The sequence below is a fragment of the Erinaceus europaeus genome, chromosome 8 (genome assembly GCF_950295315.1).
Source record: "Erinaceus europaeus chromosome 8, mEriEur2.1, whole genome shotgun sequence".
In the NCBI taxonomy this organism is placed as follows: domain Eukaryota; kingdom Metazoa; phylum Chordata; class Mammalia; order Eulipotyphla; family Erinaceidae; genus Erinaceus; species Erinaceus europaeus.
In genome coordinates this window covers 111,142,940-111,386,732 of record NC_080169.1, presented here as the reverse complement: position 1 = coordinate 111,386,732, position 243,793 = coordinate 111,142,940, and the positions used below count along the sequence as shown (strand labels likewise).

General features: G+C 45.7%; 3 protein-coding genes across 4 annotated transcripts in view; 2 read left to right on the top strand and 1 right to left on the bottom strand.

Annotated features, from left to right (window-relative positions):
* Positions 1–17,974: 17,974 nt before the first annotated feature.
* On the top strand, positions 17,975–165,578 carry KIAA1549 (KIAA1549 ortholog). Its single transcript, XM_060195666.1, has 21 exons — positions 17,975–18,268; positions 70,424–71,784; positions 71,815–74,293; positions 83,062–83,150; positions 85,643–85,820; positions 88,362–88,492; positions 90,103–90,286; positions 94,216–94,275; positions 95,907–96,055; positions 101,098–101,275; positions 110,408–110,592; positions 124,216–124,415; positions 128,859–128,974; positions 132,623–132,825; positions 135,400–135,623; positions 137,168–137,321; positions 139,160–139,462; positions 148,964–149,010; positions 151,250–151,407; positions 153,969–154,114; positions 160,173–165,578. The coding sequence occupies exons 1-21, from the start codon at positions 18,151–18,153 to the stop codon at positions 160,380–160,382; spliced, it is 6,873 nt and encodes a 2,290-aa protein (XP_060051649.1). The 5' UTR covers positions 17,975–18,150; the 3' UTR covers positions 160,383–165,578.
* Positions 165,579–179,345: 13,767 nt separating this feature from the next.
* On the bottom strand, positions 179,346–195,937 carry TMEM213 (transmembrane protein 213). The gene is made up of 3 exons (XM_007525180.3): positions 195,777–195,937; positions 184,431–184,499; positions 179,346–179,987 (listed from the first exon to the last, which is right to left on the bottom strand). The coding sequence occupies exons 1-3, from the start codon at positions 195,874–195,876 to the stop codon at positions 179,818–179,820; spliced, it is 339 nt and encodes a 112-aa protein (XP_007525242.1). The 5' UTR covers positions 195,877–195,937; the 3' UTR covers positions 179,346–179,817.
* Positions 195,938–233,057: 37,120 nt separating this feature from the next.
* The window catches only part of ATP6V0A4 (ATPase H+ transporting V0 subunit a4), a 57,911-nt gene continuing 47,175 nt past the window's right edge, over positions 233,058–243,793 (top strand). Inside the window, exons 1-4 of one of the 2 annotated variants that reach the window (XM_016189135.2) lie at positions 233,058–233,203; positions 237,727–237,860; positions 240,824–240,902; positions 241,112–241,206. In XM_016189135.2, coding sequence (XP_016044621.2) covers positions 237,744–237,860; positions 240,824–240,902; positions 241,112–241,206 — 291 coding nt within the window. In that variant the 5' untranslated portion in view covers positions 233,058–233,203; positions 237,727–237,743. The remainder of the gene's footprint in view (positions 233,204–237,726; positions 237,861–240,823; positions 240,903–241,111; positions 241,207–243,793) is intronic. The other variant, XM_060196654.1, reaches the window with a different exon arrangement.

Here is a 243,793-nt window from a genome sequence, read left to right as displayed (position 1 = left end):
GGAGCTTTTGGTGCTATGATATCTCTCCTTCTCTCTCTCTTTCTCTGCTTTACTATTTGATTTTTTGTTTGTTTGTTAAAAATGAAGAAGTTGGCCATGGAGCAGTGCAGCTGAGCATGTGCAAAGCCCCAAGGACCCCTCCCCCATCCCAAAGGAGATTTATCATCACTTTTGTTTTCCCAATTTATGGGATTATATTCTACAGTATCTTGACTTCCCAGCCTCCATGCAACACAGATCTCTCATGAAGCAGAATATAAATCCACACACATGCAGCAGTTCACTTCGAGAAAGTGAATTAATGTAATTGAAAAAGAACATCCCTTCAATAAAGAGTGCTACAACTAAGCATCATATGCCCCAAATCAACTTCAATTCTCGCCTTATAAAACATATTAAAGTTGACTCAGATGGTTCATGGACATAAGAGGTAAAACATGCTTCCAGAAAAGAAACAGGTGAAAATATTTGTGCCCTTGTATTAGGCAGAAATTTCTTAGGGTACAAAAGGCAGGCATCCAAAAAGAAAAACTGGATTCCCCAACGTTAAAGACATTTCTTGTTGAAACTTTTGGTGGAGAGATACCTACAACTTGCTATAAAGAAGGCAAACAGTCAAACTGTAACAGGTGAATCAGACGTGAGGGCTGGCAAGACAGCTCACCTGGGAGGGTGTCTACTTTGTTATACACATGACCCTGGTTCAAGTCTGACCCCCACCACAAGGGGGAAACTTTATTACTTTCTCTCTTTCTCTCTCTCTCTCTCTGTTCAAAAAAGATGGCCAGGAATGGTGAAGCCCCAACAAGGAGAGACAGAAAAAAAGGCAGGAGAAGGAAGAAGGTGAAGAGAAGAACTAGGAAAAGAAGGAGGGGGAGGGGTGAGGGGGAGCAGAGGGGAGGAGGAAGAGGAGGAGAAAACATACATGTTTGAAGTGGAATTTTCTGCACCAAATGGTGAACTGACTTTGGATTTGGATTGATGAGGCCAAACTTAACTGTGCAGTGACCATCCCAGTATATACCTCTCCCAGTAGAATCTGAATGCTGAGATGAATAACTGTAGTTAATTTTTGTCATGTTCTGTCTCTGGGACAGTGATATGTTAGGATCTTTGAGACTTCATACATACCCTGTTAAGACTGTGTCCTAATTTCTGTTCTCCAGTTGCAGTCTCTTCTTTCTCTAAATCATCTTATATATTATTGATAGAGTAATCCTTCCTGTGCTTAGTTCTAAGAATATCTCAAGACAAACAAACAAGCAAATAAACAAAAACCTGCATTGATTACACCGCATTGCCTACAGAAGCAGCCCAGACTTTTGTTTTGTCGTATGGCTAACCCAGGTTTGAATCTGGCCCCCACTACGCTGGAGGAAGTTTTGGTGCTGTGGTCTCTCTCTCTCTCTCTCTCTCTCTCTCTCTCTCTTTTCTTCTAGGGTCATCGCTGGAGCTCAGTGCTAGAATTGTGAATGACTGCTCCTGGTGGCCATTTTTTCCATTTTATTGGATAGGACAGAGAGAAATTGAGAGAGGAGGGGCATCTGCTTTGCTACTTGTGAAGCCTCCCCCATGCTGGTAGGGAGCCAGGGCCTCGAACCTGGATCCTTGTGTGGGTCCTCACACTTAACTGGATCCACCACTGCCTCGTTTAAGAATTCTCTGTACAAGAGGACCTAGTGGGTGTTGTATTGTTATGTGGAAAACTGAGAAATGTTATGCATGTATAAATTATTGTATTTACTGTCGAATGTAAAACATTAATCCCCCAATAAAGAAATAAAAAAAATATTAATTTAAATATAGAAAAAAAAAAGAATTCTCTGTACAGTCTTCCAAAGGGCCTATACCAGTTTGCATTCCCACCAGCAGTGAAGCAGAGTCCCTTTTCTCTACAACCCCTTCAACACCTGTCACTTCCTGGTTTGTTGATGTCAGCCAGTCTCTCAGGTGTGAGATGGAATCAGTATTGTTGTTAAAATTTTCAGAGGCTCTTGCCGGGCAGGTTAGCTTCACGGGCGGGTAACAGAGACACGGAGACAACGGCTGGGCAGGGAAGCTGTATTTCTTTATTCAGGAACAACGATTCATAAACTAAGACAAACTAATCACCAAACAGAACTCTGCTGTCTCTTTGCGGCGGCACAAGCACTCTCTCTTACTCTGGAACTCAGGAACCCAGGAACTCTGGCGGGGTTCCTTCGGGGTGGGGCCAAGCGGGCCGCGAAATTAGCTGGACTGATCTAATTCTCTTGGTGGGGGAGGGCTAGAACAAACCAATGTAAAGCATACAACACAGTATAGTTTTAATTTGCATTTCTCTAATGATAAGTGAAGTGGACCATTTCTTCATGTGTCTGTGGGCCATGTATATCTCTTCAGAAAAATGTCTATACAAATCTTTTGATCATTTTTTGTGCTGTTTTTTTCTTTTGTTGAGCTGTATGGTTTCTTTTTAAAAAAATGTATGCCATTTATTTTATTTTATTTTTTTATTTTTTATTATTAATTTAAGAAAAGAGACATTAACAAAACCGTAGGATAAGAGGGGTACAGCTCCACACAATTCCCACAACCCGATCTCCATATCCCTTCCCCTCCCCTGATAGCTTTCCCATTCTCTATCTTTCTGGGAGTATGGACCCAGGGTGGTTGTGGGTCATTTATTTTATTTTAATGAGAGAAAGATATATAGATACATAGATCAAGAGCAGAGCACTGCTCAGCTCTGGCTCATGGTGGTGCTGGGGATTGAATCTGGGATCTCAGAGCCTCATGCATGAAAGATTTTTTTTTTTCACATAACCTTTGTGCTATCTCCCCAGCCTTGTATGGTATTTAATTTAATTTAATTTAATTTAATTTTACCTCCAGGGTTATTGCCAGGGCTCAGTGCCTGTACCATGAATCCACTGCTCCTGGAGACCATTTTTTTCCTTTTTGTTGCTCTTGTTGTTTTATCATTGTTGTGGTTATTATTGTTGTTGTTTGCTGTTGCTATCTTTGGATAGGGCAAAGAGAAATCGAGAGAGATGGGGTAACAGAGAGGGGGAGAGAAAGATAGACACCTGCAGACCTGCTTCACCGCCTGTGAAGTGACTCCCCTGCAGGTGGGGAGCCATGGGCTCTAACCGGGATCCTTATGCCGGTCCTTGTGCTTTGTACCACGTGCGCTTAACCCGCTGCGCTACCACCCGACCCCCTTTATTTTATTTTTTTTGTTTTTCAGAGCACTGCTCAGCTTTGGCTTATGATGGTGTAGGGGACTGAACCTGGGACTTAAGATCCTCAGGCATGAGAGTCTCTGCATAACCATTATACTGTATTACCCCTGGCCTTAGATGATTTATGGATGTTTGATATCAGTTGTTTGTCAGATGTATGATGTGTAAATAGTTTATAGCAGTTATGGGGGTTTCTTTTAGCCCTTGAGTCATTTGCTTTTGATGTGTAGATGCTTTCCAAGTTATGTATCTCACATTAATTGTGTTTTAGTTTCACTTGCACCGGGGGTTGAGTCTCTAAATACATCTGAAAGGGCCTGAAATGTTTTTACTGATGTTTTCTTCTCTGTGTTTTAGACTTTCAGACGAGATTGGGCGTGTTCAGGGTGACATGGCTGTAGACGTTTTAGAGTTTCAGGTCTAATGTCCAGTTTTTAAAATCCATTTTGAGTTAATTTTGGTGCATGGTGCTAAGTGGTAGTCTAGATCCGACGTGGCCATCCAGTTTGTCCCGTATTATTTGTTGAAAAAGGCCTTCTTTGGGCAGTTTTGGCCCCTTTGCCATATAGTCCATGTATGGGTGGGCTTATTTCTGGGATCTCTACTCTGTTCTGGTCTGAGTGCCCTTTTTTCTCCATTGTTCAATATCATACTAATATCATACTATTTTAATCACTATTGCGTTGTACTATAAAACTGAAGTCAGAAAGTGTGATACCTCTTTTTTTTTTTTGTCCTCAGCAGTGTTTGGCTATTTTTTCTTTCTTATCTTTTCCATTTCTTTCTTTCTTTCTTTCTTTCTTTCTTTCTTTCTTTCTTTCTTTCTTTTGTGGTTTCACATGAATTTTTAGATAATTTGTTCAATTTATTTGAAATATGTCACTGGGATTTTGATAGGGATTGCATTAATTCTAAAGATTGCTTTTGGTAGGGTAGCCATTAAATTAATTGATTATTATTTATTATTACTTTTTGTCACCTGGATTATCACTAGGGCTTGGTATCTACATTGTGACTTTACCTCCTGGCAGCTATTTTTTTTTCTTTTGCTTTCTTTTTTGATAGGATAGAAAGAAACTGAGAGGGAAAGGGGAATTAAAGAAGGAGAGAGGAAGAGAGACACCTGTAGCTAAGCTTCACTGCTTGTGAAGCTTCCCCCCTGCAGGGGGCTTGAATCCAGTTCCTCACACACAGAAACATGTATGCTCTACTGGGTGCATCATCTCCCAATCCCAAGATGGTCATTTGAATAATACTTATTCTTCCAACCTTTGAATAAGGTATGTTCTTCAAATTCTGTGTCTTTCTTCTTTCTTTCTTTCTTTCTTTCTTTCTTTCTTTCTTTCTTGCCCCTAGGGTTATAGCTGGGGCTCAGTGCCTGCACTAAGTATCCACTACTCCTGGCAGCCATTTTTTTTTCTCATTTGTTGTTGTTGGATAGGACAGAGAGAAATGGAGAGAGGAGGGGAAGATAGGGAGAAAGAAAGATAGACACCTGCAGACCTGTAACACCACTTGTGAAGTGCCCCCCCCCTTCAGGTGGGGATCTGGGGGCTCAAGCCAGGATCCTTGGCCAGTTCCTGTGCTTTGCACTATGTATGTTTAACCCGATGCACCACCACCCTGGCCCTCACTCTATTTATTTTAACAATGCCCTTTAATTATCATTGTGTAGAGCCTTCACCTTCTTTGTTAGATTCATTCTGACATAGGTTATCTTTTGAGGTTTGGTTGTAGATGGGGTTTCTTCCACTGGCTCTCTTGTCTTTGATGCATCCTTTGTGTATAATTTTTTATGTATATTGATTTTGCATTGCATTACTTTGCAGAATGTATTAATGCTTTCCAGTAGTTTTGGCTGGTGTCTTTGGGGTTCTCTAGGTATATTATCATGTCATCAGCAAATTGTCACAGTTTAATGTCTTCCTTTGACCTCTCTTTCTTGCCTGATTGCACTGGCAAGGATTTCTAGGACTATGTTGAACAGTATTGATGAGAGTGAACATCCTCATCTAGTTCCTGATTTTTGGGGGATGGCTTTCAGTCTTTTCCTACTGAGTTTGATGTTAGCTGTGGGCTTGCTAGGTATGGATATATATATACAAAGATATATGTTTCAAATATTTATTTGACAGGACAGAGAGGAATTGACAGAGAAGGGAGACAGAGTGGGAGAGAGAGATAGAGACATCTATAGCACTGCTTCACTGCTCATAAAGCCTCTCCCCTTCAGGTGGGAACTTGGGGCTTGAATCCAGGCCCTTGAAAATGGTAATGTGTGCCCTCCACCAGTGTGCAACACTGCCCGACCTCTAAGAACTAATGGTGTGTGTGTGTGTGTGTGTGTGTTTCTTGCTCTCTCTCCCTCTTGTTTCTCTTTTCCTCTCAATTTCTGTCACTATCCAAAATATAAAAATATTAAAATTATTTATAAAAAAAAGAGAGAAGAGAGAGATGGCATTACTCTGGCACATGCAATGCTGGGGGTGGAACTTGTGACTTCATGCTTGAGAGTCCAACACCTTATCCACTGCTCTACCTCCCGGGATTATCCTATTGTGAATGCTTGTGATGTAGATGACATCTGTAAACAGCTTGAAAGAATGAAGGCAGAGACTCAGCTTCATTGAGTGGATTGCTCAACTTTTAAATATATTTTATTTATTTATTGGATAGAGGCAGATAGAGAGAGAGAGAGACAGAGAGAGAGAGAGAGCTATTTTATTGCCACCAGAGTTATCACTGGGGCTCAGTGCTTGCACCATGAATCCAGTGCTCCTGGCAGCCATTTTTAAAAAATTTTATTTGATAAGATAAAGAGAATTTGAGTGGGGAGGGGGGACAAAAAGAGGGAGAAAACATCAAGACATGTGGAGCACTGCTTCACCACACATCAAACATCTCCCCCGCAGGTAGAGAGTGGAAGCTTGAACACAGGTCTTTTGTACATGGTAATGTGTACACTCAACCAGGTGCACCCCACTACCCAGCCCCCATTGTCTCTCTTCTCTTTTCTTTTCTTTTTTCTTTCCTCCATTTTTATTTATGATTAATAGTGGGTCACACATGTCTCTCATTCCCTCACACATTAAATCAATCAATCAATCAATCTGTATAATGACTTCATTAAAGAACGATTGTATTGGCTGAGAAATACTAAGCAGATAAGGTGCCAGAACCACATAGGAGGTGCCACAGCACTGGAGGAAGCTCTGATACTGTAGTCCCTTTCCTCCACCTCCCTGCCCTCTCTCTGAATGAGAGAGTGGCCCGGAGTGGTGCAAGACCCCAGATCTGCAATTAATAAGTTGATGATAAAGAAAGGGAGCTGGGGGAGGGAAGCTCAGTGGCAGATCCCAGGCTTCATGTGCATGAGACCCCAGGTTGGCATGAACAAAACAAAACAAGAACTGGAACTGGGACAGCCTTTTCTGAGAAATCACTTTCCCTGTCTCCTTTGAACTAGGTCAAAGACCAGCAAACGAACCTCTGCTTGAAGACTGGGGACCTTTAGCTGGGGGACAGCGAATGCCATCGCCCCCCTTCTTATCCCTTTAGAGAATCAGTGACCAGCTCTGAGAGCCAGGCCTGGTTTAAACTTGCCAACACAGTGAGCTCTGCTTGAACCAGTGACCTACCTTACCTCTTCCTCCCAACCCACCCCCACCAACCTCAACCCTCCCAGCTTAGATTTTATACCTGGGCAAGTGTACCCCGCAACTGTAATTCCTTGATCCTCAGTAACTGCCCACATGACTTCTTTTTTCTTTTCACCAGCAGAGTTCTCACTGCCATTCTGCTTTCTTTTAGCTAGAGGGTGAGAGAAACACACAGAGAGACAGAGTGGGAGAGAGACAGAGAGGAATAGAGTAGGGGAGAGAGAGGATAGACACCACAACACTGCTCTACCACCTGTGAAGCATCCCTCTTGCAGGTGCTCCTATGTGGTGGCTGTGGGGCTTGAACCCAGGTCTCATTTCCTTCCCAACTTTTCCCAAGCCTTCCTCAAAGGCACGGAAAAAGCTCAGCTGATGGAACGAAGTACTTGCCTACTTGAGGCTCCTGCTTTGATCCTTTATCTCCAGAGATCTGGCTTCTCTCTCTCTCTTTTAATTTTTATTTATAAAAAGAAAACACTGACAAACTCTCTCTCTCTCTCTTTCTCTCAATTTAAATAATAACAGGTTGTTGTTCGTGGCTGAGCAAGTTGTGGTATATATACACAATGGAATACTACTCAGCTGTAAAAAATGGTGACTTCACCGTTTTCAGTCGATCTTGGATGGACCTTGAAAAATTCATGTTAAGTGAAATAAGTCAGAAACAGAAGGATGAATATGGGATGATCTCACTCTCAGGCAGATGAAAAACAAGATCAGAAACGAAAACACGGGTAGAACCTGAAATGTAATTGGCATATCGCACCAAAGTAAAAGACTCTGGGGTGGGAGTAGGTGGATGGGGAGAATACAGGTCCATGAAGGATGATAAATGACATAGTGGGGGTTGTATTTTTAAATGGTAAACTGGGGAATGTTAGGCATGTACAAACTATTCTATTTACTGTTGAATGTAAAACATTAATTCCCCAATAAGGAAATAAAAATAAAATAACAGGTTGTTGTTCCACTTGAAAGGTGGTGCAACAGATAAAGTGCTGGACTCTGAAGCATGAGGTCCCATGTTTGAACCCTGGCATCACATGTATGCAAGTGATGCTCTGGTTCTCTTTCTCTCATTAATAAATAAATGCATCATTTAAAAAATAAAGAATTCTGGGGGCTGGGCGGTAGTTAAGTGCACATGGCATGAAGCACAGGGACTGGAGTAAGGATCCCGGTTTGAGCTCCTGGCTTCCCCATCTGCAGGGTGTCGCTTCATGGATGGTGAAGTAGGTCTGCAGGTGTCTGTCTTTCTCTCCCCCTCTCTTGTTGTAGAGCCAGATGTTGTAGTGCGCGGGCCGCAGAGAAGAGAGAGAGAGGGTCCGGAGCGAAGAGGAAACACAAATCTTTATTCACGCTGGCACCTTAGAGTTGGGTGTTAGAGAAGCAGGTTGGGCCACGTGGAGGTAGAGAAAATGGCCGCCTCATGCAGTAACCTTTCCTGCGTCTGAACACCAGAGTGGAGCTCTGGCAAGAGAGTGAGGTGCGGGAAACGAAGGGTTTTATAGGAGTAGCTTTCGCGAGAATGGGAAGGGGGAGGTGTAACCATAGCACTCCAGGATAGGATGATAACTCTCATGAGAGTGGGAGGGGGGAGGAGTAACCAGAGCACTCCAGATATCGCGGGGATGTAGACAATGTCCTGAGGGCACAACATGGCTGAACAGGCACTCCGAGAATGTCCCAACTCTCACGGGAACTAGCAGTAGCCTGAGGGGACAACATGGCAGATGTGACTGCATTTGCACAATTTCCCAACATCTCCCCCTTTCCTTTTATCTAATGCCCAGGGCAACAGTGTGTAAAGTCTATGAACTACTCAGGGTCAGTCTATGAAAAACCAGCAATGTGAAGGGAAGGAAGCTGCTGTAAAATTGTCTAAAGTGTCCAAAGGGTATGCCAGCAAGTCCGATAGAAGTCTCAGTCCAAAGTAGGCGACTAGGGGGAGAAATGGCAGGGGATGAAATGCTGCATGAGGAAGGTCAGCCTCTGGAATTCTGCTTTTCTGTAGATAGTGAGCTGGAACCGCCAAAACATGACAGGTCAAAGCAAAAGCAGGAAAGGCAGACAGGCAGTAAAAAGGTTCTGTCCTTGGAGTCTGCGAATCAGATTCTTCAGATCGCATCAGGTGACATCTAGGGTTTCGGGAGGTGTGCCACTGTAGTCGTGCCATCTAGTGGGTGATGTCAGGGTGTGCAGGGGTCCAGATGTTTTTTTTCTGGGATTCCTGTGGAAGGAACATAAACAATCTGCTTCTCGTGGTTAGCAGGGCATCTGATTTGAATGCTTTATAGAAAAAGAGGTTTGGTGCTTTGACCAACTGAGTATTGGGGGATGTATCTTTCCTATTCATTTATGATTATATTTTATATTATTTGTCATGGTAGTCAGCCGTTTATCTGGAAGGTCCTGGGTGATTCATGGGGAAAAAGACCTTATCTTTTAACAAAGACTCTAAGGTGTAGAGAAGCGGGAACTATCTTATCCCTTTTTTTTTGTTTTTGTTTTTTTTTTGTATCTTGCCTTTTGTTGCCCTAGTTGTTGTAATTATATTGTTGTTATTGCTGATATTGTGGTACTTGGATAGAACAGAGAGAAATGGAGAGAGGAGGGAAAGACAGAGGGAGAGAAAGATACCTGTAGACCTGCTTCACTGCCTGTGAAGTGATTCCCCTGCAGGTGAGGAGCCGGGGGCTCAAACTGGGATCCTCAAGCCAGTTCTTGCACTTAGCACCACCTGCGCTAAACCCGCTGCATCACCGCCTGATTCCCAGGAACTATCTTTTAACATAAACTCTATGGCCATGCCAATAGCAACCTTGAGGGCACGTGTGGCTCCCCACATGTCCCCCTGTCTTATATCATGTTTTGATGTTTGGCGGACTTTGTTTTGTGGCAGGGTGGACTGTGCCTGTCTTAGGTTGGGGATCAGCCTTCTGTCTTACCCGTCATTGGAACACCTGGTCATTTTTGCCCAGTAGTACCAGATGCCCTGTCTTAGGTTGACTGGATAGCGCTAGTTTCCTCTTACCCGTCATTGGCTAGCCAGCCCTCTACATGGTGGACATTCTGATGGAGGGGGGCAAATCCTCCACAGCAACTCAATATTCTGCCATGTCCAGCCTATGATAGTGAGTTTGTATAGGTTGCATCTTTATGGCATCAATCTGTTGCCGCAAAAGGCCATGAGCTTGTTAAGAATAGGACTGTGGTCCGGGAGGTGGTGCAGTGACTAAAGCCTTGGACTTTTAAGCATGAGGTCCTGAGTTCGATCCCTGGCAGCACATGTACCAGAGTGAGTCTGGTTCTTTCTCTCTTTCTCATTAATAAATAAATTTAAAATGTTGAAAAAAAGGAATTATAGGACCTATTGTGAGCAGAAGAAGTAAAACAAGCTAGGGTCCCACAACTAAGAGTATACAGGTAAGGAAGGGGGAATGTATCCATTGGTATGAAGAGGTGGGATCATATCTCAAGTCTAAGGGAAGCAGTCAGTGGATGTGATATCCAGGGGAACAGCCATTTGTCTTTGGGGGTAGTAAAGGATGTCCGTGGCATGGGTGATGTTATAAAGGGAAACATCTTTAAATTGTTGGCTGACAAAGGCAGGCCTATGGTGGCAAGACAAGATACACCAGTTAAGTTTACAAGAATATGTGAATGTTGCTAATTCACATAGGTTGGATATGGAGGAACTTCTTACAGTTTAATACCTTACCATATGAACAGATGATTCCTCGTATGAAGGCTTGATAGCTGTAATCACTTACTTGTGAAAAACAATAAAACTTGTAACAAGTTAGAGGTTTACTATAATTGACTTTGGACAATAAGCAGACTCAGGTTACTTAGAGAGTTAATGCATGTTAGTAACAATGGTTTTAACATTTAGAGTACTTCTGAGCAGATGGTTCATACAAAAATTTTGGTCATTCAGCACACTCACTCACAAAACACAACTGGCCATTCATAACATAAGACATTCAGGGAAGGAGTAGGAGAGAGGGCTCTGTGAGCCAACTTTTGTAGGTTCTGCCATGTCATATTATGGATCCTGGGATGTATCCTGCCTCTAGTCCTCTTGTGTTTCTTGTTCTTCAGGGATAACAGTGCCACCATGAGGGTATTGTTGGACATGGCGGGCAGGAACCCAGACAGGTTTAGAGTAATTATGAGGGAAAATACATGCAAAACCTCTTCCCATGGTCAATAGAGGGTCAGGCCCTTTCCAAATTTTATCAAGTGGGTCTTTCCATTTGACCTTAATAGATGGGAGAGTAGATGGTGTTTGCCAGTGAAGAATAATAGGAGGTAAGTCCGAGTTATTGTAAATATTAAAGAGATTTAACGTAGTTAAGGCTTTTGCTAGCTGTATATTGGGGGGATACATTCCTCCTTTATCTTTATTCAATTGAGCCTTAAGAGTTTGATGGGCCCTCTCGACAATGCCTTGTCCCTGTGGATTATAGGGAATGCCTGTGGTATGAGTAATGTTCTTTAAACTGTTTGCTGGTAAACGCTGGTCCACGGTCGGTTTTCACTTGAAGAAGTAAGCCCATCACAGCAAAACAGGAGAGCATGTGGCTTATAAGCTTTTTAGAGCTTTCTCCTGTCTGAGCTGTTGCCCACATAAATTTAGAAAAGGTATCAATTGAGACAAACACATAAGGGAAGCAGTCAGAGGCATGAAGCGCCCCAAGAGGCAAGAGATGCCCACAGAGGCAGGAAACGCCCTTTGAGGCAAGAGATGCCCCCAGAGGCATGAAGCGTTCCCAGAGGCAAGAAATGCCCTTTTGCCTGCTAGGCCTTGCCCTTTGAGGCAAGGAACGTTCCCCTTGGCATCACACTCGTTATTGCTGCTCGCCTATTTTGTTTTCCATGTCTTATGCCAGTTCTTTTGAAAATGCCTGTACGATATAGGTTTCTGTTCACCCCACAATCCTGATACTATGGCAAATAGTTAAAAAGAAAGGGGGAGATGTCGGATAGTATGCCAGCTCCCCCTGGCTTCTGCTTAACCATATGCCTATATAGGGATAGATTTAATCCCATTCAAAGCTTTGGTCTATTTACATAAATCACTTTTACATTTACATAAAGCACTCCAGGGCATTGGTGGTTCAGTGATAGGATTCTCGCCTGCTCTGCCCCCTCCTTGTCACACTCTGATTTTCACCAGTCACTTTTTTCTCCACCCTCTCTATGTCACATCCTGTTTCCACCCTACTTGGCAAGTATATATAAAGACAGCATTGTGAGTTTTAGGGTACCTTTAGTTTAGCTTAGCTTGGCTTAGATTGTGCTGCGTCCTGCATGAATAAAGAGATACTGCCTACAGCTCAACCATGAGTCCCTGGTCGTCTGTTACCCGCCCGTGAAGCCAGCCGGGCGAAAACAACATAACCCACGCAAAACAATACTCTCTGTCTTTCCCTCCATCTCCATTTCTCTCTGTCCTATCGAACAAGAACAACAATAACAACAACAACAAGGGTGACAACAAGGGCAACAAAATGGGAAAAATGGCCTCCAGGAGCAGTGGATTCATATGCACCGAGCCCGTTATAACCCTGGAGGGAAAAAAAAGGAAAAATAAAATGAAGAATTCTGGGGCTGGGTGGTGGTGCACCTGGTTGAGTGCACATGTTACAGTGTGCAAGGACCCAGGCTCAATCCTCCAGTGTTGCAGGTGTTTGTCTCTCTCCCTCTTTGTCTCCCCCTTCCTTCTTGATTTTTGGCTGTTTCTTTCCAATAAATAAATAAAGATTAAAAATAAAGAATTCTGACATCTTGAGGCCTCAAGTATGTATGATTTTACTGCTCCAGCTGACTTTTTTTAAATAGAGAAGAAAATGGACTCAAAACCATCTTATTTGACTGCAGAGTAATATTCCATGGAGTCTGTATCCCGTAACTTCTTTAGCCAGTCATCTGTGGATGGGCATTTAACTTGCTTCCACTCTTTGGCTGTTGTGGATAATGCAGCTATGAACACAGGGGTATATATGTCTCTTTGAATTAGTGTTTGATGGGAGGCATTTTTCTAAGGTCTGAGGCAGAGAGCTGTGAGTCACTATATCATATTGTGAGTACCCTTCGGTTTTATGGCTTCAGGGCAGAGACCAGGGCACCCTGGGGACTTCACTTTGCATAGAGTCACTGACCTAGAGTCACTTAGATCATCTCCCAGCTGTGACTCTGATTCCCAGTGGATGCCAATGCCTTCTGGGTAGTGGGCACAACTTTCCTTTCTCTGCTGAGGCTGAGAAGGAACTCCCCCACCTCCACTCCTCTCCGCCTTCCTCCTGGGCTGACTCCGGGAGTGTAAGGGACTTGTGAGGGGGGAAATCCTAACCTGGGTGACTCACAACTTCTCTGAGTGTCATGTTAACCTGATTGGGGAGGCAAAGCAGATGCTCATTGAAGATGGTGAATATGACACTTTGTCTGCCTTGTCATGTGCACAGCACAGGTTCAAACCTGGCTCCCACTATCTTGAGTGGAGCTTCTGTGCTGGTATCTTCATCTCCCTTCCTTCCTTCCTTCCTTCCTTCCTTCCTTCCTTCCTTCCTTCCTTCCTTCCTTCCTCCCTTCCTCCCTCCCTCTCTTTCTTTCTTCCTCTCTTCTCCTCCTCCTCCTCCTTCTTTTTCTTCTTTTTTTTTTTTTTTTTTTTTACCAAAGCACTGCTTAGCTCTGGTTTATGGTGGTGGTGGTGGGTGGGTGGGGGATAGAACCTGGGACTTTGAAGCCTCAGGCATGAGAATCTCTTTGCATAAGCATTATGTCATTTACCTCTGCTGTTATCTATCTCCTTTTTTTGGCATCAGAATTATTGATGGGGCTTAGTGCCTGCACCACTCCACTGTTCCCAGGGGCTATTTCCTTCTTTTTCTTCCTTTCTTGACAAAAGGTGAGAAACAGTGAAATGGAGAGGAAGAGAGACAGAGAGGAGAGACCCCTGCTGCCTGCTTTACAACTTATGAAGCTCCCCCGCTGCATGTGGGGAATCAGGGGCTTGAACCCAGGTCTTTAAGCATGGTAACCTGTGTACTCTACTGGACACCAAGCCACCATCCAGTTCCCCATCCCCTTTTCCTTTCTTGTCTTGACAAGGGTAATGATCAAAGTTAAGGCCTATGTATGACCTTAGGCGAGTTTTGTCCGGGGAGGAAATTCACAGAAGGCCCATGATCTACAAAGCCAATTAACCACATGTCCTAAAGTTCCCAGAACCCACCCTCTGGCTTCCCAGCCCCCTCTCCTTCTGTTTGGATAAGCACCCCTGAAACAGGGAGTGGAGAGGTGGTTTTGGGCTTGGCTTCTCCTTCTGCTGCATCTTTGAATATGCAAGTGTGCTTTATTTATTTATTTATTGCAAAAGCTGGTGTGACATTGTTTGGCTTTCTGTGACATTGGACTTCACTAAGGATGGGGCTGCTCACGACGGAACTGCAGAATAAGGTCTGTGTCAGTCAGCAGCACTGGCAGAAGTTTTTCTTTAACCTCGATTATCTTCCTTGAACTCCAAAATTCCCCCATCACGATCATCACTGGGGCTTAGTGCCTGCATGATGACTCCATAGTTACTGGAGGCCCTTTTAAATTTAATTTTATCCATATTTTATTTTATTGATAGGGAGTGAGAAACACAAAGAGATACAGAGGAAGAGACAAAAAGAAGGGGAGACACTTGTAGCACTGCTCCACAGTTCATGAAGCTTCCAGCCCTGCAGGTGGGAATGAGGACTTGAACCTGGGTCCTTGTGGATGGTAATGTGTGTACTCTACCAGCGGAGTCACCATTCTGCACCAAGTAAGTCTCTTTTCTTTTCTTTTCAGTCTTTCTTTCTTTCTTTCTTTCTTTCTTTCTTTCTTTCTTTCTTTCTTTCTTCCCACTAAGGCTTTTGTTGGGGCTCGGTGGCTACGTGACGAATCCTCCTGATGGTTAGTTTTCCTTTTTTTTAATTTAAATTTTTTATTTGATAGGATAATTAGAAGTTGAGAGAGGTGGGGGAGATAGAGAGGGAGATTTGCTCTACTGCTCATGATGCTCCCCACCCCACCCCACCCCCTGCAGGTAGGGACTGAGGGCTCCAATGTGGGTCCCCACACATGGTAATGTATACACTTAGCTGGGCGCTCCACTGCCTGGCCCTGTAAGTCAGTTTCTTACAGGCTAGTGCTTCCAGAAGGGTGCCTCAGTCTTCTCCTGGGGAAGGCAATTTGTGATTCTCTAACAACTTTATCGTAGGGTGAAGCGGGCCTCAGAAGGCTTGGAGCTGCCAGGCTGGGCTTAGCAGCGGAAACCAACTAGAAAGCAACCTGTACTCCATTGCCAGTGTGGATCACAAAGTCCACTGCCCATTATGGCTTTGGGGGCAGTTAGTTACCAACTCTCGCTTTTAACACCTTGAGAGTTGTTACGCCCTGTCAGCATGCAGAGGGCTCATATTATCCAGGATTTTAAATTACTGGGGGGCAGGAGACATATATCTCTAGAGGTGGGTGCCTAGAACACACCAGACCTCCACAAATGTCAAAACCCCTTTTTCACTACTCCCTGGGGGGAATTCTAACCCCCAAACACGAATGAATCCCCCAACTTTCTATAATGCCCAAGAGCACTGCTTCCCAAGGGCTTAGATGTCTGTATTTCTCGCTAGTTGCACTTCTACTGGCTCTGCAGGTGCTTTCTGTGGGGTCCAACAGGCTCCCTGGACCAGAATATGCTGTGGTTTCCCAGCGATGGAGACAGAAGGCACCAAAGCCAAGTCTGGCTCCACTTCTTGGTGCCACTGAAAGCCACTCACTGCCTCATATACTGTTGCAGGAAAGAGAAAGAACTTTTTTTTTTTTTTTTTGCCTCCATGGTTATCACTGGAGTTCGGTGCCAGTACTTCGAATCCACTGCTCCTGTGGCCATTTTTTCCTTCAATTTTTTTGGATAGGGCAGAGAGAAATTTAAAGGGGAGGGGAAGATAGAGATCGAGAGAGAAAGAGAGAACCTTGCAGACTTGTTTCACTGCTTGTGAAGTGTCCTCCCTTGCAGTTGGGGAGTCAGAAGCTCGAACCTGGATCCTTGCATGGGTTCTTGTACTATGTGTGCTTAACCTGATGTGCCACCACCCAGTCCCCAAGAAAGGACTTCGATTACAGTCACAACACAAGGTGGGTAGGTGCCGTACTTGCATCTACCTCCTTGTGCCTTTATTTTTAGGGCTATCCTTGAAGGAAGAAGGAGGAAGAAGGAGGGGCCAGAAACCTTGGAACTGAGGTCTCAGGGCAGACTCTGCATGGGGACCGTAAGCTAACAGGTCATCTCACCGCCTGAATCAGGGTGAATTTTCCTCTTAAAACAAAGCTTTTGACAGTTCTGAACTTTTCTTTTAATTCTATAGGGCCAAGGTGAGGAGGTCAGTGTGGAAGTGTGAGTCTTTGCTCTAAGTCCTGCCTTTGGCACATCTGGCTTCAAACCAGCTCTTGAAAACAGGGAGGGCTAAGAGTTACTATCTTTCTGGTTCTTTTTTTTTGGCCTCCAGGATTAATGCTGGGGCTCGGTGCCCGCACCACAAATCCACTTCTCCTGGAGGCCATTTTTTCCCCTTTGTTGCCCTGGTTGTTTTATTGTTGTTGTGGTTATTATTATCATTGTTATTGATGTCATTGTTGTTGGATAGGAAAGAGAAATGGAGAGAGGAGGGGAAGACAGAGGAGGAGAGATAAGACACCTGCAGACCTGCTTCACTGCCTGTGAAGTGACTCCCCTGCAGGTGGGGAGCGGGGGGCTCGAACCGGAATCCTTACGCCAGTCTTTGTGCTTTGTGCCACCTGCGCTTAACGTGGAGGAGGATGGAATGGGCTGATACCTTAAGGGAAAAGTGGAGATGTAGCCTTATGCCAACAAAAGTCCTGGGTATTCCTACCTCTTGGTTCCTGTTTATTAGCCACCAAGTTGCAGATGCTACTATGATTCCATCCTGAACTCCTTGGGCTGATTACCTCACCAATGTGTCTCAGAGCCTCATCTCTCCAGAGTCCTACCCCACTAGGGAAAGGCAAAAACAGGCTGTCAATGCCCATGTCCAGTGAAGAAGCAATTACAGAAGCCAGAACTTCCACCTTCTGCACCCCATAAAGAATTTTGGTTCAGGGGCCAGGTGGTGTCTCACCTGGTTCAATGCACATGTTACAATGTGCAAGGACCCTGGTTTGAGCACCTGGTCCCCATCTGCAGAGGGAAAGCTTTGCAAGTGGTGAAGCAGTGCTGCAGGTATCTTTTTCCCTGTCTCCTCCTACCCCCTCCATTTCTGGCTCTCTCTATCCAATAAATAAAGATAATTAAAAAAATTTTTGGTCCATACTCCTAGAGGGATAAACAATAGGGAAGCTTCTCATGGAGGGTATGGGACACAGAACTCTGATGGTGGGAACTGTATGGAATTGTATCCCTGTTATCTTACAATCTTGTATATCAAATATTCAATCAGGAACTTTAAAAGTGTCTTGGGAACCAGTATTCCCTCAAGAAAATGATACTGAAATTGAAAAAGCAAGAAAGCAAAAAGAGAGAGAGAGAGAGAGAGAGAGCACTTAGGTAAGCAAAGGCCATAATGAATAGAAATTGTGCAAACTTTAAGTCTGCAAGCAGACATTCTAAACTAGATGAGGAAATAAATCTCTTGTGTCTATCTTTCCCTCAAGGCTCAGTTTCATGTCACCTGGATCTTTGTGGGGGTCCTGTCTTTGTGTGCCCTGGGTTCGAGCAGAAAGGCTGGGAAGAGTAGAGTCCCTGCTTTGCCCTCTAGGCAACTGGGGTGCTCTGCAAGGGGACCTCCTACTTTGCCGGGCTGAATCCCTTCTGACGGGTGTCCCACCTGTCAGATAGCCCACTGACTTGCCGTCTGGGCTCAGGAGCCCCAGGAAGAGCCAGGCAGTGTTGGCCCAGGTTTTGGGGGGGCAGCCTCTTCCAAGGAGAAGGGGGGAGCCAGGAGTTCGGGAGGGAGGTGCTGCTGGAGGAGGCAGGCCTCGGGGGCCCCCTGGTGGCCGCGCCCCGCCGGCCGGCCGGGAGGGAGTGCTCGCCCGCTCGCCGCCAGCCCGCCCGCCCGCCCGCGTTGCCCGGCAGCGGCCCAGCTAGGAGGGGCGGAGCGGCGGCGGGCGTGCGGTGGCGCCCAGCTCGGTTCCGGCCCGGCCTCGGTCCCTGCCGCAGCCGCCCGCCGCCGCCGCCCGCGCAGGCCAGGCCGGGGCGCGGGCCCAGAGCCGGGCCCATGGAGGGGCCGCCCCGCCGCGGGGACGCCCCGCCGCCGGCCCCCCGCCGCCCCGGGCCGCTGCTCCCGGGCCTCTGGCTGCTGCTCCTGCTGCTGCTCGCGCGGCCGGGCGCCCCAGGTAAGCCCCCCTCGAGCCCCGAACCCCGAACCCCGAACCCTGAACACCGAGCTCTGCCTCCCTGCGCCTCCAGTTCTGCCGCCTTTCTTCCCTGAGCCGCCGCCGCTGCATTCTTCTAGGGCCCAGCGCTCTCTTCCCGGTGGGGGTGGGTTAAGAAAAAACCATCAGAAGCCCCCCCCCCCCCCGATTTTGGCCCTTGTCGTTCAGGCGCTGCGAAGCCATCCCCAGAACCCCCTCCTCCTTCCTGCCGCTCCCCGAACCCCCTTTCCTGCCTGCGGGGCTGCATGTGAGATCTTGTGTCTTCTTCATCTCCCTTGCAAAAAAGGCAGGAGCTGGAATTTTCTAATTTTATTTTTGAATCGTGCATGGCTCAAACATTGTGTGGCAGGTACTGGGTGGGGGTGGGGGTGCAGCGGGGGCCCCCATTGGGTGTCTGCGTTTTCAGGACTCCGTTGCATGGCCTTCCAGGACCCTCCACCCCCCAGATTCAGGCAGCCGGGTGGTTCAGCCCGCCCCCAACCACCCCGGCACCAGGACACAAAGAACAGTCAAAGACAATCTCTTGGAAAGCGCCGGGCCGGGATCTTTCCAGGGACAGAGCTCTCGCTGGGACTGGGGCACAGGCGTCAGTACAATGGAGTGTGACAATGCTGTGATCCCCCAGTGCCAGGGCGAGCAGGGGACAGGGGCTGGCCCTCTGCCTGGGACCTGGAGGCACCGGCAAGAGTAGGAGCCTGAGGCTGGTCGGGCTGGGAGGAGACAGTCACATTCAATTCACATCTGGTTCCTTGGATGTCTATTTGTCCAGCCCAGGCTGGGGGACACAGGACCAGAGGTTCTGGAAGCCTTCCTCAGACTGACGGGCTTCAGGCCTGGCCACTTTGTAGACAGATTGGGGAAAGGGTGACCCTCCTGGACACAGCCACAAGGCCTGGTAGCTAGTCCACTATTCTCCAGCCTCAGCCGGCAGGGGCAGAGGGCTGGTGGGTGGCTCCAGGAGGACACATGCTGAGGGACTCAGGGACCTGAGGAAAGGGACACAGAGCGGTGGCTCCATCAAGGTCAAGTTCTATCAGATGCCACCTTTGTATTCCCCTCTCCAGCCCCCCTGAACCTGCACACAGCTGAGATCTCTGCAGATTTCCTCCGGCTGAGTACAGACCTCATGCCTTGGGCAGTCAGTCCTCTGCCCCTGAATTGGGGCCCACACACAGCCTGGTCATCTTTCAGGTAGTGAGTCTGGCTACCTGAGCATTTCCATCTCAGTGCCACTCCCCAGCGGGTCCCAGCTCTATGCTTCCGGGCAAGGAGAGATAATCAGGGTGAGTGCTTTTGGCTTGAGCCGGCATGGGGCAGCCCATCTGATACCATCTGATGCCACCGCAAATTAATCGCTTCCATTTACTGAGTGCCCTGGTGTGCCAGGAGACTGAGAGGGACAGACATCACAACACGGGATCTTCCCCCGGTGCTGCGACACCCCCACGTGGTACCAGCGGTCTTTACATGGTGAGCTAGTTAGTTCTCCAGCCCCACCAGCGATTCTTCTGATCACTTTCAAATAGATGATGATGACGGAGCTTTACAAACGGTCCCTCTGTCAGTTTCCTCTCTAGATAGTTGGTGCTTCTGCTCTGGAGACGGGGCTGCGTCTAGAACCCGTGTCTCAGAAGCAGAGGCTTTCTCCTTTGCTTCGTCCTGTTGCAGCTGTGCTCCTGGGAACTGAGCAAGTGGAGAACTGGCATCTGACACCAGAGTTTGTAGCGTCATTGATCGGAGGGGCAATGGGTGGCCTGTCAGGTGTGTGGGTGTGGGGTCCCTCGGGGAAGACCTTGTAAAGGGGACTCCCCTTATTCCCCACCCCCTCCACCCTACCAAGCTGTGAGGCATCACACGGCAGGGTGTGGTTTTCCTACACATCCTGAACACTTGCCATTCAGTGGTCTGGCTCAAGTCTCCTCAGGGTGCCCCTAGGAACTTCTGTCTCTCCACCCTGGCTGCAGTATTTTCACCGGTGGAGTGGGGCTGGGGGAAAACTACCACTGGGGTTTTCTTGCTAAAAACACTTGAGTGCTAGTGAGAACTGGGGTGGGGTGGGGTTGGGGGATGCTGTCCTGTTTTGGACTTCCTCTGCTGAGTCCTCTGTGACTCGGAAACCCGGCTCTTGCCTCGGACTCCTGTTGGCATGTGAACTTTCAAGCGGACACCACCTCCCAGCCGGTCCCTTTATTTCCCTCTTTCAGTTTCTGTGCTTTATTGATTTCTTGTCTATTTCTGTTTCATTCAGTATTTTCATGTGCCCTCCCCCCCTTTTTTCCCCAGTTCCCCTGTTTATTTAAACATTTATGAGTTTGGTCTTGACTCTCTGCCCTGCTTCGGAGACAACCTGTAATACTTTGGACTATTTATTTTTACTTTGAGAGCCCTGCTCATTTCTGGTTTATGGTGATTCTGGAGATTGGACCTGGAATCCCGGGGCCTCAGGCATGAAAGTCTTATCCTAAACCATATGCTATCTCCCCAACCATGATCTCACTTTGGAATGAACAAACCTCGCTTTTTTTTACAACAGCCTATTCATACCCCCTGTTCATAAAGGAAAAAAAATGATGCTTCATTTCTTTCTTTTATTCAGGACTAAGTCTTTTTAAAGTACTTTTTTTTGGTTTGTTATTGCCGCAGGGTTATTGTCGGGGCTCGGTGCCTGCACCGCGCATCCACTGCTTCTGGAGGCCATTTTTTTTCCTTTTGTTACCCTGGTTGTTTTATCATTGTTGTAGTTATTATTATCATTGTTATTGATGTAGTTGTTGTTGGATAGGACAGAGAGAAATGGAGAGAGGAGGGGAAGACAGAGAGGGGGAGAGAAAGATAGACACCTGCAGACCTGCTTCACCGCCTGTGAAGCGACTCCCCTGCAGGTGGGGAGCTGGGGGCTTGAACTGGGATCCTTACACCGGTTCTTGCGCTTTGTGCCACGTGTGCTTAACCCACTGCGCTACCACCTGACCCCCCTTTAAAGTACATTTAAAAAAATTTTATTTATTTATTCATTTATTGGACAGAGACAGAGAGAAACTGAGAGAGTAGGGGGAGAGAGGGAGAGAGAAAGACACCTGCAGCACTGATTCACGGTTCATGAAATTTCCCCCTGCAGGTGGGGGGGGGCTGGGGTCTTGAACTTGGGTCCTTGCTTATGGTGATGTGTGTGTTCTACCAAGTGAATCCCTCCGGGCTAAGTAATCTAAAAGTTTGGTTAGAGCATTGGACGTAAAAGCAGTAGGTTCTGAGTCCTATCCCTGGCATCACCTATACCAGAGTGATGCTCTGGTTCTCTTTCTCCCTTCATTCTTTTGCTATCATTAGTGAATAAACACATTTTAAAACAGTTATTATTAAGGCTGGCAAGATAATTCACCTGAGGGTATCTGCTTTGTCAAGCAAATAACCCAGGCTTTAGCCCTGTCCACTGTCATTTTAGGGGAAGCTTCCATGCTGTGGTATCTCTCCCTCCATCTGTCTCTCTGTCTCTGTCTCTTTTTCTAGCTGAAAGTTTACAGTGATAGTGAAGACAACACCAAAGTTATTATTAAACTGACAAACTGCAGAGAATTGGGAAATTATTGAAAGGACTAGAAAGCAAACACCGTAACCTCACCATTCATAAGGAACACAGAATAAAAAATTGAACTATATGTAGTTATTATATTCACTACTTTTCCCCCACTCAGTATTTAATATAAGCAATTCTTGATGTCTTAAATATTGTTTGAAAACACACTTTTCCTTCCTGTGATTTATGCAGCCATCTTTTTTTGTTATTTCTAGCTGTTTTGTTATAAATAATGCTGTGATGAATATCTTGTAGGTAAGGTTTTGTCTGTGCGTGTTTGTGTGTGTGCTGTAAGTGGCTGTGCTTTAAGGAAGGGAAGTTGGAATGTAATTAAATATACAGATGAGTCTTTGCATGTTCAGCACTCATGCTGAACGTGCTGAACTCAGAGTGCTTTGTTCAGAGTGCTGGGTGCTTGGTATTTGCTCAATGTTGTTGAATCAACTTCTTCAAAGCTGTGATGTTGAAATAAACCCAACATCTTATGCAGGTGCTTGTTTGACCTCAGCATCATGGTACTCAATATTCTTTTTATATTTATTTTTATTCTATGATTATTATTATTTATACAGGAGCACTGATCAGCTCTATCTTATGGTGGTGCTGGGGGGGTTGAACCTAGGACCTTAGAGCCTCAGGCATGAAAGTCTGTTGCATAACCATTATGCTGTTTTCTTGACCCTGAATATTATTTTTGAAATCCTTGCTAAATAAGTTTACAATCCATTGCCTTAATTACGATTATTTTACCAGAGGGCTGCTCAGCTCTGGTTGATAGTGCTGCTGGGGATTGAACCTAGGACCTTTGGTGCCTCAGGCATGAAAGTCTTTTTTGCAGAACCATTATACTGTCTCCCTAGCATACTTTAATTTTTTGGATTGAAGATTTTTAATTTTGTACTTGTGTTCTGTGAATGTTCTCAGAGGTCTTGCTCAGTTGTCTGTTCTGGTGTCTGAGATAGTGTTTTTTTTTTTTAGCTTGCTTTCCTCTCAGGCAGTGTCTCACCTCTAAAATTGCAAATAATTTTTGAAATTTTGACAATCCTTCCGCAGTTCTTTTCATTGCACTTATCCTTGTGGTGTGTCGCATTTTTATCAAATTTAATACTGTTTTGTTATCAGCTGTTGGAAGTGAATATCCTACTTCATTAATGGCTTAGTATGCTACAAACCAACATGTTTCAGTAGTATGATCCTGACCCTGTGGTGTGGGGCACTTGCTAACAATTCTGATTTTGGGTTCAGGTATGCACAGTTGAGTTACCATGCACAGGAACCCGGGTTTAAGCCCCCAAGCCCCACCTGAAAGGGGGAAGCTTCATGAATGGTGGAGCAGTGCTGCAGGTACCTTTCTTTCTATCTCCCCTTTTCCTTTCAACTTCTTTCTGTCTTATCAAATACAATAAGTAAACAAATAAATCTTAAAAGTAAAAGATTAAGGGAGTTGGGTGGTAGTACAGCAGGTTAAGCACACGAGGCACAAAGTACAAGGACCGGCGTAAGGATCCCGGTTCGAGCCCCCAGCTCCCCACCTGCAGGGGAGTTGCTTCACAAGCGGTAAAGCAGGTCTGCAGGTGTCTATCTTTCCCTATCTCTGTCTTCCTCTCCTCTTACCACTTCTGTCTGTCCTGTCCAACAACGATGACATCAATAACAACAATAACTATAACAGTAAAACAACAAGGGCAACAAAAATGAATGAATGAATAAATAAATAAATAAATATTTTTTTAAAAAGTAAAAGATTAAAAAAAGAATTTAGGTTTTTGAGGCTGTGTGGTGGTAGACCTGGTAGAGAACATATGTTCTAATGTATAAGGACCTGGGTTCAAGCTCAGTCCCCCACCTGCAGGGGCGATGTTTCACAAGTGGTGAAACAGTGCTGCAGGTGTCTCTCTTTCCCCCTCTTTTTTCTTTCTTTCTTTCTTTTTTTTGCCTCCAGGGTTATTGCTGGGGCTCAGTGCCTGCACTACGAATCCACTGCGCCTGGTGGCCATTTATTTTCTATTTTTGTTGTTACTGCTATTGTAATTGTTGCCATTATTGCTGTTGTTGTTGTTGGATAAGACAGAGAAATCAAAAGAGGAGGGAAATACAGAGAGGGAGAGAAAGATAGACATCTGTTGGGGTGGGGGTAGATAGCATAATGGTTATGCAAACAGACTCTCATACCTGAGACTCCATCAAGTCCCAGGTTCAATCTCCAATACCACCTTAAGCCAGAGCTGAGCACTGCTCAGGTAAAAGAAAAAAAAAAAAAAAAGAAGAAAAAAAGAAAGATAGACATCTACAGACCTGCTTCACTGCTTGCGAAGCAACCCCCCTACAGGTGGGGAGCCAGGGGCTTGAACCCGGATCCATATGCTGGTCCTTGGATTTCACACCATGTGTGCTTAATTCTATGCACTATCGCCCAGCCCCCCCCCCCCTTATCTACTCTTTCTTATTTTTTTTAAATTTCTTTATTGGGGATTAATGTTTTTTAAATTATTTATTTAAATTATTTATTTATTTTCCCTTTTGTTGCCCTTTTTATTGTTGTTGTAGTTATTATTGTTGTTATTGATGTTGTTGTTGTTAGATAGGACAGAGAGAAATAGAGAGAGGAGGGGAAGACAGAGAGGGGGAGAGAAAGATAGACACCTGCAGACCTGCTTCACCGCCTGTGAAGGGACTCCCCTGTAGGTGGGGAGCCGGGGGCTCGAACCGGGATCCCCACGCCGGTCCTTGAGCTTTGCGCCACGTGCGCTTAACCTACCGTGCTACCGCCCCACTCCCTGGGGAATAATGTTTTATCTCCTGTTTCAATCTCTCTCTCTAATATATATATATATATTCCCAACAACAACAAACTTATAATAAGAGGCCACTATGTAGGCACTGAGCCCCAGAAATAACTCTATGTAGCAATTAAAAAAAACAGGGAGGGTCGGGCAGTAGCGCAGCAGGTTAAGTGCACTTGGCGCAAAGCGCAAGGACCAGCATAAGGATTCCGGTTCGAGCTCCCGGCTCCCCATCTGCAGGGGAGTCGCTTCACTGGCGGTGAAGCAGGTCTGCAGGTGTCTGTCTTTCTCTCCCTCTCTCTGTCTTCCCCTCCTCTCTCGATTTCTCTCTGTCCTATCCAACAAAAATGACATCAATAATAACAATAATAACCACAACAACAATAAAACAACAAGGACAACAAAAGGGAAAAAATGGCCTCCAGGAGCAGTGGATTTGTGGTACAGGCACCGAGTCCTGGAGGCAAAAAACAAAACAAAAACAAACAGAATTTAAATTTCTGGGACCACCCATTGCCTTCACTGAAGTCTGGGGTGGTGGTGCCTGGAACTCTTCATTTTCACCACCCACCCACTAATTTCTTGAGACTTTTGACTTTAAAACCACTAACCCAGATATGATAAACCCTGCAACCGAACATTAATAGTGACCTGGGATACACACTGAGGAATCCCTTACAGTTGTTCTCTCCCTGTTGGCCTCCCGGGGACATCTGGTGTGATGCTGAAACCTGGAGTTTTTAAAAGTCGCCATGGAGAGAAGGAGGTGAATTAGCTCACTTGGGTAGTGCACTGCTTTGCCATGTGCCTGACTCAGGCTCAAGCCCGGCCCCCAGGGCATCGAATTGAAGGAAGCTTTGGTTGGTGCTGCAGTATCTTTCACTCTCTCTGCCTTTTTTTTCTTTTTTGCTTCCAGGGTTATGGCTTGGGGGCTCTGTGCCAAACCCACTGCTCCCGGAGGCTATTTTTTCCCTTTTGTTGCTCATCATTGTTGTAGTTATTGCTGTCTTTGTTGTTGGATAGGACAGAGAGAAATCAGGAGAGGAAGGGAAGGGGGGGGGGATAAACACCTGCAGACCTGCTTCACTGCTTGTGAAGCGACCCCCCTGCAGGTGGGGAGCCGGGGGCTGGAACCAGGATCCTAATGCCTGTCTGTGCACTGCTTTGCACCGTGTGCTTAACCTGCTGCTCTACTGTCTGGACCCCTCTCTGCCTCTTTTCAAAATGATAAGTCTCTAGGGATGTGGGTGCCATGAGCCTTCTCAGTGCCTTGGATGAGAGGGACAGCTGATTCCTGCAATCATTATGATGCTTGGCTGGTGTTCATGGTTAGAAAGGGGCCCTTCCTTCCTTCCTTCCTCCCTCCCTCCCTCCCTCCCTTTCTTCTGTTTACTTATTTTTCTTAATTAAAAAAAATTAATTTAATTAATTTTAATTTAACATTGGGTGGAGAGAGAAGAAAAAAAGCCACTTTGCAAACTGCTGACCTAGTGTAGTGGCTGTGTGCAAAGGCCTTCACGCCCGAGGAACAGAGCTTCAGGTTCAAACCCCAGTCTGACCAACAACCAGAGGTTCACCGCTCTGGAAAAAAAAAAAAACACTTGTTGGGGGGGGGGTCGTGTGGCAGGTTAAGCACACATAGTACGAAGTGCAAGGACCCGGGTAAGGATCCTGGTTCATGCCCCCGCCTCCCCACCCGCAGGGGGGACACTTCACAAGCGTCTTTCTCTCCCCCTCCTCTGTCTTCCCCTCCTCTCTTGATTTCTCTCTGTCCTATCCAGTAAAATGGAAAAAATGGCCTCCAGGAGCAGTGGATTTGTAGTGCTGACACCGAGCCCCAGTGATAACACTGGAGGCCAAAAAAAACAAAAAGAGAGAGAGAGAGAGAGACTCCTGCAGCACTGCTCTTGACACTTTCCCCTTCCAGATGGGGACCAGAGGCTTGAACTTAGGTCATTGTGCATGGTAACGTGTGTTCAACTGGGTATGTTACCATTTGGCTATTATTATTATTATTATTATTATTATCATTGGAGCTTGGTGCCAGCATCATGAGTCCACTACTTCTGGTAGTCCCTCCTTTTTTTTATTTGCTAGGACAGAAATTGAAGTTGGAGGAGGAGATAGAGCGTGAGAGGGAAACGGTGACACACCCATAGCCCTGCTTTATCACTGTTGAAGTTTCCTCCTTGCAGGTGAGGACTGGAGACTTGAACCTGGGTCCTTGGGCACTGTAATGTGTGGCACTCAAGCAGGTGTACCACCGCGTGGCCCTGGAAGATGCTGTGTTCGGAGCGCATGTGTTCATGAGTCAGTCAGTCACCTGTCATTTGCAGCTCTCAGTGATATGGTTTCTGGTTTCTGTCGCCTGGTTTGTTGGGGGGGGGGGGCGGCACTCCCAGTTAGCAAGTCCGTGTGCTATCCTTTCTACTGGTCACACACTCAGCACCTGCGGACACGAGACCTTGTCCTGTGCTTCCTGCTCTGTGTACAAGGTGTTGCTGAAGACAACCACTGAGTCCCCTTGTCACTCACTATTCACTTTATTTCTTCTGCCACCAGGATTGTCACTGGGGCTCAGTGCGTGCACAATGAATGAGTCCTTTGCTCCTGATGGTCTTTTCTTTTTCTTGAATTACTTTTGAAAAATAGAAATAGAGAGAAGTAGAGTGGGGGAAGGAGAGAAAGGAAGAAAGAGATACCTACAACACTACTCCACCATTCATGTAGTTTCCCCTTGTGCAGATGGGGACTGAGGATTTGAACCTGGGTCCTTGCACATGGCAACATGTGTGTTCAACAGGATGGACCACTGCTGGACCTTGTAGCTCTTCTTTTAAAATGTAATTAAATTTAATTATTTAATTTTTATTGTCACCAGGGTTATCACTGAGTCTCAGTGCTGGCACTACAAATCCATCTCTCCTGACAGCTATTTTTTCCTTTTTTTTTTTTTTTTCTCCCAAATTTTTACTAGGTAGGACAGAGACAAACTGAGTAAGGATGGGGGAGAGGGAGGGAGAGAGAGGGAGAGAGAAAGACACCTGCAGAGCTGTTTCAGTCTTCATGAAGAGGCCACCCTGAAGGTGGGGAGCAGGGGCTCGAACCCAGGTTTTTATGCTTATATACACACTTAACCCAGTGTGCCACTGCTATTCTATTTCACATCTACTTACTGAAGACCTTGGGATGCACTTGTCTGGGGAAGCAGCTGTCTTGTTTCTCTGGAGTGTGAGGTGCCACCATCTCTTGGCTTCTAGTTACTCAAGGCCAGTGACCTGCCCAGCAAGTCCACTCTGCCCACTGTTCTCTCTCTCTTTCTCTCTCTCTCTCTCTCACCCTCTCTCTTTCCCTTGCCCTCTGTCTTTGTCTTCAGGGTTATTGCTGGGACTTGGTGCTAGCACTATGAATCCACTGCTCCTGGAAGCCTTTTTTTTATTGGATAGGACAGAGAAAAATTGAGAGGGGGAGGTAGAGAGGGAGAGAGACAGAGAGACACCTGCAGACCTGCTTCACCACCTGTAAAGCGACTCCCCTGCAGGTGGGGAGCTGGGGGCTTGAACCAGTATCCTTGCTTGGGGTCCTTGTGCTTCATACTGTGTGCGCTTAACCCCAGTGTGCCACTGCCTGGCCTCCCCTCATTGCTCTCAACTCTTCTTCCTTTGTTTATTTATTTGAAAATTTATTTCCTTTTTTGGCACGAGAGAAGGAACCAGATCTGGATCCTGCGTTGTCTGTCTCCTTTCAGTTAATTGATTTTTTAAAAAATGTGGTGTCAGTGAATGAACTCGGGGCTTTGCATCTATGTAAAACTGCTGAGCACCCTTCCTGGCTCAACTTTCTATTTTGTATTTATTTTGAAATAGGGAGAAGGATAGAGATAGAGGGAAAAAGAGACACAGAGGGAGGAGAGACACTTATGTACTGCTCCACCACCCAGGAAGCTTCCCCCCACCCTCAAGTGCCTTCCATAGTGACCATCTGTGGTGCCAGGCTTTGAACCCAGTGCCTCACTTAATCTGCTATTTCTTGGCCCTTTTAATTCTTTTAAAATATTATTGTTGTTGTTGTTATGTGTGTTTCCAGGAGTTTTGCTCACATTCCATTTCATTGCTCCTGCACCACCTTTTAAAAATTCCTTTTAGGGGGTCGGGTGGTAGCACAGCGGGTTAAGCGCACATGGTGTGAAGTGCAAGGACCAGCGTAAGGATCCCAGTTCGAGCCTCCGGCTCACTACCTGCAGGGGGTTGCTTCACAGGCGGTGAAGCAGGTCGGCAGGTGTCTATCTTTTTCTCTCCCTCTCTGTCTCCTCTCCTCTCTCCATTTCTCTCTGTCCTATCCAACAATGACAATATCTGTGGCAACAATAATAGTAATGACAACAACAAGGGTAATGGGGAAAAAATGGCCTCCAGGAGCAGTGGATTCGTAGTGAAGGCACCGAGTCCCAGCGATAATCCTGGAGGCAAAAACAAACAAACAAACAAACAAACAAACAAACAAACTTTTAAATTTCAGATAGGAGCTGGGTGGTAGTATAGCCGGTAGAGAGCACATGTAACCATGCACATGAACCACGGTTCAAGCTCCCGGTCCCCACCTATAGGGGGAGGCGTCATGAGCAGGCGCTTCTCTCACCCCTCATTATTTCTCTCTGTCTCTCACCCTCTATCAAAAAGAAAGATAACAACAACAAAACAAAACAAAATTAAAAATACCAGTTGCTGGGGGTGGTGGAGTTGTGCAAGCACTGACTTCTAGTGAGAACCCTTGTGGCAAAAACAAAATAAAGTAAAATTTCAGGTGGAGAGAAAGGAAGAGACATCAAAGATCTGGAGCTTCCCGCAGTGGTGCGGCCTTCCCATGTGGTGCTGGGGCTTGGTCCTGGACTTGCATGCCTTGCCAGATACCCACTCTACAGAGTGAGCTGTCTCTCTCTCTTTCTTTCTTTCTTTAAAAAATGTTTTAATTATCTTTATTTGTTTATTTGATAGAGACCATCAGAAATTGAGAGCGAAGGTGGGAGAGAGAGAGAGACATCTGGAGCACTGCTTCACCACTTGTGAAGCTTTCCCCCTGCAGGTGGGGACTGGGGGCTTGAACCTGGGTCCTTGTGCATTGTAACAGGTGCTCAGCCAGGTGAGCCACCACCCAGCCCCTTTATTTTTTTTATTTACCATGGCACTACTCAGCTGTGGCTTATGGTGGTGCAGGGGACTGAACCTGGAATCTCAGAGTTTCAAGCATCAGTCTTTTGCAGCACCACTATGCTGTCTCCCCAGCCAGTTCCTTATTTATTTATTTTATTTTTAACTTTATTTATTTGTTATTGGATAGAGAGAGAGAGAGAAATTGAGAGAGAAGGGGGAGATAGAGGGGAAGAGAGACAGAGAGACATCCGCAGACCTGCTTCACTGCCTGTGAAGCGACTCCCCTGCAGATGGGAAGCCAGGACTTGAAGCAGGATCCTGACTGGTCCTTGTGCTTTGCGCCACGTGCACTTAACCCGCTGCGATACTGCCCAACTCCCTATTTATTTTATTTTTATATTAGTGATTTAATAGTGATTTACAGTAAGATAACAAGTGTGTAGTCCCACACAACTGCCAACACCAAAGTTCTGTGCCCACCCTTCCAATGATAACCACCATAGTTCTCCCAAGGTCTTTATTTTAATTCTTTTTATTTTATTTATTTTGAATACAGACAGAAGTTGAGAGGGAAGGGAGAAATAGAGGTAGAGATACACACACACACACACACACACACACACACACACACACACACACACACACCTGCAACACTGTTTCACTGCTTGTGAAACTTCCTTCTACAGGTGGGGTATGGGGACTTGAACCCAGGCCCTTTGCCACTCTTAATATGTGCACTCAACCAGGTGCATCACTACCTGGCTTCTCACCCGAGGTCTTAGGTATGGGCTGACTTTCTTTTTTTTTTTTTTTCTTCACGTTCATGTGTTTCAGTTATCTACATTCCACACATGAGTAAAATCCTATGATTGTCCTTCACTTCCTTACTTGTCTCACTAAGCAGTCACCTCCAGTTCCATCCATTTTGTTCAAAAGGACACAATATCATCTTTTTTGATTGCAGAGTAGTATTCCACGAAGTTAGTAGCCCATAACCTCCTTAGCCAGTTATCTGTTGATGGGCATTTAGGCTGCTTCCACTCTTTGGCTGTTGTGAATAATGCAGCTATGAACATAGGGGTGCATATGTCCCTTCAATTGAGTGTTTGTGTACCTTTTGGATAAATGCTTGGGAGTGGAATTGCTGGATCATAAGGTAACTCCATTTGTATTTGCTGAAGAATGCTCCACACTGTTCTCCATAGTCGTTGAACCAGTTTGCATTCCCACCAGCAGTGTAACAATTCCTCTCTCTCTCTCCACCTCCTCTCCAACACTTACTGTTTCTTGTTCTGTTGATGGATCCCATTCTCACAAATGTGAGGTGTGGAACCTCCATGTGGTTTTAATTCACATTTCTCTAATGGTGAATGCAGTGACCTCATTTATCTTCATGAGAGAGGGAGAGAGACCAGAGCACTGCTCAGTCCTGGTAGTTCTGGGAGATTGGACCTGTGGCCTCAGCTCTACTGCTGGGCTTTCTCCCCTGCCTTAATGTTTCTTTACTTGTTTTTGTTTAAAGATTTACCTGTGTATCTATTTATTTATAGCGAACAAGGGAGCCAGAGTGTCCCTCTGGCAGATGGGATGCTGGGGATCAAATGCGGGACCTCACACATGTAAGTCCTGTGCTCCACCAAGGAGCTACCTCCCGACCCCCAGTTAGATAAAAATCCTCTGCTCCTCCTCCTTCCTGTGCACCTACTCCCTGGCCATGTGCTTTGCTGTCTCTCTGTCTCTGCCTTGTCTCCATCCTTGTAGCAATGCTTAGTGCTGGGCCCTCGCTCTGGTACCTGCTGTGTGGTTCGCCGGGGCACAGCAGCGGCACCTGCTGGTAGCTTGTTAGAAGTGCAGCCTCTCAGCTCCCACCCCAGGCCTGCTGAACCCCAATCTGCATTTCTAGAAGTTCCTTGGGTGATGTTGTGCACACATGTGAAGTTTGAGGAGCACTGGGCTCAGGGGTGACCCCTCCTGGTTCAGCCTTCTGGGGTCTGTGCTCATCCAGAGCTCAGAGCTCCTGAGACCCGCCCACCTGTGGCCAATGTGTGGGGGCCTGTCCCAGCTGAGTGGGCACCTGCAGAACCAACCTGAAGGCTCCCCAGACCTGTGTGAGTCTCATCACCTGCCCATTCACTGTGGGTCTGGCTGGGGTTACAGTGCTGAGCTAGAGCCTCATCAGTTAGTAAATGACTGTTAGACTGAGAGTCCCCTTGCCACCAAATGCTGTAGGCCTCCCTGCTGCCTCCCTAATCTTCTTCCTGGACCCCATCCTCAACACCATCAACATATAGCAGTGGAAGGGTTAATGCACAGCATAGCAGGGACCAGTCCATCATCCATCCAACCATCCCTCTATCCATCCATCCACAGTCCATCCATCTACCATTCCATTCATCCTCCAGTCCATCTATCCCTCCATCTACCCACCAACCCATCCAACCAATCAGCCATCCATCCTTTTATACATCCATCATCCATCCATCCATCCATCCATCCATCCATCCATCCACTAGTCCATCTGTCCATTTATCTACCTACCTACCTATCCATCACTCATTCATCTGTCTGCCCCCACCTCCCTCCCTCCCTTCCTCCCTCCCTCCCTCCCTCCTCCCATCCCTCCCTACCTCCCTCCATCTCCTCACCCATCCATTTACCCCTCCAGCCAATTATGTGTTCATCCACTTATCCATCCATCCATCCATCCATCCATCCATCCATCCATCCATCCATCCATCCAATCAGCCAATCATCTACCCGCCCATTTAAGAATAATGGATATATTTGATGGTGGCTGACACCACAGGCCTGGAAGAGCCTCTGGAGCCCTGGGTAGTCCAGAGTGTTAGTGGCAAAGGGCCCAAGTCTGTTACTGGCATGTCCTGGTGGGTGGGTGGGCTGCTCCTGGAATGGGTTCACCACCCTGTGGAGCCTGTGGAGACTCCCTGCTGCTTTGTTCTCCTGCCTCCTGTTTGTGGAAGGAACCCTTCCTTGCTTTTGTTTTGGGTGCTAGGATTAATTCTGGAGCCAGACGGCCTGAATTGCTGCTTTCTAACACTGGTGGTAAACACTGCTGGGAGCTCTCAAAATGCAAAACAGACGGTCTTCTGAAGCCGGCTAGTGGGGCGGAGCTGGGGGGGTGGGGGAGCAAGTGTCAACTGGCAAGGAGTTCTTGGTTTTTGCCAGTCCAGGTATGGCCTCTGGGTCCATGGCTCCCACATCATGAGGACATCACTTAGAAAGGCAGAATGAGTGGGGAGACAGAATGATGGTTCTGCAAAAGGATTTTCATGTTTGAGGTATTGAAGGTCCCAGATTCAATATCTAATGCTACCATAAGCTAGAACTGAACAGTGCTCAGGTAAAAAAAAAAAAAAAAGGTGGGGAGGTCAGAAAGTGGAGCAGATACCTTCCAGGGTCTTGGATTTGAGTCCTGGCATTACATGGAAGTACCTGGGTGGCACTAGAGGAGCTCCTTGTGGTGGGACAAGGTGGTGTCTCTCTGTGTGTCTGTCTCTGCCTCTGCCTCACTCACTCACTCACTCACTCACTCACCCACCCACCCACCCACCCACTCACCTCTCCTCTTTTGAAGAAACAAAGCATGGAAAAATTGGTTTGAGGAGGCTGTTTAGCATGGTGTTGGGTCTGGGAAAAGCCCTGGGTTTGTTGCCCAGCTCAGCATTAAAAAAAAGGCAGACTCTGAGTCCCACCTCAGCTCTACTTGAGGTGACTTACATGTCTCCATGGTTGGAGAAGCTCTGGCCCAGACAATCTCTCACGGAGGGTGGGTTCATCTCTATGCTTCTGTTAGTTGTCACTGATTTAATGGGGAGGCCCTGTTTATCAGAGCTCAGTCCAGACTTCAGGAGATGGAGAAGCTCTCTAGGAAAAGAAGCTTCTGGAAGGAGTTTCTCCTCGGTCTGCCCTTGGGGCAATCCCTCAGGATTAGAAGAGCACCATATGTCAAAGCTAAGGTGGCCCTGAGCTGTGGTGTAAGGGGATTCACTTTCCTTCTTGGTAAAAAAGAAGAGAAAAGAAAAGGAAAGGAAAGGAAGGGGAAAGAGAGGGTGATGCTTGCAAGGCTGGGAGGCGGAGACAGTGAGAGTTAGTATTTTGTGGATACTAGGTTTGGTTCTGCAGGGTGACGAGAGTGCTAGTGTTTGGTCAACCTGAATGTACTTAACTACACTTAAATTTGCCCTTAGAAATGGTTTATTTAGTACATTTTCTGGTGGTGGTGGTGGTGTATATGTTTGTATGTTATAAAACACATCAGACTAAAGGGTAAGGCTGTTATGACTGCCCTGTGCTGATCCACTGAGGCCTTTCCACCCAGGACTGCCACTTGTCTCAGCCACCCCTTCCAATAGCAGACACCTATTGTGTCCCCTGGGAAGCTGGTAGGGCATTTATGGTTGTCTGGTGGGTATGAATGTTCTTCAGAGCTGGGAGCTGCAGTGGTCTGAGGACACGGCCAGGGTATACGATGACAGCCCTGACCTTGAGTCTGAGGCACCAACAACTGCCAGGCCTTGGGGCTGCTTCACATCCTCTCACACATCTTATTTCACTTCTGGCTTGACCTTTCACCTCATTTCTCACCTCACCTCACCTCACCTCACCTCACCTCACCTCACCTCACCTCACCTCACCTCACCTCACCTCACCTCACCTCCTCACTTCACTTCACCTCACCTAGTCTTAGTTTACCTTATACCTCTAACACCTTAGTTTCCTCCTCACGTCTTACCTCACCTCTGGCTTACCATTTACCTCACCCCTCACCTTATGTCCTGTTTTACCTCACACTGCTCACCTCACCTTCTTCCCTCATCTCTTGCTTGACCTCTCATCCCACACCTCAGCTCACATCTCACACCTTACCTTCTTCTTTATCACCTCACCTGACCTCAGCTCTCAGTTTGCCCTTTGCCTCACCTTTCATCTTATTTTTACTTTACTTCACATGTCACCTCAGACTTCACATATCACCACTCATGCCTCTCCTTCCTTCACACTTCTTATTTTACCTCTTCCTTGATTTTTCACCTCACTCCTCACCTCACTTCACAGTTCATCTCCCTCCTTCTCTCCTCACCTCAGATCTCACTATACCTCTTGCCTTACCTCTCTCACCTTGTCTTACTTTACCTCTTTACCATTTCTCACCTCATAGGTTATACCTCACTTCTCACACCTCCCCTTCCTCCTCCTCACTTTTTCACCTCTAGCTGTCTAATGCCATCCTTTCTTTCCCTCCATTCTACTTCTCACGTCACCCCTCAACTCTCTTTCACTTTACCTCTCATCTTAATTTTTGTTACTTTATCTCTCACTTTTCACCTCCTACTTTACAGTTCATCTTTTCACCTCACAATTCATACCTCCCCTCACCCCGCTGCTGCTCTCTTTACCTGTGGCTCATACCTCACGCCTCACTTCACTTCACCTTATGTCCTACCTTACTTCCCAGCTCCCTCCCCTCTCATCTCACCAGCTCGCCTCTGTGCTGTTGGGTGGCCATTTTCTGGAGTGTGTACTGGAGACCTGGGCTTGGCTGGGGTTCTAGGAAAGGATCGGACGTATCAACCTGGACCTTAGTAGAGACTAAGCAGTGCCACAGGAATTTGTAAAATTAGATTCTTCTCCCTAGTCCTTGGAATTAGGCTTTTACATATTTTTTTGTGCTTTCAGGATTGCAATAACTTTTATTGCCTCCATCCCCCACTTGTGAAAACAATTTGTACTCACTGTTCCCTCTGCCTGGAACATTCTTATCTCAGATATTATCTTCATAGTTTGATGCACCCTTTCCTTCAGCTCATATAAATACAGAGACCTTCCTTAATATGTTGATTTTTTTCTAGAGTAATAAAAAGACTTACTTATTTTGAGAGGAGGAGAGGGAGAGAGAGACCAGAGTACTGCTCAGCTCTGGCATTAGATGATACTGGTGATTGAACCTGGGGCCTCAGGCATGCACGTCTTGTGCTCTATCATTGAGCTATCTCTCTAGTCCACTGTGCTTAAGAATAATGTTTTTTTTAGAAATAATATTTTCATATGTAACACTTTTATATGTATACAACCCTCTGTCATTTTTTTGTCAAACCATTTTTAAAAATTTTGTGATTAACAAGGTTTACAAGATTACAGGATATAGCTCCACACTGTACCTACCACCAAAATTCTTTGTCTCCACCCTCCTAACAATAACCACCAGAGTTCTCACAAAGTCTCAGAGACAGTTTTTTTTTCTCCCTTGTTGGGGGGGGGGGCTAATTGTTTATAGTACTGTTGTTGACACAAGGGTAACATCTCTTATCTCCCCATGCTAGGTGTCTGCAAAAACTCTCACCCCCAACCTAGGTCCTTTTTTACCATCATGCACCAGGACCTGAAAGCTCCTCTCCCCCCAAGCTCCTTCCTAGCCACTCTCCCCCGGGTCCTTTCTTTTGGTACAATATACACAAGTCCCCCAGTTTCACTTGTGTTTTCCTTCCTGTTCTTGTTTCTTAAGCTCTACCCAGGAGGGAGATCATCCCATATCCTTCCTTCTCTTTCTGGCTTATCTTGTTTAACATGATTTCTTCAATTTCCATCAGAGACAAGGTGAAGAAGGTGAATTCATCATTTTTAATAGCTGAGTAGTATTCCACTGTATAAGTATACCACAACTTTCTTAGCCACTCTTCTGTTGTTGGACACCTATATTGCTTCCAGGTTTTGGCTATTACAAAATTTGCTGCTATGAATATAGGTATACACAAATCTCTTTGGATGGGTGTGTTTGTTTCCTTTTTGAAAGGTTCTGATGCAATTCCTCCCCTAGGGATATATCCTAAGGAACCTAACACACCCATCCCAAAAGATCTGTTTATATGTCCTTAGCAGCACAATTTGTAATAGCCAAAACCTGGAAGCAACCCAGGTGTCCAACAACGGATGAGTGGCTGAGCAAGTTGTGGTCTATATACACAATGGAATACTACTCAGCTATAGAAAATGGTGCTTCACCGTTTTCAGCTGATCTTGGATGGACCTTGAAAAATTCATGTTAAGTGAAATAAGTCAGAAACAGAAGGATGAATATGGGATGATCTTATTCTCAGACAGAAGTTGAGAAACAAGATCAGAAGAGAAAACATAAGTAGAACTTCAACTGAAATTGGCTTATTGCACCAAAGAGAATACAGGTCCAAGAAGGATGACAGAGGACCTAGTGGGGGTTGTATTTTTATATGGAAAACTGAGAAATGTTATGCATGTACAAACTATTGTATTTACTGTCGAATGTAAAAAATTAATTCCCCAATAAAGAAATTTAAAAAAAAGAAAGGTTCTGAGTATCAGTTCTCTGGACTCCACATATAAGTGAGACTCACTGGTAGTTATCTTTCATCTCTTTACTTATTTCACTAAGCATAATTACCTCTAATTTGATTTATTGTGTCCCAAAAGGCACACTATCATCTTTTTTGATTGTAGAGCAGTATTCTATAGAGTATATATCCCATAACTTTGCTTTTTTTTTATTAGTGATTCAGAAGATTATAAGATAATAGGGTTAAAATTTCATGCCACTTTCACTACCAAAATTATATGCCCCCACCCCCTCTGACGGTAGTCACCATGGTTCTCCCAAGGTCATAGATTTGGGCCTACATGCTAAGTGTCTTTCCTTTTTCCTCTTCACTCTCAGATAAGAGAAGCAGCACCTGACTTTTCAGGTGTTTTCCAGATTCTCTTCCCTCTCAGTGGTGGTATAAAAAGAAAATTTCCAGGTGGGGGTAGATAGCATAGTGGTTATGCAAAGAGACTATTGTGCCAAAAGGCTCCAAAGTTCCAGATTCAGTCCTCTGCACCACCATAAACCAAGGCTGAGTAGTGCTCTGGGGAAAAAAAATCCTTGTCACAAAAGCTCAGGGTCCTGGGTGTAACTGGAGTTCAGAGTCCTTTGGTCTTCTTCCTCTAACATTTCTCCCCCTCTGGGAATATGGACCAAAATTCTCTTTGGGGTGCAGAAGGAAGGAGTTCTGGCTTCTGTAATTGCTTCTCTGCTGGGCAAGGACCTTGACAGGTGGATCCATAGCCCTAGCATGTTTCTATCTTCCCCTGGGGGTAGGGATCTGGAGAGGTGGGATTCTAGGACATACTGGTGAGGCTGTCTGCCCAGGGAAGTCAGGACGGCATCAGAGTAGCTTGTAACTTGGTGGCTGAGGGGCAGTAAGATAGAAAGCAGGACAAAATGTTTAATAAACAGGAGCCAAAGAATACAAACAGAGCAGATGAGAATAGAGACCCTAAGGTGGGAAGAAGCTATGCTGTCTATTTTAGGTACGTTCATCCATAACTTCTTTAGCCAGTCATCTGTCGATGGGCATTTAGGCTGCTTCCACTCTTTGGCTGTTGAGAATAATGCAGCTATGAACACAGGGGTGCATATGTCCCTTTGTACTAGTAAAGAGATAATGTTTTTTGTTTTTTTTTTTCCTCCAGGGTTATTGCTGGGCTCGGTGCCTGCACCATGAATCCACCGCTCCTGGAGGCCATTTTTCCTCCTTTTTGTTGCCCTAGTTGTTGCAGCCTCGTTGCGGTTATTATTGCCATCATTGACGTTGCTTTATTATTGCCATCGTTGATGTTGCTTTGTTGTTGGATAGGACAGAGAGAAATGGAGAGAGGAGGGGAAGACAGAGAGAGGGGGAGAGAAAGATAGAAACCTGCAGACCTGCTTCACCGCCCGTGAAGCGACTCCCCTGCAGGTGGGGAGCCGGGGGCTCGAACCGGGATCCTTACGCAGGTCCCTGCGCTTTGCGCCATGTGCGCTTAACCCACTGCGCCACCGCCCGACCTCCATAATGTTTTTTTTTAAACCCCAGCTATTTTCTCAGTTCCTTATAACTGATCTACTGTATTTTTCTCCACGATACTTAGTAACTGCCAGTGCTTGACTGTTTGGACTCTGTCTCTCTTCCTAGATGTGAGGCTTGATCAGTGCCCATTCCATCTGTTCTAGTCAACACTGGGCCAGTTCCTGGTCAGTGCCTGAGCCCTGCCCTGTGGGAATGCTGCTTGGGCCCATGGAGTTTGTTGGTGCTGGACAGAATTAATCACTTGGTGTGTGACTGGTGTTAAGTATCCCAAAGAAATGGCCCAGAGAAGGGGTTTGCTCATGAGGACACTGGAGTTCCATTTATTTAATTTTGGCAACTAGGGCCTGACACACGCCCTTGGGCCAATTTCAAATAGTGAGAGAGGTGGAGACAGAGAGGAAGAGACACCGCAGTGCTGTAGTGCTCCCATGTGGTGCTGCTGGGGGCTGGGACCTAGATGGTGCACGTAGCAAGGCACCGTGTGTTCCAGGGTGGTGCTCTGGCTCTCATGCCCTCTCTGTCCCTCCTCCTTTCTCATAAACAAACAGATAAGCAAACAAACCAAACACACTTCAAAAAGTGAAAAATGACTGGGCTGGGAGGTAGCTCTCCTGAAAACACCTCACCTTACACACTGCTCCACTGCTCATGAAGTGTCCCCTCTGCAGGTAGGGAGTGGGGCTTGAATTGGGCCCCTGGACAGGGTAATATGTGCCGTAACTGTGTGTGCTACAGCCCCCGGCCCCCATGAGCTATGTCTTGATCCCTCAAAATGACTTTAAAAAATCCTATCACCCAGGAGGTGTTCCTTTCCCTTTTGTTTACAAATACATCTTAAAATAAACTTAAGAGGATAGGGCAGTGGTTCACTGAGTTAAGCACACTCAGTATGAAGCGCAAGGACCTGCTGAAGGATCCCAGTTCGAGCCCTTGACTCCCCACCTGCAAGCAGTGAAGCAGGTCACCTCACAAGCAGTGAAGCAGGTCTGCAGGTGTCTATCTTCCACTCCTCCTCTCTGTCTTACCCTCCCCTCTCAATTTCTCTCTGTCCCATCCAATAAAATGGAAAAATGGCCTCCGGAGCATTGGATTTGTATTGTTGGCACCGAGTCCCAGTGATAACCCTGGAGTCAAATAAATGAACTTAAAAAAAATTCTCCATTCCTTCTCTTCAGAGAAGGTGGTTTTACCTGAGTCTATCTTTTCTTTGGTCAATAACCTTGCACACCAAACCCTTTCATTCCTTGCCCTGCCTTTCTCTCTTCCACATGGGATATCGCACAGTTTAGGAATCATCTATTAAAACCAACCAGGAAAGAAAATTACAAATTCTAAAAATATTTTAGAAAATTAAATTTCGTATTACTACTCTTACTCCCTAGTCCATATCTTCCAACACAGAGTATTACTTTTCTTAATATTTTTACTTTTACTTATTTTTCCCAGAGCACTGCTCAGCTCTGGTTTATGGTGGTGCAGGGTATTGAACCTGGGACCTTGGAGCCTCAGGCAAAAAAAAGCATTTTTGCAGAAGCATTGTTATTCCTCTGACCCTTAATACTCTTAATACCAAGTGACATATTTAAAAATTTTTTATTATCTCTTATTTATTGGATAAGAGCTAGAAATCGAGAGGGAAAGGGGAGACAGAGAGGGAGAGAGACAGCAGAGACTCCTACAGCCCTGCTTCACCACTTGAAAAGCTTTCTCCCTGAAGGTGGTGACCTGGGGCTCAAATCTTCATCCTTATACATTGCAACATGTGCGCTCAACCAGGTGTGCCACCACCTGACCCCCAGGGGTATCTTATTTTTTTTTAATGTATAAAGTGGAAATATCAAGTGACATATTTGTCTGGCTGTGTTTCCTTGTTTTATCACGTCCTCGATGTTATCTTCATGGTTTTGATAATATTTCTGCTTGGTTCTGGCTGTCCTCTTCTGTAGGGTGTTTTTGCCAGCAAACTGTGTGGTTGTGTAATAGATCCTCGTTGTTAATACATTAGTGTCGATCACTGGTTAAAATTCAATTTCCCTGTAACTGAAATTTTGTTGGGAGGAAGTTGGCTCAGAGCCCAATCTAAGCACCAAACTGTCTTACTTCTGCTGTTAGATGTATGCCCGTGGGTCCTTCAGTTCTTTCTAAAACACAGCCTATTAATGCCTTGAGTCTCCCCCCCCCCTTTATATTTGCTGTGAAAGCTTAATCTCTTATTAAATATTTTCAAGAAATCTAAGGCCAGCAACTGTTCATATTGACTTTTTCATTGATGGTCTCTTTTTTTTTTTTTCCAGACCAGCTCAACTCTGGCTCAGCTCTGGCTTATTGCAGTGCTGGGGACTGAACCCCAGGCATGAGAGTCTGTAATATGTGTGTTCTACTGGGTGAACTAATGCCCAACCCTGTTTCCTATATCTTTAAAAATAAGGATTCATTTATTTATTTTTAAGATTTGTTTATATTCACGTGTGTGTGTGTGTGTGTGTGTGTGTGAGAGAGGGAGAGAGAGAGAGAGAAAGAGATTAAGAGAGACAATCAGAGTATCATTCTGGCACGTGCAGTGCTGGGAATTGAATTCAGGAACCCGTGTTTTCGAGTCCAATGCACCTAATGTGCCACCTCCTGGGCTGCAAAAAGTTTTTTAAGTTAGTTAATTAATTAATTAATTATTATTGCCACTAGGATTATCACTGGGGCTTGGTGCATGCACAATAAATCCAGTGGCCTTGGTGGCCATTTTTTTTTCTCACTGTCTTCTCTGTTTTTTTTTTCTTTTGAGAGAGAAATTGGGAGAAGGGTGGGAATGAACAAGGAGAGAGACAGAGACACCTGTAGCATTTGCTTTACTACTTCTGAAGCTTCTGCCTCTTTGGGCAGGGACCCGGCCTTGAACCTGGGTCCTTGCATACGGTAATGTGTGCACTCAATCTGGTGTGCCACCTCCCAGCCCCTGCTGCCATTTTTTAGAGAGAAAGAGTGAGAGAGAGGAGAGAGAGAGAGAGAGAGAATGTTCAAAGCTTGGTGCTAAGGGTCTTCACACATAGGACCTGTACTTTGTGACGTTATCTGGTTCTGGAAGTGTTCCTTATTGGATCTTATATTTTCAAAATCTGACATCTTTTCTTTGGGTTTCCACTTGCCAGAGTGCAAGCCTGCAGGTAGACAATTTCTATGTTGACTCATTCATTCAAGCCCATGTGTGTTACCCAGTGAACACTCTGTGAGCACTGTCTGCTGTGTGCTGATGTTGAGAGACTAAGGTAGCCTTCAAGGAACTCGGTCCTCCTGTGGCCCTCATGGCACTCGGTCTATTAGGAGAAGAGCCCTACACATAACTAACTACCCAACACAGTACTAAGTGCAATAATGGCTGACTCCAATGGTGACACAGAGGAGGCAGTAACTGGTGATAGAGTCTCGTCACATTTTTGCTTTAAGATAGGATGTCAGAGGGCGTGGAGATCACCTAATTAGGTGTGAGTCTTGCCATATGTGCGACCCAGATTTGAGCCCCAGCACCACATGGGAGTTCCAAAGCACTGGGGGAAGTTCAGTGCTGTGATGTCTCTCCCTCTGTCTGTCTATCCTGCTGAAAGAAAGAGAATGAAAGGATTGGCCTGGGAGCTGTGAAATCAAGAACTTGTGAAGCTCTGGCACCATACACACAAAAGCTAGGGTGTCAGATGGAACCTTATTATTATTTTTTTAAGTGTGAGGCTAAGTAAGATACATTTGTTGATTGATTGATTGATTGATAGAGACAGAGAAATTGAGAAGGAAGGGAGGGAGAGGAGAGAGACAGAGAGACACCTGCAGCCCTGCTTCACCACTTGTGAAGCTTCTTCCCTGCAGGTGGGGACCAGGGACTTGAACCCGGGTCTTTATGCATGGTAATGAGTATGCACCACCACCAGAACCTTCTTTTAGTACTAAAGGAGATATTGCTTCAGTTTTCTTTCTTTCTTTTTCTTTTTTGCCAGAGCACTGCTCAGCTCTAGTTTATGGTAGTACTGGGGATTGAACCGAGGACCTTTGGTGTCTCAGGCATGAAAGTCTTTTTTGCATAACCATCCTGCTGCATCCCTAGCCCTCCAATTATCTCTTAATGCATAACAACCCGCCCCAAAATTGAATGGCTTAAGGATCACAATGTTCTATTATTTGTCAAGATCTTGTGCCAGGGTTTTGGACAGGGCTCAGCTGGGTGTTTCCTCTGCTCCATGGAGCCTTGGCTGAAGCTCACTAACTAGGCTGCTTGTGATTGGCTCGACACATCAGGATGGGGTTTGCCTGTTCCAGAGAGTTTCACTCATGTGTCTGCTATGGTGGTTCTCTTCTGCATGCCTTACCCCCACTTTGCCACCCCCATGTAGTTTGAATCTCCAACAGGTTCAAAGATGGAAGAAACAGAAGACACCTGTTCTCTTAGATCCTGGATTCAAACTTCCCCAGAGAAGTAACCCAAATGTTGCCTCTGATGTGCCTTGTTGGTCAGGACAGGTCACAGGGTTAGCTCAGGTGCAAGGGATGGGAAGGAACTGGATTTAGCCATTAATGGAAGAACTGGCATCACTTAGCACTGGATGGCCCTCATTGGGATATGCTCTGCTTAAGATGGTTGAAGATAATAGAGAGATATACAGTGCAATACCAGCAAAATTTCTCAGGGGAGACTGCAGTGAATGATAATAGGCATTGTAATTGCTGGTTAATAACTACCATTTAACATGCACTTAGCATATGCCAGGCATCCTGCTGGGCACTCCCTTAATTCATTGAGTCTTCACAACAGTCCTGTCAGGCTGGGGCCTTGCACATAAGTCTTTTTACCCTCCCTGCTAAAAGGACCAACTTTTTTAGAGAGAGGGGGCGAGAGAGAGAGAGATGGAGAGAGAGAGAGAGAGAGAGATGGAGAGAGAGAGAGATGGAGAGATGCAGAGAAGCTACAGTACCCAAGCTTCCCCAGGTGCCACCATGGTATTCTCACACGGTGCTAGGTTTGAGCCTGGACAGTGCCTCCCATCCAGTGAGCTATCTGTCCGGCCCTAGTCTCCTCAAGGAGATGAGGTCACCCAGTTTGGAACTGAGAGAAGGGAGGGGTGGGAGCATGTGTGGGCAGGGGGTGATGCTGTGGAAGAAGTTAATGTCCCATCACCTCTTTTTGTTTCATTAAAATTTTATAAAGGAGTCAGGCGGTGGCACAGAAGTCTAAGCGCATGTGGTGCAAAGTGCAAGGCCAATGCAAGGATCCCGGTTTGAGCCCCCACCTCCCCACCTGCAGGGAGGTCGCTTCACAAGTGGTGAAGCAGGTCTGCAGGTGTCTGTCTTTCTCTCCCCCTCTCTGTCTCCCCATCTCTCTCGATTTCTCTCTGTCCTATCCAACAACATCAGTGGCAATAATAGCAATAATAATGACAACAAGGGCAACAAAATGGGAAAAAATGGCCTTTAAGGAATAGTGGATTCATAATGCAAACACTGAGCTCCAGCAATAATCCTGGAGGAAAAAAAAATCAACTGAAAAAAAACATTAAAAAAGTTTTAATAATTAATTGGATAGAGGCCAAGAGAAACTGAGAGGACAGGGGGGAATAGAAAGGGAGAGAGAAAGACAGACATCTGCAGCCCTGTTTCATCACTTGTGGAGCTTCCTCCCCTGCAGGGGCTTGTACCCAGGTCTCTGTGCATGGGAAATGTGCACTGAACTTGGTGTACCACCACAGGGCCCCTTACACTTTTTTAGTTAGTGATTTCATAGTGGCTCACAACACTAGAAAATTACAGGGGTATAGTTCCACACTACAGCCACCACCAGACTTGTGTGCCCTCCCACTCCCCACCCCCAAATACCAGCACCATAATTTTCACAAAGTCTTAGAGAGTTTGGTTACCATTTTTTCCCCCTTTCTGAAAGTCTATGTGTTTTGATTCTCTATGTTCCCCGCATGAGTGAAACCATCCAGTAGTTGTCTTTCTCTTCCTTCCTTATTTCACTAAGCATAATCAACCCATTTTGTCCTGAAGGACACAGTATCATCTTTTTCAATGGCAAGAGATGTCATATATATCCCATAACTTCTTTAACCAGTCATCTGTTGATGGGCATTTAGGCTGCTTCTTCTCTTTGGCTATTGTGAGGAATGCAGCTATGAACAGAGGGGTGCGTCAGTTCTGTCGAATTAGTGTCTTCTTGTCCTTTGGATAAATACCTAAGATGAGCAGGCCATGTCCTCATTGCTCTGTGCATTTGGAAGCTAATGACACACCTGAAAAGGTACACTAGGGAGCCAGGAGATAGCTCACCTGGTAGAGCACATACTGTGCCATGTGCAAGGACCCAGGCTTGAGCCTGCAGCCCCCATATGGAAGCACCTGCTTCACCATCAGTGCAGCCGTGCTGCAGTGTCTCTTCCTTCTTGCCCTGGGAACTTGGCCACCCTGCAGGGCTGTGCCACTCAGGATTAAAGAACAGGAAAGCTATCAAGGGAGGGGATGGGATACAGAGTTCTGGTGGTGGGAATTGTGTGGAGTTGTACCCCTATTATCATATGATTTTGTCAGTGTTTCCTTTTTATAAATAAAAAATGTTAAAAATTTTTAAAAAGTATTACAAAAATAAATAAATAAAACAGAGGGAGTCGGGCAGTAGTGCAGCGGGTTAATAAGCGCAAGTGGCATGAAGCGCAAGGATCGGCATTAGGATCCTGGTTCGAGCCCCTGGCTCCCCACCTGCAGGGGTTTGCTTCACAGGCGGTGAAGCAGGTCTGCAGGTGTCTTTCTCTCTCCCTCTGTCTTCCTCTCCTCTCTCCATTTCTCTCTGTCCTATCTAATAACGACGACATCAATAACAACAATAATAACAACAACAACAATAAAAAAACCAAGGGCAACCAAAGGGAAAATAGATAAGTATTAAAAAAAATAAAAACAGAAAATAAATCTTTGAATACAGTCAGATGCACTGAGAACAGCAAGACCTAATGCGTCCGCATCCCTAAGAGAGAGTTGCTACTGACTGCCAGCCCCACACTGCCGCTTCCTGTGCCAACGAAGCCCCTTGTGAGCACTTTGGCACTTACTCCCCTGTAGCCCCTTTGGCCAATCAGGACAGTGGCGCCGGGCAGCTCAAGGACACTGGGAGGTCACTTGCTGGGGAGGCACTGGAGGGGGATGTGTGCCTGGCTCACCCACTTGCAGCCCGGTGGCAGGCAAGGGTCAGGGGCACTTGGCAGGGCTCTGGCTCACTCACAGGCTTTCCTGTTGGACTGTTTCTGTGCAGCATAGGACTGAGTCAGGGCCTCAAACAAACTTGCTACTGCAGAGCCACCTCTCAGCATCACCCAGATCTTCACTCAGAGAAAGAGAGGGAGTGGAGACAGAAGGAGAGGCAGCAGAGCACCACTACACCACCCATGGTACCCCCTTTTGGTGCTGTCCGTGGTGCTCTTAGGTGGTGCTGGGGCTCAAACCTGGGGCTCAGACATTCTACCAGGAGAGCTACTTCCAGCCCCATCCAGTCGTGAGATCGAAACCATGTAAAAGTAGGTCTTGTTCAGTGAACGTTAACAAATGTGTTCTATTTGCCACCTGGGGCTGGGTGCCTACAGTTTCAGGAGTCATTGTTTTCCTTTCCTTTTTTCTTTTTTTTTAAATTTATTTTTCACTCTGTTGAGAAAGAGATACAGAAAGAAAGACACAAGGAGAAAGACTAGAGCACTGCTCAGCTCTGGCTTGTGGTGGTGCTTGGGATTGAACCTGGGACCTCAGAGCCTCAGGCATGAAAGTAATATTTTTTTTGTTTTAAAAAAATTATTTGATTTTAATAAGAGAGTTCTAATTTATGATGGTTCTGGGGAATTGAACCTGGGATCTTGGAGCCTCAATCATGAAAATCTTTTGGAGAAACACTATGCTGTCTCTCCAGACTCTCATTTCTTTCTTTCTCTCTTTCTTTCTTTCTTTCTTTCTTTCTTTCTTTCTTTCTTTCTTTCTTTCTTCCTTCCTTCCTTCCTTCCTTCCTTCCTTTCTTTCTTTCTTTCTTTCTTTCTCTTTCTCTCTTTCTTTTTCTCTCTTCCTTCCTTTCTTTCTTATTTTAAATTTTTGTTTATAAAAAGGAAACACTGACAGAAACCATAGTATTAGAGGGGTACAACTCCACACAATTCCCACCACCAGAATTCCATATCCCATCCTCTGCCCTGATAGCTTTCCTATTCTTTAACCCTCCGGGAGTATGGACCAAGGGACATTATGGGGTGCAGAAGGTGGAAGGTCTGGCTTCTGTAATTGCTTCCCTGCTGAACATGGGCGTTGACAGGTATTAAAGTATTTTGTAGAACCATTATACTGTCTCCCTACAGTAATTGTTTTTTCCTTTCCTTTCCTCCCTCCCTTCATTCCCTTTTCTTTTCTTTTCTCTTCTCTACTTTTCCTTCATTTTTTTTGGGTGGTAAGTGAGAGACATAGAAAGAGAGAGAGAGAGAAACAAAAAAGAGAGACAACTTCAGCACTGCTCCACCACTCTTGTAGCTCACCCCTCTGCAGGTGGGGATGGGGGGGCTTGAACCCTCAGCCTCATGCATAGTTAGTTACATGTACACTTGTCCCTTCCCCCAGCAAGTGGGGCTGGGGAGTGGCTTGAACCTTCCGTGTGCACTGTAGTGAGTGCACTCTATCAGCTATGGATGCACTTACACCTGGCCACTGACATTCTCTCTAACTGAATGAAACATGGCCTGGAGAGGTGAAATTACACATGTGCCAGGTCCCCAGATCCACACACACAACTTCTAGCTATAAGACTACTCTAAGGCTTTTTGAAATCTATTTTTTCAAACTTGAAGCTCTGTCTCACAACAGCTCTGATGTGTGAGCCCTTCACGAGGAGAAAGAAGGAGTGATTGTGTGACAGCCAGTGAGTGTCTTTACGTCCTCACTGAGGTGCCCTGTGTTCCCCATTTAAATGGCTTCAGTGATCAAGAGTCCTTTTTCTTTTAGAGACTACTGATTCCTCTAGAGACGACAGCTCAGGCTTGCATGCAAGTAGGGGGGTTGGGGGGAAGATTTTGTAGTGCTACTAATTAGAACCAGTATTTTGAGTCAGGGACTGAAAAACCCTCCCTCAGTAAATGTGATAATGAATATACTATTGGTTTCAGATTATCTTGCTCATCCTGTTGAAGAGAGTCACATGAGGACACAGAGACCAGGGAGAGAGAGGCTTGTGGGAGAACGGGTGGGGGTGGGGGTGGAGAGACTGAGCAGGGAGGGGGGAGAAGGGGAGGAGAGGGAGCAAACTCAGGGATGGGGGAGCTGGCTTAATCATTTTCTCTCCTTTTTAAATAGCAACTTTAAATTAACTTTTCTTTTAAAAATATTTATTAGTAGGGGCCAGATGGTGGTGCCCCTGGTTGAGTATACACATGTGGTCATGCACAAGACCCAGGATCAAGCCCCCAGCCCCCACCTATATGGACAGGACTTCCTGAGTGGTGAAATAGTGCTGCAGATGTCTCTCTGTCTCTCTCCCTCTCTGTCTCCCCCTTCCCTCTCAATTTCTCTATGTCCCTAATAAATAATATTTAAAAATATTTATTAATGAGAGAGAGGGGGAGAGAGCCAGAGCATCACTCTGGCACATCTGATGCCAGGAATCAAACTTTGGACTTTATGCTTGGGAGTCCAACACTTTATCCACTGCACTGCCTTCCAGGATGGCTTAGCATTTTCTTTGGTGGGTTTTGTTGCTGAATAACTTAAAAACCACCACTACATCAATAATAATGACAATGATAATAATAAACTCCACTAGAATCTTATTTTAAAATGGGCCCAATTTGAGGGGTGATTTTCATTTGCCTGGAAGAAAACATGTTAGTGATCTGGTTTTAAAGCAGAAAGATGATTGGGGGGCGAGGAGAACGCTCACCTGGTAGGGTACTTGCCTTACCTTGACTGAGGCCTTGGGTTTGAGGCTCTGGGTTCCAGCCCTAACGTCACATGGGAACATCATGGATATGGAGTGTGGTGTCTTTTCTTTTTAATATTTTCTTTATTTATTTATTGGATAGAGACAGAGAACTCAAGAGGGGAGGAAATAGAGAAGGAGAGAGACCGAGAGACACCTGCAGCACTGCTTCACAGTTCACAAAGCTTCACCCCTACAGGTGGGGACTTGGAGCTTGAACCTAGGTACTTGCATATGGTAACGTGTACATTCTACCCGGTTCACCACCACCTGGCTCCTGTGATGCCTTTCTCTGTCTCTTCTGTTCTTCTCTCTGTCTCTGTTCCCCCTTCTCTCTTTCTCTCTTTTTAAATGAAAAAACCTGGACCTGGAATTCTTGCACTAAGTTAAATAAAATTAAATAAATGGAGGCTATCTGAAACGCAGCACAGCCTTTGGGCAAGATAGTACAAGCAGGCCTATATTCACAGAGACACACAGGCAAAGTGTGGACAGGAAACCAAGCCTGGGAGTCGGGCGGTAGTGCATCGGGCTAAGCACACATGGTGCAAAGCTCAAGGACCAGCTTAAGGATCCCGGTTTGAGTCCCTAACTCCCCACCTGCAGGGGAGTCGCTTCACAAACAGTGAAGCAGGTCTGCAGGTGTCTGTCTTTCTCCCCCCTCTGTCTTCCCCTCCTCTCTCCATTTCTCTCTGTCCTTTCCAGCAATGACATCAATAACAACAACAATAAGTACAACAATAAAAAAACAAGGGCAACAAAAGGCAATAAATAAATATTTTTAAAAATCAAAAAAAGAAAGAAAGAAAACCAAGCCATGTGTATCAAGCTCCAAGGCAAGCTAATCTCCACCCCGCTACCCCCCAGCCTCGTGGCCTGCAGGGGCTCAGGCCTTGCCTGCTTAGTGGGGTCAAGGTCAGAGGCTGCCAGGTGGGGCGTGGCCAGGAGGTGGTCAGAGCTCAGTGCCCAGCTGTCATGGGGGTAAGGCAGTGATTAACACTGCCCCCACCAACACCTCCGAGAAGCTTGGGGAGCTGGCTCATTGTCTGGGAGACCAGGAGTGGGCTCCAGAGAGCTGGTGCCCATGTACTGAGTGGGGCAGGCATTAAGATGTGTATTCCTGTATGGACGAGATAGCTCACCTGAATAACGTCCTTGCTTTGCCAAGCACACGCCCCAGGCTCCAGCCTGGTTCCTAACACACTGGAGTGGTGAAACTTTAGCAAGAATGAAAGGAAAAAGCATTTGAGTTCAGAGAGATAGTGTAGTGGTTCTGCAACAGACTTCCCTGCCTAGACTCTGTGGTCCTATGTTCAGGGTTCAATCTCTGACACCATTATAAGCCAGAGCTAAGCAGTGCTTTGGTTAAATAATAATAATAATAATAATAATAATAATAATAGGAGTTGGGCAGTAGTGCAGCGGGTTAAGCACACGTGGTGTGAAGCACAAGGACTGGTGGAAGGATCCCAGTTTGAGCTCTCAGCTCTCCAGCTACAGGGGAATGAATCCCTTCACAGGTGGTAAAGCAGGTCTGCAGATGTCTGTCTTTCCCTCCCCCACTCTGTCTTCCCCTATTGTTTGGATTTCTTTCTGTCCTATCTAACAATGACTACATCAATAATAACAACAATAATAACTACAACAACAATAAAAAACAAGGGCAACAAAGGGGAAAATAAATATATATAAAATAATAATATATATAAATAAATATAATATATATATATATATATATATATATATATATATATATATATAATAATGCTGTGACCCAGGAGGTGATGCAACTATATTGTAGTAGTAGTAATACTGCAACCCAGGAGGTAGCATAGTTGATAAAGCATTGGACTATTAAGCATGGGGTCCTGAGTTCAGTCCCTGGTATTACATGTGCCAGTGTGATGCTCTGGCTCTCTCTCTCTGTTTTTCATTAATAAATATATAAAATTAGAAAAGAAAAAAACAATGCTTTTCTGGGTTGCCAACCCTGGAAAGGCTCTAGAGAAAGGTCTGGAGATCCCTATTCTGCTGTTGTTGCTCAGGGCTGAGTTTTTCAGAGAAAGAGAGAGAGAGAGAGAGAGAGAGGGAAAGAGAGAGAGAGAGAGAGAACACTATACATAGTACTGAAACTTCCCCCAGTACGGTGGGAGCCAGGCTCAAATGCTGTTAAGACAAACCAGGCACACTCTCCAGTCCTTTTTTTATTTTTTATTTTTTATTTACAAAAAGGAAACACTGACAAAACCGTAGGAGGGATACAACCTCCCACAATTCCCACCACCAGACCTCCGCATCCCACCCCTCCCCTGATAGCTTTCCTATTCTTTAACCCTCTGGGAATATGGACCCAAGGTCCTTGTGGGATGCAGAAGGTGGAAGGTCTGGCTTCTGTAATTGCTTCCCCGCTGAACATGGGCATTGACAGGTCGATCCATACTCCCAGCCTGTCTCTCTCTTGCCCTAGTGGGGAAGGGCAGAGCCCTATTTTTACATAGGGTTCAGGACTTGCATGTATGAGATGGGGGTGGGGGGTGGAGGGGAGTTACAGTGCTCAGGCATGGGGCTTGAACCTGGAGCTTGTGCATGTAAATCCAGTGCTCTGCTCACTGAACCATCTTCCTGCTGCCAAGCCTGATGCTGCAGGGTGATTCTTAAAAAATATTTTTTTCATTGGGATGATTAATGGCTTACAGTCAACAATAAATACAGTAGTTGGTACATGTGTAAAATTTCTCATTTTTCTGAAAAATACCCTCACCCCCAGCCTAGGTCCTCTTCCAACATCATGCACCAGGACCTGAAAGCCCCACCCCCACGTCCCCCAGAGTCCTACAATACACCAAACCCAGTCCAAGCTCTGCTTTGCATTTCCCCTTTCTGTTCTTATTTCTCAACTTCTGTCTATGAGTGAGATCTTCCCATATTCATCCTTCTCTTTCTGGCTTATCTCATTTCACATGATTCCTTCGAGCTCCATCCCAGATGAAGTGAAGAAGATGACTTCTTCATTCTTAACAGCTGAGTAGTATTCCAATGTGTATCTCTTCTTTGGGAAGCAAGTAGAAGAAAGTTCTGCTTTGGAAATAGTCTCACATTTCTATTTCCTTCTACCCTCCTTTATAATTGCACATTTTTTTCCATCTTTTTTTTTTTCCCCCTTGTACTTTGGACTTCAGAGGGAGGAGAGGGAGAGGGAGAGGGAGAGGGAGAGGGAGAGAGAGAGAGAGCTAAGGCACTACTCTAATTCCTACAGAATCAGTCATTTGTATGTAATCTCTCCCCAAAGAATGGTACAGAAATTGGCATCTTTCTGTGGAACTCCTAACTGGGCGACTTAGCAAGAGATATTCTCAAGCACACACAAACGGGTTATTGTTTCACATCCCAAATAATGATTATGCTTTCTGTAATTATATCTCTGAGAATTAGGAATATCTCTAATTAACACAGACTTTGAAAAGGCACCCAGCCTCCCTAATGAAATCATGATGTAAACAGAGATCTTCTTGACAGCTTAATCATTGGGTGCAAAGGTGATGAGGGAGCCCTACAATGAAAGATTTTGGTGTCACCACTGAGAGCCTCTGAGGAGGTGCAGGATCCCCCAAAGTGGGGCAGCCAGACATCAGCCCCCTCCTGGTGTGCTACAGTGGAAAATATAGAAGACCTCTGAGAAAATACTCTTTTATCCTTTCTTTAATCCTCTATCTTTATCTCTATCTTTACACCTCTCTATCTCTCCTCCTCTCTCAATTTCTCTGTCCTGTCAAATAAAAATAAAGAAAGCGGGGAAAAAAAAGGAAAAAATGGCCACTGGGAACAGTGGATTCTTAGTGCAGGCACCGAGCCCCAGCAGTAACTCTGGTGGCAAAAAAGGAAAAGAAAGAAAGAGAGAGAGAGAGAGAGGGAGGGAGGGAGGGAGGGAGGGAGGGAGGGAGGAAGGAAGGAAGGAAGGAAGGAAGGAAGGAAGGAAGGAAGGGTGGGTGGGTAAGAGAGATAAGGAGACATCCCAGCTGGAGTGCTGCAAGCTTTTGGCTTGGACCCGATTTGGACAAAGCGATTGTATAGAAATATTCTGAGCCCATCAGGACAAACTTAATTTGGAATGGATCATTCAATGATATTAGGAATTATTTTTACTTGTGTCAGTGGTAAAGAATCCTGAGTTTTAAAAAAATTATTTATTTTTCCTTTTGTTGCCCTTGTTTTTTATTGTTGTTGTAATTATTATTGTTGCTGTTGATGTCATCATTGTTGTTGGATAGGACAGAGAGAAATGGAGAGAGGAGGGGAAGACAGAGAGGGGGAGAGAAAGATAGACACCTGCAGACCTGCTTCACCGCCTGTGAAGCAACTCCCCTGCAGGTGGGGAGCCGGGGGCTCGAACTGGGATCCTTCCGCCGGTCCTTGCGCTTCATGCCACGTGCGCTTAACCTGCTGCGCTACCACCCAACTCCCAAGAATCATGAATTTTTAAAAGTCCCTAGCAGAGATGTTGAAGGGCTGCTTGAGTGATAAACACATGGCTGGAATTTGCTATGCTTTAATTTTTAAAAAGTTGAGGCTTCTGGAGAGATAGTTTAGCAGGAGAAGCACAGGACTTGCATGCATGAGGCTCCAGGCTCACCTTGGCAGCAGGTACCCAGGTGTGCCAGAGCCAAGGGCTGTGCTCTCTGTCACTCTCATAAAAAATTTGGGGGGGCAGCCCAGTGGCACACCTGGTTAAGTGCTCTTATTACAGTGTATCCAGGTTCAAGCCCCCTGTCCCCACCTGCAGGGGGAAAGCTTCGCGAATGGGCAGAGCACTGCTGCCAGTGTCTCTTTGTCTCTTTCTCTCTATATCTCCCCTACCCCTCTCAGTTTTTTGATCTCTATCAAATAATAAGTAAAACATTAAAAAATTCTTTATTCATGTTTCGCATCTGCAGGGGGAAACTTCCACGAATGGCAAAGCAGTGCTGCAGGTGTCTGTCCTCTCTATCTCTTTCTGTCTCACTCTCTATATACAAAAAGGACCTCTGGGTTGTGGGGGCAAAGGAACCCTCCTGCACTGCTAGTGGGAATGTAAATTGGTCCAACCCCTTGGAGAGCAGTCTGAAGAATCCTCAGAAAAAAAAAAGTTAGGAAGAGTGTGACAGATGCTTGGCTTGAGGCTGTGTGAGAGATGCTAATCTTTGAACACTTGTGTATGTCTCAATCTTTCTTTCCCTTTCAATTTATTTATTAATGATTTTTTATTGTCACCAGGGTTAACTACTAGGGCTCAGTATTGGTATTATGAATTTACTCGGTGGCCATTTTTTCCTTTTCCTTTCTTTCCACTTTATTGGATAGGACAGAGAGAAATTGAGAGGGGAAGGGGAGATAGTGAAGGAGAGAGGAAGAGAGACACCTGTAGACCTGCCTCACAGCTTGTGAAGCTTCCACCCAGTAGGTGGGGAATGGAGGTTCAAACCTGAGTTCTTGTGCATGGAAACGCATGTGCTATAGTGGGTTACCACCACCTGGCCCCTGTCTGAAGATTGCATAATGGAAATTCAAAAGTGCTGAAGTTGGCTCACCGGCAGCAGGCAGCATTTAGGCTGTGGAGTGCAGCACTAGGGAGTGAACTGAAGGGCTCCTCAAGTTTAAGTCTGTCTATTTGGAGAGAGGAGGGGGAGACAGAGAAAAGAGACCATAGGGCACAGCTCCACCATTCCCGGTCACTGTTCACGGTGCTGCCAACCCTGTGGGACTGGAGTCTCATACCTGTGGGCATGCGCTCTCTCTGCTGAGCTATCTCCTAGCCTCATTGAGATCTTTTCCTTAGCAAAAACAAAAACATAATATTACTCAGTTTTGGTTTTGCTGCTGCACCTGGTCTGGTTAGCTTCTTAGTAAATTAGTTTACATGAACTTCGTGTTACTCCACATCCTGGAGCCCCGAGGAGTCCTCCGATAAAGCAAGAGAAATCATCGTTATGAAGCGTTAGAAAATTAGTGCTACGGATAATCGCTAATCAGTAGGCGGGCGGAAGAGGGGTTCTGGGAGACATTGCCAGTGAATGGGGATAAATTAAGGGAGTGTGAGAACCATTTGTGCGCGTGACTCAGCGGGACTTTGTCCCTGTTAACACCACACACTTTGGTCTGCCTGCGGTAGCCAGCCCCTTCCTTCCTCCTGCCTCAGAGTGTGTCTTCCTACCATCCTTTTGGTGAACTTGGCATTCGTGGGCACCAGACTTTCTCTCCCCTGTCCCCTTCATCCCCTGCTATTTTTTTTTGGACTTGGTGCCTGCGTGGCTCTACCCTTCCAGGTGGTCATTTTATTTTTTCTTGATTTTGATATGAGAGACAGGGGGTAGGGTGGGAGAGAAGACATCTGCAGCACTGCTCACAGCTTGTGAAGGCGGACACTTGGGCTTGAACCTGCGTCCTTGTGCATAGTACTGTGTGTACTCCACCAGGTGAGCACCACCCCCCTGCTCTCCTCCTTTTCCTTCTTCTTCTCCTCCTCTACCCACCAAGTTATCTCCTCTTCCTCTCTTCTTTCACTCCTCCTCTTCTCCACCAAGTTCTCAATGCTCTTCCTCCTTCTTCCTCCCCCTCATATTTTCCTCCTCCTCTTCCTCCTCATCTACAAGTTCCTTTCCTGCTGCTCCTCCTCTTTCTCCCTCTTTTTCTCCTCTTTCGTCCTACTTCTCCTCTTACCACTCCTCTTCCTGCTACCCACCTTCCGTCTCCTTTTTCTTTGACAAAACCAGCACTTCTCTGCTCTAGCAGGGACCTCCCACATACAAGTCCTTTACACTTCTGCCTTGCTACCTCTCACCCCCAAGTCTGTACTGCCACAGGCTCCCTTGATGTCATCTGACTTTCCCTGCCAGATCGGCGGAGTAGCTTCTGCCTCCCATGGCCACTTGATCCTAATAGCCAGTGTCTCCCCATTGTCTCCTAGCATTCCCACACTCCACAGCCAACCTTCCCCAGTCTTCCCTCCACCCAAATGGAACCATGACTTTGCATCCCACAAACACAAGTCACATTGTCCTGACTGGGAGCTTTTGTCTCTGTGGCCACCTCCCCTCCCACCATGATGGCCTCTCTCTCTTTCTTTTGGAATAACACCAGCAGAGACCAAGGCTTGAGCCCAGTGTAAGCTCCCGGCCACTGTGTTGTAAGCAGGTGTGTTTCTGTGGACACTGCAGGCTCCGTGTTTGGGAGGGTGTGCTCAGTCATGTGTCCTCTGCCTTCCCTCCCATCCCTGCTGTAATCGGAGACCAGGGAGATTATCTCCCAGCCAGGGGTGTCTTTTTTCCTCCTTGTTCTGGTGGGACTGTGTTTTGAATTAGATGATTTCAGAACCAGATGGCTAGCTGAGAGAATTTCTGCCTTTGTTCTTTGCGCACTGGGTCTTTTCCTTTGTTTTGGTGCTCAAAGTGCTGACAGACTTGGTTTCCAGGTGGATAAGAGAGGATGGATGGCTTTTTTTTTTTCTTAAATTATTATTTAGGGAAGAATAGAGGCAAAACACAGTGAAATAGAAGTACCTTCTAATAAACATTCTGGCCCGTGCTTTGAATGGAACGGAACATTTGAAAAACCCTTATCTTTCTCAGTGAGGAGAATCCTGCGAAGAGTTTCTAAATCCCAGTCTGAAGGCCACAATAGTGGAGATTATCAAAAAACTTTGTGGCGCCCTTATTTCCAAACTGTTTGCTTACAGCTTGCTTTCTGAAGCCTCTTCCTGTCTCAGTGAAGTCACTAATTGTTCTCTGTGTCCCCATCTCTGGAGGGGGACAGGGAAAGTGGGGCCAATTATCAAGGACCTCACCAGGGAGACCTGAGCAAGTATGGCAGAGAGAATGGTAACCAGTCTGCTGCCAGTGGGGAGTTCTAGAACTTTTGACCCTCTTTTGTCTCCCTACCTGATTGGGATTGTTTTGGTTGCTTTATTACTTTTTAATTTTTTTATTTGCTAGTACAGATAGAAATTGAGAGAGGAGGTGAAGATACAGAGGAAGAGACACTTGTATCACTGCTTCCCTGTAGGTGGGGACCAGGGATTTGAACCTGGGTCCTTGCACCGTTCAACTAGGTGAATCACTACATAGGACCCCCCCCCCCCATTGAGATAGTTTCAGACAAGTGTGGGAGGGCTATACCTTTAGTTAAAAATAATTTTTAAAAATATTTATTTACTTACTGGCTAGGGTAGTGGCTGAGTTGGGCAGAGTATATGCTTTGCAAACCTGATGCCCCAGGTTTGAGCCTCAACAATGCATCTAATCAGAGGTACTCTAGCTTCTCTCTCTTTCTCTCTGTCTCTCTGTCTGTCTCTCAGTAGTTAAGTAAATATTAAAGAAACTTAAAGACATAAGGCTTACTAAGGAGAAGCTAATGAAATAGCTCACTTGGATAGTGCACTGTTTTGTCATGTGTAGGATCCAGGTTCTAGCCTGACTCCCACCACATTGAAGGAAGCTTTGGTGCTGTCATCTCTTTCTCTCTCTTCCTTTCTCCTTCCTTTCCTCTCCACCTCTTTGCCTTCTCAGCCTCTATCTTAAAAACAAAGAAGTGATTTATTAATAAGAGAAAGTACTACAGCAGCCCTCCATCACTCTTGACATTGAACTTAGGACTTTGTGCCTACGAGTCTGGTATCTTACCTACTGCCCCCCCCACCCCACCCCCCGCCCCTGCCAGTGCAGGCATGTGCTTTTTGCTTACTTAGAATCTCCCATCTGAAACTGAGTTCCCCATGCTGGCATAATATTGGAGTGGCAGTGTGTGTGTGTGTATGTGTGTGTGTGTGTGTGTGGTGTTGGGTTGCCCTTTCTTTCTCATGGTCAGAGGGCTGTGGGCTTGCTGAGGCCCTGGGCTGATGTGAGGATGTTGGGAAGGAGGAGAGGAGGGCCATCTGGGGAGGGGCAGAGAAGGCTCTACAGCTTAGGCTAGGCGGGTTTCAGTTCCAGTAAACAGATTAGTTCTTCCTGGGGGACACTTTGACGGGAGATGTTGACATGTAAACACCTCTTTCAAAGGCAGATTTCCTGTCTGCCTCCCAGGCTGCTCCCAAGAAGTCATCCTTCTTGCCAAGGACCTACTTGGGTGGCAGGTTTTTTGCCTTTTATTTATTTATTTATTTATTTATTTATTTGCCATGAGGGTATCACTGGGGTTCTGTACCTACATGATGAATCCACCTCTCTTAGTGGTCTTCCTTTCTTCCTCTGTCTTTTTAATAGAGACACAGAGAAATTGTGTGTGTATGTGGTGGGGGGTGGGGTGGGGGTGGCAGGTGGTTATCGCCCTAGATTAAGCACACATAGTACAAAGCACAAGGACCTGCACAATGATCCCAGTTGGAGCCCCCAGCTCCCTACCTGCAGAGAGGACACCGCAGAGCTTTCAGCTGTAGATTATGGTTTCAGTTGGGTCTCTTGTTGTATTTATTTGTCATTTTGGGAGGAGAGGCGATTTGATCCCAGTTATTCTATGGCCACACCTCCCGGAAGTCCCCCCAGAAATGAATGTTTTTAATAATAAAAATTGACCATAGTCTAAGGGTCCACAGTACATAGATCAATAAATGTTGGGATTTTTTTTTACAATAGGACTCATGTTGACATGGAAATGAACTATAGCTACACACAAAACCACACAGGGATAAATCCAGAAAACTATATGGAGTGAAATAATAAGCTGCCGGGCTGGCTAACTAGCCCACTTGGATGGCACACTGCTAGACGTGGGCAACACCGGTTTGAGCCCCTTCCCCACTGCATAGAAGGAAGCTTTGGTGCTGTGCTCTCTCACTTTCTCTCCCTGGCTCTCCACTGCTCTCTTTCTTTCTCTGTGAAAAAAATAAATTGCGGTGGAATATATGCTGCTTGATAAAGTTTGAGAACATACAAAGCTGAGAATAAACACTTTAAGGTTAGATAGTGTAGGAGTGTAAAGAAAAGCCAAAATATAGGAAGTGAATGATTTAAACTAGTGCTTCTTTTATGGGAAGGAAAAGTGGTCGGAGGAAGCAGAACGCGGTGATGCCAGGTGTCAAGGATGACAATACTCTTTTTTTCTTATACTTGGTCATGAAACTGGGGTGTTCTTTGTATTGTTTGTCTGTGTACCTATGTACTTACCTAGAAATTCACATTAAGACCATGATTTGCACCAGCTAGAGCACTTAAAATGTGGGCATGTAGGGCAGATGAGATATTCTTAGCTAGATAATCAGTCTTTCCATCTACTTACCTACCTACTTACTTACCTACCTACCTACCTGTATGTATGTAAATTGCATTTCTCTACTTGTTGTTTGATAATAAAACCAAAAACACTTGCTCCAGTACCCAGCAGAAGGTATCAGTGTCCAGCTGGGGTTCAAGACATACACAGAAGACACTGCTTTCTAAACCAGGAAAAAAAAAAGGAAAAAAAGGATAACAACAACAAAAAAAACAAAACACGAGGAAGGAGGGGAGTGGGGGAGAGGATGGTTTTAATCATGAAACTCCAGTCCTCAGCTCACCCTGACAACTCAGAAGACTAGAAGTTGCTGACTATTTACCCAGTGGAGTAGATGGTTTAATTATCTGCCTGCTTTTTTGTTCCTAAGCTCTAGGGAGTCCTTGGGGGGTGGTGGTCTTTGTTGTGTAGCAGACAGTACCCACACAGAGCTGAGATGACTAATCATGCTTTAAAAGCTCTGCTGTTTAGCCAAAACCAAAATAAAGGTTCTCTTTGGAATCCAGTTCTTGAGAGATGGTGATGATGATGATGATGATGATGGACTGCTGTTGCTGCTGGCAACCCAGGACAGCTCTCACAGGTGGTGTGTCTCCCCAGGGCCCAGCTCTGCAGCTGTGAGCTGGCTAGAACAGAAATATGATAGGTGACAGAACACAACCAGGACTCCAGTGCGATTGCTCCCATAGGGGCTCCAGTGCAGTGGACGATTGGACTCACCCCAGCCTTCAGACATGGGGTGGTCAGCAACCTGCCTGTCTGGCTGGCTCTGCCCTGGCAGCTGTTTTGAGAGTCCATTTAAACCCTCTGAGCCCCCAGTACAGTGTCAGGGGCCTTAAAGGACCCATTCATCAGGGAAAGTCCATGACTTCAGGACTGAGAGAGATTGCCAGATTTGGGAGGGGTGGGAGGAGAAGTCTATGGGGCCAGCAGAATAACTCACTGGGAGTGTGACTTGCGACCCAGGTTCAAGCCCAGCCCTATTGCATGGGGGAGGGGGGAGTTTTGGTGTTGTGTTTTTTCTTTTCCTTTCTATTATACTTGATAGGACAGATAGAAATTGAGACGGGAGGGGAGATTGAGAGGGAAAGATGCGATGGACCGTTCAGACAGAGGAGCAGCAGGAAGGATCAGGGAACTCCGAAGGTGACCACCAGGGTGGGTCAGGAGGAGAACAGAATACAACACACTCTGCTGGAGGGTGAATCTGAGCTCAAGTTTTATTCAGCCAGTGAGAGTTTATATATCCTTCAGTCTTACATAAACAATATCTGGAACAAAGCTCATTTCTTGATTAGATGGCCTTGCAGTTTTACACAGTAATGTCATACTTCATGGGGTGATGTATTTCTGAGTAATAGGCTTAGCAGATAGTATTTTACGTAGAGTTTTAACATATTTCATAAGAGGAGGTGAGTAAGTATTATTAAGAATTTTTCCTAAAACTTTATGTATTTGATGACCCATAACTTTGTCCACCTCATTTCCTGTTCATCTGTATCTAATCTGGGAACAGAGGCTGTTTGTCCCCGATTACATAGCATCATTACCACGTACATAATGAAAACAATAATCAGAGTTTTCAATTTAGATCTGCTCAGAATGCCAAGACCCACTCCCACAATTCTTCTTCCTTGAAGAGAGTTTTCTAGGGTGCTGACCCTGCCAGACCCATCATTCTGGACTTGAGTGGGGCGTGGTAGAAAGAGAAAGATAGACACCTGCAGACCTGCTTCACCATTCATGAAGCTTCCCTCCTGTAGGTGGGAAGTGGGGGGGCTTGAGCCAGGTGTGCTACTGCCTGGTCCCAGCTAACTGCTTTTTAACTGACACATATTTTATGTAACACTGGTGTACAGTACCGAAATGTGTTTCAGGAGTAGGACTTTACACCTTTAACTGTGTGTAAGATGCGCTGTGCCCAGCCCCAACGTTCCAGGTTCTTTCACTGTCAGAAGGACCCCTCTGCCCACTCTGCCCTTCCCCCACCATTCTACCTGCGTCCCCAGAGTCAGCACTGAGCCCAAGTGCTCTTCTGGGTTTTGCCAGTTCATTTGCTTTACTTACATTCCACATATGAGCAAAGCCATCCAGTAGCTGCCTTTTCCTCACTTCTTTTACTTTACCAGTCATCTCCAGTTCCATCTGTTTTTCTCCCCAAATGTAGCAGGGCCCGGGCTGGTGGTATACTTTGTTGAGCATACACATTATTACCATGCTCAAGGACCTGGGTTTGAGTCCCCGCTCTTCACCCGCACGGGGGAAGTCTCACAAGCAGTGAAGCAGTGCTGCAGGTGTCTTTCTATCTCCCCCTCCCCTCTCAATTTCTCTCTGTCCTATCAAATAGAATAGAAAGGGGGAGGATGGAAATTGTGGCCACTAGGAGCAGTAGATTCATGGTGCCAGCACTGAGCCCCAGCGATAACCCTGGTGGCAATAAAAAATTAATTTTGACTGGGTGGTGGCACACCCAGTTAAGTGCACATACTACCATGCATGCACCCAAGTTCGAGCTCCTGCTCTCCACCTGCAGGTGGGTGCTTCATGAGCAGTTAGGCAGGTCTGTAGGTGTCTCTCTTTTTCTTTCTCTCTCTATCCCCCACCTCCCCAATTTCTCTTTGTCCTGTCCTATTAGGTATAAATGAAAGAAGAAGGAAAAAAAAAGAGAGGAAAAAATGGCCACTGGGAATGGTGGATTCATAATACTAGCACCGAGGCCAAGCGATAACCCTGGCAAAAAAAAAATTGCTTTCTCACTTTAAGAAAAGTGGCCATACTCCATATACATTGATATAGTATTTTTAATAGTGTAGTATTCCATCGAATGTAGATTTCACCTCATCTATCAATGGGTATTAAGATGGAATCTGCACGTTGGCTGTCGTGAATAGTGTTGCTATGAGCATAGGAGACCAGATAGTCTTTGATGATGTTTTTATAGCCTTTAGACAAATGCCTAGGAGTGGCACTGTAGGATCAGAACAGTACTTCCACTTTTATTTTCTCTTTTTAAAGATTTTTTCCCTCACCCCTCTTTCTCCTGGGCTTTGCCACTCTGGGCCAACTTTTTCAGATAGAAAAAGACAGACAGAGACAGGAAGAGAGGGAAAGACACCACATCCCCATAGCGTCTCCCAGTACAGTGGGGGCTGGTCTTGAACGTGTGCACAGCAAAGCAGGTGCACTGTCCAGCTTAGATCTCTTACCTGGCCCTAGAATCCTTATTTTATGAAAGAGAGCTTGGGCAAAGGCTGGAATTTGCACCCTGGGCATTGCTATTGCAAGTCTTGCACTCTACCCGTGGAGCCACCTTCTTCAACCACCTACTTCTATTTCTTGGATTGGAAGACCTCTCTGTGCCGAGTGCCAAGTGCTGTGGTGCCTGGAGCCTGTAATCACTTCCTGCGTGTGCCCTTGTGTGCACCTCCACCATGCTCTGAAGCTTGGAAATTGATCCCCAGGGCTTGAAATTAGAGTCCCTGCTGTGACTCACTTGGGTTTTCTACGCTCTGCCTGAATGAACTCCAGAAGCAATTCCCAAGGTATTTTAGCTGCCATCTGTGTGTGGGGGTGGGGGTGGGTGGGGCTGGTTTTCCTCTCCTGGGACTTGGTGAGAAAAAAAAAAAAGGAAATTGCATTGCAGTTCAGTCTATTTCCTCAGGCAGGAGAACTGTTCCTCCTCCCTCTGACTGCTTTGCCTTCCCAGATATCTGCTTGAATTCTAATTTATATCAGGTACTTGGGCTCATTCATACATTGGCCACTAAAAGTTCCTGTTCTTAGCTGGTTAAAAAAAAAAACACCTTATTTTATTATTATTTTATTTAGGATAGAGATGGAGAGAAATTGAGAGGGAAGGGGGCAGGGAGAGAGAGAGAGAGAGAGAGAGATCTTGATCTCCAGGAGGTGTCGCAGTAGATAAAGCATTGGATTCTCAACCAGGAAGTCCTGAGTTAAGTCCCTTGCAGCACATATACCAGAGTGATGTCTGGTTCTTTCTCTCTTTCTTTCCTTCTGTCTTTCTCATGAATAAATAAATAAATAGAGAGAGAGAGAGAGGGAGAGGGAGAGAGAGAAAGAAAGATATAAAGGGACCTTACAGACCTGCCCCATCATTCATGAAGCTTTCCCTCTGCAGGTGGGACAGGGTTGGGGGCGGGGCCTTGAATCCTGGTCCTTGCACATGGTGACAAGTACATTCAACTGGGTGCGCCACTGCCCAGCCCCCCAAATCTCTGTTTCTTTAAGCTTTGCTATAGGAATGAACAGTGGCTGCTTCCCCGTGGCAGTACAGTATCATGTTTACTTTTACTCCCGTTTGGAATGTGATAAGTAAATAACAAAAGCCCAGAGACAAGAAACCCTAGAACCAGCTTACACAGAAGATGCCAAGCTCCTCCTAATATTGCTATCGGACACCTTAGCGTCCATTCCTACATGGCAAATGGTTTCTTATTGTGTGTCTCCACATTATTTACTTATTTGGCAAACGCTAGAAGAAGATTTACTTATTTAATATTATTACAATAAGCTCCCAAATATGGGAAAAGTGTATAAATATTGTTGACTATAAACCCCATCGATTTGATCTGATCTGGGGCCCATATTCAGCTTAGGACCCTATGTGACCTCTGCAGCTCTGTAGATCTGAGCTCACATTCGATGGTCGTGAATAGAAACGTTCCAAGCTGCCCCAATATCAGGACCCATCTTCCTCAGGTGAAACATAGAGTATGTTGTCCAGTCTCCCTTCAGAGGATGCAACATTCTCTACTGTTATTGATCCAAGTTGAGGGTAAGGTCCTATGGGGGCCCACAAAAGGGTTTATTGTGTTGTTCCTGATAGAGATGACCAGTAACAGTGGAGAGAGGGATCAGTTTGAGGTCTAGGCCCGTCATGTCTGTTTGGGAATCTGAGGACTCCCCGACTAGGGATCCAGCTATTGGGATGGCCTGACAGTGACTAAACAGTCATCATTAACAACAGTCTCTTGCCCTTATTCAGCTTTTGCAGTCCTTCCTTTGATAAGGTTAGCTTTGGAGTGAGTGAGGGAAGTGTAATAGGAAATAGGTGAGGAGGGTATCTAAGTCTAAGTAGACATTATTTCATTATGAACTTTTTGGTGTCTTTTTAGATCTTTCTACTTGCTTGCTGCATATACTAACTAACTCAGACTATTGTGCACTTTTGCTTTCAGGTGTATCTTTTCCCCTAGTTTATGGATACATGTGAACATATGCCTGGTCTATATATCTAGGTTTTGGGGCTTTGTTAGGAAGTGAACCACCTGGAATGGAATTAGAGAATACTATGAAAGGGAAGGTCTCACCCAAATAATGACACTGAATGGTTGACATTCCACACCTGACATCCCTAGACATGGTCTGAAGTGAAGCATGCTGAGGTGGTACTCGTTGTGTTGATTACGTTGGGATCAGCAGATGAAGTATCATTTGGTGTGAATTGAGAGAAGCATACAGGAAACAGCCCTACCCTAGAGGTTCCAGGACTGGGGGAAATATAGGCTCTATAAAGGAAGTGGGAGGTTCCTGCTATCTTAGGGTTTAAGAAGGCAATAGATAGTTATTGCTGTAATCAAATTATTTAGCAATTGAGTTAACTTTAAAAATCCCTTTGTTAGGATTTGCTGTATAATATACAACATTGCCATGATTTATGTCCTTTGACATTATTTGTATATAGCAGTGTCTTTTAGAGTAATGCCACTTGTTGCTTCTGTTCTCCCTGGTCTAAGCTTTTAGGAGAGTCAACATTTCAAAGACTCAGCCTATGGTCTGTGCATTAAAAAGTTTTGAGACATTCAACCAATTTTTTTCTCTCATATTAATTAAATAATGATTTAAATGACTGTAAGTTAATAGGAATATACATAAACACCATTCCCACTATCAAAAGACTATGTCCCATCCCATGCTCCCCCACCCCCCCCTCTTACCTCTCCCTGTGAAGCCAAATATCCACTGTCACCCTCAACCCAGAGATTTTTACTTTGGTGCCCTACTTCAGGTTTTGGGACTTTGTTAGGAAGTGGACCACCCGAAATGGAATTAGAGAATCTTATGAAAGGAAAGGTCTCACCCGAGTAATGAGGCTGAAGGGTTGACATTCCACACCTGATGTCTCTGGACACAGTGATGAAGTGATATCTAGGAACTGCAAAGTTAAATAAGAATTTAAAATAAAAGCTTTAAATATCACTGATAAAACAAAGAAAGTGAGTTCGGACCTACAGGGATGCAGATAGGCTCCTAAGCTGAATATGGGCCCCAGATCAGATCAAATTGATGAGGTTAATAATAACCTCAGTCAATAATATTTGTACACCTTTCCCATATTTGGGAGCTACTCTCTTCTCTGATCCAGCCTTCTGGTCCTTTTTCCAGCCATGACATCATCTCCCCAGACAATAGCTTGGATCCACCTACATATCAGATGTCAGGCTCAGGGAAAAAAAAAAAAAAAACTAGTATAGTCATGGGCTCTTTGGAATATAACTAAAATAGGACTACTAACTATCTACAAAATGGAGGACCCCCCAATTTTTCATTTGAACTATTCCAGCCATTAGGTTCATGATTAGTCAACCATTTGTTTGTCTCTACATGTTAACTCTTCAGCCATCAGGTTCTAGATGCTTACATGATGCCAACAGGACTTCCCTGGGCAGACGACCCCACCAATGTGTCCTGGAGCCCCGTTTCCCTAGAGCACTGCCCCACTAGGGAAAGAGAGAGACAGGCTGGGAGTACTGATTGACCTGCCAACGCCTATGTTCAGAGGGAAGCAATTACAGAAGCCAGACCTTCTGCACCCCATAACAACCCTGGGTTCATACTCCCAGAGGGATAAAGAATAGGAAAGGTGTCAGGGGAGGGGATGGGATATGGAGTTCTGGTGGTGGGAATTGTGTGAATGAACCCTTTTATCCTATGGTTTTTGTCAGTGTTTGTTTTGTTTTTTGTTTTTTGCTTCCAGGGTTATTGCTGGAGCTTGGTGCCTGCACCACGAATCCACTGCTCTTGGAGGCTTTTTCCCCTCCTTTTGTTACCCTGGTTGTTTTACCATTGTTGTGGTTATTATTATTGTTGTTATGGATGTTGTTGTTGGATAGGACAGAGAGAAATGGAGAGAGGAGGGGAAGACAGAGTGGGGGAGAGAAAGACAGACACCTGCAGACCTGCTTCACCGCTTGTGAAGTGACTCCCCTGCAGGTGGGGAGACTGGGGCTCAAACCGGGATCCTTAAGCCTGTCCTTGCACTTTGCACCACCTGCGCTTAACCCGCTGCGTTACCGCCTAACCCCCAGTGTTTTCTTTTTATAAATGTAAGTTGAAAAAAAGGGGAAGAGGGGGAAGAAACTTCATATCCCTCCCAAGGTGACAAAAAATGATAAGCTCCCCCCTTTTTATTGACGGCTTAGTAGTTAACAATAAATAAAGTTCTTGGTTCATGTGTATAACATTTCTCAGTTTTCTGTGACTTTCTTCCTTTCTTCCTTTTTCTCTCTCCCCTTTCCTTCTTCCTTTCTCTTTTTTTGAAAATTTTTATTATATTTGTATATTTGTTGGCTAGAGACAGTCAGAAATCGAGAGGGAAGGAGGAGGTAGAGAGGGAGAGAGACAGAGAGACACCTGCAGCCCTGCTTCACCACTCGCGAAGCTTTCCCCCTGCGGGTGGGGACTAGAGCCTCGAACCTGGGTCCTTGCGCATTGTAACATGTGCGCTCGACCAGGTGCGCCACCACCTGGCCCTCCTTTCCTTCCTTCCTTCTTCCCTTCTTTCCTTCCTTCCTTCCTCCCTCCCTCCCTCCCTCCCTCCCTCCCTCCCTCCCTTCCTTTCTTTCTTTCTTTCTTTCCTTTAGGAGTGTAGTTTCTCACTGCTCCTGTCACCAAAGGTCTGTGTCCCCACCCCACCCCCTTAGATAATCACTATAGTTAACCCACAGTCTTAGATATGGGTTGACTTTTTTTTTGTCTTTTCGTATTTGCTTGTTCAATTCTCTATGTTCCGCATATGAGTGAAACCATATATACTGTAGTTGTCCTTTACCTCCTTGCTTTCCTCATGAAGCATAATCTTTTCCATTTCCATCCATTTTATCCCAAAGGACACAATATCATCTTTTTTATTTTTTATTTTATTTTTATTGGTGAGTAGAACTTCACTAAGTATATGTCTCATAACTTTTTAAATCCAGTCATCTGTCGAAGGGTATTTTGGTTGTTTCCAAATTTTGGTTACTGTGAATAATGCCACTATGAACATGGGGGCGTGGTTCTATCTTTTGGGTACATGCTTAGGTGTGGAGCTGCTGGTTTGCACTCCCACCACCGGTGTGCGTCAGGATAGGGAGAAACTGAATGGGAAGGGGGAGATAAAGAGGGAGACAGAGAGAGACACCTTCATGAAGATTCCCCTCCCTGCAGGTGGGGATTGGTGCTTGAATCTGGGTCCTTGTGCACTGTAACATGTGTGCACCACTGTCCAGCCCCTCAAAATAGTAGATTTTTTAAAGAGAATTTTAAGGGGGTGAGGGAACTCCATGGATGGTGGAGCAGTGCTGCAGTGTCTCTCCTCTCCTTTTCCCATGCCACTTAAAGAGATACAGAATGAAAAATTGGGTCACCAAGGGGCAGCTGCTCAGGAGCTATCACTGAGGCCTGAGGTCCTCGGTTCGCTCCCTATAGCTACATGAAGAGAGAGAAATAAAATAACAGGAATTCAAGGTCCCCCTCCCAGTTCACTGGCATTCAGATGGACTGTTTGGATCAGTGAGAACAAGGCTGTTCTAGACACAGTGATGGCTCGGTCCCCGGCCTGGGCTGTGGGGGGCGGTACATGGGACCCTGGGCCTCCACCACAGACCCGAGTGGTCACATGTCTTGTGCTTTACCTGAGCTTCTCATTATTTAATCATCAGTGACAGCTGTCATCAAGGTAAAGAGTGTGGGCTTTTGAGAGGGAAGCTGTCAGCACCCATCAGAACTCAGACATCACTCACTCACTCACTCATTGTTCCAGCCCTAGGAGATAAGGCCAGCAGCCCCTGCCCTCAGGGAGCTGACAGTGTAGTGAGGAGCAGTTGGTCTGGGTAGGGTGTGGGGACAGGCATGAGCTGCTGACCCAGTCAGCATTAAGGGGGAGGTGACATTGGTGTCACTTTTGCATCTTCCAGGCAGAGAACCTGGAAGGGAGAAGGCACCCGGTCACCACACAGAGGGGCATTGCGTTCAGGGAGCTGCTTTTGAGTAGAAAGCAGGAAATACTGAGAGCTCCATGCCTAGCAGGTGGGAGCCCTCAGGTGACAGATCCCAGAGGCTGTGTGAGGTGTAGCCGGAAATCTCTCATGGTGAGAGGGGGTGGTCCAGTGATGTTGGCAGTGCTGTCATGTTTGTGCTCTTGAGAGCTGGCTGTGAGGGAAGAGGAAGGAGTGGAGGCTGGCTTAGAACCAGACCCAGCTCACCTTTGTCATGTGAGCTTAAAAAAAAAAGACTTGGGGGCCCGGGTGGTAGCGCAGCGGGTTAAGTGCACTTGGCGCAAAGTGTAATGATCGGCATAAGGATCCTGGTTCAAGCCCCTAGCTCTCCACTTACAGGGGGGTTGCTTCACAAGCGGTGAAGCAGGTCTGCAGGTGTCTATCTTTCTCTCCTCTCTGTCTTCCCATCTTTCTCGACTTCTCTCTGTCCTATCTAACTACAATGACAACAACAACAACAGTAATAGTAACAACAACAACGATAAACAATAAGGGCAACAAAAGGGAAAAGGTAGCCTCCAGGAGTAGTGGATTCGTAGTGCAGGCACCGAGCTCCAGCCAAAAAAAAAAAAAAAAAAAATCCTGGAGGCAAAAAATAAGACTTATTTATGTGAGAGAGAGAGAGAAAAGATTGAGAAGAAGATTAGGAGGGAGGGAGAGAGGAGGAGGAGAAGGAGAAGGAGGGGAGAGAGGCCAGGACTAGAGCATCACTCAGACACATACAGTGCTGGTGACTGAGCTTGGAGACCTCATGTTCTTACATCCAGCACTCGAGCCACTGTGCCACCTTCTGGGCTATGCATCTTGGTGATTCTGTAGTTTACATAGGTGTCACTTTTTTTTTTTTTTTTGGTCATTGAGGCTTTACCACTCCAAGCTGACTTTTTTTCAGGTAGAGATGGGGGTGAGGGGGTGGGAGGGAGGGAGGGAGAGAAAGACCACAGCACTGAAGCTTCGTCCAGTGTGGTGGAGGCCAGGCTCGAACCTGGTCACACATGTGGCAGAGGAACTCACTATCCAGGTGAGCTCTCTTAGTGATGCTTAGGGCACTGTTTTTGAATCTCTCTCTTTCCCTTTCCCTTTTTTCCTTTCCTTTCCTTTCCTTTCCTTTCCTTTCCTTTCCCCCCCCCCCTTTTTTTCTTTTCTTCTCTTCCTTCTCCTTTCTTTCTTTTTTCATTACTACCAGGGTTATTGCTAGGGCTTGGTGCCTACACACACAAAAATACCACTTCTGATGCCCCCCTTTTCCTTTTTGATAGAGAAATCGAGAAATCAAGAATGAAGGGGGAGATAGGGAGGGAGAGAGCGCCATGCAGCCAGGCTTCACCACTCACAAAGTTCTCCCTTTGCAGCTGGAGACTGGGGACTTGAACTCTGATGCTCAACTCTGTTGATGTGTTCTCTACCTGGCGTGCTACTGCCTGACCCAAACCTTTTTCATGTGATAGTTGAGAGCAAATAGGCGAGAGAGGCAGCTCAGAGGTAGAGTGACATCTGCCATGGAAAAGGTCCTGGGTTCGAGCCTGAAACTATAATGCTAAGAAAGGCTAGAAATGAATGGAACAGCTTAAGTGCCGCCCTCCCCGTCTTCCTCCCTCCACCACTCTCTTCCTCTCTCTCACCCACACCACCGCAAACAATTGTGAGAAAAGAACAGACAACTTCCTAAGACCTTGGCTTCCAAGGTGCTGACAGAAAGTGAGAAAAAGGGGACCTGGTATGGTGCACCCAGTTGCACACATGAATTACCATACTCAGAAACTAGGTTCAAGCCCTCAGTTCCCAGTTCAAATTCCATGCGGGGGGGTGGGGGGTGGGGGGAGCTTTGTAAACAGTGAAGCAGTGCTGGTGTTCCTCTTGCTCTCTCTCTCTCTCTCTATCTCTTGCTCACTTGCTCTCGTTCTTTCCTCCTCCATCCTCAATTTCTCTCTGTCCTTATCCAAGGAAAATAAATCCACAAAGAAATAAAAGTGAGAGAAACCCCTGTACACACCCCCCCCCCACCCCCACACATACACCTGAGGAGAAGGAGGCTTCAGGTATGTGACTACATGCTGACAGCACCCTGACGCTAATTCTGGCACCTTCTGCCCTCCACCCAGCCATTGAGCTCCTAGATTGAGCCGTGGACAGTCACAGAATGTGTGTGTTTGCTGAAGGAATCCATGTTTCTCCCTGAAGCAGCCTTGGAGCTCTGCAACACGCCCCCTTGCCCTGCAAATAAGCTGCTTCTTGTTTTTTCTTTGCAGATGAGCTCTCTCCTGAGCAGCAGCGAGGCCTTTCTTCACCCTCCGCTGAGCTCCTGCTGGACTCCAGCCCGGCACTCAGCACTGCACACGTGGCCTTAACAGAACCCGCCCCAGGGCCTCAGCCCAGTGACTCCGTCCTCTCCATCTCCTCCCTGACCGATGCTCCTTTTGATACGACCTTCTTAAACCAAGGGACATGGACCCCAAGTGCAGCTGATAGCAGCATCTTTGTGGCGAGTGACGTGTCTGTGACCAGCAATGAGGTCTTTTTGGGTGATGATGAGGAGGAGGAAATGGATAACTTTTTACCCGAAGCCCCCTGGCCCATCACGGGCAGCCCCCCCGGGCGGCTCCGAGAGATGCTGGAAGCTGAGCTGACCCCTTCATTACCTGTCATGTCTCTACATGACCAGGAGGAGGAGGAGGAGGCGGCATCCACCTGGCCTGCTGTCCCCACACCCAGTGGCCTGAGCCCTGTTCCCAGAAGGACTCCGATGCTCTCTCCCCTGGATGCTTCTGGGTGGCCGGTGGTGGCCAGGCCCGGGCCCCAGAGCATGTCTTCTGGGGAGAACCTGCCTCTCAACACTCCCTCTGCTGGGCCGGTGCCCCCCTCAGGCCAGGCTGCTCCGTCCTTGTCCTCAGGGGCTGCCTGGAGTCCAGTTCTGAGGGAGGCTGTGTCTTCAAGGACGGTCTTGACTGTAGCCCCGGCTCAGAGGGCCCTCAATTTCTGGAGTAGCGCCACCATCAACCCCTTCTCCTCTGCTGCTGTCAGCTCCTCCATCACCTCTCCCACCATGATCCCCTCCTCCTCCCTCTTCACTTTCTCTTCTACCATCATCTCCTCCATGATCCCCTCCTCCTCCTCATTCAGCCCCTTTCCGACCATCTCTTCCACCATCACCTCCTCTATCATTGACTCCTCCTCCTCCACCTCTTCCATCATTGACTCCTCCTCCACCATCACCTCCTCCATCATTGACACCTCCTCCTCCATCATCACCTCCTCCATCATTGACTCCTCCACCATCACCTCTTCCATCATTGACTCCTCCTCCTCCACCATCACTTCCTCCATCATTGACTCCTCCTCCTCCACCAACACCTCCTCCATCATTGACTCCTCCACCTCCACCATCACCTCCTCCAACATTGACTCCTCCACCATCACCTCTTCCATCATTGACTCCTCCTCCTCCACCATCACCTCCTCCATCATTGACTCCTCCACCATCACCTCTTCCATCATTGACTCCTCCTCCACCATAACCTCCTCCATCATTGACTCCTCCACCATCACCTCCTCCAACATTGACTCCTCCACCATCACCTCCTCCAACATTGACTCCTCCTCCTCCACCATCACCTCCAACATTGACTCCTCCTCCTCCTCCATCATTGACTCCTCCTCCTCCACCATCACCTCCTCCATCATTGACTCCTCTTCCACCATCACCTCCTCCATCATTGACTCCTCCTCCTCCACCATCACCTCCTCCATCATTGACTCCTCCTCCTCCACCATCACCTCCTCCATCATTGACTCCTCCTCCTCCACCATCACCTCCTCCATCATTGACTCCTCCTCCTCCACCATCACCTCCTCCATCATTGACTCCTCCACCATCACTTCCTCCATCATTGACTCCTCCTCCTCCACCATTACCTCCTCCATCATTGACTCCTCCACCATCACCTCCTCCATAATTGACTCCTCCTCCACCATCACCTCCTCTATCATTGACTCCTCCACCCATTCTTCCTCCTTCATTCCTTCTTCCTCTACTTCCTCTCCATGCTTCATCCCCTTCTCCACCATCACCTCCTCCTTCATCCCCTCCTCCTCCACCCCCTTCATCTCCTTTATCCCATCCTCCTCCTTCATTCCATCCTTCCTCACCTCCTCCTCCACTCCCTCCTCCACCATCAACTTCTCTACTCCCTACGTCTCTATTCCCATCTCCTTCATCAACTTCTCCTTTACTCCTTCTTTTATCCCCTCCTCCTTACCCTTCGTTCCCTCCTCCCTTGCTTCCTCCACCATCAACCCCTCAACTCCTTCCTCATCCTTCATCCCATCCTCTTCCACCAGTAAATCTTCCTCCACTCCCTCCTCCACCGTCAACACCATCTTCACCAGCTCCTCCTCTTTCACCTCCTCCTACATCATCTCTTCCTTTACTACCATCAGCTCAGCTCCATCTCTCTCTCCCCTCACCCCTGTCAGCTCCCCTCCTCTGTCAGCCATCACTCCCTCTAGCCTCTCTAGCCCAGCATCACAGTGGTCCAGCTTGTCCCTGGTTCCTGGCCATGTGAACCCCCCCGACAACTTGCCCCCCGAGTCTTCCTCACCAAGCCCCTTCTCAGGGTGTGAGAGCTGCACCCTGGTGTCTCCCCAGCTTGCCTTGTCCCCAAGCCTCATGGAGAGGGATGTGGGGTCAAGGGACAACACAGAGACCCTATCCACCAGCGGCTGGGCTGCCAGCAGCGTCTTCCTGGAAGACACCTCTCACTTTGAGGACGTGCCCCCCACATTTGACACACGCTTCCCCCTGAGTCCATCAGTGCCCATTGCGTCAGCAATGAGCCACAGCTTGTTCACCACACTGGACACCAGCAGTGTCCCCACCATGCCAGCAACTCCTTTTCTAGGACCTCTGCCCCCCACTGGGTCCCTGGACACTGTTGCTGCTTCTTCCTCGGACTCCTCTGCCACCCTCCCTAGAGCCACACCCCCAGGCCTGGCTGTGCACAGCCCTATGGACACAGCCATGCCCTGGCCTGCACTTGGTGACCCCGAGGGCACGTCCTATACTGTGGGTCCCTCAGTAGCATCTTCACTTATCTCTGCCCAGCCCCAGACAGGTGGCCTTTGGGGTCTGGCCACCTCCACGCCCCACCTGGAGTCCAGCCGCTTCAGTCTCTTGTCATCAGAGCCACCTGCCTCTCCGGTGTCACAGGACGCAGTGACTTTCATGTCCCTGGCCTCCTCCACTGAGGCTGCCATCCTCACCCTGCCAAGCTCTGGCCCCCTGCTTCCTGTCTCCAATCCCACTCAGTTGGGACCCCCTCAGTCCCCCTTCACTCCTCTGCCTCATTGGGACTCAGAAGGATGGTTGCCCCCCAGCCGCCCCACTGGCTCTCTTGGGGTTTCTGAAGTATGGATGGTGTCCCCAACAGGCCCCGAGGCACCACTCACCTCATCTGTCACTGGAACTACCTCATCCTCTTCCTCCTATTCCTCCTCCTCCTCTGAGCCCCCACTTGGGTTCTCCCATGAATCTGTGGGTCCCACCCAGGTGCCCCCCACATCTGAGCCCAGCCTCCATAGTCTGCCTGGGGAGGGGCCCACATTTTCCCTTTGGGCAGTGTCTGAGGCCACGTCCATTCCCACGCCATTTTCTCTCTTCTCAACACCCTTTGTTGAGGAGACTAGTGTGACAATGAACAGACCTACGTCTGTCTTGAATCCTTTCTCCAGTGTTGTCCCCTCCACACTGCTGTGGGGAGCCACCTCGGAGGCCTCTGTCACATCCCCATTCCTTCCAGAGGAGGACCCCTCCTCACTGCCTACAGAACTGGTGGGCCGCACACCCACACCCCCAGATTGGCCACTGTCGGGTCCCCCCTCTGGAATGAACATCTCTGATGGCAGTGTGACCCCAGCCATGACCCCCAGGGACACCACCTCAGATGGTGAGACCGCTCATCAAGACACCCAGGAGAGTGACTGGGCGTCCTCTGTGCCAGCTGTCATTCACCCTGTGACCACTGTCACCCCTGAAGCCTCAGGTGACGCTCCTGCACCACTGGCCACCAGGTCGCCCTACGTGTGTGACATCACTGTTCCGGATGCATATCTGATCACCACGGGTAAGGCTCCTGCCTTGCAGGCGGTGCTCTGGAAAGATGCTTTTGTCAAATTCTCATGCAAACCTCCAGTATCTTTTCACCTCCTGGTGAAGGGGGTGGAGCTTTGGGATGGGGAGATGGTTTTGAAGGTAGAATGCACACCTCATCGTAAGGCCCTGGGTTTGACCCCTGGCATATCATGGGAGCACCATGGACAGCACCCAGGGAGCTCCATGGATGGTGGAGCAGGGCTGTGGGGGTCTCTCAGCACCATGGACAGCACTCAGGGAGATCCATGGATGGTGGAGTTGGTGTTTTGGTGTTTCTCCTGCCTATTTGCTTTTCCTCTTCTCTTTTTGCCTGCCTTTCCCCCCTTGTTATTTTTCTCTCTGTGTTTGTAGAATAGAAATATTGGACCAGGGAGCTGTTCTGTGGGATTGAACATAGATGAGGCTCTGAGTTCATTTCCCAGAACTGTATTAAAAAGAAAGAAAGGGAGAGAAAGAGAGAAAGAAAGAAAGAAAGAATAAATAAAAAATCAAAAGAGAATTTTAGCCTAGACCCCTCTGGATATCAGTTTTCACTGTCTGCCTTTCTGTTGTGGATTCTGTATCTATTTAGCCTGAGCCTCCATTTCCTCTATTTTAATTAATTAATTAATTAATGGATAGAGACAGAGAGAAACTGAGAGGGGAGGAGGAAGTAGAGAAGGAGAGAGACTGAGAGACACCTCCAGCATAACTTCATCACTCATGAAGCTTTCCCCCTGCAGGTGGGGGCCAGGGGCTTGAACCTGGATCCTAGCACATTGTACTGTGAACACTTAACCAAGTGTGCCATCGCCTGGCCCTCCCATTGCTTTTACTCTTAAATGAGGATGACAGTAGCACCTGCTTCACTAGGTTGCTGTAGAGACCTGCACTGATGCACATAGAATCTTTGGGGCCAAGGGGAGGCAGAGATAACTCAGCAGTAGAGCCTGTACCCTGTGCATGAGGCCCTGAGTTTAGTCTCCAGCACCACACAAACATGAGAGATAAGAATAAATAGACCCACTATACAAAACACTTAGCCCAGTGTCTGGGCTTAAGAACACTCGCAGAGCTGTGCTTGTGAAATGCAAGATTGAGGCGGCTCCTAGCAGTGTGAGGTGTCAGCTTGGGTCATCCCAGTGTGTGTGTGTGTGTGTGTGTGTGTGTGTGTGTGTGTGTGTGTGTATGTGTGTGTGTGTGTGTATGTGTGTGTATGTGTGTGTCTATGTGTGTGTATGTGTGTGTGTGTGTGTATGTGTGTATGTGTGTGTATGTGTGTATGTGTGTGTATGCGTGTGTGTATGTGTGTATGTGTGTGTATATGTGTGTGTATGTGTGTGTATGTGTGTGTGTATGTGTGTGTATGTGTGTGTATGTGTGTATGTGTGTGTATGTGTGTGTATGTGTGTGTGTATGTGTGTGTGTATGTGTGTGTGTGTGTGTGTATGTGTGTGTGTGTGTGTGTGTGTGTGTGTGTGTGTGTTTAGAGGTCAGGAGCTAACAAGTTCCAGCTGCTTTAGCTCCATTTGTTGGCAGTTGTGTAGACAACACCACAATTTCTCTCTTCCTTCTCTCCTTCTCTTCTTTTCCTCCTTTCCTTTTCCTTTCTTCATCCTTCCTTTCCCTCCCTCCCACCTTCCCTTCCTTCCTTTCTTTCTCACCCTTCCTTTTCCATCTTCCTTCCTTCCTCTCCTCCCTCTCCCCTTCCTTCCTTTCTCCCTTCTTCTCTCTTTCTTTCTTAATCTCTGTCTTTTATCTCTTTCTTTCCTTTATTTTTCTTCCTTCCATTCTTCTCTTCTTCCTTTCTTCCTATTTCCCTCCCTCCCATTTCCATTCCTTCTTTCCTCTCTCTTTCATAGAGAGAGGGAGAGAGAGAGAGAGAGCAAGAGCGAGCGAGAGAGAGACAGAGAGAGAGAGAAACAGACAGACTATAACACCAAAGAACGCAGTGGGGGCCGGGCTCAAGCCAGGGTCACACACATAGCAAAGCAGTGCACTCTCCAGGTGAGTTCTCTGGCCTCGGGAGTGAACACTTACCCTAGGAAGCAGGGGCCCTTTGCTCTTGCTGATTTCTGTGAATGCCACTTGGATGCCCAGGACAGAAGCAGGGCAGACGGTGTCCACGTATCTTCCGAATTTTGTCACAATCTTAGGCGCTTGTCCTTCAAAGGCAGTCAGCATCACTAGCAGACATGTAGCCACATCTGGCTGCTTGCTTGCAGGGACCCAGAGTCCCTCCATGTCCTGCCTGATACTCTGATGTGTTAAGAGTAGAGGCTCACGCTTACACACGTGCACAGCTCACCACAACCACCAGCAAAGTTCCAGTGCCACCACATCAGAGACCCCTCTGTCTATCACACCGTCCCCCCGCCTCCCCTCCTGCTCCTTCTCATCACTACCATCATGGTGTGGATCCTTTGAATGTCACTTTGGTTGCTAGTGTTACTATTTGCAGGTTTGTTTGAGTTATTTATTTTCCATGCATACGAGAAACCATTGTGAAGTTGTCTTTCACTTCCTTCCTTAGTTCACTTAATCTTTTCCTTGGCTTAGTTAACTTAATCTTTTCCACTTAATCTTTTCCATCCATTTGACTCTGAAAGATGAGTCACTATCATTTCTCATGGCAGCACAGTATCCCATCAAGTCTATGCCCCTACAGCTTCTTTATCCAGTCAGCCATCAGTGGGCATTTCTCTTGAACCCATGCTTTGCCTCTTGTCAGTACTGTATAGCTGTGAACACATGGCATGCATATGCGGTTACTACTTTTAGAAGTACTGTTTTTGTGTCCTGTTAAATTGTGTTATGGCTTTATAGGAATGGGGTAGAGACATAGGGGGAAGGAAGTGGCCAGAGAGGAAGAGGGGAATGGATAAAGGAGAGAATGGAGGGCAAAGAGCATTCTCAGTGTTTTTCCTCCTTTCTGCCTCTTTGACTCACAGAGTGGTACTGCCTCCTTCCGGGGGAATGATTAAAATCATTTTTTTAGAGTGACCATTTGGAGTCACATGGGGTGGATTTAAAGAAGGTGTTATTGGAGGCTTAATTAGTTAACTAATTAATTTACTGCTCTGGCTTATGGTGGTGTAGGGGATTGAACTTGGGACCTCAGAGCCTTAGGCATGAGAGTCTTTTGCAGAGCCATTATGCTGTCTTTCCTACCTGATTTATTTATTTATTTTTGCCACCAGGATTATTGCAAAGGCTCAGTGCCTGCACGATGAATCCACTGCTCCTGGAAACCTTCTTCCCCCCTTTACTTATTTAAAAAAAGACAAAGAGAAACTGAGAGGGGAGGGGTAGATAGATAGATGGTAGGTAGATCGTTCAATAGATGATAGATAGATAGATAGATAGATAGATAGATAGATAGATAGATAGGCTCGTGCATCATTGTTTCACTGATCATGCAGCCTTCCCCCTGCATGTGTGAATGGGGGACTTCAACTTGGGTCTTTAAATATAGGGGTTCTGTACCTGCACAATTAATCCACCAATGCGGGCAGCCATTTTCCCCACTTATTCATTCTTTTCTCTTCTTTGGGTAGAGACAGAGAGAAATTGAGAATGAAGGGGAAGATAGAGAGAGCGAGAAAGAGAGACACTTGCAGCACTCTTCCACCTCTGGTGAAGCTTTGCCCCTGCAGGTGGGAAGTGGGGGATTTGAATCTGAGACCTTGTGCGCGGAAATGTGTGTGCTCTACTGGGTGTGCCTCCGCTCTTTTGGAGTAAAATCTGTTCATTGTAATTGTACACGTCAACTGCTTTAGCAAGTCTGTGGAGTTGTGCCTGAGTGTTCACACTATTTTATTCAGTTGTTATGTAGAGATCAAACCCCCCCTTTTTTCTTTCTTTCTTTCTTTTTTTTTTTGCTTTTGACTGTCTTTGACCCAGACAAAATAGTGACCTTATTTCTAATTTTCATTTAAATTTGACCTAGTTACTTTTTTTTTTTAGTAATTATAGATATAACAGACAGAAGAAGAAGTGAGGTGATTCCTTGGCCTCTGAAGAGTTCTTGAGAAGATCTGATTTACTAATGAGAGAGAAAAGACAAACAGACACAGAGAGAGAATCAGAGAGGCACAGGCATGTGCAGTGCTGGGGATTGAACTCAGGACCTCTTGCTGCCAAGTCCTATGCCCCACCACTGCCACACCTCTAGCTGCTGAAACGTCCTTTTGATGGAGCTCTGTGATGAACACCAGTGTCTGCTGAGTTGATCCACCCTGGGAAGGCACTGGAGCGCACACGTGCTATAAGGGCTAAGGCTGTGCTTCCCAGCGACACTTGCCTGAACCCAGGCCTCCTGGGGTCTCCCTCCTCTCTCCCCTTGATGCCTGGGAAGCTGTAGGTGTTTGGGGAAACTGTAAGACATGTGTTTTTGAGCCCCCTGTCCTTCTATCCCAATGTGTCAGTTGATGATCTTACAATAATTAATGGGAGAATATGGATGCTGGGTGGAGCATGCTGTGGAGACCATTCAGAGCAAGAGTCTATGAATGGTGCACCCCCCCCCCCCGATCCTTTAGCTGTTGTGGCTACTTCCCAGACCTATTTCTAAATTTCCTCTTCCAGGCCTACCTGTTTCTCACTTCCCATTCTGTCTTTGCTTTCTCCTAGCTCAACTTATTTTAAAAAAACAGTTTCACAATTTCTTTTTTTTATTTATTATCTTTTATTTATTGGATAGAGACAGCCAGAAATCAAGAGGGAAAGGGGTAATAGAGAGGGAGAGAGACAGAGAGACACTTGCAGCTCTGCTTCACCATTCATGAAGCTTTTCCCCTGCAGGTGGAGACCAGGGGCTTGAACCCAGGTCCTTGCGCACTGTAATGTGTGCACTTAACCAGATGCACCACCACTTGCCCACCCCCAGCTCAACTTTTAAGGCCAGTTCTTCATTATTTATTTTTGAGAGGAAAGCAAGGGTGAGACACAGAGTGGAGAGACACCACAGCCCTGCTCCACCATGCACAGCACTCCTTAGTACCATCCATGTGGCTCCCTGGTGGTGTGGGGGCTCAAATCCAGGGCCTGACACATGGCAAGTTGTGTGCTGTCTTGGGCGAGCTGTCTCCCAGTTCCTATCAGTTCACTTTTGTTTCTCTCTTTCCAAAGTGTAGAATGAGTCCATCCTCATTTTTAAAAAAGTAAGAACCAGAAGTGGAAAAATGAGTAATGATATCTATGAATTTTAACTTTTATGAAAGTTCTTTTAAAGAACTTATTATTTTTAAATATCTTTAAATTTTATTTATGATTGGATAGAGACAGAGAGAAATTCAGGGGGCGGGGGGAGGTGTGGGGGTGGGAAGAGACAGAGAAACACATGCAGACCTGTTTCACCATTCATGAAACTTTCCCCCTGCAAAGGGGCTTGAACCCAGGTCCTTGCACACTGTAATGTGTGCATTTAACCAGGTGCGCCACTGCCTGACCCCTGAAGTTTAACTTTGTATTAAAAGAAATAAATGGATGAAGAATGAAAAGATATGCAGGGAAAAGGGAAACGGGATACATTTATGAAGCATCAAGAAAAGCAGTTTTACTTATAGTTACGGATGTGTAAGTAGAATTTTTAGATATGGAAGCAAAGTTGAATGTAGCTGGACTTTTCAGCAATACCTTATTTTCTACATAATTTTGTAATACATGGGAACTTTGACAGTCTCTCTCCCATTATTATTATTATCATCATTATTTATGTATTATGCACTTATTTTTATTAGATAGGACAGAGAGAAACAGAGAGTAGGGAAGACAGAGAAGGAGAGAGAAGAGCAGGGGAGATAGCACAATGGTTATGCAAAGAGACTTCAATCCCAGGCTCAGAAGTCCCAGGTTCAGTTCCCTGCACCACCATAAACCAGAGCTGAGTAGTGCTCTGGTAAGAAAAATAAAAGCTGGGGTTGGGTGGTAGCGCAGTGGGTTAAGCACAAGTGGCACAAAGCGCAAGGACTGGCGTAAGGATCCCGGTTCAAGTCCCCAGCTCCCCACCTGCAGGAGAGTCGCTTCACAGGTGGTGAAGCAGGTCTGCAGGTGTCTATCTTTCTCTCCCCTTTTTTGTCTTCCCCTCCTCTCTCCATTTCTCTCTGTCCTATCCAACATCGAATGATGTCATCAACAACAATAATAACCACAACAAGGCTACAACAACAAGGGCAACAAAAGGGGGAAAAATGGCCTCCAGGAGCAGTGGATTCATGGTGCAGGCACTGAGCCCCAGCAATAACCCTGGAGGCAAAAAAAAAAAGCTAAAGTTAACTGGAGAAGGAGAGAAAAAGAGAGACACTTGCAGACCTGCTTTACCACTTGCAAATCTTCCCCCTTGCTAGTGGAGAGCCAGGGTTTGAACCTGGGTCCTTGCGCATGGTAATTTGTGCACTCAGCGAGCGTGGCCCCCATCTTCTCCTATTACTATTATCCACCTGTTGTATTGAAAAGTTGGTATGGGAGACCTCATAAAGATGTCATCTAGGGCCAGGGAGCTAGTTTGCTGAGTGGGGTACCTGTTCTGTCATGACCATGGCCTGAATTTGAACCCTGGTGCTAGATGGGAGTGTCACAGCACCATAGGAAGCTCTGTGCTGTGCTTCCCACCCCACCATGTCCATGTCTCTTTATCAGAATGAAAGAGTTGTCCTGAGACTGGTGAAAGAAATCATGCATGTGTAAGGCCCCTGTCTTCATCAGAAAAGTTAAAAAAAAAAGAAAAAGATGTCTATAGCTGGCTTTTTTATTTTTATTTTTTTTGTTGAATAATATCTTGAAGCTTTTGTTTTATTTTTTATCTTTATTTATTGCATAGAAACAGCCAGAAACTGAGAGGGAAGGAGGAGATAGAGAGGGGGAGAAAGAGATACCTCCAACCCTGCTTCACCACTCTCAAAGCTTTCCCCCTGAAGGTGGGGACTGGGGACTTGAACCCGGGTCCTTGCGCATTGTAACATGTACACTTAACTAGGTGTACCATCACCCAGCCCCTTTTGAGGCCTTTTACAATGTTACTACTGGAGGACAAGGAGATAGCTCATCTGGCAGAGCGTGTACCTTGCTGTAATGAGGTCCTGGGTTTGAGCCTGGGTCCACACGAAGGCACCGTGGGTGGCACAGGAAGAACCCACTGAATGGTGGGGCACTGCTGTGGCGTCAGTTGCCCTCTTTTTCTCTAAATAAATAGTAACAGCCACATTTACTTAAAATGCTTCTGCTGAGAGTTTTGAAAACCCACAATTTATAACTCGGGGTAGAACAGAGAGAAAGCCAAAAAAAAAAAAAAAAAAAAAAAGAACAGAGAGAAAATCTAAGGCTTTATTTATTATTATTTTGTTGATGAAAATACAATTCTGTTTCTCTCTGCTCCCCCGACTGTGCCACGATCATTGAGTGCTGGGGGGTTTGCTAACATGCTGACCACAGAGGTCATGGCCACTCCCAGATCCTGAGCTGTGCCTCTCTTCATTTCTAGCCTGGCCTTATTTAAAAATAAATAAATAAATAAATAAAAACCTGGAGGGGACCAGGCAGTGACACAGCAGTGGGTTAAACACACGCAGCGCAAATTGTAAGGACCTGCACAAGGATCCCGGTTTGAGTCCCTGACTCCCCACCTGTAGGGGGGGGTCACTTCCCACGCGCTTGAGCAGGTCCGCAGGTGTCTTTCTCTCCTCCTCTCTGTCTTCCCTTCCTCTCTCCATTTCTCTGTGCCCTGTCCAACAACAATAGCAATAGCAACAACAAGGGCAACAAGAACAACAAAAATGGCCTCCAGGAGCAGTGGATTTGTAGTGCAGGCACCGAGCCCCGGCAATAACCCTGGAGGCAAAAGATAAAATTAAATTAAAAAACAAGGGGAAAAAAGCTGGGTGGGGGGACTGGGTAGCAGCACACCCAGTAGAACACAAACATATGCAAGGACCAGGGTTCAGGCCCCTAATCCCCACGTGCAAGGGGAAGCTTCAGAAGCAGTGAAGCAGTGCTGCAGATGTCTCTCTTTATCTCTCCCTCTTTCTTCCCCCCCATTCTATCACAATTTCTTAAAAGGGGAGAGGAGAAAAAGGGAGGATAGGGGAGGAGAGGAGGGAAGGAAAATGTCTTCCAGGAGCAGAGGAATCTTTGTGTAGGCACCAAGCCCCAGCAATAACCCTGGTGGCAGTGAAAAAATAGAAAACAAAAGCAAATAAACAAAACAACTAACATTGGGGAATCCTGGCAGGTAACTCAGGGTTGAAGTCTGGGGCCCCAGGGGGAGCTTCATGGACACACCATGTATGGATGGTGAATTGCTGCTGTGGTCTTGGTCTCTCTCGGTCTCTCTCGGTCTCTCTCGGTCTCTCTCTCTCTCTCAATACAAAGTAGGCTGAGAAGAGAGTTAATGGTTCTGCAAAAGACTTTCATGCCCAAGGCTCTGAGCTCCCAGGTTTAATCCCCTGCACCACCATAAGCCAGAGCAGCTGAACAGTGCTGTGATCTCTATCTTTCTGTCTGTATCTCTCATTACAAATACATCAATAAAATATTTTTTTAAAGATACAAAGCACAAATTTGGCTGGGAGGCAACTCCTCAGAATCATGCATGCCCCAGGCTCTTGGTTCATTTCCTGATATTGCATAAAACCAAAACACAGGCTTCTGTGGTTTGGGGGAGCTGCTAGCCTGCTCAGGCTCTGCTGTGGGGTCCAGGTGTGGGATGCCTGCGTTTTCACCCCAACACTAACCAGCCTCTGCCGGCTGCCCTCTGCCTTGCAGTGCTGGCTCGGAGAGCCGTGCAGGAGTACATCATCACAGCCATCAAAGAGGTGCTGAGGATTCACTTCAACCGGGCGGTGGAGCTCAAGGTGGGTCCCTGGGGCTGCTCACTGGGGCCTGGGGCGTGGGGGCTGGGTGGAAGTCTCCCTTTCTTCCCTGTAAACAAACTGCTCATTTTTTGGCTCAAACGGCTGTAATTCCAGGACCCCAGCTGAGGTTTCACCCACTGGAGGGGTAAGTGGACAGAGCTGGAGCAGAGACTGTGGCGATGACCCTGACAGCTTTGCTTCCCTTGATTGACATGTGGAGACTTGAATCAGAGTCTGCATTGGGTTTTAGAGTGAGCACCTCTGCAGTCTCTGAACCAGAGCTCCATTGCTGAATGTTGCATGCTGGAAGGAGGCCTTCCTTTCCCCTGGGAGCTCAGTCCCGCATCTTCCAAAGCTGGGTACATGCTGCAGGGCTGGGCTGAATCTAGAAGTGTGCTCAGCACAAACCACACAATGGATATCCAAGACTTGATGAAAAACAATGCAAATCGGCCCAAGGTTTTTTTTTTTTTTCCTTCTTTTTTTCTTTACTGATTACACACTGATAGCTCTCAGGAGCCAGGCAGAGGCACACTCTATTGAGTGCACAAGGATCTGGGTTCAAGCTCTTAGTTCCCACCTGCAGGGGAGAAGCTTCATGAGTGGTGAAGCAGGATTGCAAGTGTCTCTTTTTCTCTTTTTTTCTACCTCCTCTTCCCCTCTCAATTTTCTGTCCTATTAAGTAAAAAAGAAAAAAAAAATGTCCTGGTAGATTCGTCGTGCAGGCACCAAAGTTCAACAGTATCCCTATATATCTATCTATCTATCTATCTATCTATCTATCTATCTATCTATCTGTATATATATATATATCTTTCAGGTCATTTGGATTAAGTAAAATTAATTTCATTTGACTCTTTTAATTGTTTTAATATGGCTATTTGACACGTGAAAAATTGCATTTGCGACTTGTATTTATTTTATTTAAAAAATTTTTTTTTATTATCTTTATTTTATTTACTGGATAGAGACAGCCAGAAATTGAGTGGAAGGAGATGATAGAGAGGGAGAGACAGAGAGACACCTGCAACACTGCTTCACCACTTGCAAAGCATTCCCCCTGCAGGTGGGGACTGGGGGCTCGAACCTGGGTCCTTGTATGTGTGCTCAACCAGGTGCATCACCACCCGGCCCCGACTCATATATTTCTTTCGGACATCACTGCTCAGGGATGGGCAGGGTGAGGAAGGGCCACTACAGCTCCAAAGCTTCCTTCAGTGCAGTGGGGGCCAGGCTTGAACCTGGGTCACACACATGGTAGAGTTGTGCACTGACCAAGGGAGCTATCTTGCTGGCCTTGGGGCTTTTTAAAGCAGCGTGCAGTGCTCATCTTTAACATGACAGTTTTGTATGGCCTGTAAATAATATTACAAATATCTAAAATGGCCCTTGTCAGAATAAAAGGTTCCCCACTCTGGTTTAATATAACAAGTATGCTTTGAAAATAAATACATCAAAACATCTTGAACTCTCTATAACTCCTTATTCAGTTCATATCATTGGCCAGTTTTTCTTTTCATTACTCTGATAGTTTATTTATTTATTTATTTATTTATTTATTTATTTATTTTATTAATGGATAGAGACAGAGAGAAATTAAGAAGAGAGGGAGAGATAGAGAGGAGAAGAGACAGAAGAGACACTTGCAGCCCTGCTTCACCTGCTTCATGTGAAGCTTTCTCCCTGCAGGTGGGGAGCAGGAGGCTTGAACTTGGGTCCTTGTGCATTGACTCTGATAGTTTTATGCAAAGTTTAACAGATGTGTAAAAGGAAGAAGTAAAATAAAGTTATGAAGAGGCCAGATGGTATTGCTCCCAGTATAGTATACATGCTACAGTGCACAAGGACGTGGGTTCCAACCCCCTGTCCCCACCTGCAGGGGAGAAGCTTCAGGAGCGGTTAAGCAGTGCTGCAGGTCTCTCTCTTTTTCTCTCTCTCGATTTCCCCTCCCCCTCTCAATTCATCTCTGTCTCTATCCAAAATAAATAAACAAAATAATTGTTTAAAGAAAGAAAGTTTTGGTGGCACACCCGGTTAAGTGCACATAGTACTAAATGCAAGAACCTGTGCAAAGATCTGGGTTTGAGCCCCTTGCTTTCCATCTGCAGAAGGGACACTTTAAGAAACACTGAGGCAGGTCTGTAGGTGCATCTTTTCCTCTCTCCCTCACTGTCTCCCCTCCCCTCCCCTCTCAGTTTCTCTATGTCCTATCCAATAAAATGGGAAAAAATGACTGACAGGAGCAGTGGCTTCTTAGTGCCAGCACCAAGCCCCAGCAGTAACCTTGGAGGCAAAAAAAAAAAAAAAAGAAAGAAAGAAAAAGAAAGTTTTGATTAGATAGTGATAAACACTATCCCTTTATGGAAATTACGTTTCAACCCTATTTACTTGATCATGATCATCTTGCTATTGAAGACAGTCTCCCTGTGGTGTGAATCATGGTGATCTTAAATTTGGTAACTCTTCCTGTCTGTGTTTTTTTGTTCCCGTAGGTGTATGAGCTGTTCGCCGACTTCACTTTTCTGGTCACTTCTGGCCCTTTTGTCTACTCAGCTATCTCAGTCATAAACGTGCTCATAAACAGTAAACTTGTCCGAGACCACACACCCTTGATTCTAGCTGTGAAACCTTCTTTCCTTGTGCCAGAGTCCAGATTCCAGGTCCAAACGGGTGAGGAAACTGCTGTTTTGCGATACGTGTAGAACCTCATTGATGTTTAAAAAAATTTAGAGGGAGCGGGATAACTACTACTACTACTACTACTTATTATTATTATTATTATTATTATTATTATCATTATTATTATTATTATTTAACCAGAGCGCTGCTCAGCTTTGGCTTCTGGTGGTGAGGGGGATTGAACCTGAGACTTCAGAGCCTCAGGCAGGAGAGTCTCCTTGCATAACCATTATGTTATCTACCCCTGCCAGGATGCCTTCTTTTAGAATGTATTACTTAGGGAGGCTGTGATGGCACACCTGGTTGAGCACACAGTTACCATGCACAAGGACCTGGGTTCAAGCTCCTCTGGTCCCCACCTGCAGGGGGAAGCTTCAGAATCGGTGAAGCAGGGCTACAGTTGTCTCTCTTGCCCTCTCTTTCTCCCCCTTCCCTCTTGATTACTTACAATTTTCAGAACGTTGATAATAAAGGGAAATGCCCAGTCCAAACAAAAGCATGCAGAATAGTGTAATGATGATTGATTTGTCCATTGTCTGGCTTCAGCTATTTCAGTTTCTAGTCAGTCTGGTTACAGTGACACTCCCAGCTGCACCATTTCCTCTCACATTTGAAATGCCGTGTCATCTCACTCATACATATTTCAGCCTAAGCCTCATAAAGATAAAGTCTAGGGCACAAACATGCCCACAGAGACATTCATATATACATAGGCCAGGCATCTATTGATGGCATCATTTTCATGCTCCCTAAAAACCAACCGTGATTCCTGCATTTCATATTTAATTTTTTTAATTAAAGTACTGCCACTAGGGTTATCATTGGAACTCAGTGTCTGCCTGGTGAATCCACTGCTCCTGGTGGCCATTTTTTCCTTTCTTTTTATTTTATTTGATAGGACAGAGAGAAATTAAGAGGGGTAGGGGAAGTAGAGGGGAGAGAGACACTTGCAGACCTGCTTCATCACATGAAGCTTCACCCTGCGGGTGGGGAGAAGGAACTCAAACCCAGGTCCTTTTGTATGGTAATTTGTATGGCCAACCAGGTGTGCCACTGCTCTGCCCACTTATTTCTTTTTATATGTGGTAGAACAGAGAGAAATTGAGAGGTGGAGAGGGAAATAGAGAAGGAGAGAGAAAGAAAGACACCTGTCTTCTTGCTCCATTGCTTGTAAAATTTCCTCCCTGAAGTTGGAGACTGGGGGCTTGAACTTAGGTCCTTGTACGTGGTAATATATGCACTTAAGCAAGTGTGCTACCACCCAGCCCCACATATTTAATCTTTTAATGCAGTGTCAGGGAATGAACCCACTGCCTCTTGCATGCCTGAGCAGTCTCCCTCTGGTTTAATGTTTACCATAAATTTTTAGAGAGACACCAAAGCACCACTTCACTAACCATGGAACTCCTTATGGTGGTGCTGAGAGAGGAGAGACCCTGCAGCCGTGCCCCATCATCCATGGAGTTCCCTGGGTGCTGCCATGGTGCTGAGGTTGGGGTCCAAGTTCCATGGTGCTGCCCCGTGGTGCTGAGGTTGGGGTCCAAGATCTCCCCATGGTAAAGCATGAGTTATAGCTATTTCCTGGGCACCATGTTGAACTTTTTGAACTTTTTTTTTGTTCTAAACCAGAGCACTGCTCAGCTCTGGCTTATGGTGCTGCAGAAGACTGAACTTGGGACTTTGGAGCCTCAGGCATGAGAGTCTGTTTGCATAACCATTATGCTATATCTACCCCTGCCATGTTGAACTTTTTAACAATGGGACATTCGAAAATTTTTGCCTAAGTAGAGAAAGCAACTTATTTAGTCCACATGTGTTTATCATTAAACTTTTAAAGCTCAGAGATTGCCCAATTTCGTTTTACCTATTTTCCTCCAAATTTTTTTGAGAAAGTTAGAGTGTTTCTTATTGATTTCACATAGTTTTCAATCTTGGTAAATTTCAGTAGTGTATGTTCACACCTACCTATATGTGTATACAACCTACCACACTAAAGTCCCAGTATCCTCACACCAAAGAGACCCTCTACCTGTTACCCCACTTCCCTTTTCCTTTTTCTCCAGTAACCACCATACTTTTCACAGACCCTCAGAATCAGCTTGGTTGTTATTATTGTTATTTCTGTAAGTAGCTAGAGCATTTTAAAAGCAATACCAGATACTATGTCATTTCACCTGTAAAACTTCAGTTTAATGCATTTTTTATAGAGATGGAAATTGAAAGAGAGAAAGAGAGAGAGATACCTGCATCACTGTTTCACCACGTGTGAAGCTTCCCCCCTACAGGTGGGGCCTGGGAGCTTGATCTGGGGTCCTCGCACACTGTAACATACTTTTATGTATTTGAAATCTTTCAGTCAGGTGCATTTTTTTTTTTTTGGTGTTCATTTTAACACAGTGCAGGCCACCAGCACTGGCTTCTGACATCCGTGCACTGATGCACACAGGGCTGAAGGCTATGGGGTGCTCAGCCCCATGCTCCAGAGGAGCCAGCTGATGGAGCTACTGTCACAGGCTATGATTGCTCTTTCAGTCCTCCAGTTTGTGCCTCAGAATGTGGACACGGGCTTCTGCAACTTCACCCAGCGCATCGAGAAGGGCCTGATGACGGCACTGACGGAAGTGCGCAGACACCAGCAGGGCAGAGCCAATGTCACAGTGCAGGTGAGGACAGTGCCCACTGCGTGCCTCGGGGGAGAACAAAACACTCAGGCTATCAGCGAACTAGGCAGCTTAGCTAGGGGGACCTGAGGATAGATGACTATATGCAGGACACTTTTCTGTCTCTTTCTTTCCTTCTTTCCTTTCTCCCTTTCTTTTTTTCCTTCTTTCTCCCTTCCCTCCTTTCTCTCTCTCTCTCTCTCTCTTTCTTTCTTTCAGAGCACTGCTCAGCTCTGGTTTATGGTGGTGCTAGCGATTGATCCTGGGATTTTGGAACCTCAGGCATGACAGTCTCTTTGCATAATTATTATTCAGGAATGTTCTAGAAGCCCAGGGCAGTTCTAGAAATCCAGAAATATTCTAGAAGTCCAGGAAATCTTCTAGAAGTCCAGGGACATTCCAGAAATCCAGGAATGGGGGGCTGGGCTGTGGTGCACCTGGTTAAGTGCACATGCTACCATGCACACAGACTTAGGTTCAAGACCCCTGTCCCCACCTGTAGGGGTGGAAAGCTTCATAAGCAGTGAAGCAGGGCTACAGGTCTCTCTCTCTTCCTCTCTCTCTCTCTCTCTTCCTCTCTCTCTCTCTCTCTCTCTCTCTCTCTTCCTCTTTCTCTCTCCCAGCCCTCTCAATTTCTCTTTTTCCTATCAAGCTAAATAAATAATTTTTTTGGTCTGTTTTTTAAAGAAAGGGCATCCAGGAATGTTCTGCAAATTCAGAAATGTTCTAGAAAGGAATGGTGCCAGATTACATATCCTGTGGGGAAATGTTTAACCACAGTAGTGGTTTTCTGGGTTTTTTTTCATTGATCGGGATTCACTATTCTGGGCTAACTTTTTTTTTGTGGGGGGGGGGGTTGGGGAGAGAGGCCAGAGTACCAAGATTTCTCCTAGCTGTAAAGCAGTCCATGTGGTGTGCTGGGGGCTTGAGTCTGGGTCATGCACATGGCAAAGCATGCACACTCCCAGGTGATTTATCTCACCAGCTCCCTCCTCCACTTTTATTTATTGGTTAGAGAAAGGAAGATGAGAGAGAGACAGAGAGACACAGAGAGAGAGAGAGAGAGACCTTCAGTACTGCTCCACCACTTGTGAAACTTCCCTTCTGCAAGTGGAGACCAGAGGCTTGAACCCAGGTCCTTGTACATGGTAATGTGTGTGTTAATCAGATGTGCCACTTCCTTTCCCTCTCTCTTTCCTTCCTTTTTTCCTTGCTCTTTCTCCTTCCCTCACTCTCCTTCTTCCTTCCTTTCTCTCTCCTTCCTTCCTTCCCTCCCTTCCTTCTCCCTTCCTTCCTTCCTTCCTTCCTTCCTTCCTTCCTTCCTTCCTTCCTTTCTTTCATACCAGAGCACTACTTAACTCTGGTTTATGGTGGTGCTAGGGATTGAACCTGGGATTTTGGAGCCTCAAGCATGACAGTCTCTTTGCATAATTATTATGCTGTCTCCACTGCCTGTCTTTAATTCTTTAAAAAAATATATATATAAAAGAGACATAGACAGAATTTATTCAAGAGAGCAAGAGAGAAGCCAGCACGCCATTCCAGCATATGCAGTGCTGGGAACTAGCAGTGTCCTGTGCTGTGGGGTCCTTACCAGGGTTTGGCTTTTCCAGATCCTGAATGTCACAGGGGGCTCCCCCCGCCTGGCTGCCCGCCGGGGCCCTGTGAGTGTGGTCTTCGCTGTGCGTGGCCCCCGGGGCTTCCTGCGTGGCTCAGAGGTGAGCGAGCACCTGCGGAACCTTAGCGTGGTGGAGTTCAGCTTCTACCTGGGCTACCCAGTGCTCCAGATCGCCGAGCGTGAGTGCCATCCTGCTGCCCCACTGCGGGGTGGGGAGGGGGGATCCACCTCCTGCCCTCTGCTCTGCCTACCCAGTGAAATATGTGTGCCAAGTCCAGGAAATAAACCAGATAAACTCGAAAGGCCTTGGATCCTAGCAGGAGTGAATCCAGAACCCTCTCATGCAGTGACTTAGACATATTGGCCATTTTTCTGGGTGAGGCAGGAGCCTTTCTCTGACTGTGGTTTGAGTCCAAGGACCACATCAGGGATACCATGGCACCAGGGGAAGAGCTCTGGTACTGCGGTATCTCTGCTCTGCCCCCCTCTTTCTCTGTGAAATCAAAAAAGGATGAAATGACATCAACCCAGGAACAGTGAAATGAAACTTCAGCTCCATCCCAAGTAAACAAACACATAAATGAAAGATGAAGCTCTTTTTTCTTTAATATTTAACTTATTTAGTCATTAGATAGAGACAGAGAGAAATTGAGAGGGGAGGAGGGATTGAAAGGGAAAGAGACATCTGCTTCACTGCTTGTAAAGCTTGCACCCTGCAGGTGGGGACTGGGGGCTTGAACCTGGGTCCTTGCACACTGCAAAGCAGGCACTCAACCAGGTGTGCCACCACCTCGCCCCTGCTCTTTCCTTTCTTTTAAAAAAGGTGGCTCACCTGGTAGAGCACACATAGTCTTATGTACGAGGGCGTGGAATTGAGGCTGCAGCCACAAGGTGGGAACACCTGCAGGTCGAAGGCTTCACGAGTGGTGGAGCAGTGCTGTGGTGTCTCTCCTTCTGTCTGAGTCATTCTCTCTTTCACCCTCTACTTAAAGAAGGGGGTGGGGGCGGGGAGGCCACCAGGAGTGTGGAGTCACGCAGACACTGAATTCCAGCGACATCTCTGGTGGCAAAATAGTAATAGCGACTAAACAATGATGATCATGAGACTGGAGCAGCAGTTCCAGAGCAGGTACCGTCAGCAGGGCGGGGCACCAGCCTATGTTTGCCTGGAGTGATGGGTCGGAGGAAGGAAAGACTCCAAAATGGTGACAAAAGGCAGTTAGGGGGCGGGCAGTGAGAATCTTGAATGTCTGTGTTGTGGAGGTGTTGCCAAGGCTCCATGTGCACCACCCTGCCTCATAACACTACACCCCAACGGGAGGACTAGTGAAGGGTAGCAAAGTCTCTCCCAGGCAGCAGCTGTCAGATTTGCAGTGCAGATGGGGTACAGTGGAGGTGAAAGGGAGCCGTGCCTCCAAACATAGCCCCACTCCCGCAAAATAGCAAATGCCTTTTTTTTCTTTATTGAGGGGATTCATGGTTTACAGTTGATAGTAAATACAGAAGTTGGTACATGTGTAACATTTTCAGTTTTCCACATAGCCCTCTAGCTCCCCCCTCCAGGTCCTCCTCTGCCATCATGGTCCAGGACCTGAACACTACCCCACCCCACCCCACCCCACCCCAGTCTTTTACTTTGGTGACAAATACCTTTTTAAATTTTTTTAAAAAAATTATTTATTTTATTATGATGACAGAGATGCAGAGATAAAGACAGAGAGAGAAGGAAGAGAGAGAGATGGGAAGAGAACATACATCTGTGGGTCGTCCTGGGGCTCTCTGCCTACCTGGCCACTGGCGGTGGAGACTGGGGTGGCCCCTGGGGGTCCTGGGGGCCCCTGGTTACGAGGATGACCTACACGGAGAGGGAGGAAGGAAACACACGATTTACCAGCTCCAGGAGAAGCCTCTTAGGACGACTTGTTTTCGTTTATTGGGAGGTAAAAGTGGGCGGATATACTCAAAGTTCAGAGAGAAGGTAGAGGTAATCATTAAGTCATACACACAATGCAGAGTTAGATCTTGAATTGTCAGGTATTTGATCTTAGCTGAGAAGTTACCATATAGGATATTCTGCTCGGAGGTGTTTGGAATCCTTTTTCTCTAAGGGTGGATTACAAACACCTCTGAGCAGAAGGGGGAAGGAGGCAGTTAAACAGAGAACCTCCGGGCAGAGGGGGGAGGGGACAGTTTGAGCAAAGCCAGGATATTTGCAGTGGGCTACAGGTTGGCCATACACAGTAATTCATGGCCTTTGTTCAAAAGGGATGGGGTAGCATGTACAGGAAAGTGCCCCATTCGGAAAAGCCCATAAGGTCAGGAGGGACCTGGTTAATGTCTCTTTCCCTTAGGAGGGAGAAGCCTCGGGGTCAGCCTGCTCAGACTCTCATGGAAATAGTGGCCTGGACTTCCCAGACAGTGGGCCCTTTCCCCACACACATCCACACCAGAGCACTGCTTAGCTCTGGCTTATGGTGGTGCTGGGGATTGAATTTGAGACCTCAGAACCTCAGGCATGAAAGTCTTTTACAGAACCATTATGCTGTCTCCCTAGCCCAGCAAATGCTTCTCATCATAGAGCTGCCAACAGGTTAATGATAGCCAGTGTTATTTCAGCTGGCATGTTGTCAGTGCCCTGAGCTGGAATGGAGGGAATGTGAAAGCAGACAGGGAAGATGTTGCTATCACTGATGCTCAGTTCAGGGTTCATGGGGGGTGGTCACAGACTGTCCTGGGCATATCAGGTCCCAAGGCCCCTTCTCATCAGTCAGAGCTGGGAGATGCCAGCTCTCCAAGGAAGGACACGAGGTGCAAACTCACTCAACTGGGTTGATGCCATGTCTTGGCGACCTTGCGTTCTATGAAGCAGTCAGTCCTAATGTTACTCCAGCCCAGTGATCATAGATCAGTGACACCAGGCAGTGACTTGTAAGTGAAGACACATGGCCAGGAAGTTCTAATTGCATTCAGGAGATTGAAGAGAGGAGGCTGTTGTAGGTACCAGGCAGTAAGACTGCCCCCCTGTCTTCTTTTTTAAAGATAGAGACAGAGAGGCAGCAAGGCAGAGAGAGATAGAGATAAAGACAGAGATACCACAGCTCCTAAGCTTCCTTAAATGGGGTGAGGGTTGGTCTTAAACCCAGGTTGTGCACATGGTAAAGCAGCACACTATCCAAGCCAGCTATTTTGCTAGCCCAACTTGCTCCTTTTACCTCTAGCATAGTGAGTGATCAAATGAACTACCTATGAGTAATTTTATATATCTACTTTTTATGAGACACTGGGGAATGGGTCCAGGGACTCACACATGTGTGGTACTGTTGAACAGCCTCCCCAGTTCATTTTTCATTTTTTATTTAGTGAATAGAGGCAAAGATGGACAGAAGAGAGATTCTTCAGGACCACTACACCATCTGCAGAGGCCCCTGCCACAGTGTTGTCCATGCTGCTGAGAGGAGAGACACCACAGTCTTGCTCCCCACCCATGGAGCTCCCTGGAAGCTGTCCATGGTGCTGAGAGAAGAGAGACACACACACACACACACACACACACACACACACCTCCCATATAGCCCTGCCCCACTGGGCATCCATGGAACTCCATGGGTGCTGTCCATGGTTCTGAGAGGGGGAGACACCACAGCCCTGCTCCAGCATCTATGGAGCTGCCTTGGTGCTGTCCGTGGTGCTGAGGATTGAATCCTAGGTCTCATGGCTGAGCTCATGTTCTACCTGGTGAACTATTTCTTGGGCTGGAACAGTTTTAAATAATAAACTCATCTGGATGGCAAAATACTTAGGAAAATAAAAAAAAATTAATAGGTAGGGCACAAAGGCTGCAGAGCCTGGTGTTGACTAGTCAAGAAGCTTTGCTTTGTTCTTCTCCCTCCCTCTTTTCTCCTTAAAACCCATGTCTGCATCTTTAACCAGTCTGACCTTTTATTTTTCATCAACATAATGAAGATTGGGGACTGGGGTGGGGTGGGGTGAGGAAATGTGCATTGTGGTTTACCCAGGACCTGCTAGAATCTTCGCCTTCCTGATGACTGAAAACGAGTTTCTGACTGGTGCTTTTTTCTCCTCTTCCCCCACCCCCTTTCTCTGCCAGCCTTCCAGTATCCCCAGCTCAACCTGTCCCTGCTGCTGAAGGCCTCCTGGGTGAGGACAGGTATGTGCGTCATGTTCTGGGAGCAATGAGACTGTGGGAGTCTCTCCCCAAGCTCAAAATTGCCCATCTTATTTCTGTGCCCTAAATCCAGGGCAAGATGTACCTTCACTACTTGGCAGAGGATGAATGAGGCAAGGACTCAGGTCTGGCTAACTAACTTGTGCCCTGCTGTGTAATGGCACAAAAAATGGGGCGGCTTGCTTAAAAATGCAGACCTCATGGCCCAGCCCAACAAGAATCCAGTCTTCTGAGTTAGGACAGGAGGTGGCTGCAAAGCAGGGCGCTATCTCTCTCTCTCCCTCCCTCCTCTATAGTCTTCATTTAGTTTCATGAGGAACCATAAAAACAGGAACAAGATAGCTCCCTGAACAAATAAAAATATTTTCAAAAAAAGTTTTGCGGGTCTGGGCCAGATTTTATTTTTATTTTATACTCTGTTATTTTAATTTTTGCCACCAGTGTTATCACTGGGGCTGAGTGCCTACATGTCTAGTACTTTATTTCTGGTGGCTTTTTTTGGGGGGGGGAGATAGAGGGATTTTGAGAGGAGTGGGAGAGAGAGCATAATGATTATGCAAAGCGACTTTCATGTCTGAGGCTTCAAGTCCTAATTTCAGCTCCCACCACCGTCAGCCATTGCTGAACAATGCTCTAGTGAAAGAGAGGAGAAAGGAAGAAAGAAAGAAAGACAAGAAGGAAGAAAGGAAGAGAGAGTCGGGCAGTAGCGCAGCAGATTAAGCACAGGTGGCACAAAGTGCAAGGACAGATGTAAGGATCCTGGTTCAAGCCCCCGGCTCCCCACCTGCAGGGGAGTCGCTTCACAGGCGGTGAAGCAGGTCTGCAGGTGTCTATCTTTCTCTCCCCCTCTCTGTCTTCCCCTTCTCTCTCCATTCTTCTCCGTCCTATCCAACAACGACAACAACAATGACAACAATAATAGCTTCAACAATAAAACAAGGGCAACAAAAGGGAATAAATATTAAAAAAAAAGAAAGGAAGAAAGAAAGAGGAGGGGAGAGAGAAAGAGAGGGAGGGAGGAGAGAGAGAGAGAGAGAGAGACTTGCAGCAGTGCTTCCTCGTTTATGAAGCTTTTCCTTGTAGGTTTGGACCAGGGGCTTGAACCCAGGCCCTTGCTCATGGGAACCAGCATGCTTATCCTTGTGCACCACCACCTGGCCCTTGTTTCTGTCTTTCTATCTGGAAAAAAGAAACAAAACCAAAAACAAACAAATAAACAACAACAACAACAAAAGAAAACCCAATTGTCCTGGAGTAGTGAGGTCCCAGTAGTGACCAAAAAAGGTGTTGGCTTTTGAATCAAGAAAAGGTGTGCCTCCAAACCAGTATCCAGCCACCTTGACTTTAAAATGCAGACACGATGTCTGATCACATGTGGGAGCTCCTGACTCCCGTGTCCCTGCACTGCAGAGTCCCTGGGACTCCTGGCCTTGTATCCCTTAGCCCTGGTGACTGCACCTAAGTCCCTCATCTGAGCCCATTTCCAGGGCTCTCCTGGCCCATCTGTGCTCATGTTTCACTCTCTGGCCCCCTGTTCCTTAGCACCTTTTAGTCATGCCTCCCCGTTGCGCTCACTAGCATATCTGTCCTTCCCTCCCCCCTCCCCACCACAGTCCTCCTGGGCGTTGTGGAGAAGCAGCTCCAGAGTGAAGTGTTCCAGGCGGAGATGGAACGCAAGCTGGCACAGCTGCTCAGTGAGGCCGCCACCCGCAGGCGTGTGTGGAGACGGGCCACGGTGGCTGCTGGGAACAGCGTGGTGCAGGTACTCTGGGGGGTCCATGGGGAGGGGGGTTGGAGAGCCCCCCGGGGAGTCTTGGCTTACACTGGTGGCTGGGTCTGTTTGAGGTCAGCCGCGGTGGTTTCAGTTCCACGTGGCTCTAGAGAGACATGTTATTTATTTATTCCTTAATGTATTTCTTATTTATTTTGTGTGTTTATTTTTAAATTAAATTTTGGATAGAAACAGAGAAATTGAGAGGGGAGAGAAAGAGGAGAGACAAAGAGAGACACCAACAACACTGTTTCACGGCTTGTGAAGCTTCCACCCTGCAGGTGGGGACTGGGGGCTTGAACTCGGGTCCTTGCACATGCTAACCTATGTGCTCAACCAGGTGTGCCACCACTTGGCCCCTATTTACTTATTTTTTAATTAATTAATTTTTTTATTTGTTGGATAGAGAGAAACTTAGAAGGGAGGGGGAGATAGAGAGGGAATGAAAAAGAGAGACACTTGCAGCCCCGCTTCACTGCTTGTGAAGCTTTCCCCCCTGTGGGTGAGAACTAGAGGCTTGAACTCAGGTCCTTGTGCACTGTAACATGTGCACTTTATCTTGAGCACCATCACTCCAGCCCCTGCCTTATTTTTAAAAAGAGTAAAGGATTTCAAGAGTCTCTAGCTTACCTAGAGAGTGTACCTGCTATTTTTGTTTGTTTGTTTGTGTTTATTCCCCAGAGCTCTGGCTTATGGTGGTGCCAGGAGGGATTGAACCTGGGACCTTTGGTGCTTTAGGCATGAAAGTTGTTTACAGGGTCATTATGCTAGCTGCCTGGCCTGGGTGTCCCCTTTGTCATTCGTATAATGCTTTGCCCACTCTGCACTGGAAGAAGCTCCATTGTTGTGGTCTCTCTCTCTTTCTATCTGGAAAAAACTCAGTTCAGTGTGTGAAAGAGACAGAAATAACAACAAACAAACAAAAAGGATTGTTACTTTTTGTTGTTGTTTCTGACTCCCAGAGAGAAAGATATATATGTGTAGCTGAGGCCTTGCACATGTATGATTTCATCTCTTCAGGGCACACTTTTTCATTCAGAGAGGGTAACAGGAGCAGAGAGAGAGACACCCCCTCCCCTGGCCCTGGAGCTTCTCCTGATGCTGTGGTTGTCCCACATGGTACTGGGCCTTGAACCTGGGTCACATGTATGTCAAGCTGCATGCTCCACCTGGTGAGCTATCTCTCCTCTTGCCCCCTGTATTTGTGTGTGTGTGCGTGTGTGTGTGTGTGTGTGCGTGCATGTACATGTGTACGAATGGGCACAAAAATGCATTTAATTTTATGGAATTCCAAGTATTATTGATAATATCACAGAGAGAAGCCATTCAGCCTGAAGACACCTTGGCAGTCCTAAAGAGGAGCTGGGAGATAGTTTCCCTGGCAGAGCAAATTCTTTTTTTTTTTTCCCCCTTTTGTTGCCCTTGTTGTAGCTTCGTTGTGGTCATTATTATTGCCCTTGTTGACGCAATTCGTTGTTGGATAGGACAGAGAGAAATGGAGAGAGGAGGGGAAGACAGAGAAGGGGACAGAAAGATAGACACCTGCAAACCTGCTTCACCACCTGTGAAGCGACTCCCCTGCAGGTGGGGAGCCAGGGACTCGAACCGGGATCCTTACGCCGGTCCCTGCGCTTTGCGCCACATGCGCTTAACCCACTGCGCCACCGCCCGACCCCCGCAGAGCAAATTCTTTACGGGGCCTGAAGTCCTGGGTTCAGGCCCCAGCACCACATGGCAGAACCACGGCCAGTACCATGGGGAGCTCCGTGGATAGTGGAGCCATGCTGAAGTGCCTTTCCTACTCTGTATCCCTCCTCTCTCGGAAAATAAAATAAAATAAAATAAAAAAAAATTAAGGCTAGGGAACCCCTCAGTGGTGCTGTGTGGGAGCGAGGCTCTGGCTTCATTCCCTGGCACCAAATTAAGAAACCAAAAGAGGTCAGAAAGAAGAACATGTCTCTTCTTTAGTACTTCCATGTCCTGTCTCTTGCCTCTTTGCCCCAGATCTGCTGCACTTTGGAAGCTGGCTGTGAGGAGACAAATGGCAGATCTGCTTGAATGACAGCATGACCCATTTAAAAATGTATTTTATTTTATATTATTTTATTTTATTTTAATCAGGGTTATTGCTGGGGCTCAGTGCCTGCATAATGAAGCCACTGCTTCTGGAGGCCACCACCCTTCTTTTTTCTTTTTTTCAATTTTTTTTTTTTTTTTTTTTAGGCTCCAGGGTTATCCCTGGGGCTTGGTGGCTGCACTATGAATCCACTGCTCCTGGAGGCTACTTTTTTCCATTTTGTTGTCCTTGTTATGGTTGTTATAGCTGTTGTTGTCATTGGATAGGACAGAGAGATATCAAGAGAGGAGGGGAAGACAGAGAGAGGGAGAGAAAGACAGATACCTGTAGACCTGCTTCACTGCTTGTGAAGCGACTCCCCTACAGGTGGGGAACTGGGGTTTGAACTGGGATTTTTACGCCGGTCCTTGAGCTTTGCGCCATGTGCGCTTACTCTGCTGCGCTTCCACCCAGTCCCCCCTTTTTCTTTCTTATATTTTATTTGATAGGACAGAAAGATTGAGAGGGGAGGGACAGGTAGAAAGGGAGAGAAAAATAGTCACCTGCATACCTGCTTCACTGCTCAAGAAGCATCCCCCCTGACAGGTGGGGAGTGAGAGCTTGAACCTGGTTTCTTGTGCATAGTACTATATGTGCTTAAGTGGGTTTGCCACCTTCCATCCCTGGTGTGACCCATTTTCAGGGCCTTGGACTCATATCAAATTGGAAATCAGGACTGTACTTTCTTCTCATCTTGTGTTTCTTTTTAAAAAATTAATTAATTTAATATGATAGAACAGAGAGAAGTTGAGAGTGAAGAGAAGATAGAAGTTCCACTTCCCCAGAGACCCCAGAGACCCACCCTACTAGGGAAAGAGAGAGGCAGACTGGGAGTATGGATCGACCAGTCAATGCCCATGTTCAGCGGAGAAGCAATTATAGAAGCTAGACCTTCCACCTTCTGCAACCCACAATGATCCCGGGTCCATACTCCCAGAGGGATAGAGAATGGGAAAGCTATCAGGGAAAGGGATGGGATATGGAGATCGGGTGGTGGGAATTGTGTGGAGTTGTACCCCTCCTATCCTATGGTTTTGTTAATGTCTCCTTTCTTAAATAAAAAAAATAAGAAGAAGAAGGAGATAGAGATGAAGAGAGATATAGTTTTCCCCACCTCCCTGCAGGTGGGGACTGAGGGCTTGAACCTGGGTCCTTGCACAATGTATTATGTGCACTCAACCAGGTGCACCATTACTCGGCCCCATCTTTTCATTTTTATTTGTCTCAAGGTTAAATTTTTTTTCCTTTCATCCATTGATCGCTCAGAATGTGTTGTCTAATTTCCATGTATTCGTGAATTCTTCGTTCATTTAATGCCCATGTATTTGTGATTTTCCTTTGTGCTATTCATGGTGCTCAGGTTTGATTTCTTCTGACATGGATTCTCATTTCATACCCTTGTGGTCAGAAAAGATACCTGATAAACTTCTAGCTTCTTCAATTTCTTGGGACTTGTTTTGTGGCCTAATGTAGGGTTTATCCTAGGAAGTGTTCTGTGTGAGTTTGACAAGAACTCACATTTGGTCTCTACTGTGTGGAGTGTTCTGAACACGCTTGTATATGTCTGTTTGGCCTATCCATGGTGCAGGTCTACTGTTTCCACATCAGTTCTGTGTCTGGATGACTCAGTCATTGCTGAGAGTGGTGTGTGAAAGACTTCTGGGATTTATTTCTCCTAAGAGGATTGGTTTCCAATGAGAATGTCTCCCCTCCACCCCCTATCCCCTCACCTCTCTCTCCCAACTGAGCTCACATGGTAACATTCAGAGACTTTTTGGATTGCCACTGCTGGTGTTTGTGTCTGTGTACTGCTACTGGCATCTATTCAGACTCACCCATCCATTCATTCATTAATTTTTGAAAGAGAGAGAACCAGAGAATCACTCTTGCATATGTGATGCCAGGAATCAAACTTGGGATCTCATACATACTTGAGAGTCCAGCACTTTATCCACTGCATTACCTCCCAGGCCAACTGGCATCTAATGAGAAGAGGACAGGGGATATTAATAACTATCCTGTAGTGCTTGGTTTGACCCACTATGTCAGAAAATCATCTGGACCTGAAGGGTAGCTGTGCCAAGATGAGAAGCCCTCTCCTATATGGACAGGGAGAAGCTAGTCTGCCAGATTTAAGAAGGGATTGGAGGGCACTCATGATGATTTCAGGAAATCTGAGGTAAACCTTGTCCATAGATTTGCAGTTGGGATGATAGTACTTCCCTTTAATGGTGAGTTAGAGTTTGTTGGAGCAAGTCTGTGTGGCACTGAAGAATGAACAGAGAGATGCATCCTCCCCAGCTCAAAAAATCTACATACTTAGAGAAGGAGAGGAGAGGAGGGAGGGAAGGAAGGAGAGGGAGATAGAGAAATAGATAGATAGATATGACAATGGTGGGGGTAGTTAGCATAATGGTTTTATGCAAAAAGATTCTCATGACTGAGGCTCTGAAGTCCCAGGTTCAATCCACTGCACTACCACAAGCCAGAGCTGAGCAGTGCTTTCATTTGAGAGAGAGAGAGACAGAGACACACACAGAGAGAGAGGTGCTAATACATCATTCCACCATCCATGGATTTCCATTTGACGCTGTCCATGGTACTCACATGTGGTGCTGGGGATTGAATCCAAGGCTTTTATTCATGATAAGGCATGTGTTCTACCCACTGAACTGTCTCTCTGCCCCTTGGTGGTGATTCTAAACTGGCTGGACTGGGTGGCTGTAGGTTCTGTGTACCTTAGAGAAGATCTTGAGCAAGATGAAGGTCATTTCTTAATCTCCCTAGAGGACCATGCATGGTAGCTGTCTTTCTTCCCATCAGGAGAGCATCGTGGTGGGGGAATTAAATCCTGGTCACACCATGGAGGCGGGGAGCCTCAGGTTGGACCATGCTGAGGGCTGCTGCTATCTCCCAGGTGGTGAATGTGTCCCGGCTGGAGGGAGAGGACAATCCGGTGCAGCTTGTCTATTTTGTGGAGGACCAGGATGGGGAGAGGCTCAGTGCCGTCAAGTCATCAGAACTGATCAACAAGATAGACGTCCAGAGAGCAGCCATCATCCTAGGTTACCGGATCCAAGGTGCCGTGGCCCAGCGTAAGTGCGTGAAGCTTGGCCCCTGGGCGGGGCTGTGTGAGCTTTGTGGGAGGGTCAATGACTGGTTCCTTTCTGACAATGAACCTCTACTATAATGCATTCTTTTAAAAAAAATAAGTATTTTATTAGTTTAATGAGTAGAGACAGAGAAATTGAGAGGGAAGTGAGAGATAGAGAATGAGAAACACCTGCAACACTGCTTCACTACTCATGAAGCTTCCTCCCTGCAGGTGAGGGTCTTGGGCTTGAACCTGGGTCTTTATGCATGGTAATATGGGCACTTTACAAGGCGTGCCACTGACCAGCCCCACTTTATTTTATTTTTATAATTTTTATTAGTGATTTATTAATAATGATTGGCAAGATTGTGGTATAAGAGGGGCACAGTTCCCACCACTAGAATTCCATACCCCATCCCCTCCATTGGAAGTTTCCCTGTTCTTTATCCCTCTGGGAGTATGGGCCAAAGATCTTTATGTGGTGCAGAAGGTGGAAGGTCTGGCTTCTGTAATTGCTTCTCCAACAGACATGGGTGTTGACCGGTTGAGCCATACCCACAGCCTGTTTCTGTCTTTCCCTAGTGGGGTAGGGCTCTGGGGAGGAGAGGTTCCAGGACACATTGGTGTGGTCATCTGCTCAGGGAAGTCAGGTTCGCACCATGGTAGAAAATTCTCTCTCTCATAAAGCAAGTCAATATTTAAAAAAAATAAAAATTCCTCTTATGGGAGGCATGATGGAGGCGAAGGAGGAGAGACCAGTTCCTTAAAGTGGAGGAAGAGGACAAGCTGGTAGAGGGTGCAATGTGCTGACACCAACCATGGGGAAGCCAGAAACTATACATGTGTGACTCCAGTAGACCTGTAGATCAACATTCCTACCCCGCCCACCCCACCACCCTGCAACACAGTGATCTAAAAAAGGGTCCTTAAAAAAAAAAAAAAAAGAAAAGGAGGTCCTGGAGGCCAGGCAGTGGTGCACTTGGTTGAGCATACACAGGTTAACATGTGCAAGGACCTGAGTTCTAGCCCCCACTCCCTGCCTGCAGGAGGACAGCTTCATGAGCAGTGAAGGTGTCTGCAGGTCTCTCTCTGTCGCTTTCCCTCCCCTCTCAATTTCCCTCTGTCCTATCAAATAAAATAGAAAAAAAATAAATGGTTGCTAGCAGTGGTGGATTCATCATGCAAGCACCAAGCCCCAGTGATATCCCTGGTGGTAATATAATATAATATAATATAATATAATATAATATAATATAATATAATATAATATAATATAATATAATATATATAATATGAATAAAGTCTTGGTGCACCACTCTTATATTTATTCAAATGACACTGAAACACTCATTCAAAGGGAATGAGTCGAGTGGTGGTGCACCAGGTTAAACGCACATAGTACAAAGTGCAAAGACTCACTCAAGGATCCTGGTTTGAGTTCCCCACTCCCTACCTGCAGAGGGGTCACTTCACAAGTGGTGAAGCAGGTCTGCAAGTGTCTATCTTTCTTTCCACCTCTATCTTCCCTTTCCCTCTCAATTTCTCTCTGTCCTATCCATTTTTTTTTTTTTAAAGGCCACCAGGAGCAGTGGATTTGTAGTGCTGGTACCAAGTCAGCAATAACACTGGAGGCAAAAAGGGGGGCATATGCACCCCTATATGCACAGCTGCATTATTCACAATACTTAAAGAGTGGAAGCAGTCTAAATGCCCAACAACAGATGACTGGATAAATAAATTATGGGATATATACTCCATGGAATACTACTTTTCAATCAAAAAAGACAATATTGTGTCCTTTAAAGCAAAATAGATGGGACTGGAGGCTATTATGTTTAGCAAAATAAGTAATGAGATGAAAGACAGCTGCTGGATATTTTCACTTATATGTGGAATCTAGAGATCTGACCTTTAGAAGAAAAAAACAAAAACAAAGAAACAAACCAGAAGCAAACAACTGTTCCTAAGACTTGTGAGAACTATGGTGGTTATCTTTCGGAGGTGAAGGTGGGGATACAGAGATTTTCTGGGGGTGTGGTGTGGAACTATACACTGTAATCTTACAATCTTGTAACCCACTATTAATCACAGATAAAAAATTAAATTAATAAACAAGGAGGCAGGGTAGATAGCATAATGGCTATGCAAGAAAGACTCTCAGACCTGAGGCTCCAAAGCCCCGGGTTTAATCCCCCACACCACATAAGCCAGAGCTGAGCAGTGCGCCCCTCTCCTTCTCCCTGCCCCTGTCCCTCTCCCAAACCTTATCTGCTATAAGATCCCAAACCTTATCTGCTATAAGATCCCAAACCTTATCTGCTATAAGATCCCAAACCTTATCTGCTATAAGATCCCAAACCTTATCTGCTATAAGATCCCAAACCTTATCTGCTATAAGATCCCAAACCTTATCTGCTATAAGATCCCAAACCTTATCTGCTATAAGATCCCAAACCTTATCTGCTATAAGATCCCAAACCTTATCTGCTATAAGATCCCAAACCTTATCTGCTATAAGATCCCAAACCTTATCTGCTATAAGATCCCAAACCTTATCTGCTATAAGACCCCAAATCTTATCTGCTATAAGACCCCAAATCTTATCTGCTATAAGATCCCAAACCTTATCTGCTATAAGACCCCAAATCTTATCTGCTATAAGACCCCAAATCTTATCTGCTATACTTTTACCTTTAGGTTCCTGGTTATTAAATAAATTGTTCTGCTTTATATCTTAATGCTTTTTAGCCACCAAGTTGCAGAGGCTATCATGGCTCGGTGCTGGCATTACAAATCCACTGCTCCTGGTGGCCACTTTTTTTCCATTTTAATTGGATAGGACAGAGAAAAATTGAGAGAGGTGGAGGAGGTAGAAAAGGAGAGGGAAAGATACCTGAAGACCTGCTTCACTGCTTGTGAAGCATCCCCGCTGCAGGTGGGGAGTGGGATCTTGAACTTTGATCCTTGTGCAGGTCCTTGTGCTTAGTACTGGGTGTGCTTAACCGGCTATACCACTGCCTGGCCCCCTCAATTTCTCTGTCTTTCCAATAAAAAATAAAAAATAGATTTAAAAAAGTGAATTATATTCACTGAAACTAGTGCTAATATTTCCCCCCCTTGACTCCTGGTCTATTTCTCTTCTAAAATTTCTCCCTTAGGCAAAAATCACATCTTCTCTGTGTCTCTGTTATGTGTCATTTTGGGGCCACTGGCTTGAACGGGGAGGCAACATCTACCTTTATTAACTTCCTTCTGTTGTTTTTTTTTTTTCCCTCACAAACAAGTTCTTGAGCCCCTCTTCTCTTCCAGCCCCCCATTTTCCTTCCACTTTCTCCTCTGTTGATCCATAGTTCAGAAAGAGCTGTTTTGTTCTTTATTATTGTTGGAAGAGGCCCCACCCATCCCCATCAATGGAGGTCTGACATGAAGAAAGATCAGTAGCCTGAGAGAATGTTTCTCTCTGATACACCTTCATAAGTCAGACTACTGTTGCGGTAGTAGTGTTTCCCCCTGTGAAATTTAACTTTCCACAGTAAGGGGACAAGTAATGTTCATGAGGGTTTTAGTATCTGAGAACATTGAATGTTTTGCAGCAAGGGAGATGACTTAGTGGGTAGAGAATATGACTTGCATACCTGAGATTCCAAGTTTGATCCCCACCACTGCCTGTGTGGGAGTTATGCTATAGCCCCCGCCCCATTAGTCATAAAAATAAGTTAAGTAGGCCTAGTGAAATAGCTTACGTGGATAGTGCACTGCTTTGTCCTATGTATGGCCCAGGTTTGAGAACATCCCCCATTGCATTGAAGGAGCTTTGATGCTGTGATCTGTTTCTCTCTCTCTCTCTGAAAAAAAGTAAGTAAATGAATACATCGTTGAGGAAAAACAAGTGGCCAGGCTAGTAGTTCAACTGGTAGAGTTCAGGATTTATGTGTATAAAGCCTTGAATATAATCTCCAGCTCCCCATGGGCTGGAGTGATGGTCTGCTTTCTCCTTCTCTCTCTCTCAAAAAAAAAAAAAGGAAGTGTGAGGGGCGAGGAGGGTCAGTGAAATAGCTCTCTTGGGTAGCATGCCTGCTTTGTCATATGCATGGCTCAACTTCAAGCCTGGCCTCCATTATATTAGGGGAAACTTGAGTGTTGTGTCTCTCCATGTCTCTGTCTGTCTTTATCTAAAAAAGTCAGCTTGGGGCAGTGAAGTCTTAGTGATGACGGAAAAAATGTTTTTAAGGAAATGCAACTCTTTGTAGGAGATGAAGTCAGTTTTAAGAAATGACAGTTTTGTCATTAGCCTCAGTTTTAGAAGGTTCTTTGTATGCAGCCATACTGAATCCTGGAACATAAATAGGAAGAGCAGACTCCTGGGCACACACTCTCCATTGTGTGGAAAGGGGGGGTCCTGGGAGTCAGACTCCAGGCCTCATATGTGAAGTAGTCCCTCTAACACTGGTGACATCCTGACCCCTCTTTCTATTTTATGGTCATGTCACTGTTAATGGTTTGTCTGTGAATTTCAGATCTGATTACAAACTCTCATGTTCACTTTCAAAGCCATGAGAGGGAAAAAAAGCAGGAGGTATTTGTCACTTGTCCTGTGTTTCTGGTTCCACAGTCAAGCCCAGCAATTTCACCATAGAAGAGTTTTGTATGTAGGGAAATAGCTCAGCTGGTAGAGCACAGGCCTTTGCACATCCCTCCGCCCCTTCCCCCCCCCCCCCGCCACCTAGCTCTGGGCTTGATTCCTGGTGTTGTATGTACCTGAGTGGTGCTCTTCCTTCTTGTACTTGTGCATGCTCCCTCTCTTTCCCTCTGTCTCTCTCTCTCTCTCACTTATCTTGTATGAAATAAATGCAGTTTATCTTTAAAATATTAATACAGGGCTGGGAAGTCGCTCGGTAGATAGAACTCATGCATAACTCTGAGTGAGGCCCTGCACTCACTCTCTGACCCCACAGGGTAGCACTATGGACAGCACCCAGGGGGCTCCAGGGATGGTGGGGCAAGGCTGTGAGGTCTCTCCTCTCCAGCACCATGGACAGCACCCAGGGAGCTCCACGGATGGTGGAGCAGTGTGTGTGTGTGTGTGTGGGGGGGGGGGCATGCTCTCCTCTCCAGCACCATGGACAGCACCAAGGGAGCTCCATGGATGGTGGAGCAGTGTGTGTGTGTGTGTGTGTGGGTGGGGGGCATGCTCTCCTCTCCAGCACCATGGACAGCACCCAGGGAGCTCTATGGATGGTGGAGCAGTGTGTGTGTGTGTGGGGGGGCACGCTCTCCTCTCCAGCACCATGGACAGCACCAAGGGAGCTCCATGGATGGTGGAGCAGTGTGTGTGTGTGTGGGTGGGGGGCACGCTCTCCTCTCCAACACCATGGACAGCACCCAGGGAGCTCCATGGATGGTGGAGCAGTGTGTGTGTGTGGGCACGCTCTCCTCTCCAGCACCATGGACAGCACCAAGGGAGTCCATGGATGGTGGAGCAGTGTGTGTGTGTGTGTGTGTGTGTGTGTGTGTGTGTGTGTGTGTGGGCACGCTCTCCTCTCCAGCACCATGGACAGCACCCAGGGAGCTCCGTGGATGGTGGAGTGAGTGGTGCTTTGGTGTCTTTCCTTCTTTCCTCTCTGTTGACTCTCCCTTTCTACATCTCTCTCTTTTAAGATTTTACTTACTTATTAATGAGAAAGATAGGAGGTGAGAGAGAAAGAACCAAACATAATTCTGGTACATGTGCCACCGGGATTGAACTCAGGACCTCACGCTTGAGAGTCTAATGCTTTATCTACTGCACCACCTCCAAGACCACCCTAAGTATATATAATGAAAAAATAGGACTGGGGAAATCACTTGGCAATGCTACATATGTGCCAAGCGAAAATAATAATAGTAATAATAATAATAATAATTGCATGAGGATCTGAACACCTTTCAAGCCTACCTCCAGCTCTTTTCAGCATGGGAGGTGGAATGCAGCCAGCCCACAGGTAGTCATGAACTGTGAAGTCAGGCCTGGTTTTGACCTGTGTCCTCCCAGGGGCAGACTAGTCTCAAACCAAGATGAATCTCTGGTCATTCCAGCTACTCCTTTGGCTCTGCCACTCCTTCTCTGTCCTCAGTTATTTTCATAGACTCTGAGCTATATTTGTCTGAAACGACATTCAGGCTGTATTGCCAAAGGCAGGTGCCTGATACTCAGTCTCTTTCCCCGTGTCCCAGGAAACTCCTGCTCTGTAATTTGCCATGGTCCCATGTCAGCTCCCCACACTCTGTCCTGTAATTCCTCCTTCCTGCCCCATGCCTTGGCTCTGAAGGACTCTCCCTCTCCCCCAATATCCCTCCAGTCACTCACAGGGGCCAAAACCTGCATTGGGATTTTTTTCTGGTATATCTTTGAACAGCAACATTTTAATTTTTCAAAAAGGAATTTATGAGAGGGGGAAGAGAGAGAAGAGACTGAGAGAAGGAGATATGGAGAGAGGGAGTGAATACCAGAACATTACTTTGGCATATGCAATGCCAGGGACTGAACTCAGGAACTCATGCTTGAGAGTCTGACATTTTAGTTATGGCACCACTATCAGGGCCACAGCAGTCTTATCTGAGCACAGCATGTACGAGCCACCAGAGGCCATGGAACAAGCCTCAGACTTCATCCCCTGGACTTACAGCAAAGGCAGGATTTTGGTTCCTGATTCTGTTACTCTGCAGTATGCCAGCACAGTGCCTGCCCATTTATCAGAGTATCAAAGTGTGTTTTGAAAGACTAGTGAGGGGTTCCTTGCATGACAAAGACTAGTAAGTGATCCCTTGCATGACAAAGCCAGAACAAGAGGATGCAAAGAGGAAGTTAGTGCCCTGAAAGGGTTATCACAAAGCAGCCTTTACAGAAGGATGGGAAGAGGGGACAGCGTCTTGATTTTTTAAAAATATTTTATTTATTTACTAATGAGAAAGATAGGAGGAGAGAGAAAGAACCAGATAACACTCCGGTACATGTGCTGCTGGGGATTGAACTCGGGACCTCATACTTGAGAATCCAGTGCTTTATCCATTGCGCCACCTCCCAAGCCAAGCCTAGAACCCAAGTTCTAATGGAACTGGAAATGGTTGAACTTATTTATTTATTTATTTACTTATACTTTGATAGAAGATGAGAGACAGAGAAGGATAGAGAAGGACAGAAAGAAAGTGACACCTGGGGCCCGGGTGGTGGCGCACCTGGTTAAGCGCACACATTACAGTGCACAAGGACCTGAATTCGAGCCCCCAGTCCCCACCTGCAGGGGGAAAGCTTTGCAATTGGTGAAGCAGGGCTGCAGGTGTCTCTCTGTCTCTCTTCCTCTTTATCACCCCCTTCCCTCTCAATTTCTGACTGTCTCTATCCAATAAATAAGTAAAGATAACAAAAAAATTAAAAAAAAAAAAGAAAGTGACACCTGTAGCACTACTCCACAGCTTGTGAAGTTTCTCCATGTTGCAGGTGGGAACTGGGGAGTTTGAACCTGGGTATGACTCAAGCATGGAGGTAATTGTGCACACTTTACTGGGTGCAACACCATCCAGCTCCAACAGTTGAGCTTAGACTGGTGCTGACTCCTGTGACAAGAGCTGAGTACTGGGAGGTTGGGGGGGGGGGTGATGAGTTGGAGAAGGAAAGAAAGAAGCAGATTGAAGCACAGTAACCCGAGGCTGTGAAATGGGGGATGGGCCAAGGAGGGTGAGCAGCAGACTGAAAATGAGCAAGTTTGCCTAAATGTCATCTAAGGATTGAAAATGGAAGGTAGGAGAAAGCTTAGTGGGTGGAACACTTATCTTACAGGAAGGGTCCTAGGTTTGATCCTGGCACCACATGGAAGCACCATGGACAGCTCCAAAGGGAGCATCATGGATGGTGCCTGCTTGTCTCTCCGAATCTCAGCTCTGTCTCTCCTTCCTCCTCTCTTTTTTGCTTGCACTTTAAGCATCTATAATTAAAAAATTAGACTGAGGGAGGCTATTCCAATGTATTATATGTGTGTGTGAAGGCCGTGGTTCACCCCCTAGTGCTGCTTTGGGGGGCATGGAGTGGAGAAAGGGTCAGAAAAAATGGCTTCTGGCAGGGCACATGCCTTGTCAAGTGCTTGGCCTGAGTTTGAGTCCTCACACCATATGGGAGGGACAGAGGGGCATGGTGCCCGAGGGAAGCTCTGTTCCTGTGATATTTCTCCCTCTGTCTTTTTCCTCCTCTGTCTTTGAATGAAACAAAAACAACTTGCCTGGGAGCTGTAAGAGTTTCTGGTGAGAGAGAAAGAGAGAGAGAAAGAAAGATAAAGAAAGAAAGGGAGAGAGAGAAAGAGAGATAGAACTGGGGAATGTTATGCATGTACAAACTATTGTGCTTACTGTTGAATGTAAAACATTAATTCCCCAATAAAAAAAAAAAAAGAAAAAAAAGAGAGATAGAAAGGAAGGGAGGAGGGGGGAAAGATAGAAATAAGGAAGAAAGGAAGGAAGAGAGAAAGGAAAGGGGAAGGAGGGGAGAAAGAAAGAAATGAAGGAAGGAAGAAAGAAGCGAGTAAAAGACAAAAAAATTGATAACTGGTGCTCAGTGGGTGGAGCACAGGATATGCAAAGGTAGGGTTCCCGGCACTGCCTGTGCCAAAGTGATTCTCTTTCTTTCTATCTCTTTCAATAAAACGTGAGTAAACTGATCAGTGGCGCCTGAAGTAAAGCCATTTTGTTGAAAAAGTCATGTTTCCAGGGTTTCGGGAGAGACCCAGGCAAAGACTTTCAGTTAGTGTTTTGTCGCTACTTATTTGGGCTTCTGATATTTTGTTTTATTTTATTTTTTATTTGGGGAAGAGGCAGGTCTTCACCAGAACTTCTTGCTTGTTTGGGGCTGACTTTTTCCAATCGAGAGAGAGAGAGAGAGATGGAGGGAGAGAAGGAAAGACACCCCAGCATCCCAGTTCCCTCCAGTGTACTAGGGCCCAGACTGGAGCCTGGGTCGCGCACATGGCGGGCATTCAGGTGAGCTGTTTAGCCAGTCCAGGGGGTCTTGCCCTCTGGTGGGGAAACCTCAGCGCCCTGAGGAATTAGGGGGAGGGGGCACCTGGCGTGGCCCTGCACTGACCAGGGCCCTCTTGCTCGTCCCCAGCGGTGGACAGGGTGAAGCGGCCGCCCCCCGAGTCGCAGAGCAGCAACCTGTGGGTCGTCGTGGGCGTGGTGGTGCCCGCGCTGGTGGTGGCGGTCATCGTCGTCATCCTCTACTGGAAGCTGTGCCGCACCGACAAGCTGGACTTCCAGCCGGACACGGTCGCCAACATCCAGCAGCGCCAAAAGGTACGGGGTCCTCCAGGGACTGCCCCCCATCCCCCACCTACCCCTGCAAACTGGGGCCTAGGGGCGCCAGCTGTGGGACTGGCCTCTGTATTTGCTTTCTGAATCTCCATTCTTTCTTTCCTTCCTTCCTTCCTTCCTTCCTTCCTTCCTTCCTTCCTTCCTTCCTTCCTTCCTTCCTCCTTTCCTTCCTTCCTTCCTTCCTTCCTTCCTTCCTCCCTCCCTCACTCCCTCCCTTCCTTCCTCGCCTTTCCTCCCTTCCTATTTTTCTTTCTTTCCTTCCTTCTTTCTTTTTTTATATTTATTTATATTTATTTATTTATTTATTCCCTTTTGTTGCCCTTGTTTTGCCCTTGTTGTTATTGATATCGTTGTTGGATAGGACACAGAGAAATGGAGAGAGGAGGGGAAAACATAGAGGGGGAGAGAAAGACACTTGCGGACCTGCTTCACCGCCTGTGAAGCGATTCCCCTGCAGGTGGGGAGCAGGGGGCTCTAACTAGGATCCTTACGCCAGTCCTTGCGCCTTGCCCCACATGCGCTTAACCTACTGCGTTACCAACTGACACCCCTTCTTTCTTTTAAAAGATTTTTATTAGTGATTTGATATTGACTTACATAATTATGAGATAATAGGGATATAATTCCACACCATTCCCACCACCAGAGTTCTGTGTCCCCATTCCCTCCATTGGAAACTGCAGTGGTTCTCTCGATCACAGATATGGGTTGACTATTATTTCTGTATCTATCTCTCTCTCTCTCTATCTATAAATTTACTCATTTTTTCTATGCCCCTGCCTTCTCTTCCTTTCTAAGTCACACCTCTATACCTATTGCTACTTCTGCATGGCTGGCCTTCCTTTTTTACTTTTCTCCCTCTGGGTCTTGATGTTCAGAGCTCTCTGGTCATCTTCCCTGAACATTTCTCCCCCTCTCTGGGGAGTATGGACCAAAATTTAGGGGTTCAGAAGGTGGGAGTTTTTTTTTTTTTTAATGTTTATGGGTTTATTGCTAGGATAGAGGGAAATTGAGATGGAAGGGGAGATAGAGAGGGAAAGAGAAGGAGAGATCCCTGCAGACCTGCTTCACTGTAGCCGAAGCTTTCTCCCTGCAGGTAGGGACTGGGAGCTTGACCCCAGGTCCTTGTGCACTGTAATATGTGGGCGTAACCAGGTGCACCACCAGCAGCCCCCCCTCTGTGTTTGTTTGTATTTATTTATTTTATGTCTTTATTCTTTTTCTTTTTAAAAAATATTTATTTATTCCCTTTATTTATTATGCCCCTGTTTTTTATTGTTGTAGTCGTTATTGGGTAGGACAGAGAGAAATGGAGAGAGGAGGGGAAGACAGAGAGGGGGAGAGAAAGAGAGCCACCTGTAGACCTGCTTCACCGCTTGTGAAGTGACTTCCTCCCTGCAAGTGGGGAGCAGGGGGCTCGAACTGGGATCCTTATGCCAGTCCTTGGCGCTTTGCGTGTGCGCTTAACCTGCGCTACCGCCTGACTCCCTATGTCTTTATTCTTATTGGGGCACTAATGGTTTATTTCCAGTACAGTTGTTGACACATGAGTACAGTTTCTTATCTCCTGGTGATAGGTGTCTGCCAAACACTCTCACCTGCAACTTAGGTCCTAGTCCACCATCATGAACCAGCACACCGGAGTCTCTCCTGCCCCCAGTCCCCTCTCTCCCTTCCCTGCCCAGAATCCTTTGCTTTGGTGTGTTATACTCAGTCCAGATGTTACTTTATGTTTCCCCTTTCTGTTCTTGTTTCTGAAATTCTGCCCATCAGTGAAATCATCCCATGTTCATCCTTCTCTTTCTGGCTTATCTCAGCCATCCAAAGAGATCTCCGTGTACCTATGCTCATAGTAAAACAATTTATTTATTTATTTATTTATTTATTTATTTATTTTTTGACCAGAGCACTGCTCAGCTCTGGCTTACGGTGGTGCAGCATCTGTCTCTGTCCTATCAAATAAAATGGCCACCAGAAGTGGTGGATTGGTGGTGCAGGGACCAAGCCCCAGTGATAACCCAGAAAGCAAAAACAAACAAACAAACAAACAAATACCCTAAGGACAGCGTCCTCTGAGCTTTTCCTGAAGTGACAAATAATGTGGTCTCTCCATGGGCCATACCCATCTACACTGGCTCCACAGCCCTGCATTAACCTTCTTTCACCTTATTACAAAAAAATATTCCCCAACCTAGTGTTGATCTTAGTGTGGTGAAATTCACATTGGGAATCAGTTAGGTTGGCAAGTGTTGTTGTTTTCTTTTTCTTTTCCCAAACTATTTGCTCATCTAACAAAAACATTGGCAGACTATGTCAATAGTGACTGAAGACAGGCCTCCAGAGGACATGAGGGAGTCAGAGCTTGCTTCCCCATAGCCCCCCCCCCCCCATTTACGTCTGCAATATGGTCACCTCCCTGCTGGTGTTATAAATCCAACAGACTTATATTGAAACACCAGCCCAGAGCTGTGCTTTTTCTTTCTTTTTCTCTTTTTCCCCTGCCAGTCCTGTGTGAGGATCAGCATACACTTCCCCCCTCCCTCCCATGTCACTTTATTGAGGAAATACTGATTTACATGATTGTCATTGTCACAAGGGTACACTTCCACATTTCTCCTATTATCTTTTTTTTTTTTTGCCTCCAGGGTTATCACTGGGGCTCAGTGCCTGCTCCTGGAGCCTATTTTCCCCATTTTGTAGCCCTGGTTGTTGTTGTTACTGTTATTGTTGCCATTGCTATTGTTGTTGTTAGATAAGACAGTGAGAAATCGAGAGAGGAGGGAGTGACAGAGAGGGGAAGAGAAAGATAGACACCTGCAGACTTGCTTCACCGCCTGTGAAGCTATCCCCCGTAAGTGGAGAGCCAGGGGCTTGAACTGGGATCCTTAAGCTGGTCCTTGCGCTTCGCACCATGTGCACTTAACCCACTACACTACTACCTGACCCCCTGTCCCCTATTATCTTATCCCACTAGAGAGACTTAGGTCCCCAACCTCCCCTTAGTCACCCTCTCTTCCCCTTTCTGAGTCCCCAAATGTGCTGTGCCAGACGCCAGACCATTGAATGTGTTGTCCTTTGCTTTGTGGGTGCGAAGCACGTGTTTTCAGGAAGGGACTCCCCGAGGTGGAGTCTTGGGAAATGGGTGTCTTTGGACACTGTTAATGGGGACAGAAACCTCAGCAATGTTTCTGACCCTTTGCCTCACTGGCCCGGGAACCCTACGTAGACACCTTGTCCAGTGTTTAGAGTAGAAGGGTGAGTGCCATTTAGTTTCAGAACCCTCGTCTCAGCTCCAAGAGTGTGTCTTCTTCTAGATTATTTGTCAAGAAGGTAGGGCTGGGGACCGGGTGCGGGTGCATCTGGCTGTGTGCACATGTTATCACACTCAGTGACCCCGGTTCAAGTCCCTGGTGCCCACCTGCAGTGGGGAAGCTTCATGACTGGTAAAGCAGTGTTGTAGGTGTCTCTCTTTCTTTTCCCTCTCCTTTTAGATGTATTTTTATTAGTGCTTTACAAGATTATAAGATAACAGGGGTATAGTTCCACACCATTCCCAGCACCAAAGTTTTGTGCCCCCGCCATTGGTAACTGCCATAGTTCTCCCAAGGTCATAGTGTGGGTTGACTATTTTTTTCTGTTGTTAAGTTCTATATGTTCCACTCAGGAGTGAAAGCCATCCTGTACCTGCCCTTCAATTCCTTACTTATTTGACTGCCAATCCCATCCATTGAATCCCAAAGGACACATTATAGTCTTTTTCTTTTGCGTCCAGGGTTATTGCTGGGGCTCGGTGCCTGCACCACGAATCCACTGCTCCTGGAGGCTACTTTTTTCCCTTTCCTTGCCATTGTTGTTTTATTGTTGTTGTGGTTATTATTGTTGTTGTTATTAATGTTGTTGTTGTTGGATAGGACAGAGAGAAATCAAGAGAGGATGGGAAGACAGAGGGGAAGAGAAAGATAAACATCTGCAGACCTGCTTCACTGCTTGTGAAGCGACCCCCCTGCAGGTGGGGAGCCAGGGCTCGAACCGGGATCCTTACACCCATCCTTGCGCTTTGCGCCATGTGTGCCTAACCCACTGAACTACTGCTCAACTCCCCCATTATAGTCTTTTTAACTGCTAAGTAGTACTCCACTGAGTATTTTTTTAATATTTATTTTATTTATTTATTCCCTTTTGTTGCCCTTGTTGTTTTATTGTTGTAGTTATTATTGTTGTTGTCGTTGTTGGATAGGACAGAGAGAAATGGAGAGAGGAGGGGAAGACAGAGAGGAGGAGAGAAAGATAGACACCTGCAGACCGGCTTCACTGCCTGTGAAGCGACTCCCCTGCAGGTGGGGAGCCGGGGTTCGATCCGGGATCCTTATGCCGATCCTTGTGCTTTGTGCCACCTGCGCTTAACTCCACTGAGTATTTGTCTCATGACTTCTTCTTTTTTTTTTTTTTGTATTTGTAAGAATGAAATTAGCAGTCAGTGATTTTTTGTTCAGGGCTGTTTCCCCCTAACTCTGCCTAAGAATTTCCAAGTAATTCACCTCCCCACTACTCCTCCCTATTTTAAACTTTTAATCAGGAAAATGAAAAGACAGGCACCAGAGAAGCACGGGGGCCATTTGGGCAAAAATGGTTGATTCCATGTGGAAGCTGATGCTCGTTTTTACTCACTTTTAAGTCTTCACTTGCTTTCCAGTCTCTCTCTTCCCTCTCAATTTCTCTGTCTTTATACAAAATAAAGAAATATTGAGAGAGAGAGAGAGAGAGAGAGAGGTATGAGGTGTCTCTTCCCCTGTGACTGCCTCCGAGGTCTTGTTCCTCATTCTCTCTCCCACTTCTCTGCCCCTGACATCACTCCTTTCCAAATTCCCTCTGCAAATCCTGGTACTGCAGGCATCTGGAAGCAATGAATCTGCTGACCCAAAATCCACACCCTCCCCCTTGTATGGAGAGGGGACGCCCCGCAGATCATCTGGCAGAAGTTACTTTTGCAGTAGGTTAAGTAGACTGTTCCCCTACCCCCAGGCTGGGTTCTTTTAAAATTTCTAATAATGGGGGGGGGGGGGGAGAGGAATCATCCTGCTTCCTCCATGTTTTTTCCCTGCCTTCTCTGTCAGCTGAGAGTGATCTTTCTCCTCTCTCTTTCCCTTTCTCTTCCTCTCTCCTTCCCTCCGTCACTCCCTCCCTCCCTCCCTCCAGCTGGGCTGCCTCCCGCCCTTGAGGCTCTATTTAAAGATCTGAAGCAGTGCTGGCTGGGTGTGCCGGGCCCATGGAAACTTGTTCCCTCCGAGGACAGGGCTGTTCACGTCCTGTGGGCAGTGGGGGCCGTGGCTCCTGGCACACGGGGCAGACAGATGGGGCTCAGGTGTTGCACGTCCACTCACCAAGCCCTGGGTGTGAGTATGGAACCAGATGGGGTCCGGCAAGGTGGGCAGTGAAGGTGGCATGCTGACCCAGTAGGGGAGACTGACAAGCGACAGGCTGCAGAGGCTGGATTACTGTTGCCTGCCTGGAGGAGGTGGTGCTGGGGCTGAAGCCCAGAGTTGGAGGAAACTCAGGAAGGGGGCTGGCTGGCTTATAGCTTGCTCCCACACCTGAAGCTAAAGGTTGAATGGATGGGCACAGCCCACACAAGCTGAGGCTATCGGGGGAGTGAGTAGGAGTGGGCAGAGCACAGAACTTGCAAACCTAGAAAACTCTAGGTTGATTCTTGGCACTGCATATGCCAGAGCTTTGCTCCAGTCTGAATAATCTTTCAGTAAACAAACAGCAAAAACCAGAGAGATTGTTCACCTTATGTCTTATGTGTCACCCAAGTTTAAACTGCCTGAGAGTACTGTTAGGATCTTTCTCTCTCTCTCTCTCTCTCCCCCCCTCTTTCATGTTGGCCCAGCAGTGGTGAATTCCCACATGATCCTGGTTCTGCAGGCAAAAATAAAATCAAAGAAAAAGAGGCCACAGCACCAGGCAAAGTCTTTTGAGTTGACTGGGTTTCGAAGACATGTAAGGGGGTAGGAAGGAGGCTGGGCACTGAGGAGCCACTGTTATCAGGGAGAGAGAGAAGCTTGCACAACTATCTGCCTGGGGTGGTTGCTGGTGGAGGCAGTGTGGATAATAGGTTGAGGGGAGCTCCATGAGTATTTCTTACTCTTTGATTTTTTTTTTTTTTTGTGGAGGCGGGGGGGGGGGGTTCGACATGTATAATTTTACCGTTCCTGGACAGACATTTTCATTCTTTTACTTTCAGACACATACAGGGCCAGGGGGAGATAGCTAATGCTGAAAAGAGCACACTTGACCTAGGTTCCTGGGTTCAAGCCCCCAGACATTACAGGGGAAGCTTCATGAGGGGTGGAGCAGTGCTGTAGAGTCTCTCCTCTTCCTATCTCTCTCTCTCTCTCTCTCTCCCCCTCTCTGTCTTTCATGCTCTATCTAAAGAAAACAAAAAAGTGTCTGTAAGTGGGAGTGGTGGAATCAAGCAGGCATGAAGCCTTTGCAAAAACCTAACAGCAAAATAATAATAATAAAATAGAGAAAGATATCTTTGTACACTGATGTTCATAGCACCAAAGTTTGTAAAAGCTCAAACTTGAAAGCAACCCAGATGCCCAACAACACATGAGTGGCAAAGAAAGTGATCTATATACACAATGGACTACTACTCAGCTGTTAAAAATGATGAAGTTGGGGTCGAGTGGTGGTGCATCTCGTTGAGTGCATGTTACAGCACACAAGGACCTGGGTTTGAGCCTCTGGTCCCCACCTGCAGGGGGAAAGCTTTGCAAGTGGTGAAGCAGTACTATAGGCATCTCTATCTCTCCTTTCCTCTATTTCTCTCTTCCCTTTTGATTTCTTACTGTCTCTAGTCAATAAAGGCAATAATAATAATAATAATAATAATAATAATAATAATAATAATATGATGACATCATCTCCTTCACTTCATCTTGGATGGAGCTTGAGATAAGCCAGTAAGAGAAGGATGAATACTGGTTGATCTCACTCATAGGCGAAAATTAAGAAATAAAGACAAAAAGGGAAACTTGGATTGGATGTGGCATGTTGTCTGGAGAAGGGGAGGAAGAGAGGAGATGGAGAAGGCTCTGGAGTGAGGCCGGATGGTGGTGCACCTGGTTGAGTGCACATGTTACGACGCACAAGGACCTGAATTTAAGCCCTCGGCCCCCACCTGCAGGGAAAGCTTCATACGTGGTGAAGCAGTGCTGCAGGTGCCTTTCTGTCTCTCTCCTTATCACTCCCTTCCCTCTCAACTTCTGGCTGCCTCTATCCAAAAAATAAATAAATAAATAAATAAAGATAATAATAAAAGAGAGAGAGAGAGAAAGAGAGAGAGAGAGAGAGAGAGAGAGAGAGAGAGAGGGAAGGAATTGGAATCCTGGTACATGATGGTAGAAAAGGACCTAAGTTGGGGGTAAGGGTGTTTTGTAGACATGTATCACAGGGAAATGAGAAACTACCCATGTGCCAGCAAGTGTACTGTAAACCTCTACCTCCCCAGTGAAATGATAAAATGAATAAATAAATATGAGAGAGAGAGAGAGAGAGAGAGAGAGAGAAGGAGAACGCTTGCCATAGAGCTTCCTCTGGTGCTGTGGCACTTTCATATGGTGCCAGGTTTGGAACCCAGGCTGCATACATATGAAGGAATGTGTCCAACCCAGTGAACTGTCTTCTGACCTCTTCTATTATTAAAAAAGATCTACTTATTTTATGTCTGTGTTATGTGACAGAGGTAGGCAGACCAGAGTACCACTCTGTTTTAGAGAAACGGGTTTAGAGAAATGGAAAACTAGAAAAAAGGCCCCAGAAAGCAGGGCTGAAACAAAAGGAGCTGATTCCATAAATGAGGGAGGCGGCATTTCCTCTCATTTCCCACTCATGGGTGTAGACGGATTTCGTTGGGGACAGAGTGCCTGCCAAGTGCCAGATGTCTGCTCTTATAGGAAGAAGTGACTCACCCGGCCTTTGAGAGGTGCAAGGGCCCAGTGGGTACATTTGTGTCAAATCAGGGAATGAACCCAGGGTCATGCACCTGTGATGGACCCTGAGTGGCCTCTCAGCTCAATTTAAACAATTCTTTATCACTGGAGAGAGAAAGAGAAGGAGAGAGAAAGGGGAGAGTGAAAAAGACTAGGAAGAGAAGGAGCAGGTGGAGGAGGAGAAGAAGAAGAGAGGGGGCTAGAGAGAAGAAGACCCCACAGCTCCCTGGGTGCTGTCCGTGGTGCTGAGAGAAGAAAGACCCCTCCCCACGGCCCTGCGCCACCATCTATGGAGCTCCCTGGGTGCTGTTTATGGTACCGGGGCTTCACCCCAGGGCCTGATGAATAATAAAGCATGTCTCTGCCCCCCTGAACTATCTCTTGGCTCCTAACACATATATGTAAAGATGTCAGTTGGACCTGAAATTAACAACCAGCCAATAGGATGTCTAGGTTCTAGTGGATGTATGTTTCACATGTGACATTTTCTTAGTTCCTCCACAAAATCCACTAGTTTCAGTGATGCTTCTGTTGACCATTGTTTGGTCTTTATTGAAGCTATATTCTGCATCATATCTTGCTGTTGCATTACCAGCGCTTGAACCTAGATTTTTATAGACACAGCCATGCAGCTGCCTGTGACTTCTTAGCTAAGTGCTGATCTTTTCTGCTAGGTGTTTTGCCAGCCAGAGGCAGACAGAGAGAAGGAGAGACAACTGCAACACGGTTCCACCACTTGTGAAGCTTCCTGCTGCAAGTGGGAACTGGGGACTTCAACCCCGGTCCTTGCACATGAGTGAGCTACCCCTTGGCCCCACATTATTACTTTGTTGAATAAAAGGCCAGGGCTGGAGCTCAGAGAGGCTCATGCATATATGATATGACTAAGTGGCCTCTCCAGGTGAACTCTTTATTCTTTCTTTTAGAAAGAGAAGAGAGAGAACACAACACTGTTCCACCATCCATGGAGCTCCCTGGTGCTGTCCATGGTGCTCCCATGTGGTGCCAGGGTTCAAACCCAGGGCCTGACACGCGGTGAAATGTATACCCTACTGGGTGAGCTATGTCTCACCCCCAGGCCATCACTCCCCCACTCCCAGGAAATATACAGAAAGGATCCTCCCAAGATCCATTCAGTGACCTTGATGGTGCCAGTTCATTGGTTGTTGGTTCTATTTGTCACCTGGTCACTCAGAGGTGTAGTGTTGATGGAGCTCAAATGAGGGTTTGATGGGGGAGGGGTATGTGAAAGCAAGCTCATAAACCCAGGAATTCTTATGATATTTTTAAACTTTTTTTTTTAAATTGCCACCAGGGTTATCACTGGGGCTCAGTGCTGACACTATAAATCCACTGCCTCTGGCAGCCATTTTTTTCCTTTTCAAAAATTTTTTATCGTATTTGATAGAACAGAGAGAAATTGAGAGGGTATGGGAAGATAGATAGACAGACAGACAGACCTGTAGACCTGGTTCACCGCTTGTGAAGCTTCCCCCTTGCAGCTGGGGAGCGGATGCCTGAATCAAGGTCCTTACATTTAGTGCTGTGTGTGGTTAACTGAGTGTATTATTGACTGGCCCCCTTAAAACATTTTTTATTGAACAGAGACAGAGAAAAATCAAAAAGGAAGGGGAAGATAGAGGGAGCAAGAAACTGAGGCACCTGCGTCACTGCTTCACCGCTCGTGAAGCTTCTCCCTGCTTTGGGCTTGAACCCAAGTCCTTACGCACTATGAAGTGTGTCCTTTAGGGCGCACCACCACCTGGACCCGAGATTTATTTATTTATGCGTGAGAAAGAGAGGGAAAGAGAAACAGAGCATCTCTTTGATACATGTAGTGCCAGGAATTTAACTTGGGACCTCATGCTTGAGAGTCCAAATGCTTTATCTACTGCACCACCTCCCGGGCTGCACAAATTCCGATTTTTACCATCAACTGGGAACAATTTGGGTCACCTTTCAATTCCCTCAACCCTCTTTAAAAAGATCTGATGGATGGTCAATGGACTAGTGACTTCATGATATGAAGGAAGAAATATTCTTAACCATTGCCTTTCATTCGGAGAGAGCATGTCAGCTTTTGAGCAGAGGTGGATCCTAATCACATGGAACTTTTTTCTCTTTGCCCCCAGGATAGTTGTTTGAACTTGACACCTTCACGACTTCTCCACACCCTGTGGACTCCTCCTTTGGGGTTAAGGGTGAGAGACAGAGAGGGAGGGAGAGACAGAGAGCAAAAAGGAGGGACCCCCACAGCACCACTCCACCAGTCCTGAAGCTTCTCTGGGCAGGTGCTTCCAGTGTGTGTCTTGGGGCTTGAATCCAGGTCATGGCACATGGTAATGGGTGTATGCCATCAGGTGAGCTCTCTTCTAAGCCCCAGAACAAAAAATTTAAAAGGCCTAGGTGTAGGGGGCTAGTCACTCACCCAGTAGAGTGTCACACACAGTTCTTCTCTGCCCCTATCCAATAATTGAATAAACAAAAAATTTAAAAGTAGAAGCAAAAGGAGGAGGAGGAGGAAGAGGAAGAGGGGGGAGGAACAGAAAGAAAGAAAGAAAGAAAGAAAGAAAGAAAGAAAGAAAGAAAGAAAGAAAGAGGGGGGGCCAGGTAGTGGTGCACCTGGTTGAGTGCACGTATTACAATGCACAAGGACCCGGGTTCAAGTCCCCAGTCCCCACCTGCAGGGGGAAAGCTTTGCGTGTGGTGAAGCAGTGCTGCAGGTGTCTCTCTCTGTCTCTCTCTCCCTCTTTAATCACTCCCTTCCCTCTTGATTCTTTATCACCCTCTTCCCTCTGTCTCTCTCTCCCTCTCTATCACCCCCTTCCCTCTTCCTGGCTGTCTCTATCCAATAAATAAAAGATAATAAAAGAAATTGAGAGAGAGAGAGAAAGAGTTAAGACATGAGCTCCTAGCTTACCAGGTTCTCCTCCCCTCTCACACACACCAATGTGCTTTGCTTTTAAGGGTGGAAATAGACACTAGAAGAGAGAAAGGTGGTGGATGAATAGGAATGGCGGTGGGGAGAAGCACTGAGCGGCGGGTTTGGTTCATTGTCTGCAAAACGCCCCAACTCCTGAGCAGGACCCTTTCTTGCTCTTGTAACATGATCTCATTCCTGTAAAAAATACAGACCTTTTGTTTCTCTGGATCACTTCCTGGACTCTGTTTGCACTAAGTGTCTGACACCCTCTGCTGGCCAGAATCATCATTGCAGACCACTTGCTGTCACTGGTCCTAGCCTTTCAGCACCCAGATGCTATGAAAACCAGAAATCTGAACCATAGGCGATGTCACTCATTGGTGTATAAAGTTAGCACAGACGTGCCCCCCCAGTGTCCCCACTGTGTGTAGTGTGTTGTCAGAAGTACTTCTTAGCTGCCCCTTCCACCCGTGCTGTCCAGAGTGCTTCCCTGCAGAGCCACAGAGGGAACCCAGATTCTTGCACAGCAGGTCCTGCACTCCACCAGGCAAGCTGTCTCTCAGCCTAAGGCCGGCAGTTTGTTTTCCTGTGCTGTGCAAGCTTGGCCTTAACCCTTGAGTAGCGTTAAAGAGTGTCCCACTTTCACTGCCCATGGCTCTGCAGACTTAAAATTTCAATTTTATTTGAGAAAGAGAGAATAATACAGGGAGACCAGAGCCATGCTCAGCTCTGACTTATGGTAGTGCAGGAAATTGAACCTGGGACCTCTGAGCCCTCAGGCATGAGAGTCTTTTTTGCAGAACCATTTTGCTGTTGACCTAGTCCAGTTATTAACACATTGATTCGTTTTTAAGATGGTTTTTGTTTACCTTAACAAGAGAGTACAGTGCAAGGTACAAAGAGAAATACAGAAAGAAAGTGAGAGAGACCAGGGCACTGCTTGCCTCTGGCTTACGGTGGTGGTAGGGATGGAACCTGGGACTTTAGAGCCTCGGCCATGGAAGTTTTTTGCAAAGCCATTATGCTGTTTCCCACTGCCTCTCCTGCAGACTTTTAAGCACCTCTTGTCTCAGCACAGAAGCTGAGGCCCAGAGAGTATGAACTGTGCTCAGGACCTTGTGCATGTGTGACCTACCCCACTTGTTGACCTGCTTTTTCATTGAGATGGACACAGAGAGAAAGAGCTTCCCCAGGCACTTCGGCACCTCCAGTGTGGTGCTGAGGTTAGAACACACGGCAAGGCTCACCTACCCAGTGAGCTTTCTCTCCATCCTTCTAACCATTTTCACTGCTAAGCCTGGGGACTCGGTCCTTCCTTTGTCATTTCACACATTGGTGTAATAGGACCCTGCGGCAGATCTTTTTGCACTTGTGTCTCTTTGAGTTTTAGAAAAATACTTGGTGCTATTTATTTATTTATTTACTTATTTTTTTTATTGCCATCAGGGTTGTTGCTGGGGCTTGGTGCCAGACTAGGAATCCACCACTCCTGCTGGCCAATTTTTCCTGTTTTTTTTTTTTCCTCCCTATTTTACTGGATAGGATGGAGAGAAATTAAGAGGGAAGAGGGAGATATAGTGGAAGAGAGATAAAGAGACACCTGTAGAACTGCTTGGCCACTGAAGTGCCCCTCCCCGCAGCTGGGGCGTGGGGGCTCAAACCCAGGTCCTTCCTCATGGTAATATGTGTGCTCAGCTGGCTGCACCACTGCCTGACCCTTCCCATAGTTTTCTGCTCTAGATGTTGGCACTGAAGGCATCTTAGTCCTGGCCAGCCTCTCTCGTTTCTATACATCATTTATTATTTAATAAGAGAGAATGAGAGAAATAGAGGGATAGAGGGAGAAGAGAGGACCAGAGCAGCCCTCAGGCCTAAGTGGTGCAAGAATTGAACTCAGGACTTCTGCATGCTAGTACTGCACTCTGCCTCGCAGCTCCTGGGGGCTCTCCCAAGGCCGCTGGCGTTCTCTGGTCCCCACAGAATATGTGCAGAAAGTAGCCTCTTCTTCTCATTTCCTGGCTCTGCCCCAACCCTGTGTCCCCTTGATGACTCCTCTCCTGACCATACAGACGTGTCCTGTCATGGCAGGGTGGGGTGGGGAATGAGGGGCCAGTGGGGAGAGGCATTGAATTGCTGCATCTCAGGCTCTTTGGTCCTGGTCCTCCTTCATCTTTCACACTAATTCTTTTTATTATTATTATTATTATTACATCTGAGAGAGTGTATCAGATAGGGATAGAGAGAGAAGCCAGAGCACCACTCTGGTACCTGTAGTGCTGGGAACCTTAGATATGCAAGTCTGATACTCTACCAGTTCACTGTCTCTCCAGCCATGAGTCTGCCTGATGTTTTCCCAGTTGCACTATCTCTCCAACTATGAGTCTGTCTGATGCTCTACTAGCTGAGCTATCTTCCAGCTATGAGTCTATCTGACGTTCTGTCTCCCTGCTATGAGTCTGATGCTCCACCAGCTGAACTATCTCCCCGGTTACGAATCTCTTTTCTACAAGCCCCTAAGTGTAAGCTTGGGCCTGTCCCCCCACCCCACCAAGGTTTAAGGCATGCCTCCTGACTTGCATCGGCAGGACTGGGTCTGTCATGGGCCCCCAGCACCCATTCCCTGCATATTCTCTCCTACTCCCTGGGTGTCAGGCTGACAGCCCCCGCGGGTATGTGTGCTCTCAGTTGCAGATCCCCAGCGTGAAGGGCTTTGACTTTGCCAAGCAGCACCTGGGCCAGCAGAACAAGGATGATATCCTCATCATCCATGAGCCGGCGCCTCTGCCCGGGCCCCTGAAGGACCACACGACGCCCTCGGAGAATGGAGACCTGCAGAGCCCTGCCGCCAAGAGCACTGTCAAGCCTGCTGGGCGCCGCCGAGGGAGGTGTGGACTCTTTATCCCCCCCCCTTCACCCAAAGCATCTCTGAGTGTCTGTCTGTCCAGTCCTAGTGTCAGAGGGGATAGCGGTGCCTGAAAGACTGGCCTCAGCTCATGCAAAGCCAGCTAACCCTGGGGCATGTATGTTCTCTCTCTCTAAGATTTTATTTATTTTATTTGATGGGGCAGAGAGAGAGGGAGAGGGAGAGGGAGAGGGAGAGGGAGAGAGAGAGAGAGAGAGAGAGAGAGAGAGAGAGAGACCACTTGGGAAGTTTTCCACCTATAGGTGGGATCTAGGAACTTGAACCTGGGTTCTTGCACATAATAATATGGGTACTTAATCAGGTGCACCACCTGATTAAAGATTTATTTATAGATTTTTATGAGAGAGAGAGAGGGAGAAGGAGAGAGAGAGAGATTGAGATTGAGAGAAGGTCAGAACACTGTTCAGCTCTAGCATATGGTGGTGCCAAGGACTGAACCTGGGGCCTTGGGCACAAAAGTCTGATGCACTAATGCTGTGCTATCTCCTTATATCCTTGTCTTCCACCCTTTTCAATATTTAAGAATTCAGGTTTCAAGAAAGCCTCCTGCTCAGCTGTTTTCTTTCCCCAGAGGGATCCTGATTCAGCACTACAATCAGAAGGCAGATTATTGTCAGAGGATGTTGCTTTTCTTCTTGCTCTTCTTCTCCTTCCTCTTCCTCCTCCTCTTCTCCTCCTCCTCCTCCTCCTTCTCCTCCTTCTTCCTCTTCTCCTCCTTCTCCTTCTCTCCCCTCCTTCTCCTTCTCCTACCTCCTCCTCCTCCTTCTATTATTACCACCAGGCTTATCACTGGGGTTCCACGCTAGCATTGCAAATCCATTGCTCCTGGCAGCCATTTTTTCCCTATTTTTATTAGATAGAACAGGTAGAAATTGAGAGGAGGAGAGAGAAAGAGAGAGTGACACCTGCAGGCCTGCTTCATGGCTTGTGAAGAGTTCACCCATAGACAGGGAGCAGGGGCTTGAACTTGGGTCTTTGTGCATGGTGATGTGTGTGCTTGACTGGGTGCACCACCACCTGCCCCCCAAGATTTATTTATTTATGAGAAAGAGGAAGAGAGAAAAGGAAACCAGAGCATCACGCTAGCATATTTGCCAGGGACCAAACTTGAGACCTCATGCTTGAGAGTCCAGCACTTTATCCACTGCGCAAACTCAGGGATGTTGCAGATGTGTGATGCCACCGAGTGGCTTTCCCTACTCAATTTTTCATTCTGTATCTTTAAGGGAAAAGAGAGAGAGAGAGAGAGAGAGAGAGAGAGAGAGAGAGAGAGAGAGAGGGAGAGAGAAGAGGTTGAAAGACAGCACAGCATCACACCACCGTCCATGGAGCTTCCTTGTTGCTGTCCATGGTGCTGAGCAAGGGATAAACACTAAGCTGCCACTCCACCACCATCAATAGATCTTTCTTGGTGCTGAGAGAGGAGAAACATCGCAGCCCTGCTCCACTATCCATGAAGCTCCCTTGGTGCTGTCCATGGTATTGAGAGAGGAGAGACCCCACAGCCTTGCTTCAACCTCCATGGAGCTCCCTGGGCGCTGTCCATTGTTCTGAGAGAAGAGAGACCCCACAGCCCTGCTCCACCATCCATGGAGCTCCCTGGATGCTGTCCATGGTTCTGAGAGACCCCACAGTCCTGGTCCACCACCCATGGCGCTTCCTGGGCACTGTCCATGGTGCTGAGAGAGGAGAGCTCCCACAGGCTGCATGGGATATTCACTCCCCTCCATTCCCATCTCTCACTCCTGGTTATTCCTATTATTCCTGTGTATGGCCTTCCAGAGAGCCCCACCCCTGCGCCAGGCCCTGGGCTCAGGGCTGTGGCCATGTTGCAGAAGCAGGTTTTATTAGCTTGACCTTTGATCGTGTTGCTCCCTCACACTAGAGTTCCTGAAGCCTTGGATGACCAGCCTTCTTTAAGCATTAAGACTCTAAATCCTGACTCTTTATTCTGCTCAGAAGGAAAGAGTGTTTGATCACACCAGTGTTTGAAACAATGTCATCATTTCTGACTTATCAGAGAACTTCCTCCTGCGGGTTCTGACCTAGTTTTAAGAGTTTAATGGATGTGAAAGCATGAACCTCATGAAGGAAAATGAATCATGTTGGGAGATATTATGGCCTTAATTATCTTGCAGGCTAAGATGAGATCAAATCATCAGAGATGAGTTAATAAGGTAGTACAGCTTTGCAAAGAACCTTTTTCTCTCCCTTGCTGTCTCATCTGAAACATTTTACTACATTAGCTTGGAATCTGATATATATATATGTGTGTGTGTGTGTGTATGTATATATATATATATATATATATATATATATATATATATATATAGAGAGAGAGAGAGAGAGAGAGGGGGGGGGGTGGGAGGGAGAGAGAGAGAGAGAGACAGACAGACAGACAGAGACAGACATGGCTCCATATATGCCTTCACCTTTTGGGACAGAGAGCAAATATTCAGGGAGATAGAGAGGGAGAGAGAGAGAGAGAAAGGGAGGGGGCTTCATATCATAGGTGCTTGGGCTTGAGCCTATGCCAGACACATAGCAAGGCTCACACCCTACCCAGTGCCCTATTTCTTTAGCCCAGTGGTGTTATTTTAGCATCTCCCCGAAGCACCAGGATGTCTGAGCAGTTCACATAGCAGCATAAACCTGGGACCATCATCATAAAGACTGCTTAAGGGTTTTCCCTGGCAGTTTATGAGGTGACTCAGCTGGCAGAGCACAGGTCTTGCATGCCTGGGGCTTCCTGTCCCATTCTCAGTACCACATGTACCAGAGGGATGCTCTGGCTTCCCTCTCTAATGTGAAATGAAAATAATAAATAAGGTAATTAGAAAAGGTCATCACTAGCTTGTGTTGCCTGCCTTCTGACCTACCTAGAGCTTTTTGTGCAGAGATTCAAATGCCAGTGGACATCCCTGCCTTTGTGGTGTAAGAATGGCCTCTTCCAAAGAGTTGGAGTTCAGGGGTCTGGTTGGTGGCACAACTGGTCAGTCACATGCATTGCCATGTGAAAGGAACTGGGTTGAAATCCCCAGCCTACACTTGTGGGAGGAAGCTTTGTAAATGAGGAAGCAGTGTTGGCTCCAGGTCTCTCTCTATCTGTCCTATCTATCTATCTATCTATCTATCATCTATCTATCTATCTATCTGTCTGTCTCCTTCTCTCTCCCTATTTCCCTCTGTTTATAAGAAAGAAAGAGAGAAAGGAAGAGAGAGAGAAAAGGAGAAACAGAGGCAGAAGGGGAAAATGACCATTGGGAGCTATTGTGAGAAAGAAGGAGAGAGTAGGAGAGAGAATCACAGCATCACTGTGGCACATGCGATGCTGAAGATTAAACTTGGGACCTCATGCTTGAGAGTCCAATGCCTTATGCATCACATCACTTCGCAGGCTACTGAACTGAAGAGGTCTTGTGTATGTGCAGTACCACTGAGTGACTTCTCCTGCTCCGTTTTTCATTTTATATTCTTAGAGAGGAGAAAAAGAGAGACAGATAAGAGAGAGAGTGAGAGAGAGAGAGAGAGAAGGAGAGAGAGACATAGGGAAGGAGGGAGGGAGAGAGAGAAAGAGAGAGAGAGAGCACCATTCCACCATCCATGGATGGTGCTATCCATGGTGCTGAGAGATGAGAGACCCCACAACCCTGCCCCACCATCCATGGAGCTCCCTGGGTGCTGTTTGTGGTGCTGGTGTGTGTACTGAGGGGTGATAGCAGAGTTAATTTATAGAAAGCACCAGGCACATGCTCCACCCATGCTGGCTTTCTCTCTGTGTCTCTTTCTTTCCTTGCCTTCTTTGTCACTCAACCTTTATTTTAAAAAAAATGATGTGGTCCAGGAGGTGGCACAGTTGATAAAATATTAGACTCTCAAGCATGAGGTCCTGAGTTCAATCCCCAGCAGCACATGTACCAGAGTGAATGTCTGGTTCTCTGTCTCTGTCTCTGTTTCTCTCTCCCTCTCATCATTCTGCATTAATAAATAAAATCTTAAAAAGAAAGACCACTGGGAATGGTGGAGTTGTTCAGGCACTGGCCCCAGTGATAACCCTGGTGGCAAAAAGAGAGTTGGGAGCTGCCACTGGGGTGACTCAGAGTATGCTGGCTGTCTGGATTTCTGTAACCCCCTCAGCCCTTGGCCAGGCCAGATGCCTAGCTTCTCTGATCCTGCCCTTCTACCCCACTCCTGGCCTGGCACTGAGTTTCCTGGCGCTCAGTGTAGTGCAGCCTGGTGAGCCATCTAGCGGGGGGGTGCCCATTGCTGCCTGAGCCTGAAGGACATCGCACCTGGGGGGAGGGCTTCCAGCCATTTCCACACCTGCCTTGGTGTCCACCTTGCTGTGCCCTTCTCTCCCCTCGCTCTCCAGTTCCTGATGGCCATGCCTGCTTTGTGTCTGCAGAGTGTCACCCTCTGATGCTGACTCCACAGTCAGTGAAGACTCCAGCGAGAGAGACGCGGGGGACAAGACACCAGGAGCTTCGACAGACAGCAAGGCCCACCGAGGCCCGCAGAGCGGTGTGTCACTCTGACTTTCTGAATGGGTGGCCTGTAGTGTGTGCGTGTGTGTGTGTGTGTGTGTGTGTGTGTGTGTGTGTGCGTGCGTGTGTGTGTGTTTGTGTAGCAGTTTTTGGACAGCTGGGGTTTTACTCTGCTTCAAGTCCTAAGATTGACACATGAACTAGGGGCCAGGGAGGTAGGGCAGCTGTAGAGCACAGGATGTGAATGTGAAGGTCCCAGGTTCAGTCCCCAGAACTGCCAGTAGAACTGAGTGATGTTCTGGTCTCTCTACCTCCTCCTTCTCCTTTTCCCTCCCTCTCTTCCTCCTCCTTCTCTTCTTCCTTCCCCTTCCTCCTCACATCTCTCTCTCTCTCTCTCTCTCTCTCTCTCCCCCTCTCCCTCTCTCTCTCTTTGATAGAAACAGAGGGCTGGGGAGACAGAGTAATGGTTCTGAAGTCTCAGGTTCAGTCCCCAGCACCACCAAAAGCCAGAGCTGAACAGTGCTCTGGTCTCCCCCCCCCCCATTATATATATAAAACACAGAAATTGAGAAAGGGGAGGTCAGGAAGGAGAGAGAAAGAATTAGTGTTTTCATATCCTTTGGATAAATGCTCAAGAGTGGCATCACTGGACCATAAGTTATTTCCACTCTTACTTGCTCAGGTCTCCCCACACTGTTCTTCATAGCAACTGCACCAGTTTGCACGTCCACCAGCAGTGCAGCGCTCTAGAGCGCCTCTTTCTCTACACCCTCACCAACACTTCTGTCCTGTTGATGAAGGCCATTCTCACAGGTGTGAGGTGGAATCTTAATGTGGTTTTAATTTGCATTTCTCTCATGCTGAGTAAAGTGGAGCTTCCCCCCCCCCATTTGTGAGCTACCTACACGTCTTCTTTAGAGAACTGTCTATTTAGACCCACTTTTTAATTGGGTTGCTTATTGTTTTGCTGTTGAGTTGTATGAGTCTGGCTACTTTTTTGTTTGTTTTGTTTTTGCCTCCAGGGTTATCCATGGGGCTTAGTGCCAGCACTACAAATCCACTGCTTTGAGCAGCCATCTTTTCCTTTCCTTTTTTTTTTATTTGATAGGACAGAGAGAAACTGAGAGAGATGGGGAAGATAGAGAGGGGGAGAGAAAGATAGACACCTGCAGACCTGCTTCACCACCTGTGAAGCGACTCCCCTGCAGGTGGGGAGCTGGAGGCTCAAACTGGGATCCTTGCTAGGGTCCTTGTGCTTTGTACTATGTGTGCTTAACTAGGTGCATCACTGCCTGGCCCCCGAGTTGTATGAATCATTATGTATTTTCCTCCTTTTCCTCTTCTTTTTCCTCCTCTTCCCCATCTCCTCTTTTTCCTTCTAAGCAGCACACCATCCACGTGAGTTATTTTTTTCTAGCCCTGTGTATTTTTCATATCAATCCCTTGTCAGATGTGTGATGTGTGGTTATCTTACTAGGTTGCCTTCCCCTTCCCTCCCCCATATGGGATTTTCTTTGCTGTGGAGAAGCTTTTTAATCTGATGGAGTCCCAGGACTTTATTGTTTGATAGCAATGCTTATGTTTACTTTTTTCATTGACCATTTCTCTGTCTGAAAACATGATTCAGAATGAACTGCGTTCAGTTAAAGAACAGATTCTGACTGGGAGCTGGAGGGCTGGTTCGTCTGTGACACTGAAAGTCTCCTAGCCCTGGAGGTTCCTGCAGGTCTGGCTTGGCTGATCCTGGATCCTTTCCAGCACTTTCCATTGGCTTCTTACGTGAGGCTAGAATAGAAGAAGGGGTTCCCTTACTCTGAAAAGGCGTGTTCTATTTAATCTCTTTCATTCCCATGGAACCAGGGAAGAACTTTTATTTTTCTTTGCATCAAGTTTCACAAAGTCTTAGCAGTTATTTAGCACTGTGGAAACCAGTGCCCTGTCTCAGATAAACAGGATCAAAATCTGATTTCCAGCCTGAGAAAGAAAGATTTGAAAGACAGAAAAAAACATCTTCTGGATTTTTCTGTCTATGTTCATTGCTTCTCTGAGAATATCTTGCTTTTAGTCTGGCTGGCATTAGAATAATTCATTCTGCATAGCGGACAAGAGTCAAATGCCAATCTCAATATGTATTTCAAACCCAAACAGTGAGCATGTTCATTTTGGGACTGAGAACTGACTGTGAAAGGTGACAAGGTAAAACCTTTCCTTGTGAATATGGAAGCCCAGGGGCTGACTGGCCGCACGACTTGAGGAGGCATCTGCTTCCTTACATGTTCATATTGAAGAGAGTGGCTTTCTTGCCCCAATTCCCCAATGCCTTTGAAAACCTGACTGTCTGGGGACCTCGAGCAGTGGCTCACCTGATGGAACACACATATGACCATGCATAAGGACCCAGGTTCAAGCCCTGGGCCCCTACTTGTAGGGAGGAAGCCTCACAAGAGATGAAGCAGTGTTGCAGGTGTCTCTTCCTCTCCCTCTTCCCTCTTGGTTTCTCTCCGTCTCTGTGCAAAAAAAAAAAAAAAGGTAAATAAATAATATGTGAAAATAAATAAGATCAAACCTGACTATTTCAAAGCACATATATGGTGCTGGGGGTTTGAATGCAGGACCTCATGATTTTAGGTCCTGTGGGTTCAGCCTCTCCTGTGCTGCTTTTTCAAAGTTCATTGTACAGGAGAGAAAGGGATCAGAAGGCTACTCTTGTGCATAGTTGGTTCCAGGAATTGAATGCAAGATTCGAAGCCTGCAAGTCCTGCATTGTACCCACTGAGAACCTACCTCCCTGGCTGCAGATCTGTGTCATTCAAAGCGAGGCTGAGGGGACATGTTGCCACCCACATTGGGGGACACATTGGGATGCTAGGGACCCAGCTGTGATCTCTGATTACTCATTTTTATTGTCAAGAATGCTATTATTTTTATTGGTGATTTAATATTGATTTACCAAATTATAAAATAACAAAGGTACAATTTTACGCTGTTCCCCACCACCAGAGTTCTGTGTCCCCATTCCCTCCACTGGAAACTACAGTGGTTCTCCCAAGGTCACAGATGTGGGTTGAATATCTGTCTGTCTGTCTGTCTGTCTATCTGTCTATCTATCTATCTATCTATCTTTTTGTCCATTTTTTCTATGGTCCTGCCTTTCTTCCTAAGTCACACCTACACTTGTTACTACTTCAGAATGTCTTTCCATTTTTCCTCTTCTCTGTCTGGGTCTTGATGGAAATGGGTTTCAGAGCCTTGTAGTCATCTTCCCCTAACATTTCTCTCCCTCTGGGAGAATGGACCGGAATTCTTTTTGGGTTGCAGAAGGTGGGAGTTCTGGTATCTGTAATTACTTCTCTGCTAGACATGGGCATTGGCCAAGGGTCCATCGCCCAAGCCTATTTCTGTCTTTTCCCTAGTGCGGTAGGACTCTGGAGAGGTGAAGTTCCAGGACACACTGGTGAGGTTGTCTGCTCAGGGAGTTCAGGATGAAATCATAGTTGCATCTGCAATTTGGCGTCAGATTATTGGAGTTGGAAGTTTTGACACCTTAGTCTTTGGATACAATCTGAAGTAAAAAGGTGCTGGCAGCATAACGTGGCATGGTGACATTGGTAGTGTTTTAACTGGAATACTTGGGTTATAGTGGCAGTGATGGCACGTTCTTTTCGCTTGCCCCACCCCCCTCCAGGGCCACCTCCTGCCAGCTCAGGACCCGAGCCACACTCCTCGGCCTCTATCTTCGAGCACGTGGACAGGATCTCGCGCTCCTCTGAGGCCAGCCGGCGGGTCCCCAGCAAGATCCAGCTCATCGCCATGCAGCCCATCCCCGCCCCTCCTGCGCCTCCCCTGCTGGTTGACCGTGTGGCGGAGACCAACAAAATGAACAAAGAGGTGATTCTCACTTTACCGGAGCAGCCACAGGAGTTTAAAAAAAAAAAGAATTTGCATCATTCTGGTTCAGTCAGCACTCAGAAGTGAATGACAAGGGGCTAGGTTGAGTGCACATGTTACAATGTGCAAGTATCTGGGTTCAAGCCCCCCAGTCCCCACCTGTGGGGGGAATGCTTCACGAGAGGTAATGCAGGGCCGCCAGTGTCTCTCTCTCTCTCTCTCTCCCCTCTCAATTAAAAAAAAAAAAAAGAAAGAGAAATGAGTGACAGTTACAGTCTCAGAAGTCCGTCCCCAAAGGTATGAACAAGTGTTTACATCACACAGGATACATGTGGGTATTTTTTTATTTTTTATAAGTTTCCAAGTTAATAGGCATGTATATTAACACTGTTCCTACCACCAAAGGTTTGTGTTCCTATCCCCACCCCCCTGTAGTGAATCTAAAAATCTACTCTCTCCCCCCATCCAGACTTTTTTACTTTGGTGGAGTAAGTTAGACTAATATAATTCATTATAATAGTAATAATGTTAATTATTATGGCAGTAATATTGGTTGAAAGTGCTCTACTTTTTTACTCTTATTTTTAACCAAAGCACTGCATAGCTCTGGCTTATGGTGGTGCTGGGAATGGAACCTGGGACTTCAGAGCTTTTGTCATAAAAGTCTTTTGTGGAACCATTATACTGTCTCCATGTGGTTGCTTTTTGTTGTTGGATTTGTTTATCTGTTCATTTTGTTTGGGACTGGGGTTTTATGCTTGAGCAATTCCACCACTCTTTTTCTCTTTTTAATTTCAGTTTGGGGTGAGGAGAGAAAGAATTCCTCCTGATTCATCTCACTTAGTGCAATCTCCTCTGCTCCTGTTGTGTTTGTGGGAAAAGCAGTGTCTTGTCTACACTGTGAATATTCTCTTTGAATCTGCTTTAAATATCACAGACTCTGTTGGGCAGCAATATGAGTGGGGATGGAGAATCTTTATTCCCTTTCTGGTGTGGATCACATCATATTCACCATTGTCCCTTAGAATCTTCTGAGTTGTCATCGGCCGACTTCCCAGGTCTGCTGGTTTGCCCTGTGGTGGTGGTGAGGGGCCCATCAACACTTCCTTCAAAAAACATAACACCTGGGCCTATCTGGGGGTACACCCCTCTCACCCCACATGACTGTAGTTCCTGCTACTGGACCTTGTGGGATCCTATGGGAGCCATCCAGGGGAGAGGGGACATTGTTGGAGGGTCTCTTCAAAATCCTTTCTGCACCTGGATGCCAGAAACCTTACAGCACATTCTTTCTTTTCTTGTTTTGATTTTTTGTTTGTTTGGCTTTATTTGTTTGTAAAGCTGGGGCCTTGTGCATACACAATTTCACTGCTCCCAGGACACTTTCTTTCTTTTCCTTTCTTTTTATTTTCTTCTCTTCCTTTCTTCTTTCTCTCTTTTTTTCTTAATTGGCGCTTGGTACCTGCACAGTGACTTCACTACCCCGCTCCTGGAGGCCAACCCCCCCTTCTTTCTTTTAAATTATGGTAGAGACAGAGAGAAATAGATCAAGAGAGAGGGAGAGAGAAAGAGAGACACCTGCAGCCCTGCTCTACCACGTGTGAAGTTTCCCCTCTGTAGGTGGGGGCCAGGGGCTGGAGTCCAGGTAGTTTCTTGAGGGTAGCTTGTGCATTTTACTGAGTGCGCCACCACCTGGACCCTCCTGGCCACTTGTCTGTTTTCTTTCCTTTTTTATTAGATAAGACAGAGAAATTGGGGCCAGGTGGTGGTGCACCGAGTTAAGCGCTCACATTACAGTTCAAGCCCCTGGTCCCCAGCTGCAGGGGAAAAGCTTCACAAGTGGTGAATCAGGGCTACAGATGTCTCTCTGTCTCTCTCCCTCTCTGTCTCCTCCTCCTCTCTCAATTTCTCTCTGTCTCTATCCAATAATAAATAAATAAAAATAATAAAGAGAAAAAATATTTTTAAAAAAAGACAGAGAAAGTGAGAGGAGGAGGGGGAGGAAGAGAGGGAGAGAGACAGAGACTCCAGATCTGCTTCACTATTCGTGAAGCTTTCCCTCATGCAGGTGGTGAATGGGGGCCTCTCTGAATGGTGAATGAATGGTGGTGAATGGGGGCCTCTCTCTTTTTTTAAAGTCTTTTTAAAATTTATATTCCGTTTTGTTGTCCTTGTTGTCTTATTGTAGTTATTATTGTTGTCGTTGTTAGATAGGACAGAGAGAAATGGAGAGAGGAAGAGAAGACAGAAGGGGGAGAGAAAGATAGATACCTGCAGACCTGCTTCACCGCTTGTGAAGAGACTCCCCTGCATGTGGGGAGCTGGGGGCTCAACCAGGATCCTTTGGCCTGTCCTTGTGCTTTGCGCCACGTGCGCTTAACCCGCTGCACTACTGCCAGACTCCCTCTGAGCTACTTTTTAATGGAGACAGAGAGACCGGGAGAGAGCACAGCAACAGAGCTCCCCATTGTCGTAGCATTCCCACACAGCGTCAGGGCTCAGATCTAGACCTTGTGTGGCCAGGCGCCCACGCTACTTGCCCCCTGTCACGTCCCTCTCCACCTGTCCCCTCAGATCCAGACAGCCCTGCGGCACAAGTCGGAGATCGAACATCACCGCAACAAGATCCGGCTCCGCGCCAAGCGCCGGGGCCACTACGAGTTCCCAGTGGTGGACGAACTGTCCTCAGGGGACACACGCGAGCGGCACCGGGTGTACCGGCGCGCACAGATGCAGATTGACAAGATCCTGGACCCCACGGCCAGCGTGCCCTCTGTCTTCATTGAGCCCAGGAAGAGGTAAGCCCAGGGGGGCTGTGGGCGGGGCCTCTGGGCTGCCTACCTCCCATCCCCCCTCCATCTGCAGGGCTGTTTCCCTTCTCCTGGGCTTCCGCAGTGGCCCCTGCCTCCCTGCCCACTGACCTTCTCTGAGCCTCTTCTCCCAGGCTGAGTCTATGCTGGGTTTAATCTTTCTTTCTTTCTTTCTTTCTTTCTTTCTTTCTTTCTTTCTTTCTTTCTTTCTCTCTCTTCTTTCTTTCTCTCTTTCTTTCTGGTAGATTACTCATTTGTTCATTCATGCATTTTATCTTTTCCTGGTGAAATTCCCTCCTTTCTTCCTTCCTTTTTTTCCTTCCTTCCTTCCTTCCTTCCTTCCTTCCTTCCTTCCTTCCTTCCTTCCTTCCATGTTCCTTGATGATGGATTTCTTATCCATTTCTTTTCCCTGGTGGACTTCTGACTTTCTGCATTAAAATAGTTTTCTTTAATTTTATGTTTAAAGTTTCTTTATTTATTGGATAGACAGTCAGAAATTGAGAGGGGAGGGAGAGAGACAGAGACGCCTGCCGTACTGCTTCACCACTCACGAAGCTTTCCCCCATAGGTGGGGACTAGGGACTTGAACCTGAGTCCTTATGCACTGTAACATGTGTGATCAGCCAGATGCACCACCACTCCACCCCTATGATTTTCTTATTTATTTGTTCTTACATGGTGGAATATTTTTTTTAAAGATTTAAGTTCTTACCACCAGAGTTATTGCTGGGGATCGTAGAGTGCCTGCCGACTGACTCTCCCGATCCAGGGAGCTGTTTTTTGTTTGTGTATTTGTTTGGTTTTTCTTTCTGCTAAAGACTAGAAAGAATGAAATTGAGAGGGAAGGAGACAGAGAGAGGAGGGGGAGATAGATAAAGAGGGAGAGAGATACCTGCAGTTCTGCTCCATCACTCATGAAGCTTCTCCCCTTCAGGTGGAGACCTGGGGCTTGAACCCAGGTCCTCATGCACAGTAATGTGTGTGTACTCTACAGGGTATACCACTGCCTGGCCCCTTTTTTTGTTTTAACTTGATGCAGCACTAAAGAATGTGTGTGGTGACAGTGAATAGCTTTCTGAGCTTAATTTTGTCATTTTTTTTGTTTAGAAAGGGAGAAAAACAGAGAGACAGAAAAGCAGAGAGGAAAGAGAGACACCATAGCACCATTCCACCATCCACAGAACTCCCTTGGTGCTGAAAGAGCAGAAACCTCACAGCCCTTTTCACCCTCCATGGAGCTCCCTGGGTGCTGTCCATGGTACTGAGAGAGGAGAGACACCACAGCACTGATCCAGCATCCATGCAGCTCCCTGGGTGTTGTCCGTGGTGCTGAGAGAGACCCCACAGCCCTGCCTCACCCTCCATGGAGCTTCCTGGGTGCTGTCCATGGTGCTGCCATATAGTGCCAGGACTTGAACCTCGAACCTCACTGACAATAAGGAAGGCACAAGCTGTCTAAGTGCCTCCTAGCAGGCCTATGGCCTGGGTGGTTCGAGACTTCTGTCCCATGTGCATGCCCCCTTCCTCCCAGCTCCCGCCTGAAGCGCTCCCCCAAACAACGCCGCAAGCACCAGGTGAACGGCCACCCCGGTGACGCGGAGAAGGACCGGCTTATCACCACGGACAGCGATGGCACGTACAAGAGGCCCCCTGGCGTCCACAACTCTGCCTATGTGGGCTGCCCGGTGCGTGGTGGTGGTGGTGGTGAGGGGGCGGGGGTGGGGGGATTTATGTACCTGCTTTGCCATGTGAGAGACCCAGCCAGGTTCAAGCCCTGCCCCAACCACATTGGAGAAAGCTTTAGTGCTGTGGTCTCCCCCGCCCCCAGCTTCTCTCCCACCCTCCCCCCCGCCCCCACCACTCTGGTCTGAAAATGTCAGCCTGGAGCAATGAGGTCCCAGATAAAAATAAATAAGTACATAAATCTTTAAAGACTGAGAGGACAGGGCTCACTTTTGGGAAGGGAAATCTAGGAATGTTGGGGGCATCCCCAGCAGCCTCTTAGTCCTCAGCTCTCCCCCCCCAAACACACACCCAGGACTTCTGACCTGGCTAAGACCCCCCCAAACCACACTGTCCGCCTTTCTGGGGATCCCCCGCCCCCTCCCCATCACCACCACCACCACTCATGGGGCAGATGGGCTATTTAATTGGTTTTTTGATTGATCTGACACCAAGATTATTGCTGGGGCTTGGTGACTATGTGACTGTATTATTCCTAGAAGTGATCGTTACATTCTTATTCTCCTTCTCCTTCTCCTCCTTCTTCTTTTTAAATTAAGAGTAAGAGGGAGAAGGGGAGACACCTGCAGCATTGCTCTACCAGTGCTCATGAAGCTTCCCCCCTGCGGGTGGGGATAGGGTGGGGCTTGAACCTGGGTTTTTGCAGGTGGTGACAGGTGTGCCCTCCTGGCTACACTACCACCCCATCCCTGGGCTATTCTATTTATTTATTTGCCTTCAGGGTTATCACTGGGGCTCAGTGCCTGCACAACTTCTCCACTTTTCCCATGTCTCTATCTCTTATCTCCATCTCTATGCCTCTCTCTCTCTCTCTCTCTCTCTCTCTCTGGAATAGAATGGGGAGTTAATGAGAGACACCTGCAGCACAGTTTCAATGCTTGTGAAGTTTCCTCCCTGCAGGTGGGATCTGGGAGCTTGAACCTGGGTCCTTGCATATAGTGACAGGTGTGCTGCCACCCAGCCCCAGGGAGCTTACTGTTTTCCTAGTGTCCCAAAGACTGAAGGGGCCCCCGTGACCTCTGGATTATTGAAGTAGATGGGTGACAAGTAGGTGGATCTGCGGGGAGAATGCTTTGCCCCCTGAAAGGAATAGTCATTTATTTTCAACATTTTATTTGTAACTTATTATGTAGAACAGAGAGAAAGCAAGAGGAAAGAGGAGACAGTGAAAAGAGATGCCTTCACTGCTCATGAAGCTTCCCCCCTGGGGTGTGGAGACCAAGGGCTTTCATTTCTGAAAGCAGTGACTAGATCCCCACGCAGACAGAAGATGGCACACTTTAGCTTGTCTGGCGCCTCTGCGGAAGTCTGGCCTCTTGGGTCCCCATGAGAATCATCTTAGGCTTTTGCTTTCATCTTAGGCAGGGATTTCCAGAGGCTAAGAAAAATTCAGCCAGGGCAAGTGAAACCCAGTGATAAAATTCCAAGGGTGACCCTTTTCCCCAATGCCAGTGAAAATGGATAAACTCCACGATGATCCTAGTGCTATTTTCAGACTAGCTGCCAAAACTTAAGTCTGATTTTTTTCCCCCTCTATTTCTCTCTTTTTTAATCACTTAGTTGTATCTATTTGTTTATTTGGAGAGACAGCGGAATAAAGACGGGAGAGAGACGAGAGAGGCACTTGCAGCAGTGCTTCACCACTTGTGAAGCTTCCCCCATGTAGGTGGGGCCAGGGGCTTGAACCCGGTTGTTTGTGTGTGGTAACGTGTGCACTCAGCCCGGTGCACCACCTCCCCGGCCTCCTTGTCAGACGTCTCTTCTTCGCCACCTGATCTAGTCGGATCCCGACCTCCCTGCGGACGCGCAGACCCCGTCGTCCGCTGAGCTGGGCAGATACCCGCTTCCGGTCCCGGTCTCCCAGTACGTACCCCCGCAGCCGTCCATCGAAGAGGCGCGGCAGACCATGCACTCGCTCTTGGACGACGCCTTCGCCCTCGTGGCCCCCAGCAGTCACCCTCCCAACTCTGCGGGGGCGGCCTCCGGGGTCCCCAACAGCACCCCTTCCCGGGAAGAGAGGAGAGGCCCCCAGTGGGGGTCATTCTATAGCCCAGCTCAGACCGCCAGCAGCAACCCGTGTGGGGTAAGTACAGACCTTCTAGGATGACCTCTGGGTCAGGGGGTAGAATTTGATTTTCAGAATCTCTAGGTCACTCTGGCTGTATTTGATAAGAATTAAAGGTTTGCAGGATGAGTCCTAGTGTTGTAGTGTCTTTTCCAGAATTTATGTGTAGTGTTGGAAGCATCCTCTTCTTAATTTTTTTTATTGCTACGAGGGTTATTACTGGGACTTAATGGGGCCAGCACTATGAATCCACCACTCTTCCTGTATTTTTTTCTTCCTGTTTTATTGGCTAGGACAGAGAGAAATTGAGAGGGGAGGGGGGAAGAGAGATAGAGAGAGACACATACAGAAAAAGACCACTAAAGACTTGTTTCACCGATGGTTAAGCATCCTTGCTGCAGATGGGGAGCAACGGCTTGAACCCAGGTCCTTGTGCATGGTAATGTGTGCACTCAGCTAGGCATGCCACCATCTGGCTCCCAAAACATCCTTACTTGTTGATATTTTGTTGGCTGAGGAATGGAGAGGGGGTGCGATGTCATAGATTGTCAAAACTGGTTCTCTTATTTTTGTAAAAGGTGCATTAAAAAAAGTTAATTAATTTTTATTGCCATCAGAGCTATTGCTGGGATTTGGTGCCAGCACTATACATCCATTGCTCCTGGCAGTCATTTCTTCCTTTTTTAAAAAAAATTGTTTCTATTTTATTTGACAGGACAGAGAGAAATTGAGAGGAAAGGAGAGATAGTGAGGGAGAAAGAAAGACACCTGCAGACCTGCTTCACCACTCATGAAGCATTCCCCATGCTGCAAGTGGGGAGCGGGGGTTTGAACCTGGGTCCTTGTATATGGTGATATGTGCACTCAACTGGGGTCACCACTGCTCACCCCCTAAATTAGGTTTTTATTAGTAATTGACAAGATTATAAGATAATAGGGGTATAATTCCACACCACTCTCACCATGGTAACCACCATAGTTTTCCTAAGGTCATAGATAGGGGTTGACAGAGAGAGAGAGAGAGAGGCCCATTTGTATTCACTTCTAAGGCCCTGCCTTCACTTCCTTTCTAAGCCACACCCACCCCCATTACAACTCCTGATGTCCTTCAGGAGGTGCCCTTTTGGATGCACTTGAATCATTAAGCTTCTTGGAGGTTCCCTGGGCCTGGAGAGACCCTTGGGGCTCTGGAAGCCTTCTCAGCTAATTCCCAAGCAGGCAAGGACTGCCATGTCATTTTATCTTATTCTTTGTAGATTTGTTTTGGATAGAGACAGAAATTGAGAGGGAATGGGGAAGGAGAGGAAGAAGAGGAGAAAGAGAGAGAGACCTACAGCACTGCTTTGCTACTCATAAAGCTTCCCGTCTGCAGGTGGGAACTGGGGACTTGAACCTGGGTCCTTGGGCATCAGTGTGTGTGATCACTGGTGCGCTACTGCCTGGCCCTTGTTCATTTTATTTCTTTTTTTTTTCTAAATATATTTATTTATTCCCTTTTGTTGCCCTTGTTGTTTTATTGTTATAATTGTTGTTGTTGATGTCATCGTCCTTGGCTAGGACAGAGAGAAATGGAGAGAGGAGGGGAAGACAGGGGGAAGAGAAAGACAGACACCTGCAGACCTGCTTCACCGCCTGTGAAGCAACTCCCCTGCAGGTGGGGAGCTGGGGCCTCGAACTCAGATCCTTGTGCTGGTCCTTGGGCTTCGCGCCACGTCCGCTTATCCTGCTGCGCTACCGCCCGACTCCCGTCATTTTATTTCTTATAAGGAAGAGAGAGACCACAACACTGATCCACCTCCATGGAGTTCCACTGTTTCTATCCTTGCTGTGTTCGTGTGTTGTCAGGGATTGAACCCAACTCCTTGGGTGTGGAAGGCATTATACTCCAAGACTGAGGCACCTCTCTGACACTAGAACAACCATTTTCAAATACCAAGTGTCCATCTTGGGAGCTGACATTTCAACATCTCATCTGCCTATGTTATCTTGTTTGTTTCTCCATGTTCAGTCCATTCTTGCCAATGGACTTCTTCAGGGTAAGGAGAACACTCAAGGAAATAACATTGTATATTCTTTCCCTTGTTAAAAATTTTATTTATTTATGGGGGAGAGAGAAAAAAAAACAGAGCATCACTCTGGCACATGTGATCTGGGGATCGGCCTCAAGATCTCATGCTTGGGAGTCCAGTGCTTTACCTACTGTGCCACCTCCCAGGCCACATAAATATTGTTTTCTGCTCATTTCAGATTCAGTGATTAAGCTGAAACATTTGACTCTGGAAAGGCTCACTTCAGCTCACACATTACTGTGTGCAGATATCTGGGTTCAAGACCCTGATCCCCACCTGTAGGGAGAAAGCTCCACTTCAAGTGGTGAAGTAGTGCTGCAGGTGTCTCTCTTTCTTTCTCCCTCTCTACCTCCTCCTTCCCTCTCAATTTCTCTTTCTCTCTACCCAATAATAAGTAAAATCAAACAAAATGTTAAAATGAAACATATTTAAGAGCTGGGATGGTGGTTCAGTAGGTTGAGCCTTCTAATTACAGGAGGCAGAGTGAAAAGATAGACAGTTGGCCAAAACCTGGTAGTAAAACTGATACCCAAGAATTACTATGACTAAATGGTTATAATAATCCACTCATCAAGACATACAGTCCTGTTTCTACACCTCATCACAGAGCTCCAAAATCCATGAAGTAGAGACTGATCAAACTGTGCGCAGAAGTAAACAGATCCAAGACATAACAGAGGCTCCACTTAGTGCTAACAAGAGAATAGAGCTAATCAGTCAGAGAGAGGAAATTTGGACAAGTCTCGAAGTATACTGTTAGCTTGAGCTCAGTGGCATCCACACAGCACTCCACCCAACCAGAAGAGAATATGCTTCTATTGAAGAGCTCATGAAGAGCTGGCTAGAGAGCTCACCTGGGTAGTGTACCTACTTTGTCAAGCCCAGCCCCCACTGCACTGGAGGAAGCTTTGGTGCTGTGGAGTAACCCCCCCCCCCCCCCCCGCGCTCCTCCCCATCTGAAAAATATTGGTTTGGAGCAGTGAAGCCCTGGTGATGGAAAGAGACCAGAAGAGAAGAGGAGAGGAGACAATAGGAAAAGGAAAGAAAAGAAAAGAAAGCAGAAAAGAAAAGGGGCAGGGTGGTGACATATCCAGTTGAATGTATATGTTACTGTGTGCAAGGATCTGGGTTCAAGTCCCCAGTCCCCAGTCCCCACCTGCAGGGTGGGGAAGCTTCTCAATTGGTGAAACAGGGCTGCAGGTGTCTTTCCCCTCTTTCCTTTCTTTCCTTCCTTCCCTTCCCTTTCCTTCCTTCCTTCCTTCCTTCCTTCCTTCCCCCCTTACATTTAATTTCTTTTATCCTTTTTTTTTTTTGTCACCAGTGTTATGGCTGGGGCTCGGTGTCTACACAATGAGTCTACCTCTTCTGGTGGCCAACTTTCTTTCTTCTTCCTTTTTTTTCCCTTTCTTTTCTTTTCTTTTAAATTAGGACAGATAGAAACTGAGAGGCATAGGGAAGATAGAGAGGGAGAGAAAAAGAATACCTGCAGACTTGCTTCACCACTTATGAAGCGTCCCTCCTGCAGATGGGGATCGGGGGCTCAAACCCAGATCCTCTTACATGGTATTGTGTGCACTCAACCAGCTGTACCACCACCTAGCTACCCACCTTTCTATCTCATCCTTTCCTTTCAATTTCTCTCTGGAAACTTTATAAACACTTAAAAAACCAAGACATATGAGACTCAGGGGCATAAAGTGAACCTCCGTACGATTTTTAGAAGATTTGTACTATACAAACAACTCCAGGAAAGAATGGAAGAGAAGGTATGCAAATAAAAAACAGAATGAAAAGAGAGCAGTGATGGAGAGACGCTCAGAAGCAGGTGGGTGGATAAACAAAGGGGGTGTGGCGATGGAACATGACCGGTAGTCATAGGAAGGCGCCATTCACACACTTTGCTCTCAGTTTGGGACATGATTCTGCTCCTTTCTGCCTTGGTTTCAGCTGATAAATTTCTGGCAATGACCTTGGACAGGACTTGTGGCTATTTATGTGTTCCACTCACCCCCCTCCTAGACACTGGAGGTGATTCTGTCATGATGCCTTCATCTGTCAAACCAACCAGGAGCTCAGATCCCCAACAAGACTTTTCCTTTTTCTTCTTCTTTTTTTTAATTTCTTTATTGGGGAATTAATGTTTTACATTTGACAGTAAATACAGTAGTTTGTACATGCATAACATTTCTCAGTTTTCTGTATAACAATACAACCCCCACTAGGTCCTCTGTCATCCTTCTTGGACCTGTATTCTCCCCCCCCCCCACCCCAGAGTCTTTTAATTTGGTGCAATATGCCAATTCCAGTTTAAGTTCTTTTTTTTCTTTTTAATGTGATACTGAGTATTATTATTTTTATTAGTGATTTAATAATGACTGACAAGATTGTGGGACAGGAGGGTACAATTCCTTACAGTTCCCACCACAGGCATTCTTTGTCCCCTCCCCTCCATTAGAAGTTTCCCTAGTCTTTATTCCTCTGGGAGTATGGATCAAAGATCATTATGGGGTGCAGAAGGTGGGAGATCTGACTTCTGTAATTGCTTCTCCACTGGACATGGGTATTGACAGGTCAATCCATACCCCCAGCCTATATCTATTTTTCCTTAATGGGGAAGGGCTCTGGGGAGGTGAGGTTCCAGGACCTAGACTCTGTCTGTCTTTCTCACTGTGGGCTTTTGGCATTAACCATTCTACATGCTGATGAGAGTGATGGTGGTGGAATCTGGTGGAAAACCAGAGTCGTGAGTTCTCTCTCTGCGTGTTGCGTTGAATATAATTTCAGCAGGCCTGCCAGTTGGTTGGAGTCACTGTTTGTCCCCAGAAGAAACCTGATCACCTTTATTTACTTCTTCTGACTATAGTGAGAACCACAGGAATGTGGATTTCAAAGTGCCTTTGGCTGCCACATGAAGCATTATTTACCATTGGATGATGTATTGCTGTCCCACTTTGTGTGTGTGTGTTTGTTTGATATAGAGCATGTTATTATTTTTTATTTTAAAAATTGCATTACAAGAATATAGGACCACAATGGTTAGTTCCACACCATACCCACCACCAAGGTTCTCTGTCTCCACCCTCTGCCTCCCAAAGATAACCACCATAGTTTTCACGAGCCTCAGAAACAATTTACTTGCTTTTGGTTTTTTGTTTGTTTGTTTGTTTTGCAAGTTCATGTGCATCAGTTCTCTAGACTCCACACATGAGTAAAACCACCTGGTATTTGTCTTTCATCTCTGCTTATCTCACTAAGCATAGTCACCTCCATCTCTATCCATTGTGTCCCACAGGGCACAATATCATCCTTTTTGACTTTTGAGTCATAGTCAGTGGAATATATGTCCCATAGCTTCTTCTTTTTAAAAATAACATTTATTTATTTATTATTGGATCGAGACTGAGAGAAATTAAGAGGAGGAGGGGGCGATAGAGAGAGAGAGAGAGACAGAGAGACACCTGCAGACTTGCTCCACCACTCATGAAGCTTTCCCCCTGCAGGTGGAGACCAGCAGCTTGAACCTGGTGCTCGAACACTGTTATGTGAGCGAGCGTTTAACCAGGCGCGCCACTGCCCGGCCCCTCCCAGAGCTTCTTTAGCCAGTCACCTGTCCATGGGCACTTAGGCTGCTTCCACATGGCCTACTGTAAATAATGCTGCTGTGAATCTTCCTCCGCTTTTTGTTGGCCTATCCAAGGGTGTTGGTTCTGCCTTAATGAGCTAGTCTCTTGGGGGCTGGCATCTCTGCTTCCCTGAAGCATGGTGACTTCCCTGGCCTGTCGTTCCTGTAGCAGGTATGGATAGCAGAGCAGAGATCATTTACAAGTAGACCTCACTTGCTTTACTTGGGTCCTCTCAGGCTCACCAACCACTGGAGTTGCTTGCTCTGTTAACTTGTTTTTACACTGTATAGGAAGAAGACATCCATTGATGTGGGATTTTTTTTTTCTTGACATACCTGAGTAAAACTGTCAAGTCCCACTTGATTACCCCAGACATTTTTTGGAGCTTCAGGCATGAGAGTGTTTGCATAACTGTTATGCTATCTTCCCCTGCCCCCAAGAATTTTGTATCACTTTATTGCAGGGGGTGGGAGGAGGTAATGGTTTACAGAACAGTGGTTGACACATGGGTATTTGTCATCTCCCCATGATAACTGTCTGCACAACACTCTCACCCCAACCTAGGCCCTTTGCTATCATCATGTACCAGGACCCCAAAGCCAGATCCTTCTTCTCCCTCTGCTTTAGTGTAATATGCCAAACCCCAGTCCAAGTTTTACTTGGTGTTTTCCCTTTCTGTCCTTGTTTCTAAAGTTCCACCTGTGAATGAGATCATCCAGTATTTGTCCTTCTCTTTTTGACTTGTCTCACTTAACATGACTCTTTCAAGCTCCATCCAAGATGAGGCGAAGGAGATGACTTCTGTTAAGAATGATGAGGCCAGGGCTGGGTGGTGGCACACGGGGTTAAGCACACATATTGTGAAACAGTGACTGGCACAAGGATACTGGTTTGAGCCCCTGGTTCCCCACCTGCAGAGGTTCATTTTGCAAGCAGTAAAGCAGGTCTGCAGGTATCTACCTTTCCCTCCCCCTCTCTGTCTTCCCTTCCTCTCTCGATTTCTTTCTGTCCTATCCAACAATGGATCCAGCAACAACAATAATAGCAATAGCAACAATGGAAAAAAAGATGGCTTCCAGGAGTTGGGCGGTAGCTCAGCGGGTTAAGCGCAAGTGCAAGTGGCACAAAGCACAAGGACCAGCATAAGATTCCCGGTTCGAGCCCCCCGGCTCCCCCCCTGCAGGGGAGTCGCTTCACAAGCAGTGAAGCAGGTCTGCAGGTGTCTATCTTTCTCTCCCCCTCTGTCTTCCCCTCCTCTCTCCATTTCTCTCTGTCCTATCCAACAACAACGACACCAATAACTACAACAATAAAACAAGGGCAACAAAAGAGAATAGATAAATAAATATATTTTTTTAAAAAGATGGCTTCCAGGAGCAGTGGATTCGTGGTGAATCCACTGAGCCCCAGCAATAACCCTGGAGGCAAAAAAAAAATGAGGAGGCTAAACATTTTGATTTTTTTTATCACTCCTGGTGACCAATACAAAAATCATATACTAAATAGTGGACAAGAGACAGATACAGAAAGAGAAAGCAGAGAGACACAGAAAGAAGGAGAGCTACTGCAGTCCTGCTTCATTACATGTGCAGCGTCTCCTCTGCAGGTGCTTGAACCCAGGTTCTTGCACGTGATAATGTGTGTTCTACTAGGTGAACCACCTGCTGCCCCCCTCCAACTTCTGTACAAGGTAAATACCTGCTAGCCTGTGGTGTTTGACTATTCCACTGAAACAGGCAGTCTCTAGAAAACTAACATCATGGGGCTGGGTGGTGGTGTGCCTGGTTGAATGCACATGTTACAATGTGCAAAGACCTGGGTTCGAGCCCCCAGTCCCCACCTGCAGGGGAGAAAGCTTCGAGAGTGATAAAGCAGGGCTGCACATGTCTCTCTGTCTCTTTCCCTTTCTACTTCCCCCTCCCCTCTCGATTTCTAGCTGTCTCTATCCAATAAATAAATAATAAATTTTAAAAAACATTAAAAAGAAAGAACACTAACATTGTTTTTCTCACTACAGTGGGTTTCAAATGTGTAGCTCTACAGCAATCAAACCAGTTGTGGACAGCTTCTAAACCAAAAAGGACAGCTACCTTTACTGCTTCTCTCTAAGCTTGTCAGTCCCTAGGCCCCCCCTAAAAGCCTCTTAGGTAAACTGTGAAACCTTGATCTCTTTTGTTCGATTTTTGCATATGAATATTTTTATTAAAAAAAAAATCCAAACTGCTTTGAAAGCTCAAAGGCCCCTGTGAATACTCTTGACCCAGTCTCAGGTTTCCCTTTAATTATTTGGAGAAAGAACTGAAGCTCCATTTCCTTTTAGTCCTCCCTTCTTCCCCTAATCCCCTTTGGTTTATTTTACCCCAAACAGAGAATCTGCAAGGTTCTCATCTCTCTCCCCTTCTGTTCATGGTGGAGTGTGTGTGTGTGTGTGTGGGGGGGGAGAGGCAGGTAATTTGAGCACAGTTTCATATTTTATAATCGCCTTCAGGATTCCATGGGGCATAGCACCCATTCAGTCATTCTCACATAAAGAATGGGACCCAGAGAAGTTGAGGAGCTAGGCCAGTCTCTCTGTCCCCAAAGTTTTCTCCCCCAAGGTAGAGATTGAGGGGCCGGTGGTGGCACAGCTGGCTGAGCTCATGTTACAGTGCTCAGAGACCCATATTTGAGCTCCTAGTTCCCACCTGCAGGGGGAAAGCTTTATGAGGTGAAGCAGTGCTGCAGGTGTGTCTCTCTGTCTCTTTTCATCTCTCTTCCTCTCGAGCTCCCTCTTCCTTCTCGATTTCTGGCTGTCTCTATACAATAAATAAATAAATACATTTAATAAAATTAAAAAAGAGATTGACTCATTGGCAAAGGTTTGGGGAATGTGGGTAAACTTATTTGTGAGCTGGTTTTGTTGACAAAACAGACATGGTGAGCACATTTTGGGGTTACTGTCACCCCTAGTTAGTGCCATGTAGTGCTTACTATAGAATAATAATGTATGGAGCTGGAGAGATTGAATAATGGTTCTGCAAAAAGGCTTTCACATCCAAGGTTCCAAGGTCCTGAGTTCTGGGCTAGGGAGACAGCTTAATGATTTTGCAAAAGGCTTCCATGCCAGAGGCTTTGAGTCCTCAGGTTCAATCCCCAGCACTACCATAAACCAGAGCTGTATAGTGCTCTGTGTTTAAAAAATACACACACACACACACACACACACACACACACACACACACTGGACAGAGTGATATGATGAACCAAGGCCAATTATCAGAGACCTAGATATTAGAACAGAAATTTAAAAAATCTTAATCTTTGCCTCATCTTTGTTGAAATATGAAAGAAAAGAGTTGTGTGGGATGAGTCAGGAAGAGGGGGATAGATAGTGGATTATTCACATGTAGGTGGACCTTGGGGGACAGAGACAGGAAGGGAGAACATGGGATGAATATTGGACTGAGGGTGGGGTACTGCACCATGCAAAAAGATTCTGGAGAAGGAACAGGAGATGGGGGCTTGGGGAGGGCTAGATTTGGGATGAGAGTATTTTGCAGACTCCTGTCATGCAGAACTAGGAAATTGTGCCCATGTGTAAACCATTAACTGTTTTATAGACCATGAACCGCCCCACACCCCCACACACACCAGTAAAATGAAAAAAATAGACCAGTTCCTCAAGCTGAAATTTCTGGTATTCCTTGGTGGCAGCATGCCCTAGCATTTTCACAAGAAGATAATTCTCTCAAAAGTTGATCCTGCAAACGTAGACTAATCAATGTGCTGTTGTCACTTTATAATAAGTGTGGAATGATAATCTTCATCTTCTCTTGCGTTTCTTTCAGAGATATGAAGACTACGGAATGACTCCCCCGTCTGGCCCCTTGCCAAGGTAAGGCTTTTAGCAGAAGTGCACACTCTCACGTTTGGCTATTACAGTTTATTTTGTTTTATTTTATTGGTAAGTTCATTTCTCATAGCTAGTTTGAGCAGACACAAAACTCTTGAGTTTCTCGTTCTGAAGATCCAATCAGAGGGGGAGATAAGAACTTCCATTAATAAGTTAATGTGGACAACCACTAAAACTAGACATGATTTTCAAGTGAAAAAGAAAGAAGGAGGAAGGAAGGATAGAAAGAAAGGAAGAGAGAAAGAAAGGAAGAAAGAAAGGAAGGAAGGAAGGAAGGAAGGAAGGAAGGAAGGAAGGAAGGAAGAAAGAGAAATCCAAGGAGTTAGCAGACCAAGTCCAAAGTCCAGGGAACACAAAGAGAGCTCTGCCTACTAGGCCACTTTCTGCCAAGGAAGGGCCTCTGCTGATTCCACAGAAGTTGAGGGAGACTTTGAACAGACTTGTGGGGCTGGGAGGAAAAAGTCGAAAGACCTTTGTAAGGACCCCCCCCCCCCCAAATTGAGGATCTGATCTAGAGGTTTTAGCCCAGGATACCGGGTGTGTGCATAGCTCTCTAGAGGCGCTGAAACTCAGCTTTGAAGGATCTGAGACTCTGGATCAAGCTGATTGGACAGGGGGATCTGGATCAAGGTGATCTGCAGAGTGAATGCAAATCCCTGGAGAGAAGGGTGGTAGCACACCAGGCTTCACGTTACCAAACACTGTGTGTGCCCTCCCGACACACAACACACATACCGCCAGACACGGGGCAGGGACAGGACCACAATGGAAATATGGGGATAAACAGAAAAATTACAGGGGTTCCAGATGGTGGTCGGGTGCTCTGAGTGTCCTTGTGCTCTGGCTGTCTGGGTGCTCTGACTGTCCCTGTATTCTGACTGTGCTGGTGCTCTGACTGTCCCCATACTCTGACTGTCTCCGTTCTCTGTCCTGGTACTGTGATTGTCCCTGTGCTCTGAGTGTCCCCGTGCTCTTGACTGTCCCTGTATTCTGGCTATTCTGGTGCTCTGACTGTCCCCATGCTGACTGTTCCTGTGCTCTGAGTGTCTGGGTGCTCTGACTGTCCTGGTGCTCTGAGTGTCCCTGTGCTCTGAGTGTCCCTGTGCTCTGAGTGTCCCTGTGCTCTTGACTGTCCCTGTATTCTGGCTGTTCTGGTGCTCTGACTGTCCCCATGCTGACTGTTCCTGTGCTCTGAGTGTCTGGGTGCTCTGACTGTCCTGGTGCTCTGACTGTCTCTGTGCTCTGAGTGTCCCTGTGCTCTGAGTGTCCCTGTGCTCTGACTGTCCCTGTATTCTGACTGTGCTGGTGCTCTGACTGTCCCCATGCTCTGACTGTCCCTGTTCTTTGACTGTCCCCATACTCTGACTGTCCCCGTTCTCTGACTGTCCCCATACTCTGACTGTCCCCGTTCTCTGACTGTCCTGGTGCACTGACTGTCACTGTATTTGGACTGTCCTGGTGCTCTGACTGTCCTGGTGTTCTGACTGTCCCCGTTCTCTGACTGTCCTGGTGCACTGACTGTCACTGTATTTGGACTGTCCTGGTGCTCTGACTGTCCTGGTGTTCTGACTGTCCCCGTTCTCTGACTGTCCTGGTGCGCTGACTGTCACTGTATTTGGACTGTCCTGTTGCTCTGACTGTCCTGGTGCTCTGACTGTCCCCGTTCTCTGACTGTCCTGGTGCGCTGACTGTCACTGTATTCGAACTGTCCTTGTGCTCAGACTGTCCTTGTGTGTTGGGTAGTATGCCAGCTCCCCCTGGCTTCTGCTTAACCAAGCACCTGTATGCCTGTATAGGGATTGGTTTGATCCCATTCAAAGTGGTCTATTTACATAAATCACTTTTACATTTACATAAAGCACCACACTCCCTCCAGGGCATTAGTGGTTCAGTGGTAGAATTCTCACCTGCTCCGCCCCCTCTCCTTGTCACACCCTGATCTTCCACCAGTCACTTTTCTCTCCACCCTCTCTATGTCACATCCTGTTCACACCCTACTTGGGAAGTATATATAAAGACAACATTGTTCGTTTTAGTTTAGTTTTCAGTTGAGCTTAGCTCGGCTTAGATTGTGCTGCGTCCTGCATGAATAAAGAGATACTGCCTACAGCTCAGCCATGAGTCCTGGGTCGTCTGTCTCCTGTCAGTGAAGCTCAGCCCGATACTTGTGCTCTGACTGTCCCATACTCTGACAGTCCTGATGTGTGCTGCTCTCTTGCAGACCAGGCTTTGGTGCTGGCTTGCTGCAGTCTTCTGAGCTGGTGCCTTCAGAGCCTCAACAGCCACCGGCCATCAGTGATGCCCCATTTTCTGCCCGAGCGATCTACTCTGAGGAGCTGCCATCGGTAGCCCGGCCTCGGCCTGTCGGGGGCACTACAGGTACCTGCGGCCCACTCAGATGACTCCTGGCTTCCTAGAGCAGCCCTCTTCAGGGCTAGCAGTGTTCCAGAGGTCACCAGCTTCTTCACCGGGCTGGTGGAAAGGTGGTGAAGTTCCCAAGTGATAGCCAGAATTTGTTCTTCCTGAATCCAGAACTGAAGATCAACACCTTCCTGGGGAACTTTCCTTTTCTAGGGAAAATGTTTCACTTCCTCTTCCTCTTCCTCCTCCTCCTTCGTATCTCTCCATGAATAAACCCGGGCTCCAGGCTGCTTAATTCCAATCCCCACCCAAAATCGCTTTAAAAAAAACATATCTGGTCTGTGAAGTGACACAGTGGAGAAACATTAAATTTTCAAGCATGAGGTTCTGAGTTCAATCCCCGGCAGCCCCTGTACCAGAGTGATATCTGGTTCTTTCTCTATTTCCTTCTATCTTTCTCACTAATAAATAAATAAAATCCTTTTTAAAAAATGAAAATTAAAAAGTACATATTTGCGTGGTTCAGAAGGTGGTGCAGTGGATAACGTATTGGACTCTCAAGCATGAAGTCCTGAGTTCAGTCCCTGGCAGCACATGTACAAGAGAGACGCTCTGTTTCTCTTTCTCTCCTCCTACCTCTCTAGTAAGTAAATAAAATGTTTTTTAAAGCATATTTAGTTAAAGGAGGTCATTCTTCAGACAGTGCAGGGGTGGGTCTGATGGCAGAGGTGCTTCCCTTCCCGCTGAAATCTCTGACAGAAGGAACAACCAGTCTGGGCATCCCAGGAGGATGCAGTGCTCCTGGGATCATTTAAAAATATGATTTTCATTCACAGTGCTGGGCGATTCCACTTTTCTCCACAGCCAGACGCTGATGTATGAGAAATACCTGTGATTTGAAGCCAGGTCTTGCTAACCACACAGGGCCCAAGACCATCAGTGCACCTCACTGAAGTGACTGGGGAGGCACTTTCCAAGGAAAGTCTAAGTGACCCAGAAAGAGATTAGCTGGTAGAATGCAGAACTTGCATGCCTGAGGTTCCAGGTTTGATCCCCAGTACCACGTGTACTGGAATGGTGCATTATTTTCTCTTTTTTTCTTTTTTTGATATGAAATAGTCATTCTTTCTCCTGTGAAATGACTAAAATATCTGAAAATAAAAGTCCAGGACTGGGCAGTAACACACCTAGTTGAGTGCACATGCCATCATCATGTGCGAGAATCTGGGTTTAAGTCCCCAGTCCTCATGTGCAGGGGAGGCTTCATGAGCAGTCAAACAGTGTTACAGGTATCTCTCTGTCTCTCTCCCTCCCTATTTCCCTCTCTCTTTGTCCTACCAAATAAAAAAGGTAAGTAAAAAATAAAAAACCTTAAGATCCCAATTCCAAGTGTCAAGACATTACAGAAATAGTGTGATTGTGATGAAGACATACCATGCAATTCTGTATTAAAACAAATCTTCTTTTCTACCTGTGAGGAAGAAAAGACAGGATTATATTTTCAGTTCCTGGTAGATTTCAAAGCCATGAGCTAGAAGCTTCCAGATTTCAACTTCTTTCTGGCTCCCAAACCTTTCTTTCCTTTCTTCAGAATGGATAATAAGCACACTCTTCTTTGTGACCCATGTAGAAGTGACCTGAAGGGCCGTCCATAATAACCCCTCTTGCCTGTTCTTTGGTGTCTAGTCAGGAAAACAAGATGAGTATCAGCCTCTACAGAGGAAGCTCATGCCTGTCAAGGAAGCTCATGCTATTTCTTTCTTTTTCTTTAAGTGGTTTTATTTATTTATTTTAGACAGAGACAGTCATTGAGAGGGAAGGGGGGAGATAGAGAGGGAGAGAGACCCCTGCAGCCCTGTTTCACAGCTCGTGAAGCTTCCTCCCTGCAGGGGGGGATCGGGTGTTTAAACCTAGGTCTTTGTGCATGGTGACACGTGCATTCAGTCAGGTGCAGCACATCTGACCCTCCATTCCTTCCTTCCTTTCTTTCTCTTTCCCTTTCTTTTTTAAATATTCATTTATTTATTTTAGATAGAGACAGAAAGAAAATGAGAGAGAAGGGGGAGACAAGGGGAGGGAGGGACAGAGAGAGAGAGACCTGCAGCACTGCTTCATCACTCTTGAACATTTCCACTGCAAATGAGGAAGGAACATGGGCTTGAACCTTGGTCCTTGCACACTGTAATATGTGTGCTTCCAGAAGTGCCACCACCTGGCCCCCTCTTTCTTTCTTTGTTTAGTCTCTCCCCCTCTCTCTCTTTGAGAGAGACATAGAGGAACTGAGATGGAAGAAGAGAGAGAGGGAAAGACATAGAGAGACAATGCAACACTGCTTCACCATTTGTGAAGCCTCCCTCCACAGGTGGGGTCTGGGGAGCTGGAACCCAGGTCCCTGCACATGGCAAGGGGTTTACTCAACTATGTGCCCCACAAGGGCTGTGTCTATTTTTCTCTTGGGAAATAAATATGGTGCCCATCTCCCTGGTCCCTCAGGGAGGCCAGTGATCAGTACCCAGGATTTCTCGTTCACTGCTGAATGCTGACCACATCCCTCTCCCCTCTCCTTATGTCCTGTCCAGGCTCCCAGATCCAGCACCTGACACAGGTAGGAATCACTAGCAGAATTGGGGTGCAGCCAGTGGAGGTCCTGCCCAGCCGGGGAAGCCAGTACGGGGGCGCAGGCTGGCCTTCGTATGGGGAGGAGGACACCGGCCGGAGGGAGGCGGTGAGTAGCTTCTGTCTTGGAATTATTGAGTATTCTAGCATGACCACTGAATTTATAACTGTTACTTTCTTGGGATCCCTTTGAACTGATGAATTTAGTTAGCTTAACGTTGTTTTACAATATTAGACCATTTTTCTTATTTATTTTTTTATTGGATAGAGAGAGAGAGAGAAATTGAAAGGGGAGTAGAAGATAGAGTGAGAGAGAGACAGAGAAACACCTGCAGCCCTGCTTCACTGCTCATGAAGTTTCCCCCTGCAGGTGGAAATTGGTGGCTTGAACCTGGGTCCTTGTGCTTGGTAACATGTATGCTCATCCAGGTGTACCATCACCCAGCCCCCATTATTATACAATGTTTAAAAAAATATCTTTTCATATTTAGTAAGAGAGAGAAACACACCAGAGCATTGCTCAGTTCTGGCTTATGGGGGTACTGAGAGTTGAACCTGAGACTTCAGAGTCTCAGGCATGAGAGTTAGCAGAACCATTATACTGTCTTTCCAGCCCATAACATTATACAATTTGAGAAGTGCAGTTTCACATCTATATAAGTGGATGTGTCTATATAGTGAGTTCCCACCACCAAAGTTTCAGGGCCATCACACCAAAAATACCCCCAAGTCCACCCCTGACCACACCCCACCTTCCAACCTCGACCCATTATGCCAGTAACTTCCACCACTGTCACAGAGTCCAGGAGTCAGTTGGGATCTTCTTATTGGCTGCAAGTGTGTCTGTTGCAGGTATTTATACTCCACACAGGAGTTAAAGCCATTGCCTTTTACTCCCTCACTGATTTTACTTGATGTGGTCACCTGGGATTCTGCCCAATTTGTCCCCAAAAGGCACAGTGTCACCTTTTTCAATGGCAAAGAGGGGTATTCCGTTGAGGGAGTGTGGGAGTCTCTTTGAAAACACTCACTGAAGTCAAATTAGACCTCCCTCACGTCTGTCCCTTTTATGTTTGTTTTAACTCAGGGTTTTTTTTTTTTTTTTGTGTGTGTGTGTGTGTGTGTGTGTGTGTGTGTGTGTGTGTGTGTGTGTGTGTGTGTGTTGCCAAAGGTGAAGTCCAATGCATTTGAAGCTTGGGTTCTCCCCTCTGAGCTGTCATCAGATTTGCTTAGAGTTTTCAGATGGGAAATTCCTGCTGATCAGCTTTGGGAAAGTATTGGCACTGGGTATTTGGAAAGCATATAATCTTTTTAAAGGTAACTTTCAGGCTTAAAGTAATCAATTTGTAGTAGTTGTAGTAGTAGTAGTAGCAGTAGTAATATAACAGCAACAGCAATGATCTTTGTAGGGGAAATAGCATAGTGGTTTATGCAACAGATTTCCATGCCTGAGGCTCCAAGGTCCCAAGTTCAGTCCCTAGCATGCCCAGAAGCTAGAGCTGAGCAGTGCCCTGAAAAAAAAAAAAAATCATTGTCATCTTTTAAAAAAAACTAATAGGGACTAGAGATAGCTTGTCTGGAACAGCATACAGCTCACCAGGTTGGAGACCCCAGTCACCACGTAGGTTCCCTATAGAAAGACAAAGCTTCATGAGCAATGGAGTAGTGCTATGGCATTTCTGTCTCTCTCCCTGTCTCCCCCCACCCTCTCTGGAAAAAAGGACAGAAAAACTGCTGGAGCAATGGAATCATGCAGGTGCAAAAACTCTGGTGACAAAATAATAATAATAATAACCTTATGGTAATATTAATGGCAATATTCATTACAGAAAATATGGGCTTTATTAAGCTCACTTCCAATGTTTTCTCCACCTCCTGGGCCACCAGATAATTTCAATTTGATTTATTTTATTATTACTTTTTTTTTTTTAAATCAGAACACTGTTCGACTGTGACTTATGGGGTTGAGTTTGGGACTTCAGACCCTTAGGCATGAAAATCTTTTTTGCATAACAATTATAGTGTGTCCTCAGCCCACTATATAACTTTCTTAAGCAGACTCCATCAAGGGCTTGATAACAGATTGACAGAGAAGAACAATGGAAAATGACCTCAAGACCTCATTCCTGCTTCCTTGTCCTGGTGTTTCCACACACACTCTCCCAACCCCTTTGACTCTCAAGGAGCCTGGTCTGACCTTTCATCTCCTCAGGCTCCTCCAGCCTCCCTTCCTCCCAACTCTCAGGTCACTTCTGATTTTCCCAGTGGACCACTCACTTCACACAGCAACCTGAGGCCTAATCAACTTTCCATTCCTTTCTGTCTGTCTTTATGGGCCACTTGTGAAGTTCAAGTTCTTTTCTTTGGTGGAACCTGGCCCTCACATGCATGATCTCACTACTCTGGGCCACTTTCTCACTCAGCCAGAGAGACTCCACAACTCCACAAAGTCTCCTCTGCTACCTTGTAGTGCTGGGGCTCAAACCTGGGTCATGTTCATGGCAAAGTAGATGTCCTACCTGGTGAGATATCTCTCCAGCTCAGGACTTCCTTTTCAAGAAGAGTAATTTTTTATTTTAATATTTTTATTGAGGGGATTAATGGTTTACAGTAAATACACTTGTTGATACATGTGTAGAATTTCTCAATTTTCCGCAAAGTACTCTCACCCCCAGCCTAGGGCCTCCTCCACCATCATTCACCAGGACCTGAAAACTTCCCCCCAACCCCCAGAGTCCTTTAGTTTGGTGCAATATACTAAATCCAGCCCAAATTCTATTTTGTGTCCCTTTTCTGTTCTTATACCACACCTTTTGTCCATGCATGATATCATCCCATATTCATCCTTCTCTTTCTGGCTGATCTCACTTAGCATGATTCCTTCAAGCTGCATCCAAGATGAGGTGAAGAAGGTGAATTCGTCATTTTTAATAGCTGAGTAGTCTTCCATTGTGTACATACATAGGCCATGACTTCCAGAAGAATAATTCCAGATGAAATTATTTTTTTCATGGATGATTCATCTGACACAAGCACAGTGATTTGAATTGTATTTGGTGGCAGTGATATTTTTCCTGAAGAAAGTGAGTACATAGTAAGTGCTACAAATAAAGTTATGTGATCTTTGATGTGATTATTGACAACTTGAGTTACTGGTCCCTGAGTTGCTTTAGGAACCAGGACTTAAGGAAGTGACTTAGTGTGTAGCATTTGTTTAGTTATTTAGTTTATAGCCACCAGGGTCATCAGTGGGGCTTGGTGCCTGATAACCAATCCACTGCTTCTGGTGGCCATGTTTTTCCTTTTTTGTTCTTCTCTACTTGATAGGAGAGAGAGAAATTGAGAGAAAGGGGCTGAGTGGTGGTACACCTGGTTGAGTGTACATGTTACAGTGTGCAAGGACCTGGGTTCAAGCCCCGCAGCCCCCATCTGCAGGAGGAAAGCTTTGTGAGTGGTGAAGCAATGCTTCAGGTGTCTTTCTGTTTCTCTCTTGACCTCTCCCTTCCTCTTGATTTCTGGCTGTCCTCTCCAATAAATAAAGATATTTAAAGAAATAAAGGAAGAAAAAGAATGGCCAAAGAAAGAAATTGAGAGGGAAGGGGGAGACACACAAAAAGAGACCCCTGCAGCACTGATTCACCACTCATGAGGCTTCCTCTCTGCAGGTGAGGCTCGGGGCCTTAAACCCTGGTCCTTGTACATGGTAATGTGTGTGCTCAGCCGGGTGCACTACAGTGCTTTGTTCCCTGCATGTAGCATTTCCAGTGCCATCAGTGAAACTGGAGGACAAGGGGATGAAAAGAGTTTCCCAGTGTCAGGAGCAAAACATTAAAGCCCATGGGTGAACCTAGTGAGTTGGGTGGAGAAGAGGCCCCAGCCAAAGATAATGGCACCAGGTGTGTCATTGCCACATGTTTTCTTGTAACATGTGCACAGACTTGCAAAACCCAACTGAGTGGCTGGGGATAGAGCTAAGCTGGTAAAACACAGGACTTGTGTGCCTGAGACATTTGGTCTGATCTCTAGTGGGCTGATGTATCTCAATCTCATAGGAAATGAGTCAAAGAAATAGAAAACTGATTGAGGGGGCCGGGTGCTGGCTCACCTGGTTGAGCACACATGTTACAGTGCACAAGGACCCAGATTTGAGCTCCTTCCCCCCAACTCCCCACCTAGAGGGGGAAAGCTTTGCAGGTAGGTGGTGAAGCAGGGCCGGAGGTGTCTCTCTGTCTCTCTCCCTCTCTGTCTCCCCATCCCTCTTCAATTCTGTCTCTCCCCCTATCTGATAAAATAAAGATAATAAAGAAAAAACATTGATTAACTTTTTTGTTGTTTCCTTTATAGGATAGAGAGAAACTGAGGGAGATAGAGAGGGAGAAAGAGGGACACCTACAGCACTGTTTCACCACTTGTGAAGCTTCTCCCCTGCAGGAGGAGCAGCGTTGAACCTACATCCTTGTCCATGATAACGTGTGTGCTCAACCTGGCTCTAGAACTGGTTTTTATTTAAAGCGACATTAACAATAAGCGTTTTAAAAATAATAATGAAGGACTGGGTAGTGGTACACATGGTAGAGAGCACATGTTATCATGTACAGGGATCTGGATTCAAGCCCCTGTCCCCACCTACATTGAGAAAGCTTCATGAGTGGTGAAACAGTGCTGCAGGTGTCTCTCTTTTTCCCGCTCTAGTGTCCCCTTCTGTCTCAGTTTCTCTCTGTCTCTGTCCAAAATAAATTAAAAAAAACAAGTGTTTAAAAGTAATAATAATAGGAGGGCTGGGCAGTAGTGCAGAGGGTTTTAAGCGCACATGGCACGAAGTGCAAGGACCAGCATAGGATCCTGGTTTGAGCCTCCAGCTCCCCACCTGCAGGGGGTTCGCTTCACAAGTGGTGAAGCAGGTCTGCAGGTGTCTGTCTTTTTCTTCCCCTCTCTGTCTTCCCCTCCTCTCTCCATTTCTCTCTGTCCTATCCAACAACAGTGACAGAAATAACAACAACAATAATAACAACAATGGTAAACAAGGGTCCAGGTGGTGGCACACCTAGTTAAGTACACACATTACAGTGTGCAAGGTCCCAGGTTCAAGTCCCTGGTCCCCACTTGCAGGCAGGAAACTTCACAAGTGATGAAGTGTAGTTGTCTCTCTATCTCTCTCACTCTCTACCTCCCTTCCCCTCTAGATTTCTGGCTGTCTCTATCCAATAAATAAATAAATATAATAAAATTTAAAAAGAAAGAAAGAAAGGGTAAATTCCCTGTACACTAAGCTGACTTTCTTTCCTCCCCACTTTGGGATAGTTTCCTGTGGGTATCTTAGCAAAAGTTCCTTTCTTTCAATTATTATTATTATTGTTATTATTATTACCACCAGGATTATCACTAGGACTCGGTGCTGGCACTACAAATCTACCATTCCTGGTGGCTATTTTCTCTTTTTTAAAAAATTCTATTTTTAATAGATAGGACAGAAGATAGAAATTGAGAGGGGAGGGGGAGATAGGGAGGAAGGGAGGGGAAGAGAGAGAGACCTGACACACTGTTTCACTGCTCATAAAGCTACCCCCCCCCCCCCCAGGCAGGGAATGGGAGCTCCAGCTGAGATCCTTGTGCCTGGTAATGTGTGCACTTAACTAGCTGTGCCACATTTGACTCTTTATTTTTATTTTTTAATTTACTTTGTCACCAGAGTTGTCACTGGGGCTCTGTGCCTGCATGATTCTTTCCACTTCTCCTAGCAGCCTCCTCCTCCTCTTCCTTCTTTCTGATAGAGGGTGAAAGAAAGTGAGAAAAAGAGGCAGACAGAAAAGGAGAAATACCACAGCACTGCTCCACTACTTGTGAAGCTTCCCCCGCAGATGCTCCCATGTGGGGCCCGGGGGCTTGAACGAGCCCAGGCAGGTTCTAGCATGGTAACATGTATGCTTTCTGGGGTGAGTCACCTCCTGGCCTCAGACAGGTTTTATTTAGTCAGCAGCTTCTCACAGGGCCTTTAGTTCCATCTGTAGAGGTCCCTCCCTGAGGGCTGAACTAGGGGGGACAGGGGAGTAAGTGGTCTTCTGCTAGTTTCGGTTTGATCACACACCACACACCATTAATACTTGCTGTGTTTTTTTCAGGCTCATGTGCTGGGACAACCAGAGTACTCCTCTTCCCCACTGTTCCAGGTGCCAAGGACTTCGGGCAGGGAGCCCTCCGCCCCTCCTGGGAACGCCCCAGCCAGGGGCCTGCCGGGCTCCGGGCTGGCCTACCCCGCAAGCTCCACGGAAGACCTGCAGCCTGGTGCCCACTCCTCGGCCTCCCTCATCAAAGCCATCCGCGAGGAGCTACTGCGTCTCTCCCAGAAACAGACGGCCACACACAACTTCCACAGCTGATGGGTCACGACGCCTACACCTACCGCCAATCCGCTTCCCGTGGAAGCAAGAACGGGGGACCCCGGCTGGCTGAGCAAGGTTGGGGAGGGAGGCTTGGGTGGGGACCAGCACCCCCCACAAGGGGCTGGGCCCAGGAGCAAGTTGCAATTTGAGAAAATGCCACATGTCGAGGAATAGCCACAGCTCGTGATGTTCGGGACTCAATGGTGACTTTGTGACCCCTTGAGGGTATGTTTGTTAGGCCACAAGCCGGCAACACTTCATGCAAGAAGGGACATCCCTTCTCCGAAGGGAGGGAGTGACCCCCGCCAGTATATCCTCTTGAGAGACAAAAAGGGGAACTTGTGTTTCTGGGGACAGTACAAGGCCGTCGGCTTTGTATGATGAACCCTTTGTTGTTGTTACTACTTTTATTTTTCTTTTCCCAGAAAAGAGCCGTGAGGACATTTGGCAGACAGCTTGATTCTCCCTCTTTTTATCTGTAGGAGCTTATGTTACTAGTCCCTCTCACAGCAAGGATGCTGAGACTGTTCGAAGATTTTAAAAACATGACGAGTGAGAAACCAAAAGTTGGGTAGATGTTAGAGCCTGGTAGTTGCAATCAGAGCCATCATCTGCATTTTTTTCTCCTTCTCTTCTCTCTCTTCAGGTGCTACAGCTTCAAACCCGTCCTCCTTCCTTTGGGTCTGTGAGATGTAATGGTTGGCTTTTTCAGTGGAAGAATACAGAATCTTTTTAAGGTTTCATTTTGTTCTAGAAGGGGGGTGTATGGAGGGGGAGAAAGGAAGGAAAGAACTAACAAAAGAAGGAAGGGAGGGGAGAGGGAGGGAGGGGCAGAGAGAGGAAGGAAGAAAGGCCAACTTCCTAGCGGATAAGGAAATGGCTTTGTATTTGTTTGATCACTCCAAATACACGGTGGAGTCTGCACATCGTAGTCTAGCTTTGCCAACACTGGTCATGAAAATTCCCAAGGCCCATCCAGTTACCATATAGACCTTCCTGCCAATCCCACACCCCAGGTTCGAGGTCCAGGGAGGGGGTGAAACTGAGTTCTGTTCAGCCTCTCAGTGTGAGTCACAAAATGTCAAGGAGAATTTTGACATCACGAGGGAAAAGATGGAGTTGCTTTTAAATTGCCATCTCACTGCACAAGACTCCTGAGTAATCATTCAAACAATCTGAGGTGCATTAGGCCTGGAGACATTTTCTCAACTTACTTGGGGTCTACTTCCTCCAACCCCAAACCCCTTAAATTAGGGCAAGGAATAGAACAAGGGCTGATCTCTTTCCTGGTACTTGGGGGAAGCTCAAAAGAACACACACATACACCCTAAATAAGAGGTAGTCACTATGAATTATTTGTTATCAGATCAGTGAAGACTCTGAATCAGATAACAAGACAAACAGCCAGAATTCGGGGCTCAGACCAGTCAGAACTGGAGTCAAATTTCAGGCACCCACAGAATCATATTTCCAGTGCTTCCTTAATTCAACCTGTTGGACAGATTGACCCAACAGCCAAAATTGGTGCTTGGAGGTGAGAATATAACCATTTGCCACTCCTACAGCTCTGAAAAAGGGGAGGGATCAGAATTGTTTTTTCAGGTTCTGAAGAGCCTGGGTGAGAAGCCTCCCCTCCCCCCCTTTTTAACCTCCTTTTCCCCAAATTCTTTTTGCACATTGCTCAGAAATGCCAGGCTTCAGAAATTGATCTTCAGAATCTCAGACACACAAGCAGAGTTTTCTTGTGGACGTGTGACAGTGAATCCTAACTGCAAGGAAGGCAGCGGGTGGAGTGAATACGGGTTCATCTCCTGTGCTGCTCAGTCTTGTGAAGATGGTGGCTTTCTCTGTGCATCTCAGAAAAGGGGGCCTTGGCTTTAAGGGGGGGACTACCTGCAGAAAGGTTTCTATGCCTCTCAGACTCACCTAAGGTGATTTTACCTGTGTTGTTAAGCTTCCAGCTCCCTCTTCCCACCCCCCTGTGTAAATTTCCAACACCTGGCCAGACCAAAGATGGCGGGAGTAGTGGATGGGGTGAGCAGCCCGCTGTATTGGCAAGAAAGCACACACATTTGTACTTTGTTTCTCACCTCTGTAGCTGTGTCACCAAACCAGAGCTCAGAACAGACTGGCTGCCCAAAGGAACTGTGGACACTCATCTCATGTCCACTTAGGAGAGAGATCTTCCTGCTAACCACAGGGGCCTTCCAAATCCCATTTATTTGAAACCCTCTAAACTGAAAAGTTACACTGATACCACCTCTTCTCCCTGAGTTTCAAAAGTTCTAGCCTCAGGAACATGGGCTACGCTGTCCACTCTGCTCTGTCCCCTTCTCTGCACCTCCTTCTTCCCCATCGGCTTGAGAGAGCACACCTTCTTCTGTCCACCTTTCAGGATTTCTCTCTTCCCTGGTGAAACTCAGAGGTGACCATCTATGCCAAGATCCCTGGAGTGAGCACACCACCCTAACTGTCCCTGGCACTTGACAAATTAGTGCCACAGTATCCCCGACCAGTCATAGTTTGCATTTTGTGGTAGTTCATGAGTTTGTCACAAAACACTGTGAAGTGACTTGATGTGGCCACAGACCATGGGCTGCATTGTGACCTGTCACCACCTAGGTCCTCAGGAGTGGCGAGAGTGAGATCGAGGCCGCTGACTGGTCCCTCCTCCTGTTCCAGTTGCTGTCTATCCCCTTCCTTCTCCATCAGTCCTCACACAGTGGTCCTCACCACCTCCTGGCTGCTACTACTCCTGCTACTTCTGGCCTTCACCCCCCCAGCAGCCCCATGCCCTGCATTCTGAGATCTTAGCACCTGGGTCCGAGAATACCCATGGGTGTCAGATCAGCAACATGGTTTAAGCCAACACCGGTGGAACTCCCAAGCCTGCATAGCCTCCTGAGGTGCCCAGAAGCAGTGGACAATGCCAGTGGGAGCTTGGAGACATGTCACCTTGAAGCTGTCGTCATCAAGACGAGTTGGGGGGAAGGGAAAGGGAAGGTGACCTGAGCAGGGCCAACTGGGCCCAAAGAACAAGTGAGTGAGGTTGTTAGATTTGATCTTGATCTGCTGCACTATGGAGATTGAATCCAAACCGTGGTTTTACATTAGTGTTTTTCACCAAGCAAGAAGAGAGGGTGCTGCTTGGGGGGGGGGGGGGGGACATGGGACAGTGACTAGGGACGTGACCATGGTCTTCAGAAGGTGATACCCTGGAAAAGAGACCAGGGTCCAAAGTAAGTAGGACGGTACTCAGAATTGGCCTCAGTGTTTGTCTCTGTGGCCACATCAAATCCTTCCTGGAAGAACTTTCATGGATGATACACCAGCGTGTTGCATTTCTTTCCGACTGCACTATTTTTATTTCATTCTGGAGTGTGTTTTGATCTGAGGGGCAAGTGGCTTTCAAGTTGCAGGTCAAGTGAGGTTTTTTGTGTTTGTTTTTTGCCAACCAGATTTTCAGCTGCAAAGACAGGAGAAGGTAGGCCCAAAGGATTTGGGCTCAAAGTAGTTAATTCTGGGCATTTTGAATCTTTTCTGTCATCCTGCACCTGACAGCTCAGTGCTCCAGCGACCTGGCTAGTCCTCAGATGCTGATTTGCACTTGTGATGCTTCTTCCAGTCAGTGTCTCCATTGCCTTCATATTCAGGAATGGAGACCTGAATGCACTTGCTGGTTGGAAAGGGAGCTCAATACGTGTTCACGGCTTGGGGCAGGGGACTCCCAGGGAGCTCCGGTTTCACTGTCATGCTAACATCAGCTCAGGTTGAATTTTAGCCATTTCCCGTCTACCTCCTGAGCCAGTCTCCAAAGCCAGCCTCTGGAACCTTGTGTGTCTTCCTCACTTGGTCTCAGGCAGGAGCATGAAGAAGGACCCTTCTGTACCTGCAGACAGAACGTGTGCAAACGAGCCATTTTTACAGGCCTCGTGACTCTTGACATGTTCCACATGCTAACACACTACAGAGAAACAGCTGTGACTCACTCAAACCACAGGCTCATCTGTATCATCTAATGGAAAAGGAGAAATCTTCCAGATCTCTTGTGATATACTTGGAGGCTGTGTTCACTGTCTAAACTAGGAGACCTTTCTCTGGTGTTAAGAAGACTTGAAAATTCAAGCATTATGGTACAATCCTAGTGGTTCCACTTGGCAGCTGACCTTACCAGCCAACATACAGTGACATTGACCTTTAGAAAGAGATCACTAAAATGCCTTTGGAACAGCAATTCCTATGAGAACAAAGGAAGACATGAATGTTTTGATTGGAGGGACTCTGGTCCAAATTTGTTTCCAACAGGGTAGATAATTTTATAAGCTCTTGGCTTTATTCTCCCCACCCTTTTGTCTCCAGCCATTTTTTTTTCCCCAGCTCTGGGGCCATGTCCCATTTAAAGAAAGAATTTCTAAGTAAGTTAGAAGGACTGAAAGAAAAAAAAGAAAGGTATGTAATTTGGATCTCGGGGGTCCCTGGTTCCTCGGAACCTTTCTGCACAGCTTGGAGCACAGTATTTCATCATGCACCCACCAGACTTCAAGCATTCATAACCCAGCTCTCTAAGTGTGTGAGTTAGGAATAGTATAGGATCCTTTCTCCTGCAGGAGAGAGGAGAGAAAGGAGGCTCCACTCATGAAGTTGGGGGTGGGGAAAAGGCTCTGAGCAATAGAAGGTGCATTCTAGAAAAAAAGGGGGAGAGTAGAATTTTTGCTCCCTGCTGGGGGCAAAATCAGCTTTTCCTTTACAGCAAAGGGGTCCCTGCAGAGTCCCTGGGGGTGGGGCTGGGGGGGAATGCCCACTTGTCTCCCCATTCTTTGCCAAGATCCCTGTGCTCCTGTCTCTTCCTACTTCTTGTTCTTGGATGACAAGCATCTGATGTACGGCAATATGCAGAGTGAACCGAGGCCATGCGGGGGGGGGGGGGCAACTTGAACTTGACAATCATGCTTTGCAGGTCACAGATGGGCACTGAGCTTCCAGTGAGGGGCTCTGAGTGAGGAACGGAACCCTACCACCCATCTGTCGGTTATATTCCTACCCCCCCACCCAACCCCCTTTAGCTGCACTGTTTTTTAATGTGCTGTAGAGTTTTTTGGAAATAATTTATGCAAGTGTTTGGTTTCCACGTTTACAATTTATACAGCTTTCCTAGCATTTTCCATGGAAATGTCAATAAATGCTACGAATCGGTGTCAAATCTTTTTTTTTCTAAAGCAATTTATTTTTCTTTTTTAACTTTAATTTGATAAGGCAGAGAGAAGACACCTTTAGCCTTGCTTCACTACTCATTAAGCTTTCCTCCTGTAGGTGGGGACCAAGGACTTGAACCCAGGTCTTTGTGCACTGTGATGTGTGCACTTAACCAGATGCTCCACCACCTGGTCACTGAAGAAATTTCTTTTACTTATTTTTAGAGATTTATTTATTTATTTTAATTTCTTTATTGGGGAATTAGTGATTTACATTTGACCGTATATACAATAGTTTGTACATGCATAACATTTCCCAGTTTTCCATGTAACAATACACTAGGTCCTCTGTCATCCTTTTTGGACATGTATTCCCCCCCCCCCCAGAGTCTTTTACTTTGGTGCAATATGCCAACTGCAGTTCAGGTTCTACTTGTGTTTTCTCTTCTGATCTTGTTTTTCAACTTCAGCCTGAGTGAGATCATTCCATACTCATCCTGCTGTTTCTGACTTATTTCACTTAACATGATTTTTTCAAGCTTCATCCAAGATTGGCTGAAAACGGTGAAGTCACTATTTTTAATAGCTGAGTAGTATTCCATTGTATATATAGACCACAACTTACTCAGCCACTCATCTGTTGGACACCTGGTTTGCTTCCAGGTATTGGCTATTACAAATTGTGCTGCTAAGAATATACAGATCTTTTTGGATGGATGTGTTGGGTTCCTTAGGATATATCCCCAAGAGGATCATAGGGTAGGTCCATTTCTAGCCTTCTGAGAGTTCTCCAGACTGTTCTCCACAGAGGTTGGACCATCAAATGATCTTTCAACTGTTTCCTGGGCAACAGGAATTCTTTGCCCCTTGGGCACATGTAGAAATTGTATGAGGTCGTTATGAAGTGATTATTTTTATCACTTTATTGGGGGGGGTTAATGGTTTACAGTATAGCTGTTGGTGACTTATGGGTGTAATCTCTCATCTCCCCATGATAGGTGTCTGCAAAACATTCTCACCTCCACCTTGGGTCTTTTTCCACCATCATGAGCCCGGACCCCAAGGACACTCCCACTCCTCTCCCTACCCTCCTTTCCCAGAGTCCTTTGCTTGAGTGCAACACATGAAGCCCAGTCTAAGTTTGATTCGCTGTTTTCCCTTTCTGTCCCTGTTCCTTAAATTCTATCTCTGAGTGAGATTGTCCTGTATTCTTCCTTCTTATTTTTGGCTTATCTCAGTTAGTATGGTTCCATATTAAGTGAGAATGAGGTGGTCTTTTCAGTTGCAAATTTTGACATTACCAGCAGAAATGCCTAGGACTTGCGTTCTTCCAAGGAATGAAGTCAAAAGTTCTAAGTCTGTCTGCTTGGTGTGTGGGGTTTGCATAGTGGTTTCCCCTCCCACTAGTATATTCCAGCCCTTCTGCTATGTTGTGTGTGTGTGTGTCTATGTTTTTGTTTTCCCCACTCTTCACTAATTAAATTGATGCTGCTACTAAAAGCAGGTTCACCGTGGAATGAGATGGTTAAGGTCCTACACTCTAGAAAGATAAATGAGAATAGCAACATTGACAGAATCTTGATAGGTTGTAGGGTGAGGCTGGGTCTGTCTACAAAACCCAAGAAAATAAAAATACAGTGAAACTCAGTGAAGCAAGGCAACAAAGAAATGTGGAATCAGCTAAGGTCCTGGGGCGACAGCAGAAAAGGCTCTCAGTGACAAAACAGGTGAAATCCAAATAAAGAATTATTATTTTTTTCTTTTTTTGCCTCCAAGATTATTACTGGGGCTCAGTGCCTGCACTACAAATCCACTACTCCTGGAGGCCATTTTTCCCATTTTGTTGTCCTCGTTGTTGCCATTACTGTTGTTGCTGGATAGGACAGAGAGAAATCGAGAGAGGAGGGGAAGACAGAGAGGGGGAGAGAAAGACAGACACCTGCAGACCTGTTAATTGCCTGGGCTCAAACCTTGGCTCCATGTGGCAAGGCGTTTTTCCTATCCAGTGAGATATCTCTCCAAGGCCCTGTTAGACTTTACTATTAGAAGCCAATGAAGAAAATGTGGGGGGTAGGTAGCATAATGGTCATGCAAAGAGACTCTCATGCCTGAGGCTCCAAAGTCCCAAGTTCAATCCCTCGCACCACCATAAGCCAGAGCTGAGCAGTGCTCTGGTTAAAAAGAAAAGCTAATGAAGAGGTATAGACATATAGGCAGTGGCACTGTACATGATTTTTGCAACTTTCCAAGTTAGATGACTTTCAAAAAAATTTAAAACATGAATCTAGTACAGGTGGCTCTTGCTAATATTGGAGCCTTGATCAACATTTGTTAAGTCCAGCTGGGGAAGTAGCTCAACTGGTAGAGTGAAGGACTTGCAGACCTGAGGCTCCTACTTCAGTCCCAGTGCTGCATGTATGGAAGAGATGCTCTGGCCTCTCTCTTTCTCAATTTACATTTTACAAAAAAAATCTGTGATGGGCAGTGGCATACCCGGTAGAGCACACACATTGTTATGCAGGAGAATCCGGGTTCAAGCCACCAGCCCCTACCTGCGGGGGGATGCTTTGTGAGCAGTGAAGCTTGCTGCATGTGTCTCCCTATCTCCTCCCTTCTCAATTTCTCTCTGTCCTATCAAATAAAATAGAAAGAGAGAGAGAGAAAGGAAAAAAAGGCCACCAGGAGCAGTGGATTCATCACGCAGGCACCGAGCCCCAGTGATAACCCTGATGGCAAAAAATAATAATAATAACAAGAATAAATAAATAAATTATTACAGAAAAATTAAATTAAGTAATATATAAAAACTCAACAACAGACTAACAGGCCATTATGAACACTTGCACATTTTGATAAAACCAAACGTCATCCTTGAAAGAAAAGAAGCTTAAAAATGTACATACATAGACACCTCAGCCAGACGCTCCAGTACATTAAGACAGAGCTGAAGAAAGATCACTGAGATCTTTAATACATCCTCAAGGGGCCAGGTAGTGGCTCACCTGATTAAGTGCTCACAGTACAGTGTGCAAGGACCCAGGTTCAACTCCTGGTCCCCACCAGCAAGGGGAAAGCTTCACGAGTGGTGAAGCAGGGCTGCAGGTATCTCCCTGTGTCTCTTTTCCTCTCTACCTCTTCCCTTTTCAATTTTTGTCTGGATCTAATAAATTAAATAAAACTTAAGAAAATACATCCTCATACTAGGTTTCAGTTTTAAAGCATGAGCTGGTACAATTTGTTCCCCTTAAGAGACTTCTTTTTGTTGTTGTTGTTGCTATTTTATCATTTTTAATAATTGAGTAATACTCTCCTTTGTATATATACTACAACTTTCTGAGTCCCTCATCTGTTGCTGGGCATCTAGGTTGATTTCATGTTTGGGCTATTATATATAGTGTTGCTATGAACATAGATGGTCATATGTCTCTTTGCATAGTTTATTTATTTATTATTTTTTGATAGATCCCCTAGAGAGGGATTACCAGGTCATTGGATTCTTTCTGTATCCTGAATAGAAACAGGTTAAAAAATGACAGAAGGACAAGGAAACAGCTCAGACTTCAGAGAAAGCCCAGGCTGAAGCCCACACCCAGATCCTGAATACTGAGTTGACTTTAAACCTGCATTGCATTTCTCATTTATCTTTGGCCTCTCCCACTGCTGCACCTGTCAAACACAGCTTAGAGGAAGAAGGCAGCAAGAAGCAGTGACAAGAGGAGACGCCCTTTGCAACAGCACCTGAATGATAGATGAGAGGTCGCTATTGTGGTCAGACCAAGCTCTGTTTGCCTTCCTTTAAAGGTTCCCCTCTTTCCTCACTCCCCCCTCCGGGGGAAGAGACAGGGCTGGTGTGGGGTGTGTGTGTGTGTGTGTGTGTGTGTGTATGTGTGTGTGTGTGTGTGTGTGTGTGTGTGTGTGTGTGTGTGTGTGTGTGTGATCTCTCTGGTGTTGGGGACTTGAAAAATCACAGCCCCAAGTCCAGGCCACTCACACACGGGTAGCTAAGCTGTTCTTGGTTGTACTTGTGCCAAAGTATAGTAGTACAGAAGCATACCTAGAAGGCTCATTGTAAAGTTGTCTGGGGCTTGCTGGGTCATGGATGGTTTACACCATAGTGGAGAGGGTGTCGGGGGAGCTCCATGGAAGAATATCCACCTCACATGCTTGAGGTTCTGGCATAGCTCCTTGGCACTGCATGGGTGAAGCAAGGAGAACTCCATGGATGGTGGAGTGGTGCTTTATTTTGTTTCTTTCTGTCTCGTTCAAAAATGAGTTGGGCAGGGAGATGATTCACTGGTAATATGCATATTTGAAACCATGTGTTCACTATTTGCTACCTCCTTTTAAACTTGTGTATTAGGGAGTTGGGCAATAGCGCAGCAGTTAAGCACATGTGGCACAAAGCGCAAGGACTGGCAGAAGGATCCTGGTTCGAGCCACCGGGGAGTCGCTTCGCAAGCAGGTCTGCAGGTGTCTATCTTTCTCTCCCCCCTCTGTCTTCCCCTCCTCTTTCCATTTCTCTCTGTCCTATCCAACAATGACAACATCAACAACAATAACTACAACAATAAAAACAACAAGGGCAACAAAAAAAGAAATTAAGAAAAACAAGGGCAACAAAAGGGAAAATAAATAAATATAAAATAACCATATGTATTAGTTTAAATTTTTGGACCTCAAACTAGAGCCCCCCCTTTCTTTCTCTCGTTCTCTCTCTCTCTCTCTCATTGCCACCAGAGTTATCTCTGGGGCTTGATGAACTGTTTCTGGAGGCCATTTTTTTCCCCTTTTCTTGATAGGACAGAGAGAAATTGAGAGGGGAGGGAGAGACAGAGAAACAGAGAGACACCTGCAGACCTGCTTCACCACTCATGAAGCTCTTCCCCTGCAGGTGGGGACCAAGGGCTCAAACCTCGGTACTTGTGCATAGTCATGTGTGCACTTAACCAGGCACACCAGTTGCTGGGGCTCCAGCGGGGTGACTCTCAGCAACGAAGGTAAGCTAACCAGTTCTCTCTCTTGCTAATTCAAGGGACTCAGCGAAATAGGCAAGAGACACCGGGGAGAATTGGGACACTCTTGGCAGGTAGGCATAGGTTTAAATAGAGAACCAAACAAAGAACATTTTTCAAATATGTCAGAAATTACAGGTTTCTTAAAGGTCAGCTTGCCCCTATGGTAGGGGGCTGGTATGACAAGAATTGATGCGATACAAGACGGTTATTCTCCATGATGCAAGCAACTTAATTATCCAAAGGTATTTGAGAGAAACATAGGGGTTAAACCAGTAGGGTGAGACAGAGAGAAGATAAACAAGGCTTGATAGACATCAAAGGCCATAAGGAAATAGTGTTTGGGGTTTCTCTTGTCTGGGGTCTGAAGTGTATGATGGAGTGTGTTCTAAAGGTGAGGTGATTGTGTGAACTCTATGTGAACTTCAGGTGAACCTTAAAGCAGGCAGCCATGTGGCCTGCAGTTAGTGGGGAGAGGCAGTGAGATCTTTGTGGGCTTGAGAGTCTGAAAAGGGAGAACTGAGTCTGAGAGACTGTTTTTCCCCTTTGCTCATTCGGTGAGAGAGGCTAACAAGGGGGTGTCTTTCCCAGACCTCCATCTAAGGATGAGGGGAGTTTTCCCTAAGCTCTACCAAGCTTACACAGAGCCCCACAATCAGTGGCATGCTCCACTACCTCTCCCCGTTTCTTTAAGCCCCCCTTTTTTCCCTTTTGTTGCTGTAACTTCACTGTTTGGGGCTGTCTTTTTCAGATAGACAGATATATAGTAGAAGAAAGTAGGAAGTGGAGTTCACAGGAGATGCAGGGATATTATCCCATTGTGCACCTTTTAGTTTTATTTTTTTTTAATTTAAAATCAGAGCAGCCAGGAGATAACTTAGGGCTTGTGCCTTGCCTTGCAAGGGACCCAAGTTTGAGCCCCAGCACCACATTAGAGCATTACAGCATGGGGGGAAACTCCAGTGCTGTGATGCCTATCCCCCTTTTCCTTGCCCTCTCTGCCTCGCTTTCTCACGCTTTTTGAAGTGAAACGATGGAAAAGGGTGGCCAAGGAGTGGTAAAATCACATAAATTTGAGGCCTGTATGCCTAAAAAATAAAACGGAACAGAAAATCTGAAAGATGGTGGTGTTTAATTCAGGCTTAAACACACACACACACACACACACACACACAGAGTCTCTCTCTCCCCCTCTTCCTCTTCCTCTCTCTTTCTCTCTCTGCCCAGATACATATGTTCCTGCATTGGACTGCCCAAGATTACTGTAACTTAACACAAATCAATGGGTTGAGCAAGCCAGAATTAAAAAAGAAAAGACTTATTTTAATCAGTGAGAGAAAGAGAGAAAGATACAGTGAGGGACCATAAAGTACCTAATGAAATAGTTTCTACTTAGATCTATATACCCTCCTCACCTACCTTCTATTGCACATCCCTCAATCACTCCAAAGCTAACCTTGTCAGACACAGTAAGGACTACAAAAGCTGAATAAGGGCAAGAGACTGGCATAATTTTAAAAAATATATATTTATTTTCCCTTTTGTTGCCCTTGTTTTTTATTGTTGTAGTTATTATTATTGATGATGATGTCATCATTGTTAGATAGGACAGAGAGAAATGGAGAGAGGAGGGGAAGACAGAGAGGGGGGGAGAAAGACAGATACCTACAGACCTGCTTCACAGCTTGAGAAGTGACTCCTCTGCAGGTGGGGAGCCGGGGGCTTGAACCGGGATCCCTACGCTGATCCTTGTGCTTTGTGCCACATGCACTTAACCTGCTGTGCTACACAGACATGGTGGACCTAGACCTTGAATAGATCTCTTTCTCCATTAAAAAAAAATATTTATTTGTTCCCTTCTGTTGCCCTTGTTGTTTTATTGTTGTAGTTATTGTTGTTGTTATTGGATAGGACAGAGAGAAATGGAGAGAGGAGGGGAAAACAGGGAGTGGAAGATAGACACTTGCAGACCTGCTTCACCACCTGTGAAGCGACTCCCCTGCAGGTGGGGAGCTGGGGGCTCGAACCTGGATCCTTACTCGAGTCCTAGTGCTTTGTACGACTTGCGCTTAACCCACTGCACTATCGCCTGACTCCCCCTCTCTCCATTATTACTGGTCATCAACATCAGGAACAACAAAATGGACCCCTTTGGGGAGCTCCCATAGGACCTTGCCCTTAATGTGGATCAACAATGGTAGAAAATGTTCTATCCTCTGAAGGGAGGCTTGTTAACATACTCTATTTTCTACCTGAGGAAACTGGGTCCTGAAGTTGGGGCAGCTTGGAACGTTCCTACTCATTACCACAGAATGCAAGCTCAGACTTACAGGGATGCTGAGGTTACATAGGCTCCTGTGCTGACTATGGGCCCCAGATTAAATCTATGGGGTTTATAGTCAACAGTATTTATACACATTTTCCATATTTGGGAGCTACTCTCTTCCATAATCCAGTTTTCTTTTTTAATAAACTTTTTTTTCTTTTTTTTTAATATTTATTTTATTTATTTATTCCCTTTTGTTGCCCTTGTTGTTTTATTGTTGTAGTTATTATTGTTGTTGTCGTTGTTGGATAGGACAGAGAGGAATGGAGAGAGGAGGGGAAGACAGAGAGGAGGAGAGAAAGATAGACACCTGCAGACCTGCTTCACCGCCTGTGAAGCGACTCCCCTGCAGGTGGGGAGCCGGGGTTCGAACCGGGATCCTGACGCCGGTCCTTGTGCTTTGCGCCACCTGCGCTTAACCCGCTGTGCTACAGCCCGACTCCCTATGATCCAGTTTTCTAGCCCCTTTTCCAGCCATGACATCATCTCCCCAGACAATAACTTGGGTCCACCTGCATATCAGATGTCAGGCTCAGCATAAAACTAATAATAGTCATGGGTCCTTTGGAATATAACTGAAGTAGGCCTACTATCTTCAAAACAGAGACCCCCAAATCTTCATCTGCATTATTTTAGCCTTTAGGTTCATGATTAGTCAACAATTTGGGTTTATATGTTATCTCTTTTTTCAGCCACCAGTTTCCAGATTCTAACATGATGACAAGTGGACTTCCTGGGCAGACGACCCCACCAATATGTCCTAGAGCCCCACTTCCCCCAGAGCCCTGCTCACTAGGGAAAGAGAGAGACAGGCTGGGAGTAAGGATCGACCTGCCAATGCTCATGTTCAGCAAGGTAGAAATTACAGAAGCCAGACCTTCCACCTTCTGCATCCCATAATGACCCCTGAGTCCATATTCCCAGAGGGTTAAAGAATAGGAAAGCTATCGGGAGGGGATGGGATACGGAGTTCTGGTGGTGGGAATTGTGTAGAATTGTACCTCTCTTATCCTATGGTTTTTGTCAGTGTTTCCTTTTTATAAATTAAAAAAAAACATAATAACTCATGTAATAGGAGAATTGGGACTAAAAGGGGGGGGAAGTGGTAGATAGCATAATGGTTATGCAAAGGCACGCTAATGCCTGAGGCTCTGAAGTTTCATGTTCAATCCCCGACACCACCATAATCCAGAGCTGAGCAGTGTTCTGGTAAAAAGAAAAAAGAAAAAAAAAAAAGAATCAGGACTTAGCTTTGTACTTACAACACCTGAACTTCTGTATATGACTTTGAGCAAGCTAGTCCTGGACCTTTACAAATGAGGATAGTAGCTCAGAGGATGGGGTTCCCTTCCTAAGTTTTTAGAATATCCCAGAAGGTCATATTTTCCAATTCTTCTTCTCCTTCTTCTCCTCCTCCTCTTCCTCCTCCTCCTCCTCCTTTTTCTTCTTAAGGTAGAAACAGAGAAGCAGATGAGGAACATGAAAGAGACCCCAGTACTGAAGCTTCCCTCAATGTGTTGGGGGTTGTACTGGAACCTGGGTCACTCACATGAACAAGCAGTGCACTCTCCAAATAAACTATTTTGGTGGCTCCATTTATGTCACATTTGTATTATGAAATAAAGAATTTCTTCTTTCTTTTTAGAAGTCTGGAAAGTATATGTGGTTTGGTATACGGTGCAGTGGATAAAGCATAGGCCTGAGATCCTGAATTCAATCCCCAGCAGCACAGGTACCAGAGTGATATCTGATTCTTTCTCTCCTCCCATCTTTATCATTAATAAATAAATAGGGGGTGGGTGGGTGGTAGCACAACGGGTTAAGCGCATGTAGTACAAAGTGCAAGGATTGGCTCAAGGATCCTGGTTTCGAGCCCCTGGCTCCCCACCTACAGGGTGGTTGCTTCACAAGCGGTGAAACAAGTCTGCAGGTGTCTATCTTTCTCTCCCCCTCTCTGTCTTCCCCTTCTCTCTGTCCTATCCAGCAACAACAGCAATAATGGTAATAACACTAATAACAACAAGGGCAACAAAAATGGGGAAAAATGGCGTCTAGGAATGTAGGCACCAAGCCCCAGTGATAACCCTGGAAGCAAAATAATAATAATAATAATAATAATAATAATCTTAAAAATAATTAAAAGAAGTCTGGAAAGTATATTATATTCAAGTACAGAAAAAATCTATACTATACCACTAATAGAAATAAGTATTTAAAAAGTATCCATAAGCTGACAATGTGAAACAGCCCACAGTATCTTTGCCTCCCCTGCACAAGTCATTTTACCTCGTCCAGGGGCAGAAGCTAGTACTCAGCTTCTGATGCTTGTTTCCTTAGCACTGTCAGGTCAGCTTTTCCTCATGTTGTTAGAAACCTGTTTTTATCTCCCACTGATGTCAACAGAAACAGCCTATTCCAAGCCTTTGCTTAACTTACTGTTTATCTTCTTGTTTCAGTCTGAGTTAATTTCTTTACTTCTTCCCCTTTTAGCAATGTGGTTAAATTTGTTTCTCTGTGCAGTGTTGTGGTTGGCACTCCCTTTTGTTTTAAGGTTCCAATAACAGCAATGCTGACTGCTTCATCCTTCTCTAAATATGACTTGTACAGTTTCCCTTTAGGGGCAGGAGCTGAGGCCAGGTGGCAATGTGAACAGGCAACCCCAGTTCTGACCTGCTGGTTTCTAAGCTCATCCTTGTGTGATGGGGAGGCCTGCATGTTTTCTTCTAGGGCTAGAGAGATAGCTCAGTGTTAGGGCACTAGCTAGCACCTCTGAGATCCCCAAGGTCCAACCCGAGCACCACTGTGAGGCACAGCAGAATGATGTTTCTGATTGTTCCCTCAGAAAATAAATGCATCTTTTAAAAAAATCCTGTTTTTTTTTTCTGCTTAAATTTCTATCAATCAACCAGCATCTAACTATTTCCCTGATTCTAAACCTTTAGTTGTTTCTACTGTTTCGTTATGGTGTGCTGGCAAGAGAGATTGCATAGTTGTTAGGCAAAAAGACTTTTATATCTGAGGCTCTGAGATCCCAAATTCAACCCCTAGCACCACCGTAAGCCAGAGCTAGTTAAAAAAAAGTAAATAATGGTGTGTTATTAACTCTGTTTATTATGATGTCATTTCTCCAACCCCCCCCCCAATTCTGATCCTAAGCATTTGCATATCCTGAGCTCTGACACACTGTGTTATCTTCCTTCCACACCCCCCAGCTCAGTTTTCTACTTTTTATTATTTTGAAACAGAGGGAAAGAGGTAGAAGGCCAGACAGAGGAGAGACTGAAACACCACTCCAGCATCCATGGGGTGGCCCCTAGTGCTGTCCATGGTGCTCAGACATGTCCTGGTGTGTGCTCTACTGGGTCAGCTATCTCCTGGCCCTAGAGTTCTATTCAACTACTGGGTTTGACTCTTGTCCAGCTCTTATCACAGAATTAACTTGTTGTGTAGATCAGTTACTCATTTCCACCAATGATTTACATATGTATAATTATCAACTGATGGAAACAACCATTTACATTCTTTCCAACCTCTTAAAACCCCAAGTTCCCAAGCATGTCTTCCTTTGTCTTCACAGCTCTGTTGCTTCATTCTGGTTATTGACCCATGTCTCTGATTCACTCATTTATTGTCTGAACTTTTCCACACACCCAGGTTTGGGTAGGAGGAAGGTCCCTGAGGTTAGAGACACAGTCCCTCATTTCTGAGAAACCAGTGAGAAAGAGAAGCAGGCAAGCATTAAAGTCCAAAGCGCACAGTTACCAAAGAGGAAAAATAAATCAGATTCTTTTTTAAGTGGTAAGAGCATATTTTTATTGGAAAAATACCGTTGCAACAGGAAAGTAAGTCTGGCATAATCTTGGGTTTGTACAGAGGCAATGGGTGTTTAACTGAGAGACTGAGGGAATGGGAAGGGGAAAGTGGTGAGCAGGGATGCATAAAGTCAGGCAAGTGAGAAACTGCAGATATGGACAGAGTAAATGTTGATGAAGCATGTCTGCTCCCTGGCTACCATCGAAGTTAAGACTCTGTCCTACAGAGACTCAGAGACAGCTGTCCTTCCTTCCTAATGAGCACAGTTGATAGGAATTGTTTTTGGATTCTGACTTATAGGAGATGGATTTCTTTTTTTTTTTTTTTAATTTATTTTATTTATTTATTCCCTTTTGTTGCCCTTGTTGAGGAGGTGGATTTCTGTCTGGCTGAATGGATGATGGTCAGATGGATGGGTAAATGGATAGGTGAGTAAATGATGGCTGCTGGGTGGGTGGGCGGATGGATGGATATGTGGTTGAATGGCGGTTGGGAGGATGGGTAGATAAATGGATGGGTAAATGAATGGATTATGGTTGACTGGATGGATGGGTGGTTAGATGAATGGATGGATGGATGAACGGGTGGTTGGATGGATGAATGGGTGGATGGGTAGATGAATGGATAAATAGTTGGATATCTGGTTGGGTAGATAAATAGATGGGTAGATGGATGGTTAGATGAATATTTGGATAGGTTGGCTGGGTGACTGGATGGTTGGTGGATGGATGGTTAGATACTTGAAAGAAGTGAATTTTTTAACTTTAATTTTTATTACCTTTGTTTATTGGATAGAGATAGCTGTAAATTGAAGGTAGGGGAAGATAGATGAGAAAGAGAGACACCTGCAGTACTGCTTCATCACTTGCAAAGCTTTCTCCCTATAGACAGGAACTGGGAGGTAGAACCTGGGTCTTTGTGCATTATAACATGTGCATCTAACCAGGTGCTCCACCACCCAGCCCCAGTAGTTAGATATTTGGGTTTTTCTTAATTATTATATTTATTTATTTATTTGTTTGTTTGTTTATTGAATAGATATAGCCAGAAATCTAAAGGAATGAGGAGATAGAGTGAGAGAGAGACAGAGAAACATCACCAGCACTGCTTCACTACTCACAAAGCTTCCCCTGGCAGGTAGGGTCTAGGGGCTTGAACTCAGGTCCTTGCACATTGCAACATATGTGTTCAACCAGGTGGCCACCACCTGGCTCCATGGTTAGATATTTGGATGAATGGGTGATGGTTGGTTGGGTGACTGGATGGATGGATGCATGCATGAATGGATGGATGGATGGATGGATGGATGGATGGATGGACATATGAATGAGTAAGTGGATGGATGGTTGGGTGAATAGATAAATGGTTTCATAGAAGATTGGGTGAATAGGTAGATGGATAGATAAATGGTTGGATACATGGATGGATGGATAAATGGCATACAAACATAAATAGATATAGATCAGATCCTTGAATAATGTCATTTTGTTCAATGTTTTATTATAATGCTGATGAAGGAAAACCCAGCTCAGTCAGGAACTGTGTGGAACTGGCATGTTCTCTCCATGTATTTTTTTCTCTCAAACTCACATTTCCTCCCACACCCCAAAGATGAGCACGTGAGGTTCATGGTGTGTCTCAGTTGTCCACAGTCTGAGTGAGTGTAGGAATATGTGATTTGCCTGTGGAAGCAGAAGTGTATCTTATCCAGGGCTGGATCCTGCCTTGTACCCAGAGCTTCCTGGATGGGCTCCTGCTACCAGTACCATAAGCAGGAATTAGTAGGTTGGAAAATGAATGAATGGATACTGGTGAGTGTTTCATGTCAGAAGTTGGGGTCTTTATTAAGACATTTGCTGGGGCCTGGGTGGTAGTGCAGTGGGTTAAGCACACATGGCACAAAGCGCAAGGACTGCCATAAGGATCTGAGTTCAAACCCCCAGTTCCCCACCTGCAGGGGGGGTCGCTTCACAAGTGGTGAAGGAGGTCTGCAGGTGTCTATCTTTCTCTCCTCTCTTCCCCTCCTCTCTCCATTTCTCTCTGTCCTATCCAATAACAACAACAGCTATAACAACAATAACAATAACAAGCACAGCAAGGACAACAAAATGGGAAAAATAGCCTCCAGGAGCAGTGAATTTGTAGTCCTGGCACTGGGCCCCAGTGATAACCCTGGAAGCAAAAAAAAAAAAAAAAAAGACATTTGCTGATGTTTCTCTGGCCTGTGGTCAAACTGTCATCATCCCATGCCATTTCATACCAAGTCACAGCTTCCAAGAACCTTTTGATGACACAACACAGCATTTAAGACAGGTAGCTGTACACATGGTGATGTTTACATCTCCAAGGGACAGAAGAAGAATTCCTCTTGTTATTGTAGGCCCCATTTTTGGTAAATGTTCTAAGGAAGAGTGCTCAAGTGATGGAGAGATGTCTAACTGGGTAGTGTGCCTGCCTTGGCCCAGGTATGAATCTTGATGCCACCCTGGAGGTACCATTGCACCAGGAGCAGCAGCTCTGGTGCTGTGGTCTCTCTCTCTCTCTCTCTCTCTCTCTCTCTCTGAATAAAAAAGCACCATAAGGGGCCAGGCTGTGGTGCATTTGATTGGGAGCATACAGTACCACATGCAAGGAGCTAAGTTCAAGCCCCCAGTACCCACCTGCAGGATAAAAACTTGATGAGCAGTGAAGCAGTGCTGCAACTATCTCTCTCTTACTCTCTATTTCCCCCTCCCCTCTCAATTTCTCTCGGTCCAATCAAATAAAATAGAAGAAGAAAGAAGAAAACTCCATAGGAGTGGTGAAATCAGGAATGTGTGGGAACCCCAGTTGTCAAATCAAAGTAATGAGATGGGGAGGGTGCAAAGAAAGGGGTTCAGTGAAACCCATTCAGGGCACAAATAAGGCTCTGGGTTCCATTCCAGCTCCGCTCAAAAGTAAGTGGTCGATGCTAAGAGGAGAGAAGGACTCTGGGTCCCCATCCACACAGGCCTCCCTCTCCCCTCCCCCTCTTCAGATTGGCACCCGTGGACATTCCTGGGCCCCCCACTGCAGGTGGAGTGTCCGCTGCCATCTCCAGAGGCTGAGGTTCAGGCTGGCAGGTCCTTGGACTCCTCAGGGGTGAGCTTCCTCAGCTTGTCCACACACAGAAGGATGAGGGTGAGGAACCACAGGCTCCAGCCCACCGCAGCCCAGATCCAGCCATACTCATCCACACTGCTCTGGCAGCAGCGGGCAGCTTGTGGGCAGAAGTCAAGATCTGGAGGGAGGAGAGAACAGGAGGGGGACATTGCACCAGCCTCACCCTGAGTCCTCTCTGCTGGGCAGTGCAACCTTGACTGAGTCCTTCCTTTGCTGGGTCGCCTCATTCCTCACTGAACTGCTTCTCCAGTCAAAGAGGGCAGAACTTAAACCCAAGTTGGTAGCACCCCAAATTCATCACCCTCTGTTACAAAGAAATAAGAATCTTGCTCTGCACGGGAGGATCCTGGTTCAAGTCATCATCGGCTGCTACACGTGGCTACAAAGAGAAGGATTATTAGAAGTCCAGTAGTGGTGGATGGGTTATTTGGTGTCTCTCCCTCTCCAGCAAGAATATGGATGGGACTGGAAGAGTTCAGACAGTAGAGCATGTGCTTTGCCGCATGCCAGACCCGGGCATGAAACATGAGGATGTCACAGCACTAGGGGAAAATCTAGTTCTGTGGAATCTCTCTGTCTCTCTCTCTCTCCCCTCTCTGTCTCTCTCTCTCAAATAAAAGAGATTCAAAGCCAGCATGGATGCAGCCCGAGAGATGGCACAGTGGATAAAGTGTTGTACCTTCAATCGTGAAGTCCCGAGTTTCATCCCTGGCATTGAATGTGGTAGTGATGCTCTGGTTCTCTATCTATCTACCTACCTATCTATTTATCTATCTATTTATTTATTTATCTATCTATCTATCTTCCTTCCTTCTTCCCTTTCCTTCTTTCTTTCTTTCTTTCTTTCTTTCTTTCTTTCTCTCTCTGTCTCTCACAAACAGGTTTAAAAAGTAAAACTTAAAGAAAATAGCTGCAGGGGGCCAGGTGGTGGTGCACATGTTATAATGTGCAAGGACCCAGATTTGAACCCCTGGTCCCCACCTGCAGGGGGAAAGTTTTACGAGAGGTGAAGCAGTGCTATTGGTGTCTCTTTCTCTCTCTCTCTCTCTCTCTCTCTCTCTCTCTCTCTCTCTCTCTCTTCCTCTAACACTCCCTCCCCTCTCAGTTTCTGGTCTCTATGCAATAAATAAATAAAAATAACTAAGAAAAATTTTTTAAAATTAGAAAAATAAAATAACTGGGGGGCTGGGTGGTAGCACACTGGGTTAAATGCACATAGTGTGAAGTGCAAGGACCAGTATAAAGAACCCGGTTCAAGCCCCCAGCTCCCCACCTGCAGGGGGTCACTTCACAAGTGGTGAAGCAGGTCTGCAGGTATCTATCTATCTTTCTCTCTCCCTCTGTCTTCCTCTCCTCTCTCTATTTCTCTCTGTCCTATCCAACAACAATAACACCAACAACAACAATAATGGTGAAAGATGGTCTCCAGGAGCAGTGCAGGCACTGAGCCCCAGCGATAACCCTGGAAGCAAAAAAAGAAAGAGAGAAAGAAAGAAAGAAAAAGAAAAAAGATGTGGTGCACCTAACAGAGTGCATATGTCACAGTGCAAAAGGACCGGGGTTTAAGCCCCCAGCCTCCACCTGCAGGGAAAAAGTTTTGTGAGTGGTGAAGCTGTGCTGCAGGTGTCTCTCTGTCTCTCTCCCTCTCTGCCTCCCCCTTCTCTCTCAATTTCTGGCTGTCTGTATCCAATAAATAAGAAAGAAAGAAAGAACGAAAGAGAGAGAGAGAGAAGAAGAAGAAGAAAGAGGAGGAAGAAGGAAGGAAGGAAGGAAGGATGGGAAGGGAAGGGAAGGGAAGGGAAAGGAAGGGAAGGGAAAAAAATCACTGCACCAGGAAGTAGTTCAATGGTATCAAACATAAATGAGACCCTGGATTCATTCTCTAGCACCACATAATATATGAAAAGAGAAAACAAAAAGAAACCAGTGGAAAATGGAGTCATTTCTGCTAACTCACAAAGACTGAATTCCTGCAGCCAGTGGCAGCTCAGCTGCTAGACACACACTAGTCATCAAGACGCCCTGGGTTCTACCCTGACACCAGTATGACAGAGTGGTGTTCAAGTCTCTCACTTGCTCATGAAATAAATAAATGTATTTTTAAAAGACTTAATACCTAGTATCATTACAAGCAATTAGGAGTGGGATTTTAAACCAAGCTGTTTTGCATTTCCTGACTAATATAAGTATGGTAACTGATAGGCGCTTGGGAAGGAAGCTTGACTGAAAAAATTCTTCTTCTCTTGTGCTAGTAACCTATAAAAAGCATCCATCTTAGGGTTGAGGAGCCACACAGTACAGGAAAGCTTCCTTGTTCAGTGCCTGGCATCACCAACAGCCAGAGCTGGGTGGTACATTAGGCTTCCTTCCTTCCTTCCTTCCTTCCTTCCTTCCTTCCTTCCTTCCTTCCTTCCTTCTTTCCTCCCTTTCTTCCTTTACGTCTCTCTCTCTCTCTTTCTCTTTTTTTCCTTTTTTTCTTTGTTTTTTTCTTTCTTCACTGCTCTAGGACTGAGCTTCTCAGACAAAGACAGAGACAGGGAGAGACAGAGTACTGGAGTTTATCCTGATGCTTTAATTCTCCCATGTGGGGCCAGGAATTGAACCTGGGCCTCAAATAGCAATGCAGGAACCTCACCTAGTGAGATACCTCTCTACCCCACTTCCCTCTCTCTCTCTCTCTCTCTCTCTCTCTCTCTCTCTCTCTCAATCTCTCGTTTTGTACAGAACTCAGAAAATCCTTATCTCCATTAGATGGGGTTGCTGGCTGATCACTGAGTATCTCTGTCTCTCTCAGGAAAGAGTGAGAGACCAAAACTTCCTTCAATTCAGTAGGGGCTGGATTTGAACCTGGGTCTCACACATGGCAAACCAAAGCACTATCCAAGTGAGTTTGAGTCTCTTGATATACCAATCAGATGGTAAATGTTCTTGAATGAGCTCATTTCAAAGCCCTTCTTTGTCAGTGCCTAGAAGTATACACACTGTGGTACTTTGCTTAGGGCAAGATAAAAAGGGATCTGAACTTGGAATAAAGCAAAAACTCCCTGTTGATAAGTGTCATAGTCGTGATTGCTTTAGGAGGTGAACAAAGTGTTCCATTGAGGGTGAACAGAAATAAGTTGATACCAAAAGCAGAACTACAAACAAAAAACTCCTGCACTGGGTATTAGTTGTACAGGTGGGGTTTTATGGTTTATAGCTTAGCTTCCAGAAGCAATGGAATCTGGGGCATCTTAGGCTGACGTCCTGAAGGGGTGTCCTTAAAAGTTGCCTATGTTGGGAAACAGATGATGTCAGACCCAGTAGAGTGCACATTACCATATACAAGAAGTGGGTTCAAGCCCCAGTCCCCAACCACAGGGGAGAAATTTCATGTGCGGTGAAGCACTGCTACAGGTGTCTCTCTATCTCCCCCTTTCCTCTCATCTCTGTTATTTATTTTTTATTTTTTAGTATGTTAACACCATTCCCACCACCAAAGCTCTGTGTCCTTCCCCCTCCTCCTCCCAGTGAAGCTGAACATCTACCCTCCCCCCAGAGATTTTTTACTTTGATGCCATATGCAAATTCAGTCAGATTCTGCTTTGAGTTTCCCTTTCTGTTCTTTCTCAACTACTGTTTATGAGTGGGATCATCCCATACTCATCTTTGTCTTTCTGACTTCTCTCACTTAACATAATTCCTTCTAGCTCTGGCTCCATCCAAAATGGGTCAGAGAAGGTGGGTTCATTATTCTTGATAGCTGCATAGTATTCCGTTGTATATATATATTTATGTATATGTATATCACAGCTTTCTCAGCCATTCATCTGTTGTTGGGTACCTGTTTGCCCCCAGGTTTTAGTACTTCTCCGTTTTTACCAAAAACTAATAAATAAATCTTAAAAAATAAAAAGGGGCTGGACAGTAGCCCATCCAGTTAAGCACATATATGACCATGTACAAGAACCTGGTTCAAGTTCCCACTCCCCACCTTCAGCAGGAAAGCTTCACAAGTGGTGAAGCAGTTCTGAAGTTGTCTCTCTTTCTATCTCCTCCTCCCCTTCTTAATTTCTCTCTGTTTCTACCCAATAAGTGAATAGATACATAAAAAAATTAAAAACAATTCAAAATAAAATAAAAATTTAAAAACTACTCATGCTTCTAGATTGAGGTCAAGGAAAGGAGTGTGTGATTGTTCTGCCAATAGCTCTGAGTATCAGAAACAGACCACAGCAGTTCAGGAAGACCAGGTGTGCAGCCAGCTACCTGGAGCTGTGAGACCGATAGCTGGGGTTCAGATAGCCAGTAGAGGGAGTTGGGTGGTAGCGCAGCATGTTAAGCGCAGGTGGCGCAAAGCGCAAGGACCTGCGGAAGGATCCCAGTTCAAGCCCCGGGCTCCGGTGAAGCAGGTCTGCAGGTATCTATCTTTCTCTCCCCCTCTCTGTCTTCCCCTCCTCTTTCCATTTCTCTCTGTCCTATCTAACAACGACTACAAGAATAAAACAATAAGGGCAACAACAAAAGGGAATAAATAAATAAAATAAATATTAAAAAAAAAAGACTGCCAGTAGAGACTCACCGGGACACTGCTCCAGGGTCTTGGGGCCTGGATGGATGCTCAAGGTGTAGTTGCTGCTTCTGCTTGGAGCTGGAAGAAAAGACAAGAAAGAGGAGGTCTCAGGCAAGAAGAAGGGCCATCCCCAGGTGTCAGGTTTGAAATCTTTTGCATGAACCAGTGGTGAGCACTGGAAACATGACAGACACTCTAGATGAGGTGAGTCTTCCACAGTCAGAGGCTGAATTTCTAGCCCTCAGCAGGTTAAATGACATAATGGATGTGAGGGCGATCTGGCTGCGACATCTGTCACCCCCCTGATCGCCAGGGTTGATTCGGCTGATCTGGCTGGCTAGGTGGGTGTCCCCTACCTTCCTCACCACTGTGCGTCCCTCCGGAAGCTGCGCTCTCGGTGGAAGAGGACGGCCTTCCCTGAATAGAGACGGACCGGTCTTTGGTTAAGGGTATACAAGTTGTTGTGCTCCCCTGCTAGAACCTCCAAACAAGCTCTCAAGGTTATATGACATAACTGGTGACCTTCAGAAGAGGGTGAGATGCCAGTGGTATCCAGAGAAAAACTATCCTGTGAGAACAGAGTCAAAAGGAAACCAATACAATCCAGGAAGAGTAGCCCCAGAGAAATCAAGTCTAGTGATACTTGGGCTGTCCAGTGCTAGTGTTCAAGTCACCTGCTGTGGAAAGTTCTATCACGGCAGTGAAGTAATATGTTTCCTTTTTTTTTTTTTTTTTACCAGAGCACTGATTAGGCTCTGGTTTATGGTGGTGAAAGGGGTTGAACCTGGGACTTTGGAGCCTCAGGGATGAGATTCTCTTTTGCATAACCATTATGCTCTCTATCCCTGTGTATGTTTCCTCTTTCTAGTTACACCCCAGTGTGGTTCCGTAGCCCCCATGTCCACTTGGTCGATTCCAAATTATATTCCTCCATGAGGATAATTTCTGGAACCATCCGTTCCACCCCGGTTCCATGGCTGCCAGTTCTTAGCAACATCGCCCCGCCAGATATTCGTCGGGATGCGGCATCATCTAAGTTCATTTCCCACGTCTACGCTCGACCGGACCTGCCAATCTACGTGGATATCTTCACCCACCCTGTCCAACGCTTGACGTCTCGTCACCCAATCTGGTCCCCTACGCCTACACTGAACTTCTCTGTTCCAGACTCTTGGAAACAGAGCTGGCAGTCAGCTGAGGTAAAGAACAAACACCTCATCACAGACCCCTGCAAGCGTCAACCCGACTTTGACCTAGCACGTTATGATTGGGCCCTCCTCAATCGCTATCGAACAGGCCATGGCCGGTGCGCCGCTATGTTCCATCGCTGGGGAGCCAGAGACGACCCGAACTGCCCCTGCGGCTCCAGACAGACTATGACCCACATAGTCAACGACTGCCACCTCTCCAGATTCAAAGGAGGTCTGGAAACTTTACATCAGGCTCAACCTGACGCTGTTGACTGGCTACGGAAGAAGGGCAAATGCTAGAAGAAGAAGAAGTTACACTCTCATCTCATCCTAAGATATTTCATGTTCACTCTCACAGCCCTGTGGGAAAATGCTCAGGAAAGATATCTTAGCATGCCAGGCTTGTGCTTGGCAAACCCACAGCCAAATTACACTGCAAGGCTAACAAAGATCTGTAACTTCTCAAACATTAACAGGTGTCTGTGGGAGCACCAGAGCACCAGGCCATAGCCTGTTAGACACCTGATGTGAATGAGGGAGGGGGCATATGACTTGTTGACCTTTGCAGCTATTATCTGCCTAGGAATATTAGTTACAAAATATAGTAAGTTTGTTAGGAGAGATTGGATGGCCTTGCTGTCCCTTATTACACAGCCTATTGGCATAAGTCCCTTCTCCATCCCCCCCCCAACTTTAATGAACTGTTATGGCTTTTGCTGATGTAAGCTTTGCGGAATTCCTTTGATGTATCTCGTAACTAATAAAAAGTCAAAGGGCCAGTGGTTAGTGTTGCACTACTTGAGTAATTAATTATTTGTTGTTCCTGCACCACAGCCCACAAGCCATAGAAGAACACTGCTCCCCAAGCACCACAGGTCAGCTAGACAGGACTTTCCAGGTGCTCTACTGAAGCCACTTTCCCAGCAGACAGCTATGCTGACCAAAGGGTTTTTCCTACTCCTACCTCAAAATGGCCACTAAAATGTTCAGAATATCATGACCAACGAGGGGGCTCAGTGATAGAGTGCTGTGTTCACAAATGTGAGTTCTTGGTTGTAGCCCCATTGCTGCATATGCCACAGCAGTGCTCTGCTTCCCTCCTTCCTCAAGAAATAAATAAATTAAAAATTAAATAAATAAGTGTTCCAGGAGGTGGCATAGTGGACAAAACATTGAATTTTCAAGCATGAGGTCTCAAATTCAGCCCTCAGCAGCACATGTACTAGAGTGATGTCTGGCTTTTCTCTTCTCTCCTACTATCACTCTCATTGATAAATAAATAAATAAATATTTTTTAAAAAATAAATAAAACCCAACGTTTGAAGTGTCTTTTATTTTATTTTATTTTTTTGCTACAAAGACTATCACTAAGATACTTTATCCATCCAACTCTACTGCCATTTTTTCTTCCTTTGTTGCTAGAGACAGAGAGAAGTAGAGGCAGAGGGAGGGAGGGAGGGAGGAAGAGAGAGAGAGAGAGAGAGAGAGAGAGAGCTGCAGCACAGCTCCACTGATCAGAAAGTCTCCCTCCTGCAGGTGGGGGCTGGGGACTTGAACATGGGCTCTAGTGTATGGTAATGTATGTGTTCTGCAGAGTGCTCCGCCATCTAGTCCCCTGGAATGTCTATTCATGACTCTTTTCCATTCCTTTCAAAAAGTCAAACATAAACCTCTCATGGAACTGGGAGGTGGCTCTATAGGTACAATTTATGTGTGAGGCCCTGGGTTTATCCCTAGCACCACATGGTATCACTTTGGACAGCACTAAGAGAGCTTCATAGATGGTCGAGAAGTACTTAGGTGTCTCTCACTCTCTCTCTCCTTTCTCTCTTTGTCTTTCCTCCTCCTCCCTGATTCTCAAAAATACAGAACAACAGTTGTACTGAGGAAAACACTCAATGCATGCACAAGATCCTGGGTTCAATCCCCAGCACCACATTAAAAAAAGAAGCGATATAGACATATAAGCCCTGAAATATGACTTTGACTCATTTCTGATGGTTGTGATGGTTTTTCACAAGTAGAATGTTATTCATTAATTAATTCATTCATTTTTATAAAATATTTTATTTATGTATTGAATAGAGACAGAAATTAACCAGGAAGGAGGAGATAGATGATAGATAGATGATAGATAGATAGATAGATAGATAGGTGGAGGGCATGAGGGAGGGGGTGGGGAGACAGCATAATGGTTCTGCAAAATATCATTCTGAAAGACCAAAAGACTTTCCTGCCTGAGGCTCTAAGTTCCCAGGTTCAATCCCCAGCACCACTATAAGCCAGAGCTGAGCAGTACTCTGCTATTTCTCTGTGTCTTTCTCATTAAAATAAAACAAATAAAATATTAAGAGAGAAGGACATCTGCAACTCTGCTTCACCTTTCATGAAGTCTCCCCCCTTGCAGCTGAGGACCAGAGGCTTGAACCTGGATCCTTGCTCATGGTAACATGTTCATTCTACCAGGTCTGGCCTCACAGATGGTTTAAAAAAAAGTAGATGGTGTACAGACATGTACAGAGGCTGCCAGAAAGTGCAACACTTAAAACTGTCCTTTATGTAATAAGCAAAGACAACAAAGAATCCTCAGAGTTCTCCCAGGGTTTGGGGACTGAGATGAGGTGGCAGAGTGAATGCAAGGGTTCCTGAGGAAGATAAGCTGAAGCTCAAGTCACCTGGTGCCACTGAGAACACAAAGGTCAATGGTCCAGAGTCACTGTGGCCAGGATGGCAGCCACTAGCCTAAATTCACATTTTATTAGAATTAGACTAAGCAGTGTGGAGCTGTACTCCTGTGACTTTATAACCTTGTAAATGTCTATTAAATCTCTTTCTCCTCCTCCTCCTCCTCCTCCTCCTCCTCCTTCTTCTTCTTCTCTCTCTCTCTCTCTCTCTCTCTCTCTCTCTCTCTCTCTCTCACACACACACACACACACACAGATTGACCAGCAGAGGAAGTAGTTCAGTGGTAGAATGCAGGACTTGCAGGGCAGAGCCAAGATGGCGACTTGGAGACAACACCCGGTGTGAGCTCCAAAAAGAAGCAGCTTACAACCTGGAGAAGCCACCAGGTTCCAGATGCTAACATGATGCCAACCGGACTTCCCTGGGCAGACGACCCCACCAATATGTCCTGGAGCTCCACTTCCCCAGAGCCCTGCCCACTAGGGAAAGAGAGAGACAGGCTGGGAATATGGATCGACCTGCCAATGTCCATGTTCACCAGGGTAGAAATTACAGAAGCCAGACCTTCCACCTTCTGCATCCCACAATGACCCTGGGTCCATACTCCCAGAGGGATAGAGAATAGGGAAGCTATCAGGGGGAGGGGATGGGATACGGACCTCTTATCTTATGGTTTTTGTCAGTTTTTCCCTTTTATAAATATAAATAAAAAAATGCAGGACTTGAAAGCATGAGGTTCTGAGTTTGATCCTTGGCACTGAATATACCAGAGTGATGCTCTGCTGTTTTTTTTCCCTCTCTCTCATTAGATAAATCAATTTAAAAATTAAACTGACTAGAATTCAATGTAAAATGCATATTCTTGGTCATAACTGTCTACAATTCAAGTGCTCCATCACCACATGCAGAATCTTTTATCAGAAACAGCACAAACATGGAACATTCTTTCTTCTCTCCTTCCTTTTATAGATGGAGAGAGAGAGAGAGAGAGAGGGAGAGAGGGAGAAAGACACCACACTAAAAGATCCTTCCGCTGGGATCAAACGTAGGTCTCACTCAAGCCAAAGCAGTGCACTAAGTGAGCTGTTTTGCTGGTCCAGCACAAAACTTTTCACCAGCAAAATCATTCTCCTTGGGGCTGGGCATGTAAGTCAGTGACAGAGCACACACTTTTGACCTACGAAACACTGGACTCATTCCCCACCCCACATCACTCCCCCAAAAGAAGTCTTACTAACAGGTGTACTCCAGATAAATCAAGACCAAGAAACCAATTATTAAAGATTCTTTCTGGAAGGTCTGTCACTGTTCAGTGGTCTGCTTCTTTGGGAGTGTAAGCAAAACAAAACCATGGTCTGGGAGTCCTCTAGACCCCACTGGCTCTTGGTCCTACATGCATCCTTCAAAAGACCTTGTTGTCCCCATAACAGGACAAGCTAGATGAAACCTGTTGGTTCTAAACCACAACATTCCTGCTGGGACTAATGTTATACCCCCCTCATGCAAGCCATCACAATGTCCTGCTGAAAGCTAGTAATTAGCTCTGTGCAATCTGATGGCTGCTGTAAATGATTTACCGTGGAGTGACGAGGAGCTTGGTCTCTGTTTTAGAGAGATTGATGCCTTAACAATTCAATTTCCCCAAGTTCCCAAATCACTTCCTTGAACCTGATTTTCATTTCTCCTTTACCCCAGCAATGGAAGTGGCCCACCAACTAAAGTAAGTGAGTGGGGGCAGAAAAACCTAGCTAATGGGATGCTGGGATTGAGTAAAGTCATCGGGAAATGCCACTTCTGCAGGGTGAACAATGTTCCCTGTTAGCAGTTACATGTAGCACAAACCAAACAGCCTTGGTTTAAGTTCCTAGGAATTTCAACATCACTCTCCTCCCTCAGAAGCAGTCAGGCTACTGGGAAGACAAAACAACTCATTGTGGTTACATTTCCAACAATACCAACATGCAGCCAAGTGTTGGCACACACTATGGTAGAGTATACACATTATCTTGGGTAAGGAGCTGGGTTGAAGCCTCTGGCCCCCACCTGTGGGAAGAGAAGTCTCATGAGTGATGGCGTGGTGCTGCAGGTATCTCTCCCTTCACCTCCCCTCTCCCTCTCCCCCTCTCTATTTCTGTCTCTTGTCATCTGTTAAGGAAAAAAAAAAGTCACCAGGAAATGGTAATAGATTTTTTTCAGGCACTGAGGCCCAGTGATTTAACATAGGTGGCAAAAGAAAAAGAGAAAAGGTTTAGAGAGATAGCACAGTGATACTGCAAAAGGCTATCATGCCTGAGACCATGAAGTTCCAAGTTCAAGTTCCAGCACCACCATAAGCCAGAGCTGAGTAGTGCTCTGGGGGGGAAACCAAGAAAGAGAGCGAAAGAAAAGAAAAACATCAGGTCAGCAAAATAACCTATTTGTCTATGTTTGTGAACCAGACTCAAGCCCATCCCCCACTGGAAGAAGCTTACCTGCTGTGGTTTCTTTCCCTTTCTGTCTCTCAGTCTCTGTCTCTCTATATCTTAAAAATATCACTCCAGAGTAGGGCACCAAAGTAAAAATCTCTGGGTTGAGGGCAAGGGCAGAAGTTCAGCTTCACTGGTGGTGGTGGGCGGAGTTGGGATGGGATACAGTCTTTTGGTGGTGGGAATGGTGTTTGTACACTCCTATTAATAGTCATACAAACCACTGTTTAATTAATATGAGAGGGGAAAAATTGATTGAATGTCTCAAACTTTTTAATGCACAGACCATAGTCTGAGTCTTTGTTATGTTGATTTTTTAAAAAGCTTAGACCATGGAGAACAGAAGCAACCAGTGGCATTACTCTATAAGACACAGCTATATACAAATAATGTCAAAGGACATAAATCATAGCAATGTTGTGTATGATACAGAAAATCCTAACAAAGGGATTTTCCAAAGTTAACCCAATTGCCAAATAATTTGATTACAGCAATAACTATCTATTGCTTTCTTAAACTCTTAGACAGAAGGAACCTCCCATTTCCTCTATAGAACCTATATTTCCCCAGTCCTGGATCCTCTGGGGTGGAGCTCAGTTTCCTGCATGCTTCTCTCAGTTCATACCAAATGATATTGCATCTTTTGATCCCAACCTAATCAATGCAATGAGTACTACCTCAGCATGCTTCACTTCAGACCATGTCCAGAGACATCAGGCATGGAATGTCAGCCTTTCACCCTCATTACTCTGGGGAGACCTTTCCTTTCATAGTATTCTCTAATTCCATTCCAGGAGGTTCACTTCCTAACAAAGTCCCAAAACCTAGATATAGACCAGGTCCCATTAGATAGAGCATATGTTCACATGTATCAATAAATTAGAGCAAAATATATACCTGAAAGCAAAAATACACAATGGTCTGCAGTGAGTCAGTATAAAGTTCATAATGAAATAGTGTCTACTTAGACTTAGATACCCTCCTCACCTACTTCCTGTTACACTTCCCTCACTCACTCCAAAGCTAACCTTATCAAAGCAAGGACTGCAAAAGCGGAATAAGGGCAAGAGACTGGCATACTTTAACGATGACTCTTTAGTCACTATAAGGCCACCCCATCAGCTGAGTCCTGAGGTTCCCAAAAAGACATAATGGGCCTAGACCTCGAATAAATCCCTCTCCCTAATATTAACAGTACCACAGAATGTGAGCTCAGATCTAGAGGGATACAGTGGTCACATAGGCTCTTAAGCTGAATGTGGTCCCCAGATCAGATCGAATCAGTGGGGTTTACAGTCAACAATATTTATACAACTTTCCCATATTTTGGAGCTACTCTCTTCCCTGATCTAGCTTTCTGGTCCTTTTCCCAGCTATGACACCATCTCCCCAGACAATAACCTGAGTCCACCTGCATATCAGATTTCAGGCTCAGGTGAAAAAAAAAAAAAAAGAAAACAAACTACTATAGTCACAGGCCCTTTGGAATAGAACTAAAATAGGCCTACTAGCTATCTATAATATGGAGACCTCCCAACTCTTTATCTGCTCTATTCCAGCCTTTAGGTTCATGATTAGTCAACAACTTGTTTGGCTCTATATGTTAGCTATATTCAGCTACCAAGTTCCAGATGCTAGCACGATGCCAACCAGACTTTCCCAGACAGACAACCCCACCAATGTGTCCTGGAGCTCCGATTCCCCAGAGACCTGCCCTACTAGGGAAAGAGAGAGACAGGCTGGGAGTATGGATTGACCCGTCAACACCCATGTTCATTGGGGAAGCAATTATAGAAGCCAGACCTTTAACCTTCTGTACCCTATAATGACCCTGGATCCATACCCCCAGAGGGATAAAGAATAGGAAAGCTGTCAGGGACGGGATGAGATGTGGAGTTCTGATGGTGGAGTTGTACCCCTCTTATCCTATGGTTTTGTCAGTGTTTCCTTTTTATAAATTATATATATATATATATATATATATATATATATATATATATCACCCCAAAGCAGTGAAGTCCTGGCAGTGGCGAAATAAATAGATACAGTTCTAAAAAGAATTTATTTTTATTGAGTTATATGATAGAGAGAGGGAGAGACAGGAGTCAGAGCCTCAGTGTTGGCACAGAGTCTTAGTTTTGAAAACGGGGCAGGATAAGTAGGTGAAATAGTTCCCTTGGATAGTGCACTGCTATGGTGTGTGTGTGTGTGTGTGTGTGTTATCCAGGTTTGATCTCAGCCCCCACCACATTGAAGGAAGTTTCATTGCTGTGGTCTCCTTCACTATCTCTATCACTTTGCCTTCTCTGTCTCTAAAGAAGAAGTAGGAGAGGAAGTCAGGTGGTAGCACAGCGGGTTAAGTGCACATGGTACAAAGCACAAAGACTGGCATAAGGATGCCAGTTCGAGCCCCCAGCTCCCCACTTGCAGGGGAGTTGCTTCACAGGCGGTGAAACAGGTCTGTAGGTGTCTATCTTTCTCTCCCCCTCTCTGTTTTCCCCTCCTCTCTCCATTTCTCTTTGTCCTATCTAACAACGACAACATCAGTAACAACTACAATAATAAGTACAACAACAATAAAAAACAACAAGGACAACAAAAGGGAAAATAAATAAATTTTTTAAAATTTTAAAAAGAAGAAGTAGGAGGAGGAGAAAAAAAAACAAAAAAAAAAAGGGCTATCAGGGGTATTCATGTCCTGTGTTCTACTGGCTGAGCTATTTCTCTGGCTCCTTAATTTATTTATTTTTTTACCTCCAGGACTCTTACTGGGGCTTGGTGCCTGCACTATGAATCCACTATTCCTGGCAGCAATTTTTTTCCTTTTTATTGGATAGGACAGAGAGAAATTGAGAGAAGAGGGGTAAATAAAGAAGGAAGTGACCCCCCTGTAGGTGGGGAGCTGGGGGCTGGGGCCTGGATCCTTGCTTGGGTCCTTGCACATAATACAATGTGCGCTTAAGCTGGTGTGCCACTGCTTGGCCCCTGTAATTTGTCCCCTTTTGAGGCTTTTTCACAAGCAAAGCACAGAAAGAAGTGATCTTATTTGGAGAGAGGTGATACTAGGGTGGGGGAGGGGGGGATGAGACTGTTCCAAGTATTCAGTGCTGGTCATGCACTATTTTATTTGAGGGGAAAATTGATTCCTCAGTGCTTAACTTTCCCCTGTAACCCAGATAACTTCCTTATAACCCCAATAATTTACTTGATGCTTTATTTTACTTAAATTAATAATTTAATTTTGGTATATTACATTATGGAATTTTTTTCCTGTTACTACGACTATTACTACTACCACCATTAACTAGACCCCTGCTTAACTATAGCTTATGGTGGTACTGGGGATTGAACCTGGGACACTGGAGTCTCAGGCATGGAAGTCTGTTGTGCTACCAATGGTACTACCTCCCCGGGCACTAGTTTAGTATATTATTAAATAATTTTTTTCTTTTTAAAATTTTATTATTTTTACCAGAGCACTGCTCAGCTCTGGCTTATGGTGGTGCAGGAGATTGAACCTGCGGCTTTGAAGCCTCAGGCATGAGAGTCTTTTTGCGTAACCATTACGCTATCTCCCCCGCCCCTTAAATAATTTTTAAAAATTATTTACCTGAGTGCTTTTTTATTCTTTATTATCTTTATTTATTGGATAGAGACAGCCAGAAATCAAGAAGGTAGGGGGAGACAGAGAGGGAGAGAGACAGACAGACACCTGCAGTATTGCTTCACCACTTGCAAAGCTTTCCCTCAGCAGGTGAGGACAGGGGCTGAAATCCAAGTCCTTGTGCACTGTAACCTGTGCATTCATTCGAGTGCACCACTGCGTAGACCCTGAAGTGCTTTTCGTTCATATTTTTCCCCTTCTTCTTTTTTTTTTCTTTTCTTCTTTCTCTTCTTTCTACAAAAGCTTTTGCACAGGTACAAAACCACTGTTTCTGGTAGGCCCAATTTTTCTTTTTATTCTTCTCTTTTAAATTTATTTATTCATTTATGTATTTTGGATAGAGACAGAGCAAAATTGAAAGGGAAGGGGAAGATAGAGAGAGAGAGAGAGAGGGAGAGAATGAGAAAGATCTGCAGTATTGCTCCATTATTTGTGAGTGAAATTGAGAGGGAAGGGGAAGATGAGAGGGGGGGGGGAGAGAATGAGAAAGATCTGCAGTATTGCTCCATTATTTGTGATGTTTCCCTTCTGCAAGTGGGGAACAGACCCAGGCCCTTGTGCACTGTAATGGGTGTACTCCATCAGGAGTGCCCCCATCAGTCCCTTCTGTTACTCTTCTTTATTCAGATAGAGAGAAACAGACAGAGTGGGAGAGACAACACAGCACCACTCAGGAAGCCTCTCTTTTGCATGATACTCCCAGGGGGGCAGGCTGGGGTTCCACCCGGGTCCCTGCGTGTGATGAAGAGTGCTCTCCTTCTCCTGGGTGTGCTCTTTCTTTACATCGTATCTCATCTTTAACTCACCTTTTACACACAAGCAATACAAGGACCTCACATCAAAGATAAGCAAACCCAGGCACAGAGACATTTAACAATCTCCTCCATGTCACACAGCCAGTGAGTGATACCAGGCAAGAGCTGGACTGAGGCTGAGAGGCTTGAGAGTCTGGGTTTTGACCCTCTGAGAACAGACTGAGAATGAGAACAGGGACACTCACTCCAGGGAGGTGGCCAGGATTGATTTGGAGAGAGAGAATGAGTGACCAGCCAAGCAGGACAGACTGTGTTCTGGAGGGGTCCGGTGGGGCTGGGAGCTAGAGAGGAAGGGGACTAAAGGGATGCAAGGGGAGGTGGTGGCTTGCAAACCACAAAAAGGGGGGAGCCTGGGAATGTCATCTGGAGTCACTGAGGTCCCCTGGTGAAGTCCCAGCCCTGGGCTTTCCCTTTAGGTTGCAGAGGCCATCAGGACCCCCTCCCCACCCCGCCTTGGGTGAATGTCAGGTGAATGTCCCCAACTCGCTTTCTAAAGCCCAGGCATTTCCTTCTTCCCCCTCCCCTCCCAACCCTACCTGCCGAGCCAGCCCAGAGGAGGTTGGCAAAGGCCAGGCCGAGCAGCAAGGCGGCCTGGGGCCCCGGGCAGACAGAGCCGGAACCGGGGGTCCACGCCATGCCCGGCCCTGCGCTGGGAGAGTTGTGCTGGCCGGCGGCAGATGCAAACCACTCAGCTGCAGGAAAGATCCCTCAGCTCTGCGCCCAGGGGGAAAGGCCAGGGGGTGGGGCCAAGGACACCTGAGCTGTCACTCTCCCGGGGAAAGGACGGAGGGGCAGTCTCTGCCATTCTCCCTGGAGCTGAGGTTGGGTGCCTGCCTCTTGGGGGGCGGTGGGTGTGTGTGTGTCCCTGCTCCATCCAGCCCATTATTTCCTGAGCACCTACTAGGAGCACCGCACGTGCATGGGGGCTGGGAACAGTTGCCCTCTAAGTGTTTTCACTTCTTCTTCTAGCGTTTGCCCTTCTTCCGTAGCCAGTCAACAGCGTCAGGTTGAGCCTGATGTAAAGTTTCCAGACCTCCTTTGAATCTGGAGAGGTGGCAGTCATTGACTATGTGGGTCATAGTCTGTCTGGAGCCGCAGGGGCAGTTCGGGTCGTCTCTGGCTCCCCAGCGATGGAACATAGCGGCGCACCGGCCATGGCCTGTTCGATAGCGATTGAGGAGGGCCCAATCATAACGTGCTAGGTCAAAGCCGGGTTGACGCCTGCAGGGGTCTGTGATGAGGTGTTTGTTCTTTACCTCAGCTGACTGCCAACTCTGTTTCCAAGAGTCTGGAACAGAGAAGTTCAGTGTAGGCGTAGGGGACCAGATTGGGTGACGAGGAGACATCAAGCGTTGGACAGGGTGGGCGAAGATATCCACGTAGATTGGCAGGTCCCGTCGAGCGTAGACGTGGGAAATTTAGATGATGCCGCATCCCGACGAATATCTGGCGGGGCGATGTGGCTAAGAACTGGCAGCCATGGAACCGGGGTGGAAAGGATGGTTCCAGAAATTATCCTCATGGAGGAATATAATTTGGAATCAACCAAGTGGACATGGGGGCTACGGAACCATACTGGGGCACAGTATTCTGCAGTGGAATAGCATAATGCCAGAGATGATGATCGTGGTGTGGAAGCGCTCGCGCCCCATGAGGAGCTGGCCAGTCTTGCAATGATGTGAATATAATTTGGAATCAACCAAGTGGACATGGGGGCTACGGAACCATACTGGGGCACAGTATTCTGCAGTGGAATAGCATAATGCCAGAGATGATGATCGTGGTGTGGAAGCGCTCGCGCCCCATGAGGAGCTGGCCAGTCTTGCAATGATGTTATTCCTCGCGCCCACCTTTGCTGCAGTTTTTATGAGATGTTCGTGAAATGACAGAGTGCGATCGAGAGTAACGCCAAGATAGACTGGCTGGGCTTCATGCTGGATTCTCATATCGCCAAGCTGCACATTAAGCTCACGCGAGGCCGAGGCATGGTGTAGATGGAAAACAGATGATACCGTTTTTGCAGTGCTAGGGATTAGTCGTCATTGTTTACAGTAATCAGATATCAGAGACATGTCTTTCGTGAGTGTTTCCTCGAGGATGTCGAATTTGGATGCCTGAGTTGCACAGCAGATGTCGTAGGCATAGATGAACTTCCTTGAAGAAGTTTCTGGGAGGTCATTGATGTAAATATTAAATAGCGTAGGAGCCAGAACAGAGCCCTGGGGGAGGCCACTTGAGACAAGTCTCCATCTGCTAGACTTGTCACCCAGATGCACCTGGAATCTTCTGTTTTGGAGAAGGAACGATATAGTGTTGGCCACCCATGGAGGCAGGCATCTTGAGATCTTGACTAGGAGACCACGGTGCCAGACTGTGTCATAGGCTGCTGTGAGATCAACAAAGACAGCACCCGTCTTTAAATTCTTCTGGAATCCATTCTCAATGTAAGTTGAGAGGGCCAGGGCTTGTTCGCAGTGTTTTCACTGCAAACAGGCATCACATCCTTAAAACAGAGCAGGGAGTGGCGCAGAGATAGTTCAACGGGTAGGGCGCCTGCCTAGCTGTGTGGATGACCCGGGTTCAAAGACCTCGGGTACCACATGGAAAGGACTATGGCACTGGAGGAAGCTCTGGTGCTGTAGTGGCTTTCTTTTCTTTTTCTTTTAAATATTTATTTTTTTATTCCCTTTTGTTGCCCTTGTTTTATTGTTGTAGTTACTGATGTCATTGTTGTTGGATAGGACAGAGAGAAATGGAGAGAGGAAGCGAAGACAGAGGGGGAGACACCTGAAGACCTGCTTCACCTCTTGTGAAGCGACTCCCCTGTAGGTGGGGTATAGTGGTTTTCTTAGTCCCGCCCCACCCCCAGAGCAGGGGGGCAGGAGAGCTCACCAGGTAGAGCACATGCCATACCATGCACAAGACTCTGGGTTCATGCTCCACATGGGGGTAGAGTGCTCCATGGATGGTGAACCAGTGCTGTGGTAGTGCTTTCTCTCTCTCTTTCTCTGTCTGTCTCTTTCTCTCATCCCTTCCATCTTTCTGCTTCTCAAAAAAAAGGGAGGGGCACTAACCCTAACCCTGACAGGCAGGAATGGTGGATCTGGTGGATCAGATCTATGTGTTGAGTTGTGTGTGTGTGTGTGTGTGTCTTGCCATCAAGATCATTACTGGGGCTCAGTGCCTACCTGAGGAATCCACTGCTGTTGTCAGACATCTGCTCCCTACACTCTGGACTTAGGACTGTGGTATCTGTGCTTGTGCTACCTCTCTCTCTTCTTGAAGACTGTATACAGAGACTTTAAACAAGTTAAAAAAAAATCAATCACCTTATGATCCAGTAATATCCCTCTTAGACATTTACGCAAAGGACATTGAAACACTAATTAGAAGGGACATATGCACCCCTGTGTGCATAGCTGCATTGTTCACAATAGCCAAAGAGTGGAAGCAGCCTAAATGCCCATCAACAGATGACTGACTAAAGAAGTTATAGGATATGTACTCCATGGGATACTAGTCTGCAATAATAATAATAAAAAAACAATTTTGTATCCTTTGAAACAAGTGGATGGTACTGGAGGTGACTATGTTTAGTAAAATAAATAAAGAGATGAAAGATAACTACCAGATGGTTTCATTCATATGTGGAATCTAGAGATCTGATACATATCAACTTACAAGATAAGCAAACAAATCAAACAAACTGTTTCTAAGACTTTGTGAGAACTATAGTGGTTATCTTTGGGAAGTGGGAGGGTGGTGATACAGAACTCGGGTGCTGTGTGCAGTGTAGAACCAGATCCTATGATCTTACAATCTTGTGATCTACATTAACCACAAATCAAAAAATCAAGGGAAAATCACATTCATTTTATGAGAGAGTGTGTCAGTCCAGAGCACTCCTCCATCATAAACTAGGGATAGAACTCAGGATATCACACATGCAAGACTGCATCCCACCCACTGCTGGGCAACTTCTTTTAGTGGAGAGCAATTGCTGAACACCTCCGCTGCCCCCCCCCCCCAAACACAACATACCCACTCACAGCCTGGTAGTGAGATCAAGCAGAAAAGAAAGGACTGCAAACAACAGTGCAGTTAGACCACAGCATGGGGATCTTCCACAGAAATGGAGAGAGGCAAGAGGTGGACCTGCAAGGGAGCACTGGGGTGGTGGGTGAGGGATGGTCAGGACTGAGGGGGGTGCCACGTGAGCTGAGAGCAGAAGTCTGCCTTAGTGAGAACACAGCAGGCTGTCTGGAATAGATTTGGGTGGGGGAGTCCTGCCTAGGGGCCAGCTTGGGCTGGGCAAGTGGGGAGGGTCTAGCTCACCCTTGTGCTATCTCCCCAGTTGTCTGTCTCCCTCTCCTTCTCTCCCTCCTCCTCTTATTCTTCTCCTCTTCCTCCTCCTCCTCCTTCTTCTTCTTTTCTCTCTCTCTCTCTCCCCCCCCACCAGTGTTATCACTGGGGTCAATATTGGGGCAGCCTGGAATGTTCCTACTCATGACCACAGAATGTGAGCTCAGTGCTAATACAATGACTACATCACTCTAGTAGCCATATCTTCTTTTCTGCTTTCTTTTCTTTCTGATAGAGATAGATTGATAGATAACTGCTGTGCTGGTGAAATAGTTCTCTTGGGTGTGTATGATACAGCAAATCCTAACAAAGGGATTTTCCAGAGTTAACCCAATTTCCAAACAATGTGATTATAGCAATAACTATCTATTGTCTTCTTAACCCCTAAGACAGCAGGAACCTCCCACTTCCTCTATAAAGCCTATATTTCCCCCAGTCCTGAAACCTCTGGGGTGGGGCTCACTTTCCTGCATGCTTCTCTCAATTCATACCAAATGATATTGCATCTTTCGATCCCAACCTAATCAATGCAATGAGTACCATCTCAGCATGCTTCAATTCAGACCGTGTCCAGAGACATCAGGCATGGAATGCCAACCCTTCACCCTCATTACTTGGGTGAGACCTTTCCTTTCATAGTGTTCTTTAATTCCATTCCAGGAGGTTCACTTCCTAACAAAGTCCCAAAACATAGATATAGACTAGGTCCCATAAGATAGAGCATATGTTCACATATATTGATAAATTAGGGCAAAATACATACCTGAAAGCAAAGGTACACAATAGTCTGTAGTGAGCCAGTATAAAGTTCATAATGAAATAGAATACTTATAAATACTTAGACTTAGATATCCTCCTCACCTACTTCCCATTACAGTTCTTTGGCTCACTCTAAAGCTAACCTTATCAAAGCAAGGACTGCAAAAGCTGAAGAAGGGCAAAAGACTGGCATACTTTAAGGATGACTCTTGTCATCCCATCAACTGGGGCCCTAATCAGGGAATTGTGAGATTCCCAAATAGACTTGATGGGACTAGACCTCGAAAAAATCCCTCTCTCCATTGTTACCAGTCATTTCTATCAGGAACAACATAATAAACCCCTTTGTGGGCCCCCATAGGACCTTGCCCTCAACTTGGATCAACAATGGTAGAGAATGTTCCAAAGGGAGGATGGACAACATACTCTGCCGGGCTAGCTTCGCAGGTGGGAGAGAGACGACCAGGGACTCATGGCTGAGTGGGACGCAGTTCAGTCTTTATTGCTGGGCTAGCTTCGTAGGAGAGAGACTCTGGGACTCTTGGAAGGCAATTCCACTGTGTGTTATATCAGAAGAGCAGCTGTATTTATACTCGCCAAGTAGGGTGGAAACAGGATGTGACATAGAGAGGGTGGAGTCAAAAAAGAATGCAAACTAGTGGTGGAGAACAGGGTGTGACTAGGAGAGGGGGTGGAGCAAAAAGAGAGTTTGAACCAGTGGGATTAAACCAATGCCCTGTAGGCAGGGCGGTTCCCAGGTAACACAGTGATTATGTAAATAGACTACAGTGATTAAGCAGTGCAACAGAAGGGGTCTTAGAAGCAGAATTTAGAAGCAGACCAACAATACTCTATGCTACAGCTGAGGAAGATGGGTGAATATTGGGGCAGCATGGAATGTTCCTACTCATGACCACAGAATGTGAGCTCAGATCTAGAGGGATGCAGAACTCACATAGGCTCCTAAGCTGATTATGGGCCCCAGATCACATCAAATTGATGGGGTTTATAGTCAACAATATTTATACCCCTTTCCCATATTAGGGAGCTATTCTCTTCCCTGATCCAGCTTTCTGATCGCTTTTTCAGCCATGACATCATCACCCCAGACAACAACTTGGATCCACTGGCATATCAGATTTCAGGCTCAGGAACAAAAAGAAAAAGGAAAAAAACAAAAAACAAACAAACAGAAAAAACCCAACAACAACTAGTCTAGCCACAGACCCTTTGGAACTTAACTAAAATATGCCTACTAGCTATCTACAAAATGGAGGACCCCCAACTCTCTTCCTCTGCACTATTCCAGCCTTTAGGTCCATGATTGGTCAACAATTTTTTTGGCCTTGTATGTTAACTCTCTTTGTATGTTAACTCACCAGGTTCCAGATGCTAGCATAATGCTGACCAGACATCCCTGGACAGACAACCCCACCAATGTGTCCTGGAGCTCTGCTTCCCCAGAGCCCTTCCCCACTAGGGAAAGAGAGATAGAAGCTGGGAGTATGGATCAACCTGTCAAAGCCCATGTTCATCGGGCAAGCGATTACAGAAGCTAGACCTTCCACCTTCTGCGTCCCACAATGACCTTGGGTCCATACTCCCAGAGGGTTATAGAATAGAATAGTTATCAGGGAAGGAGATGGGATAGGGAGTTCTGGTGGTGGGAATTTTGTGAAGTTGTGCCCCTCTTATCCTATGGTTTTGTCAGTGTTTCCTTTTTATAAATAAAAAATTTAAAAAAAAAAGAAATAGCTCTCTTGGATAGTGCACTGCTTTGTCATGTGCAGTTCAAGCCCACTGCACTCAAGGAAGTTTTGATGGTGTGATCTCTCTCTCTCTGCCTTTCTGTCTCTATCTAAGAAGCACACACAGAGACACCTACAGCACTGCTTCTCTATTGGTGCAACTTCCCCCCTGCACGTGGAAGGTTCCAGTTCCTTGCAGAATCCAAAGTGGCCTGAAATAATAAATTGGGATGAGGTTGGAGAAGAGCACATCACAATCTGGGGCATTCATCAGGATGGGGAATGTGAACAGAAGTACAGTTAGAACTTGCTTGGGGGAGTCCCTAGGTTTGATTCCAGAACCCTACCAACAGCCAGAGCTGAACAGCTCCCAGATAGATAGGTAGATAGATAGGCATTGGCAGAGCCAGTAAAGGCAGACACACTGAAGCTCATTGGAGAGAGGGCATGAGAATATGTTTCAAAAGGAACCACCTGGGTGGAGCTCAGGAGGTGATGCAGTGGATAAAGAGTAGGACTCTTGAGTCTAAGGTCCTGAGTTCAGTCCCCAGCACGGCATGTGTCAGAATAATACTCTGGCATGCTCTCTCCCTCTTTCATTGATTAATCAGTATATCGTTTTTAAAAGAAAGGAGTTGAATGGAAGTTCAGCAAGTCTTGGTGATTGAACCAGGGACTTCAGAGCCTCAGGCATGAAGTCTTTTGCAGAACCATTATGCTGTCTCCCCAGTCTACCCACCTCTAATTTCTTTTTAAAAGGTTTATTTTCTTTACTGTGTGTGAAAGAGTTTCATGTGAGACAGAGAAAGAAAGAGTGAGAGAGGGAGAGGCAAGTCAGAACACCACTCTGGTACATGTAGTGCTGGGAATCTCAGGTGTGCAAGTCCAGCACTCTGCTGGCTAATTTACATTCCTAGTCTTTCAGTCAAACACTGTCTTTCTTTTCACTTCCCTTGTTTATGTTGAGATCTGCCTGTGTAACTGGTGCTCCAATTTCTCTCTTTTTTTGGTTGTGTGCTTTTGGCTTTGTCATTGGTGTCAGTAATTGTACTCTGATGTATGTGAATTTCTTTTTTCTTTCTATCTTTTTTCTTTTTGTCTTGCTTGGGTTTGTAGGCAATTGCATAAAGGTTTTGATGTCTATCGTCAGTTTTGAAATTCTCAGCCATCAAGTTCCTGTTTTGCTTTCTTCTTTTCTCATGCATAGGTTAGACTTCTCCACTGTGTCTTCTGTTCTTGCCTTTGTCTTTATTCTCCATCCTTTTGCTTTATGTGCTTTAATATGTGGTATAACTTTGCAAAGCTGATTTATACTGGATATTTTGTTCTGCCCTTTGAAAAAAATAAATCTCTTGACATCTGTATCTAATCCACTTGTGCAACTACCCCTTGGAATCTCAGGTTCTAAGATTTCCATTGTGTTCTTTTGCTGTAGTTTTTCTGTTTGTTGGTTTTGTTTTGAAATTTAGGCTGTTTCTCCATCTTCATAAACAGGGCAGGAGTAATTATTTTCAAATCTGGGTCAGGCCCCTTTACTTTCAAATCTGGCAAGTCCTCCTCATCAGTCTGTTTCTCTTGTCTGTTTTTCCCATGTTTTTCATTCACACTGTCCTGCTTCCCTGTTGCCTTGTCATTTTTTATTGCATGCAAAACTGCAGTTACATACAACTATTTGCAGGAATAAGAGACCTTGGATGTCATTTTCTCTAGTCATGATTTTTTTTTCATTGGTTTAAACAGGTGCTTGGGAAAACAATCATCTGTTAGTATGCCAGTTCAGTCTGAGCAATTGAGATTATTTGTAGCTAAGCTGTAGTTTTTTTTTTTTTTTTTAGAGATACAGACAAAAGGTAGAGAGACAGAATAAAGGGACCACAACACATAAGCTTCCTTCTGTGTGATGGAGGCTTGGCTTGAACCTGGGTGGTGCACATGGCAAAGGAGAAAATTATCCAGGTGAGCTGTTTTGCTGGCCCAGCTGTGGACTTTTGTAAGAGTTTGATTAGTTGGGTTTTCTTTCCTTCTATGGTTCATATGGTTCAGGTTACTATTATTATTATTAAATTAGAGATGAACATAGAAAATGTGTATCCAAGACTCTGTATATCAACGCTGCAATGTTTGTAAAAATGAAATCTTAGGAGGCATTTATAGTGGAATAAATGATGGCTATTAAAGTGATGTTTTTCTATAGTGGTGATCAGAGGAGAAGGAATCACAGGCATTTTTGTGGTGGGTGAATACTCACAGGAAACTACACCCCTGAAATCTCATCATTTGTAAACCAGTGTTAGACCAATATTAACAAAAACCTAAAAAGTGACATTTATACAAAGGGCATAAAACCAGGGAAAAAATAATTCAAAGGGAAATAGGCAACCCTGTGTTCATAGCTGCTTTATTCACAATAGCCAAAGAGTGGAAGCAGCCTAGATGTTCGTCATCAGATGACTGGCTAAAGAAGTCATGGGATATAGACTCCATAGAATACTATTCTGCAATCAAAAAAGATAATATTGTATCTTTTGGGGAAAAATGGATGGGACTAGAGGCGATTATGCTTAGTGAAGCAGATGAAGAAGCAAAAGACAACTACCAGATGGTTCCATTCAGATGTGGAATTTAGAGAACTGAGACATATGAACTTGCAAAACAATTGAAAGACAGAAGTAAACAAACTGTCCAAAGACATTTGAGAATTGTGGTATTTAATTTTGGGAGGGTGGGGGCACAGAAATTTGGTAGTGTGTGTGATGTTGAACTATAACCTATAATCTTGTAGACAACTATTCATACACTTTTAAGAATTTTTTTAAATATTTATTTATTTATGTATTCCCTTTTGTTGCCCTTGTTTTTGTTTTGTTGTTGTTGTCATTATTGTTGTTGTTCTTGATGTTCTTGTTGTTGGATAGACAGAGAGAAATGGAGAGAGGAGGGGAAGACAGAGAGGGGGAGAGAAAGATAGATACCTGCAGACCTGCTTCTCCACCTGTGAAGTGACTCCCCTGCAGGTGGAGAATTATTTTTTAAAAAAGAAGGCAGTGTGTACACAAGCCTCTAGCAGGAAAAGAAGACACTTAAAAATGAATAAGAATGCATTTCTAGGGCCAGGTGGTGGTGCCCTTTGTTAAATGCTCACATTATAATGTGCAAGGACCCAGGTTCAAGCCCCCCAGTCCCTACCTACAAGGGGAAAGCTTCACAAGGCGTAAAGCAAAGCTACAGGTGTCTCTCTGTCTTTCTCCCTCTCTCTTTTTTTCTTTACTTCTTCACCACTTGTGAAGCATCCCTGCTGCTTGTGGGCATGGGGACTAGAACCTGGTTCCATGCACACAGTACTATGTACACTTAACCAGGTGTGCCACCACCCAGCCCACTGTCTTTATCCCTCTCTAATTCCCCCCTCTCAATTTCTCTCTGTCTCTATCTAATAATAAATAAAGATAATAAAAATAAATGCATTAAAAAGAATCACGTTAAGTGAGATAAATCAGAAAGAGAAGGATGAATATGGGATGATCTCACTCATAGACAGAAGTTGAAAAATACTATCATGGTGCCAGCCTGTCTTCCCTGGGCAGATGACCTCACCAATGTGTCCTGGACCCCAGACCCCTACCCCACTAGGGAAAAATAGAAATAGGCTGGGGTATGGATTGGCCTGCCAACACCTATGTTCAGTGTAGAAGCAATTGAAAAAAAATATATATATGTATCTCAATTACAGTTCCAGTTATAGATGGTACAGACAGATAACTGTGCTCTTGGGGTACTCTAAACATTTAAGAGAATGTGCAGGCATCCCAGAATGTTCAGGGAACAACTAAAGCTAGAAACAAGAAACAGGAAAACAGTCTCAGATGGCAGGTGGCCTACCTCAGTCCTTAGCAGGTGACACTGTTCCTGCTGTGGCATCAAATTTTAAATATAGTTTTTTTTTTTTCCAAGGCTGATGAAAACGACTCTCAGAGTTAGACCAGAAAATTCCTCACCCTTAGAAGGAGCTTAAGACATTTGCCAGTGCACAGACTGGCTGCTAGCTACTAGCCATTCTGAATAAGAATATCAGTAGGCAAGTTTCCACACCATGTAATTGACTAAGACAGGAAACTACCCCTGAAGCCAGCCACTCTTCCGCCTCTGTTTACCCAACAAAACCCAAGATTGATTAGAAGTTTCTAACCAACGCAACAAGTACCACCTCAGCATGCTTCATTTCAGACTGTGTCCAGAGACGTCAGGCATGGAATGTCAACACTTCACCCTCGTTACTCGGGCGAGACCTTTCCTTTCATAGTAATCTCTAATTCCATTCCAGGAGGTTCACTTCCTAACAAAGTCCCATAACCTAGATATAGACCAGGTCCCATAAGATAGAGCATAAGTTCACATGTATCGATAAATTAGGGCAAAATATATACCTGAAAGCAAAAGTACACAATAGTCTGTAGTGAGTCAGTATAAAGTTCATAATGAAATAGTGTCTACTTAGACTTAGATACCCTCCTTACATACTTCCTATTACAGTTCTCTCACTGACTCCAAAGCTAACCTTATCAAAGTAAGGACTGCAAAAGCTAAATAAGGGCAAGAGACTGGTATACTTTAATGATGACTCTTTAGTCACTATCAGGCCACCCCATCAACTGGGGCCCTAATCAGGGAGTCCTGAGATTCCCAAACAGACTTGATGGGCCTAGAACTTGAATAAATCCCTCTCTCCACTGTTACCAGTCATTTCTATCAAGAACAACACAATAGACCCCTTTGTGGGCCCCCATAGGACCTTGCCCCCAACTTGGATCAACAATGGTAGAGAATGTTTTGAAGGGAGGATGGACAACATACTCTATGCTACATCTGAGGAAGATAGGTCGGTATAGGGGCAGCCTGGAATGTTCCTACTCATGACCACAAAATGTGAGCTCAGATCTAGAGGGATGCAGAGGTCACATAGGCTCCTAAGCTGATTATGGGCCCCAGATCACATCAAATTGATGGAGTTTATAGTCAACAATATTTATACCCCTTTCCCATATTAGGGAGCTATTCTCTTCCCTGATCCAGCTTTATGGTCCTTTTTCCAATCATGACATCATCTCCCCAGAAAATAACTTGGATCCACATACATATCAGATTTCAGGCTCAGGGGAAAAAAAGAAAAGAAAAAAAAAACTAGTATAGCCACAGACCCCTTGGAATATAACTAAAACATGCCTACTAGTTATCTACAAAGTGGAGGACCCCCTAACTCTTCCTCTGCACTATTCCAGCCCTTAGGTCCATGATTGGTCAACAATTTGTTTGGCTTTGTATGTTAACTCTCTTTGTATGTTAACTCACCAGGTTCCAGATGCTAGCATGATGCTGACCAGACTTCCCTGGACAGACAAGCCCACCAATGTGTCCTGGAGCTCCGATTCCCCAGAACCCTTCCCCACTAGGGAAAGTGAGATAGAAGCTGGGAGTATGGATCGACCTGTCAATGCCTATGTTCAGTGGGGAAGCAATTACAGAAGCCAGACCTTCTACCTTCTGCAACCCACAATGACCCTGGGTCCATGCTCCCAGAGGGATAGAGAATGGGAAAGCTATCAGGGGAGGGGATGGGATACAGGGTTCTAGTGGTGGGAATTGTACCCCTCTTATCCTATGGTCTTGTCAGTGTTTCCATTTTATAATTAAATACATTAAAAAAGAAAGAAAAGAGGAAGGAAGGAAGAAAAAGGGAAAACCATTAGCCAATGGAGGAGTTTCCCCTTCATTCCTTATTCTTCTTGATGCCTGATTTTTTTTTCCCCCACCAGATACTCAAACTGCAGTACACACCGTTAGATCTTCAGAAAACCAAGGTTATTTTTTTTATCATACAATATGGATGTTAATAGTTTTCCTCTCCTCAAGCCCAGTTACTATAAATATTCAGAAGACCAGGATTTTATCGTAACAATATGGATGCTAACTAGATGTTAACTAGTTCCTCTCTCCCTGTGCTGGCTTACAGGTCTGCTCATCTCTTTGCTTGGTGACTATTTCTTAACTTGTTTATTCCAATAAACTTTCTCTAACCTTTGCTGTGTGCTGCCTTAGTCTCTCAGGACCCCTGAGCATCCCCAGCCAGATGAGAGCAGACAGGTCTTCAGTCCCTGTGAAGGAAGTGGAGAGCTAAAGTTTGGTATCCCTGCCCCTCAAGGTCATTACCTTAGACTTCAAGTTCAGTAGCTCCAGTAGCAGGTTTCTGCTTGTTCTGAAAGCAGTCAGTTCCTGCACGGGGGTGTCTGTTGCTTGCTGGAAACTTGAGTGAGTGAGTTACTAGCATCAGACGGGCCAGGGCATTTTCAGGTGAAGTTAATAATCAATGGGCAAGGGGGGTGGGGTGGGCTCTTAGCTCCTGGATGCTTTGATTGTGATCTCTGGCCCACAGTCTTCCCACTGGGGCAAAATATTTCTGTTGGCACTGCAGCGCTTGTGGTTGGTTCCACTTCTTGTTTCATAAACAAGAGATGGGTATTTTCAAAGAGTAATTTGGGGCTAAGGTTTTTGGGGGGAATAAACTGCGTGTTTGTGATCAAACACTTGGCCAGTCTTTCCAGTTTTGTCCACATGAGACCACAAAGGGCCAGAGAGGAGAGAAAGAGTCTGCTGGCTCTCTCTCCAACTTCACCTCCACTGAGATGTCCTCCAGAAATGGAACCCCAAAATGATACATTCTTAAAATAAATAATAACACAACTGTCAGATAAGGAAAACAAAAATAAAACTTTATTAAGAAGAAAGGGAGGAGGACCTAGTGGGGGTTGTATTGTTATGTGGAAAACTGGGAAATGTTATGCATGTACAAACTGTTGTATTTACTGTTGAATGTAAAACATTAATTCCCCAATAAAGAGATTAAGAAAATAAAGAAGAAGAAAAGGAGAAAACCAATGGCCTATGGGGAGAAAGGGGATAGAGTGCTCAAATCTCTGTCCCCTTCCCTCCTTCCCTCCTGTGTTTCTCAGTTACATAGTTTGTCTCCTTGTGTCTACATATATAACTTCAGGTTCTCACATGGAAAAGGTGAAATCAGGTGTCTTCTTCCATCAGGCATTTAAACCACAGGAAACATCTGTAAGTATTCAAACATCAATAGATAGATATTCAGACTGGAATTCTCTTCGCACTACTAATGTTAATGGGTGTGAATTAGTCTTTTTCCTCTTAATTTAAAAAATTTCTTTCAAATCTTATTTATTTTGTTAGGACAGAGAGAAATTGAAGGATGAGGGGGAGGAAGAGAAGGAGACAGAGACAGACACCTGCAGCACAGTCTCATGAGGCTTTCCCTCTGCAAGTGGGGGCCAGGGGACTCGAACCCAGGTCCTTGGGTAACATGTGCATTCAACCAGGTGTGCCACTGCCAGGCCACCAAAATCTCTTTCTTAAGGCCAGTGTTTTTATCTTAACAATGTGGGTGTTAACTAGTTTCGCTGACCCTCTTTACTCTTTATCAGGAGTCCTGGATCCTGGTTCTAAGTTCTCACTTCCTAAATGGCCTTGGAGGAAGTCTTGTGATCTTGGCGAAGGCGCTGCCAACCTATTTGGAAGGGGCTCTGGTAAGGTTGGGGGTAATCCAGGGCAAAGCCTCTACAAATAAACCTCTGGGGAAAAGTCTTTGCCCAGACTCCTCAGAACTCTTCTGAGAGGATACAATCTCCTCCGCAGAGGTCAGAGAAGTATTATATTCCCTGACTCAGAGGAGCGATCACCTGTGAGATAACACCTGGCAGGTTCTCGGTAAAGGAGAAAGAGCCTTGGAATCAGAATTCCCAATTCCACAAACAATAGTATAAAATAAAACAAATTCCTCCCCAAAGCCCTACCTCACTAGGGAAAGATAGTTGGGAGCCGGGCGTTGGCGCAGCGGGTTAAGCGCATATAGTGCGAAGCGCAAGGACCAGCCTAAGGATCCTAGTTTGAAGCCCTGGCTCCCCACCAGCAGGGGATTCGCTTCACAGGCAGTGAAACAGGTCTGCAGGTGTCTATCTTTCTCTTTCCCTCTCTATCTTCCCCTCCTCTCTCAATTTCTCTCTGCTCTATTTAATAACAACATAAACAACAATAACAACATGGGCAAGGACAACAAAATGGGGGGGGGGGATAAGGTAGAGGTATGGATCGAACTGCCAATGTCCATGTCCAGCGGAGAAGCAATTACAGAAGCCAGACCTTCCACATTCTGCACCCCACAAAAATCTTTGGTCCATACTCTCAGAGGGATAAAGAACAGTAAAGCTTCCTGGGGCCCGGCGGTAGTGCACCGGGTTAAGCTCAAATGGCAAGAAGTGCAAGGACAGGTGTAAGGATCCTGGTTTGAGCCCCTGCTCCCCACCTGCGGGGGAGGGGTTGCTTCACAGCGGTAAAGCAGGTCTGCTATCTTCCCCATCTCTCTCCATTTCTCTCTGTCCTGTCCACACAACAACAGCAATAACAACAACAACGATAAACAACAAGGGCAACAAAAGGGGAAAAAAATAGCCTCCAGGAATAAGTGGATTTGTAGTGCAGGCACCAAGCCCCAGCAACAACACTGGAGGCAAAAAAAAAAAAAAGAAAGAAAGAAAAAAGAAAAAAAGAATAGTAAAGCTTCCAGTGGAGGAGATGGGATATAGAACTCTGGTGGTGGGAATTATATGGAATTATATCCCTATCCCTATTATCCCACAATCTTGTTATAATCATCATGAAATCACTAATAAAATAAAAAAATAATAAAGTAAAATAACTCCAGGGCTGGGCGGTGGCACACCTGATTGAGCACACGCACTGGAGCCTGTACGAGGACCTGAGTTCAAGCCCTCTGCTTTCATCGGCAGAGGGGAAGCATCATCATGAGCAGAGAAACAGCGCTTCAGGTGTCTGTCAGAAGTTCTCCCTTCCTCTTTATCCTCCCTTCCCTCTCAATTTCTCTGCCTCTGTCCAAAATGAATAGAAAAATAAAAATTAAAAATAAAATAAATCCACGTTGAGGGGGTGAGGGAGAGAGAGAAGAGAAAGAACAAGGACTGTGAATGACAGGCTCAAATGCCTACTTAAAGGTAGACAAGTGTTAGGTAAACAGAGGATAAAATCCGATTATTTGCATGAACTGGGTCTGGCTGGAATTCAGTTGAGAGAAACCAGACATGATTGTTTGAAAGTCAGGTCTTGGCTTTTTCAGAGGGATTGTTATTTTTGGCTGGATGGCCTCTTGCTCTGCACTTCTGTCTCTTTGCTTGGCCAGGGATGTAGATGTTCTCTTGTAAATCGATCTTCTGCCTGGCCTGCGGTTAGGCCCAGGAGAGGCTGACAAAGGTGGCCCTTTGTTTGAAAAAAAATGTCCACATTGAATGGGAACACTCAATTCTTGATCTCAAGAGCCATCCGACAGAGCCCTTGGGGGCAGGAAAGTGACTCACCCAGGACCTACCTCTGGGGCCAAGTGTGAAGTGGCCCCAGCTGACAGGGTACCCAGACTTGTTCCAGGAATGGGGACAGCCATGTTCCATACCACGTGTCAGAGCATTGTTCCACAAATCCACAGTTAAGTGTGATTTGTTTTCCCTTCCAAGTGTTGAGTGGGGGACTTTTGAGGACACAGAGAACGAGATTAGTGACTTGCTCTTATGAAAGACAGTGGATGAATGGAGGTCACAAAGGTGACATCTGAGCACGTTTCCTGAGTTCACGCCATTTGCCCTCCCAGAATCGATCGACTAGGATCTTCTTGTGGACCAGAGCTGTGTCCCCTTCATTCTTCTCTCCGCTCTTCTCTCCTTCCTTCACTGAGAGATTCAGAGTAGAGAAGGTCAGACAGTTATTTGGGTTTTATACTACTGGACTGTGGCTACTAAGAGCCCCACTGCAGGGTGGTGGTGTCTGGTCGAGCACATACATTATAGTACTCAAAGACCTGGGTTCAAGCCTCTGTTCCCCACCTGCAGAAGGGAAGCTGAGAGAGAAAGAGAGAGAAAGAGAGAGAGAGAGAGACCCCCACTGCTCCACCAACGTTAAGTCAGCAGTGCTGTGAAGTGTTGCTTATCCATGCCTGAGCTTAGCCAGGATGCTTCCAGAATTTTATTTATTTATTTTTATGCAATATCAAGGAATGACCCTAGTTCCTTGTGCTTGTGCTCTGTCACCTGGACCTATTTCTTCCTTACTTACTTACTACTTATCTTCCTGCCTTCCAGAGTAAGAAGAGAGGAGAAAGGGGGAGAGAGAGAGAGAGAGAGAGAGAGAGAGAGAGAGAGCACATGAAGAGAAAGAGGCAGACAGAGACACTGCAGTAATGTTCCACCATCCATGGAGCTCCCCCCTTGATGTCCATGGTGCTCCCATGTGGTGCCAGGGCCCCACTTATAGTAGGATGTGTGCTACTGGGTGAGCTCTCTCAGATTCTTCCAGAGACAGGGATAGGATCCCTCTGTGTGGTTTAAGGAAACGTTCAAGTGTAGGAGACAGAGAAAAAAAAAGGGAAAGTGACTTTTTTTTTATTTTAATTTTTATTTATTAAAAGGGAACATTGACAAAAATCACAGGATAAGAGGGATACAACTCCACACAGTTCTCACCATAACTCCGTATCCCATCCTCTTTCCTGATAGCTTTCCTATTCTTTATCCCTCTGGGAGCATGGACCCAGGGTCATTATGGGGTGCAGAAGGTGAAAAGTCTGGCTTCTGTAATTGCTTTCCTGCTGAACATGGGTGTTGATAGGTTGATCCATACTCTCAGCATGCCTTTCTCACTTTCCCTAGTGGGGTAGGAATCTGGGGAAGCAGAGCTTCAGGACAGATTAGTGGGGTCATCTGCCCAGGGAAGTCTGGTAGGCATTATGCTAGCACCTGGAACCTGGTGGCTGAAAAAAGGGTTAACATATAAAGCCAAACAAATTGTTGACTAATCATGAACCTAAAGGCTGGAGTAGTGCAGATGAAGAGTTGTGAGTCTCCGTTTTATAGATAGTTAGTAGGCCTATTTTAGGTATATTCCAAAGGGCCCATGACTATACTAGTTTTTTTTTCTTTTTTCTGAGCCTGACATCTGATATGCAGGTGGATCCAAATTATTGTCTGGGGAGATGATGTCATAGCTGGAAAAAGGACCAGAAAGCCGGATCAGAGAAGAGAGTAGCTCCCAAGTATGGGAAAGGTGTATAAATATTGTTGACTGTAAACCCTATCGATTTGATCTGATCTGGGGCCCATAGAGAAGGTGACTTTTCCTCAGTGAACTGTTCACCTAAAGTCTATAGAGTTCTTCCTTATTGCCCTAAATTCTCTTGGAGTGTCAACAGACACTTCTCTTGAAGAAAATCATTCAGACCCTCCTGTGCTTCCTGCTTCAGTTCACAGCCTGAATCATTACTTGTAGTCAATCTGTCTTTTTAAAAAATTATTCTTTCTTATATATGTGAGGGGAAGAGAGACATCTGTAGCCCTGCTTCACCACTTATGAAGCTTCCCCCCTGCAGGTGGGGATCAGGGGCTTGAACCCAGGTTCTAGTGCATTAAAACATGTGTTCTCAACCAGGTGTGCAACCACCCGGCCCCATCAATCTGTCTTTACATGTTAGTTTTTGTTGATGTACTTGATGAGAAGCTAGCCTGTCATAGATATGAGATTTAATAGAAAAAAGAAACAAACAGGGCCCAGGTGGTGGTGCACCTCATTGAGTGCACACACTATACTGCATAAGGACTGGGATTCAAGCCTCTGGTCCCCACCTGCATGGGAAAAGCTTCATGAGTGGTGAAGTAGAGCTGCAGGTGTCTCTCTGTCTCTCTCCCTCCCCCTTCTTAATTTTTTATCCAATAAAAAAATCAAAGAAAGAGAGAAAGAAAACATCTCTACTAGTTTGTTTATGTAACTGCAAACATTTTTCTTTGATGTTATACTGGAATTTAGCAGTTAGTAATTTTAAAATATGTATTTATTGGTTAGAGACAAATAGAAACTGAGATGGACAGAAAAAGAGAGAGAAATTGAGAGGAGGGGGAGATAGAGAGGGAGAGAGACAAAGATACCTGCAGCCCTGCTTCACCACTCATGAAGCTTTCCCCCTGCAGGTGGGGACTAGGGGCTTGATCCTGCATCTTTGTGAAGTGTAATATGTGTGCTCAACCAGGTGCACCACCTCCTGGCCCTGAGAAACTGAAATGGGATGGGATGAGAGAGACACCTGTAGCACTGTTTCACTGCTCATGAAGCGTCTATGCCGCAGGTGGGGACTAGAGGCTTGAACCCTGGATCCTTGCACATGAAAACACATGCACTCAACCAGGAAAAATACCACCTGGTCTCAGCAATTAATAATTTTTGAAAACTTCATTGTACAGTAGAATCAGAAACTTCAAAAATCTTTTCATTAAAATCTATTTGTTAGGGCTAGGGAAAAAGTGTAATGGTTATCCAAAAAGGTTTTTCATGCTTGAGGATCTGAGGTTCCTTCTCTCTCTCTCTCCCTATCTTTTTCATGAATAAATAAATAAATAAAATATTTAAAATAAAATAAATAAAATATGGTTTGCACACATGGTAAAGCACGTGCGCTATCCAGGTGAGTCATCTTGTTGACCCTTGCCTTAATGATTTATTTATTTATTATTGGATAGAGTCAGAGAGAAATTAAGAGTGGAGCAGGAGATAGAGAGGGAGAGAGGCAGAGAGACATCTGCAGCCCTGATTCACCACTCGTGAAGCTTTCCCTCTGCAGGTGGGGACCAGGGGCTTGAACCCGGGTCCTTGAGCACTGTAATGTGTGAACTTAACCGCCTGGCCCTTTGACCCTTGTAATATATATATATATATGTCTTTAACTCCAAAACAAAGGACTCCAAGGAAGGAGGGGAAGTGATGGAATGGGGGGGGGGCTTTGGGGTTCTGGGGCATGATGGTGGGAAAGGAGCTTGGCTGGGAGAAGAGAGTGCCCTGCAGACACCTGTCAAGGAGTGATGAGGGGTTGTACCTATGAGTCAACAACTGAACTGTAAACCATTAACACCCCCTCATAAAGTGAAAAATATTAATTTTTAAAAGATTTTATTTATCTATTCATGAGAAAGATAGAAGGAAATAGAAAGAACCAGACATCACTCCAGTGCATGTGCTTTGGGGGATTGAACTTGGGACCTCATGCTTGAAAGTCCAAGGCTTTATCTACTGCATCACCTCTGGGACCACCACTTAGTTTATTTTAATTGGAAAATGAGAGGCCAGAGCAGCGCTCAACTGTTACTGATGGTGGTGTCAGCGATTGAACCCGGGACATCTGGAGCCTTAGACAAGCAAATTGTGTACTCTAACATATTGAGCTATCTCCACAGCCCCAGTTTCTTTTTCCAAAATATAATGACCCTGCAGATATGTCTGTATGTATTTTACTGGAGGTGGGCCCTGGATATGACATTCAGGGTCTCTTATATGGCAAGCAGGTCCTCTACTACTGAGCTGCACCTCCAGACTGACCATGCACTTCTCACGAATATCTTGCTCACAAATGATTTTATGACATGACTCTTCAGCTGCTTGGAAACCACTGGCTCGCTGAACCCTGTGGGCTTCAGGCTTGTCACACTCTGTTTCGATCTGCACATCTCAGCGTGCCAAGAAGCACGTGTGTAAACATCATCCCCATAGACATATCTTCATCAACAATGTTGTCAAACTCGTCTGCACAGTTTTCCAAAAACTCTAATTGTGATTGAAAGTTCAAAATGTCTTATGCTTGGCAACAATGTTGCTTGTTTCCCTTTGGTTTATCAGCTTCATTAGTTGTTAAGAAATCATCTCCTCAATTCCAACCTTTGAAGAACCACTGTCAGCTGCTCTGTCAAGTAAAAATGGAGCCCCATGAAAAGAGCAGTGAGGACCAGGAGGTGGTGCTTCCAGTTATTATCATGAGTCAGAACTGGGGTTCAAGTCCCAATCCCCACCTACAGAGGAGAAGCTTCATGAGTGGTGTAGCAGTGTTGCAGGTAGCTATCTATCTCTATCTCCTTTCCTTTTCAGTTTCTCCCTGTCCTATCAAATAAAATAAAAAAAGAAAAGGACACTGGGAGTGATGGATTCATCTTGCAGACACTAAGCCTTAGAAATAACCCTAGTGGCAATAAAAATATTTTTTAAATATTTATTTATTCCCTTTTTTTGCCCTTGTTGTTTTATTGTTGTAGTTATTATTGTTGTTGTTGTTGGATAGGACAGAGAGAAATGGAAAGAGGAAGGGAAGACAGAGAGAGGAAGAGAAAGATAGACACCTGCAGACCTGCTTCACCCCTTATGAAGAGACTCCCCTGCAGGTGGGGAGCCAGGGGCTTGAACTGGGATCCTTACGCTTTGCGCCACCTGCACTAAACCCACTGCACTACCACCTGACTCCCCAAAAATATTTTTTAAAAAGGGCTGGGAAGACAGCATAATGGTTCTGTAGAAGTCTTTGATGCTTAAATCTCTGAGGCCCCAGGTTCAATCCCCAGCACCTCCATAAGCCAGAGCTGAGCATTTCTCTGATCTCTGACTCTGTAGCTCTTTCATAAAATAAATAAAATATTAAACAAAATAAAAATTAAAAATTAAGAACAGCAAAGTCAACTTGCAGCTAGAAGCACTGCTTTACTTACTTCCATGTGGCATGAAATGCCTTGTGTGTGTGTATCTTCTGTTTCCCCATAAGATATTAAATTCTCACTGGCATAAACCAGGTTTGAGCCAGTGCCCTCTGCACAGAGGGGAAATTTGGAGCCATGATGTCTTTCTATCTTTCTTTGTGGGGGCAAGAGGGGGTGCATCCTGTGCCTGCATAACTATTCCAGTGCAACCAATTTTTTTTGGTCTTTCTTTCTTCCTCTCTTTCTTTCCTCCTCCTCTCTCTCTCCCTTTCCCTCTCCCTGTCCCTGACCCTTTCCCTGTTCCTCCCCCTCTCCTCCCCCTCCTCTCCTCCTTATTGGCTAGGACAGAGAGAAATTGAGAGGTGGGGATAAAGAGGGAGAGAGAAAGATAGACACTTGCAGACCTGCTTCATTGCTCTTGAAGTGTCCCTCCTGCAGATGGGAACTAGGGTCTTGAACCTGAGTTCTTGCGCATGGTAACATGTGCACTCAACTGCATACACCACTGTCCAGCCTCTCTATGTCTCTATCTCTGTCTCTGTCTTTCTGTCTGAAAAAGTCAGTCTGGAGCAGTGAGGGGGCATATTGAGTTCTGGTGCATGATGGTGGAAAAGGACCTCAGCTGGGGCTGAGAGTGTTTTGCAGACACCGAACATGAGGATGAAATATTATACCCACGTGTCAACAAATGTATTATAAGCCATTAACCTCACAATAGACAAAGGAAGAGAGAAAGAGATATATATTTTTTTCATCTTTTTGTTGTCATTGCTATGTCTGGAGCTTCAGTGCTGTGGGAAGACCTTTTCAGATAAAAAGAGAGGGACTGGTGGTGGTGCTTCTGGTAGAGTGCACACCTTACAGTATGTAAAGATTGGGTTTCTAGTCCCAGCTCCCCACCTGCAGGGGGGGAAGCTTCATGAGTGGTAAAGCAGTGCTGTTGCTGTTGTCTCTGTCTCTCCCTCTCTCCCTCCCCCTTCCTTCTCAATTTCTTTCTGTCTCAAAAAAAAAAAAAAAGTCGGAGGCAATGATGGAGTGTGACAGGCAGTTAGAGATTAAAGGCCTGTGAACACTGCTGAACTTGGTGTGGTTTGGTGTGGCCGAACACTTGACTGGGTTCCCGGAGAAGCAGGTGAAATGAAATCTAGTCCATCGCCAGGGGTAAGATGGGAGAATCCTTTGAAGGCAGTTATAAATTTCAGTCTTGTGCAGTTGTTCATGCAAAAGAAAGAAAAAAAAAGTAAAATTATACTCCCCAAATGAGTTTCTTGCACAATTTTTGTCTTTTTTATTTCTAGCAGATATACTTTTTTTTTCTTTGAGGGAGAGGGAAAGGGAGAAGGAGAGAGAGGAGCACTGCTCAACTCTGGCACAGGTGATGATGCTAGAACTAGAACCTGAAGAGCTTCAGATCTGCAAATCTGTGCTGGACAGCTGAAATTCCTCACTGACCCCTTATTTTTTGTCTTTGTTCACATGGTTCCTCATTACGGCTGAGAAATTTACAAAAATCTGAAAACAAAACAAACAAAAAGGTTTGCTTTTTTTTCACAGGGATTTGGGAACATAGCTTGACCTGACTTCAAGTGGCTCACTCATACGCAGTCAGTACTAATTCTGACTAATAGCAATATATAGATATATATATATATATATTCAAGTAGAGAAGGATTGACCTGTTGGGACTATGGGCTGCTGATGGGGGGTGGGGGAGGCTGAGGGGTGTTATGTAATACACAGTTTATCTTTCCAACATAACAAGCATCCTGCAATCTGAGAGTCATGCTGCCCCAAGCAGTTTAGATTTGCAATGCAAGAATTTAACTCGTCTGTTAAAGAAATTCTAGAAAAAAAAAAAAAAAAAGAAAGGAAAAGACACAGCCCATGGGTAATACTCCAAACCCAAACCCCACCAACAGTGATGATTTCCCATGAGTTGAATTAACACTACATATAAAGTTATGTGAGGTTTTGTTTTTTCTATCAGTATATCAAGAACACATCTCCTTGCCAACAGAAGGCTTTTAGTGCTTATTTGAATAGCTGCACTGTAGGGGCTGGGCAGCGGTGTACATGATAGAACACACACGTTAGCAGGTTAAGTGCAGGTGGCGCAAAGCACAAGGACCGGCGTAAGGATCCTGGTTCGAGCCCCCAGCTCCCCATAGGGAAGTTGTTTCACAGGTGGTGAAGCAGGCCTGCAGGTGTCTTTCTCTCCCCCTCTCTATCTTCCCCTCCTCTCTCCATTTCTCTCTGTCCTATCCAACAACGAAGACAACAATAATAACAACAATAAAACAACAAGGACAAATAAAGGGAATTAATAAATAATTTTTAAAAAGAACACACATATTACTATGTGTATGGTTCAAACTCCTGGTCCCCACCTGCAGGGGGGAGCTTCACAAGCAGTGAAGCAGGGCTGCATATGTCTCTCTCCCTATCTGCCCCTTCCCTCTCAATTTCTCTCTATGTCTATCCAATAAATAAAATACTAAAAATAATACCTGCATTAGTCTAGGAGGTGGCTCAGTGGATATAGCGTTGAACTCTCAAGAGTGAGGTCCTGAATTCAATCCCTGGCAACACACGTACTAGCGTGATGTCTGGTTCTCTCTCTCTCTCTCTCTCTCTCTCTCTCTCTGTCAACCTATCTTCTTCATGGATAAATAAATAAAATCTTTTTTTTCTTTTATTTAATTTTTATTATCTTTGTTTATTAGATAGAAACAGAAACCGAGAGAGAGGAAGGGGAGACAGTGAGGAAGAGAACAGAGAGACACCTGTAGCACTGCTTTACCACTTGTGAAATGTTTCCCCTGCAGGTGGGGACCAGAGACTCAAACCTGGGTCCTTGTGTATTTTAACATGCTCTCAAACAGGTGCACCATCACTCGGTCCCAATAAAATAAAATCTTTAAAAAAATAGCTTCACTTGTTTTCTCACAAGTATTTTTAATTTTAAACCAGTTATTAAGCAGCGTTAACATCATCAGTTTCCCAAGTCTCTTATTTTGGAAATTGTTATAAATTTCATCAACTACAAACTATAGGTGTGTGTGTGGGGGAGGAGTCCTATATACTCAGAACATAAGTCACTGCTTATATCTTTATTAAAATTTTTGTTGTTGATTTCATAATAATTTACAAGAGTATGAAACTATAAGGATGAAGTTCCATACCGTAAGCACTAGACTTCCCTGTGTGTGTGTGTCCCTTACTGCACCCTCGCCCCACCCCCACACACACCTGCAACATTTTGGTTGTCATAAAGTCTTTGAAGAGTTTCCAGCTTGGCTACTTTTTTTTTTTTTTGCAAGTTCATGTGTTTCAACTCTCTCTATTCCAAACATGAACCAAACAACCTCATAGCTGTCTTTCACTTCCTTTCTTACTTTGCTAATCACTTTGTTTTGTTTTAGTTAGAGACAGAAAAGGCAGAGACAGAGCAAGAGAAAGAGACCATAGCACCAAGATTTCCTTCAATGCTACAGGGGCCAGGCTTGAACCTGGGTCATGCACATGGCAGAGCAGTGCACTGTCCAAACTATTTCGCTGGCCCTATTGCACATATATATATATATATATGTATGATTTTATTTATTTCTTCAGGAGAGAGAACAAGAGAACCAGACATCACTCTAGTACATGGGCTTCTAGGGACTGAACCTAGGTCTTCATGCTTTAACCATTGTGCCACCTCCCAGGTTACCCTACTGTTTTTTTTTAAATTTTTTAAATATTTATTTATTTATTTCCTTTTGTTGCCCTTTTTGTTTTGATTATTATTGTTGTTACTTATGTTATTGTTGTTGGATAGGACAGAGAGAAATGGAGAGAGAAGGGGAAGACAGAGAGGGGGAGAGAAAGATAGACACCTGCAGACCTGCTTCACTGCTTGTGAAGCGATCCCCCTGCAGGTGGGGAGCTGGGGAAGCAAACCGGGATACTTAGGCCGGTCCTTGTACTTTGCATCACACTTGCTTAACCTGCTGCACTACTGCCCGACTCCCACCCTATTGTTTTTATCCTAAGTAACTACAGTGTAATATTAGAAGCGGGAAATGGATGATGCTACAAAACATGTATGTTGTTCAATGTTATTTTGCCAAATTTTAACTGCCAATACAATCAAGATTTGGGACTACTTCACCACCACAAAGATCAGATATCTAAGATCTTTCTTGTTACACACACACGGACACACACAGACACACAGACACACACACACACACACACACACACACATACACACCACTCCTCTGATCTTTATCTCTGCAGCTTCATCAAATAGAAAAGATCATATATAAAGACCTAGAAGAAGAACAACAAAGGAACCCTAAAGCAACCAGAAGGACAGAAATCACTAAAGTTAGGGCAGAAATCAATAACATTGAGAATAGCAAAACCATACAAAAGATCAACGAAAGTAAATGTTGGTTCTTCGAAAGAGTAAACAAAATCGACAAACCTTTAGCCAGACTCACAAAACAAAAAAGGGAGAAGACCCAAATAAATCGGATAGTAAATGAAAGAGGAGATATCACAACAGACACCGCAGAAATTCAACATATCATGCGAGGCTTCTATGAACAACTATATGCCACCAAGCTAGAGAACCTGGAAGAAATGGATGATTTCCTAGATACCTACCAACTTCCAAAACTAAGTAAAGAAGAAGTGGATAACATGAACAGGCCCATCACAGCTAATGAAATTGAAATAGTTATCAAAAATCTCCACAAAAATAAAAGTCCTGGACCAGATGGTTTTACAAATCAATTCTACAAAACCTTCAAAGAAGAACTAATACCTCTACTTTTAAAAGTCTTCCAGAAGATTGAAGACACTGGAATACTCCCTGCCAGTTTCTATGAAGCCAACATCACCCTGATACCAAAAGCAGACAGGGACACAACCAAAAAAGAAAACTACAGACCAATATCTCTGATGAACATAGATGTGAAAATATTGAACAAAATTCTAGCCAACCGGATACAGCAGTATATCAAAAAGATTGTTCATCATGACCAAGTGGGGTTTATCCCAGGCATGCAAGGTTCGTTTAATATACGTAAATCAATCAATGTGATCCACCACATCAACAAAAGCAAGACCAAAAACCACATGGTCATATCAATAGATGCAGAGAAAGCCTTTGACAAAATACAACATCCCTTTATGATCAAAACACTACAAAAAATGGGAATAGATGGAAAATTCCTGAAGATAGTGGAGTCTATATATAGCAAACCTACAGCCAACATCATACTCAATGGTGAAAAACTGGAAGCATTTCCACTCAGATCAGGTACTAGACAGGGCTGCCCACTATCACCATTACTATTCAACATAGTGTTGGAAGTTCTTGCCATAGCAATCAGGCAGGAGCAAGGAATTAAAGGCATACAGATTGGAAGAGAAGAAGTCAAACTCTCCTTATTTGCAGACGACATGATAGTATACATGGAAAAACCTAAGGAATCCAGCAAGAAACTTTTGGAAATCATCAGGCAATACAGTAAGGTGTCAGGCTATAAAATTAACATTCAAAAGTCAGTGGCATTCCTCTATGCAAACACTAAGTTAGAAGAAATTGAAATCCAGAAATCAATTCCATTTACTATAGCAACAAAAACAATAAAATATCTAGGAGTAAACCTAACCAAAGAAGTGAAAGACTTGTATACTGAAAATTATGAATCACTACTCAAAGAAATTGAAAAAGACACAAAGAAGTGGAAAGATATTCCATGTTCATGGGTTGGAAGAATTAACATCCTCAAAATGAATATATTACCCAGAGCCATCTACAAATTTAATGCTATCCCCATCAAGATCCCAAGCACATTTTTTAGGAGAATAGAAAAAATGCTACAAATGTTTATCTGGAACCAGAAAAGACCTAGAATTGCCAAAATAATCTTGAGAAAAAAGAACAGAACTGGAGGCATCACACTGCCAGATCTCAAACTGTATTATAGGGTCATTGTCATCAAAACTGCTTGATACTGGAACATGAATAGACACACTGACCAGTGGAATAGAATTGAGAGCCCAGAAATGAGGCCCCACACCTATGTACATCTAATCTTTGGCAAAGGGGTCCAGACTATTACATGGGGAAAGTAGAGTCTCTTCAACAAATGGTGTTGGAAACAGTGGGTTGAAACATGCAGAAGAATGAAACTGAACCACTGTATTTCACTGAATACAAAAGTAAATTCCAAGTGGATCAAGGACTTGGATGTTAGACCACAAACTATCAAATACTTAGAGGAAAATATTGGCAGAACTCTTTTCAGCATAAATTTTAAAGACATTTTCAATGAAACAAATCCAATAACAAAGAATCTAAGGCAAGTATAAACCTATGGGACCACATCAAATTAAAAAGCTTCACAGCAAAAGAAACCACTACCCAAACCAATAGACCCCTCACAGAATGGGAGAAGATCTTTACATGCCATACATCAGAGAAGAGTTTAGTAACCAACATATATAAAGAGCTTGCCAGACTCAACAACAAGACAACAACCCCATCCAAAAATGGGGGGAGGACTTGGACAGAATATTCACCACAGAAGAGATCCAAAAGGCTGAGAAACACATGAAAAAATGCTCCAAGTCTCTGATTGTCAGAGAAATGCAAATAAAGACAACAATGAGATATCACTTCACTCCTGTGAGAATGTCATACATCAGAAAAGGTAACAGCAGCAAATGCTGGAGAGGGAGTGGGGTCAAAGGAACCCTCCTGCACTGCTGGTGGGAATGTAAATTGGTCCAACCTCTGTGGAGAACAGTCTGGAGAACTCTCAGAAGGCTAGAAATGGACTTACCCTATGACCCTGCAATTCCTCTTCTGGGGATATATCCTAAGGAACCCAACACATCCATCCAAAAAGATCTGTGTACACATATGTTCTTGGCAGCACAATTTGTAATAGCCAAAACCTGGAAGCAACCCAGGTGTCCAACAACAGATGAGTGGCTGAGCAAGTTGTGGTCTATATACACAAAGTAATACTACTCAGCTGTAAAAAATGGTGACTTCACCGTTTTCAGCCGATCTTGGATGGACCTTGAAAAATTCATGTTGAGTGAAATAAGTCAGAAACAGAAGGATGAATATGGGATGATCTCACTCTCAGGCAGAAGTTGAAAAACAAGATCAGAAAAGAAAACACAAGTAGAACCTGAAATGGAATTGGCGTATTACACCAAAGTAAAAGACTCTGGGGTGGGTGGGTGGGTTGGGAGAATACAGATCCATGAAGGATGATAAATGACATAGTGGGGGTTGTATTGTTAAATGGGAAACTGGGGAATGTTATGCATGTACAAACTATTGTATTTACTGTTGAATGTAAAACATTAATTCCCCAATAAAGAAATAAATTTAAAAAAAAAGAAAAGAAAAGATCATATAAATACTCACATAGCATATGACCTTCTCAGACTGTCTTGTTTTCCTTTCTCACCCTCTCACCCTGATGACCTTGAGACCTTAACCCAGGTTGTGCTAGACAGCAGTGTACTACACTGAGGGCTGGGTAGTCCTGTGGTGTGCCTGTAGCAGAATTAGGAACCTTTGGTTGCTTCCAGTTTGAGGTAACTAAAAACGAATCAACAAATCGATGGACAGTTTTTTTGTTTGTTTGTTTTTTGTCTGCCTTTGCTGTTTTGGTGAATCTGGTTCCATTTCTCTGGGACAAATGCTCATGAATGTGGTTACTGGAACATGAGAAAGATGCATGCTCTGTCTCTCAAAGACCTGCCAAGATATCTCTCCATATGTCAGTACCATTTTCCATTTCCTGTAAATGAATGAGAGATCCAATTTCTCCTTCTTTTTTGTCCCATTTGGAAGTGTTGCTACTGATTCTTTTAGCAGTTTGAGGAGATATGTACTGATATTTCATCATGATTTTAATCTGTAGTCCCCCAGAGACTATCAATGTTGATTATTGCTTCCTGTCCCCCTACTCCTTCCCTTTCTCCCTCCCTTCTTCCCTTCCTTCTTTTCTTTCTTTTGCTACCAGGGATGTTGCTGGTGCCTTTTCCCCCTTACCTTCAATACATGGTGAGAAAGAGAGAGAGAGAGAGAGAGAGGCAGAGAAGAGTAGAGACATCTGCAGCACTGTTCTACCACTTGTGAAACTTCTTCCCCTGCAGGTGGGAACTAGAAGCTTGAAACTGGATCCCTGTTATAGAAACTGTGTGCTCTAGTGATGGAGCCCCCACCTGGCCCTTCCATGTCCTCTCTCTCTGTATGTCGTCATAGGTGATATGCCTCTTCAAGTGTTTGGTTCATTTTCTTTTCTTTTTACTAGTGATTTACAAGATTATAAGATAATAAGCATATAATTCCACACCACTCTCATCACCAACGTTCTGTGCCTCTACCCCTCTCCAGTGGTAAACATATTTCTTCCCAAGCTCATAGATATTCATTGAATATATACACACATGCACATGCACACACACGCACACACATATCCAAGTTCATGTGCTTCAATTCTCTGTATTCCACACATGAGTGAAATCCTCCCATAGTCATCCTTCACTTCCTTACTTACTTCACTAAGTATAATCACTGCCAACTCCATTCTTTTTGTCTCAAAGGATATACTACAATTTTTTAAACTGCTGAGTAGTATTTCATTGAGTATATGTTCCATGACTTCTTTTCCCCCCCTTTTTGTATGTATAAGACTTAAATGAGCAGCTTTTATTCCATTGTTAAAGGCTTTTTTTTTGCGGGGGGGGGGAGTCCATTTTCTAAATGGATGATTTGATTTTTCTTTTTCTCTTTCACTGGTGACATTTGAGAAGTCTATAGATCCTGGGTATAAATCAGTTATGGAGACTTTGACTTGCAAATATATTATTTAGCTTGTCTTGTTTTAGGTCAAGAGAGAGAAAGAGGAGAGAAGGAGAGACATTGCAGCACTGACCCACCATCCAAAGATTCCCCAGTGCTGGTAACATTTGCACAGGCTTCTCCTTTCTCTCTCCCTCCCTCCCTCCCTCCCTCCCTTCTCCTGCTCTCTACTTCTTGCCTTACTTTCTTCTTTCCTCTCTTCTGTCATGATGATATCAGAGCCGTGTGTGTGTGTGTGTGTGTGTGTGTGTGTGTGTGTGTGTTACTTCACTGCTCTGGGCTGAGTTTTTTTATTCAGAGGGAGAGGCAGATGTATAGACACAATGAGGGAGTGAGGGAGAGATATCCCCACCCCATAACCTCTGAAGGTTCAATGCTACCCCCAGTTCTACCACAGCTCTGTCCATGGGGTCTTGAAGGGCTCAAACCTGGACTCTTGTGCATGGCAGTGAACTATTTCTCTGGTCCCCAAATCCAAACATCTAATGAACCCCAACCTCTATTCTGACACACGTCACTACTCATCCTACCCCCCTCACACCCTGCCAGCTTCTTCTTTCTTGAGCAACAACTAAGCCTTTTTCAAACTAAAAGACAATATCACGCAGGCATTGTAAACAAGGACTCTGGTGTCAGATGGCCTGTCCTAAGTGACTGTCACCTTGAGTGCGTGCGTTACTGAGCCTCTTTGTATCTCTACTTCCTCATGTGTAACATGAGAATAGGAAGACTGCCAACCTCATATGATCGTCAGGGGATTAGATGGGTTAATACATGGCAAACACTTTGCTCTGAAGTCTTTGTGAGCCTTTCGCAGGACTTGGGATGCACTGGATTTCCCCAGAAAGTATCATACCCCTGTACAATCCCGCCCCAGATGCCTCCTATTTCTTCTTGTGAGGTGGGTTCATTTCAACCCCTAAGCCTCCACTCAGATGACAGAACCCCAAGAGAGAGGTTTTATTTACTTACTGGAAGTGACCCTTCCTAACGCTAGGGAAGTGACTCAGTCAGGAGAGCTCACTTCAATGAGAAATATGTAGTGGTGGGTGAAGGCTAGCAAAATAGCTCATCTGTACAGTGCGCTGCTTTGCCCTTGGTGTAACCCAGCTACAAGCCCAGCTGCTACCACACTAGCAGAAGCTTTGGTGCTGTGATGTCATATATATGAAACACTGACTAAACCATAGGATATGAGGGGTACAACTCCACACAGTTCCCACCACCAGAACTCCATATCCCATCCCCTTCCCTGATAGCTTTCCCATTCTCTAACCCTCTGGGAGTATGGACCCAGGGTCATTGCGGGATGCAGAAGGTGGAAGGTCTGGCTTCTATAATTGCTTCCCTGCTGAACATGGGCATTGACAGGTCGATACATACTCCCAGTCTGTCTCTCTCTTTCCCTAGTAGGGTGGGTTCTGGGGAAGTGGAGCTCCAGGGCACATTGGTGGGGTTGTCTGTCCAGGGAAGTCTGTTTGGCATCATGCTAGCATCTGGAACCTGGTGGCTGAAAAGAGAGTTAACATACATTTGCTTTGTATGGAAGCTTTTCTATTCTTTATCCCTCTGGGAGTATGGACCCAGGGTCATTATGGGATACAGAAGGTGGAAGATCTGGCTTCTGGAATTGCTTCTCCGCTGGACATGGGCATCGGTAAGTCAATCCATATTCCCAGCTTGTTTCTAGCTTTCCCTAGTGGGGTCCCTTCTTTAAATTTTTAAAAAATATATTTATTGTTTTTTAAAGGGGGGGCTGAAGTAGTGCATTGTTCAGCTCTACCCTATAAAGATCTGGGTCTGAATCTGCAACCTTGCAACCTCAGGCATGCAAAGCTGGTGCACTCTAGCTGTGCTATCTCCCCAGCCCCTCTGACTGTCTCCCGTCACATGGTCATCACTTCCTGAGCAGAAGGCCGTACCCTCAGAGCCCAGAACACAGTGAGTATGTAGTGGGCTCATCAGCATTTATTGAACTCCAGGAAAAATTCTGTTGTTTACAAACACAAGCTTCTGCCCAGGTGGGGATCACATTACAGTGCACAAGATCCAAGGTTCAAGCCCCTGGTTCCCACCTGCAGGGGAAAAGCTTCACAAGTGGTGAAATAGGGTTACAGGTGTTTTTCTGTCTCTTTTCCTCTCTATATCTTCTTCCCTTCTCAATTTCTTTCTGTTTCTATCCAATAAAAATGGGGGACAGGGGCTGATAGCATAATGGTTATGCAAAGAGTCCAGGTTCACACCACCATAAACAGAACTGAATAGTGCTCTGGTAAAAAAGGAAAAAAATTACAGGCTTCTTACTGCAAACAAAACTCCAAGGTAAGATAGATTCTTCTAGCTAAACTTTGCTGTATATTCTTTTTATAGCTTTAAAAAAAGTGTTTTGGGTTCTGGGAGACGGTGCAGTGGATAAAGCATTGGATTCTCAAGCATGAGATCCCGAGTTCGATCCCTGGCAGCATATGTACCAGAGTGATGTCTGATTCTTTCTCTCTTCTTCTATCATTCTCATAAATAAACAAAAAAATTTTTAAAAAAAGGTTTCTTGGTGAGAAAGAGAGAATCAGAGTGGCATATATTATGCCACTGATCTAACTTGGAGCATCATGCTTGTAACTCTGGGTGGCGACTGCAGACCTGGTAGAGCACACATGCTTCCATCCACAAGGACCCAGATTCAAACCCCCAGTCCCTATCTAATAATAATAAATCCATTAATTAAATTTAAAAAGTTAGGGCATTTGGCCAAGATAGTGGCAGACCTGTACACCCTGTTTTCTCTTGCCTGCACTGCCACAAAACTTATAACACATACAGTAAAATCAGCATGAAAACGAGTTCAGAGAAACTAACAACAAAAGGTGAGAGCCCAGAATCCAGACACTGAGGACAGAGACTCTAACAACAGAGGTAAAGACCCCTCCCCCATTTGGTTCCATAATACTTAGTGAGACTCCCCTTGTTGCCAGCTGCCCTACTGCACTCTTAGCACCACTGCTCACCTGGCTCAGTCCCCCCTCTCTACCCCCCATTCCACTGTCTCCTAATCAGACCCTAGGGCCACTGCCATCTGTCCAGCCTACTACTGCCTCCCACCCCATCAGCTCACCAGCCTGGCAGGAAAGGGAAAACGAAAGTCAGAAATGGTGTGGTAATTTCAAGTGGTTGAATGTGGCCAGAGGAAACTGCCTATGATGATGGGCTAAGACAACAGCTTGAAGAAAAACTCACTATCAGCAAAGTTCTATAAACCTTCCGGTGTAGCCCTCAGAGCTGTGGTCCTAAGCATGCTCAGGATTGAGAAGATTAATGCAATAGGATTGTACCCAAGGCAGAGCAACGATGAGGGACATGACAGAAAAATTCACTGCAGCAATCAGAGGAATGGAGACTGAAGTGATTGAGCTAAAGAGGGGCATACCTGCAGGAAGAGAGAGGCCAAAGGTCAAAGTGGAAATCCAGAAGTCAGGGTAAAGAAAGCCATCCTCTCCCAAATAGGAAAACGTAAAAAGAACTAAAACATATAAAAATAATGTGAGGAGGTTATGGGACATCAAGAGGAACAACAATCACAGAGGAAGAGAGAAAGGGAAAGAATTAATATTTATAGGTCCGGGAAGTGGTGCAGTGAATAAAGCACTGGACTCGCAAGCATGAGGTCCTGGGTTCTATCCATCGCAGCACATGTACCAACCAGAGTGATGTCTGGTACTTTCTCTTCCCTTATCTTTCCTGTTAATTAATAAATAAAATCTTTTTTAAAAAAGAAAAAATAATAATATTTGAAAGAAATATTCACTGAAAACTCCCCAAATTAAATAAGGGGATAGATACGCCTCATGATCCCCAGGTCCTGGAAGTTCAAAGAGCACCATGAAAAATTACTCCAAAATCTAAGTTCACTAGGGATTGTGAAAATGAAAATGACAAAAATCAAAACCAAATAAAAGATTCTGAAAGAAGCCAGAGAAAAGCCAAAGTCACTTATGAAGGACATTCCATAGAACTGTCAGCTTATTTCTCAGAGGAAATGTGAAAGGAGTTGGTGGACTGGAGTTGGTGTATTGCATCAAAGTAAAAAGACTCTGGGGGAAGGGGAGTATTCAAGTCTTGGAACATGATGACAGAGGAGGACCCAGAGGGGTTTAAAGTGTTATGTGGAAAACCAAGAAATGTTACACACGTACGAACTACTGTATTTTACTGTTGACTGTAAGCCACTAGTACTCCTCCCCCGGGAAAGAAAGAAGGAGAGAAAAAAAGAAAGATGAAAGGCTAGACAAGATAGGCAAGATGTATTCAAAGGTGTGAGAGGAGGAATCATCCAGCTAAGAATACTGTATACTGCTAGGTTATCAGTCAGGCTCGATGCAGACACGAAGAGCTTTTTAGATAAGTAATAACTAAAGGAATTCCTGTATAAGCAGTAGGAAAGGAACTATGTTGTTAAAATTCGGAGGCTCTTGCCGGGCTGGCTTGCTTCATGGCGGGTAACAGAGACGCGGAGACAACGGCTGGGCAGGGAAGCTGTATTTCTTTATTCAGGAACAACGATTCATAAACTAAGACAAACTAATCACCAAACAGAACTCTGCTGTCTCTTTGCGGCGGCGCAAGCACTCTTTCCTTTTCTGTAACTCGGGAACTCTCCAACTCTGGAACTCTGGAACTCTCATACTGAGGAACCCTCTGAAACTCTGGCACACTGGAACTCTCTCTTACTCTGTAACCCAGAAACTCTCGAACTCAGGAACTCAGGAACCCTCTCTCCGGGTTTCTTGGGGCGGGGCCAAGCAGGCCCGCGAAATTAACAGGACTGATCCAATTCTCTAGACGGGGGAGGGCTAGAACAAACCAATGTAAAGCATATGACAATTCCCACTATAAGACCAACAAGAAATATTAAAGCATACCTGCAAAAAATATTAAAAGAAATTAAGTGAAAATATGGTAGAACCTGGGGCCAGATAATGGTGCACCTGGTTGAACACACATGTTATAAAGCACAAGGACCAATGTTCAAGCCCTTGGTCCCCACCTGCAGGGGGAAAGCTTTGAGAGTGGTGAAGCAGGGCTTCAGGTGTCTCTGTCTCTCTTCCTTTCTATCTCTCCCTTCTCTGTTGATTTATGGCTTTCTCTAATTAATAAATAAAGATAATAAAAAAAAATTAAAAAATATATATGCTAGAACCTCACCCATGCTGGGTAAACAAACAAAGCAAGGAAAATAAGCAAAGCCCAAAGCTGTGGCCTCAGAATGTGAAACTCAGCCTAACAAGGGGGATGGGGAGGGGGCAATTTGGGGGGAGACATTTCTCTGAACTTTGGTGAAGGCATATGGGTGCTTTGGTTCTAGTGGAGTGGAGTTATGCATTTTGAGAAGGTGAGAAAGTATCCTTCTAAAACATTTACAGGGCTATAAACCAAGGTCACGTCCCTCAAAAACAAAGAAACTGATGATAAAAACATCTTTTTATTTTTTATTATTAAAAAATTTTAAATTATCTTTATTTATTGGCTAGAGACAGCCAGAAATCAAGAGCGAAGGGGGTGATAGAGAGGGAGAGAGACAGAGAGACACCGGCAGCCCTGCTTCACCACTCATGAAGCTTTCCCCCACAGGTGAGGACCCGGGCCTCAAACCTGGGTCCTTGTGCATTGTAATACATGCACTCAACCAGGTGTGCCACCACTTGGCCCCTAAAACATCTTCTTTTTAGGGTGGACTTCCTTAAGTGGGATTCTTGGGTTGGGAAGGGTTCTGTTTTGTCACGTGTGTGATCCAGGATTGAGTCCAGTTCTCACCACACCAGGAGCGGGGTGGGGGAGGGGAAGCTTTGGAACTGTGAAATCTTCCACTGTCTTTCTACTTGTCTTTCTCTTGCTGAAAAAATTGTCCCGGAGCAGCAAAATTCTGGTAAGGACACACATTGTCAAAGAGTGGGCTCACTGAGTTTAAGGGCATACCAACTGTCTTTCAGACAGAGGGAGATGATTTAGACTCCTGCCAGTATCCCATGGGTGTGCTGACTTTATGACCTTTGACTTGGGACTCTTCAAAAAAAATAAATAAGCAAGTCTGAAAATATTCTCTCCCTGGGCTGGCAGGTGGCTCACCTGGTAAAGTACACGTGTTACTATGCACAAGGACCTGCGTTCCAGTCCTGGGTGATCAATGGGTGCACCTGCAGTAGAGCAGTGCAGGTGTGTCTCTCCTTTTCTCTCTGTCTTGCCCTCGCTACCTCTCTATCTCACATCCTCTATTTAGAGGAAAGAATTAAAAAAAAAAAAAAAAAAAGGCTACTGGAAGCAGTGGAGTTATGTGGCTCTGAGCCCCAGAGAGTCCCTACTATGCTTACATGTATTTATATTTTTTTTATGTTTTATTCATTTTATTTGACTGAGCTGGAATCTTACACACGTGCGATTTCACTGCACCTGGTTTGATTTTTTCATTCAGAGAAAGAGACACACAGACAGACAAACAGACATGAAAACAGTGGAGCTTCTTCCGAATTATGATCCTCTCATGTGGTGCCAGCACTTGAACCCAAGTCACACCCTATCCAATGAGATGTCTTTCAAACAACTAGAATATTAAAATTATATATATGGTGTGTGTGTGTGTGTGTGTTTACATATTTACTGAGAGAGAACATGACTGCACCATTCTGGTGAACGGGGTGCTGGGTATCAAACTTGGGACCTCGCACGTGCAGGCAAGTCCTGCACTCTATCACTGAGCCACTTCCCCAGCCACAAATACACATTTAATTTAATTTTGTTATCTATATGGTCATTTCTGGGACTTCACTGCCCTGGAATGATTTTTCAAATAGAGACAGAGCTAGGCACATGCTAATGGTTCTGCAAGACTTTCATGCCTGAAGCTCTGAGGTCCTAGACTCAATCCCCAGCACCACCATAAACCAAAACCGGGCAGGGCTCTGATCTCTCTGGATCTCTCTCTCGTTAAAATAGATAAAATAAATATTTTTAAAAATTACCTGTGGATGCAGAGGCAGCACATGGAATTAGCTTTCCCTTCTGCTGATCTGAGGTGGGGGCTGTGGAGGGAGGGAGGGAGAGAGAGAGAGAGAGAGAGAGAGAGAGAGACTCAGTAGGAAAAGAGTAAACCTCATACTGCCTTCTTTCCCTAGGTTCCACAAGAAGCTGGGTTTTAGCTCCCTGCCTCGCCTCTCCTGATGAGTTCACCTTCAACAATGACAAGAAAGACCGCCCTGTGGAGGTTCTGGAAAAGCCTCTCCAGTCCTCCTCCCCTCCCGGGGCTGAGTCCTGCAGCCCCAGGGGAAAGTCCTGCTTCCTGGCAAGGCCCCAAGGTCGGGGCCTAGGGCGCAGGTGGGGCGGGGACGGGGAGGGGGCGGCGGCCCGGGAGTCCGCACCCACCGCGGGGTGTTGACTCAGCAGAGCCGCCCCTGGGCGCTGGAGCCGCAGCCTCCGAGTCCTGGCCCGCCGGCTGGTCCCACCCGGACGTGGCCGGACCAGGCGACAGCTAGCCCCGTCTCTCGGACCCCGGCCCCGGGACCAGCTCCCTGGATCCTCGGTAGGAAGTAAGCATCCTCACTCTAACTCTGTGCTAGGGGTTTTCAGGAAACTACAAGCTCAAGTCTCTGAAAACTTTGGCTCCGTAAAAAAAAAAAAAAAATCAATGAGAGAGTAGAGTACGTTTTGATTGTCTGGATTTTGATACAAAAAGCAAAGAAAGTAAAATGAGAAAGGAGAATGGTGTAGATTTAAGCCTCATTTGAATGATTACTCTTTATTTCTATTAGTGATTGAACAGCGTTGGATAAAAGGATAGTTTTTTTTTAGGGGGGGTTTAATGATACACCCATAAGTGTTTATCAAAATCATTTAACGTAATCACTATGGAAACATAATTTTTAAAAATTTATTTATTTTTTATTTATTTTATTTATTTATTCCCTTTTGTTGCCCTTGTTGTTTTATTGTTGTAGTTACTATTGTTGTTGTTGTTGGATAGGACAGAGAGAAATGGAGAGAGGAGGGGAAGACAGAGAGGAGGAGAGAAAGATAGACACCTGCAGACCTGCTTCACCGCCTGTGAAGCGACTCCCCTGCAGGTGGGGAGCCGGGGTTCGAACCGGGATCCTGACGCCGGTCTTTGTGCTTTGCGCCACCTGCGCTTAACCCGCTGCGCTACAGCCCGACTCCCTGGAAACATCATTTTAAAAGGGTGACTCTAGAGGGAGGTGGTGATGCTTATTTAACTCCTGGTCAGTAAATCAGTTTTAATTTTAATTGTTCAAAATATAGACAGAATGAACGAGACCACAGAATGAAGCTTCCTTCCTTCCTATGGGGGGATGGGTGGGGTGGGCTCGAACCTGAGTTGCTCACATGGCAAAGCAGCTTACCATTTTTTTTTTGTCAATGGTGTTTTTCACCATTGAAGAGTTTAGCCTTTAGATTAAAAACAAAACAAAACTGTGTTTGTTTGTTTTTTTTAGGTAGGGACAGAGAAAGGAGAGAGAGAGAGAAGACCATAAGGGCAAAGGTAGGTAGTAGGTAGCATAGTGGTTACTCAGAGACTCTCAGACCTGAAATTCCAAGGTCCCAGGTTCAGTCCCCCGCACCATCAAAAGCCAGAGCTGAGTAGTGCTCTGGTAAACAAACAAACAAGCCCCCACAAAAGCACAGCATTGCAACTTCCTTCTGTGGGTGGGAACCAGGCTTGAACTTGGGCAAAGCAGTGCATGACCCAGTTGAGCTAGTTCTCCTGCCCTGGCTTTAGATTTTGACCCTTATGAAGCTGCTTTTATGAGGGAATTAGTTTTGTGGTTGAGCCACCTTGGGGATATGGTAAAAGCTAGACCTTGCTCTCATTTGAAGTTTTGACATTGGCTGGTGGATTGAGCCAAGTAATTGAGGTGGTGTGTTTTTCTGGTGGGCTTGGGGGTGGTGTGGGGTGGGGAAAGGGAGCTGAGGGGCTTGGTTCCCTGAGGCTGGTGGAGAAAGATGTGAAGAGGTGCTTGTAGGAAGAAGACCCTTACACTGAGAGACCCAAATCCCAGAGCTAAATTGGGTGTGGGGGGTGCTAGGTGAGGAAAGAGGGATTTAGTTTCTTGGACTAGGAGAAAGCATGGACCAAGATCCCGGGGCCGGAGGGAGCTGGGTGAGATTTCCTTTGTGTGTGTGTGTGTGTGTGTGTGTGTGTGTGTGTGTGTAGGGGAGGGTAGTAGGGGAGGAGGAGTCTGGGAACAGAGGTGGAAGTTAATTCTTTCTTTTTTTTAACATTTTAAAACAATATTTATTTATTTATTTCCCTTTTGTTGCCCTGGCAGAAGTTAATTCTTTTTTTAAATTAATTAATTAACTAATTCCCTTTTGTTGCCCATGTTGTTTTTTATTGTTGTAGTATTATTATTGTTGTTGTAGTCGTTGTTGGACAGGACAGAGAGAAATGGAGAGAGATGGGGGGAGAGAGAGGGGGAGAGAAAGATAGACACCTGCAGACCTGCTTCACTGCCTGTGAAGAGATTCCCCTGCAGGTGGGGAGCCGGGGGCTCGAACCGGGATCCTTACGCAGGTCCTTGCACTTTGCACCACCTGCGCTTAACCCGCTGCACTACAGCCCGACTCCCAGAAGTTAATTCTTATAGTCTTGTTCACCAGGTTGAGGATTTGAGATGGTGTCCCTGTCCTGTGTGAATTTGGGACAATTGGGAAGAGGCTTAGCGGTAGAACAGATTTTGTTCAGATGAGGCCCTGGATTCAGATCCTGACACTACATAGCAGGCTGCACCAGCATGCTGGTTTCTTTCTTCTTCTTCTTTTTAATAAAGTTTATTTACTTTTTAAAATGTATTATCATTATTTTTATTTTACCAAAGCACTGCTCAGCTCTGGTTTATGGTGGTGAGGATGGGGCGGAGGGGGATTGAACCTGGGACCTTTGGTGCTTCAGGCCTGAGAGTTGTTTGCATAACCATTATGCTGTCTCCCCCACCCTTCTGGTCTCTTTTACTACCAGGACAAATGAATGAGTGAGTGAATGAATAAACAAAAGCACTGATGAATGAGTAAAATAAAACATTCGCAACCTCTCTACAAAACCAACCACAGTGGGGGCATAAATTTAGCGGCTGGCAGATTGTAAATACTCCATGTGCCCTAAAATTAAAGGAGGAAAGGGTCCCACTCAGGAGGAGTAACCATTTTTCTAAGAGGCTGGGTTTTGGGGGGAGCAATTTCTTGCTAGGTCTTTGATGGGGATCCTGGGTATATGAGCCACAGACCTGGCTCATTCCTGCCGTCTTGTTGCCTGCATGGGGCTGGCTGTGTTGTATGAACCTAGTCACTGCTCTGTTGATCACTATTTAGTATAGATCTAATTATCTAAATGTTACAGGAATATTCCAGTGCCTCTATTTTTTCCATACACCACACTCCCAAGAAGGAATGAATATCTTTGGACTGGTCATAGATGAAGTGTCAGGCCACACCTGCTTTGTGCAAGAGAAAGCTCAGCCCATAAGAGTGTAGTTCTGGGGGAGTTGGGCTGTAGTGCAGCGGGTTAAGCGCAGGTAGCGCAAAGTGCAAGGACCAGAGTAAGGAATCCCAGTTCGAGCCCTGGCTCCCCACCTGCAGGGGAGTTGCTTCACAGGCGGTGAAGCAGGTCTGCAGGTGTCTGTCTTTCTCTCCCCCTCTCTGTCTTCCCCTCCTCTCTCCATTTTTCTCTGTCCTATCCAACAACAATGACAAAAGGGAATAAATAAAAAAATTAATTAAAAAAAGAGTGTAGTTCTGGCATGCTTGAAACCCAAGAGGCCCCAGGTTCAAACCATAGTAACACTAAATGGCAAGAGCTAAGCAGTGTTCTGGTCTTTCTCTCACACTTACTTTCTCTTGCTGATGATAAACACATAATGTTATTTATTCAATATTATTATTTTTTAGGGAGGGCAGAGAGAGAGAGACAGAGTGAGAGAGAGAGAGAGAGCAAGAAAGAGACCATAGCAAAACTTCCTTCAGTGTGGTGGGGTCCAGGCTTGAACCTGAGCGGCACACAATCCAAGGGAGCTGTTTTTTCAGTTCTAAATTCAGTGTTGAGCCCCTGGAACACGAGACTCAATCTCATGCCTTAAAAAACAGAAAGAGAAAAAGAGAGAGTGTGAGCCCTGACTTCTGATGCCCTCCACACTGAGTCTTCAATCATAATTAAAACATTATTTATTTTGAATGGAGACAGAAATTGAAAGGGAAGGGAGAGATATGGGGAGGGGGCAGAGAGACACTTGTAGCACTGCCTCACCACTCATGAAGCTTCCCCCTTTGCAAGTGTGGTGGACCTGGGGCTTAAATCTGGGTTGCTGCACTTGATATCGTACATTTTGCCAGGAGTGACACCATTTTACCCAATCATAATTTTTAATCTTTATTATCTAATGTTTAATCTAATAATTGGTAGAATTGTTATCTTATTCTTGCTTCTATATATTTATTCTTGCCCCTTGCTTTTCATTGCTTCCTGGACCAACTTTCTCATTCACATAGAGAGACAGGGAGAGAGGGAGAGAAACTACGGAATCTGAGATTCCCCCAGGACCATAACACCTTCTGTGTGGTGTTGGGGCCAAAAACCAGGATCACATGTAGAGCAAGTCATGTGCAATAACCTGTGAGACATCTCTCAGGCCTTTGTTTAGGCTTTAAAATGATTCCTGTCATATACACATACCTATATACTTACATCTATACATACATACATATATATGTGTGTAAATATACACACATATATAAAATATATATATTTTCCTGCTAAACTTTAATTCAGCTAAAAAAATATTCACAGAAGATCTGGAGACTTAGAGAGGGGAAGGCTAAAGGGTGTTGGACTGGGAGTACAGAGCCCTGTGGTGGAGGGTCAACTGACATCCATCTTGGGGAGATGTGCTGGGGATTGAACCTGGGACCTTGGTGCCTCAGGCATGAAAGTATTTTTGTTGTCTCCCAGCCCAGCAAAGTAGTTAAAAACAAAACAAAACAAACACACTGGTCTTTGGATCCTGAGCACCTCCCATGTCACCTCAGACATCCTTTTCTTCCACAGACAGAGGCCTTGCCAAGATGGCGTCTGTGTTCCGAAGTGAGGAGATGTGTCTGTCGCAGCTCTTTCTCCAGGTGGAGGCGGCCTATTGCTGCGTGGCTGAGCTGGGGGAGCTCGGGCTGGTTCAGTTCAAAGATGTAAGTGCTGTGGACACCTGGGGAAGGTGGAGTGGGAGACGGCCACTCTCGGCACCACTACTTGGCAGTGGACCAAGGGACATGTTCAGGGAGAGAGGAGGCCTGAGGTGGAGCCCACAGACTCTGGCTCTAGTCTTTTCCTGTTGGAATTTGCTGGGATGCCAGTCTGGCTTCTCCTGCTTCTAGTTCATTTCCTCTCCAGGAACGTGTCACAGCTCTGATGTAATTCCTGCAGACTCATGAGATGAGACTTGTCAATGTCTGAACTTCCCTGTTCCAGTCTCTTGGAAACAGAGTTGGCAGTCAGCTGAGGTAAAGAACAAACACCTCATCACAGACCCCTGCAGGCGTCAACCCGGCTTTGACCTAGCACGTTATGATTGGGCCCTCCTCAATCGCTATCGCTATGGAACAGGCCATGGACGGTGCGCCGCTATGTTCCATCGCTGGGGAGCCAGAGACGACCCGAATTGCCCCTGCGGCAACAGACAGACTATGACCCACATAGTCAATGACTGCCACCTCTCCAGATTCAAAGGAGGTCTCGAAACTTTACATCAGGCTCAATCTGACGCTGTTGACTGGCTACGGAAGAAGGGCAAACGCTAGAAGAAGAAGAATGTCTTTGTGTTGTGTCACCCGATGGCATAGCAAGTCACTTCCTGTGCAGCATTTCCAAAACATGGAGAATATGCAATGGGCAGATGAGTAATCTAGCCTTGTTTTGAGGACATTTATCTATCCAGGCTTTCTGACCAACCTAAGGACAGAGTACCCCTGGGGTCGACAGTAGCCCTGGAGTGGCATTCTAAGGATGGGCTCTTCAAAAAAAAACATTTATTTTTCTGAGTAAGACTAGAGCTCAGCTGATGGTGCTGGGGATTGAACCTGGTCCTTCAGGCATGTCAGTCCTGTTCTCACATGAAGAGCTGCCTCTCTGGCTCTTGGGTAGATTCTCTTGTGTATGGTATTGGGGTGCCAGTTCCTGGGGAGAGGGTCATCCTTGCCTAGCTCTTTAGAATCTTAAGTCTATCAATAGAAAGTTGAACTCATGGTCTGGGAGGTGGTTCAGTGAATAAAACACTGGACTCTCAAGCATTAGGTTCCAGGTTCAATCCCTGGCAGCACATGTATCAGAGTAGTACACTAACTCTCTTTCTCTCCTCCTTTCTTCCGTATTAGTAAGTAAATAAAATCAGGCAGCAAGAAAGAAAGAAAGTTAAAGTTTTGGTTAGAATGAGCCTGCACCATGAATCCACTGCTCCTGGAGGCCATTTTCCCCCCTTTTGTTGCCCTTGTTGTGGTTATTATTATTATTGTTGATGTCATTCATTGTTGGACAGGACAGAGAGAAATGAAGAGAGATGGGGAAGACAGAGAGGGGGAGAGAAAGATAGACATCTGCAGACCTGCTTCACCGCCTGTGAAGTGACTTCCCTGCAGGTGGGGAGCAGGGGGCTCGAACCGGGATCCTTATACCAGTCCTTGCACTTTGTGCCACATGTGCTTAACCTGCTGTGCTACCGTCCGACCCCCGGCAGTCTGGTTCTTTTACCCCTACTTCCTAGCACCAGCAGTTCTGCAGTGCCAAGAGCCCTGGGCACAGAGGCTGGGTTTGTGTTGGTGGTTGGGAGACGTGGCAAATGGAAGTGCTGTTTTCCAGGTTATGTCCAATGATGACTCTACAGAGAATGTCAGGACTCAGTTGTAAAATTACTGCAGCTAAAATCAAGAAAACTTTAGCTGGGGTGGGGTAGGAGGGCTGTCCCTCTAGAAGTGGAGGAAAGGCTTTGGAGCAATTGTGTATAGAAGAACATTCAAATGTATTTTGTTGCTTCTTTTTTTGTTTTTATATTTATATTTATTTATTTTTCCTTTTGTTGCCCTTGTTTTTTATTGTTGTTGTAGTTATTGTAGTTATTTTTATTGTTGTTGTTATTGATGTTGTCATTGTTAGATATGACAGAGAGAAATAGAGAGAAGAGGGGAAGACAGAGAGGGGGAGAGAAAGATAGACACCTGCAGACCTGATTCACCACCTGTGAAGTGACTCCCCTGCAGGTGGGGAGCATGTGGGGGGGCTGGAACCAGGATCCTTACGCTGGTCTTTGCGCTTTGCATCACGTGCTACCGCCTGACTCCCTTGTTTCTATTTTTTAACTAGAGCACTGATCAGCACTCTGGCTTATGGTGGTGTGAGGGATTGAACCTGGGACTTCAGAGCCTCTGGCTTGACAGCCTGTTTGCATAACCATTATTCTATCTACCCCCCACCCGCTGCTTTTTTAAATTGTCGGTAGGGTTGCTCTGGGATTCTGTGTCTACGTGACAAATGCACCACTCCTGGTGGCCAAGTCTCCCTCCTTCCCACCTTTCCTTCCTCTTTCTCTCCCTCCTTCCCTCTCTTTTGTTGATACAGAGAGAAATTTGAGAGGGGAAGGGGAGACAGAGAGGGAGAGGAAACGAGAGACACATGCAGCACTGCTTCACCACTCGTGAGCTTTCCCCTTGCAGGTGGGGAACCAGGGGCTTGAACTTAGGACCTCACACATTGTAATATGTGCGTTCTCCTGGGTGCTCCACTGGCCAGGTCCTGTCTATCTTGCTTCTAACTCTCTGCTCTTCTGTGTGGACAGATCTGCTCCTAACAGCTTCTAGTGCCCTTTCCTAGCACTAGCAAAAATTATGCTCATGTTCAGCAGGGAAACAATTACAGAAGCCAGACCTTCTGCACCCCATAATGACTCTGGGTCCATACTCCCAGAGGGATAAAGAATAGGAAAGCTATCAGGGGAGGGGTGGGGTACGGAGTTCTGGTGGTAGGAATTGTACCCCTCTCATTCTACGGATTTGTCAGTGTTTCCATATTATTAAAAAACAAACAGACAAAACAGGCCAACCAAAAAGACTGTTGGCAGCCGCTGCTTCTAACACACACTCTCTGTTTCTCCCCACCCTCCTAGTTGAACTCGAATGTGAACAACTTCCAGAGGAAATTTGTGAATGAAGTCAGAAGGTGTGAGTCCCTGGAGAGAATCCTCCGTGAGTCAGTCCTCTGCTTCTGGTCTCAGTGGGAGATGACGGGGAGGAGGGAGGAGAATTCCCAGGGCCCAGGGAACAAACAGGTCTCTATGTGCCATGATGCTGGAGCCAGGGAAGGGAGGCTGGAGATGGCATCTGGGTGTGGGGACAGGTCCCAGGGCACTCAGGCTGAAGTCTGGCTTGACTTGAGTCTGGGCTTCATCCCTCAGGTTTTCTGGAGAAGGAGATGGAGAACGAGATTCAGATTCAGATCTCAGAAAAGTACCCCTTGACCCCACTCCCCCGGGAGATGATTACCCTGGAGGTAGGTTCTTCCCGCCTTTGCTGTCCCTTTGCTGGGGACAGCCAGTGTCCCTCATGGTCTGGAGGAGATTATGGGCTGTCTGCTTTCTTGGAAGCTCACCTCACTTGGGGAGTGGAGGGTGAGAGGTGGGGGGTCCCCTTTGTGGGAGGTGGATTCTCATGGACACCAGTGCTTTGCATGACGCCACCTAATAGTTACGTGCTAACAAAGCATAATTCCTTTCTCCATTTTACTTACTTTTATTTATTTTATCATTATTTGTTTATCACCAGAGGGCTGCTCAGCTCTTGTCTGTGGTAGTACTGAGGATTGAATGCGGAAACTTGGAGCCTCAGGCATTGTGAGAGTCTGTTTATACAATCATGCTATCTCCCCCACAACTTAAAAAAAAATTTTTTTTATATTTATTTATTTTCCCTTTTGTTGCCCTTCTTTTTTTATTGTTGTTGTAGTTATTGTTGTTATTGATGTCGTCACTGTTAGATAGGACAGAGAGAAGTGGAGAGAGGAGGCAAAGACAGAGGGGGTAGAGAACAAGAGACACCTGCAGACCTGCTTCACCGCCTGTGAAGCAACTCCCCTGCAGGTGGGGAGCCGGGGCTCGAACTGGATCCTTATGCTGGTCCTTGTGCTTTGCACCACATGCTGCTCTACATCTCGACCCCCTCTCTTTTCCTTTCTGCCTCCCAGTCCCCTCTTCGTTTCTGACTGTCTCTATCCACTGAATAAATAAGGATTAAAACCAAACAAACATGGAGCCTGTCATGTACTGTCACCTTAAAAGTAAGGCCTGGTGATCCTGTTTTTTTATACAAAAAAGAAAGAGAGAACTTCAGGGAAGAGGGTGGGGAGACAGGGGAGGGGTGGAAAGGTGCTGGAGGGAAGGTGAAAAGACTGGAAAGCCTGGGAGATCTTGGTAAGTGCTTGGGATTTTTTTTTTTTTTTTTAATCCTCAGAAGAGGAAGAGCTCTTTGGGCAAGGTGGGCAGACAGGCTGGGGCTCCACTGAGCTGAGCCTTATCTCTGGCTGGTGTTTTCCCTTAAAGACAACTTAAAATTCTTGACATTTTTGAAACTATCGGCTACATTGATCTAGAGCCTCTAGCAGCTGGGACATTGGCAATTCTGGTAGAACATATTTTGAGATGGTGTCATATATTAGATTTCAACTTTTTTTTTAAACTGGAAATTTAGATTTTTGGGGGAGAGCCTTTTAAAAAATCTCATTTTATGAAAAAGTTTTTTTATTACAATTATTTTCTTTATTATGTAAAACAAATCTTAAAATAATATGCTTTATTTATTACATAACATACAACAGAGATTATATAACAGAAATTATATATATATATGTATAATAAACGTGAAAATTTAGTAGTAAGTTTGGCCATTATTAAAGAGAAAACATAAGTATCGCATGATAATGTAGAAGTAGACACATTATGTTACACATATTACTACATATGATGTATTTATATAGAATATGTTATATGAGACACACATACATGGTGGTGCCAGGAATTGAACCCGAAGACCTCTGGGGCCTTATGCCCTGCAAGTCTGGTGAGCTACCCCTTTTCAGTCTCCCTTGGCCCAGATTTTATTTTATTTTTAAAATTGCCTCTTGATTGCTTGATCCCACAATTCCTCAGGATTACCACCCGCCCCCATCACTTCATTCCTTTCACTTCAGATTGAGAGAGACAGACATGGATGGGAGACACCATTAGCACTGCAGCACCACTCCGCCATTTGTGGAGCTTCCCCCGGTCACCGTGGTCCTCCCATGTGGGATGGGGCTCTAGCCTAGGTCCTCTCACATGGTAAGGGATGTGTCCTACTGGGTGAGTTATCTCACAGTTGGGAGGAAAATTTTAACCAATATGAATTGGGTCTTCAGTCAGTCATCTTCAGTTTCAGCCTCGTCTCTGAATTAACCTCTCACTCCACTCTCTCTGTCTTTCTCTCTTAAATATTTAGATGTAAAAATGTATACTTAAGGGGGGCTGGCATACCCAGCTGAAGGTACAGATTACCGTGTGTAAGGACCTGGGTTCAAGCTCCTGTTCCACCTCCTGCAGGGGAGATGCTTCATAAGCCTTGAAGCAGGTCTGCAGGTGTTTCTCTTTCTCTATCTCCTCCTCCCCTCTCACTGTCTCTCTGTCTTATCAAATAAAATAGAAAACAAAAAGAAAGAAAGGAAAAGAAAAGGAAAAAATGGCCACCAGGAGCCAGAAAATAGCATACTTAAATTAAAAAATCCAGTGTATTTAAATGCATTTACTTCCTGTAAGAGACAGTTGATCATGAGAGAGAGAGGGTGAGACCAGAGCACCATTTGATCCCTGTGGCACCAGGGATCAAACCCAGAACTTCAGGCATGCAGGTCCTGTGCTCTAGCAGCTGAGCTATCTCCTCAGCTACCTGTCCCTTCTTTCACATAAAGACTCAGTTAATCTTGCCCTTTAGACTCCAGTTCATGCCACCTGCTTATAAAGTCTCTTGCACTTGCCAAGGCACAGAAAGTCCAAGTTTCTCCAAACTTCTTTTGGACTTGGGATCAACAGTCCTCCCTCACTCCCTCCCTC

What these genes read in the sequence shown, in the direction of transcription:
- KIAA1549 (XM_060195666.1), top strand. Translation starts at nt 18,151, where the DNA reads ATGGAGGGGCCGCCCCGCCGCGGGGACGCCCCGCCGCCGGCCCCCCGC. An exon ending in CGCGCGGCCGGGCGCCCCAG is followed by an intron (nt 18,269 to 70,423) that starts GTAAGCCCCCCT and finishes TTTTCTTTGCAG; the next exon opens with ATGAGCTCTCTCCTGAGCAG. An exon ending in ACCGGGCGGTGGAGCTCAAG is followed by an intron (nt 83,151 to 85,642) that starts GTGGGTCCCTGG and finishes TTGTTCCCGTAG; the next exon opens with GTGTATGAGCTGTTCGCCGA.
- TMEM213 (XM_007525180.3), bottom strand. Translation starts at nt 195,876, where the DNA reads ATGGCGTGGACCCCCGGTTCCGGCTCTGTCTGCCCGGGGCCCCAGGCC. An exon ending in CCTCTGGGCTGGCTCGGCAG is followed by an intron (nt 184,500 to 195,776) that starts GTAGGGTTGGGA and finishes CTTTTCTTCCAG; the next exon opens with CTCCAAGCAGAAGCAGCAAC. An exon ending in GACCCTGGAGCAGTGTCCCG is followed by an intron (nt 179,988 to 184,430) that starts GTGAGTCTCTAC and finishes TCCTCCCTCCAG; the next exon opens with ATCTTGACTTCTGCCCACAA.